General features: G+C 39.4%; 21 protein-coding genes across 32 annotated transcripts in view; 10 read left to right on the top strand and 11 right to left on the bottom strand.

The window, feature by feature from the left end:
• The window catches only part of tbc1d16 (TBC1 domain family, member 16), a 21,792-nt gene extending 739 nt beyond the window's left edge, over positions 1-21,053 (bottom strand). Inside the window, exons 1-12 of the mRNA XM_079455543.1 lie at positions 20,958-21,053; positions 18,596-18,802; positions 18,082-18,493; positions 10,144-10,332; positions 9,421-9,568; positions 7,412-7,576; positions 6,592-6,740; positions 4,613-4,747; positions 3,391-3,577; positions 2,811-2,990; positions 1,863-2,009; positions 1-586 (exon numbers count right to left, since the gene is read on the bottom strand). The exon at positions 1-586 is cut by the window's left edge and continues 739 nt beyond it. Of these exons, the coding sequence (XP_079311669.1) occupies positions 329-586; positions 1,863-2,009; positions 2,811-2,990; positions 3,391-3,577; positions 4,613-4,747; positions 6,592-6,740; positions 7,412-7,576; positions 9,421-9,568; positions 10,144-10,332; positions 18,082-18,493; positions 18,596-18,770 (2,145 nt within the window). The 5' untranslated portion in view covers positions 18,771-18,802; positions 20,958-21,053 and the 3' untranslated portion in view covers positions 1-328. The remainder of the gene's footprint in view (positions 587-1,862; positions 2,010-2,810; positions 2,991-3,390; positions 3,578-4,612; positions 4,748-6,591; positions 6,741-7,411; positions 7,577-9,420; positions 9,569-10,143; positions 10,333-18,081; positions 18,494-18,595; positions 18,803-20,957) is intronic.
• A 686-nt stretch (positions 21,054-21,739) lies between these two features.
• On the bottom strand, positions 21,740-26,885 carry gaa (alpha glucosidase). Its single transcript, XM_079455541.1, has 19 exons — positions 26,144-26,885; positions 25,921-26,072; positions 25,532-25,697; positions 25,354-25,450; positions 25,119-25,238; positions 24,928-25,046; positions 24,674-24,805; positions 24,407-24,517; positions 24,161-24,274; positions 23,925-24,009; positions 23,735-23,852; positions 23,523-23,656; positions 23,252-23,403; positions 22,991-23,139; positions 22,767-22,908; positions 22,572-22,670; positions 22,326-22,490; positions 22,061-22,213; positions 21,740-21,915 (listed from the first exon to the last, which is right to left on the bottom strand). Exons 1-19 carry the CDS (start codon positions 26,657-26,659, stop codon positions 21,853-21,855), a joined length of 2,787 nt encoding a protein of 928 aa, XP_079311667.1. The 5' UTR covers positions 26,660-26,885; the 3' UTR covers positions 21,740-21,852.
• Positions 26,886-27,140: 255 nt separating this feature from the next.
• On the top strand, positions 27,141-36,878 carry tnpo2a (transportin 2a). The gene is made up of 25 exons (XM_079455542.1): positions 27,141-27,517; positions 28,470-28,569; positions 28,664-28,739; positions 28,889-29,038; positions 29,184-29,290; positions 29,455-29,588; positions 29,748-29,829; positions 29,929-30,051; positions 30,130-30,248; positions 30,411-30,471; positions 30,681-30,861; positions 31,055-31,207; positions 31,343-31,568; positions 31,643-31,814; positions 32,426-32,512; positions 32,757-32,864; positions 32,952-33,110; positions 33,196-33,283; positions 33,411-33,509; positions 33,668-33,763; positions 33,949-34,024; positions 34,111-34,210; positions 34,379-34,453; positions 34,556-34,697; positions 34,798-36,878. The coding sequence occupies exons 2-24, from the start codon at positions 28,471-28,473 to the stop codon at positions 34,661-34,663; spliced, it is 2,679 nt and encodes an 892-aa protein (XP_079311668.1). The 5' UTR covers positions 27,141-27,517; position 28,470; the 3' UTR covers positions 34,664-34,697; positions 34,798-36,878.
• Positions 36,879-37,190: 312 nt separating this feature from the next.
• On the top strand, positions 37,191-65,969 carry tmem104 (transmembrane protein 104). 2 transcript variants are annotated; one of them, XM_079455544.1, is made up of 11 exons: positions 37,191-37,474; positions 37,691-37,777; positions 38,692-38,813; positions 40,553-40,634; positions 41,149-41,242; positions 41,370-41,450; positions 44,021-44,120; positions 44,357-44,453; positions 54,566-54,659; positions 63,901-64,583; positions 64,923-65,969. In XM_079455544.1, exons 2-11 carry the CDS (start codon positions 37,733-37,735, stop codon positions 65,085-65,087), a joined length of 1,563 nt encoding a protein of 520 aa, XP_079311670.1. In that variant the 5' UTR covers positions 37,191-37,474; positions 37,691-37,732; the 3' UTR covers positions 65,088-65,969. The 2 variants fall into 2 exon arrangements, with proteins under 2 accessions (XP_079311670.1, XP_079311671.1); XM_079455545.1 differs by lacking the exon at positions 64,923-65,969 and having other exon boundaries at positions 37,227-37,474; positions 63,901-64,792.
• Positions 65,970-91,227: 25,258 nt separating this feature from the next.
• Positions 91,228-129,368, bottom strand: grin2ca (glutamate receptor, ionotropic, N-methyl D-aspartate 2Ca). The gene is given in 14 exon segments (XM_079455547.1): positions 91,228-93,396; positions 95,142-95,374; positions 95,444-95,631; positions 95,892-96,052; positions 98,000-98,229; positions 98,232-98,380; positions 98,382-98,517; positions 99,382-99,535; positions 100,255-100,423; positions 105,344-105,555; positions 109,734-109,848; positions 111,887-112,485; positions 117,295-117,736; positions 129,241-129,368. Coding segments are annotated over 13 exon segments (4,353 nt in total). The 5' UTR covers positions 117,721-117,736; positions 129,241-129,368; the 3' UTR covers positions 91,228-91,815.
• Positions 129,369-135,033: 5,665 nt separating this feature from the next.
• rfx1a (regulatory factor X, 1a (influences HLA class II expression)) lies at positions 135,034-149,882 on the bottom strand. 4 transcript variants are annotated; one of them, XM_079455977.1, is made up of 18 exons: positions 149,703-149,882; positions 147,044-147,378; positions 146,821-146,930; positions 146,192-146,287; positions 143,783-143,880; positions 143,319-143,703; positions 141,616-141,797; positions 140,682-140,801; positions 140,457-140,587; positions 140,174-140,292; positions 139,931-140,037; positions 139,658-139,809; positions 139,392-139,489; positions 138,999-139,148; positions 138,341-138,549; positions 137,809-137,962; positions 137,347-137,392; positions 135,034-136,983 (listed from the first exon to the last, which is right to left on the bottom strand). In XM_079455977.1, the coding sequence occupies exons 2-18, from the start codon at positions 147,372-147,374 to the stop codon at positions 136,823-136,825; spliced, it is 2,649 nt and encodes an 882-aa protein (XP_079312103.1). In that variant the 5' UTR covers positions 147,375-147,378; positions 149,703-149,882; the 3' UTR covers positions 135,034-136,822. The 4 variants fall into 4 exon arrangements, with proteins under 4 accessions (XP_079312103.1, XP_079312102.1, XP_079312100.1 ...); XM_079455976.1 differs by having other exon boundaries at positions 141,616-141,815; positions 149,703-149,844; XM_079455974.1 differs by having other exon boundaries at positions 139,392-139,809; positions 141,616-141,815; positions 149,703-149,834.
• Positions 149,883-151,189: 1,307 nt separating this feature from the next.
• On the top strand, positions 151,190-152,630 carry rln3a (relaxin 3a). Its single transcript, XM_079455973.1, has 2 exons — positions 151,190-151,570; positions 152,003-152,630. Exons 1-2 carry the CDS (start codon positions 151,411-151,413, stop codon positions 152,290-152,292), a joined length of 450 nt encoding a protein of 149 aa, XP_079312099.1. The 5' UTR covers positions 151,190-151,410; the 3' UTR covers positions 152,293-152,630.
• Positions 152,631-152,943: 313 nt separating this feature from the next.
• On the top strand, positions 152,944-161,054 carry il12rb2l (interleukin 12 receptor, beta 2a, like). Its single transcript, XM_079457392.1, has 15 exons — positions 152,944-153,326; positions 153,429-153,713; positions 155,512-155,647; positions 155,803-155,957; positions 156,749-156,891; positions 157,095-157,239; positions 157,409-157,485; positions 157,606-157,852; positions 158,399-158,593; positions 158,681-158,782; positions 159,005-159,139; positions 159,559-159,702; positions 159,808-159,889; positions 160,137-160,221; positions 160,305-161,054. The coding sequence occupies exons 1-15, from the start codon at positions 153,266-153,268 to the stop codon at positions 160,683-160,685; spliced, it is 2,373 nt and encodes a 790-aa protein (XP_079313518.1). The 5' UTR covers positions 152,944-153,265; the 3' UTR covers positions 160,686-161,054.
• Positions 161,055-162,630: 1,576 nt separating this feature from the next.
• smarca4a (SWI/SNF related BAF chromatin remodeling complex subunit ATPase 4a) lies at positions 162,631-176,552 on the top strand. Of its 2 annotated transcripts, none has more exons than XM_079456986.1 (34): positions 162,631-162,885; positions 164,572-164,842; positions 164,922-165,054; positions 165,218-165,670; positions 165,780-165,878; positions 166,004-166,259; positions 166,371-166,497; positions 166,749-166,922; positions 167,057-167,230; positions 167,358-167,525; positions 167,628-167,675; positions 167,931-168,061; positions 168,207-168,261; positions 169,096-169,205; positions 169,326-169,473; positions 169,565-169,728; positions 170,142-170,208; positions 170,742-170,852; positions 170,936-171,178; positions 171,290-171,403; positions 171,485-171,592; positions 171,680-171,766; positions 171,854-171,900; positions 172,015-172,181; positions 172,268-172,431; positions 172,540-172,767; positions 172,906-172,983; positions 173,101-173,319; positions 173,400-173,662; positions 173,774-173,879; positions 174,065-174,166; positions 174,247-174,379; positions 174,459-174,595; positions 174,736-176,552. In XM_079456986.1, exons 2-34 carry the CDS (start codon positions 164,633-164,635, stop codon positions 174,766-174,768), a joined length of 4,857 nt encoding a protein of 1,618 aa, XP_079313112.1. In that variant the 5' UTR covers positions 162,631-162,885; positions 164,572-164,632; the 3' UTR covers positions 174,769-176,552. The 2 variants fall into 2 exon arrangements, with proteins under 2 accessions (XP_079313112.1, XP_079313111.1); XM_079456985.1 differs by having other exon boundaries at positions 167,625-167,675.
• Positions 176,553-182,156: 5,604 nt separating this feature from the next.
• On the top strand, positions 182,157-193,357 carry ldlra (low density lipoprotein receptor a). The gene is made up of 18 exons (XM_079457164.1): positions 182,157-182,379; positions 184,906-185,028; positions 185,349-185,471; positions 185,555-185,932; positions 186,349-186,471; positions 186,552-186,674; positions 186,754-186,873; positions 187,075-187,200; positions 187,286-187,457; positions 187,877-188,104; positions 188,183-188,301; positions 188,437-188,576; positions 188,668-188,809; positions 189,670-189,813; positions 189,942-190,097; positions 190,721-190,798; positions 190,880-191,043; positions 191,203-193,357. Exons 1-18 carry the CDS (start codon positions 182,322-182,324, stop codon positions 191,233-191,235), a joined length of 2,550 nt encoding a protein of 849 aa, XP_079313290.1. The 5' UTR covers positions 182,157-182,321; the 3' UTR covers positions 191,236-193,357.
• Positions 193,358-196,436: 3,079 nt separating this feature from the next.
• On the top strand, positions 196,437-202,662 carry kri1 (KRI1 homolog). The gene is made up of 19 exons (XM_079456178.1): positions 196,437-196,650; positions 197,011-197,084; positions 197,369-197,474; positions 197,549-197,651; positions 197,755-197,812; positions 197,916-197,965; positions 198,062-198,152; positions 198,295-198,372; positions 198,852-198,955; positions 199,060-199,192; positions 199,273-199,368; positions 199,711-199,881; positions 200,034-200,112; positions 200,189-200,301; positions 200,429-200,600; positions 200,806-200,936; positions 201,275-201,339; positions 201,433-201,528; positions 201,694-202,662. The coding sequence occupies exons 1-19, from the start codon at positions 196,575-196,577 to the stop codon at positions 202,172-202,174; spliced, it is 2,277 nt and encodes a 758-aa protein (XP_079312304.1). The 5' UTR covers positions 196,437-196,574; the 3' UTR covers positions 202,175-202,662.
• A 20-nt stretch (positions 202,663-202,682) lies between these two features.
• spc24 (SPC24 component of NDC80 kinetochore complex) lies at positions 202,683-206,269 on the top strand. Of its 4 annotated transcripts, none has more exons than XM_079456169.1 (6): positions 202,683-202,921; positions 203,453-203,648; positions 203,744-203,888; positions 204,124-204,228; positions 204,493-204,569; positions 204,658-206,269. In XM_079456169.1, the coding sequence occupies exons 2-6, from the start codon at positions 203,474-203,476 to the stop codon at positions 204,762-204,764; spliced, it is 609 nt and encodes a 202-aa protein (XP_079312295.1). In that variant the 5' UTR covers positions 202,683-202,921; positions 203,453-203,473; the 3' UTR covers positions 204,765-206,269. The 4 variants fall into 4 exon arrangements, with proteins under 4 accessions (XP_079312295.1, XP_079312296.1, XP_079312297.1 ...); XM_079456170.1 differs by having other exon boundaries at positions 202,915-203,339; XM_079456171.1 differs by having other exon boundaries at positions 202,921-203,066.
• Positions 206,270-206,549: 280 nt separating this feature from the next.
• Positions 206,550-209,851, bottom strand: s1pr5a (sphingosine-1-phosphate receptor 5a). The gene is made up of 2 exons (XM_079456168.1): positions 209,568-209,851; positions 206,550-208,916 (listed from the first exon to the last, which is right to left on the bottom strand). Exon 2 carries the CDS (start codon positions 208,695-208,697, stop codon positions 207,486-207,488), a length of 1,212 nt encoding a protein of 403 aa, XP_079312294.1. The 5' UTR covers positions 208,698-208,916; positions 209,568-209,851; the 3' UTR covers positions 206,550-207,485.
• A 24,334-nt stretch (positions 209,852-234,185) lies between these two features.
• On the top strand, positions 234,186-235,112 carry foxd7 (forkhead box D7; the record flags this gene model as incomplete). The annotated part of the gene is made up of 1 exon (XM_079455879.1): positions 234,186-235,112. One exon carries the CDS (start codon positions 234,186-234,188, stop codon positions 235,110-235,112), a length of 927 nt encoding a protein of 308 aa, XP_079312005.1.
• A 17,596-nt stretch (positions 235,113-252,708) lies between these two features.
• LOC306893663 (GTPase IMAP family member 7) lies at positions 252,709-256,597 on the bottom strand. Its single transcript, XM_079455612.1, has 4 exons — positions 256,568-256,597; positions 256,200-256,290; positions 254,672-254,823; positions 252,709-254,437 (listed from the first exon to the last, which is right to left on the bottom strand). Exons 2-4 carry the CDS (start codon positions 256,273-256,275, stop codon positions 253,643-253,645), a joined length of 1,023 nt encoding a protein of 340 aa, XP_079311738.1. The 5' UTR covers positions 256,276-256,290; positions 256,568-256,597; the 3' UTR covers positions 252,709-253,642.
• A 762-nt stretch (positions 256,598-257,359) lies between these two features.
• hmgxb4a (HMG box domain containing 4a) lies at positions 257,360-264,227 on the bottom strand. 4 transcript variants are annotated; one of them, XM_079455463.1, is made up of 14 exons: positions 264,129-264,227; positions 262,849-262,930; positions 262,638-262,777; positions 261,653-261,731; positions 261,163-261,540; positions 260,914-261,060; positions 260,608-260,835; positions 259,908-260,089; positions 259,738-259,819; positions 259,593-259,657; positions 259,390-259,492; positions 259,130-259,305; positions 258,869-258,991; positions 257,360-258,245 (listed from the first exon to the last, which is right to left on the bottom strand). In XM_079455463.1, exons 2-14 carry the CDS (start codon positions 262,889-262,891, stop codon positions 258,201-258,203), a joined length of 1,791 nt encoding a protein of 596 aa, XP_079311589.1. In that variant the 5' UTR covers positions 262,892-262,930; positions 264,129-264,227; the 3' UTR covers positions 257,360-258,200. The 4 variants fall into 4 exon arrangements, with proteins under 4 accessions (XP_079311589.1, XP_079311588.1, XP_079311586.1 ...); XM_079455462.1 differs by having other exon boundaries at positions 260,914-261,540; positions 264,129-264,206; XM_079455460.1 differs by having other exon boundaries at positions 257,364-258,245; positions 259,130-259,492; positions 260,914-261,540; positions 264,129-264,206.
• ankrd54 (ankyrin repeat domain 54) lies at positions 264,136-267,300 on the bottom strand. The gene is made up of 8 exons (XM_079455464.1): positions 266,623-267,300; positions 266,359-266,406; positions 266,166-266,264; positions 265,847-265,918; positions 265,585-265,632; positions 265,331-265,455; positions 264,824-264,931; positions 264,136-264,696 (listed from the first exon to the last, which is right to left on the bottom strand). Exons 1-8 carry the CDS (start codon positions 266,945-266,947, stop codon positions 264,622-264,624), a joined length of 900 nt encoding a protein of 299 aa, XP_079311590.1. The 5' UTR covers positions 266,948-267,300; the 3' UTR covers positions 264,136-264,621.
• hmox1a (heme oxygenase 1a) lies at positions 266,649-274,717 on the top strand. Its single transcript, XM_079455465.1, has 8 exons — positions 266,649-266,986; positions 272,419-272,520; positions 272,597-272,639; positions 272,940-273,051; positions 273,443-273,658; positions 273,857-274,129; positions 274,233-274,281; positions 274,385-274,717. Exons 3-8 carry the CDS (start codon positions 272,599-272,601, stop codon positions 274,489-274,491), a joined length of 798 nt encoding a protein of 265 aa, XP_079311591.1. The 5' UTR covers positions 266,649-266,986; positions 272,419-272,520; positions 272,597-272,598; the 3' UTR covers positions 274,492-274,717.
• Positions 267,402-271,511, bottom strand: foxred2 (FAD-dependent oxidoreductase domain containing 2). The gene is made up of 10 exons (XM_079457670.1): positions 271,342-271,511; positions 270,764-270,989; positions 270,246-270,551; positions 269,908-270,159; positions 269,491-269,823; positions 269,218-269,384; positions 268,979-269,144; positions 268,682-268,908; positions 268,341-268,511; positions 267,402-268,188 (listed from the first exon to the last, which is right to left on the bottom strand). The coding sequence occupies exons 2-10, from the start codon at positions 270,982-270,984 to the stop codon at positions 267,962-267,964; spliced, it is 2,070 nt and encodes a 689-aa protein (XP_079313796.1). The 5' UTR covers positions 270,985-270,989; positions 271,342-271,511; the 3' UTR covers positions 267,402-267,961.
• A 2-nt stretch (positions 274,718-274,719) lies between the features above and the next one.
• mcm5 (minichromosome maintenance complex component 5) lies at positions 274,720-279,694 on the bottom strand. Its single transcript, XM_079455459.1, has 16 exons — positions 279,328-279,694; positions 278,796-278,922; positions 278,548-278,676; positions 278,283-278,455; positions 278,043-278,198; positions 277,796-277,965; positions 277,528-277,699; positions 277,228-277,339; positions 276,975-277,118; positions 276,822-276,887; positions 276,527-276,703; positions 276,217-276,329; positions 276,003-276,131; positions 275,694-275,836; positions 275,245-275,372; positions 274,720-275,150 (listed from the first exon to the last, which is right to left on the bottom strand). The coding sequence occupies exons 1-16, from the start codon at positions 279,495-279,497 to the stop codon at positions 275,049-275,051; spliced, it is 2,211 nt and encodes a 736-aa protein (XP_079311585.1). The 5' UTR covers positions 279,498-279,694; the 3' UTR covers positions 274,720-275,048.
• A 147-nt stretch (positions 279,695-279,841) lies between these two features.
• Positions 279,842-284,013, bottom strand: gcat (glycine C-acetyltransferase). The gene is made up of 9 exons (XM_079456814.1): positions 283,689-284,013; positions 282,951-283,081; positions 282,779-282,880; positions 282,553-282,699; positions 282,249-282,403; positions 281,729-281,811; positions 281,422-281,593; positions 281,062-281,183; positions 279,842-280,617 (listed from the first exon to the last, which is right to left on the bottom strand). The coding sequence occupies exons 1-9, from the start codon at positions 283,906-283,908 to the stop codon at positions 280,466-280,468; spliced, it is 1,284 nt and encodes a 427-aa protein (XP_079312940.1). The 5' UTR covers positions 283,909-284,013; the 3' UTR covers positions 279,842-280,465.
• Between the last annotated feature and the right edge of the window lie 1,515 nt (positions 284,014-285,528).

The following is a 285,528-nucleotide window of genomic DNA, read 5'->3' as shown; positions in this document are numbered from 1 at the left end:
GACTTCCTTTCAACTGTGGTAACATACCACACAAAGGCATTACACACATGCATACATAGTAGATATTAACAAACCAAAAAATAACAAACACCGCGCGATGTGGTCTCATGAAAGATGGATGAAGATTGTCTGTTATTATTGTACCTGTACATTATTGATGAAATGACATAATCCAATCTGTTCCACCTCACAAGCTTACAAAGACGTTCCAGAGGAGGACGTCAACCTCGCTTCCCAAAGGATTTTACGGCGAAGGCAGTGTTTGACACCCTGACGTCTGTATCTCTGATGAAGCGAATAAAGACCTGAAATTCCAGCGACTCCCGAGTCAAGAGTGCTTTCGGAATGTGAAAATGTCTCGAGTTTTGGAGCTTCTTTTGCCCTTGTTGGGACTGGGTAAGGGTGGGCTGTCAGGGGTGGCCGTGCCTCCATAGGGGCAGCTCTGAGAGTCGGGGTGCTCTCCAGAACATTCAACGGCAGGGATGTAGCGGCTGTCCCACATTCCGGGCCCGCACAGTTTACACAGATCGTGTAAGCTGCAGGGAATTCTGGGAAGGAGTCGGAATTGATAGAGCAAACTACGTGCCTGGAATTAGAGACAATGAGAGAAACAGCAAAAAAACGGGATTAAATCAAGCAAACTGATCGCAAAATAACAACATTCGTATATGTATTGCAGAGGTATGCCAATATTTTTTACAATATGATGTCAGTTTAATCCTTTTGGTTGAGCTCCCAACACGTGATCTGTATCAACGTGTATAAAGTTAAGTCATTTTGTGCTTAAAGAGGGTTTTATTTCTTTCTTTCTTTGAATGTTGTCGGTTCTATAACAAGTTAGCTAAAAAAATGAATAAATAATTGCTAATGTTAAGAAATATGTTATTGAAATCTTTGTTTAATTTATTGAATAAAAAGGTGTTCTAGTAAAGAGAGGAAGACTTCAAATGTTGTCAGTTCCTTTCATAAAACTATTGAATGGCTTTTGAAAACATGTAATGTATCACATGGTCGCTGTCCCTCCAAAGCCTTGGATGTGCAAATTTACAGTTTTACAGGGAATGGAAAAAACACTGTACTGTATACTTTTTATTGGATAGATATTTGGAAGCGCCGCAATGCCTTCTGGGACTTCAAGTAGGTTCCTTACGCTCGCAAGGATGCATCCGATTTCAACACATCCGGGTACTTTCATGCCTTCTCTTGTGTTCTTGAGTTTGGAACCGGACTTTTACGGTTATTACCGAGAACACCGAGTATCTACCTATGACCCGTTTAAATTGTACGTTCTATATGGTATGAATGTAGACTGCGTCTGCCATGTTTTATGGTCATGAGACCCGTATGCTCTTTGACCTATGACGTATAAACAACAAACTACACATGAGGGTTGATAAAAACAATTTAGTTTCTCATTTATTGGCATTTACGGCCAACTGTTTTTTGCATACACAAACTACTCGTGACTATTTTTGCCTACTGCGTAGTATGTAAGTAGGCCATTTCAGACGCAGCCACGGGCTATGAGTTGGGTTACTACGTTGCATATAGATCTGTTTATTATTGTAAGTGTATGCACTGACAAATAAGGTCCCGACCCAATTTACGCGACCCCGGCTTACAACGATCCATTTAATGTACATGATGTCACCTACGGCTGTAGACATTTGAAAAAAACTTCATTGAAACTTGACAGTTGCTTGAATACAATATAATTGAGTTTATTTGGAACACAAACGGTTACTGTGAGTAAAAACGCGTTTTGTATGCAGCAGTGAGGAATTCATCACCTCTGTGTGACACAAAGACCATAGCATACATAACCATGAGCGCGTCTTGAGTGTGTGCGTGTGTGTTTATACCTTTCTCAGCACCAGTTCTCCATTCATGTGCATGGAGAGGTTACTAAAGTGCAGCAACATCTGATCCGTGGCGAGCTGCTGTTCCGTCACATCATCGCCGTACAGCACAATGATGGCAACACACAGGAACAGATGGAAATAGTCCGTCTGTCAAAGAACATACATACAAACATAGAAAAGCATCAGCGGACGCAGCCAATAGAACGACGGCTTGCGTAACTCCGGCCAATCTCGAAGAGGCCGGATGCGAACGAAGCCAATTACAGAGCATTAAATGCCAACATGCAAATGAGGGGCAAACCACTTTGCTCCCCGAAATCACCTTGTTATTTGCATGCCAAAATATGCAAATGAATTCTGTGGAAGCCTGTTAATTAGCATCTCATCTTCATTAGACACTCGGCGGAGATCTTTAAAGCAACACGGGCACCCATACGTTTATCGAATGGATAAGAATGAGCACATTCCACTGTTTTGTCCGAAAATCTTGCATCGATGCATTTGGCAGATACGTTTCTCAAAAATGACGAATTGATCCTTCGTATGGAACCCCCCCATCTTCGCACGTGATTGACATGTTTACTTATAACTGTGAGGAAAACAATCGTGATTATAATTTGATCCATTATCACACTTAACAATTCTGGTTCAGGATTTGCTACTACACTTGCGAGGTTCTACAAGAACACATTGAACTTCTCTTTGATGGTAACATCTCTCTATTTGTGTATGATTTTACATAAATATTTATCATTAATATTTCTTTTAAATAATATGTGACATTCTGTACATTCGAGCATTTTATAACAGCATTTAACCTTCTTCTCCGGATTTAACCTTTAATCTTTTACCAGCTCACGCTTATGAACATAAACCACAAACTTCTTCGGGTTCTGCCGAAGATCCGACCACAGCTCAGCTGCTCTGAGATCAGCAGTGCAGATGTACCTGGTAGTGAGCCCAGCAGGCCTCCCACATGCGCAGCGCTTCTGCATCAGGAAACTCGCGCTTGAAACAGAGAAGAATCCAGCGGTGACAGAACAGCAACTGAAGGCCGTCCTCGCCCAGCCGGGTCAGATGCTGGTGAAACCGTGGCAGCATCAGCCGTAACAGCTCTCTCAGATACATCTAGACATACAGAACAACACACACAAAATAACCTGTAATGCTGCTATACGTGAGTTACATTTACATTCATGCAAGTTACATTTACATTCATGCATTTGGCAGACGCTCCAGACGTGACTTACATTGCATAATACTATACATTTGTATCTGAGTATGTGCAAGCCCTGAAATCGAACTCATGACCTTGGTGTTGCTAGCGCCATTCTAAGACACAGCAAAGTTGTTGGGTCGAGCAACATATATTTACATCGAAGTTGCGTTAACATCTCAGTTTAACTCTCCTCACAGTGTCAATTCAACTCAATTTTATTTATAAAACTGAAACACACAAAAAAGGTCAAACAGAACGTTAGCGAAGTTATTCGAGTAAATAATAAAAACCGTGTCGAGGTATTCTCACCAGCTGTCTCTCCATATCTTCGTCTCTGGGAGAACTGATGAAGATTGTGTTCTCCATGAGACCCACAAAGCACCAGAACGTGTCGCTCTCGTCCTGGATCTCCGTCAACAGAGGGGCCACCAGATCTGACATGCCCTGACAGTAGCCCATGACCGGATTCAACACGGCATAGTTCAACAGGATTCGTCTAAAAGACAAGCAGGGGAAAAAAGAAGCTTTAACCTTCGTTTGGTCACGCATGAAAACTTTAAGCAAACGTTTGGAGAATAACTAAAGTAGAAGATGTTATTCATTATTATTCAGTAAAACGAGTATGATTTAATAGATGTTAACTGAAATAGCCATGACTGATTTAAAAGATAAATAAGGGATTTTAGAAATTGCTAAGGTATCTAAACACAAAGGAAATTTTGTATTTTCAATGCATGAGTAGGATTAGCAATAGAACTCAAATTTCTTTCCAAATTTTGGAGATGCTTTAGATATTTTGCTTTGGAACTGGGGGGCATAAGATGGCACCAGGGGGCCACGGTTTCATGGCAATTTATCAAATTTAGAATTGATCATACATTCTGTGTTCCAGCACTGTGTAATTTAGCATTTAAAGAAATGTTATTACAATGATGTCATTTTAAGATTATAAATCGCCGTATGTGGGGGGATGGATGGGATGGGGGGCCACAAAGGGATGCATCATACACAAGACGGGCCTCACAATGAAAACCGACCTTGTTTGAAAGTTTGAAAACCGCTGTTTAAGAATAATAAAACATAATCATTTTAAGATAACATGATTCTGTCATAATTTTGGTAATGACGAGTTGTGATATTAAGTAATTGTTTTTAATCTTAATTATCCACAATAATACTGTAGATATTTATGATTTGGGGGATTTTTATACCAACAGCAAAGTCTAACAATAACATCGAACATTCAATATATTGCCAAGCCCTATCCCTGAATATCAAATATTAGTTTTAACTTTAAAGATATCCCAATTACACTTTTCAAGCAACACATTACAAAAAGATTTGTTAGGTATTAAATTTAGACACATTACTATAGCGTTTAAAAGCTTAAAATGATTTGAAAAGTACTACTTTGGATTTCATGAAGAATTCATGCTGCTGGACTGTGGTTGCACCTGAAGATTGTAAAAATAATCACATCTCTTTCTGTTTCAATATGGATGTCAAGAATGGGCAGATAAAAGACTCGAACCTCATGATTTCGACATTGGGATTGTTCTCGCCCCTAAAGAACATGTTGCTTCTATCAGTTCTGACAACATCCTTATCAACAGTGAACTGAACCTTCCTCCAGAACTCACTGTGTTCCTCTGGACTCATGGACAACCTGCGGAGAGAATAAAAGAACAGAGAAAAGAGATCAAACACAACAAAAATGAAGCGAGTAAAAGAGAAAATTCAATTCAAGACCGGATAAGATATTTAAAATAACATTCGAATGAAACAAAAACTCGCGACAAATAGATCAAGGAAAAACCTCGATACAAAACAGAACTACTGAGAAACAGAACCAAAATGATAAAACACAACGAATCAAAAGCAGAACATAAGGGTAAGAAAAGACAGCAGAACAGAATGGAACATGAAACGCCATATTCAACAGCTTAACATTCCCCTCCTAAAAGCTGGTGGTCCCTGCGGCTACAGACATTCTCATAATAAACAGGTGGGATTTCATTAACACTGTTTGTTTTCTGGAATCAATGCCAGACCTGATGCAACTTCATGTAAGTGTTTCGAGACCTGTGTTTGTGTGAACTTATTCCCACATCTCGCTGTTTCCCCACGAGGGTTACACTCGATGCTCAGCAACACTCTTTACATAAACACTATCAACCTAACAATTATTCAAATAAATAACCGTACGAAGTGAAAAGTGTTGGCATCGATTCAATGCCTCGGTTAGGCCGGTGAAATACCGTACTTGTTGCCCCACACCTTTTCATTATCATATAAAAAACAGTTGTATTAAATTGTGCTTGATAAATAAATAAAGAAGAAGAAGAGTGAAAACCATATTCCTAAGTAAATTAATAAAAAAAATTGGTATAAGGGTACTTATACCCTGGTACTTGATATTTATGTACCTTACTACTCCAAAATACATCATAAAAAAATTTAAAAACTTTGTCTACTTCGTCTCATAGAATTGTACAGAAGTACAATCTGATGTTTTATACTGAAAAATTAATACAGAACATACTGAACATGAAACTTTTTAGGTTTCCTACAAACCTTAAGATATTAACACGTTTGCTTACATATTATTTAAGAATACAAATTATTTTTCGATTATAATAGTGATTTCATTTAAGATTTTTTTTATTAAATATGATCATATATAATTTGAATGTTTATTCATTTTAAATAAATGGTTAATTATTTATGATATTTTATTAAACAAATGATTCTTAAATATTTATGTTTTTATCAAATATTAGATCGCATGCACTGAAGATGCTTAAATACAATCTTGATTTTTTTAGATAGTAGGCCTATAACAAGAATGCACATATTTGAAGCCATTTTTAAAAGCACTTTTACGTTGTGGCGATGACTATATTAGAGGGAGTAAGGTGCTGGATTGATCTATGACAGCGTTGCGAAACATTGTCATCAGTCTTTTAAGTGCTTTATTAATGGCCTGACAATGAACGTAATGGTGGAGTTAATTGTTTCAGGTGAACCACAGAGTGTTTACATCTGCACACATTTATCGATCGGTTACGGTCGCTGCTAGAAAATCCCACCGAGGCTTTTACTCATCGTATAAACAGACCACGTTTGTCATTAGCATTGCAAAACAGCCATGTAACAAACAGAAAAATTCCTTCCAACCAATTTACGAAGAGATTTGTTATTCAGTGACAAAGGCGTGCAAAATTTTAACATACAAAAAAACCCCCCGCTGTTATAGACTCTCAGCCAAAAAGGATTAATTTAAAAGGCATTTATAAGATTTCAACACAATAATCTATGTCAAAAGAAGTAAATGGGTACAGATTTCCAGCTAATCCGGCTAACTGACATCAGTTTATATACAGTAGACCGTTCCTCAGTTAAATTATCTCATTTTATTAACAACATGCTATTATAATAAGTCAGTTAGCCTTGGATGCACTTTATTCTGAACGTGAAGGTTTTAGACTGGTTTGGCCATGAGTCTCTAACCTTCTCTTCTGGATCTCCTGGTACTCCACACGCTTCTGAAGTCTCCAGGCTTCACGCTCCTCAGAGGTGGATTCATAGCTGTAGTAATGCAGTAGGAAGGGCCACACCTCGCCACGGATGGACGGGTCAATGCCTCCGAAGAAAATTGCCTGAAAGAGCAAAGAGATTTTGCGACTTTGATTCAAACCCTAAACTAAATTGTACATTTGCACTGCGGATCTTCAATCTTTTCAAAGCTGTACTGGGATTAAAAAGACATAGACAGTGTTGTATAGAGCGATGCATAATGAATGCAGTACAATGCAAAATCTGATCAAAGATTTAAAGGCATATTTCATTTATGCATGGCGTTGCTAGCACCACGTTCTAACCACTGAGCCACAGGAAAGCTACCAATTTCATATATGGTTTTCTTCTGGAAGAGTCATACTACCAAATATCGTTTCGCTTTGTAAGTGGTAGAATGGGCTTGTTTCCGGCACAGGATGTGTCGGAGGTTTTCTTCCACTAGGATAGCGTTAACTCTGGCGGGAGATTTCATCACAGTCATTTGCCCGAAGAACAAGCCTCTGGTTCAAGCGCATTCGAGAGATTACGGAAGCTAGATATCAACGTTAAAAGCGCTGTCAAATTGTATATTTCTCTTAAACAAACACATCGATTCGCTTCAGAAGAACTTTGTTAAGACCACCGAGCCGTGTCAAAGTTTTTTTAATCGATGGTGGCACTTTTGGAGCTTCAATAAATCACACCCGTTGTTTTTCAGGCCCGGTTAAGACAACAGAAAACAAGCAGCACATGGTGATGCCCGGTATCTGACCTTGCGGAGCTTGTACTCCTCCAGCACCTGGCCGCTGTTGTTGAGATGCCGGAGCCAGGAGCTGACGTCCAGCCGGCGATACAGACGCTCCTCAGGATGCATCTCAGCGGAGGGTAAGGTGGGTCTGCGGATAGAAAACTGCATGCAGGATTTCTCATCTGACACCTGAGAGGAAAGTGATCAAGAAACAAAATGGCAAACATGTGAAAGAGTCTACGAGCCTAATATATAACACTCTGCACAGATTTTATCAATCGGTATGTACATATTAATCTGAATCTCAACACAAGCATGGAGAATTACAAACAAACATTTAAATGCTTATACGTCCGGTGCGCACTGTTGTTTTAACGTTTTAAGTCATGATGAGCTTCCAAATGATGTCATTTTAATCCAATTCAAGCATTAAAAGTGGTTTGTTCATGGTTTGATTATGGGTCATCTCGTTCATTGAGAATGGTGTATGAAGTTTGGACAGAAAAGTGAACATTTTTAAAATAAAAATCTCTCCTCCCATAGCTTCTTTTCTTACTTGTTCATATAACCAAAACGAATTCATTTAAATAGCAAATTCCATGTAGCGTCTGACACATGAACGATGTGCACGGCATAATGTATAAGAGTATGATCTTGCCTTCTACGTTTGCCTGCTTAAAAGAGATGAAGGGATCATTTTTATGGTAGGTTAGAGACAAATTATCAAAAAGTATTATATAAAGGTTTTAAATTGATTTACATTGCAGTCAGTGAAATAAGGATTTGATCCCCCACCAACCAGCGAGAATTCTGGCTCCTCAGATTGGTTACGTGCCTATATGGACCACGGATTAGTCCGGTCACTTTAAGAAAGTACTCCTAAATAAGCTTGTTATGTACATAAAAGAGGCCTGCCAACAAAATCTGCATCTTCCATTTAAACCTCTCCACCACAATTGTTAAGACCAATTAGGTTTCAAAGGATGTCAGGGACAAGATTGTAGAGCTGCACAAACCTTGAATAGGCTACAGACAGAAGCTTTGTGAGAAGGAGACAACTGTTGGTGCGATTATTTGGAAATAGAAGAAAAACTAAATACCGATCAATTGCTCTTGGTCTGGAGCTCCCTGCAAGAGTTCCCCAATGGGGTAAAGATGATCATAAGAAAGGGTGAAGATCAGCCCAGATCTACACGGAAGAAGCGTGTACTGTTCAAGATAGTTGGGACCACGGTTAGAAAGCAACCATTGTTTGATAACACGCTATGCCACAATAAATCCTGAAGCACCCGCAAGGTCCTCCTGCCCAAGAAGGCCCGCCGGCTCGTCTGAACTTTGACATTGAACATCAAAATGATTCAGAAAAGGCTTTGGAGAAAGTGCTGTGAGACCAAAATTGACTCCTGTTTTTGGAGGGAGAGAAATGCTGACTATGACCCCAAGAACACCATCCCTATACTTTAGCGCTTTTCTCTGCCACGGGTAAAGGATGACTTCACCGCATTGAGGGGCTTTGGGACGCGTCCATGTTCCATAAAATATTAGACGAGAGCCTCCTTCCCTTAACTAGATCACTGAAGATGGGTCGTGGATGTGCCTTTAACATGACAAAGACCCAAAACATATGGCCAAGACAACCAAAGAGCGGCTTAAGGAGAAGCACATTCAAAGTCCTAGCCAGTCTCTAGACCCCAGTCCTATAGAAAATCTGTGAAGGAGGCTAAAACCCAAATTGCTGAGCGACAGCCAAGGAACCTTATAGATTTATTAGACACATGTGCAAACCTGCAGACCAACTATACTTCTTTGCTTCCAACAAGGATTTCTCCAACAAGTACAAAATTATGTTTTGCTCGGGGATCAAATACTTATAACATTTCCCCAGATTTTTTTAACAACAAGGTAAAATAAACCATAAATATTACAGACCCTTCATTTCTTTGTAAGCCGGGAAACTTAGCAGGGGATCAAATAATTATTTCCCTCACTGTCAGACAAAATAATATGAATATCGTATGGTAGATTTTTCACACCTGGTCTTTGAGCTGTATCTCTCGACAGCATTTCCACTGCTGAAACACTTCGGCCAGTTTGTCCAGCCCGCCGTGATGGAAGTGAAGAATCTTGTACTGGCTTTCTCTGCTGGCGATAACTAGCTGTCCGCAGGTGCAGGCCTCATCGCTGAACAAACAAACACACTTTCATAAGAGCCGTGTGAACAAACAGAGCAAACACAAGCCACATCCTGGAGATTACAGGATAAAACCGTTTACTTGAGCAGGATGTGCCTCACGGTTTATATGGACTGTAATGATAACGGTTTAATGACTTTTGGTTGGTAATAACATTTGTTACTTTGTTTTTCCACTTCATGAAAAGATTTTTAACATATTTTCAATATCATCACATTACAGGAACACTACTGTAGATCTTTTATTCATGCCACAGAAAAGCAGCCTCAGGTTAAGGATGAGTGATTTTCTTCAGAGAAATACGTAACACAATTCTCTAAAATGAACAACATCAATGAAAGAATACGAGGAGGTAAATGAATATATTAGATGCTTCATAACACAAAGTCATATGAGGTGCTTCACCACGACGTAAAAACAAATAAAGAGAGCCAGAGACTATTCGATTTCACATAAAAAAACAGACAGAAATCATTTAAAAACGGTTTTGCTTGTCATTTCAAAATAAGGATTCACATAAGGGTTTTAAAATCAACCACAGAGGCTTGTTAGATCCAGACTGACCTGAAGAACAGACGCAATGACCTCATGTGACCCAAGTCTACTCTGAAAACCCCACACAGGTGCTCCAAAGCCATGACTTTCTGCTGATCCTCCCACCGGACAGCCTGTGACTGGCTGCTGTCGGAGGGGGCGTGGCTATCCAAACTTGAGGCGGAGCTAGCGGAGCGAGCCATGGGTTCATCACATTCTCTGAAAAAGGCATCTTTGTTAATACTTATGATGTAAAAAAAAAGGCAAGGGAAAATGCTTTAAATGTGTTTACATTCAACGATAAAATGCATCTAAATAAAATGTAGGCATATAGACGCCTTAACTGTTAGTAAACATTCTGATGCGTTTTCGTGGGCGGAGCTTAGGTGGAGGCTGACCGCATTACTAATGCTATGAAGCACGTTTTGTTAGCTTGCTTTTTGACAGTTTAACGTCAGGCCGACCTGTACCAGGGACGAACTGACAGAATTACCTCCGGTTAAATGGCCTGACATCTACACCTACTAGACAGAGAAACCAAGCATGTATAGTAAAGATAAACAGAGCGTATAAATCTATAAAGGCGTGCGTTTACAAACATTGGCAAATGCGTTTACTTGAACACAAAGCTGACACATAACATGAGACTTCTCACTGTTCCCTCTCCCTTTATACTAATGCACTTGTGACAACTAAAGAAGAGATGACAGACAGTGTCCTTCATGTTTAAATCGTTTCTGGATGATGGTTAACTGCTAGTTGTATTTCTAACAAGGTTAGCACACCGTATGCGTTCAAACGTTACCGCTGCGTGAAAAATAACCTTGTTGCCCAGTTTCTGATTTGGGCATGCGTGAGATATACCCAAATCATAATCCACACCAACAAAAGACAGTAGTTATTTCATTTTTACTGTTATGAAGCAGGTATGTGTTAAAATATCAAATTGGAGACTGCATTCTGTCGATTGTGGCTCTAAACAACACAACAAGATGATATTTTAAACTCCTTATGTAGCCGAATCTGTGCTTGTTTGTATTGGCCGCCTCCAGTTTTTCCTTTGTTTATCCTCCAGCTAATGCCGTCGGCGCAAAAGGGTCTATGCGGCCACGATATTTATTAGGGGTGGGCGGAATGACCAAAAATCTATTTCACCGAATGAGTCATTTTATTTTACTGTAACGATATATTTCACGGTAACAATCTCCCATTATAATTCTGTATCTTATACCAAGTTTTTCTTAGATTGATTTACTTTCATTTATTATAGCATAGTTCAATTGTTAGAAAGTTATGTCAATGTACTAAAGCTATCGGATTAAGATTTATCTATATTGATCTTCTAGCTATATCATATGTATACAGTCGGAAGAAAGACAACAGGTATAACAATGAAGTATGGATATCCTACAGTATATGCACAAAGAATAAGAGTACAGTATTATAAACTGTGTGTGTTCATGGTGTCTTAATTCCTCTATTACATTTTTAGTGTGTTGTGACTCTCTCTCTGTTTTTGGGTTAGTTTATTCTCATGAAGTCACAATGTTACAATACCTCTAAATGCCCACCAAAAACGATACATAAAGCGATATCTATATTCAGATACAAACCAGCATGTAAGGCGATTGTTTCTTATTTTAAGTGCACAGGCCCTTTAAATATTCGAGGATCAGATACACTCGCCCAATTTAAAACTAGATTACATCTTTTCAGCCAAGCTTTCACTTAATGCAAAATGTGCAAACTAAACCACCGGGAGACTGCTGACATTAGATATTATTTACTAGGTGTTTATATAACATATTTATTATATATTTAAAACATTTATATCCATGTACTGTATTTGACCTTTTTTGTGTTTTTCTTATTTACTCCCGGTAAAGCTGCTTTGGATCAATGCAAATTGTGAAAAGCAATATATAAATAAAATTGAATTGAATTAAATTCAAATGGATATTCAATGTTTCCTTGTTCCTCAGCTGGAAAATATATCATTGTTATAACTGTGGCATGGACTCTGCTGTTCTCTTAAATTGAAAATGATTTTAAAAACGTTATCTTTATAGTTTTCGTCCTTGGTGTAAACGGGCCTTAACTTTTGTATGATCAAAGCTTTTTATAAGCATTTTCCAACCAGCTGAAACATTTTTTATAAACCCACAAAATAACTCAATTCAGTTTGTCAGTGTACTGTAAATGACTGTTTTCCATGTGAAACTCGACGACAGCTGTAAGTGTGGATACGTGTGTGTGTGTGTGTAGACGCTGAGCAGGAATGAAAGGAATGCTGGGAGGTTATTGTGCTGGCAGGAGCCGAGAAGAGACACAAATCAAGCAGCCTGGCAGCCAATTTCCCTCCTGCCCTCCGTCCTATTCCTCAGCACGTCTCTCTGTTGTTCTGGCTCTCGCTGTAACACAGCCAGAGCTGAAACCGGAGCCGTGGGACCGCCGTCTCTCTCACACTCGTCGCTCTAAAAGAGCACGTCTAACAGGCCAGAAAGCCCCGCAGACGCGGCCTCCGTCACAGATGCACTCTGAGTGAGCTGAATGTTTATGGGTCAATGTGGTACTCGAGAGGTCTTTCTCACCGCACATTACAGTGGGATCAAACACATGAAGCCATATGGTGAATCAGGTCAGAGAAATGGAGAATATGGTGTGAAGTTACATATGTGGACGTCGCCTCGCAGTCTTGCGAGTTTCACAGCGGTGTTCGATACCATGAGGAAGTAAAAGTATACAATTTGTTATTTGAAACAAGGTTTTCCTTCATTTCTATAGGTTAAGACATAGAAAAAGGACAGTAAATAAAAACAAAAATGAGTGCTGTCAAATCGATTAATTAATCGATACCCAAACGAATGTTTGTGTTTATATAATATATGTGCGTGTGTGGCGTGAATATTTGTATGTATATATTAATACACAAACATGCATGTATATATTTTAGAAAGATTAGTAATATATATTTATACACAGGGCTGTTCAACCATTACTTGTGCTTACATAATATATGTCTGTGCACAAAATTTATTTTGTGTTTAAACACATTCACATACACATAAATGCTCTCTATACATTTAAGAAATATTTGCATGTATACATTAACGTTAATTTTGTTTATCATTTAAATTATACATTATGATTTTTATTACATACATACACACATGTACGTGCATGACATATTATGTGAACACAAAGGTGTTATTCTGGATGCGATTAATCGTTGAACAGCCCTATTTATACATAACGTAAAAAATATTTTAATATAAATACATTGACGTTCATATTATATACACATGCATGTGTGTGCAATTACGTATATACATCAATGGACAGTTGACAAATAAACCGTACCATGTGTCTCGTGACAAAAAAATGAAGAAAACAAACTGTTAACAATATATTATTTTACATTATCAATATTTAGATTGTTAATATAAAATAGCATATGAGAGATTTATGTTTATTGTAATTGTGTATGTGTATGTTTTAGCTGTCACACCATAGGACACATTTATTTGTCAACTCAAATATATTATATAAACACAAAAATTTATTTTATAATCGATTATTCACGATTATCGATTTGACAGTACTAGTAAGAAATCACTAAAACTAGAAACTTTCTGTGCAGCAATCCAAAGGTCAAGGGTTCGATTTCCAGGGAACGTACATGACGACGAGAAAATTCACTTTTGCTTTGGGTAAAAGTGTCTGCCAAATAAATAAACGTAATGTATACAATTCAACCTCGATTCAACCTGGGGTTTTGCGCAAACGTGTGGACTCTATTTCAGCTCAAAAACCAACTCTCAGTCCCCTTTCCCCCTTATTGTTCGCCATCGCTATTGAACCATTGGCAGTGGCCCTTTGATCTAGTCAAATGATGGGCATCCTAAGAGGGGGCGCTGTGCACAAACTGTCTTTATATGCTGACGACCTTTTACTTTTCGTCTCTGAGCCAGACAGATCTATACCCCACGTTTTAGATCTACTGAAGGAATTTGGGCAGGTTTCGGGGTATAAACTGAATCTTCAGTTTATTAGGGTGAACTCTTGCCTATAAATTCCGCAGCCATAGCTTACCCTCTTTCAAAATTGCCATTTAAGACATCATTAAATCAATTTAACTACTTGGGCATATGCGTTACTAAAAACTACTCTGACCTGTTTAACTGTAATTTCTCTCCTCTGTTGGATCGAAACATCCAAAGTGTTTCTTTCATTCTTTAGATAGCACTATTTCTCGATTTATTTGGAATGGAAAAACTCCAAGAATACAGAAAGGCATTTTACAAAAAACTAAGGGGCTGGGGGGTTTAGCACTACCTAACTTCTTGTTTTATTACTGGGCTGCAAATGTTCGTAATATGTTAATCTGGTGCTGTTCCAACGATCAGCCTCCTCCCTGGTTAAGGATCGAGGAGGATGCTTGTGGCAGCACTTCGCTTATGTCTCTTTTGTGTCTTCCATTTTTTAATGTTATAGTAAAAAATTGTCTTAAGATCTGGCGTCAACTCGGGCGGCATTTTACTTTACAGTCAACACCTCTTCTGTGCCCTGTTCATTCTCACCCCCTCTTTCCTCCCTCTCTCATTGATAAGGCTTTTGCAGCCTGGGTGGACCACGGGATCATTTCCATTAAACATCTTTACATTGACGGAACATTCGCTTCTTTTGAACAATTGACTCAAGTTTTTAACTTACCAAGGTTCCACTTTTTCAGATACTTGCAAGTCCGTGACTTTGTCCGTAAGTGTTTTCTGGGATTCCCCTCGATCCCACCCTCCACCATTGTCGATACCATATCAAATATCAATCCCTATCATAGAGGGGCCATCTCTACGATTTATAATACCTTTTTCACATGTTGCCCTTTGGATTCTGATAGTCTGCGTAAATTAGCCCGTATGTTCCCTGACATTGATCCAAGCTGCGACAAGTGTCATCTAGAACCGGCTAATCTAACTCATATGTTCTGGACTTGTCCTGCTTTATCTCTTTTTTGGGAGTCGGTTTTTGACTCACTCTCCGCTTTACTTCTTTCAATATCCATCCCTCTCCGCTAGTTGGCTTGTTTGGAGTTTTACCTCCTAATTACTCATTGCCGTCTCATTTCGCTGAGTTGGTAGCTTTTCTTACACTATTAGCGAGACGTTGCATTTTGATGAACTGGAAGGGTCCTCGAGTCCCTTCTCATACTCGGTGGATAAAAGATGCCTTATTTTTTGTTAAATTGGAAAAAATTAAACACTGCCTTCGTGGTTCTAGGATTAAATTTTCAAGAATTTGGTTACCCTTTTTTGAGCAGGTTAAATCTCTGCAGCTGGATGCAGTCTCAATTGACTGACTGACCGCCCAACCCTGCACTTTCAGTGGTTTCTCAGTTTTCAACTGGTATTATCGTTAGCAACACTAAGTTTTGAGATTACTCAACTTTACTTGCTGGACCTAGTTAAGGCTGACCTTGTCCTATTTCTGTATTATGACATAAAGCTCTGTTATATATTGTACTATACTAAACCTGTTAATACTGTGAGGGATTTTGTGTTGGTGTTTTTGTAGTAATGTTTATTTTTTATTTATTTTTTTTGTGTCTGTTTTTTTTTGTTTTGTGTGCTTTTTATTATATTAGTATTATACATTTTTTTATATTGATTGTTTGTCATTGGTGTTGTGAAAAACTCTCAAAACAACTCTCATTAAAGCAAAAAGAGGTCATACCAAATTGCGACATTCACGAATGTATTTTTCAAATAAACTTTCTAGTCAAAGGATCATTATAGGAATGCAAAGCCTCAGCACTGACTGGTGGTCTCTGACACTTGATCTCTGTTATATTTGGCGTCTCTCCGAGCTTGTACCAGTGTGCCTTTAGGGTGGTTTTATTTAAGAGGCTGAACACCCACTTGGATAGGAACTGCCCTTAGGGCCCTTACAGAAACAAAATGCCTCAAGAGCTTCATGCCACAGAGAGCCAGAGCTGTCAAATACTGTTAACACATCACAATTACATCACCCTTAGCAAAACATGACCTCAACCAGAGCCGTTTTTGTAGGTTTTAACAGCAGCATTTACAGTTTGGTCCACCCTTTAATCCTGAAGTCTGATTTCACCTTTTCATCACATTTCTAAATAGGGGCCCAATATACGGCGAGGGACCTTGGGGCACCTCGCAATAGTCCACAACAAGCAAACCAGAAGAAAAGAGTAAAACCTTATAAAGACATACAAAATTTGCAAATCAGAACTGACGCCAAATATAAACACACAGAGGAAGTGAAAACAGAATACGATCGCAGATTGCCGATATTTATTTTTTCTGATGGGCTGTCTCATGTCCTGGCCTCACCCCTGCAACTCAGGCCAAATAACAAAGGGAGGAAACTGCTAAAGAGACAGAATGTTAAATGAAGCAGCTGGGGGAGGTAATCTGCTATTGGCTCATCTGTGGAAGATTAGACCAAGAATTCACACTGCCAAAACACCAACATGCTCAACGCCACTGGGACGTCTGTACAACAGCCTGCTATGTCTCCACCATGTGCTCACAAAGCAGCATTACAGCATCATTTAATGGTCCTGTGAGTGTATTTTATGTTCTCTGTGTTTTTACTATCCACACCTGTTTAAAATGAAATATTTAACTAGTTTGTGTTCCCTGAGGTCAAAATTTACTTAAAGGAACAGTTCACCTAAAAATGTCAAATCTGTCATCCTTTACTCACCCTCAAGTTGAACCGAACCTGTATGAATTTCTTTCTTCTGTTGAACGCAAAAGAAGATGTTTTGAAGAATGTGAAATATCACACAGTTCTGGGAGACAATTGACTACCACAGTAGTAGTTAGTGCTCAAGAACCGTTTACAAACATTCTTCCGAATATCTTTCTTTGCGTTCAACAAACTTTATACATGTTTGGAACAGCTTGAAGGTGAGTAAATGAAGACAGAATTTATATTTTCAGGTGAGCTATCCCTTTAAGTTCATTTTCATACTAATATTACTGTGGACATTGGCTGTAGGCCAAAGGGTTTGTTCACCCAAAGTCATTATTTACACACCTCTGTATCGTTCAAATTCTCTTTATAGCTTTCTTTCTTTGGAAACCAAAAAAGGTTTTCTTTTTACAATGGGAGTGGATTTATTTTTGCGAAACAAAATCATATTAGAATGTAATGGAAAATATAAAGCAATATATTAAATATATGATTTTAATTTCTTATAATTTCTCAATATATGAAAACTAAATTCCTTATACATTATTTTATATCATTTTTACATGATGTAATATTTTTATAAACATATATTTTTTTAAGTTTTGTACATATTTTATTATGTCTGATAAATATATAAGAAAAAAAAATGTCTTTGCCAAGGAGGACGTTGACCTTAATCTTACTGACAGTCGGTTAAAGGACACTGAAAGGCTTCAGAACAGTAACACATGATGCCGTGCCGTACTAAAGCCACGCTCAGCTGATCTATGAATTAGAAATAAGCTCCCGGCATCTCCTCTTACTGCACACAGTCAAATATGCAGTAACAACATCATGGCACGTACGTGACAGGGTCATGGTAACATCAAACATTTTCTACGTAGTTTAGTGCTCAACACTCCCCATTTCAACTCACAAGGTTATATGATGATAACAAGGCATAACTTATTCGCATAACGTTGGCAAGTACAGCGATATACTGTCACTAACATTATAGCAACAGTTTGTCCAAAAATTATTCACCCTCGTGTTGTTCAAAACCTGTATGTGACTCTTTCTTCTGTGAAAGATATTTTGAGTAATGTGCTTTTGTGTCCAATGAAAGTCAATGGGTCCCCCGTGTTTTTGGGACACCAACATTCTTCAAAATATCTTCTTTTGTGTTCTGCAGAAGAAAGTCATACAGGTTTGGTAACTATTCCTTTTAGGCGTGTATATCCTGCACAGATACATTTTTCTCACCTGCTGTCATTATCCAAGAATACGGAGCTGCTGCTCTCGCCCAGAGCCTCGCTGACGGGTGACAGGCAGAAGGGCGAGGAGAAGGTGTCCGAGTCCGAGCCCAGGGTGCTGTCTCGACTCACCTCGTCTGCAGACAGTTCGCAAGATCCTTCGTCGCCCTCCTCTGAAATCTGCTGGTTGGGTAAGGGTGGCTCCGCTCCATCTTCATCCTCGTCTTCTTCGGGAGCGGGCGGTGGGCGTGAGTGAACCCGGTGGGCACGGCGGCGGGGGTAGCGGCGGACGGGCGAGCTTTCGGGGGTGATGAAACGAAGCGCCTCTTCGTCCTGCCGTTGGATGCGGGAGTTGGGCACCAAGGTGAGGATGAGGGTGGAGCCGAGGGTCTCGTCTTTCTCCAGGTGCACACACAGGTAACCTAAAAGTCAAACATTTACATGAATCAGATCAACGTAAAAAGCTATAATGTGGGATATGCTGAGATATTCTCAGATTTAGTTTAGATGTGTTTAAGTGGTACCTGGGTGATGCTCAGGCATTCCAGGCACAGGTTCTGATGGGTGCACACACACATTGTTCTTGGAGAAGATGATCTCTCCATCCAGCACGGTCCTTGATCCCCCTGAGCCCACGTTAAACGTCAAAAGGTCAGAGGCTTTGGAGGATGCGCGTCGCAAGAGTCGACCGAATGACATCTCCTCCAGTGACCTCTCACTGCTCCCATCCTCTGTGTGTGTGTGTGTGTGTGTGTGTGTGTGTGAGTGTGAGAGAGAGAGGGAGAGAGAGAGAGGTGTAGTTTAGTGGTTTAAGAGTTACAAACTAAAATATTATATATGAAGAATGCATTTTGCCACCACAATACTAAGTTACTAAGCTATTCTATGTTGTTGCTAGGGTATTCGGACTGGTTGCTATGCGTACGGTCATTAAATGATCTAACGAAGTACTTCTCTGACAAACTGCACAGACATTTGTGACTAAAACATACACAGTCACACCTTAAACACACACGTACAAGTGTGTCGGTTGAAGAAACTCTTACTGGTTCTGTAATGTTCAAGATCCATATCAATAACAAACCAATAAAAAGTTGTGAGGCTATTACTTTTCTAGTCCGTCAGCTAGTTTTGAACAAAGAACTTACCCACTGGATTGTGGGACAGAGTTAGGGCTCTGACTGCTGATAATGGTTCAGTATTTACATTTTTAAATTCTAGTTGATTAAAGAAGTCTATGCCAGTCCGAAGGACTTATAAGAACTAATCATAAAAAAATTATGCAACATTCTGAAACCATCCCTCGCTTCCTCGGGTCTAGACTTTCATTTCAATTTCCTTCTGCTTTGTGATTTTAGTTTTTTCCTGCGTTAATTCACTGTACCCAGAACTTCCTCTACTGGTTTACAGGGTGGCAGTTTCAGCTGATAAGAGGTCAGTTTCCTGATAATGACAAGCAATGGCAACCTTGGCAAGACCAACTCACAAGTAACATTATACCAAACATGTGACTGAAAAGAGAAAAATCTTTGGAAAAAAACACCGTCCCAAAGAAATTTTCTAATTCTAACCTATACAAAACCCATTTCAGGCATTCGGCCAATCTGTGAATGGCTGTTTTTAAGCAAACCTGTCCGGTAAGGTTGCTCAAAGACTAGAGTTACATTTGGTTCTTTTTTATGGACAACCCAAGTAGTCCACACATACCATAAAACTATAATAACAGCGCGAACATGACAGCAGTGAATAAACACGCCACATCCTGGCACTGGACTATCTGACATGCGGGCCAAATCAGGCAAACGTGATATTGTACTGTCAGGAGGTGTGTACTGAGAAGAGTGTTGTGAGAAGAAGCATGCGTTTCTTTTGCCATCAGCACCCCTCAAGCCTCCTTCACAGGCTGATATCCCAATCCACACGACAGCACAACTTCTCCATGCACTTTAATGTACAGTATGAATAGTATGCGTTTGAATTTTTCATCAATCCGTACTAGCAGACCCCAAAAATCGAATTATTTAAGAATGAGTATATGGGCTCTTCGCAATCTACAGAGACAACAAAAACAGCAAAGTATATTTAGCCATCCAATTCTAGCTGTAAGATCAAATCTAATATTTTACATACAGAACACAAAATAAATATTTTAGAATACATAAATTCCAATTAATATGAAGACCATATGATAAAATTTTTTTTTGCACTTGAAAGTTGCTATAGTGGCAATAATATACCCTAAAAATGATTTTAAATATATAAAAGTAGAGTCCGGATAAAGAATATAATAAGAATAAAAAAGAATATCTGTAATAGTTCTTTTACAAAGATATTATCGTTATATTATAATGATCTCTGGATCCTATAGGACCCTCTAGATAATTCATTTCGTATTTTTAACATTGCAATACAACATAAAGCTATTTTTATTTACACTACGTCAATTCTTTAAAAAAACGTATTAATCCCAGTGAAAAGTTCAAAGTCTTCTAAGAAACGAGCTGTGTGTACACCCCATCATCACACAGTCGGATTATAACGTTACATTAAACGAAGTTCACAACAAATGCAACCCATCTGGACAACATGCATGTGTTCATATCGATCCTGCTCGGGCCTGTATCCGATGTTGTGTCCTTTGATCGGACCGATTGACCCGTATCACTATTGGATTTAAATAGACAAGCATCTTCCCCTCTCTGTCTCACGCATCACATAAAGCTTTTAGGACAGATGACACGCGCAAACCCGTCCCGTTATGTCAGTTGTAACAGAGGCGTATCAACTGCTGTATCCATATGGGACGGTCCATTTAAACAACTTCAAATATTGTCAGCCACAGTAACGCACAAATCATGGATAAAGCACACAAGCAGCAAAGCTTACCTTCAGCACCAGACACGATTACAACATTTGCTGCTCGTCCACATCAGAAGCGCGCTCCGTTCGAGCCTTATATTACATATATGGGATGTATTGAATGACGCGTATGTTTGTGGGTGACACTCAGCTTGCCGCTGCTGAGCGAAGCCCCGCCCACTAGCGCTGAGCGAAATCCCGCCTACTGACGGAAGTCATCTACTTCCGGAAGTAGATGCAAAAGTCTATTGGTCCAGTGTTTATTATAACGATTACATGTGTTGTTTCTCCGACACCCAATGTTTATATTGTGACTGTGTAGTAAACGTTATAAAATGTGTATTATAATGATTGAAGCTTGAACGATGTGTGTTTTAAATAAAGCTTATTTAAAACACCCAAAGCAAGGGGCAACGTTACATTTTTTAATGTTACATCCCTTGTGAAAACGAACCTAGTTTTTTGTGGTTAAATGTACAACCATGTTTTTTTGGTGCATTGATTGTTGGCAAAATCATGGTTTTGTTACTGGGATTTAAGATTTAACTGTATTCAAATAACTCTCTTTCTCTCAAAGTGTATTGTTCTGGCTTTTGTTCACTAATACTAGTAACTTGGTATTAGCACCTATTGTATCACGCCTGTACGACATTCGCCCTATTTGCATCACTTTGGATTAAAGCGTAGACGCAAAATATATCACTATTTAATATTAAAATCTTAATTTCAGATTCTTTATCCGATACTCCTTGTGTGATTGTTTTTTATAATTTAATAGATAAATAATAAAATACAAATATAAAAACAAGAAACTGTTTCATGTATTTTATTGATTCACAAAAACAGGAACAACAACCAATGCAATCAAATATTTAATATTAATGCTCATTGAAAAATAAAAATAAGTATATGTATCCTCTCATCAGCTCCACTGTATTGTGAACATTGCGGTCATTGGTAAGTCCAACCCTGGCACTGTAAGAACCTGTACACATATACAGAAACACAACGCATATTCATATTTGTATACATTTTAATATTTACCAAAGACTCATGTTCTTTATCCAAATGTTAACCCAACCAGATTTTAAGAAAGCTAATTTTGATGTGATAGATCATGGATTTTTTACCTTTGTGTCTGTACTGTAAGAGAAGTCATGAACCTGTTTCCCATTGGCCAACACAGCCGTAGGTGGAGTCTGAACCCCGAAAACACGCACTTCCCCGAGGACCAAACGGTCTAGGGATCCATTTAATCTAACTGGTTTACCCACCACATAAGACTAGAATTGGAAACGTAAAAATAAGTTAAAATGATGATGTATATTCTCATAAAACTCATTTGCTGATTTACAGTTTCACAGATTGAACAGACAATCTTACAAATCCATCTACCTTTTCCGCAAAGAAGAGAAGGTACGAGTAATCTCCCCGTTCAAAAGTCTCCAGACTTTCTCCGTCATCCCAGAAGAGGTCTCCTTTGCTCCATGTTTCTGCTGATAATGCCACAAGCAGAACGAAAGGGTTCTTGCGTGACACAGTTGTAGTCAATGCGGGAACCTAAGAGAAAAACACAGCAAAATGTTTTCAGTGTAGCACGGCTTAAAACCTGCCAGTAAATATTATCAGACATTACATTACCTGCTGGGGAATGATGCTTCCCTCTCTTACATGAACATTAATGGTGTCCAATGAAGCAGGAAAAATAATATATCCCCCTTTACTGTAATATGCTTGCCCCTACATCAAAATAGAAATGCTTTAGATTACGTGTGTTTATTATAATTATAAATATTCTGATTGACTTTAAAAAAGAAGTATAATGATAACATTTACATCTTGCAGACTGTACCAAGTCCCTGAGGGAAGATAGGCTACCACCTCCACCGCTCCTTGTTCCAAAACCGGACTGATAAGCAATGAACTCCCCCACATGAATTGCCGGTCTATGGGTTGACAATTCGAATCAGTAGGAAATCTAAAATAAAGAACAAAGTCTTATGAAATGGACCAACTATAAAACTAAGATTATGGCGATGAATTAGTTCAAGCGTGTGTACTCAAAGAAGAGGGGACGAGCCACAGTGCTGGCGGAGGTGTGTGCGTGGTGGAACAGCGTGTAGAGGAAGGGTAAAAGAGAATATCGCAGCATCAACGCGGCCCTCATGGCATCTTGAGCTTGTTGACTAAAAACATACGGCTCCTGGGGCTGGGAATATAAAATATGCTTTAGTTACATGTAACAACACTTTTTTTGAAACTTTGGTTATTATCCCTGGCGTGGATGGGCACGGACTGTAAAGGGTTCATCTGTAACTCACAGTATTGGGCTTGTCATTGTGGTTTCTCATAAAGGGGTAAAACGCTCCTAGTTGTGTCCATCGCATACACAGCTCTTCAGTGGTGTCGCCACCAAATCCACACACATCGGCGCCCACTAACGGAACCCCGTAGAGTCCGAACAACAGCACACCTGATGCACACATACACACAGAGATAAATAAACAACTTATTCATGATAAATCAAAGAAGTTTACAACATTTTCCATGATGTGTTTTATTTAAAGTTGGAAAGCTGGTTTTAAACCATACCAGGTATGGAAAGGCGCAGTTGCTCCCAGTCACTCCGCACGTCTCCTGTCCAGTGTCCAGAGAAACGTCCCAATCCAGGAAAAGACGACCTGGACAGGACGAACGGTCGAGTGGCCTTCACTTTCAATAGAGCCCTGAAGTTCACAGTGTGAAAAAGATGGTTATATCCCGGATCTGATGTTTAACCAAAAAACTGCAGATATTTCCCTGACCTGTAGGTGGCGATAGACTCAGTGAGTCCATACAGATTGTGAAGATTGTAATGACTGGACAGATTTTGCTGTGCGGACATACACAGTGTTTCTGAGTTTAACTGGCCACCTATCACACCTGTAGAACAAGACAGACCTTTTCACACAGTCTGTATGTATGGTCAATGGTCGACTATAGAGTTAAGCTGACCTGGAGTATAGGGTGGTTTTTCCAAGTCAGTGTCAGGACATCCGTTCACAGAGCCCTGGACAAAATTGGACGGCTCGTTCATATCCTGTGAGCAGAATGTAAAACATGAGAACTACAGAAAGATCAAATAGTATGTATTGTCAGACAGTCATATTCTGTATCACCAATAGAACACCATTAAATCTTATTGGAATAACTACAAAAATGAATTTTGTAATGGTTTTAATTGTACTTACTATCCAGAGTCCATCCACAGGTACCTTCTCGTGAAAGAGTCTGATACAGTCCATCCACCAGTCAGTAGTCGCAGGATTGGTAAAATCAGGGAATGCAGTTAGACCGGGCCATACCTGGTTGGAAATGAGATTTCAAAATGTTGCTTTGTGCAGAACACAGAGCTATGAAGGCATATGTGCCACCTTCCACAACATTACTAATAATATGGTGCTAGGGACCGATAATATTAAATATCGTCCACAAACCTTCCCAATAAGGATTTGCCCAGTTGAGTTTTTAATAAACACTCCTCTCTTCAACCCATCATCAAATGGTTTGTATGAACCAGGAGGGCTCGTACTGCTGATGCCTGGATCCTAAGACATGACCACATCATATTCAACTGTCGAGATTACTTTACACAATCGCTTGCATTGAGCAGTGATGAATTCAGATGCAATCGTGTCTCAGTCACTTCCTATTGGAAATGCATTTGGTTGACAGGGTGTTGCTATAAGTGCTCGTCCACTTACAAGTATAAGCACATACTTCATGCCCAGCTGATGGAACTCCTTAACCATCTGCGGCAGATCTCCAAACCGTTGTGGGTCAAAAGTAAAGCATCTTCTTTGGTCTGCATAATCAAGGTCATTCCACTGTACATCCTAAAGATGTGAAATGAATTGAACTGCAAAACATGAGTAGGCATCATAAAGTATATACTACAGTATTCACTACGGCGGTATTCTATACACAGGCACAGACATTATTTATTAAGTTTACAAACTAGAGGGAACTGGGCTCGGCGCATGTGTTGCACCACGGTCCTTGTGATGTTGGTGGAAGTATACCCCCATCGACAAAGGTGGAACCCCAGTGACCAGTACGGCGGCATCATAGGAAAACCTTCAATTTTAAGTCAAAGAATAAGTTGCACTGTGGGTACAACTTTATATTTGTAAACTGTGATCTCCACACCTATAACTTCCTGGTACTGTTGAACCACAGTCTGTGGACTCGGGCCCAGGAACACATACAAGTCCAAAATCCCTCCAACGGTAAGCCACGTCAATGCCGGAGACGGCTGTAACAACACCTCTACATTTGCCAAACATTAAAGACAATTAGAGACCTTCATCCGTGTCAAAAAGCAGTAAGTAGCAAATAGGAAGGTCTGGCAGACCTACTGTAACATTAAAGCACAGGTGCGTACCCATCGCATTGCTGTTGAGAAGAAATACTCCATGTGCCTGTCCATCACCTTCTTGAAGCATGAAGAAAGGGTGGGAGCCATACAGGTTGGCATTTCTCTACAAGGGGTCAAATGAAATCTTAATGATGGCACCCTGAACGATGAGAAAGTTAAAGGAGAATGTGATACGAGATCTTACATGTGGCGCCATGTCTCTGTTCCAGAATGAAACAGAGGTCCAGTTAAGGTCAAGGGTGAGGGGGGTGTAATGCTCACCCAGTCCAGATATCACAGAGGATGCCAGACTGGTGGAGAGCTGCAGATATTGATCTGCATACAGGAGAGGTCCTATCGTAGTATTTAGACTAGAAGCAATAAAATAGAAAGCATTTGCCAACTATACAAAACAACTTGTTTCAAACTTTTTTAAGCATTTGTTAATGCACGACTTCCTATTACATCTAACACTGAAAAAAATCACTTAACTTGAGTGAAAAATAAAAGCGATGCTTGCAAAAAACTCATTTTAAGTTTTCACGTAAGGTGGTGCAGTTTGGACATTTTGTCCAAGAGAGAATGTGCACTCACAGAACCCGTCCATTGGACTTGCGGCGAACAACGAATGCAAAGGGGTCTGGTTGAAATTCAACATCGTAAAGAGGAATCTGTGTGTCTCCGCGGCCTCTGGGGTGCGACCTGACAAATGGGACCTCATATCTAGGAGATGAAGGATCCTTCAGCTGTGCGGAAGAGATATTAAGATTAGTATGTCATATGAAAACGTGTTCACGATAAAAAGAGTTTCACTCACAGTAAGGTGCAGACAACCTGAAGATTCAGTAATCGTGTCTAGTTGCAGTGTTGAGATGTCCCGGGGCAGGTATGAGGGCGTGGACCGGATCAGGGTGGCCCTTTGGCCCCTCTTGGTAGGAGTCAGGACCCCCATTTTATAACCCGGGTAACGGACAGGGTAAAAACACCAAGGCGGCCCTCTGAATCCAGATTCTGGTAGGGGCTCATAACAGCACCCTCTGTTTTCACAGTCAGCCTGACTTAAAGATTTATCACGTGCACAGTCAATGCGGTTCTGCACAGCTAAACCGCACTGATCCGAGTATTCAGCCTTGGGATCCGTAGATACACTGATAGTTCTTACATTGATGTGGGATTTTAAACTTCTGTATGAGGGTTTTGAGCTTCTCTTTATTTCCACTGAGGTCGAAAACGTAAACGAGACGTTCTGGGCTTCGTGTACCAGATCAAAGAGCACGTATGTTAAAAAGATAATGATCAGCTGCACAGTAGAGACGTGCAGGAGTTTGGCCATTGAGTTGCTCTTCGTGCATTAAACGCGGAAGTCCAAAACAACCGCGCATGCGTCAATAAACAACGTAATATCCGAAAAAGAGTACGTTGTACGAAAACAAGACATGAAACGGTGGACTGTTGCGAATATGTCTTAAAGGGCCCGTTCTGGTTTTTTAACTGCACCTGTCCATCTCTCGAGCCCTCGAAACGAACGTTAAATCTGGGGCAGGAAATGACGCATGCGCAATGCTTAACCATCGCTGGGTCTAATAAATGTGCTGTACTGCGTTACTTTTAAAGTCAAAGCTGGAGACAGCATCTAATTTATTAGATATTTTTAATATCATCTCTATTGTTTACTACTAATATATATCGTATTTAGTCAGGGCTAAATACGATATATATGATCGTATTAGTGTTGCACAAATCTAAACTGTTTTGCAATCACTTTTAATTCACAATTAAGCCCAATAAAATTATGCAGCGTGTTCGGTGTATCCAGGAACTGTTTGCGTGTCTGCTATTTTCGTTAACAGACGTACAACAAGTAATTGAATCAAAACAAACAAGTAATTGAATCAAATCAAACAACGGACAACGATTACCGCTGAGAAACGTGTAAAATAGACAACAAAAGGCGATTTCGGATCACAGTCATTTTTCCACTTTAAAAAGACAGAACACGTGCACATCATTATGTCTTAAAGTAAATAAATTAATCGAAACGTGACTTTTTCCTGAACTGGCAGCGCACGCGCATACATCACTTCCTCTCCCTGCGGAAGCGTTTGAAAGTGCCATTGCGCTAGATTAGCAGCGCGAGGCCTAGAGCTCCACGCTGCATGACGTGATCTACAGGCCTCCGCACGCGGCATGTGTAAGTGAGAATGTCTAAGCGTTTATTGTTATTTCATACTGTATATTATATACTGTACGATCTTATAATCGCGTGCGGTATGACTTACGATCGAGTGCGCGTGCTAAGCGCGTCCCAAAACGAACAAAGTCATCTGCATGGGCATAGTTCGGTTTGTCGGCGACTACAATCACTTGTTTGCTTTAAGCGTATTTCTTTTGTAAGCGAATCGTTTTACGATTATATTGAATACAACTAACGTCATCGTATTAAGGATGTATCGCACACGAGCGTTTGTGGGTCGCGTGACGTTTATACATCAGTCTGACCAAAAACGACGACACACCAAAGCGCCGATAACCTCAAAATGGCCACGAGTTAAACTAGCTTGGATACTTGTTTATAAAACATGTCCGATATTCATATATAAGTCTGTAAGGCTTCGATGTGTCGACTGTGCTCTAACGCGAATGGTGGGGGATCTGCCGCGCGTGGGTGCACATTCTCAATTTGAAATCTGTTCATAAAGCGAAACCGTCTTTAAAGGACAAATAAAACCCCCGTTCTTGAGTTTTCCCTCTGCTGGTTTTGAACTAGACCGATTTTTCGAGTGCCAGATGCACCGTATGCAAAACCACGTGCTTTCCGTGAAACGAGTGGTCAGCCGGAATCTTCTCCAGAAGAAACCTGTTGTGTAGCATAGCCCTAGATAGGATTGCACACATTAAATATCTCCCATAAAGGCATTCTAGCATCACGCGGTATGGATTTGAAGTCCAAGTTTATTTTATAATAAGAGGAACGCGACACACAAATAACACCTTTTGTTGTTTTAGCTAATAAAAGTCCTAAAGCAAGATGTAAAAGCTCTGATGCTCAGGCCAGCAGCTGGCTTGCTCTGAGATGTTTTGAAGTTGGATGTTGCAATAGTTTGATAAGAGGAAGCAGTTGGTGAAGAGGTCTTTTTGTGCAGGATGGAGTGGCAGGCGGATGAGCAAGGCCTGCAGCAGGTCCTTCAGCTTCTGAGGGATTCCCAATCCCCAGACACAGCCACACAGAGATCTGTGCAGCAGGTAACCCGAACACTTTAATTTATGCACCCAATTCATAAACAAAATCATACTTAGGAACCTACTTAATTCTTTTTTTTCAAATATTGTTCGGCAGAAACTTGAGCAATTGAACCAGTACCCCGATTTCAACAACTATCTCATCTTTGTGTTGACCAGACTGAAATCTGAAGGTGGGTTTTTCTTTTTTGTGGGCGAGGTTGCGTTTTAGAAATCGGGCAGGAATTAGTGCATCATAGAATAGTTTATTTGTGCCTGGTTCTCATGAGGATAGGAAGTTGTGCCTTGCGTACTAGAATAACCTTTTTTGCATAACCTGCAGATGAGCCCACGCGATCTCTCAGCGGTTTGATACTGAAGAACAACGTAAAAGTTCACTATCAGAACTTTCCTCCTGCAGTGGCACACTTCATCAAGCAGGAATGTCTGAACAATATCGGAGACCCTTCACCTCTCATCCGGGCCACTATTGGTGGGTTTGCCCTACGCGTTTGCATTTTATGACTTGCAGAACAATATTTCTATTGCAATGAAATGTGATTTTTATTTTAAGAATAAATTGATTTAATAATATGCAGTCGATATCGGGTCGTGATCATTTCGGTCTCTATATTTAGGCATCCTTATAACAACAATTGCCACCAAAGGTGAGTTGCAGACATGGCCGGAGCTGCTTCCCCAGCTCTGTAACTTGCTCAATTCAGATGACTACAGTACATGTGAGGTGCGTACATTTGTTTTATAGATAAGTGTCTCTTTCCTGTTTTTCCTATTGTGTCCTGCACGTTTCTTTATTCAAATGTGTATGGAAATGAATGCAAGAAGGATGTGATTATTTGTGATGATTCAACTTGTCTCGGTTGTGACGTTTTTCTTTTTCACACACAGGGCTCATTTGGAGCCCTGCAGAAGATCTGTGAAGACTCGTCCGAGCTGCTGGACAGTGACGCTCTCAATCGGCCTCTCAACATCATGATTCCCAAATTCCTGCAGTTCTTCAAGCACCGCAGCCCCAAGATCAGGTTGGTTGGATAAACGTTTCAGAGACAAAGTGACCTAATTTTACTCCCTAAATGTCACTATGACGTTCTGTTGATGCAATCGAGGCCCTGTGACGGGGGGAACGTTGACCAATAAAATCACAGTATAACACGTTTCATGTTTGATTTGGGGATCTGTAGGTCTCATGCTATTGCCTGCGTGAACCAGTTTATCATCGGCAGAGCACAAGCCCTCATGGACAACATCGACACGTTTATCGAGGTATTTTCAGCCCTGCCATTTCAGGATGTTAAATATCAGAGCCGCCGTCGATCTTTGTGACTAGTGTTGGATCCCACTTTTTTCTTTCCGTTAAACCAGAGTCTGTTTGCACTGGCCGCGGATGAGGATTCAGAAGTCAGGAAGAACGTGTGTAGAGCTCTGGTCATGCTGCTGGAGGTTCGGATTGACCGTCTCATCCCACACATGCACAGCATCGTTGAGGTGAGTTGACCCGTCTCTATCTTCAACCTTGCGTGTCTTGACCAATCGGAGAATCTAATGCGGTGTGTTATTCTCCAGTACATGCTCCAGCGCACACGTGACCCGGATGAGAACGTGTCTCTTGAGGCCTGTGAGTTCTGGCTTACACTGGCTGAGCAGCCCATCTGTAAGGAAGCCATATCCGGACACCTTGCACAGTAAGCAAACTAGCTTTTGCTTTTTGATGTGACTTTTTTGGTATCTCTGCTGACTGTTGCACACGTGCATGTAAATGTCTAAAGAAGGCCTTTTCTTATTCCAAGTAGAGAGATTAAAGTATCTATCACTCATATTTAACCATGTATCGCTTTCTCCTTCAGGTTAGTCCCTGTTCTGGTGAACGGAATGAAATACTCAGAGATTGACATCATTTTATTAAAGGTTCATAAGTTTGTTTTCTTTTTGCTACTATTGAATATCCACAACCGTTCTTGTCTTGGGTGTGACGATATCATTAATCTTGAGATTCTTCTATGAAATTTTTACTCATACTGTCTGACCCAAGGCCTAAAGCTTTATCGCTGTTCATGTGGTTTAAAAATGACCGTTCGCATTCAAACTTTTGTTTTGTCCTTGTGTTTCCCAATCAGGGTGACGTGGAGGAGGATGAGGCCGTGCCAGACAACGAGCAGGACATCAAGCCGCGCTTCCACAAGTCTCGTACCGTCACCCTTCGTCACGAGGGAGGAGATGGAGGGGGAGTGGAAGGGGAGGACAGTGATGAGGACGACGATGATGATGACGACGACAGTCTGTCCGACTGGAACTTGCGTAAGTTTTAACGGAAATCTGTAAAATGTGATAGGAAAGTCTGTGGAGGTGATTACACGCACAACTTGATTGTCAGTGATGTTCAAGTATTCATACTGTCTGATCCACGACACGTCTAGACATAGTTTCTCAGCTTAAAGTGAGATGTGAGCGGTTGTGTTCTAAATACCGTTGCACGTGTTTTAATTTCTAGGCAAATGTTCAGCTGCGGCTCTTGATGTGTTGGCAAACGTCTTTCGGGGTGAGTTGCTGCCCCCTTTGCTTCCAGTTCTGAAGGGTCTGTTGTTCCACCCGGACTGGATTGTCAAGGAGTCTGGTATCCTGGTGTTGGGGGCTATTGCTGAAGGTATGCCAATTGCATAGATTTTTATGTACATGGCGTGTCTAGTCAAGTCCACAGGATTGTTTAAATTTTCCATGCAAGCTAAATTTATTAGCATGGGTCTTATCTGTTCTGAACATAGTCTCTTTTTCTCCCCAGGCTGCATGCAAGACATGGTGCCGTACCTTCCCGAGCTGATTCCACACTTGATTCAGTGTCTATCTGACAAAAAAGCTTTGGTTCGCTCCATCTCCTGCTGGACTCTGAGCCGCTATGCATTCTGGGTGGTCAGTCAGCCGGCCGACTCTTACCTCAAACCACTCATGACGGAGCTGCTCAGACGCATCCTCGACAGCAACAAAAGGGTTCAGGAAGCGGCTTGCAGGTGCGTTTCAAAAATGTATATGATGAAACTTGGTTTAAGAATGAGATTGTCACCATTTTGTTTTTTATACACAGCGCATTTGCCACACTGGAAGAGGAAGCATGTACAGAACTGGTTCCCTATTTGAGTTTCATTCTGGACACACTGGTGTTTGCCTTTAGCAAGTACCAACACAAGAACCTGTTAATCCTCTACGATGCCATTGGAACACTTGCCGACTCTGTTGGTCATCACCTAAACCAGCCTGTGAGTCCTTCATGAAACAAAACATTGGGACTCATTCGTGAAATACGAGCAGAACTAATTTGTTTAAATTGTTCGTAAACTCATAAGGACGTAAATTTTATAATTCATGATTTCTTGGTAGGCATATAGCTGTTAGTCTTTTATGCATTTATGCAATATAACGTGCCAAACCAGACAATGAAGTCCAGAGGCCAATGTTCCTAGACATGTAGTTTGTGTAAAATGGGGTATATGCACACGGGACAATGATGTACTTTGGCAAAATAATCAGCCAGCTAGGTTACTTCCGCTCTCAAAGCAATAAGAGGATTTTTCACCAATTTTAGCAAAAGTATGTCAATAACCTGTATGCATATACCCCATTCATAGGTGGGGATTATGATAATTGTGACTGAGCGTGCGTGGGCGCCCCGTTTACAATGGATTGGAATTCATTAACATACACATTTTTCTATCAAATCTGACATTTACGAAGTATTTGTGAATCCGAAGGAGAGTTTTCGGGAAGTTCAGTTTTACACGCAAATTAATTTACTCATATTTACGGATGTCTGCTTCTTTAAACAAGCTACAAGTTTATGAATCTTGAATAATTGTGCCTTTTTTAATAGGAATACATCCAGAAGCTTATGCCGCCTCTAATTCAGAAGTGGAATGAACTGAAGGATGAGGATAAAGATCTGTTTCCATTATTAGAGGTAACTCCTTACTACTTATATTGGATTTGGAAAAAAAAAAACACTAACAGGTATACATTAATGCATGTGTTATTGAGACTTGCTTATTTTAAAACGGTGGTCTGTTGTAATGAGAAGTTTAAAATAAGCTGGCAACAAATATCAGTATCAGCCAATAGCTGTTTGTTAATCTTTGTATGTATTGGGCCAAAAATATTTGTTTGTGCCTCACTATTGCTTAGTTTTTACCATATTCTTGTTTCAGTGCCTGTCTTCAGTGGCGACAGCTCTCCAGAGCGGCTTCCTGCCCTACTGTGAACCAGTCTATCAGCGCTGTGTCACACTGGTCCAGAAGAACCTTGCTCAAGCCATGGTCAGACAGCTCATTTCAAAATACGTTGGCCTAATAATTGAGACATAATTTATCATCTAACATTTCATTTTGAACTTCTTGTTTTAGATGTACAATCAGCAACCAGATCAGTACGAAGCCCCTGATAAAGACTTCATGATAGTGGCCCTCGATCTTCTCAGCGGTCTGGCTGAAGGACTCGGCAGTCACGTGGATCAGCTGGTTGCCCGCAGCAACATCATGACCCTGCTGTTTCAGTGCATGCAGGTATGGAGAGTCCTTTAGAGTTGATCAAATCTGAACTGGACACTTGGAAACCAAGCATAAGTGTTTTTTTTATTTTTAATTCAAGGACACCATGCCGGAAGTGAGACAGAGTTCCTTTGCGCTGCTGGGCGACTTGACCAAAGCATGCTTCGTTCACGTGAAGCCCTGTATCGGTGAGTTGTTGCGTGACTTTCATACTGATGAAATCCTGACACATGGAGGTGGTTTCTCACGCCAGCTGTCGCTTCTGTGTGTGTCGTGCTGGTTAGTTTGTCATTGGTGTCCGTTTACCCTCTCCAGCTGAGTTCATGCCTGTTCTGGGTCTCAACCTCAACCCTGAGTTTATCTCCGTGTGTAATAATGCCACATGGGCCATTGGAGAGATCGCTATACAGATGGGTGAGTATTTGAATGCGCTTCTGACAGTCTTATTTATCTGTGTACTGGTTTGTTAATCCGATTTGGCCGGTTTGGATACTATCTTGCATCTCTGCAAAAATATGCATTGCATACTAAGGATGATTATCTTGTCTCATGATCTGCATTATTACTTTTAGGGACAGAGATGCAACCGTTTGTGGCCCTTGTTCTTAGTAACCTCGTAGACATCATCAACAGGCCCAATACACCCAAAACACTGCTGGAGAACACGGGTGGGTTTTATTTCAGTGTTTTTCTATTTTTTCTGCACTGCACTTTTGATAAGCTCCTAAACAGACATTCGAAATCTGAATGGGCTGTGGAATATTCTAGCTTCTGATTTGTGTGCTTTTGACTGCAGCTCTTTCATTGCCTCTAACTTGAATGATGTGAATTCCCTTTTGTGCTTGTCAAACAGCCATCACGATTGGTCGGCTGGGCTACGTGTGTCCACAGGAAGTTGCGCCCATATTGCCACAATTCATCCAACCTTTGTGAGATACCAATAATGTTATACTTGACTAAATTCATGTAGCTTGTATAAGAACCAGAAATCTTAGATTTGGGATGTTTGTCATAGGTGCACATCACTTCGAAACATTCGGGACAATGAAGAGAAGGACTCTGCCTTCAGGGGCATTTGTGTGATGATCGGGGCGAATCCTGGAGGAGTGGTGCAGGTGAGATTTAAAATGAAATTGCTTTTCTTAATATTATTTGTTGCTTTTGATTCTTTTTAGTTGTACATTCTTACAATTGGTAGGCAACCATATTTAGTGTTCGATGTTGGGTTGTAAAAAGTTAGTTTAAATTATTATATATATAAAATATTTTTTTTTATGACTCAGGACTTTATATTTTTCTGCGATGCTGTGGCCTCCTGGGTAAATCCAAAAGATGATTTGAGGGACATGTTCTACAAGGCAAGAACAAATTTCAGTTTGAAGTGCATTGAATGTGTTGAGTTGAAAAATTGCCCTTTGAAAAGTTGTCTTGCATTTAAACCGTGATTATTTTCCATGTAGATTTTACACGGTTTCAAGGATCAGGTAGGAGATGATAACTGGCAGCAGTTCTCCGAACAGTTTCCACCTGTGCTGAAGGAGAGACTTTCAGCCTGTTATAACGTGTAGTTGCAGCTGTCCTCACATGGGGCGTACTTTTTAGGTAAGCCGAACTTCACTTTACAGTGCGACATCAAACCAAAATCAAGTCAAAGAACATGAAAAGCATAAATATTGATTGTTCTTTCCATTGTACGTTCCAGGTTAAATCTGTGGGATGATTTCTAGAGAAACTCATTCATGTCTGTGGGATTGACCTGCTGTTGGAGCCAAAGAGATGACTGTTGGTGATCTGGCTTGGCTCCACCACCTCTGTCTTTGTGAAAAGAGGATTTGAGAGTGTAAATGTGAAATCAACTTGTCACAGTTTAGCTTCTGACTTGATCAAGGTGGGCTTGAAACCAGAAGCTCAGGGATGTTGATTGGAAGGAAGGGAACATTCAGGCAAGATTCACCAGCTGCTTATTTGGGGAGGGAATAAAGTGCTCTACTCATAACAGACGGCCTCAACTAGATGCCTAAAGCACACAACAATGCATTGAGTGGCATACTTGTTGACTCGCATAAGGCGGTCTGTGCCTGAACAAAATTTATCTTAAAAGGATAGTTCACCAAATACTCAGTCACCACACCATATTTTGTATGTACGTTTTTTTTATTTATCACTTTGAAATTTAACAGTGAGAATTATGTAATTTAAGTTTTAACCAAATATTGGGTTAGCTGTTGGCAATGCATGTGATTTAATGTTATAAAAGATTAATTTTGCAACCATGTAATGACTTAAGAACATATTAGATCCTCTCTATTTTCTGCCTGCTTTATTTTTCCACATAACATTTGAGTTACATTCTGAAGTTCATTTATTTTCTCCACCAAGGTGATTCCTCCCTCCTTTTGTTGGTTATGCTAATATAGCGAGTAATGAAACACGTAGGCCTCTAGAACAAGAATGGTAATACGTTTTCGTCTAGTTTCAGATCACCGTGATCTGTAGTCTTTATTTCAACATTGTTATCTGCGCCAAGATCTTACTATACCTTTTGCTTTTAAAGTGTATTGAAGGAAATTAAATGATTTCTTAAACCGAAGCTTTGTTGATATGCACTTTCTCTGTTATAGATTTTCTAGTGTCTCTAAAAGATCAGGAGCAGTAAGAATTACAAAGAAATTTCTGTAACGGTGTGTGTGGCTCATGTAAAAACATCTAATCCAGTATCACATCCAAGCACAGTCAACTTCTAAAGTTATCCTGATTTCTAATCCCCAAGCTTCATTTTAGAAAGAGATGTTTTTTTTAAATATGCAATCGTGTTCTTTAGTTAGATCATGGCTTGAAAGATGTAATGTAGGTTGCGAGAAGTGTTGTTGGGATAAACCTTCAGATAACCACGTGATTTGTTTTCATTGTTCAATTGTCTGTAAAACATTTTAGCATTTGCTGTAGGAATTGCCCTTCCTCCCTTTCCCTTTGGATTTAGACCCTTGTACTAGTTATAAAGCAATATCCATATTTTTTAGTGGAATTACAGTTGAAAGGTATCTTCCTGTTTCTTCTCATACAACACTAGCTCTGACAATCTCATTTTAAATGCCTACGTTTTCTAAGCTGCTTTTTTGAAAACAGTTCATTTGGTCATGTTTTTTATTTTAATTCGGTAAAGCGATTTAGTGCCACATTTTAATCTAAGAGGACGCGTGTTGCAGACCGGGCTTTAAATGCGATGCCCTTGAACAATAAAAATGTTTTATCTTCAACATCATGTTTAGATATTAAGGATTTGCTAAGTGAAATTGTTGACAAAATGAAAATCTGAATTATTAGTGCATCCATGCATTTACTCCTGTTACTTTCATGGCAATATGCTGCCAAGCAGAACGTTTAGACATAATGTCATATTAATTTTTTTAAATGCGTTTTTGTAAGTTAAATGATTTGTTTTAAAGTTCTTTTTAATATATTTTGTTTTGTGCTTGCATGCACAAAGATTTTTTAGACTTTAAAAGTTTTTTTCTTTTTGTTTAAAGAATTTGTTTTACTTTCTTTTTGTTTAAAGAGTTTTTTTGTTTTCTACAGGCAGTTTGGTATGGAGAAATGCATTTAGCTTATGATTTTTAGAAAGTCTGCTGAAGCATTGATTGATTTACACTCGACTTTAACTCTCTGGATGGTTCTTGTCTTTCTTTCTGGTCACCTGTAATTAAATCTTTAAATGGGTAAATAAACACTTTCTGTCTAAATAAGGTGTTTTCTGGTCAACTGATCTTCTGTCTGTGCGCTTGCTGCTGTGTTTTGTACACGTGGTCGCTTTCGAAGCGTTTTTTATGCGAAAGGAAGCCATGCGGATATTTTCAAAACCATAGTGCTTGCAGATACTAAATGTTTACATCTAAAACAAAATCTTGGAAATAATACTATAAATGGAATTTACTATTAATAATTATAATTATGCAAAACACTATAAAATTGGACAAAAACAATGATATAAAAGTAACAAAAAACACGCAGATCTGCGTAAGAACAACAGTCTTACGTTTTCAACGGGAGCTAACTTTAATCTATTTCCGTATAGACCGACATCAACAACGCGTCATCGAACGTAACCAATCAGCGACAGCATCCGACCCACACGCCCCTCCCCGTACAAGGATCCATGTTTTCTGCTCATCTTATCTACTTTACTTCGTGATTCTATCGCGTCCGTGTTCGCACACTAAACAACTTTTGCACCTCGATTAGCGAAACGATGACGCGTTTTGGAAATTGCGCGATATTCAGTTAATAAGCCCCGTCGATGACGTCACAGGAAAACTCTCGCGCATCCCTGACGGTTTAAACCGTCGCCACCTCACATTTCCTCATCCTGCCAGCGGGTGCAGGTGAGCAGTTCTCGCAATAACGACAGTTTCTTTATTCTGTGTGTTGTATTTTGTGTCGAAACGTTCATTAAAACTGTCACTGGTGTGTGTGTTGAGCTCGTAAAACGCAAACAAAAGTGTCGCACGTCATGTTAATCTGGCACGGTTGCTTGTCGTGGCCCTTTAAATGACTGGAAGACTGCGGGCTATTAAACATGCTTTTCTTTTCTCTTAAAGTGATACGCTTTCGGTTTGGGGTGTTGCGTTTGCCTTTCCAACATGGCTGGGGGCATCACAGAGACGGGGGATCCTTACTCACCCTTTGTAAGTATTCATTGACCTGTCTGAACAACTTTCAGTACACACACTGCACAGCTCTGATGCTGAACGCTCACACAGTAGTATTTAGTAAATAATATGTATGACAACATGGCTTTTTGGCTTTCTCTGATGTTAAGGATTTGTGGATGTCAGGCTTTGAATTGTCTTTTGCTTTGTTATGAAAGGTTTCCTTAACGCATTCCTGAAATAGTTTGAGAAAGTGACAGATGCATCTAAACCGTCGTCGGACTATACAATTCTGCGAACATTAAGGCTTTAGGGCGCTTTTATCTAAAAGTCATGCGTGGAACCGCTAGTAAAGAGGAAATTGGATCATGTGAGTGACTGTCGTACTGTCAATACAACAATGGAGAGAGCAGGTGACGTGCCAAGCAGAAACAGAGCTGAAATGGCTCGAATCAGCAGAAATGCACGCATGCATGATCCTGGTTTTGTCTTACTCAGCTGTCGACATGTTTTAGGACCTAAATATAAACTGAACAAATCTGTTTACTTAAATTTACATTTATGCATTCGGCAGACGCTTTTATCCAAAGCGGCTTACATTGCGTTACACTATACATATAGCCCTGGGATCTCACCCACCGCCTTGGCATCGCTGGTGCTTTGCTCTTACCACTCAGCTACGGAAAGCTGTACAGGAAACCCTGAATTACAAATGATTCACCCTTTTGTCATCTCAAGTAGGACTTTCTTCTGCATAACACAAAAGAAGATATTCTGAAGAACGTTGTTTACTGACCCCCATTCACTTACGTTGGTTTTGTGTCCATACAATAGTGAATGGGGGCCAGTGCTGTTACCAACTTATCTTCTTTTGTGTTCTGGGGAAGACGGAAAGTCTTAAAGGTTTGAAGGATGTAAAAAAAGCTTTTTTACTGTTTGTTTTTGTGTAGGTCGGCCTGATATACATGTTTAATCTGATTGTTGGCACTGGAGCACTGACAATGCCCAAAGCGTTCGCGACAGCTGGTTGGGTGGTCAGCGTGTCACTTGTCACCTTTTTGGCTTTTATGAGGTACGTTTTTCTCTCTCTCATGCTCAAAAGAATTAGGGATGCACCAATATCTACATTTTTGGCAGATAAACAGTAATTCTTTATCATTGGAAGCCGATAACCGATATATGGCCGGTATGCAGTATCTCAATATTAATATAAGATTCCCTAAAACTGAAACAAAAAGCAAAAAGTGGACAACTGGTTTTATTTGAAAACATTGACTGCAGAAAACAAGGTGACCATTAGTTCTCTTTTTACTCCACTGAAAATCATGAAACAAGCACACTTTGCACCAGTAAACGGTTCTTTAACCTTTAACCTTTCTTGTATATTATTGATGTTCTTCCAGAGCAACCCAGAAACATTTTCTTTATAGTCACATGTCTAACTGGTCACAGCATTCAGAGAACAGTTTGATTCAAACTATATTCTTTTGTCCCTATAATTCCTATATCTACATACTGTACCTACATCAAAAATGTTATGCAAAGTAAGTGAATGATCATGACAGAAAGATACTGTACTGTATTTTACCTTCGAGCAGCGTGCAGCTGAAGAAGTTTAACCAGAGGAAATTCGTTTTGATGTATCGGCTAAAATATATCGGCCTAAATCTGATTATCGGCCGATAGCATTAAAAATGACCCTTTATTGGCCGATACCTGTATGGCGATAATTTATCGTGCATCCCTAAAAAGAATAATTCCTGGTAAGATAAACAAGAAGCGACACTTCCAAAGGGGTGCTTAAAATTACGCAGACATAGTTTATGATCATCTAGCTACTTTGAGCTGTGGATCACTGTTGCCTGCTGTGTAGAAATATCTGGTTAATCGTTCGACAGCCCTACTTTAGAATGCTAACTTGTGTGATGGTAAGTTATGAATTTGAGATGAGTTTTGTGACCAGATTGCAAAAACTTGCTCCCGCTCTCACATTATTTCTCTCTGCCAGTTGCTCATCTTTGGCTCACCTCTCCACCCTTTTACTGCCGCTGGTTCTGCGGCCATCAAAAAACATTTATCACCTCTGCTAACCTATCAGCTGTCTGAATCAGTGGCAGAGCCCTGGGCCGAGTTATGAGTTTTTGGATGAAACTGGATGGAGCTGTTTATCAGTAATACAGCAGAGGGAAGAAAGCAGACAGCCACAGCCCTTAAATGCAGGTTATGAGAGATGAGATGTCCAAAATGAGCTTGATGAAATGTGTATCACGTACAGAAAAGTCCTTGTAGACTGTACAAAGTTTTAAATGAAAAATGATCAAAACAGACTTTTTTACAAAAGGATGCACTGAGGAATCATGCTCAACAAAACCAGATCATTAAAAATAAATTCAAAGACCTTGTTGAAACCTTTCTATTTGTTGATATTTACTAATAAACAGGAAATATGGATAGGACATATTGAAAAAACTCGTCATATCTGTGTAGTCATGTCAAACTGTGAGTAGATTGGTTGGACAGATTTTATTCTGCAAATAGAATCATCAATTGTTTTTGTCCGAATGCTTTTATGCTTGGGGATAATGGTGTCCACTTTAAGAAGTATTGGCTGTATGAATGACTTCACATGGCTGATAGACATGGCCTAAAAACAACAACTCCAAATTTCATTTTATGGGGTTTAAAGGATTCTTGTTTTTCGATGCCAGCCAGTGTTTTGTTCATTTGTCTTTTTGTCTCTTTTTGTCTCTGAAACTTCCTTAACAGATGAAATAGGGTAGTGTCTCATTCTTTCTGTCTGTCTGTCCTCAGTTTTATGACCACCACATTTGTAATAGAAGCCATGGCTGCTGCCAATGCCCAGCTGCGCTGGAAGAGGAGAGAACAGGAAGAGGTTAGTGATGTCATCAGTTGAACACGGACTCACCCTGAACTTTGTGTTCTTAGTTTCAGACCATTACTTTTAGGGCAGAAGTACCAAAATAGAACTATAATTGTTTAGCTGTTAGTGGAAGCACATCCAGAATAAGGCTACTGTGTTTCTATTCCTGTGCAATCCATATAAACGAAATGTTGACTACTGCTGCAACGCTGCTATGGCCTATAAATCTTAACATTTGCATAGATTTGTTTTGATAGATTTCTCTGATTAAATGCAACAGTATGCCTTAACTTAAGGCTGGGATACATTACAAGATTTTTGCTCAGATTGTCTGCACAGTCTGCAGATTTGATCACGTACTGTGTGATGTTCGGTATTTCTCTGCAAACTGTCAAAACGTCTGCAAGTGTGTGATGTCTAGTTTATTTAAATCTTTTATTAAAGACATGAAGTGTTATTCCAGCCTTTAAAAGCAACTAGTGTAGACTACTGTTTTTTTAATGTTCTCAAAATCCTATTTTTTCAGCTCCACGACAGCGACTCCAGCTCGGATTATTCAGATGATGACACTATCCGAGGACGCTCAGAACCCATTGAGACGCGGCCCATTCTCTCTGTCCGTGAGTAATGCCTTTGCATATTTATGTGTTTCCGTTAGTATAATTGTGTAAACACACATTGAAACATTTTTTGTAGTTTGTTGACTTTAAACCAAGGTCGCTGTTGTTTTGTCATTCGATCTAACAGAACGTGCCACCAGCGTAGACCACTTTGACATTGTTGAGAGAGTTGAGATGGGACAAATGGCCTCCATGTTTTTTAATAAAGGTAAGGTTTGTGTCATTAGGTGCTAAAAAGCGAACTTGAGTTAAGAGATTTGGTTTTATAAGGCTATTAAATAAGCACTTTAATATTGCTCTCTGAAGGTCGGTGCCTCTGTCAGTTTATGCTGGCAAGGTTATTGGCTGCTAATGGGGTGTAATTAGAAATGCTTAAATTGCTTTTCGTTGTAATTACTTTACTGCAGAATGAAATCAGTTATCTGCAATTAAATAAGAGAAAGAGAAGGCCTCTTGAAGACGAAGAATACGAGTAATGAGAATCTCAGTTATGTTCAATATGACGACGTTTTCACCTTGAACTCAAAACAGGTGCCTATTTTTACTTTTCCATTTTACAAGGAGCACTCCACAAAGGCTGACTCAAAAGCACCCTGGCAGCCATTGTAATATCTCAGCAGCATTTCTTTTGGCATCTTTTCCATCAACAAAAAGGGCACCATTAGAAACCGCCCTGTTAAAAACGTCCAATGTAATGGCAAACACAACCCAATAGGTGGCACACTTGTTACACTCTCCCACAAACCTGTGCAATGTACTAATAAACTGTGCTCGCTAATGTTTCATCAGCGTCGACTGTGCACTTGTAGCTTGAGAGCTCAGAGCTTTCTCTGAGCGGACATCACTCATCCGAATAACGTTTTTCGTTATTCTATTAGGCGTGATGTGTTAAAATAGCCTGCTGGGCTCTGAGCTTTCCTAGCTTGCGATGAAGCAAAGTGGCCACTTTGTCCCGACGCAGGTGAGCTCGGTGAAGACGAATGACTGCCGCGTAACAGACTCTGATCGTACATAAATTAAATGGGAACGTTTTTCACTGTGAAGGAAATTAGTTTTGTTAGTGGGACTTTGGTATCGAGCTTTAAATATAATGTTAGAAATCTTTCGGCATCTTGTCTTTTGCAGTCTTTGCAATTACTTCATGAGCTGCCATTCAGAGGAAATAAACAACTGCCTTTTATACTCTAGAATGAACTGAAGTTAAAGACTGTAGGGTTGTCAAAGTAGTTGACAGTTCACAGAATGCATGTTTTATAATGAAATCTGGTCTGAAAGGAACAATATGGAGCAAAAAATGATTGCCTTTCCATCATTCTTTAATTGAACAGCATCAGGAATTTCTTTTCATGGTCATAGTTTTGTCTGGACTGTTCACACATACTGGAACCTGATTGGTTGATTATAAGGTGACTTTAGTAGGATTGATTTGTCTTCGCTAGACTTTGCGGTCAGGGTTCATCACTACTGTTGTTCCTTACCTTTAGGATTGGGGTCTTTGTAAACCACTAGCCCTTATACTTTGATATAACTTGTCTTTTTTTTATGACACGTGAATGATTTTGATAAATTTTGTGAAGAATCACACTTTTCTACACTTTAACAGTATGAAGAAAATACTTTGCCGTTAAATGTTGTCTTGATATGTTCTTTACCTTCTGATGTTTTTGAGAAATACTTCTGTGAAATCCAGGCTGAAGTCTCATAATATAAATATGAGATTAGGAGCGTCAAAGGTTGATTTCAAGCAGTAATATATGGCACATATATGCAGTAGGAGTGACCGCGAATCATCAAAGATTCGATGCGTCGATATGAGGAGTCTTATTCGACTGCCAATCTCGCAGTCCATTCTTCGCAGAGGTGTTATGCAATGGGGATCATGCCATTTTGGTTATATGGGGAGTGGCATGGCAGACCGCCAAAATTTTGATTTATGATTTAAATAAATGGGACATTTTGCGCTGTACCCTTTACCACCTGGTGTCGTCCCCACAGCGCACACACACACATGTCTGATTATAGGCAAGAAGTGACAATTCTGATTCGTCTACGTAAATCCTTAGTCGTATTAAACAAATGTAAAATTGCAGTCTGATAAAGCAAGCAGGTTGTGTTCAGATTTAAATAAACATCCACATTTCAAGCAACAAACTCACACAAGCGCCTTCGTAAATTTATCTTAATGAATTGTAAAATGAGCCCCGCAACTGTCTCACCGTTCATATTTTCTGCCAGCTTTGTCACTCATTTCTATAAAACGCAATATTTTCAACTATTCTATTGTGAGGAAAGATGATTCATTTATGCGTGGAAAAACGTATAGCGCTATCTTTTTAACGGTTAAATATCATTTTAACAGCCTGATAGCTCTAGTCGACTGTCGATCACTTATTAATGATCTGATTGGTCGACTGTCGGATTCCTCAGGAACAATGGGGAATGATAAATGTTTGATACAGGGAGTTTTCCTCCTGGATGCTCTTCATCACATCTCATACTGGCAGGGGCGAGTGATGGATGGATGTAGGAACGTGTGAAGAGGAGTGTGGGGTTAATGAAGAGAGGGAGATGTTCGTAATGAAGTGCTTGCTTCTTTAATTAGAATGATTAATTGTTGTGATGCATTTTGTGGCTGTTGAATGTTAGGGAGGAATCATCCCGCCCATCTTCATGTTCAACGAACCACCTGTTGATATGCTATAAAGTGATGTTTCAAAGCCATGAATCTTTAGAATGGTGATTTAATTGAAGACATTAAAGATGTTGATGTCTCCACAGTTGGTGTCAACATGTTCTACGTCTGCCTGATCGTCTACTTGTATGGAGATTTGGCCATTTATGCAGCAGCTGTACCTGTGTCTCTGATGGAAGTATCATGGTGAGTTTCAGCTTCATCTTCTTAATAATAAAAACTGCCAATGCTTTCAATATCAAAAATCAAACAAATTATCGACAGTTTGTTAATGTATCGTCCGACTTCCACACTGACACCGTGTACAATTGTATTTGTAAGGTTTTATATTAAAGGTCTTTAATGTGCCTTGTATGAAGTCGGATCTTCTGCTTTGTAAAAAATCAATTTGCAGAGGTCAAGAGTGTGTTTGTTTCTCACAGCGGGAATCACTCATGCAGCACTGGAAGTGTGAAATACAATGACACGGAGTCGTGCTGGGGACCCGTACGGCGAAAAGACGCCTACAGAGTGTTTCTGGTGAGTCCAGCAGCGCACGGTACTCTGTCAACACCTTATTGGCAGCACTTATATCTCAGCGGGGTGCTGGACGCACACAGCAGCATTCTTCTAAAGGTCAAGAGAGAGGGAGAAAGACAGATGAGATGCGTAATCTCCCAGAATCCTCAGCGATTCAGGAGATGTTTTAAGTGCCCTTGAAGTTCAGGTAGATGTACAGCCCAAGACGCCAGTGTGATTTTTCTACCCCTCTTTTGCATTTCAACATTGATGGATGTGCTGATTTATTTCATTCTGCTCCTCCCTCTTTATTTCTAGAAATAGGCGGTCGTCTCGAAAAAAGCATTGTTTCAGCTTTTTTTTAATCCCCCTGCTCTGTAAGCCTCTTATGGCGTGTTAACCAGGGTAAACTATGCTGATTCACGAATTCACGCCAATATGTGCTTACCTCACTGATGAGGAGCTTTTATTCCCCTCGCAATTGCTTTGACATCCGTGTCGAGTTTTAAGACCATGAGGTTACGTACATGGTTAACTTATGTTTATTGTGTTTTGAGTGTAATCGAGTTTAAGTTATTAAATAATTTCTCTTGTTGCTGTTATGCAGCTGGGAGAAGCAACCCAGCACATTCTTTTCCAAACCTTTCTCTTTTTGACCAGAAGGCCATCATGAATCATCTCCGTTCGGATAGGCTCTTAAATAAATCATTGTTCTTTTTTGATAAAACATTAATCCAGACAGTTTATGAACCAAGGGTCCTGCTTCTCTCACCTTTTGTGATCGTGGAAAATGACCAGTTTTGAAGTCTGAAGTTTGCGGCGTGTCCGAAGGGGAAGACCGTCTGTGCCATTGATTTGGTGAGCTTTATCAGACTGTTCGTCCCCAGTGAGTCTGCTCAAAAGGATGTTGTCTTCCTCGGCTGTTCGGCTGAGAGCTTGCCATCTCACTTGAGCATTCCTTGTGCGTTAAAGATTCATCGGACAGAAGTGAAATGTCATTGATTTGTTCAAAATAATATATTGATGCAATATGTTGCGTACTTGATTCATTAGCTGGTATAATAGTATGAGGTTTTAGCAGTGCATGTTAAACTTCACTGTTTTTATTGAATATATTAATTGTTTTTTAATGTTGTATTAAGTCTTGGCAAGAACATGTCTGGGTCATATTTTAGCCTTAATATATCCTTATTAAATTAGCCTATTTGGGAGCATCAATTCGGATATTTTAGCAAAGAATATCTTGTAATGCGAAAAATAAACTGTTTGATGTTTTGCCCATTATGGTTAACAGAATGAGATTTTTGTGAATTGTTGCTTCTATAATGAGAATGTATTGTGAGGGACCTTGAAAATATAGAAATGTAAATGCAAAATATTGACGGTCTATAAAGTCAGCTTGCTTTCCTTAATGTAAGGTAATATAGATGTATTTTCCTCCTCTTAATTATTGGGTAAAAAAGAGCCAGGCATTTCTGCGTGCGATTTTTCTCTTGATGTCCGAGTTACAACGTCAGCAGTTTTACACAGACACTGCTCACGTTAAAACATGATCAGAAATAATGTCAGGTCACATTTGCATGCGAATGAATGAGATTTTCATAAATCCTTACACTAACTCAAACTTTTTCTGCTTAATTTCTCTGTCCGATCTTTTATTCAGAATGCAAAACTGATGCAAGGGCATTGATTTGTTTGCTTTTTTAAAGGTTCGTCAACCAGTAATTCCTCTCTGTGCTTTCATTACTCAAAATTGCTTTATAGCGAGTCTACCCAGAATCAGCTTGTCGCTCATCTGGTGCTGATAAAGCAGAATTACCTACAATCCTATTAAGGAGAATTCTGCTGAGACACGGCACACGCCTATTACAGGAGCATCGACTATTACAGACGCCATGATTTGAGAAAAATGAAAAGATTTGATAATGTCTACGATCTTTGAAAATGACTTTTTGGTTTGATATTCGGTGGGTTTGCTGGGGCATCGCATTGTTAGGAAGCATTCAAGATTACCGAATCGTATCCAAGTGCCTATTTGTCCTTGTGTTTTTGAACTTTCTTTCACTGTTAGGATGTCGCATATCTTCATGCAGACTTTGTCCTGAAGTCTATAGGAGACAAAATGAATTATAATCGTGCTGCTCTTGCCTTTTGTAGCATCCTGACTTTGACCTGTACGTGATCTGTCTGAGAGCATTTGTAAGCAATGGTCAATTGTATCCCCTCATGGGAAGCCGAATTGATGTCGTATACATTAGTGCGGCCTCATGGCAGAAGCTTTAGAAAAGAAAGTGGAAGATTAAGAGGGATATTATGCCTGAACACAACACTCCCATAATCCCAGAGTGGGTGGCGGACGTGAGTTTTTTTTTCTTTACCTGTTTCACAAGTGGAATGTTGTAGATGTTTTTCTTTTGGGTATAAGGACAAAGGGTGTGCGGGAATGATGTGTACGGGACTTCACAAACTGAACAAGTCAGCAGGACGGCCTGCTTTTTTATATAAATGACTGCCGTTCTGCTGTCAACACATATTGCGACATAATCTTACATTGTTTAACATTATTCGATCTACTATTCTAGATGTTTTACCCCAAGTGTAAAGATGTAAATGTAACTAAGCTAATGTAAGGAGCCAGTTCTGAACACTGTTATTTTTCTCTTTTAGGTGTTAAGTAGATCAGTGCCATCACATTATTATCCCATCGCTTCAGCGTCACTGCAAACAGAGAGCTATTTTTGAACTCGGGCTCAACAGCTGTCCCTGAGCAATATTGTATTTTTAAAGCCCGAGACAAGATTAGGAGAGCAGGATAAGGACAAGAATGGAAGCCTAAAGACATTCAGGGTAATATTCACTCCCAATTAGACGGGTTTATTACTTATTAAACATTCAAGTAGGTGGATTTAATTGGATTGCCTAAAAAAGACATCCAAGGATACATACTACTACCCTCCTACATAGTAATAGTAGTAAGATGTCTTCTGGCTCTGCTCATGAAACTCAAAATTTGGATGCATTAAGAATCATAGACGGCTGTCTGGCAGACGACTGTCTGCTTTGGTCAGCAGTAACACACCACACTGTAAAACTGGCATTTTTTACATTGTGTTCACTAAAAAGATTATATGAAGATCAGTGGACCGAGACCTTCTCTGTTGTCTGGCTTATAGTGCTTTGTAAAGATCAGGATATCTGTTCAGGATTTAATGACTTTGTCCATTATAAGCGTAGACTGTATAAAACATGGACGTAGTGTCCGACTGTCCGTGACGTCACCTGTAGGTTTGTGAAGAGCAATTTTGATGCCCAAAGTGGGCGGAGCCGACCGTCACCATCTTGGCAGTGCATCACAACAGGGCTGTGCCCGAAATCGCCCACTATACCCTCATTCACTATTCTCTACATTAGTTAACTAATATAGTCCACTTTATGGAGCGGTTGAAAATGAGTAAGTAAATTCGGGCACTGGAAGCGCTGTGGGCGCCATCCTCTACAGAGACACGGGAATTCAATAAGTGAGCCTCACGAGAGATGGCTAGCAGCTAGCCGATAGCGGTTGTACACTCGTTATTATTGAGTGCACTCAATAAAGTCCACTATAGATATAAAAAGTTGGTGAAACCACATGTCACTGAAAGTGGCCTTGAGTGCCCTTAATAATGCATCATTTTAAGGCTTAATATAATTTAAACGGATGAGTTATAACAAAATTAACCCCCCTCGTAGTTGTCACGAAGGGCGAAATTAGCAATGCAGAATAAAATAATGTTTTGTACCAGACTGTAAACATGTTTGTTTCTGCTATAAAGTTGGGCACGTTAACATGGGGCTCAATGAGATTCTGCTCTCTTTTGGAGCCAGTCTCTAGCGGCAAGTCATTTCCGTGTTGGTTTCACGAGAGAGACTGGAAGGTTGCCACTCCGTTATTAATTCTTAAGTTTGGCCAGGATGCAGGAAACGGTAACTATAGTATTCTGTGGACCTGGGGTGATATTTGGCAGGGCTTATGTTGGGTGAAGCTGTTAATTGTTTCAAGGACTGCAAAGTATCCTCTTGTTAACATTAGGATGATAATTTTTCTGAAGGATTTAGTTGGATATACATGATCATTGTTATTCTGTAGGTTCTTGGCAAGTTAACTAACTATGTGTAATATGTTGATGGCAGGAACCTTTGTACCAGACATTGTGCCATAAGCAGTACCAGCTTTGTTGTGCCATAAGCAGCATGTGCACTTTGGTTGAACCCCGGTCCATGCCGATGTGTTGTGCTTCAAGAAATTCAACTACATCACGATCTGGAGAAATCTCTTATACTGTGGATTGCTCTGCTGGAACAAGGCGACGCAGATGGTTTAGTGGATATTAGCACAGCAGGGGGAAGAGTTAAAGTAGTGGACCACCAGGGGTAAAATCTACTCTCTTTTCCACAGTGGTACCGTCGTGTAAACAGTGGCTGGCACACTATAGAGATTCTCGCCAGACAGAGGAAGTGTTGTCTGACGGGCAGTGTATTCAGATAACACAAACTCAGCCTTGGGTTTAGTTCCTGACAAACCATGGCTCTAGCAGACCTGACGGTTTTTAAAAAAGCGTCTTTACCGGTCAGTAACTTGTGTACCTCAGAGTTCAGACTGGAGTGGGCGGTCTCACAGTAGCCTCGCCACTCGCGACATCCTTTGACATCATACATTGGTCGCGTGCACAGAGTTCCCTGTACTAAACAACTTGTCAAAGTGTGTCCTGCGAATACAGGCCACGATTGCACCTTCTGAGAGAAGAGAAGGAGGAGAGAAGTGAACTGAGATGGTTATCAGTCAGAATTGCTTGCACGCATGTTTTATTTTCTTTAAATCATTCAATATAGTATCATTCGTTTATTCATATTTTTAGCTTATATTGTTGATTTACACTTTTTGAGTGTTTTGTTGTTAGAGTACAGTACATTCTTTCAGCAGTCAGTAATAGGCCTAGTATAGGCTATTTAAGGGCTCAATTTTATTTGATGTTATATTGTATTATATATAAAATTATTCTGTTTATGCAATAGTGAAAAATTGGCTTAATAAATAGAAGAAATACGAAAAGCCATGTTTGGGGTTCGGTCTTCGGCCAAGTGTTTCATCTTTATTGGGCCTCAGCCAAGAATTTTCGTTTCGGTGCATCCCTAGATCAGAGGATGATATAAAGGATGTCTGAAATCACACAGCTTGTTGAAGTGAGGTGTGCTATTTTTTTCTCTAAACGATTAGACTTATGATTTCATTTTTCTGCTCCAAGGGCATTGCAGAATGATGTAATGGTCTTCCACCGAGGGTGTCAGGATGAGTCCAAACAATCAGATGTAGGAACCAGTAGCCACTTACTAGGATGATAACTAAAGGTTTTTCTTAAAGGGACAATTCACCCCAAAATGAAAATTCTGGTATTGCGTAATATCCCTATATTACTTTTTTCCTATGAAGAACACAAAAGAAGATATTTTGAAGAATGTTGGTAACCAAACAATATTGGAACCCAATTGACTTCAATTGTATGGACATTTCACAACATGTCATCTTTGTGTTCCACAGAAGAAGAGTCAGTTTAATAATGTGTGTTTTTGAGCTGTACTGTCAATGATAGCTGTTCTGGTTAGTCGCTCCTGTAGTGGGTTATTATAAAGACTTATTTTAATTAAATCTCAGGTTAACACTTCAGTATAGGGGGTAATTCTCACTATTAACTAGTTTTTATTAGCATGCCTATTATTGGCATATTGGCTTTTTATTAGTATTTATAAAGCACATATTCTGGATGACCATATTCTACATCCCTAATCCCACCCAATACCTTCACCTAACAACTGCCTTACTAACTATTAATAAGCAACAAATTAAGAGTTTTTGGTGAAAAGGTTGTAGATAATGGTTTGTTAATGGTGAGAATTGCCCCCTATACTGAAGTGTGACCAATTTCGGCATAGTTATTGCATGCTTAACTTCAGTCCAGTGAATGCTGAACAGCTTGCATGTCAGCGATGGCTACCTGCTGTGTGCAATATTGTTCTTGGTTCGGTAAAGCTGGTTATCTGGTCCAAGGACATTGCAGAATGATGTAATGGTCTTTCTCGTGGGTGTCAGGAGGAAGTCGTACGTGATTTCCATGAAATGAAATCCAATGTCTCATTATCAGAACATCCTTCTGTATCTTGCTGTACAGACAGAAGCTGTTTGTTTGACCTTCATTCTGATGTTGGTGGCTTTTGCACGCCCGGGGGGTTCAGATAACCATGTTAGGACCTTTTTTGTATTACAAATGTTTCATACAAAAACGGTCCTGTTATCTTTGTTATGCAAGGTTGAGGTGGAGGCAGATGTTCATAGGCTTTGCACAAAATTGTAGACAGTTGCGTTCACTGTATTAGATGTACAGTACTCATTTCTGAAAATGCTTATTGGATCTGTTTGTAATTTGATGGGGGACACATGAAATTTGTCAATCTGTGATTTTATAAAGATTTTGGATGAATGACGACCAGATGACACTTGACAAAGGCACATATTTTCAAAAGGGTACGTTTCGATATGTACTATTGTCTTTTCTTAAACTACACATAACAGAACGTTATGGTGTACGTTTGCTTCCAATTATGCTATGATTGATTGCCTTAAATTTACAGGCTGTCCTGGAGCCCTTTGCATTGTGCCCTTGAGCACATTACCCAGGATTCCTCAGGGGACCGTTCTTGTAACTTAACATGTCGATATGGCATGAAAGTCACGTCATTCTTAATTGTGGCGATAAATTGATTGTATTTTCTTTAGCCTTCATTAAACAGACCATTGGCTGACTGGCTACAACGAGACTAAGTGCTTTGGAATCTCAACACAGTGTTGCATGGACCCGATACCTAGACCTGCTTCTTCATCTGAAAGGTTTCAACTTTGATTCACACCATAGTTACAGGTGTAATCATGCTGTAAATGATTCTTAACAGACAAATGGCTCCTTTTTAAGTATATATAGACATGTTCTTTACAAAAGGACTCTAGGAGAGAGCCGTTGACCCGTGAATGCTGGAGTAATGCAAGCGTCCAGGCTTAATGCACACAGCCCGCCTCATGACAAACTCCTCCACTGTGATTTATTGGTCCTGCGACCATTAGAAAGAGATTTTGCGAACGGCTAGATGAGTTCAAGCTACAAGTTTAAAGCACAATTCTTTACACGTCGAGTTCTGACAAGACCGTGAAATATGAATATTGAGAGTGGGATGAAAGTGTTGTTCCTGCCAACGTCCCCAGAAGCAGCCGGCAGGTATTTTCACGTAGATGAAAGAAAACAAGCTAGAAGTGACAGCAGAACACGCACATCTCTGTGTATCAGAGGCTTGATGCATCGGTCTCGTGTGTTGGGGGAAATGATTAAAGTCTGATATTTAACACATTCAACTTTGTTAGCTTATGGTGGTGCGTCTGCTTTGCCCATGTTGGTCCCGTCTAGAATTTCTGCCTGACAGAGAATAAAGCTGGGCACAAATGGCATTGGATCTTGACACCGTAGGGATTGCAAATATAATCCCTGTTTTGCTTGTTACTGTCGGTTAAATTATAATCCTTCGTTCTGTGCCACCACATGGGCTTCTGCGGAGGGCACAGACAGAAATGACCCTGGAGTCCTTCTGATAACATCTGATCGGCCGATGAGTCTGTTGTCTACACTTTCCAATCTCATTTAAAGTCTGAATCGAAATGTCATTGTCACCTATGGCCATGTCTTTCACATGGAGTTTTCCAGGACGTCAAATTGAATTTGATGTATTGTGTTATAACAATGTTGGCGTCTCCCGGTGGCAGTCATTGATGGTTTCATTTCGCATATTTTGATGTGACCATGAGTCCTGGTCTGGCGTCAAGCTGGTCAATTTTTGCATTTTCTAATTTCATGTTTTGGCTTATCTCATTTCAGTGAAGTGCTGGATTTGAATGAGCTCCGGATTGCTGAATTTGTTATCTGATATTGCTGTAGAACATTACAGTCATCCAGAAAATGCAGAAATTGGTCAAATCCTTCTATGACGACCATTTGTTTAAGAAAAAATGAAATAAAACCAGAAATTTGGATTAGGAATACTTTTTTCTGCAGTACAGTCTGTATATCTTGCTACTTTTACCAAAATATCGTTGGAATGCTTTATCCCGTTTGACTTGACCTTCCAGTATAACAAATGATTTGATTTCTTCTTGCCTCATTATTTGTAAAAGAAAGCATAAATTACACCAAATAAACACTTAATTACTCTATTTCCGGAAAGACAAGACCCCACCTGCCCATATATTTGATCAAAGTAGGTAAATGAGTGCTGACCTAGAAATTGTTCATTCTTCACTCTGAATGTGTTAATCTCTCCCTCTGTCATGTCTGAGTCACTCAGCATCCCGCAGTCCTCGTCCACTGTTCCCTTGCCGCCCTCTCGGCCTGGCCCCGTCTCTCCGTTTCACCCTTCACTCCCGTCCACGCCAAACTTCCTTCCTGTTATGTTTCCTGGCGTACGTGCAACGCCATTATGCCAACGTTGCACCATTTTCACTACCAGCTTTAGAACAGCCATGGAAAAGCGTTAGCCTACGTAGAGGCTCTTCTGTCAAGCGTCCAGCCTGCTAGCATCCATTTTTACATTGGAAACTGTGGCATATGTTATAAGTCAAGCTCGAGATATAGAGCTCCAGCATCAGAGCTGAGATTGGGTGATGTGTTTTCGGCCATAAAGTGAGCTGTTTTACAAGAGGTTTTTTTTTATGAGATTGCGTTTGAGATTTTATGGGCGTATAAGAATGTAGGACTTCTATCAGGGGAGTAAAGGAAGCTCACGGTTGGGGTCGTGGATTTTTGTTGTATATTTTTGTGTGGCTGGACCGATGTGTTAATGTGAATTTGTGAGTGAGAACACATTGTTTGTTTTAAATATTAATTAATGACTGACATCAACTTGTATTTTACAGTTTTTAATCATTCTGCTGGAAAGAATAGGAATATTTTTTGTTTTATTGAATGACGCTCACATCTCTGTGACGTTTCAATTATCACACCAGAGCAAACCTGCATATTATCTCAATTCCCACTGTGGCTTTCCCGGCCATATTGTTTGATTTCCTATTACAGCTCACGTGTTGTAACGGCAAACGAATCAGATCTTTCATTCTTTCTCTCCGTCGCTTTAGGGCTTTGGCCGTCGCCAGACTGTCAGCTCTTTTATCAGGACGGATGTTCAGGCATCATGATGAACTGTTATCTCACTCTCAGCCTATCTGACTATACAAAAATCCTGACACTCCTCACCTCTCAACATAAAATATGGCCGGTGTCACTCAAGGCCATGGGATGTGTAATTCACTCTTTAATGGAAGATGACTGCAGTTATGCAGTTTATTATGAAGAGCAAATGCACTGTTAATCTCTGTCTTGGGACCATTATTCGGACTCCATAAGACATTCAATTATAATTGATTCTGTGAAAGTGCGTTAATGGGAGTTATTTCCTGTTGTTTTCAAGTAAATGTTCCTGTAGTGGAAATATTTTGTCGCATTGGAAATCAGATTCTGACTGTACGCTGAGTGACATTAGCATAATAAAGCATATGCACAAATGTGAGTCAGAGTGTCTGAAACAGCAGAAAGAAAACATTACTGCTGGGGTAAACAGACACATGAGAGAGGAATATTTAAAATAAATAAACCGTGAGTCATGAATGAAAAACATAAATAGAATAATAAATCGATCTAAACATAAGGCTTAAACAGTCCTGCAGAAATGGTTTACTGTAATCTTTCTGAAAGATGAATATATTTCAATATTATTAGTCATTATATGAATGAATATCGTTAAGAAATACGAATTTAATCTTCAGAATTGGTGGAGAAATTTTATCGGTGCATCTCTAATAACTACAGATTTTAGTTTTCTCGTTTAATTGTATTAAAGCTGTGTTCATAAGAGAAAGGGCTTTCAGAATTTTGACAATGTTATAACTTTGGATTTATTGAACATGTAAAGCACAGTATTTACAAAAGTTACCCATATATGACGTAGATCAACTTGTTGAGACCCTGAAGGTTTTATGCTTTCTTCTTGTCTTCACATTATTTCAGGCTATCTTCACACTGCTTATGGGGCCCTTCGCCTTTTTCAATGCACAAAAGACCAAGTACCTCCAGATCATCACGTCTGTCATGAGGTGGATTGGTAAGTTGCTTATATGTTTTTGTTCCTATTTTTTTGTGTGGTTTTATTTCTAATGCGCAGATTAAAAACCGCAGGCCCCATAACGCAATCTACCAAGAGCAGAGCAAAATTAGCGCAGGGTTCAAGTCATGCATTTTCTGGCTAAATAAATCTGCAATTATCAGTACAATGAAGAGCGCAAACCTTAAGCGCAAGTTATGGTTGTCCTTAAAATATACGCTGTAGCCTTTGTGCCGTAAGCAACGCAAGGTTTTTGACCTTATGGATGGGTTCAAACAGACCAATCACAGCGCATCCAGTCCGCGTTGAGTTGACACATTGTTCATTATTTGGCGAGGCGCACAGCATACGGAGTAGGTTCTACGCAGGACGATAACTAGAGCTTTAGTAAATCGCGTTGCGTTATTCATTTAAATACACATTTATAAAAGACAGATACAGCTGTACGATAATTTCAGAAAATTTCACTTTTCACTTTGCCACGTGAAGTTCAAGTCCGGCATCGTTTAGGGCTGGAAAACGCTGCTCCATCCAGTTTCAAACGACCAAATTTGCATTTAATGTATTTATCATTTTTGTTCCAAATCTGCCATTTAAAAGAGCCGTTATAGTTGGTACGTTGTTCCTCTGTAGGGTATGTAGCATCCGTCTATCATAAAACTGTCTCGCTGTACGCCCCTGCTTTCCCTCTCCCTCATACCTCAGACTGACAGCCCAGACAGGCCGTCTCAGGCGTGATTGGGCAGTCACTTACCAGACGACACGACCAAAATAAAACCGCCCATCCTCACCCGCTGCTCAAAACACAAGCGACTCAATCATGGCTTCTGGAGCCATCCACACACAAACAACTTGGCTCAATGAGAATATTTGGGAGAGAGTTTTGTTTTCTGTCACAAAATTGTCCACCTGCTTATCTGACTTTACTACTCGTCTTTTTGATTCATAATAAAGCATAAACAAAGGTCTTTGGTGGCACCGTGGTGTACTAAGCTCTGCACTGGCTAAACATTCAGATCAGCGTTGGCCAAATGGCTTTGTTTCCTTAAGCTCCACTGACAAATGGTCCTGTTTCAAAGGGGAGCTTCACCAGGGAGAGAAACGGTTGTTTATGTTTGTGGATTTATGTTACATGTAAGAAAACATGTTTGCAAAACAGTTACAGTCTTACAGTTTACAGGGATGTGATTTTTCTTTATAAATACGGATTTCCGTATTTTTTGGACCTCGCTGGGACCACCTGCGTAAATTTGATTTATTTTAATTCGTGACAGGATTCGGGGGTGGGAGTTTGGTGATGTGCAACCGCAACATGCAGCGTTTGCAAATACCTTTATTACATGCTGATAAATGCGGACAAAAGCTGTATGAATGACTTAGATGCGCAATCTAGTGGCTGTGTATGAAAGTCTCTTGAGGCAACAATATTCTTTCCTTTTGGGTTCAATTGTAGTTTTTGTGTTGCTAAGTGAAAAATAGATATTTTTGGCAAACAGTTGCCTGTTTTTAATCTCGTAACATTTCAATAATAACATTAAAGACTTTTTTGGGGGGGATTAGGGTTGGGCGAGGGTGCCTGCAGTAGAGGTCTTTTCGGGCCCAAAGACCCGAACCCCTTTTTACCTGAACCCGACGTGCATAAATATATATTTTTTAAAAGACAGCCCCAGACACAATTACGTTAGACCCAAGCCGATCCAGCATAAATTTTGTGTCTGCAGCCCAGACCATCGGTGGTAAGCTATACAAAAATAAATCCCAGTGGCCTGGTAACCAGTTCAACTCGCAGCTCATCTTTTTATTTTATTTACGCATTAGCCTATATATTTAGTATTATTGTGATTACAGAATTTGTCTTTCTTTTGTAACCAGTGGAAATGAAAAACTAAATGGGTCAATAAAAATGAAATTGAAAGCTCCTCTTGTTTTGCTCTGGCAATTGGTGTCAACAGAAAACTCAGTATAAAGACGCAAAACAGTATAAAGATGCAGTTAATCCAGTTTCCTGATACAGCTATAAACCTCTATACATTTTATTTTCTGCAAGGTTATAAATGTTCGTCACACACCTTTTGATATTCCTAAATACTTTAACATGAAGGTGGGAGTGTATGCCCTACAGCTATTCATGAAGTGCTGAAAAGTCAATCACTTACGACACAATGGACCAAAGTAATCGCTACGGTGTACATTCAGAATTGATTGACAGGTCTGGCTCATCGTAAATGAGCCTACCATCCAGCCACACAATGTCACAAGAGGGGGGTTGGCAACTACACGCACACACGTGAGCGTCGCAAACAAAAATACCTGTTTGTGTAATGTTTTAATCTGGTTATAACTGTTGATTTTATTTTGATCAAGTGTTTGTGTAGTGTTCAAAAAGGAAAACAGGAAGTTCTTCTAGACCAAGTTACAGAGTGGTCTATAATATATAATAAATTCAATAATTTGATTCATAAATTATAAATCAGGGTTAATGTTAAAGAAATAACTGACCCATAAAATAAATGATGTCATCCATTCAGGGTTGAAAAAACATAAGCAAATTAAAATAATTTATAATATGGGTAAACTATTATACATTATATCAATATTAATGAAATATATATAACTGAACATTGAATGGGTAGTTGACAAATAAACCATATTATGTGTCCTATGGTGTTACAGCAAAAAGTTAGAAAACAAACTGTTAATAATATATATTATATAAATATAATTTTATTATTAACATTTATTTATCTTCATTGTTAGTTTTTTCTCATTTTTCACACACGTGCTGTTTGTTCGTCAACTACCCATATACAAACATGTACATATATGAATTAAGTTTATATTGAAATTTACATATCTATTGAAATCATTTTTAAATGTTTTATAAAGAAGGTTAAAATGACAAGTTAGTACGATATACTTTTTGCGTATACAGTCATCCTCGATTGGCAGACCACGGACCGGATCCGAACCTTTGCTCCGTTTCAGCCAGACCGCGAGACCGCTTAACAACTGAAATACTCTGATGATTTAAATGGTTTATTAAGTTGTTGCATTCTATGAATACGATTCACAATATAGAAAATCATAATCTCCACCTCAGAATAATAGTGATGTTGTCACTCACCGTTTATGTACGAAGGAACGTGTCAGAAGATAGCCTGAGGTTTTTGTGCTGGTTAGAACGTACGCCCATATTTCTGTCATGGCTGTCGTAATGCATTTTCCATTAAAGGGCACTATAACCCGAAGGCTAAAGAAGCTCATCCTGCTTGCTTCAGCAACTCCTAAACGAAACTTCTGATGAACTTCACTTATTTCTCAGGCTGTTTATCCAGAGTGTTCCCGCTCCAATCAATATGAGATCATTTGTACAATGTATATATTATGTATGAGTGGTTCATCACGTTGGAGACATCACTGGTCTATATCGCCTCTGGCTTCTTTACATTGCAGTGTCTCTGTTACGGGAATAGATCATCGTGGTTGCCCCGCAGTCTTTCTTTCTTTATGTGCGCCTGCTCTTATCTTTGTTCCCTGTTGACGTTTTCCTCCCAGTGTTCTGAACCTCTGGAGAGCAGAAGTAATTATTTGATAATGCTTTCTTCTGAATGTTAGGATTTCAACAAGGTTATATATTCTCCTAAGGTTATAACCATACAAATGACTGTATTTAATCTCAGGGGCGCATTGAAATGGATTGACAGGCAAAGCAAACAAACGTATGTCTTTATCGTAATGAACGTTATTAAAACCAACCAATAGATGGCATTATGTCTAGTTAGCTGGTTGATTTAGTTGTTTTGTGTGTTCTCATTAACAGGGAAGTTTGTAAATGGCATCTTAAGCGCAGAGTGATTCACGGTCAGTGAAGCTTTAATCTGCCGTTTCGCAGTTTGTAATTAATATAAAAAACAATCCTGTCTATGTTAATGAGACACGTAAGCAAAGTTAAAGTCACCGTGGTCGTTGGAACGCTGGCTTATATTTCTGGAGAGAACTTCATGTCGGGTTGAAAATCTATACATTATTTGCAAACAATCCTATATATTGCTATTCCTTTATTTTATATCATGCCGGTTTTGTAAGCACGGGCGCGAGCACACCAGACACCTATCAACAGTTTCCTCTCTTCATCCACCTTTCCAGTCCCGTGCGTGATCCTCTCTGTTCCTAGTCATTACTCACCGCAGACAGCAGGACAAGCAGGCATGTCCCTTGTGTGTCTCCATTCACCCATAATGCACTCGGGGGGAGACCGTGGCCGCTCTTTTGTCAAATGAGATGTGGTAAGTAGGGTTCGGTTCAGTGTGCGTCAGGGGAGCCACTTGGTTGCCACCCACCGCCTGTGCCATTATTTTGCCGAAACCTTACGTACCGAATAGCGGAGCTCCATAATGACCTTAACCTAACAACCACACAGCCTCGCGCAGTTTTTTTTGCCAATCGTTACTTGCAGTCTGCTCTTTACATCTGCTTCCATGAAACGCATGAAGAAACTTGTTTATCAGTAACACATTCATGGCAACTCGCATGCAGGGATGTGGGCCGCATGCATTATTTAAAGGGCGTTTTATTGCTCGGGTAATTTAAATGGGAAGGATCACCTCCTCTCCTCAGCGTTGAAGTAGAGAACATTTATCAGCTTTTGACATCAGGAGCCAAATGAATCAGTAAGGATGCCGCCTTAATTCATATTTAGTGTGAACGTTGAGGAACGAACAAAGAGCTTGTGATTATTCTAGGGAGATTAATGAGTTCATCTTGCATTGCTCTGCTGAGCTGCAGAATATACTAGAAAGTGTGCGCGACTGTTAATGGTGCTACCGGTTGATGGAGGTGCAAACTATTATACATTTTTCGAGTTGGTACATTACAATTTTTCATGATAATTTAGATAATCTTTTGCAATTTTGATGTGATTTTTAGAACCGCTCAGAGAGTCCGTAACTGTTGAGTAGTTTTAATTACATTTTATACATTAAAATATGAATATAAATTAAATATAAAATAAATTGTTATAATATAACCAAATGGAGAGGCTCAGAGATGACATATTTTTGTAGGATAACCCGGAAGTGCCACGTCGGATCCCTCGACCAAAAGCCTGTGCATTTTTCCCATAGACTTTAGAAAGTTGCAAAAAATAAGCTCTGTGGTTAACAAAGGTTTATGATGTTTAAATGTTTTGCCAATCAAGATAATCTTTATAAATGAACACAACATCGGTTACTTTTGAAGCCGAAATACAGTCGGCAGATGTAAAAAAATTTGCCAAAAACCCTTAGTTAGGAAGTCCTAAAATGCTAACTCGCTTCCGGGTTTGCATACAATAACACGTCATCTCTTTGCTTCCCCATACAGGCCGGAAGTTAACTTTAGGCTAGGCGCGTGAGTCTGACGAAACCGTCTATAGAAGTTTAGCTTTTTTAGTTTAGTTATTTATTTTCAGTTAACAATTTTAGTGCCTCCACATATCTTGATGTCTTATTTCAATTTATTTCTGAGACGACATTTCTAATTATTGAATTTACTTTTTATATTAATAATACATTTCTAGGCTCTTGATCTCAATTAACAGTTTTGGTTTAAGTGCATTGCTTGGTCAGGTGTGTAGAAGGCAGGTATGACAAGTTTTGTAGTACTCGACACCGTTTTGGTCTCAAGACCATTTTTTGATGGTCTTTGCTTGGTCGGGTCAAAGAAACTTAAAATAGCCATCAACAGACCTCAGGTCTTTTGTCCGTACTAACTGTAGTACTACCATTTAAAATGTTAAGGGTCATATGCCGTTAACGTCCATTGAGAACCCAATAGTGTTTTATAGGTCAGATTTAAAAGAGGTTAGGTCTCACAGCATCGAGCATTGGATCTGGGTATTTTGCAGAGGTGTTATTTCAAGGTGTTCTGAAATATAGCTGCGCCTTAATGAATACCGCAGGCGATGGTTCAGCTCAGAGAGCCTGAAAATTGCTCTTGAGGAAAATGCATTGGTGCCTCTCATTTAGCAGGGCTTGCAATATGGACAAGCCACTAAGTATCATACACGACTTTCCTTAACGGACCATAAAACCTCACGCTCATTTGCTTTGGCTTGCAGAACATCATCAATTGGATTGCATTGGACGAAATAGCTTTGGCTGTTGCCGGTGTGGATTTTCTCTTATCTGAATGGGAATTGCGTGACGAGATCAAGTTGTTTTGCACTCTACTAGGCTGCATATAGATGCACTCTCCTAGGCTGCACATTTGTCTCCTTAATGAGTTTAGGTTAAAAACTTTAATTACTTTAAAATTTAGGTAGCAATTGGGTTTAATCTGATTGGGGTGACCAGTATAACCTTATTTTATTTTCAATCACAGGAATGAAATGACATTATGAAATGCAAATTTTCGTAATCATTCTTATTAACTAAAGCTGTTATGCTGCGTTCACACAAAACACGAATCATGCCGCGCGCGACCAGATTGACCAGAAACGCAAGCTCGTCCAACGATATTTCACATCTGCTGGGTAGCAAAGTTCAAGTTTGGTGAACTCTGACCTGCGAATTCACGTCACATGAGTGCATGAGACCTATAGAAGATCAAAACTTCATAGTGTTACCTCTCGGTACAGAAATGTTACCTCTCGGTACCACCGTCCGAACAATCTTTGCATGTTCAAAGTCAAGTTTTACTTTTGTGTGAATAAATTACAATCCAATGCAAAGATGCGGATATACGTGAAATCACCACGCAAATGATACGAACTTGCGTCATTTGCGTCGTCTGTGCAAAAAGAACATTTTCAATTCGGGCGAGAAATTCACAGGAAGAGCATATTGACACCTTCTGTTTGACACGTCCAGACATTCCCCTTTGCGTGAATGTTTTCTCACGTCACGCGTACAAAAGTAATGAACCATTCCAGCGAGTAATTAAGAGCGAGGAACGTGAAGCTTTGCGTTTGGTGTGAACACAGCATTAGACAAACCCCAACCCCATACAGTTTCTGATTGTTTGTTAGGATCGCTATTCCAGGACCAATGAGTTTGTTTGAGATTGTTCATTTAAGAGCTCCGCACGTTCAGCTTGTCAAAACGCATTTCAATGTCATGTTTCCTCAAAGGTCTGCGTTGCATTGATTTGCTGTTTGAAATTGTTTGGGGCCATTTTTATTCCTGTCTTCCCATGTAGCATCTTCAGACCTGGCATCAACATATCAAGATGAATAAGACTGGATGACAGAGGTACCAGTGGCATTTTCTTTGGCCATCAGCGAGACACTGAGGGAATTGATGCTGTCTGATGAATAGCTTTGCCATGTGTGCCTGGACAGAATCACATCTCATCCCTAAACAGCAAAAGCCTCTGAGCTGAAGGTTAAGCATCTGTACAGTGACTTGAGTTGTGTAGGGAGATGTCAGGAGTATTTGGATTAAGTGTGCCCTTGAGTTTTTTTCCTCGGTTCAGTGCTTCTGTAGAGCGCTACGGACTGCGACTGGAGTAATGTATCTCGATTTGAGCCGCGGTCCGTTCGTGACTGTGCCCTCTACCTTTGCTTCGTGCTTGGTTATGTTAGCTGTCTCTAAAGATTCTCCAGTGATTTGCAGTTCCATTTAATAAATATGACCACGTTTGTCCATTGGTTTCATCTGCTGTGTTTTGCTATATAAAGCCTGTAACCCAATGAAGGTTACCTGTTAAATTTGCTATTAAAGTTTCACCTTTGCCTTGTATCGTTTTTATCCTTTTTGGAAGGTCTCTCATGGCATTTACAGGCTTAATGTGAATTTCTAGATATTTTAAGATTTTTGGTGAAAGCCAAAGTTCATGATGTAAAATGGACAGTTTTTTATGATACTCTGTATAAGTACATCATCATAGACTTGCTAGCTGTTGGCCAGTTTGGGTTGAAGTATTGAGATTGGGTTAAAGTCTTAATGCAGATGGTCTAATGTAATGCAAAAGAATGTGTGTGGCAATACAGAAAAGTAGATCTCCAGAAACAGTTGATTGACATGACGAATGATGACGATGAAGCCGGCGGTTACAGTATTGTTGCTGTCGGTCTGTTGTGTTCTGTATCACTTAGCCTGGTTGTCCATGCAGGTGACACGAGCTGGAGAAGTTATCGGTCCATTCTAACCAGCTCAGCATTATCCATCAGCCAATTACATCCTTAACAAACTTGTCTTGTTTTGCATCGATCGCAATATTGATCATATTAGACATACAGAAACACATGCATTATATATTTTTTCATTCAGTTCAGAGTTGGAGAAGTAATGGACGTGTGAGGGGAATTTAAGCTTTAATAAAAAGACTTAGAAACGGCCACAGGTCAAAATCAGTTCAGTGTCTGAAATGTTATTAGTCAAGCCTAACCCACAGTGTTTATTGTTAATAATGTATATTGCATTATGCATATTTGTTCCTTGATAAAGTACTGGCCTGGAGCAGAGCAGAGCTTTACTACTGATCTGTAGCCAAATTACACTGCACACTTCCAGTGGATTCACAAATTGAATCGGAAAACAGGGCTGACGGTCTGATGCGTTACTGTGTAGTTAATGTCTCTGTTAACTGCATATGCAAAACAACAATTCTTGCTCGGCTCTTTGACAAAATGTTAAATGCTTTGCTTAGAATGGTCTCAAATAGAAAAGTAAATATATACAGCTGTAGAAAAAAATATTTTCAGCTTTTCTGAATTTACTGTCAAACCGGGATTCATCGCATCCTGAATAAAAGTTTGTGTTTACATTAAATATGGCTGTGCACTGTGCATATTCATTTAATATTGTTTTATATATTTGAGATAAATATAATTTATATTTGAGATAAATATAAACATTTATATATCATTTAAATGATTTGTAAATATAAATAAATGTATATATTTCCTAAACGTTTCTAGGTTAGTGGTGTGACGAGACACTTATCTGAGTTCACGAGAACGAGATCTTTAGACTTTTTAAATAATTCCTCAATGATGAAATATATAGGGAAATCTTATTCACCTTTAAAACACAAAATGCAAAAATGTAGCCGTTATAATATCAACCTTTAAACTAAACTTCTATTTTAATTGATTATTATGCAGTAATATGTAAACACTGAAAATAGTTTTGACACAAACTCAACTGCTTTGTTTCTCATTTGGAACTGCTAGACACACTATTAATATGGATTTAGTAGCCATATTGTATGAATACAAGTTTGTAATGTCATTCTCTCTCTCTCTCTCTCTCTCTTTCAGCATTTACCATGATGATTATCCTGGCTTTGATTCGTATCGGCAAGGGCCGCGGCGAAGGTCACCCACCGGTGGCACAGATCTCGGGGGTGCCCAACCTCTTTGGGGTTTGCGTCTACTCGTTCATGTGCCAGCACTCCCTGCCCTCGCTCGTGACGCCCATCTCCAACAAACAGCGAATGAGCCTCTTGGTGGTCACCGACTACATCCTAATTCTGTGCTTCTACGCCCTGCTGTCCTTCACAGCTATATTCTGTTTCGACAGCTCGTTGTTGCGTGACATGTACACGTTAAACTTCACAGATAACTGTGACGTTCTGGGCATTCCTTTTTTGCGCTATTTCCTGGGCTTGTTCCCGGTCTTCACCATCAGCACCAACTTTCCCATAATAGCTGTCACGTTGCGAAATAACTGGAAAACCCTGTTCCACCGGGATGGTGGTACATATCCGTGGGTGGTGGACCGTATCGTGTTCCCTCTTATTACTCTGATACCACCCATTATCGTGGCTTTCTGTACCCACGACCTGGAGTCGCTGGTGGGCATCACTGGGGCATACGCCGGCACGGGCATTCAGTACATCATCCCAGCCTTTCTGGTGTTCTTCAGCCGGCGCCATCTAGAACCCGTGTTCGGACGGGATGTTGTTAATAAGCACAGGTCTCCCTTCCGGCACACATTTTGGGTATGGTTTGTAATATTATGGGCAACGTTCTGTTTGATGTTTGTCACGGCTAATATTGTCCTAACTGAAACCAACAACTGAATATGAGCAATCTTGTCTTGGTGTTTTTTTGTTTTAAGTGTTTGCTTATGTTGAAACAATGAAATTAGCTGTAATTGAATTGAATTGTTCAAAAGGGACCAAATATAGTTTTGGCATTACTTCAGAAGACCCGCTTTTGTTAGGGGTATTTACATACTTGTTATATTCAGGCAAACATACATGTACACCAAAAATTGTATTCTTTACAGTCATAATATTTATTAAGCAATGACAGACAATACTGTAAATGTTCTTTAGTCTCAGATGATCTCCGATGGTCAGCACGTCAGCCCTGGCACCTGGCTGTCTCCCGCAGTGACTGAAGCTGATGCGAGCGTTTGTGTGAATGATGTGCTCAGACCTGGAGTTCAGGCTCAGTTCATCCGCAGATTCATTGACACCTTCCAAATGTTCTTGCTGTAGTGATGTCACATCAGGTTCTCAAAAGGACCCTTTGGGCATCAGGAGATCACGGATACATCTGCCGCATGATCTACACAGGCGGATATTCACACTTGCCTAGCTGTACATGTTCTCAACGTTGTTGTCAATGTGGAGATCAACTTAATTGAAGAAACAAGTCTGAGTTTGGCTTGAATTGATATCTAAAGATCGGGCAGCTTATCTTCACCCTGCCTTGCATGATGTTCGTTTCATTTTGGTCCCTTCGCTTTGGTTTTCATCGTTTTATTTGATGTTTCCGTCTACCTTACAGAGGCCTTCAGGACATCATAAGTGTGTCACTAATGTCATGGGTTTGTTGTCAGTTTAAGCTATTCCCCTTTGTGTTTTGTCAGTGTTTGATCTTCAGTGACGTCTTTGATGTTATAAACCGATCGCTGCTCTCTGTGAGAGCACCGCCTCTTGATTTACATGAGCACTGGCTTTTGCCGCCCCACTTTAGGTGTCACTGTTGTTGATTTTGAGGGAAATACATCCGCACAACTTGTTTTTGTTGTGCGGAAAAAGCAGATGGCTGCTTCTTAGCAAAGTTTTAGCTTGAACTGTAAGAAATTGTTATAGAGGACATGCATTGACGTTCATGTCTGCCTCGAGCACAAAAACAAGTCATTTCACAAGAGTGAAATTTGTTACCAAATGATGTTCACTTTAATGCGTTCATGTGTGTTTTTAACTAAACAAATGTGCCTTCCTGGCAGGTAAACTGTACGTTCCTGCCTTCATCTGAATCTCTCATTTCAAATCTAAAGTCTCTGACATGCATGTAAGTCACTTCAGATACTTGACAATCACTCGTCTATTTATGTCTTGGTAAAATAAACATGAAATCCTTTTTGATCTTTCAAGTCGACTCGTATTTTCTTACATATTTGTATAATAATTTATTGGTAAATCGTGACAGAATTCTCATTTTTGGCTGAACTATCCCCTTTATATAAGAACCGTAAAGATGTATTTAAAGTCTCACACAACTATTGTTGAGACACGATCAAACATTGTTCAGAGTCTTTTCCATAACTCTTGATTTAACAGGTCTGGCTTTTTATTATGATCATAAACCTCTCAGTTTCAATCCCAGCATGTCTGTGCGTGTTGTTGTAAATTCAAACGTCATCCCTCTTTATTCATTCCTCTTTGATTTAATTTGCTTTGATTTATGCCACTTTCACAGTGGCTTGTGAAAAAGTCTAGCAGGTTGCCGATCTCACCCCGCTGGTTTGACGGGATGAAATGAGCCACTTTTATAAGTTTCGTCACTTTGTGCACGCACCCCGAGCAATGATGGAGAGCAAGCTGTCAATTATCTCCTCATCATTAACTTTACACCTGTGACGTAAATGTAATTCACAGGAACTTATTTTGTGGTCTTTTTTTAACTGTACACTGTAAAAATTTGCAGCAGATTTGCCAGTAACTTACTGTAGATGAAAAATTATAATTGTGTTTAAAACCTGTTCTTATATTTTCTTTTTTATATCTCTAAAGTGTTTTAACTTTGAACAAAGAAATGTTGAACTCAATATATTCCTATTAGTACCGTTTTCAATTTAAGTAGTAATCAAATCTACAGTAAGTTACTGGCAAATCTGCTGCAAAATTACAGCAAAGTTTGACTTTGTGTATATATATATATATATATATCTTGGGTCTTTTAAAGTGATACGTGAACGCGTGAAGGTCTTTCCGTGTTGGTCCGAACAGCAGGTGCTTTGTTTCTTTTACCGGTCAGGCTTATCAATCTCATAGACAGACAGCCGTGTACATGCAGCCTCACCTGCATTCAATTAAGCTTCTCTTTATCGATTGGATATCGATTCATACCTGCTGCACAAACAGGACTTAATAGAGAACAGCATGTGCCAAGAACACCATCTATAGGCAATATGTATTTAAGAACAACAGTATGGAGAAGAGTTTATACACAGTTACCGTATTCCCGGTGTTAAAATATACTCCACTCGCAAACCGATACAAGACACATTATTGTTTCATTGTAAGATAGTATCATTATATTTTTAACAAAGTTAAACAAAATAGATTTATTACCGTTAAAGAGTTTCAGTTGCAACAGTTTATATGTGATGAGTGACAGTGGGTTCAATATAACATATATTATAGCATGTGTACGGGTAAAATGATCATTTTTGTTTAATTCTGAGAGCTACTAACAATATTTTATTAAATGCATTAATTTGCAGAAAATGAAAACGGGAGAAACAGGTCAAAATAACAGAAAAGATGCTCTGTATTTTTCAGATTTTTCAGATCAGTTCAGATTGAATGTGCATTCAACACACGTTTATTGAACCGACGCTGGCCGAGAATTGAGGGTTATCTCTAGCAACTAAGGATACACCTCACATTAGAAGTGTGCCTACAGAGTGCCTTTTTTTATAAGACGAGACAGGCTCGATGACATAACAGGCTTCAAATAAGACCTCCGGAGGACGTAGCCAATTTTGCGTTATGAACGAAAACTACCGTAAAGCTTGTTGTTTTTCCTAACATGCATATATTTTTTACTTGGCAAAAAAAACAATTAAGTTGAGGGAGGGACATGAGCTGTCCTCTATGGAACCGAATAATCATTGAATCTGGTCACAACCAACCAGTCAGACCACTATTCTGCCCAGGCAAGCATTTTCTTCAAAAAACGTCTACCGTAAAATATGGAATCATGCACACTTCTTAACGTTTAATAAAGGTTCACACTAGCTCCTGTTCTCGCCATATTGAAAACCGAGGTGCTGAAAAATATAAAGTGCTTTTTAATGTCGAGCATCTGACTATCTATTGATCAACCATTGGACAGCTGCCACTTGAGTATTCCAAGGCGAGAGCCTGAATAACATGTCAGTGTTTGATTTATGACTGTGCTTCCCTACATGACACTGCATTAAAGGCGTCTTAATCATATTCTGCATAGTTTTTAAAGCTGATTTTTCGCAGAAAGAGTTGTTATACACCTCCAATGGTCCATAAGGAATCGTTTTTTTGTTTCCGACTGGTGATGTTACATGTTCACCTCCAATGTAATGCTCGATGACTGTAACCGCTATTTACTCTCATTGTGTGTTGCAATGAGCACACTTTTTTCTGTACTGTGCCTTTAAGAGCATCTACCCTCTGAATGGCAGTCTCAGCTCACTTTAAGTCGATCCCCTTAGCGCTGATCATAAATAAGTAGAGATGGGAAATTATTTTGTGTTATCTACAGCGGAAGTCAATAGTTTATATAGTTTTTCCGATAAATTTGTTCTTATAAAAAATAAACATTCAGACGATTGATGCTTAATGTAGCATTTTTTTCAATAAATGTGTTCATTTTAATCAATAAAAACTCAAACGACTGAATTGAGTAGATCGGGAGATTTATTTTGGATGTCATATCTAACAGCTCCGTGGTTTCATTGATTGAAATTGACTTACAAATTTATTGCATCTGGTTCAGTGAACATATGCACCATCTCTTTCTCGGCTGATAGATGTTACGATTCACCTGGAAAAGATTGTTGTATTTATTCCAGACAGTTTACCCAGCCTTGTGCTGTCACCGAGATACAGCAACACATCTGTAACACGCTTATGCTGCCTTCAACTTGTGTCACATTGTAGTTATGACTTCTACAGCAGCAGGCACTACGATATGGCCAACAAAGCCATAGACTAAATGTCCTGATGCTTGCTGTCACAGTTGGTGAGAAAAAAAACAATGTTATGGTCTAGGCACAGTGTCACCACATCCAAAGGTATACTGCATATTTTAAATAAGCATAAGTAGCTTATTTGGAAGAGTTCATACTTAATATGTCATTACGCAACAGTTATTAGCACTGGTGCCTGTCGTGGGTGAGAGAGAGAGAGAGAGAGAGAGAGAGCCTAATGTGATCTTGGTGATAAAACTGTCTGTCAGCAACACTGCGTTGTCTTAGGAAGCCCTGCTGCACGTGCGTGTCCTGCCCTGCATGCAAGATGAGTCCCTTCTGTTTCTCAAACACATTCTGTCGCATCCCTGTCACAGTGCTTGACCATTAAGAGATGCTCATTCACACAGAGACTGTGAGCAGTTACTATAGATTCAAGTCAGAAAAATCACTCGATTGTTAAAAAACAGCAACATTTAGAGGTGTTTATTAAAAACGACTTGAGAAAAACAATGACGCAATTCACCCGGTCCATTTCCACCAATAATCCTGCAATTTCCTGCGAAGGATCAATAAAGTAATACAAATTATTCAAATGATGGCAACTTATTGAGATTTTAAAGCCGTACACTTTACCCTAAACCTAAACTTTATGATTTTTTTATTTTAAGTCTTAAATCGATTTTATTGTAAACAAATGCCTTTATATGATCTGTAATGTGCTAGAAAACGGTAAAAGAGCATTTTCAGTGAGAAGTGGATTATAACCCAGGTTTCCACAGCAAAAGCTATACAGACTTAAACCATACACATTTGTAATGGCGTCGTTCTGACACTTTCTCAATGGGGAGGCTCAGAGATGGCGTATTTTTGAAGCGAGTTAGCATTTTAGGACTTCCGGTTCCTACAAAAGGCTACAAAAATACGTCATCACTGAACCTTTCAATTTCCATCACATATTGGTGGGCGGAGTTAGGGTTAGGGTCACACTAAATAAAAATAAGTCACATTAAATAAAACGTTTATTTAGTCAAAATAAATACAATTTTCCAGTTTTGAAACATGTGGCTAAATACATGACAGAATGTTATTTTTGGGGTGAACTTTCCCTTTAATACACCTTTTTTATATGATATAGTTGACCATTGCCTTATTCTACAGTACACTGCTGTAGTTTAGTTGTATACTTGGTCACCCGACTGCAGAATTGATAACTGATCTTGTCTGTTTGTAATCCTGCACACCTTGACAAGCTGTTTCAGGTGTGTTTGAATAGGGCTGCATTGACTGCAAGATGGTGGCTCTCTGGGAACTGCATTGCATCATTTTAAGACCCTTCAGAACCTTTAAATGACAAAGGAGAGGCCAAAAGACCATCGCGTCGACGTTTGGAATGGAGTAGGTAGGTGAAGTTTGCCAAGTCTACATTCATGTACTACATTGCCAGATGGTGAAGTGTCATTTATCACTTCAGGTACCATGTTTGTACACTCCCAGAGTCATATCATATCTACCTGACACACTTTACAATGAGATGCGTTGAAGTCCAAGAATGATCATATTTGTGTGTAATATCACTTACCTGTATGATAGATAATCAATATTCATGCACATTGTGTCACTCTTTAAAATGCGCTCTAGGTAGGCATGCCAGGTTTTAAAACAGACATAAAGTCTAAGACATCATCTTTAATTGCAACATAAAAATACAAGATGCAAACCCTTGGGCAGGTATGAGAGGGAAACTGTGTGTGAGTGTGTCCGCGCATCTCTGGGTTCCCTAATGCTCTCGAGGGCTTCCATCTGGGCTGGAGCAGGTTCAGAGAGAACATTTGGATTGATGTCGTCCGACAGAAGGGTCAGACCAACAGCTCCGGGCTCATGTTTGATATTAATAGTTTTGACCCAAATAAGCAGACAAGACAAATCTTTAGAAAGGTTTCTTGTGTATTGATGGCTCGTGGCTTACCCTGTCCACGCTTGATGTCTATGCATGTTTCTCTTTTTATACAGTGCATTTTTTGTTCGTTTTAAAGTCACGCTCGCTTTCAGAATGATGGATCATATTGTATTAGAGTTTTTTGGTTTTTAAATGTCACGGGAGCCAGTAATTGACTGCACAAAAGTCACTGCTGCATCCTAATTCGTCTACTTATAGAATGCCCTAAAAGTATTATGTGATGGAAAAGTAGGCACCAAGTTGGCACACACTGGGATATACTAATGCGATAGGGTAATGACCGCTGTTGCCTATATGACATTGTGATCATTAACAGTCACACTCGTCAAAATACAACTGTAACAAAGATCCACAGAAAGGAAGGAAGGAGGCGGGAACCGGCGAACATTTAACGAACTTTAATTAAATAAACAGACATAAACGAACTTAAAAGGCCAGCAGCCACAAGAACATAAACACAAACTTAATAAGTGTCCGGGCCCGGTCCTCTCTCGTCAACAGTCCTGCCGCTCCTCCTCTTAAGCTCCCGATCTCCTCCGTGAGATGTGCGGGACCAGTGCGCGAACAGCTGATTGCAACTATCACTCAAGCCACCGGCCCCGCCTCACGGTTCTCGTCCCGCCTTCCTCACCCCAACAGCTCTTCTATGAATTGAAGTATTTAGGAATTTATGATTTTTTACACATTTTGTACTGTAAACTTAGATTCATAAAATCAGTCCCTTATCTCCACCCTCTCGTGGTGAGTTGTGGATAATATCAGCACTTTGAATTAGCACCAGAAACAGTAAACCATCCGGGTACCCTGAGAATACTCATTTCAACATTTGGGACACTCATTTTAATTTTTAATACTGTTTATGATGGATTGTATACAAATTGGGACACGGGTGTTAAATCCCTTTGCAACATAAACATAAGGATCACATTCACAATCATGGTAAAAAAACGGGCCGACAGAAAAATACTGTAAAAAAACAGTATTTGTTTTTCTTGTAAATTTGCATTCCTTTTCTAAAATGTGAAATTCTTGACAAAATTATAAAAATATGGGAAAAATCGTAAAATAAAACAGTAAAATTATGTCAAAATTACGTTCTTTTATGACATTAAACGTAAAAATTACACAAATTACAGTTTTTTACAGTGTTGGGGCATGTGAATGTGAGTTTTTGCAACGCTAAATACAGTCATTTATTTTGCTTACTATATTAAAACCCATATAAAATACATCCAAAATGGTTGTTTTGCTTTAACATATGTAGCTATCTAAAATGGTTGATTTAGGCTTATGTACGGCATATAGTCTCTGGATTACTTTTTTATATTCTGTCTTGTTTGCCTACCGTTGTCAATAATCTTAATGTCTTTGAGACCAAAACTGTACTTTCTACATCAAATTGACTTCACGATCTTCACAAATCTCATGTACTGCCTTCCATCTTGTGTCTATTGGTGTAGTCAGCGTGCTGACAGGGCGTCTATTGATTTGTAACGTCCCAAACACCTCTAAAAAGAGCATTTAACCTTTTTCTTTAACCTCTCTTTGTTTTTCGCTGATGTTATTAATCTGTTTGATTATGTCTTTTGCCAAAGGCTGATTTACTTGTCCTCCCTCATTATCTGGTGAAAGATAAAGTCTAAAGAGACTTTTATTCGTATTTCTACTACAATTCCAGAATAAAGATCTGAATTTTACAGTTTTGTGGGTGAGTTCTGAGACATTGTGTCTTTGCTTTAGTCAGATTGCATTCTTGGCCTCAATTAAACCTTGAAGTCAATCCCTACCGCTGGTCCCATGTTAAATCTGTTCATGATACAGTTGTTGAGTGTTTTGTAAAGAGCAGATGATTTAAAGCTCAGGATGCTGTATCATAGCCATCGCCTTAAGACAAACGCTCGCAAAGCCCATCTGTTCCTCTAGATTCCTCCATGACCCTTCCACAGCTGGTTTCTCGGTCTGTTTGCGTGCAACTGGGGCTGCTGGGACGAAACAAGCCTGGAGATATTGGCTGTGTCACAGATCCTGCAGAGCTGGAGCTTTTTTTGACAGCATAGGCATGCGCAGAATCTTAAAGTACTGAGAAATGTTGTGCTTAGTGAAGTATCATCTTAGCAACATACAGTATGAATCAAGTGCCTGTTAAAGATACACCCATTTTTACTTTGTTGGCTTTTATAGCTTTTTATTGTAAAGGACAGTTGAGAGATGACAGAGAGTCAGGAAAGGACCAAACTCCTGTGTTACTGTGCAATATGTCCACGTGCATTGCTTGGCTGTTGATGACAAATCTTTACAATTTCAGCAGATTTGTCGGATGCTGTTTATGATGAATGTATGTGCTTCAAAATGTTTAGATGTACACAATAGGTCAAAGTTTTACAACTCGGAGAACATGTGTTTCTTTCACATTTTAGAAAAATAGTAAGCTCTTGGAAACTGTGGAATAGTGCAAAGGAAACTATGAGGATTGTTGCAAAAATTGTGCTTGATATATTTAAGCAGATTTGGTCACTTTTTGTCTAGAATTTCTCACCTTGAGATGCTTTCGAATTAATGACAATAAGGTGTTCACATATATTCTGTGCATGTCACCATTTCAAAAACACCATTTATTATATTCTCACATTTTTATTTTATAATTATTGTTTTTCGCGCATTAATATTTTAGTTGCACTCAAAAAATGAATCATGGCAGAGTTCGTAGTTAAGTATTTGTATCCTTTAGATTTTATTTAAATAGCTTTTTCTTCAAAACGTATAAAGTCAGATTGCTTAGAATCAATATAAATCTGTTAATTGCGAAAACTATTAGAATAAATAGCATGTTTATGGTTTAAATGTTACTAGCTGCACAACATTTTTGCATAGAATTGAATGAAATAAAGTCAATCCATAGACCAGATGGCACGTGGCGGTTCTGCACATGTCAAGTCTGTGATTGTTCGCAAAAAGTGACATTCTTCTCGCCATCTTGCATTGGAGTGGCTCGTGATCTGATTGAAATGTAAGTTAGATTTTATTCAATTTGTCTGTTTGTAGGAATTAATGCAGAACATAATTCATTGCAGCTTTTCAGCTGTATGACACGGAGAAAGTATGATCCAGTTGCCTATACAAAGTAATTATGACATCAGAATCATGAAACACTTGCACCTTTATACTGACCCGACCTCAGATTGGGTGTAGAAAGGGAATTAATAGGGGTGTGACGAGAGAAGACCGGGTTTATGAGAACGAGATTTTTTCACAAAATGGTATTTTATTCACTACGTGCAAAAACATGCAGGTGCATATTGAGATCAGTTTTTAATTCATGTAATTTATGCTGATATTTTAATGAATTATTAATCTTCAATACTGCCAAAAGCCAATTTAAAGGGTTAGTTCACCCAAAATGGAAAGTTCTGTAATGAATTGTTCTCCATCAAGTTGTTCAGAACCTGTAGCCTATACATGTCTTTGTTTGTCTGAACACAAAGATTTCCGGAGCACCATTGACTACCATTGTAGAAAATAATATCGTATAATATTTTTATAATATATTTTGAAGAATTTAGGAAAACAGTTGCTTCCGAGATGCATGTAGTAAGTGTGACTAAAGTGAAGTGAAGAATAGTTCTGGAAAGACTAACTAGTTTCTTAAGAGTTATTACCCTATTGATAGGAGAAAAATACAGGCAATTAGTATTTTCTCGTTGATGTGCACTTGAATGGCGGTCCCTCGGGGTCCCTCGCTTCAGATCCTGCTAGAGAAAACTATTTCGGTTGCCATTCATTAACCTGACAGATGTGTAATAGTATCAGGCAGATATTCTCAATACTGCACTGACCGTAATTGCATGATCCTTAGAACATCACCAGGGTCCTGTTAGATGAAACCATTCTGACCTGCCCTCCACTTCAGTTGTAGTTTCTTTCCCATCTCATTCAACATCTATTCCGAGCTTCATCCCTCACACGCAGATATGAGCTCAAAGCAAAGATAGTCTTTAGTTATCAGCCATTTACACGTTTCTTTATTTCCTACATCTAGGTCAGACTATCCGTTCCTGAGCAGAGGGTATAAACCGACATTTATAATGAAAGAATTCACAGATAGATGTTCTATAGATCCCAGAATTGAAATTAAATGGTGTCAATGGTACAAGATATGATTGTATTTTATAATAGCATCCATGTGGAATGCATCGCTCAATGAAGTTGATTCATCGGCCAAGCATGTCGGCCCGCAACCAAGACTTTGGTTTGGTTTGGTAAACTGTGAGGTAGTCATTTCATCCTTCAACAAGACAGACAAGGCGAGCGATGTGTTTGTTTTCTCCATTAGTGCTGTGGGAAATGAGGACGCATCTGATTTGCTGTGGGAGGAAGTGGCCTGGAAAGGTGTTGATGGACCGAAGTAATTAACAGGAAGTTAGATGCGCTGGAGGACGAGCAGCGGTGGTCGTCACGGCGATCGGTCGGACGGATGCAGGCGAGAGAGTCTCTTCAGCTTCTCTGATGCAGACTAGATAGACTAAACAGGGTCAGAGTGGAGATGAGATGATAGGTCTTAGTGCATCATGTGACCTTCAGCAATATGAGGATATATTGAATAATATATAATAAACGAGAGAGAGATTACGTTGCATTGTAATAGCTCTTTTCTCCACATATCTGTACTTTAATAAAGACCCACACTGGGCTTTATACAGGAATGTATGAATATATATGGTGCATTTATTTACATTGTTTCATTTGGTGCAATTGAAGTTTATATATTTACTTTAAAGTTATTCTAGAATGTTTAATTTAATAATAAATGTTTCAAAGCAGTTCTAATCTGGTTTAGCTTTGTTAGTTCAAAATTCTTTAAATGATTGTTGTTTTTTAATGTATTAACTTACTATACTATGCTTGTGGCCTCTACACAAAGACAGTTTTGTCCAGCAAGTTTACGCCCTCGCAAAAGTTATGTGCAAAGTTGATTTGTTGAGAACCTTCTAAGAATGTGAGCCGAGACCTTGTTTCATAGTAACTATTTATAGGTGTAATGCTAAATATATGCATGTCGGAGAATCCTTAACCTTTTCTCTCTTCTGCTTTTTCATCCACAATGGAGAATACAGATTTATCCCCTGCTATCTCCTCCGCCCTTCAATCGTCATGGCAACAGATACTGTGTATCGATGCTCAGGGCCGACGAAGGCCATGCAAGTTAAACCATTGCTAAAACTGCCTGGCATCCCATAGATTACGGTTTCATAGGTACGTGAGAATGGCTTTGTTTCAGCAAAGATCTTGAAGTTGTGATGCAGGGGTTTGACTTCGACCTTGTAGTCACCTCTGTTTTGTTGCCAAGGCGGAGATAAAGCTGATTGAGAAGGTTTTAGGGCAGAAGTACTGCACCAGTTCAGGAGCCAAGCTGACTCATTTCATTTGTTCATTGCCCTCTGAACGCAGACTGAACTCTGGGTAACTGCTTTCACTGTACGGTATAAAATCTGATCTTGAGAATTTGATTTTCACAAACATTTGTTATGCTGCTGTTGTGGTTGGTCTTTAGGTGTTGGGTCAGGTCAAAAGGATGTTAGGATGCCTCAACTTAAATCTGCAAATGATTACTTGTGGAAACAGTACGTGTCTTAAATTTATAGAAATATACATCTCAAAAGGTATAATTCTCTTAAAGGGACAGTGCACCTTCATGAACAAGCCATACAATATGTTTACTTTGAGGAGAATAGACATGCATTTCAATATGTAGGGTTATGAAAAATTCATACATACTTGGCAACATAATTTCTCAGAAATGATGTTCCAGCAAATGCTTGAATGTGCTCAATGTCATTGAATTCCATCACCTTCATGTTTCATGTTGCCTCAGGCTGATTCTAATGGGTTAGCAATGCCAGGACTATTTAACTTGTTACTCAAATCATAACTACTGAGGTTGTTGAGTCAAATGGTCACTTTAAAGATTGCATAAATCATTTTTATTTATCTTTAATATAAACCACTGTAGTGCAAAATAAATGCTGCCATCTCTGTATGCCTTGCTTTGATGCAGCTGCATACTGTCCGTATACTCAAATCATTTGAACACTTAAGACGCATTTAATATGGTCTGAAAATCAATACATTGTCTCCGTCTAATTTGCATCTGTACATTTCAACAACAACAAAATCTCAATCAATGAACATCAATTTTGATGTCAAAAGGAAAGTTTCCAGCAGTAAAAGCAGTTTATCACATTCACTTTTAAAACCCAACACGCATCTGAATGTCCATGCTTAACATAAAAAGCATCTTTGAGCTATCTTTCTTTAAAATCAATTCCACTTGGTTTCATCTTTTCATCTCCAAAGCAATGACATTCAACTTACATGCGTCTTCGATGTAAAAGTCCGATTTCGTTTCAGTATGTGTCAATAAGTTACTAAGAGTTTTGTGGATGCTTTTCTCAAACAATGAAATGTCCATTTCTACTTGCACCGCTGGCATAAAAATGTGATTTATGGTGTCAGGTAAATGTCTGTAAAAAAGGTCTTTCAGGAAGTTGAGTGAAAGTCATTTTATACGCTGTTATGTAATTTCCCTGATGTCAAAACAGTAATTTTTCCAGTCTCGACTATAATATTCTCTCTCTCTCTCTCTCTCTCTCTCTCTCTCTCTCAGACTCTTTGTCATTCATGGTATTACAGCAGATCGATATATAATATTTCTCTTGTCGGCTGTAAAGAAAAGTGATCTCGCGATTTGTTATCAGTTAATATAAAAAATGATATCCAGTTCACAAAAATGAGAAATGAGTTATAGTTTCTCATTCACTCTGAACTGAGCATGTTTAAGTAATGAAACAGATGCAACCGTAATGGCCTTCATTCATTATGTAATGTTTGTTTTTATTAAGCATTACTGTATGCATCTGGAGAATTCTGGACATAAACATCTTGGAGCATTTACATAATGATGATGATGACTTTTTGTAACTTGTGTTGGCAAAAAAAACCAAAATTAAATTCTTGTTAAATGATACATAAACATTAAGATTAAAGATTTCTTAATGGTGTACCTTGCTACTATATTCTTCAAACTAAGAGCTCTGATGTCAGATATCGGATTGATATCTAGTGACCGTTCTGTACGTAACCATCAGTGTCTTGAACTTGATGAGGACAGCAACTGGCAGCCAGTGACAGAAGATTATGTGCGATCTCTTGGGTGTGCCGGTCAGATGTGCTGAGATTTACTCTCTGACGGTGAAGAGAGACCACTTCTCTCTTTAAATGAAAGATTCTCTTCATCCGCCACCAGGCCTCTTGGATGTCTTTGTCGTCTTCTGTCCATCCATCCTTTCTCTCTTCACCACATGGGTGCGTGCCTTCTCTGTGGTCCAGGACCAGACCGAGAGCTTGTTCTCCTCTTAATCAAAGCAACAGATGCGATTAGTCTGGAGTGGGTGGCACAGACTGGTCTACCCCTGGGTAATCAATTTGCAATGGCAGATGCTCGCGGGGGGAAAACTTGCATGCTGCACAACAGCTGTTCACCAGTAAACATCGAGGACCTCGGTCTCTCTTCTCTCCTCTTGATTTTACACATCACTCCCGCACCGGCGTCGATAGTATGTCCTACTTGGGAGTCAAAGATTCAAGCGATGTTTGAACTTTTAGGATAAAATATGAAACTATTTGCTTGCCGCTGTTTGAATAAAGTTATAATTGATAATTGATAGATACGCTTGAGCAAAGGTCATGGGTTTGATCACAGTGAACACATGCACACGCTTAAAACGAAAAGTATCGCTTTAATGCACTACGTCACTTTGGATAAAACATGAGCTATAAAACAGCTCGAACTATTTAGAAATGTCCCATATCACATTGAATGTTGCTATAAAAAATATATGTTCTCTTCTTTGTAGGCCAGACGCAGACCTGATGTGACATGGATGGATCTAGCTCTGGGTCGAGTGGAGACAGATGGAGCTGTTTTGGCGCCCAGACAGTAAAAGTTTCCCTCTTTTGATAAATGGTATAGCGCCAATTAAAACAACAACAGATTGGTGGATAAATTAAGAGAGAACAATGATTGGGAATAAAATCAAATTAGTGTTGGAATAGTTAAGCATTATTATGATGGATGGAAAGCAGGGGGGTGGGCATGGCTTTGCTCTTATAGCAGCTGCCGAGCGGAAAAAGAAGCTTCAGCCAACCTTCGGTTCCGCGTAATCTGGTAACTTTACACGCCAGCAATGCTCACCTTGGCTAACTGGAGTTTGTAGCATTACACTAAAAGGCAATTATTTCTACTTTCCTTGTCAAAGCACAGCCAGAGTTTGACAAATGATAGTAGGCGTTTGTGTTAATGTTCATCCATTTAAATTAGCTAGGGCTCTTGTGATGGTTGTGTAGTTGGACGCTAGATAGATAGAGGAGTGGCACAAACCGCTGCCCATGTGGAATGTTTTCAAGTGGGAGTATGGGACAGTTTGTCCTCTGCCGTGCTTTGTCTCTTTTGGACATGTTGGGATGTCATGTGTCTGAGTGTTGATGACTTTGCCCTTTATGCATTTTGCAGATGCTTTTACAAATGTGACATTAATATTATATAATATGTGTGTTCTGTGGGAATCAATCCTATAACATTTGCGCTGCTAATGCGATGCTTTGTGAATAGAGCTCCTGGGTTCTATCATTTATTGAATTGAATTTTATATTTATAAGATATCATATAAACATCACATTATATGCGGTACGACGCGGTGCGGTATGTCATGGGCCATTATGATATGATACGCTATTTATGATATTATATGATATAATATATTCAATTCAATTCAATTCAATTTTATTTATATAGCACTTTTCACAATTTGCATTGTTCCAAAGCAGCTTTACAGGGGAAAAACGAAAAACCCAAGAAAGGGTAAAACACACTACATGGTGTTTTATATAATAAATCCAATTATTCTAGTAATTAATATCTAATGTCAGCATCTCCTGGTGGTTTATTTACCATATTTTGCATTAAGTGAATGCTTGGCTGAAAAGATGCGTTTTTAATCTAGATTTAAATTGAGCGAGTGTGTCTGATCCTCGAATAATATCAGGAAGGCTATTTCAGAGTTCAGGTGCTACGTATGAGAAAGCTCGGCCCCCTTTGGTGGATTTAGTTATTCTAGGTGTTATCAAAAGTCATGAGTTTTGAGATCTTAGAGAGCGTGATGGGTTGTAGTGTGATAGAAGCTCTGTTAGGTAGGTAGGGGCTAAACCCTTTAAGGCTTTATAAGTGATTAAAAGAACTTTAAAGTCAATACGATATTTAATAGGTAACCAGTGACGGGTTCATAACATTGTGATTGTGTGATGGTATTTTCTGGACCTGGTTTGAACTCTGGCAGCTACATTCTGAACTAACTGTAGTTTGTTTATTGATGATGCAGGACAACCACATTACAGTAGTCAAGTCTTGAGGTCATAAATGCATGAATAAGCTTCTCCGCGTCAGCAACACATAGAATATTTCGTAACTTGGCAACATTTCTTAGGTGGAAAAAGGCTGTTTTTGTGACATTTGAGATGTGATTTCGAAAAGACAGGTTGCTGTCTAGTATAACGCCTAGATCTTTTACTGTATTTGTTGGAGTAACAATACATCCTTCAACTTGCAGTTTATAATCAGAAATATTTGGTTTGCGTGTCTTTGGTCCGATAAGAAATATTTCTGTTTTATTGGAATTTAAAAGAAGTAAATTACAGGTCATCCAATGTTGTATATCTTTAATGCACTCTGCCAATTTGGATAGCTGGGAGGAATCATCTGGTCTTGATGAGATATATATCAGTATCATCTGCATAGCAATGGAAGCTAATTCCATGTTTTTTAATAATGTTTCCGAGAGAAAGCATGTATATGGAGAACAGCACGGGTCCCAGAACCGATCCCTGAGGTAATCCATAATTTACTTGCGTTAGATTGGATGATTCCCCATTTAAATGGACAAATTGATGTCTGTCTGACAAGTAAGATCTAAACCATTGTAGTGCCTGTCCCTCAGTACTGGTATAATTGTATAAACGATCTAGAAGTATGTTATGGTCTACGGTATCGAACGCAGCACTAAGGTCAAGCAGGACCAGGGGTGAGATGTTACCTTTATCTGATGCTATAAGCAGGTCGTTTGTAATTTTAAGTTTGGTTTCTTGATTAGAGGCTTAATGACGGCCATCTTAAAGGGTCCTGGAACATTGCCTAGATTAATTGATGAGTTCATAATGTTATAAATGGGCTCAATTGCAACAGGTAGTAACTCTTTTAATAATTTAGTTGGTATGGGGTCTAGTAAGCAAGTTGTAGGTTTAGAAGTTGCGATAAGTTGAATTAAATCTTCCTGTTTTATAGGTGAAAAACATATTAATATATGATACAATATTCTATATGATATGGTTTAATGTTTAGATAACATATGGAATGGTATGGTATGACATGACATGATGTTTATATGATGCGATTTGATACAATATGATATGGTGTGGCATAATATTTACATGACACATTTATACGATATTGTATTTAAATGATATTATATTATATACTATATTTATATGACACGCGATGTGACATCTATGTGATATGACATTTAAAAAAAAAATATTAAATATGTTCACTTTTCTGAGATTCATCTGTAAAAAATCTGTTTAATGAAACTAGACAAATCAAAACTAAATGCAATACATTTTCTAAACAAATTTAGTGTCAATAACTTGAATGTCAGGTCCTTCCGGCATTGACAAAGTTAGGTTTTTGAGTATAGTTACTTTCCCAACACTTTCATCATAATAAATCTGTCATTGAAACTGACAGCAGAAAAAAACAACAATATGCCTCGAGGAGACCTTGTCCACCTTATATAGTCCATTTATGTCAAACACATTCTGAGACAGCTCATGATGCCACGTATCCCAGACACATGGTTGTGCCGTCAGTCAAACACTTTATTTGTCAGTTTTTAAGTTAATCGGACGGTGGCAAATCTAGGAATTCTGTGACGCGGAGAGCGAGAGAACACATATGAACTTCAGTAGATGAAGGTCAAACGTGGCCATGGCTGCAGCGAGGTAATCATGGGAGATTTGTGGCAGATAATTTCCCACTGATAGGGAGGAATGAAAGCCTTAATATGCCTTACCCTCAAAATTATTTCTCTGAGGCAGAACAGCAGATTTCACTCATAAAAAGCCTCCGATCTGGTAAATGCCCAGTAATCGCCTTTCTGCCCCTGTAAGCATCATCCCACTTTTCTTTTCTCTCTTCCTCACATTTCCTTCCTTCTTTTTTCCTCTCCGTGAGCTCTGAGCTCTTTTATGAGCCCATTTTCAAATTCCAGAGATGAGAGAGAACCCTGTTGACACTGGGATTGTTTTACTCTCATCTAACTTTTCGGCAGGATGGAAGAAATTGTATGTTTGTTTATTATAGAGCCGGTCGCTTCCTTCAGTCTAGCAGCTCTTTATTCGGCTGTTGTTCTGTCCACAGGAGACTGAAACAGAATTTTAATTGGAGTGAAACGTGCTTCTCTATGTGGCGTCTGCTTGATCCTAAACCATCACCTTGCCAAAAGCAGCTCCTAAGCTCCTGTAAATGAATTATACTGGTCTCAGATCAGTTTTAAGATGAAAGTTTTATACAAAGTCTGTCTGCATATTATTATTATTTTATTTCAGAGCACCTTACTAGAAACTTATATAGCGCTTTTCACAATGTGCATTGTTCCAAAGCAAAGAACTTAAAAGTCAATATGATATTTAATGGGTAACCAGTGACGGGTTCATAACATTGGGGTTATGTGATCGTATTTTCTGGACAGCTGCGTTCTGAACTAACTGTAGTTTGTTTATTCGTGATGCAGGACAGCCACTAAGAAGTGCATTACAGTAGTCAAGTCTTGAGGTCATAAATGCATGAATAAGCAACACATAGAATATTTCGTTATTTAGCCACATTTCTTAGGTGGAATCGGCTGTTTTTGTGACATTTGAGATGTGATTTTGAAATGACAGGTTTCTGTCTAATAAAATATTACTAAGTATGAGTATGAGTACATCCTTCAACTTGCAGGTTATAATCCTTGCAGGAAATATTCGGTTTACGTGTCTTTGGTCCGATAAGAAATATTTCTGTTTTATTAGAATTTTAAAGAAGGAAATTACAAGTCATCCAATGTTTTATATCTTCGTTGCACTCTGCAAATTTAGATAGCTGGAAGGAATCATCTGGTCTTGATGAGATATACGTATAGCTGAGTATCATCTGCATAGCAAAGGAAGCTAACTCCATGTTTTCTAATAATGTTTCCGAGGGGCAGCATGTATATGGAGAACAGCACGGGTCCCAGAACCGATCCCTAAGGTAATCCATAATTTACTTATTTAGATTTTATGATACCCCAATTAAATGGATATATTCATGACTGTCTGATAAGTAAGATCTAAACCATTGTAGTGCCTGTCCCTCAATACCTCAATAATTGTGCAAGCGATCTAGAAGTATGTTATGGTCTACAATATTGAACGCAGCACTAAGGTCAAGCAGGACTAGGAGTGAGATGTTATTGTATTATAATATATTATTGTTCTAGTATAGTAGTAATATGTTCAGTTTCTGAGGTTCTAGATTATAGATAATATGTGCTGCTGAGTTTTGAACTAATTGAAGTTTGTGTAGAAGCTTTGAGGGCAAGCCGTAAAGAAGAGAATTACAAAACCTAATAGAGACGTAACTAATTCATGTACCAGGGTCGCTGTATTGTCCACTGATAGAGCCGGACAAAGGCGATTAATATTGCGCAAATGAAAATATGCAGTTCGAACTATACTGTTTTCATGTGCCTCTAATGATAAGGTAGATTCAAAGATGACACCCAGCGTTTTAACCTGAGACATGGAAACCAACAAATCATCAGAAATTGTAGGAAAACGTTTTGAATTAGCTAAGGTATTTTTTGAGCCAATAAACAAAATTTCTGATTTATTGCTAAGTTTCAGGAGATTTGTTGTAAACCACTCCTTTACTTCGGCCTCACAGTCAGAGAGAGACACTGAATGGAAAGAAGAACCAGGTTTAGAGGACAAATAAAACTGGGTGTCATTGGCATAACAGTGAAACCAGATGTTAAACTTCCTAAAAATATTACCAAGTCGTAATAGGTAAGGACCCAGGACCGAGCCCTGTGGAACCCCAGTTCAATTAAACAAATTGAGTACGCAAGGTACTCAATATATAGAAATATAGAAACAAGAAGATGTTTCCTTGAGGGAGCACATTTTGAAGACCAAATAGATGTTATTGCACTTGAAGAATCCTTCTTGTAGCCTCGCCAAGATCCCTGATGCACATATTTTGTCAGGGCTGATGTCCTGGTGAGGATAAAGGGCTGGAGGCGGATCAAATAGGCAAAACCTCAGCTGTAGAAGTTGAGCTGCTGAATATATGTGGATTAATTCCACAGGATGAAAAAAAGAGGAAAGGACAATCCAAACGTGCGCACTCAATATTAACAAGCTGTTAATCCACATTCTCCGTCCTGCCGCTTAGCAAGCATACAGCTCCCTTATTAGTCCACACCGGGAAATACCACGCTTACCAATACAGGCAGGCGCTCAGAAAATAGCACTTAATAAAATGATAAAAACTCGTAGTAATCCCAGAAATACACTAATAATAAATCGTACAATACAATCTTTCTGATAAAAGCACCTCGTTAAAAAATGTCGTTTGACCTTGTTAAATCATCAAATAACGTCCTCCTGGTGCAGCGGTAGCAAACACGCGCTTGCGTTCACAACCGGGTCATGTCCGGGTGTCTATCTGTGTCTGTCTGTCTGCGTGTCTATGTGTCTATCTGTGTCTGTCTGTCTGCCTGTCTGAGTGTCTGCGTCTATGTGTGTATCTCTCTGTTTGTTTGTTTGTCTGTCTGTCTGTGTGTGTGTCTGTTTGTCTGCCCGTCTATCATTTAAACTGTATCCTCCTAAATTATAGTAAACTTTATGACTCTTTGAGGTCAGCCGGTGCAAGCCTATAAAAAGCAACATCAATTTTCTGTAGTACAGACTGTATGTGGTGTTGGGCCGTTTGAGAGTGATCAATGAGCAGAACGATCAGACTTCGCTTCTGTGTGGCACATTTTATGTAGTTGAGCGTTTGAGAACAGATTCTTTAGTTTCAAAATCAAATATGTTATCTCGTTGTCCAATGCCTGTGTAGGGCATCGTAATCATCTATGAGCCGCATCACAGTCCCCATAGTTCCTATTGGCTGCTCCCGTAACAAGGCATTATGAGTACTCGTTGTATTTATAGCTCACCCTCTGGCAGAAGTGCAGCAACATCAGCGAAATACTCATTTGAGTCACTTGATGCTTGTCCAGGGTGTCGTCACGTTTTCGCATGTTTACAAAATGCACTCTGTAAAGCAGTTTGTCCCTTTTTGGCTTCTGTCGAAACAACATGGTGAATTTGATCTAAGAGGACACGTGATGTATGAAGATAGAAATAGCTAATTGTAAAGTAATACAGTAAAAACATAACACTTCATTACGTAAGGTCTTTATACATCTCTGAAGACATACGGTAGTTATGGATATCACATTGCATTTCTGTCAAAAGAGCTTCCAAAAAATTACACATTGGACCTTTAAGTTCTAAGTCAATGTTTATATATAAATATACTTAAAAATTGGTGGTCATGAGACGTTTGTAGGAATGAAGCAAATCGTTACATCGAAGAAAAAACTGATGGTGAGAGATTCTGAGGTAGAGTACAATGGATCATTTCTACAGTGCAGTACAATTTCATGTTTCCATACGTTTTAATGTATTGGATAAAAAAACTGCTTTATCATAATTACTGTATGCAAATATTTGTGTGAAGTTTAAATAATTGGATGTTTAGAAAAAAAAAACACGTGCACAAAAAAAACTCAAATGTCACTTTGGGTAAAATATCTTTTTATACTTAGCATTTATCTTTTCTAAAAGAAATCAAAAGGGCTCCAAATGGGAAGGCCCCTTATCTAAAAGCAAACGTAAGTTAGTTCAAAATAAATCACAGAACACAAAAATCATACAGGTAGAAACACGAGAGAAAATGTTCTTCTCGCCATGACCTTGAAATGCTCATTCCTAATGAGATGTCACAGATTCTCTGTTTAAGGAAGAGAAAGTTGAAACAGAAAGTTTGTGGGAAATATCATTTATTTGCCTCCAGCCACCCAGTCCATCAGCATACACATGTCCACCCACATGTATGAATGTTTGCTTGCGGCACACTTTGAGGATTAAACCCAGGGAAGCAGCTGGTGTTCTGGTGTTCGGTGCTCTGTCATGTGACCTGGAACAGTTTCTGGCTTCAGAGCCGCACGAGGACATTAGAGCTTTCTGTATCACTCAGCTAATGGTTTCCAGAAACGCTGCCTGAGCATGAACTTCAGACATGATCATAGAGAGCAATAATTCGATTTCATGCTCTCACTATGTAAATGGAAATCAATCAAGTCTTACATCAGCAGACATTTTTAAAAGATGCTTAAGTTGACGCTTTATTTAACTTGTCACAAATGAAAGAGGACTTTAGCAATAGAAATACAGTACATTCTTTATGATGTGTATATGAATTAAAAATCCTGTTTTATGAGATGGGTAATTCATATGAACGTCATTATCAGTATACTGAAAACCGTAATAAGTTGACTCCAGTTAACATAGAGTGCAAGCAGACTGGTCTAAAAATAAGTTCACTTAACGTGGTACTTAACTGTTTTTTAATCTATTGAAACAAAATCATGACGTCGTCAATCATTGAATAAACTTGAGCCGTCTCATTGCAGTGCATGAAAGTCTCGAAATCTATTAATTTGTGTTCATGGAAATTTTTTTTCCATGACAGTCAGCACGATTCTTTGGCGTGTAAGGTCCACCCCTTAACCCAACGTCACACCTTACATAATACTTTTTACGGCGAAAAACTAAAAAGAGTGTGGACCCCTGTGATCTTTTATTAACAAATAGGCAGAAAAATATTTTTCTTTCATAAATAATCAAACTATTGAAGCGCAAAGGCTTATGGGTATTCCTCATCAAAATCAGACTAAAACACTTGAATTTTGAAGTGTAATAATTTTACAGTATTTAACTGTTATATTTTTTACAGATTCCCCTCATATATTGTAAAAAAAATACATTTTACCAAATGGTACTGTTTTTTTACCGATGTTCACTTTTGAAATAACATAAAAAACGTACAGAAAAATACCTCCAATTTTCAGGATATTGGTCCAAAACGCAACGTTTTAACAAATAATTAATCATGATTCCTTTTTTTAAAATACAAACAACATTATGTCTTACATTGTTCATGCCTGATTTTTTCTCCTAATGTTCATTTACGTAGACATAAAAAATAGCCGCCTTATAAAATGAGTGACATTTTCCAAAGATCAGTGTGAATTACTCTGACCTGAATCTCTATGTGTAAAGGAAGTAAAACTGTAAATATAAAAATACTTAAATATCAGAAATATCTGCTAGGTTCAAACCCAGGAAGGCACGACATAAATAAACAACTGTATGTTTCCAAGAAATCTTCATGCTCTGTTTGCACGAGTATGGTTGAGTGTAGGTTGTCTAGACGGACCATTTTATGATGCGTGATCCCAATCGTTGTCACTAATGTGTATTTTATGCGAGTATATAAGTGTATATGCTTTACATTAGCAAACAGCTCTGTTGCCTTCATTTCCTGTTGTTTGCTCGCGCTCATCGAAGCCTCGAGCTATTTCTTTCTCTTTCTTCTCACACTCCTCCTGTACTGATGGGATCCAGAGAGCTATTCTCAAGGTGACTCGTAACATCTGGGAAAATTTATGAAGTGTGAGGTAATTTATTCGGGCGAGGATGTGCGGAGAATGCTACTTCATAACGCCTCTCTGTATGGAGAATATCAATTATTGTATGTGTGTGTGTGTGTGTGTCTGGAAATAAATTACTGTCGTTAAAATGAACATGTGATAAGATGACAGAAGATCACCAGGGATCTCAAATGCAATACATCACAACTAGCGCTTCAATTTTTCACATAGGTTAATTCATGAAACAATTAATTGGCCATCCACCATTTCAACCGATAGCCATGAGATGTCAGTTTACTCTGACAAATAACATCCCCGCAAACTGATTGCATGGCTTCCATTGGTGAAAATCAAACAATATGATAATCTGTTACTGTAGCTTAATATGGACATAAAATATCTTCCAAATGCATAAATGTACCATCATTTCCAGAGAAATTGAGCAGTTCCTGATTTCTGAATTGACTGTCTTTCATATGATTTTTGGTGTTGCAGAACTGCAATGTTTGATGTACTGCATTTTCTATTCAGTTATTGGACAAAGGAGCATTGTTAGTCATTGGTGGACATTACAGCTGTTTTGAACAAACTAACCTGTTTGTCAACAGTACAGTTGTTAATATCTTTTTAAAAAGTAGCTTTTTAATGCAGTTGGACTTATGAATTTCACTTGGCGAAACAGTCCCATACACAGTACATTTGGGCAAATCCAACACTATGGATGTGACATTTTCAATCAAAACTTGAATGTATTTATTAACAATATATTGAATCGTCTGTTTATATTTTACTTAACTCCTGAGGATATAGTCCAGACATCAGAAAAACATGAATGTACGCGTTTTCAATTTTAAAAGAGAAATAAATCAATGTGTTGTGGAAGTGACAAAAAGAATGCACGTTTTTGAGAGACAACATACCTTGTAGAATTTCTGTGAATTAAAATGTACCAGAACCAGAAGTAATGATACCCAGCAAATGGAGAAAAGATGGCTCTTCATGGACCATAAAATAATTATTTTAATTTTGAAATTGTTGGCAATTTATGACAAATATGGACCGTTATGGATGTGACAGCTCACTTTCTTGGCTGTAGAAACTAAGCATTAAAGACTTAACAATTAACATGTTATCTAAACCACCAAATATTGACATCAGACCTGCCAGTATTGGGAAAACCTTAAGTTAAAAACGTGAATGGTAACGCTCTGGCAACCACCCACAACACCTTAGCATCATTGTGACTTTCATGGCCAAGTACGATGAGAAATCAAGTTGTCGTCATTTTGTCCACTTTCCCAGCAGCTTGTCATCGGCTAACCACCCATATGAGAGATGTGAGCGTCCAGATGAGTGACCATGAGCAGCATCTCCCTATGGGAGCTCGACCCATCTGCAATAGCGTAATAATGTATGATGAAGATCAGATGCCATCATGGTCCACAATCTGCCTCGGACGGTAAAGCCAGTTTGAACTGATGACCATGTGCCACCTTGCTTTCGGCACACGCCGTTGAGCCGCCCGAGATGTCGTGGCATCTGCCCACAGAATCGAAGCTCTAGACGCTGCCCTCTCGGTGGGCTACTGGCATGAGTTAACAGGTTCTGTTAGAACTTGGATGGAGGCCAAGCAGATTGTAGATTAGGTTGTAATACATCAGGGTCTGGCTCGCTGCATCCCTTTGTGGTTTATATGCAGCAGTGGGGTTTAGCGAATGACCCGATGCAGACATCCGTGATTGATTTGGCTTGTAAAAGATTGAAGTTTCAGTAGCACACAAGTAAAATGCAATTGTGTTAAAGTGATAGTTCGCCCAAAGAATCTTTCATGATTTATTCATCCTCATGTCAGTTCAACTTTCTTTTGTCTGCGGAACACAAAAGAAGATATTCTGAAGAACGTTGGTTACAACTAGATTGTCACAACATAACATGTTTCTTAGTGTTGTGTTATAGCTGTTATCACCTACAACTCATTTGCAGACTTTCAACTTTATAGCTTTGTAGCATTTGTTCCTTATAACAAACCTTGATCTCAACCTTAATATCACTGTGTGATTTACTTTGTCAAAAGCTTCGGCCTTTCTCATGAAATGCAATCAAACATGGCCTTTCCGAACCATCATTCACTTCTGCAGTGATCATTTGTGTTGTGTTAGACAAACTCGGATCAGACTGTGGAGATATAGGCATAAACCTCAGATCGTGTCTCTGTGCCAACTGCATTCCGTCTTTGAGATGAGACTATAAAGCTTCAGATTGGGAAAATTGGCAGATAAATTCTTATAACAATATTCGGGGCTGGGAAAATGAATGTTACACATTCACAGAACAGAGAGTTGGTAAAGTGTTCCGGTCTGTCTTTCTGACACTGTCCACTGAAAGGGGAGTTGAAGGTTTCATTCCATCCTTCTCTGTGGTCTTCATGGTCATCAGTTAGGTTCTCATTTCATTTGATCTCGAGGGGACTAAATGAAGAGGGGCTTGACACTGTAGGTCGAAAGTGCGTCCCTGCCGATTGGCTCACAGCCCAGATGCGCATCATTTTAAACCAGCGCGATTAAACAGACGATTCCCTCGGGTCAATCATCCCATTGGTCCAGCCTTTATTATACCGACCCTTGATCTTTACAGACGTTGAGCTGGAGCCCTTCCAGTCCTTGTGTGTCCCTCGGGAAGGGTTGAGGCTACAGAAGATATCTGTGGGACGAAAAGATGAATGTTGAGAGATGAATTAAGGTATCCTCGGGATCCGACGACGATGCTGACGCAGCGTTTAACCTGCGTGCAACTTTAGCTGAAGAAAGCAGCGGATTGAAAAACATATAACCGCTGTTTAGTGTCAGGCATGTTTATGTCTTTTAATCCCTTTTAATGCATTATAGGGATAGTTCACCCAAAAATACTAATTATATCATCATTTATTCAGCCTCATGTCATTCAAACCTGGACATGACTCTGTCTTCTGTGGAAAACAAGAGACGATATTTTGAGAAATGTCTCTGTGATTTTGTGTGGATACAATGGGGGTCGATGTTGTTTAGTTACCAACGTTAGTCAACTTTTGTGTTCTGCAGAAGAAAGTTATATATGAGGTTTGAAATTACATGATAGTGAATCAATTATTTAATAATTTCCGTGTCCCTTTGAAGCACGTCATACATAATCCTTAGTTTATACTTTGACTTAATGTGGGAGGAGTGGAAGTAAACAAGAATAAATTAAAGTTGACAATCCTCTGGATTAGCGGTTCGTTACAGTTTAATATGAATTCGATTTTAGACAGATATACAGTTCTTCGTTTGGATTTGCAAAGCACACCATTTTCACACACTTGTATCACGCACTTGATGAAGAATGAAGATGGCTTTGTTCTGCTGGAAATCATTTACAAGTTTCAAATTTGAAATCATCCAACTTCCTCAGAACTGCAGAACCTACTCAATGGCTTCAAGGAGATACTGTAAAAGCACCTTCTACTGATCACAAAAGTCTCCTGGGATATCACTTCAAGAAGTTTGATCTCCTTTTATTACATTTTCACCAGTAGCTAATGAAACAAAATCTGATGATCATTTGCAAAATGAACAAACAGAGGCTCTTTTCAACTGGCCATCAGGCCATCCCATCATTTATTAAACCGTGAAATAGCTGTGGAACTACAGATGTCAAATCACTTTTTGCATCATTCCTCGAAAATCTGAACTGTATTACATTTGAGAAAGTGACAAAATGTATTTAACTTACTTTCTCAAACCCCTGGATTTATAAAATTCTTGGAAGACGTTTTTGTGTAGCTGTTATAAAAATCTACAGTTTAATAGGATCCAGATTTAAAATAGTAGAGCGCCCTGTCAAAAGAACAAAAACATTTTGAATTTAAACCCCTCTGGTTTAAAGCTGCCATAAAACATGCTATATCCGATTGTTAATGTAATAGGTATAATGTCATTAAAAACGCTTTAACAATCAATAGATTATATATAATGAACATTTCAATATTCTTTTAACTTTTTTTTCATTATAATGAAAGTCTCCACAGTAATCACTTCAACACTGCAGCCCATCCCTGCAGTCCTATTGTATTATTGCACTGAGATTACCACCTGTAGTACACCTTTCCGATTTTTTGCTTGATTCCATTGAGCAGTTTTTGTCCTGTTAGGGACACCGTCTAACATCCTAAAACGGCTTCACACCTCTGACTCCAGACTAGACACCCTCCCCCAGGGCCTCGGGGCGTAGGGACTGTGTACATTCTGTGCAACTAGAACCTGCCTGCGGTCCCTACGCACAGAAGACACTGGCACGGTGTGCAGCAACTGCTCATTCGAGCACCCGGCCCTCTCGTAGCCCCCCATGGCTGTACTCTGGTACGCTACATGTCTGCTGCCTGACCGGGGCACCACTGCAGCGTTATCCGGGCAATGGTTGACGCAGGGAAACAAGTGGCACATGTCTTTTGAGTGGTCGTGGAAATGGGTGGGTCCCTGCGGTAAAGGCCCCAGGTACACAGGCAGGTCCGTGTACGAGTTCAGGTACGTCGAATAGTGTCCATGCACCAGTGTGGAGGAAGAACGACGCAGGGCTGCCGTGTTCTGTAGAATTGCCTCCCGGTATGAAGGAAGACGGATAGACGTTGAGTACTTGATCTTCTGTGGCTTATACGGGTAGGAGCCCATATGGGCCGGGTCCAGATAGGCTGGTTCCACTGCCATGTTGTAACGAAGATTGTTGCCTGCGCTCCCGTACATCTTCGAGGGCTTGGGATTCGTCACTAAAACTCTCGGGAAAAGGTCAGGCATGTTGCTAGAGGATGCAGAGGTGGTGGGCTTCTCGTCCAATTGCCGGATGCGGTCGCCACCCCACGTGGCCCTGAGAAAAGAGGCGCGGCGGTTGAGTTTATCCTTCCCCAGAAGTGGAATGTCATCCATGTCTGGTTCTAGATACAGCTTTGTGCAGGAGTTGCAGCTTGACGTGGTTCTCTGGTAGTGGCTTCTTATGCAGGGTGTGGTGTGGGAATGGTTTTCCACGAGATGGTTGCATTTAAGATCGGCCAGACAGGATTGAGGAACATCATAGTCATCCCTTCGTCGAGTCTCTGGAGACGCCGCCACATAGCTGTGGGACCTCTTTTGTCGACTGAGACCTGCCTTGTATTGTTTATGGCTTCCCGAAGGTTCCTGGTGCTCCACGAAGATGTCCGGTACCTGAAAATCACGGTACGGGACATAGCGAGAGGTAGGGTGGTGACAGGACGGATCCACGTACATGTGGGGTTTAGGGGCCGTTGGAGGCGGCGGGTCTCTTATGGCGATGTGGGGAGTGCTGAGACTAGATATGGGTAGCGCTCGTTCGTAAATGTGATGTTGGCTGGTTCGTGCAGGAAGGGTGTAGCGCAGTGAGGTAGGCCGTATCCCCACGTGAGGCTTCTCCAGCAGGTGCTGAGCGGTGCCATCCATGTTTTGAGGGTAAGAAGAATGGTTGTCTGTGACGCTGGAAATGCAGGGGAGGCGACTATGGCTGAATTCCGTTCCAATGAGGCAGGTGGGAAGGCTTGGTCTGGCAGACTCGGGGTCTCTGCGACTCCAGTTCTCGATGGTCTTGGTGGCGTTGTCCAAAGAGTTTTCCACTCTCGTGGATGAGACGATGTCTTTAGCCGTCTGGAGCATCTTCAGCATGTTGGCCTGAGTGTAGCTGGTGGTGACATCTGGGTTCTGCAGATTCCCATTACGGTCCGTGTCCTCCACACCGTTAAAGCAGCTGTAGATTCCCTGCAAAAAAAGCAGAATCAATTTTGAATTACATTGGTAACTAAGTTCAGATGAATACGTTTCTTTTCTAGCTACTTTTTCTAAAGGCTCTTCTTCCATTCCAATATTTGTCTGACAGTTCTGTGACTGTAGGTTTTTCCTTTTGATATTTTTATATATGTTGCTGAAGAGTAAGTTTCACCATTTTCTACACTACATGCACGTTTATGCAGGTTGCTTTGGTATAAAGGCAGGGTTAGGTTTTGTTTTAGACGTAATGGCCCTCGTTTATCAAACGATCGTACGCCAGAAAACTGTGCTTGCACGCAAAACTTGCCATTTATCAATATGCATGTGAGCAGTTTCTACGATCAAATCTCATGACAGGACTCGGCTCGTGTACGCAAGTTTTGAGATAAGGTGAAGGTCCGTCTACACTTTACCCTTTTGATAACTGAAAAGGAATAAGGACAAATATATTTTTTTTGAGATTTGATTTTACGCTACTTCTAAGACAATTTACCACAATTAAAATACACAATTAAAAGTAAAACATTAAAAACTACAATAATCAATATTACAAGGAAAGGGTAAGTTCTATTTGCAAGGTGATAGCTTCTTTGTTTGACAGTTTTGCAATCTAATTAAAACAGACAACACACGCTTGAATGTTTTTTTATTTGTGCAATGTTTATTTGTGTTTGTGTGTATGACGCGCACTGGGTCACAGCTCGAGGTTGCCTGGCTTTGTGTGGCAGGCTCCAGGCTAGTTTGTGGGGGCTGAAGACCGCTGGTTCTTGCCCCCGACAGATCTGAAAGAGAAAAAAATAAATGAAGCAAACATAAAACTGTGCTTGATTTAAGCAGCCTGAAATGCAAGATCACCAGCATTAGATTTTAAACATTTATCCTCTATAGAAGCATGCATTTGTCTCCTCCTAACCTAAATGAAGAAAATACAAATAAAATGTACATATAAACATTATTCTATAATTTAAGTAATTTATATCTAAATTTGTTTTTACATTAAAACAATGTAGGCTAACTCCAACAAAGTTCTGCAAGACTGAAGTCAGATTATAATTTGGATTAAATGCACTACACAAACAAAGTAATAAAAAAAACGCTTAACTCCTTCTCCCCACAGCCGTATTGGTCTGGCTTTTGTTGAAACTAGTAACTTTGTATGAGCACCTATTGTATTATTGCTGCTGTATAACATATCGCTTATTGCTCCCAGAACTCTCTGTAAGTCGCTTTGGGTAAAAGCGTCTGCTAAATGACCAAATGTAAATGTAAAACAACATTGCTTTCAGTATAAAAATAATAGTGAAAAATAACAATTTGCTGTGATGTATACAAAACATACATACCCAATAAAGAATACAAACCTGATGAGCTGCAGTTCTGTTCACTACGCCAATGCTGTTGACAGCAGTGATTTTTTTGTTCCTTTGATTCTGCTTTTCAAGGTTAAAGATTCCATCTCTAAATCGGAAAAGTTCCTCTTTTTGGCCGGATTACGTTTCTCCATGTCGCAAAATCAAGGGGCGAGGCGTCTACACCCTGAATTTATCAAGCTATGATTATTCATATGACGGAATTGCCCGCATACGAAAGTTTAACGAATCACACGAATCCCTACGATTATTTCGCTTGGCTGTACGTTGGTTTCTACCCTCGTTTGATAAATGAGGCCCAATGTACCCTAAAATTCAAGGTCAAAAATAAAATAAAAGCAAATTATTAATAGTATATAAATGTACCCTGCTGATGGCCAACAAGAAGTCCAAGCGTTCAGATCTGCGAACAGAATGTCTCAGTTTCCAGTACAGCATATGTTCCCAAGCAAAGACCAGCAGACTGAGACCCATGGCCACCAGAAGCATGTAAAACACTCCGGCCATGTTGTCGATGTCGAGTTTAGAACTCATCACCTCTTTTTTCTCATTACGACAGATGCCAGTCAACCACACGGTCTGGAGCTTCTGCGTGTCACCTGTGATACATGATATTTTTAGTCGATGACTCCTTGTGATGATGTTAGAAAGTTTCGAAGTGAAGTTACCATCGGCGAGGAACTGGAGAAGAGCCAGATCAATGGGTCGCTTCCACCGAGATTCTTTCTGAAGGGCTATACCGTAACCTGTAGTTGCGAACACCTTCCCACTACCGATAGTCACGAGTTTACATCCTTCATCTTTACCAGCCATGTAGTTCAGCACAGCTGCGTCATATATGAAGGCATCCAACTTCCTGTTAGCAAATAAAAACACTGTCAATATGATTATAATACATTCAGATGTAAATGCAGACATCCAATAAACGTCACTAGAAATGTTTTCGTTGAGGTCTAATTTGATTTTATATTGAAGCAGATGGACAGATATTAGAACGGGCAAAGTCCGACTGAGTTTAAACAAAGACACCTCAGATTAGACACTGTAATAATCTGATTTGTCCAGAGAAATCTAGTAACAAAAAGGAGTGAAGTCAATACTTTATAGTGAACGTACCCTGTTTTGAGGCTATTGAGGGCGTCTTCCACACCCTTCTGGTTGTACTTCACCATGTGAGCATGCATCTCTGGATAATTGCTCCGGATGTTTCGTTCTGTGCTGCCGTTGGGCACCGTACCGAATCGGAACGGAGGATACTGGTCTTGTGGCTTCTGGAACTGAAATAGAGTCGGTATGTTTATATACTGGACCCTATCAACAATCAATATGGTTTGCTGGATGAATTACAGGCTAAGGCTTTAGATATAGCAGTAAAATGGCTTTGGAGGGGCAAGCAATGCTGGAAAACGTGATTGATTTTCTCTAATCTGGATAATTGTATGTGAATTTATTCAAAGTTCAGGCTTCGTGTTCCACTTCTCACGATCCCGTCACAATCGTTGCATTAAACGCAGTCTAAATCCACGCAACAGTGATAATATGTGCAGGATTAATCCTGAGGAAAAATGACCACGTAGATAAAATCCATTGTGTCGTCGGCTAACCTCAAAGTGCTTCTCAGTCAGTTAATTCCCCGCTCGTACTGTTCAGGCTGGGAACTTATCTCCGCTGCCTGGCTGAATCCGTGGAATTTCAATATTACTTTTCCCCTTCGAAGATTTCTACTCATTGGCTTCTACATGACTCCAGCCATCTTCATTAATGCAACATCAAATAAATGTAATACAGCCAGTAAAAGCAGCACTTCAGCACTGGAGGCGTGAAAAATTGTGTTGTAATGTAGGTAACCTTGAGTGAGTGAGGAGCGTCTCTGAGGAGCTGAACGCATGTGACCTACACTAGTGTCATCGGATGCGTCATTCACAATGTTTTTGCTGTCATCAAGGCAAGAGGACAACATCAATGTTGTCTTTCATCCGTCCTATAGTCCTCACAAAAATGCTGCTGTTAACTAAGAAAAAGTAGCTAGACTGTAGTGCGGCTAAACATTTCACTTTTCCCTGACATTGTGGGAGAAATCCTTTTGGCTGATGCTCGTCATTTGCTGTCAGTATTATTCCAAGCTATATTCACCGCGACGTGCCACGGCACTGACTAACCGATCAGAATGAACTCAGTTTAGAAACCATTGACCGAAGTGTTGGTGGATATGAAAACGAATTAAATTAGCTATACTATCTAAAAAATATTAATTTATCTCGATATCTACTGTATTTAAGTCAATTATGCGATGAATCACATTTATAATTTTTCAATAACCTTTGTCAATACTGGTATATTGCAATGCCCCCAATGCTTATGTTGACACCACAATTAAATGGCAAGTTCATTACAAAACGAAAATACTTTCATACTTTATTCGCCCTCACATCATTCCAAACATTCTGCAGAATACAAAAGAAGATGCTTTGAAGATGCCCATTGATTCCATTGTACGGACACAGAGCCACTGAGGCATTTCTCAAAATATCTTCTTTTGCGTTCAACAAAAGAAAGAGAGACACACAGGTTTTGAATGACATGAAGGTAAATAAATGATGACAGTTTTATATTTTGGGGAACTATCCCTTTAAACAGCTACACTAATCTATTATTTTGTCAACATGTTTAAACGTTTTCTTAATGTCTATAAAAGTCTATAAAAGTCTCATTAGAATCAGCTGGGTTTTGGGATCTTGGCAAGGAAGTTTGATTTACTTTCTCTTCCACTTTTAACATTAAGTACCTCTAATCACCTCTCTCTCGCTCTCTCTCTCTCTCTCTCTCGCTCGCTCTCTCTCTCTCTCTCTCTCGCTCTCTCTCTCTCGCTCTCCCTCTCTCTCGCTCTCTCGCTCTCTCGCTCTCTCGCTCTCTCGCTCTCTCGCTCTCTCGCTCTCTCGCTCTCTCGCTCTCTCTCTCTCTCTCTCTCTCTCTCTCGCTGTCTCGCTCTCTCTCGCCCTCTCTCTCGCTCTTTGGCTCACTCACTCTCTCTTTCTCCATCTCTCTCTCCATCTCTCTCTCTCTCTCTCTCTCTCTCTCTCTCTCTCTCTCTGTCCATGCAACAATATGTCATCATTATCAGTGGCCACATTAGTAGTTCCACTGAGCGGCAGCTTTAATTAAAAATCATGCCAGTAAAATGCCCATTTGGATGAGACGGATGCTGGCAGTTTTACTATTCTTACTTTTTTGTCACTCAGCCCGGACACAGTGTCGATGTATTGCTCCTGGATCATAAAGGCTGCTAGGTTAGCAGTGTAGCTGGCCAGGAAGATCACGGCGAAGAAGGCCCACACCAGCACCATGATTTTACTGGTGGTGCCCTTGGGGTTTTCAATGGGCACTGAGTTGTTAAAGACGATTCCCCACAGCAGCCAGACTGACTTTCCAATGGTGAATGTTGGTCCACCTGGATCTTAACAGATGAAAATGATGCATCTTCAGATGTCTTGCCATCACACATGGTTAGGATGAGCAATATTCTCCCAATGAATTTAGGAAGAACCATCTGAAACCAAGGTTCCTTAAATCGCATATATCTGTGAATAATGTGTTGTAGGAGAGGGTGAACACTGACCTTTGGCACTGACCAAACTGTGGTGGTAGCCCACAGGGCTGAAGTATTCGAACACAAACACAGTGATTGCAACCACAGTAAGACACATGACAAACATCATCACCCACACGGCCGGGCTGTAGGGCTCTGAAAGAGACAAAAACAAGACAAATGATTCATATTCCATTAAATTCATAATTTAATCAAATTGAAATAAAACATTAATACATTTTAATTAATATTTTTTTTTTGGTTCTAGGTACCTACAGTGGTCCCAAATTTATTGAGAGGTCTAAACCACACTTGTGGTGTATGAATGTCAGTGCATTTAATATTTATTTATAAACAAAGTGGCATTGAAAATGTTCACCAAAACAGATGCAAATACATTTTGCGAATGTCCAGCGTCATCTATTTGCAGAAAATGTCTGTGTATTAATTTACTTAACACCTCATTTGTTTTATGTGTGGATTTGATTCAGGGTTGCCAGATCTGCATAGTAAAACCACCCCAATGACACTTGACCATGATAGCATGACACAAATATCAAAATATAACATACTTTACATTCACTATTATGCATCACACACAATTTATTCTTGAGAATACCTGCATGCCAGTAATCCATATATCTATTTCCATATATAAAAATGTAGCTTATCTTAAGTTTGACAGCTGATGAACAAAATCTGTGTTATTGCAGACTATCTACCAAAAATCTGTTTACTCTGTCTCATCATCGTCTAGCAGTTTTATCATTAGTAGAATAAAAATATATATTGGTATATATTGGTACAATATAAAATACTTCAATACAAACATTTCAGTGTAATAGTTGATGCAATACGTGAAAACTTAAACCCCAGTGCAACCAAAGTTGGCAACCCAGTCCCAAGAAAACACATATAGTGATCAAATGTAAAAGACGCATTTTGCAAGTCTCTTCATCTGCCAAATGTGATTAGTTTTATAGTAGTTTTGTACACAGTCAGGCGGAAAGTTCGTCTCACCCAGGAAAGCAGATGGAGAAACTGTTCCATTGCTTCTGGCCACCATCACACTAATTCCAGTCTCCACAAACGGCACAGAGAAGTCGATGATCTCAGAGCGCTCCTCATTTATGGTGAGAGAGCCGATGGCCATATCTGCTCTTCTATAAAACACCTGAGAAAGAGGAGCGACACGAGAGAAAAGTGACTAAACGCATTCTTTGCAGTCGGTGTGAGTAAGAGAAGCTAGATAACAGATATTTAGATTATGCAAACTCAGTAACTGTCAATTGTTCTTAAACATGAATTTGCCGACAATTTGCTTCGGATGAAAGCATCTACATGTTTCTCTCTCCCACACAGACATTCATAATGCCCCAGTGAACAAAAGCATTTTTCTGAATCGCGAATACAATGACAAAGCAGCGGTCAGGCGTCACAGGCTGAGACTCTTTAGAACCCGCTGTGCATCAGACGTCAACATGCTTGATGGAGAAGTTTATTTACAAGGTTAAGTCATTACAATGGCGGTCACGTACTCTGGAACGTGCAACCTTTTAGGACGCATTTTGGAGTCTTAAATCTGTGCTGTATTTCATGTTGACTTGACATCACGGTTGCTAAATACAAAGTTGCTTTATACAAATAATGAGTTTCAAGTCAACATGAGAATTAGTTTGCAAGTAATTCCATTTCCACAATGTGATGTTTTAAAGAGTGAAACAGGATATGCGACAACAAAGGGATGGTTAGACTTGATTTGATCGAATTGGATTGGAATGGATCGGGCTTAAAAATGAAAGGAATCAGCTCTTGGAGGTTATTTCAGGAGCAGGAGCAAAAGCAAATCACATAAAAACAAGAAACGTGTACGTCATTTTAAAGGATTCTCACCTCTCCGATCATGCCGTTCCAAATCCCGCGTACAAGTTTCCCATGTTTACCGTTGGTGACCAGGTAGAGGTCGTAGGAGAACTTGATGTTGCGTGAGAGTTTCTTCAGAATGTCAATGCAGAAGCCTTTGCAGCAGAGTTTGGTGTAGGGCTCGGTGTGTCCAACAATCCTGAGAGAACAACAAGATAAGAATGACAGAATTGTTGCCAAGTACACGAACACACACACAAGTTTAGTTTTCTAGATTTCTTCTATACTTATTATACACAGTTAGAGACAACTTTACAGTTACTCTATTTACAGTTCCTCTATTTACTATCATTTGTCTGTGACTTTACAAAAAAGGTTGTCCCTAATGTCCGATTTTCTCACTTTTGGGTTCACATTCGTCCTTAAAACATAGTTTAGTAGTGGGTACACACACACAGACGTTATATATGACATGATATATGATATGACATGAAATGATATATGACAGGACGTTATATGATCTATGATCGATATATGATCTATGATCGATATATATATATATATATATATATATATATATATATATTGATATATGATTGATATATGATCTATGATCTATGAGATATCAGATATGATTTATATATGATTGATAAATTATATGATATATGATATAGTATATATGATATATGTTATGTGATATATGATATGGGATATGATATATAATATGAGATATGATATAGTATATGTGATATATGAGATATGATATATGATATATGAGATATGATATGGAATATCATATAGTATATGTGATATATGAGATATGATATATGATATATGAGATATGATATGGAATATGATATAGTATATGTGATATGAGATATGATATATGATATATGAGATAATACAAATTACAAACAAAATGTATTTTATCATCAGTCACTTGGTGAACTTATATCCAAATGTGTACTTCACAAGACGATAGAACCACCAATTTTGTCTTCATTTTGACTTGAGCAAGGTTCTTCAGACAATAAAAAAAAATACATAATATTCTTTTAAGAACCTTTGAAGTACCATTTGCAGCACCTTCATTTTTTGGAGTAGCAATTTTGTAGAATGTTCAGATAGTAGGAATTTGTGTAGCTTTTAAAATTCAAGAAATTTCAAATAGGTCAACCACTAGACAATCATCTCATTTCCCTCTACCATTACTTACTTAAACTATTCTTAATTATGCTCTGTGCCAACCCATTTGCAACCCTCAGAAAATAAATATAAACGAGGCCATTTTTGAGCAAGTCTGGAAAATGGAAAGCATCTCTGCGACGGTTGTGCCTCATTACCGTTGTATTGTATTCCCACTTTGGCCGGTTTCCTGTTTTGTTGATTAAGAGCGCGGAGCTGAACGTACATGCAATGGTGAGTGATTAACAAGAGCTCCAATAAATCCATCCACAGCGTCTGACGGCACTAATAATGTGTCTTCCTTACGGCGAGACAGAAAACAATGCTGCATTCTGAATTTATAACAAGTAGTCTTCACCATTATTGGCTAAAACTCCATATAACAAGCTCCATGAAGACATGCAAAGGGGGTAAAGGATCTAAAAATATCAAGTAACTAAAACAGGAACGATTACGAAGAGGAAGAGGGGTTGGACGGGTGTAACGTCAGCGGTGAGTGGGTGGATGGGTAGTGGCCGTCACGGCGGGTCCTTGTGTTTTGTCGCAGCTCTGACAGATGGAAGGACGTTCAGGCCAAACCAAATTCAACCGAAATGAATAGCACACAAATAAGAGAAGAGAGAAACACAGTGCTGGATCATTGGCTTTGGCCAGAGTTGATGACCCTGATGCTAAAATGTAAGACACGATATTCAGAAAAGAACACAAATATTTGGTCATATGGGTTTCGTGTCCATATAATGTAAGTCAATGGGGGTCGATGTTGTAAGGTCACCAACAAAATACATTGTGTTCTCCATTCTCTTTATAAATAAAAGTGGCTAAAAGTATAAAAGAAAGTCATTCAAGTGCAAATACGACGAGACAAGACTCGTTTTCAGACATTCACTAAACGTATTACTATAATGGTAGAACTGTCAATCCGCTTCACATTAACAAGATTATGTGGGCTGCAGCGGGGTGGCAGAACATCCATCCAAACCGCTTTTACTGCGTATCAACACTTTCACATACTCGAAGCGACACAGTCGATACTCCTGAGTTCTTCCAATTCACATTAGATTTGGAGTTAAATGTGTGCCTGTTAGCATTGGGTTTCTTCACTTAAAACAGATTTGTTTGTATTACTATGGTTTATTTCGCATTGCCAGAGGAAACATAAACAGATAAGCCTTATTTGAGATTTTTGTGGTGGATCTGAAACTGGAATAACAATTCATTCACTTAAAGAGACAGCTTACCCAAAAATGCTTTTTTTCATCATTTATTCACTCAGATGTCTTTCCAAACCTGTATGACTTTCTCTCTTCTGCAGAACACAAAAGAAGATATTTTAAAGAATCAAACAACATTGGACTCTATTGACTTCCATTGTATGGACACAAAATATCAAAATATCTTATTTTGTGTTCCACAAGTTGCATTGTACAGGTTTTGAACTGTGAGGGTGAAGAAATGATGACAAAATATACATTTTTGAGTGAACTATCCCCTTAGTGATGAAGAGAAGCAGGTAAAATGTGAGATGGTGTGGTGGAGCAGAACAATGCAGAGCGCTGTAATGGCTTTCGCTCTTTGACCTCCCCTGTAACCTCTAATGGTGTGTACCATAACGGTTATTACAGGTGTTATGACTCACTCCAAACACCCAACACACACACACACATGTGTGCGCCATCATTACCATAAACAACAACACAAAGCAAATGATCTGTTTGCCGTCAGTCACAACATCAACAAGACCCAACACAAACAGCCCCCCGTTCTGCCCATCTCTGCCGACAGCTGGCTGGGTTCATACACTTCTTTCTTTCGTTTTTATCGAGCTCTTTCTGGGTGCCTTTGGCGTAATGAGCAGAAATTCCTGGGAAACAATTCTTAAGTAATTTGTCAATAGGCCAAACTGAATGCATTGTGTGTGTTTGGAGACGGACGCTGAGAGCAGACTCAGTTCTCGTGAGGGGCAAAGACAACCCTGTGAGGATACAATGTCATCTGTGCTTGGATCTAAACAGGCTGTGCATTCTGAACACCAGAGATCAGAAGGGATGAAAAAACGTCTGTGCCATTAAAGCGCAGTTACATTGGAGAAGCTGCTTCAACTTAGAAACTGTAGTTTTCCAAGCTGCTCATAATTTAAGTCAATTCGCACTTCAAAGCTGCAAAAGTTAAAAATAAACAAAAATCAGTTATTAAAGTTCCCGTGAAGGTCGTGTTTACTTCCGTATTCTGACGGAATGAGAAAAAACTGGGCGTGGCTTGTTTATTTACTGTGATTTGATTGGATGTATAAAAACAGCCGTTGCATTTCGAAATGAAACTGGCAGCAGAAGGGGAGGAGTTAACGGATGCTCCGCCCAAGCAGTATAATGAACGTCATTTGATATAGATAGTCATTGGAGAAAACTTGAATGAGGGCACTTGAATTTTAAAAAGAGAATAGCTTTCCTTTGGCTCAGTGGTTAGAGCATCGCCAAGGTCATGGGTTAGATCCCAGGGGATTGCACATACTTAGAAACAAGTGTAGAGTACAATACAATGCAAGTCGTATTGGATAAAAGCGTCTGCTAAATGCGTAAATTTAAATGAGCCACACTGATAAGCTAGTTACAATAAAACACTGCGATATTTCATATCGCTTATTGCTCCCTGAACTCTCTGTAAATCGCTTTGGATAAAAGCTTCTGCTAAACGACTAAATGTATGATAAAATAGGAATTGTAATTTTTCATTTCGCTTTTAAAATAAATAAAAGTGCTCAAAACTGATTCACAATGGTAAGCTTATAATAATAATACATAAATGGAATTTACTGGAAAATCAGTTTGACATCGTTTGACTTTGACACATGTAAAGATGTGCATAAAGTTACTTGCGTTGATTCAAATAGAGATTGCAGTGCAAAAGCAAGTTATGGATTGCGGCTTTAAAAAGGTTAAATACAGTATGATTTCATACATTATGAGAGAAATATTATCGTTGAAAAAAGTAGTACACTAATGCAATCTCACGGCTAAAACTACTATTTTACGATGTGGCTAATTCAAATGAATTTGTTCGATCTCATTCGTGTATATTAGTATGATTTGCTTTTGCGCCAGTGACGTTATGGGGTGGCTTGCTTTTTTCTAGCGATCATAGTTTTTGTACGATACACAGTGTACAATTTGATACGGAAAAAGGCACCTCGTAAAATAGTTAGAATTCCTGTGAGATCAGATAAAAAACAGCAGCATTTAAAAACAATAAAGGACAAAACGAAATAAAACGTACACAGGGCTCTGGTAAAATTCTGCATTTGCCAGCCACTGTGGCTGAGGGGCGAAGAAGTTAATTTCCCAGCCCGAACATAATACTACCTGAATACACAGGGGTAAACTCTCTTCTTGTGATCCAACATTACAGCCTGATATTTAGTTCTCTCTCGTCATCCATATTTCTTGGCAGAAGTTCCTCTCTCGGTTCATTAGCTTGCACTCACGTCTGTCTAATATTGTTTCGAGTTTATTATTACAGAAATTTGGCATATAATAATGGCACGAACATCTGGTCACCCAGGAGAGCTGCATCAAAGAGAACTGTAACTTAATAATTGCGTCACATTGCTTCATTCTCTTTAGTAAAATGATAAAGATTTAAACAGTTTCATGACATGACCCAAGTCTCCTTTATTAGGTGCTGATAAAATGCACAGGAGTTAAATTCGGCTCTCTGAAGAATGAAAGTCTTTGTTGATATTTGAGTTTTGGGAAATTGGCTTGACATTGACATGGATTCAAAGCTTAGTTGGACAGCCATTGGCCACATTTTAAGACAACATAGGTACGATGAAAAGCCGTACCAAAAGCAAGATGACTCAATTGCACAGGATCCTAGTGATACATTTGGACAATTTATAAATCAGCACACAATCCCAGAATGCACCGTGACTTACGTTTCAGTCTTGTTTGATTGGCGTCTGCAGGGAACAGTGTTGCTGAGGCAGGTGCCAGTAAGCGGATCCACAGCTTCTACAATGACGAAAGGCCTTTCCTCTAACGTGGCGACTGTTAAGTGTCGGTTATCCGACACAGGCTCCAGGTAAGTCCCGTAGCGCGGCCAGACGGGGTATCTCATTTGCATTATACCATACTCATAAATTCCCACCTGTTGGAAAGAGAGAGAGAGCTCTTACGAGATTTTTAAACATTAATGGTGCTAAAACATCTCTGAGAACAACTGGGTCAACAGGCATTGTGATTCACAGATTTAGATCGTATAGCTAACGTTCTACCAACTGCTTTCACATTTCCATTGACAATATACTGGAAACCCAAACTTATTACACAATGTGAAACGTCAAGGTTTAGCTTTATAAAAGTTTTAAAAGCATTGCATTTGCATCACAAAGATTATGGGTTAGATTCCTGGGGAACACACAGGCAAGTTACAGAGAAAATGTTAACAAGTGTCCTTACACTCTTAAAAGTAAAGCTGTTCCACAAAGAACCATTCATTGACTGTCTCCAACGGGTGGGACAAAACAACTTTTTGTTCTTTAACTGCTAATATCCTACACCAAGCGTAAAAGAACGCTGACAAACGATATATTGTAGTCTCTAACTTTCAAATCATTTTTCCAATTTGCGATTGGACAAACATGGTTACATGTTAATTGAAAGGTCACCTGTACCACCGGTGGCGGTGGTCCCATTTGTGACTAGTATAAATATAACATATTCGCAACGCTAATATTCTATTCCAGATTTAAAATGTTGTTAAAACATATATATCCTCTGAAAGCTCTGAATCTGTAGTTCTCATATTTCACAACCATTTTGCAAAAGGAATGATCTAATTCCTATAAATGTCACAGGCTCACCGTGGCCATTGGTCGTTACATATTTATACCACTAATTTCCTAAACATGAAAAAATATGACAACCTGCATATCGTTGGAAAGCTTTAAGGCCGAATTACATTTCCTGTCTTTTCCGCGTGCATATTCGTTATTTTAAATGTAGACAAGCGGCAGGCGCGCAGAAATAGGGGGCCTATCTTTTTTTCCAAAATGTAAAACAAACATATTTACTTAACATAACGTACATAATAATAAATGCACAATAAAAAAAGGAAAAAATAAGAATTGCTTCTAGACCAGTGTTGTTTAAGTCTTGCAAAACCGTCTGAAGCTTGAATGCACCCTTCAAATAAAAGTGCCTGCCAAATGCATGAATCCATAAAGTATTAACTTGTAAATCAAACCATTTTCTGTTCTGTTCATTTTCCTCTTTTAACAATGTTTACACTTGGGTCATTTTGTATCCGTTGTGCAGAATTAGTGTGTTAATTTCCCCCTATTCTTAATGACATCAAATGAATAAACAAAGCTAACACATACAGTAACCGTTACTCCCATCAGAACAAAGACAAGACCTGTGAGAGAAATGCCATACACAAGATTGAAAACTTCCTCAATCTGATCAGGGAAATGAAAGTAAGATTGCATTTAAATTACAAGCGGATGTGCTTCTCTGACTAAGCACTTTCTGCTGGCTACCCTTTATTAAATAATCTTTGTGTAATAATTGTATTCATTAGATTTTTGCAGGGCGTACCAATATAGACAAATTGTAATATATGGCCGAGCTATTTCATCAGTGTGTAAACCACAGGTCAGGAAATGTATCCCCGCGTTCTGAAACGAATTAGTTTGTCTGGCAAGACAATTTTTCGTGTTGTGCAATATCTGACCTTTACTTCATTCACCTGTGCTGTACGTTTATATTTAAGAAACCGGTTTCTTTTCTGGCTTCTTCGCCATGTGCTTCAAAATGACTGATATACTCGATATAAACTACATGTCCCGCTGTAAGAATTGAAGCTTCAATTACTATCTCTCGAAACACGGTGACTGTAGGCCAACCTTTGGCGTCTTCTCCCTTATATTCTCCTCTCAAGCCTGAGGGTAAAAAGGTGTCATGGGAAGATGACACTAGACAAACCATAAAGAAAGAGTTGTCACCAGCTTTCAGCCTCACTGTGTATGAAAAGCACAATCTGCTGATTTACCTGCCTAATAAATCACCCACCTAGTAAATTACGTCTGCGGCAAGAGGTTTGGAACGACACAGAACTCTCTCAACCCGGCGCCGAAATAGATGTGCAAACTAGATACAGATGAAAGTTGTATACTGTATATGCACTTGAAGAAGAGGACAATGGACTTTGCCCTGAGAGACAGACGGCCAATTGCGTGTACAACACACAAAACTGCTGTATCCGTTGCATCTAAAGATGTTCATCATGCTAGCGGTTCTTTATGGTGTCTGACGGATGGAAGAAGCCTCATTCATTGAAAGAAGAGGGAGAGCGTTGCTCTATTGTTCACCGGGCTCAAAGAGAGAAGATAAGAAACCCAGAGTTAATACAACACAAAGAGGAATATATATGTTAAAGTCTATGTGTGAATCAATCTTGAGGATTGGCAGGGAAAGTAAGGAAACAAAACTAGGGGTCAGATAGACATAATTGGACTGTAAAAGATGTGGTTGGGCTGAACAGTTACAGGGCTCGATCACTGTTCCATTAAGGGTCTTTGGATACATTTGGAGAACGTTCATATAACCTGTAACCTATGCTGGGTTGTTTTAAACCAAGATGTGGTCAAATGTGAAAATATCTAGGTTTTTATCCAACGCTTGAATTTGTTCATATTGTACTTAACCAGGGGTTGAAAATAAGTTTAACGGTGTAAATATATATCCACTTAATTCTTTTCTACACCTTCATTTCTTTATTACTTCAACTTGTCAAAATACATTAATACAAAGTCAATGGGGGACATTAAAGCAATAGTTCACCTTCAAAATTAAAATTCTGTCATCATTTACTGTCCCTCTTGTCATTTTAAACCTGTAAGACTTTCTTCTGTAGAACACAAAAGAAGATATTTTGCAAAATGTTGGTAAAAGCAGAGCCCCCCATTCACTTCTATTGTAGCAATTGCAAGTGAATGGGGGGCTGTTAACAACGTTCTTTAAAATATCTTCTTTTGCGTTCTGCGGAAGTCATACAGGTTTGTACCGACATGAAGATGAGTAAATAACAAGAAAAATTGCATTTTTTGGATGGTTTTTCCCTTATTTTTAATAAGGGTTAGAACAAATAATTCACAATTTGTGAAAATGTAAAATGGTGAGTTGATTTTGTAAAGGCAACAAATTTGTTTACGATGCGTGATAATATTCGACAATTCAACCTTTAATACACAAATATTTCCAGAATGTGTTTTCATATGATTTACTGTTGTGTTCTGCAATGAATGGAGCAATGAAAAGGCAATCTCTGAGAACAAGTGTTTCTCTGTAGGAGGAAAGATCCTCCAGGAGAACAGACAGATTCACGCTATTGTTAGCTTTCAAAACCTCTCTCTGAATCCCTTTCATCACAGTTGAAAGTCACAAGATTCTTCCAGAACGCCTGACATAAAAAGCTCTCATATGGTGGACCAGACTGTCTGATCTATCGCATCAGATATAACTTGACTCCGCCTGGAGGTGAAAGCATGGCTTCTGCCAGAGCCCTTTGGCCACGTTTCCTCACCCAATATGAAATGGGTCCAACCTCAAGAAAATATCAATAGTGAGTAATTACTTAAAGACTGCTGGAGGCCCTCGACCAAAACAAACAGTTTGTATGGGCATCCGTCCCACTGGCAATGTAAACAGTGTTGGGGCTGTGTGAAAGCATTCACCGTGAGTCTCATCCTCTAGCCGTACAAAGGCAAGCAGTTGTATAAAAATAAAGTACATTACAGCTGTTCTTGGATCTGTTGTGCATGTAGCCAGTCTCGAGTAGTCTTATCTAAAACGGGTTTATTACTTTATTAAGTCAGGGACGGACTTATATGCACATGGGCTGGGCATGTGCTGTATTATGATAACTAAAAACAGCATGCACTCCCTCATTTCAAATATCAGAATTAACCAATCACTCAAGTTGACCACTATAAAAAACAGGGCTTGGTTTGGTCATAAAGACATCAGGCAGACAGATGATGTCATCAAGCTCTGATAAAAAAACATCAATGTTAAATAGAAACTCTCGCTCCACATGCAATTTGCAGTGGCTGGTCATAAATGGGAATATTGCAAGTTGAAAGCACAAGGCAGTCCAGCCACTTCTCAAGATAAAATAGCGTTTATGTGCAGGTCATCTATGGCATTTTGACTTACAATTAGCCTGAAGGCATTGAAACCTCAAGAGATGCTTTGAAATACTGACTAATGTGTTGCCCTGGGATGTAACCTATATAGAGGGAAAATAAATGCTGAAATTCTCACCTTATCCCACTGCCTGCTGCGGTCCAGAGTGATTATGATCATGGAGGGATTGATCAGATATCCATCACTGTTGAAGGAAAAGTCTGTGTTCTCCCACGACACATTCAGCATGTGCCTGCGGAAGGAAATTGAATATTCTTAACAAATCTGTTTGACAAATCTAACATTTCAAACGATTATATGATAAAGTATTCAAATCATTTCAACATTTTCTTTTGCAATTTTTTGTGGTATCCATAAATTTAAAACTTCAGCTCAGGACCTTGATCTAGATCCATTTAAATCAACTGATGTCTTAAATCAACAGGATACATATTTTAGTGTAAACTATCACTTCAATGTTGAGTTTTTATAGTTTAGGGAGAGTAGGGGCCTAATCTTTGAACGCTGAATCAACTCCCAAGTCACCTGCAGATATCCCGAAAAGTGACATTTTCCTTATCACCAAGCCAGAACCAGACTCGAACTGGTTTAAACGTCAATGCGTCATCACAACAAACTCAATAAACACCGTAAAGTCTGATATACCTTTGATACTGAACGTTGCATCATTGGTTGTTATTGAAAACGTTCGCTTGCACGCTTAAAGCTGGTGTAAATCTGATAATTGGAGCAACATGATTCATCGCACATCATCATTTGGTCTCAGTGTGGGTGGGATATTAGACAGACTTGTTTCTCTGCTACGCACACACAACACAGCACTCGAGGTGATGAAGACCCCTGAGTATTATGGGCATGGTTGAGTGTCATAATCTGATAATCTGCTGAAATCTCATTAACAGGTAAAATGACTTCATCACAAACACAGTCAACTTCATTAAAATTGAATCAGAAATACTGACGGTTACTCTTCTGGATGAAAATCATTTTTCATCCGTTTTTTGACCCCTCCAAAAATATCCACCTGACAATTTAAATAATGAAAAATGAAATACTTGTCATTAAATAATTAGTAAACACTTATTTATTTTATACTCTGTCAAATGAATCACAGACAAATGTCAAAATTGTGCATATGGTTTATAATATAAATCACCCCAACCAGAATATGTGATCTCCCCCAGTCGAGCCAGCCCAGTACTAGACCCGTTTCAGAGGCATTTTATCTTTAAACTTAAAAACTGAATGACAAATGTGAACATTAAAGTAAATGGACTGGAATTGTCCAAGACTTACTTGGTGAATTTCAATGCTGTCTTAAAGAAGTTTGTATGAACTGAGAGTCTTGTAACATTTATGAAATTAGATGAATACTAATTTTAAAATAAAAAAATTGAAATGATCAATTTGATCTCACAAGAATTTTTATGAGTATTGTATGTGGTTGCTAATCCGCATGAATTTGTGTGATGTAATTCATACAAAAACGTCCAATTATTAGAATTAAGCAATACTAAGCCCCCTAACCCCACCCCTAAACCTAACGTCACAGGGTCAAAAGCAAATCACACTATAACGTACAGATTCATAGTTATGTAAAATAGTTAAGAAATAGTTACGAATTCCTGTGTGATTGTGTTAAAATGATTAGAGAATCGTTTACTGTTGTAGCTTTTTCCAAACAACAATGGTCCATACTGACCATATTATGTCATGCTTTTCTAATTTGAGGTTGAGTAAATCATTACAAAATATGAATTTTTTGAGTGAATTATCGCTTAAATAACCACATGCTTGTTTGATTTCATGGCACTCACGCACTTTCATATCTCAGGTACGATTTACAACCCTCTCTTTCTCTCTCTCGCTGTGTTTGCCACTTCAACGCTCCCTTTGGAGGATTAATACATCTTTTGACCAAATAAGATTTGTTGTGTTCCCTGGCACAGATGGAACCATATTGTTCTTTAGGGTAGCCCTGGCAAGAAAAGGGCACATCACACGGTATATCTTCGCCTGATCCCTGCATCTAAATCTAGACGGTACAGACCGGACAGCAAAGCGAGCAGCTCGATTTCTGGCATTGTTACAATAAACTACTGGCTTATGTTCAAACTTTCCTGTCACCTTTTATCAATCCACCTTAATTTGGCTTTGGCAATTCTGTTGGGTCGGATAAGTCCAAATGTTCTTGGGAGTTTTTGTTACCCAGCTGTAGATTTCACAGCATAGTACATTCATGTGTCCCTCAAGTTTAAATTTCCCCTCACCTGTAAAGGGAGTCATTTTTAGCCGGCCGAACGGCACTCTGACAGTCCATGTGTCCGTCTGGAAGAAACCCCCTTTGCTTGCGGAAGCTCTCCACTCCTTTGACGACAATGGCCACACCATCCCTGACCCTGTTCCGCATGCTCATTTTCCAGCGATCTGTGACAATACTAATCAATCCGATGGGAAAACTGTCTGGTGGATGCATGTTGTGGTTTCCCACAGCCAGGCTTGGAATAAACCAAATATACCCTGGACCGACCAATCCCACTTCCCTGGCCATGGTGAACAGGTATTCGGCTTCATCGTGCGAGCAGTACACCAGAAGCACCTGAGCGTCGATCTGTTGAAGTAACCTTCGGGCTCGGAGATCGTTCATGCCGTCCGCGGACATGTCGAACGTTAGGATGTCTTGCAACTCCCACAGGAAATAGGAAGTATCGATAAAGAAATGGATGTAGTCCACGTAAGTGTCGTAGCCCGGATACAAGCTGGTCACCACCACAAAACTGTCCCAGTTGTACTCCTCCATCACCTTAAACATGCCATTGATCTGCTGTTCAATGGAAGAACCCAGCTGAAGGAACGTAGAGCCTTCACCCTGGGAAGAACATGGAAAAGTTAAAGCGTATGATACACACATTTTTTAAGACAATGGAAACTAATTTTGTCATTTTACTTATTGATAATATAATAAAATTGGCTTAAGTGTAACCCCAAATAATGTCTTAGATGATAGCACAATACAGTTTATAGTTGTTGAATTAAAAGAGGAATGGGACATAAATCTGACCGAGTTGTGAATAGAGGATAACTGGATATTGTTCTAAACTATTTCCAAAGGGAGAGTTTAGAGTTCAATGTTACACGGTAATGTCCTTCAGACACTAGGTTTGAGAAAGTAGGGTAAGCCAGATCATTAGCCTGGGAATGAGAAACGTTCCGGTTTATTCCACCTGTTCTTTGACCCCTTTAAATGCTCTAAAAATCAAGTTTGAATGCTTGCCCATTCTAGGCGATATAATGGGTTAGATATTTATAAGTTGGTCCCATTGCAGAATTAAAAGCCTATTTTTCATGCTTTGCTGCCCCGACAAAATTCTGACCCTTCAACAGGTTGTTCAGGATCATTATAAATATTCATCATCATAAGAATATATTTATACCAGTTTGTCCTTCCGTTTATTGTAGTGTTAACCTTGAATTTTAAGACTTGGAGCTTCTTGAAAGGGCCAATTCACCCAAAAGTGAAAATTCTGTCGTCATTTACTCACTCTCATGCCATTTCAAACCTGTATGACTTTTTTTCTTCTGTAGAACACAAACAAAGATATACCAAGGTAACCAAACTACATGGGCATATTGTATGGATATCGTTTATTTTGTGATGACAAGGTGAATAAATGACTACATTTTTATTTTTGGGTCAACTCTCCCTACATTAGTTACATTTTTCCAAATTTAGTTAAAGCTGAAATTCATTCACTATGGACACTAACCGTCCGTCAACTGCATATCAACGCTCTGGCAACCCCCAACAACAACCTAGCATCATAAGTGTGACTTTTGTGTGTGCAAATATTTACATTAATTCAAAAATAAAGATTTGCTGCTTTTCTAATTCTTTAGTTCCCAACTTGATCATTGCTATGTTACAAAAACAGTTATGTGAGATGTGCTGGGTTTGGTGGTACATATTCATGGGTAGCTCAGATTTACCGCTCAATCTTTATTCATGCGTTACCTACAGGGTTCCTGATCTAGTCAAAAGATAAATATATAGCTCAGCTGCTTACGCGTGATTTATCTCTTAAAGGAAAGTCTGTGCGTGTGTCTGAGAGATAGAAGAGTGACTGTGTGTTACTCAAACAGACCTGTGTCTCCGCGTACCGCACAGATAAAGCAAATATCTCTCTGTGTGTCTCAGGGGAACTTCTATGCTAAGCAAATATTTAAAGAGCCAGCGATACACTTCAAAGTTATATTGGCAAAGGACGTGTTCATTTTCTATTTTCTCATGGTTGAAAACCATGCACGCCGCAGCTGCCGTCAAGTCCGAGCCACCTGCCGTAACAACATGAGTGTTGCATTGATCGGTGATTGACTGCTGAGAGGAAACACTCAATGATTTCATTCTCATGGCATGGTTGACGTATGAACGCTCACTTCAGTGCGAGATTAGATTCTGTACATGGCCTGCAAGAATAACTGGTTGCGAATAAATGAATTTCCAAAGACTAAATTGGATTCTAGGCGTTGTATGGGATCAGAGGTGTGGTTATGAATGTGTAAAGGAGTTTTTTGCCTTTGTTTTTTAAAGGTGGTGGATGACCGAACTTGCCACTGGAGTGTGTTTGGCTCAGTTTGATGGGAAATGTTAAGGAGAAAGTACTCAATACTGTTATCAAATTGTCATGTAGCGTATTATTCCCAGAGCAACTTTTATAGATTTATTTCCCATGTCGTCTTATTGCTGACGGAAATGGAGGGAGAGAACTCGGATGGACTCTGTACATCAATATAGGAGATCTTTTTTGTATGACCTTGACAATAACTGTGATATTAAAACCCTTGATTATACATATTGCCACAATGGTTACAATCTCTCTCTCTCCCTACATTTGCATTTTAATTATTCCATTTATTTTATGATTTATTTTTGTCCATTGACCATCTCTCTAAACTTACATTTATGGGTTCTGAAAGTTTACATCGAATTCAATCAACCCCACCAGCCTTTATTTGTGTTTGTGTTCGGCTTTCGAAACACTCTCGCTGTCCTTTAATGTTATACGTGGATTAGACTCATGAAGTCGAACACATCTATTGATTAGAGTTGGAGCTCAAAGACCCTGTTAAATGACATACTACAGTGAATGGGAAACAAGGAAAATGAGATTTCTCACTATACCGCGCCTTTAACTCCGAGGGTCAGCGAGAGGGCGGTGGAGGGCGATCGAAAATCTAAATTACCAAGGTGTAAGAAACCGTGACTAACATTACAAACAGACTAAAGAGAAAAATAACAAAAATCTGTATCGATTTGGTCTTTTAATAGGTATCAACCTTAAATGGATTTTGACACTTAAAGTGAAAATTTTGGTAGTTCACTCAGTATCTTGACTGGGCAGGGTAGGTGGGCAGCAGGGTGACCATCTGGTGTGTCAGTGGCATTCATCAGTTAGAACCTGAGATGGCTGTCGAACGTCCGCTGGGCACAGCCGTGCCAGCCGGCCAACGGCAGAATAGATGACAGTCATTCAGCTCCTTAAATTCTCATCCTGGGGCCTCATGTAACACAAACTAGGGGTGTGACTATATTTTAAGCTTAGCATGTTTATTGTATTACATTGGTATTGCAAAAGTGCTTTCCGAACCCTCGTTGTTCCAATTCTGATAACCACAAAATAATATATTTGGAAGAATGCTTGTAACCAAACAGTTCTGGTTGTCATGGAAGTCAACAGGGTCCAAGAACTGTTCGATTACAAGCATTCTTCCAAATATCTTTCTCTGTGTTCATCAGAACAAAGACATTTATTCAGATATGGATAAACTCCAATTGAACTGTCCCTTTAATCTCAAACTTCATTAGTTTAACAGCTCGATCTGCAGTATCTTAAAGTGGGCGTATCTCAGACAGTTTCTGCATGTCTCATGTTTATCTTGAGTACTTACAGAATAGTATCGCACCCTTCAAATATCCGAAGAGTCTTTAGTTTGATCACATTTATAAAAGACAGATACGTTTGTTTCCGAAACTATGCGACGCATTTGGGGGGGGGGGAACTAAAGCACGTGCGCATACATTGCCAAGAAAACACAGATTCACAGATCTCCGATGCCCTTAGATTTCACACAAGTGAAAGTGATTTGTGCGCATGCTCCTTCTCCCACTTTCCTTGGTTGATGCGTGGGCGTGCCGCATGCTTTTCCGGGAGAATTGTCCAATAAGGGACTCAGAAAAGTTGTTACGTAACGATTTTTCATATTTGAAAAACACGTTCTGAAACCTGTACGAACACTGGGGGAGTGTATCGAGCACAGAAATACTACGTAATACGTCCGACTTGGACCATGTCAAGCATGAGAAGACAACACGTTTAACACCGTAAAGAAGTCAGAATGCATGACACACTGTTGCCTAAAAATATGTTGCTAGTTATCCATCGATCTATTGTTAATAGCAGAAATGTCAAACAAATGTTTAACTATTTTACAAGTACAATGTGAACCGTACAAAATGTATGGTTATTAGAAAAATGCAAAAGCAGATTATGCAAAAATCCATGAGCCTTGTATAAATTCATACAAATTAGCCACCTTGTAAAATAGTTATGAGAGATTTTATCGAACTGTAAATTAGTCTGAAGGAAGAGAATAATCCATTCATTGAGTGTTCATTGCAAAATATATGTATTCGCCTGCATCTATCTCGCCCTAAAACACTGTTTTATTTCTATATTTATATTATGGAAATGCTTGAACTTTTCTCTCTGTTATTGTCCACAGCAATTTGCATAGAAGCAATAAAACGGGGACAGGCGATCATCTATTCTCTTGCTGAGCTCTATTTGGATCGCAGGGCGGATGATCACAGTTTCGCTGCATGGGTCTAACAACACAGCGATACACATTTCAAGCCCTTCAGACCTCTCATATAAGACCACAGTATTCTCTTTTACAAATGACTCCAGTAATACCAATGGTTTCTGTGATGGACCACATAACACTTTACAAACCACTACAATAAGCAATGCCACAAATTGAGCAACTGGGATTTAGAATTATTACGACACTTTAGACTTGGGTATGTCAAAATTAAGCAAAAGTAAAAAAAACAATGTAAACTATTATTATGTTAAAAATGAGACCTAGTTTTAAACCTAACGTTTCTTAAAAATCCATTGTGTTGTCTATTTTAACTGTTTGGGAACAAATCAATACAATTTAAAAACAACAGTTCCTATCATTTCTATTGTGTACGATTCCAAATTAACGCTTAATGATGTTTAAAACTCAATGGCAAACAATATTTTCAGACAGGGGGAAGCAATAGAGCGAGCGAGCGATAATAACATGATGAATGATGCTCCTTTAATTAGTTCATTTTGCCCAAAAAAAGGTTTTCTAGAAATGAACCTTTAAAGCGCCATTATTTTCATGAGCGTGTGCTTGATGCTCGATTCTTAATATGTGTTCTGGTCATCCGGTCACTATTCCAAAATAAAGCTAATATAAAATATTTAGAGTCCTTGCTGCCCTACTGAGATACACTATATATTTTATGATAATGACCATCTGACAAACATTTATTTATTTTTGATGCCAACTTTAAAATAACTATTTCGGATTATTTATATATCAGAAACCAAAGTTTAGCTTGACGCCAGCAACCCTCGACTCTAACCTTGTGCGGTAAGACAACAGCGGACCCCCCGCTGATGCCCACTATTGGCACCGCCGTCTGCGTTGAGATGAAATCCAGGATCTGCGCCACTGCCTCCGACCCAATGTTATCCTCAAAGACCACTCCGTGCACCCTGTTAGCAGCCAGCGTGTCGCAGATGCGAGTCAGTAGGGTGCGCGGGTTGGTGTTGTTCACCAGCACGGTGATGGGGTTCACCTCCAGCGGCAGGTCCAGGAAGTTCTCCCGACTCAGTCGCCCTTTGATCTCCATCTGGTAGGAGGAGCCGCTGAAGACCACCGCCACGTTCACGGTGGGCTCAACCGCCCTGTACGGTCGGCCCTGGCAACAGGGGACAGAGCTGACGGACAACAGCAGCAGCAACGGCAGCCACAGTGTGTCGCTGAGACACCCTAGATGAACGCCCATCTCAGTCGCCTACTGCCTGGATGGGACAAAAAATATGGGAGCAAAATTAGATTTGGAAGAAAAGCAGGTCTGCAATATGAGGCGTGCAGTTTGAGGCCTTCTCCAACGCTTCAACTACAACTTTGAAGGAATCTTAATGGGACAGTCCTCCTAAAAATTACACAAACTGAGTATATGTATACATAACAGTACCATACATTTAACCATTTAAACAGAGGCTTCCTTAAAGAAAAAAAGACATTTCTGGGCGAAATATCAAACATTTGATTGTTCTTATAAAAAATGTCCGTCAGAGCAGTGTCCTGAGATCGCATGTTTAAAATCGAGCTCTCGTAGAGCCAGAAGTCACCAAGTTGCCCAGCTGTTGAGTTGACACACTGAATCCACACAGCCTGATCTAACAGATGGTGGGCACTGTTGAAAAAATCCCTTTTTCGCTCAACAAATGGAGAACATGGGGATTTATGACCCCTAACTTGTGTGTCTTTTGGCATTTAATATTACAGAGCTGCCCAGCTTAATCCCTGCACTGAAAAGTCAATAGGCAATAGACACTCGAACCACTGGCCATAAAGTTATGGCTTGTTTTAAGCCGGCAGAAAAACAGACATAAAAGTGAGGTTAATTTCCTTTTTCGATCTTTCATTTATATCTCTCTCAATCGTCATCACAGTCGTACATGCAGCCACATCGAAACGGCAAAGCTTAAACACATCAGTATCAAACGTGTCAGGGTTATCCCTTAAACTCACTACTGTTTTCAGAAGGATTCGGGTCTTTGAATGGCTTTGGAGACGAGCGCTGCCGAAATGCCACTTTTAACATGCTGACCAAATTTACTATGTCTCGTAAACCAGACGCCATGTAATCCTCGTAATCCCCCCTAGTATGTCATGCTTTGCCGCCTGCCTCATCCAGCGTCCCGTGTGGCAGAGCCCATCTTAATGCTTTTATTCCTACACTGGCCCGTAAAGTAGGTTTACATGGCTTTTCTGTACATTTAGGGAAGACGGTTTGGGGTAAACGTGTTAGATTATTAAAGAATTCACACTGGCTTCGAGGTCTTGTTAACCTTAAACTAATAATCCATCAAGTGGAACAAGAAGTAAACACACAGTGTCTCTTTTGACTAATGCAATATGGCTTTGACATACTTTTTAATTCAAGACTGGCTTGCCTGTGTTGGTGATAGATCACATTTACATATTTCCTATATCAGCTGTGATAAATGTTTGGATAACTGCTGTGAAAGCCGACAGTAGAGATTGGTCTCTGAAGCCAAGAGTTTATACAGAAAGAAAATGAAGTATGACATTATTTTTTTTATAAATAACCAGACACACAAGATTATGCGCTCTTAATGATGTAGAATTGTTTTCATGTTAAAGTTGCAATGAGTAATTTTTTGGAGGATCTATTAGACAGAAATGCAAAATAATATATATAACTATGTCTTCAAAGGTCTATAAAGACCTTATAAACAGTCCTGTAGCTCAGTGGTTAGAGAATGGCGGTAGCAATGCCAAGGTCAGTGGTTCGATCCCAGGGATTGCACATATTTCGATACAAATGTATAATATTATGCAATGTTTTGGATAAAACATCTGTCTAATGCATAAATGTAAATGTGCCATTGGTTGCAATTCACATCCTTACCCCTAGATGCCGCTAAATGTCATACACTGGACCTTTAAACAATCACTTATATTATGCTAAACAATGTGTGACTCCTCCTCCGTTTGAAATGGCCAATAGTGGGGGTGGGAGGCTTAAGATTTTTAAGAGGATTTTTGTTGGTCATAAGAAGCTGATCTGCACAATGAAGTCATAAAAATCATTGACCTGTATGGGTGTAACTGGGACCGTAAATTTGTATTGCTTATATCTTCTTCTAAATGCAAATGTGTTGTTAATGTTGCAGACTTTTTGAAAGTGGCCATCACACAATAGCAAAATAGCAAGATTATGTCAACCATGGGTTTGGGAAACTTGTTAAAAAAGCGATTACTTCAACAATCTACAGTATCTATAGTGATGCTAGGTCAGAAATAACACGCTTGGCGTTTTAAGAGATGTAATCCAGTCAACCAATCAACAGCAATCTCTCTCTCTCTCTGGTTTAAATGTGTCACTGTCCTTGCTTGTACTCAGCTTCTACCAGTAGAAAGTTTGTCTGTTCAGATTAGTGATCTCTCTCATTTGGCTCTCTGAGAACATAGCCTACACCAGATTACAACAAAGTCAAAACCACAGAGCAATCCAGCTCTCTCCAATATGCTAACCCTCAAAGCGGCACTACGAAGGATTGGCCTCTTTGTCGCCATCTTAGTTCGTAGTTGTGTGGAGATATATTCTTTACGCGAGTTGTGATTTGGCACTGCTCAACTGCGCGGATGAGTCTGATGTTTTGAGTCGTGGCCTGTGACAGTGCACTGGTGAGAATCTTCACTGTACATTAGTAGCGCATAATAAACACAAATAACACGAAACCGATAAGAATATAAATAGACACAAACAGCACAAATGGAGGCTGTGTTGAAGTGTTCCGATTTTAACTCCCGTAATGCGAACCGGACAGAAGATCCCAGCACAAGTCCAATTACATTCACTTTTTCTTTTGTAAACCGTCATCAGTTCTTACTTTCTTGTTTTTCACAACTGATGAATTCCCAGATGTCAACGCTGGTGCCGTTTAAAAGTAAAAGTACTTAACGCCGCCATAATACTAAAAGTTGTATAAAATCCTACCCAACAGTTGTGAGAACACGCTACAAATCGCTTGTTACTCGTAGAAGAGGGAGATCCTCTTCGTTCTGTGTACGAATGTGACGAAATGGCCCATAAACAAAACACACAAAATAAGGATCTCCGTGAAAGACGACCCGACAGGGCAAATTACAAACCACTATTACAAGCTTTCCTTGGTGAATCCCGCAAGGGTAGTGACACAGTTTTAAACACTGATCTTTCATGTACTTGCTCAATGATTGGTTTTAGGTCATTTTTACTCAAAATAACTTATGGACTGCCGCTTTAAAGTTCAAAATTTGCCAATTTTTTACCAACCCTCAAGGCATCCAAACTGAATATGTTTTTCTTCTGGAAGAACAATCCGATCAGAGTTATAGTGGATGCGTTTGTTTAAGAGAAATATCCATATTGAAAGCACTATTAACGTTGCTGTCTAGCTTCCGTCATCTCTCGATTGCGTTTTTTGGAGCTTCAAAAAACCACCACACGTTCACTCCCATTCTACCGGTTGGAAGCAAAATTATACGTGGTATTATAACTCCTACTGCACTATTCTTCAAGAAGAAAAGCATATTCAGTTAGGATGACTTGAGGGTGAGAAATTTTGATTTGCTAGTGAAGTGTCCCTTTAACCAGCTGCAATACATATCTGGACAAAATTACTGTTTAAATTATGTGTGATGTGGCCCTGATCTGATCTCTTGCAGAATAAAGTAAAGAAAGCAACCTAAAAAGTATTCAACACCCTCTAGTGGAGGAAAAGGAGAGTAAATCTTTGCCTTCACTAACGCATGAAAAAGGTCTTTGATTTTCAATCTATACATCATGTCTATAAATGTAATAAAATCTTTATTAAGAGTTTAAATCTGGTTTTGGACTGGTCTTACAAAAATTATTCTTAAAACCTCAAAACGTCATTGTCACTGCAGTTTTTAAATAATCTCACTGCCTTTAAGGTCCTCACACTTCAAAGGGAACTATACATTTCTAAAATGAAGTGTCTGTGAAAATATTTCCATCCACCCCGGGTCTTATTTTAACTTCCAGTTCCCATTCATTTGAAACCTTCTGCGCCATCGATAAATCAAGGTGAATTACATTCCTGCATATTCTGTCAGGACCTTATATTTAAAGAGTTTTCTGTTTTGTGTCAACCCCGTCTGTACTCTCATAAGGCCGAGCCCCAGCCGCAGTGTAATATCAAGAGAGCGAGATGACAAAAAAGGAAAATAGCAATATGAGACCAAAGTCATAATCCCAAAAAGTAGCGCTTCTCGTCTCGCGCTTGGACGGACATTATCAGATTAAATCCAATTGAATACCATACAGGAATAACAGCATACAAGCCTGCAACGGATCAAATCTCTGACTGAACTGTTCTTGGGGACTGTTGGTGCATTTCAGCAAGTTCCTATTTTCATAATTCTCAATGCAAGATTTTATTCTGGGATACTGTGCAGTATAAAACATCATAAAATTATCCTATTAAGTTCATTTGAACCACAGTTAGGAAAACACTACTGTACACAAGGACTTCAAACCAAACAAATATTTACTAACAGCACGAACCTCCATTTTTCATTTCAAAAGATCTTCAAAGTTGATGGTTCAGTGAATGAAATTTAGCGGCATCTAGTGGTAAGGTAGCGAATTGCAACCAACGGCTCACCCTTCCCCTCCCTTTCAAAGTTCTATGGTGGCTGACACAGAAATCTCATCACATTTTGCCGAAGTAGATAACATATTTTGCGAAACAGCAGTTTGTCCGTTTAGGGCTACTGTAGAAACAACATGACGAATTTCACGCAAGGTGACCCGCAGGGTATGTAGATAGAAATAGCTCGTTCTATGGTAATTCAAACAAAACGCTTCATTAAGTAAGGTCATTATGCACCACTGAAAACATAGCGATGTATATTATATTGCATGATGGTCAATAGATCCTCAAAAATATTTCACACTGGACCTTTAAGCATTATGACAAAACATACTGTTCCCAAATAAATCCTCCTGAACATGGGGGGCGATTTCAAAATTAGACCCTACGTCACTGATCTCAATTTTGGCCAAACATCAGAGTCAATAAACAGGCGCCCGTTATTGTCACATCAAGGTCAACGCTCCATTTTAATGTCCATCTTCACGATTGAGGTGCTGACAAATGTTTAAACGGCAACATTGGTTCAGCCTGACGCCGCATTTCACCCCTCGCCTATCATAACTCACCCAGTACGTCCGCAGCCTAGAAAACCTCCGAGTATTTACACCTGTTGTTCCTGATTAAATGATGGCTGTCGTTATAGGCTCATGATAAACATCGATAACAAGCAGTCACAATATTGAAGGCCACACATCCTTTTTACCTGCATGCGGCCTGTATTCAGACATTGTAGTGTACTTAAACCTACGAGGGGGCATGCATGAGCTGTTACAAAAAGTGCATTGTATTTTAGTACTTTCCTTAAAGTATATGGTTGCATTTGCTATTGTATTATACCGTGTGCGTGTGTTCATATGGCTCTCATCAGCTCTGCAGCATCGCTGTGTCGTAATGAGCCATTAAAGAGTCATTAAAGCTCATTAAAGCACAGTCATGCGGCAGTCCTGCTGCTTTAACATGACACTGACTGATTCTCACCCAGCCTGCAGGTCATCTAATCCCATACAAGGTGACTGGACCAACATCATCCAGCCTGACTAGACATTTAAGGGCATCGTTGTGGGGAGTCAAATCCAGCTAAAATAAATGAATGAAAATAAGTTATTCATTTCAAGCATATGACCGGAGTGACATGTTAAAGAGTAAAACCTGTAGAGTGACAGCAATTCATTCCCTATAGACGGTTTCATTGGACGCACGTGCTAGCCCTAAGTTAACTTCTGATCTGTATTTGGTTATAATATAATAAGGTGTTTTATATTTAATTCATATTCATTTATATTAAGATTGAATTGTATTAAATTAAATTAAAACAACCAGTTATCGATTCTTTGAGGAGAGAATCGATAACTGAAAAAACTCAAAAATTTGTTTGAGCCACATAGCATTGTTTTATGTTGTCTGTACAGATTATCCCTGTATGTGGGATCACAGTGTGACATGCTATAAATATAAACTATACTACACTGTAAAACTCGGTTTGCCAGTAACTTACTGTATTATTTAGCTAATTTCCTATAAGTACTGTTTTCCATTTGAGTTCAACTTTGACTTTTGAGATTCAAAATGAGTGAGAAGAGCAAAAAATGACATTCTTCCTAAGCATTTTTGTCTTGTTCTTGGGTAAACTTCTTAAATTGATACATTTGCATAGCAAGAAAAGTGACCTAAGATATTTAGTCTTGTTTCATAAAAGAAAAATATAAGAAATAGGTATTAGGGATGCACCGATATGTTAACTTTAGCCGATAACCGATAATTCTTGAACATTTAGCCGATAACCGATATATTGGCCGATCTAAATATGAATATAAAATTCCCTAAGACTAAAACGAAAGACAAAAATGGACAACTGCTTTTATTTGAAAACCGAATGCAGAAAACAAGGTAACCTCTGAAAATAATGTACCAAGCCTACTTTATACTAGTTAATGATTTTTTAACCTTCAAACCTTTGTTATATTTTTTAATTTAATAAGCAAATAGTGATGTTTTTCCAGAGAAACCCAGAAAAATATTCTTAATAGCCACAAGTCTAACAGGTCTCATGACAGAAAGCATTCAGACAGCAGGCAGATTCAAGCGATGTGCTTTTATTCCTATAATTTTCACATTCATAAATACTGTATCTACATCAACAATGTTTTGCTAATAGCAGTAAGTGAATGATCACGACAAAAAGATACTGTACTGTATTTTAACAGTGAGAAGAAGAGGAAATTATTTTTGATTCATCGGCTATGATATATTGGCCATATCGTTATCGGATAATACAATTTAGGCCGATATATTATAGCCGATGAATCATTTCCTCTGGTTAAACTTCTTCTCACAGTTGAAATACAGTGAACTATTCCATCAAAAATCCATGTTATCAAAAATGTAATTTAACAAAGATCCATATTCAATTTGTTTTAATGGTCCAATTTGCATTTCAACACCACATTTTGTTCTTGACCATCACAGAGCAAACAGAACTGGTTCAGGATCAGTGCCTGGGACATTGTTTAAAGATCTCAATTAACCCAAAGTTCATCTTTCCTCCCTGACACATTTCTCACTCACTGTCAAGCCTCCTAACACAACACGCAGCTTTGATTATTTTTCTTTATGTTTTTGCGTGAAGGTGGATTTTTTCCGGGCCGTTTAACTGTAATAACATCTAAAGGCGGCAGATTACAATGGAATTGAAAGTGTAATGCAGGGTCAGCGATCCATTTTACCTGACACATTCAGCTATAGGCTTCACGCAGTAGCCTGATATAGCATCACTATTAAAGGTTGTAACACTCAGGTTGTGTGTTTTGGATGTGTATCGAAATATCTTCTTTTGCCCTTGGGAAATCTATGAATTGTTCCATATTTTACCCAACCACGGGTTGAAATCCAGCATTTTTTGCATTTACTTAATGCGCAATAACAATTGTGCCGTTTTCCTTATTAAGCACCACTAAATAGACAGCAATTGAGCTGTGACTCTATTAACAAGTGTAAAAGACGCCACGCTCCATTAATATGGCAGCTGTTTTCAATCCATGTGTCTGGTTTCACTTTAACCAGTGATTTCTGGATTCCCGTGCCAATTGTTAAACGTACGTGTGCGATAACTTGCCTTTAGAAGCATGACATAATACATATACGCAATAAACTGCAGCAGTGCAAGGTGTGTGTTTTCTATTTTCTGATAGCATTTAGTTGTCATCATTATTGTGGACTCAGAATACAAATTTGCCGACGCAAACACATGAACGGTTCCCACATGTAAGAGCAAAGTATGTGTGATTACGTTTTTACCTGCAGTCGAAGGACAATTGTTCATTTCCCACCAGATTCTCAAAGGAATTAGCCAGATTGACAGAACATGTGTCCATGAGAATACGTTGATGGACGAATGTCCAGTTTTACCAGCATGACCTTGAATCAAACTTGCCAGCTCCACGTTTTTGTTTGTTCTACACTAGATGTTTAATGCTTTTTCATGTAATCGTAACACTTTGTGCGTATTAACATCGCGCTTATAACCTCTATCTAAATTACTTAATGTATTTCAAATAAGCATTTTAAACTATTTTTTCTTGTCATATTGTAATACCAAACATTAGTTTTTGAATGTTCTGAATTTAAAATGTGAATAAAATGTTTTTTGTATCACAATGTACACTGAGAATGAGACGTGTGTGTTTGTGCGAATGCGTGTGTGCGTGCGTGTCCACTCCAGTGAAGTCCATTTAAAGTCATTTAAACATTTCATTAAGCTGATCAGCTCCTGAATGTGATGTCATCAGGTACCAAACAACTCAACCGTCTCAAAGTGGCAGTTCACCCAAAAAATGAAAAGTCTATCATCATGTAGGCCTACTCATCCTTGCAAAGAAAATACACCCAAAATAAAACTTTAAAGAGACATCAAAAATCAATGTATGAGAATCAACAATAGTGACGATCAACAAAAGAAAGCGTCATGCTGCAAGGCATACTGGGTATCATAGTACAAAACTCATTCATGACTCCCAGCATGCATTGCAGTTCATTTGTTAATCTGAATTAGTTTGATGATTTGTTGAGGTTTGTGTGATGAGTGTTGATGTCAGGAAAACGTTCGGTTTAATTTGGCACAGTATCTTCTTTTTTTACTGCTTGACGCCCATCACGAAAAAAGAACCTACTCCAAGAGAATGAACTTCATGAACGTCAAGAGTGCGACTACAGCAAACATATATGCTTAATCAACGGTGTTGTTTGATCAATGGTTTTATTTGGAAGGAGAAAAAATAAATTAGGCTCGGTCGAGACCAACTTGTACATTTGGCGAGTCCAGTGACCAAGTCCGAGTGCAGATACCAACAGAAAAACATCTTGAGTCCGGACTCAAGTACTGCAGCACTGGTTAAAAGTATTAGGAGAATTCTTCATTGTGTGTCCATGTAAGCTAATCCATGGTCTAATTGTTAACAAATTTAACCTTATTGTAGTTTTACCAAATCAAACTTTTTCCAAAACATCCACCTTTTGTGTTTCCAGCTGCCAGCTCCTGTTCAGCTCACTACTGTTCCTTCCAAACAAGACCATTGATGCCACTACTGCCCCGGTACCAAATTGTGCCATCGCCGTCTTTACATCTACAAGTTTCCCATCCATGCGCCTGCTTTGTGTGCGTCTATTCGTAGTACAGTATGTACGATTTGTGTGTTTGTATTGGATGTGTTTCGTGATGAGCGTTGTTGAGATTAAGATAGCGTCTCTGTTGATTTCACCTGCTTGCTTTAGTTGTCCCACTACGGAAAATCAGGTTCAACAACTACACAGTTTTTCAGATTTGACATTTGAACATATTTTAATGGTGTTCTCACATTCAAGAGTGAACACCTCAAACAGGTCAGGATTAATACAAGAAATGAAACACGTATATGTTAGAAAGTCCCCTAAAACAAAGTATACACAATTTTTAGTACAAGCATCACTACAAATATATAAATGAGCCAAGAAACAGATAGCGAGTGTGTTATTCTGTGACTGCGCGTGCGTGCGTGTGCCCATACGTCCACCCTGTTGTGAGATGGAAGTCATTGCCGTGTGGAGCCAGCAAACCCTGCGATCAATGCATCTGTTCTCTGCTTACAAAGAATATGGCCACGACAGAGCTGCCCATCCTCCTGCCTTATTTACTGTACAAGAAAACACAACACTCTATACTAGCCTACAATCTCAACACACTTGGGACGTAACAATATCACAATCTCAATGCACATTGATGTCCGCGGTACAATATTTATTTCTGTATTTAAAAAGACAAATGAGGACTTGGAAAAAAGTGCCAGAAGTGTTTGATAAACAATTATTGAACATTGCAATGATGTACAAATTAACCATGACATATCCTGTACTCATTTCTTTATCCTCTACTCATAACTGTTGCTTTGAGGTATGTGTGAGATAGGTCAAATGACTATAAAACTCCCTCTTATAAAACCTCTTATATTGCTCAATGTTTAAGAACTGGAAGGCCTGTCATTTCCTACAGTCACGTGACCACAATAATATTAAGACAATTTTTGCTATCGCGATACCATGAAATTGATTATATTGTCACATCCCTACAACACACACTATTGATCAAACCTAGGCAGCACTTTTGGCCGGGATCCCTTGTTTCAAGCCTGTAATAATAACCACCACGAAGTAGCCTGCGCAAAAATGATGGTAAGTTTTGCAGAAGTAAACCGTACTCGCATTGTAAAGAAATGACAGGAAATGTTCGGCAGAATACGTCTCAATAACACAAAAGAAAATGTAACACGAAGACCGCAATAAAATCATCATTAACTCGTATAACCGAGAAAGTAGAGAGATACAGTACTCCTGACTTCATAATAAGACACTTGACGTAGCTGACCTACACTTCGGAAGCCTGCACTGCGTCCTTCACACTACACAAGCAATACTGCTCTGATTCTACTGCCAAGCTGTCGTGCTTCGTGTTAACTTGCATACATATTTATCAAAAAATCCTGTACGTTTTCAGTCACAGACCTTAATTCAGCCAACCTGCTACCATCGACAACAAAAAAATGTTAAACACATCACCACATGAAACGTAACAAGCACTGAGAATACATTAAGCGCGAAGAGATTTCTTATCGTATAGTAGAATCATGTAGAAGGTTGAAACTCGGACAGTTATAATTCTTTTAACAGGTCAAAGTAAGAGAAGGAGAGCGAGGACGCAAGGGCAATCAGGTCATTTAACAAAATACTTCAATTTTACAGATAAACTACAACAATTTATATCCGTGCACATGCCACATATTCCAAAAAGGAAAATATACATAAATAATTGTTTTTTTTATTTATTTTGATGTAATGATTCCATCCAGCAAAATATCTGGACGTGATTGAAAACTGAAGATTTTTATTTTGCACGTGTCACTAACCCCATAAGGTCACACAACCCCTTTCCAATATATTTTCCCCTTCTCCTGTCCCATGTATCTGCTCCTAATATTCTCTCTCTCTGTCCGTGATGTACCTGGTTCTTCTCTCTATGTAAGTGGCACATTATCCCAGCGTCAGTGGGACATATCCCAAATGCGTCAGTATGTGCTCGGTAATAACACCTCCCAGCAGTAATTGCTGAAAGCTGTCATCGCTTTCCTTCCAAGATATCTCAGGGGAATTCAATTCCTGTCGCTTTGACATTCCAGCACAATGACTTTAACGGAGTCTGCAGTTTGCCGTGATTGATCTTTCCACGTAGTGGCTACGAGACACAAAACTAAAAACATCAAATACGTTTTCTATCCTAAAGGTTTGAGTTTGGGTACTTTGCGAACAAACGCCCCGCTAAGACGATTTCAACAAGCATCCAACCTGTAGGTCCGCAGACTCGAGCAGATGAAACAGCTGCATAGCAGCCAAACACAGCGAGGTACTTTTCAGAATGATTCACGCACACACAAACACACTTGACATTCATTTCACACTGCACCTGACTCACATACCAACACAATTCTCGAATGAATCCTCTCTTAAAACCACGCAGGAACAGGTGCTAAACTTTAAACATCCCATTTACACTCGTGCACACGCGTGCCGTTACGGTGATCATTTACCTGCTTCGGCAAACCACATGCAGCCCGGACTTCCCACAGCACATTTCTCCTCCGTGACTCGTCCTGATTTTTTTCCCGGTCCCCTGTTCCCCCCCACTCTCTATCTCTCTTTCCTTTGCTCTGAGCTCCTGTTTGAGTCTATTTCAGTGTAGACAGAAGATCCCACTGTGACGGTGGCATGGTCTCTAGCAGTTTGGCAGAAGGTCACATCATCGTCCGTGCGGGGAGGGTGGGATGGCTGGAGGGTGGGAGGGAGAGGCTCGCGCGGAAAGACAGGGGGAAGTAGCAGGTTGGTGCCAGAGGAGAACGGTTATCCACAACTGTCCTGTCAAGAAGCATGAAGTGTCCTTGTCCGGGAAGGTCACAGGATACGTGCGTCTTGGCTCTCATTGGATGTGGGTTCCAAAATCTGTCAAAATATAATTGGTGTTTATATGTAATTCTGCGAGAGCAAATTAAAAAAGATCACCGCACTGAAAACAATTTAGATTAAGATAAAGATATTTTCTTACTTGTCATGTCAAAAAGAACCCTTTATAATAACATCCGCATGTCTTTCTTTCGGAGTTTCCTTTTTGAGTTACCTTCTTTACATCTTCCCATCTCACGTACTCTTCGTCCGATAAAAAATGCCACCGATTTTCCACACACTGGCACCGGTGAACGCTGCCCGTACGAACAGGTGGCTGGGGCCGGCAGGCGGAGCTTCTAGTTGCAGTCCCAGCCAGAAGATATTTTTGCTTCCTTTTCCCCTGAGCTTCAGGTTGTAGTTTTCTGTACTAAAGTGCTTTTTTATAATTGATTATTTACATCAAATAAAGCTGTAAAGTGGCAGTCATTCCCCGACCTCTGATGGTTTGCTGGGGTTACATGTTCATGCAGTTGTGCTTCTCAGATTAGTGTAGTTGTAATCCTGGTTTCTTCTGCACTCCTATCCGAGGCAGGACGTGTGCGCCGTAATCATTATGTGGTAAGGATTTATTCAAACTCTCTCTCTCTTACTCTCTCGCTCAACCACCCACCCTCCCGATTCTTTATTCGTCCACTGTTCGGTTTTCTCAACTCTTCTTAACAGATGGCATGTACGATTGTCAGGGATTCCTATGCATTGAAGTCCAATGTGCAAGACTGGAGAATGAAATGCTTCGGCATTACAAATGGCACTTTATAATCTTATTTACAATAATGTGTTTGTTAAATACAACCAACAGCTGAGAAATCTGTAGTCTAATGCGAGCAGGCGATGAGAACAGGCCGTGAGGAGATTTAAATGCTGTCGTGGGATTTGTAATCTCTCTCTGTGCTGCAATAAAGCTCAGATGTGGTGATGCTACATCTCACGTTGGGACCAGTTTTGGAATAATGCAGTAATATTATGAGTATAGGCTCTCAAATAGAGAAAAGTATACGGTTAAATTATGCAAATACTCACAAACACACACACATGACTAAAATGGTCTGAAACACAAGCATTGGTTTATCAAAGATGGGCTTTTAAAGGGATAATTCACCCAAAGTGTGTTTATTTAAAAGATAATCTAAATTAGTTTACTTTTCATTATTTATAATAACAAACCTGTGTCATTATTTAATCACCGTCATGATGCACTGAACCAACGTGGAACACAAAAGATGTTTTTTTATTTCTTCATTGCACTTTTTATTATTTTATATTATTAATTCCTCCCGTAAAGTTTAACTTACAGGACCATTCAAATATGGGTTTTCCAAAGGGATAAATCACCAAAAATACGTTTATTTGTAATTTTTTATAATTTTTACAAATATTTACAAACATGTTTTATTATTTACTCAACGTCATGATGTTCTGAACCAACTTTTCTTTCGTCCGTGGAACACAAAAGATGTTAAACGTCACCATTCACTTTCATTGTAATAATAAAATAAATCTTCTTTTTTTTATTACTTAATTAAATAATAAAAGGTACAATAAATTCATCGAGTAAAGTGGCACTTAAAGGAACAGTTCGCACAAAAAGGAAAACTCTGTCTTCACTTACTCACTCTTATAGTGATATAGTGATAGTTCAGCATTTACTTGTCATTTCAAACCTGTATGAACTTCTTTGTCCAGTTAAACACACAAAAAGATATTTGCAATAATGTCCGTCACTAAAACAGATCTCATTGTTCTATTCTAGTACCACAGGTCAACGTGAGGTGTAGCACTGGGCTTGTATGCCATTCTTATCAAACTATTATTTTCCACTGATCCAAATGAAAAGTTACGGTTAGGGTTTAGGTTCGGATGTTTCTTGAACGGGAATGCTGTGCCATGACCAACAAAAGATGTCAATCCATGAACACATTTTAATTAGCAAACTCGCAGTCGCCGTGGTCAGACGTCAGTGTGATTGTGGCGGTTAGCACGTCAGCGGTACACCTGATGAGCTTGAACGATAGAGGAGCAACAGCAGAAGGAGCACAGGAAGTCTCACAGGTGGCCACGGGCGGAGGAGGACACACGCGTCAGGATGAGAGAGAGATAGATGGACATATGCTCTCTCTCCACGAGTTGGCCGTACCATTTCACACGCTAGAAGGGCCGATCTGAAAAACAGGAGAGAGATTTAAGAGAGGAGAGGTAGAGATCGACCAACGGTTCTGGCACTTGCGTTTGAAATCCTGACACACCGGTATGCGTTCTCCCCTCTGCGTGCGAAGAGGTTGGTATTATTAGATATGAGGAAATGGGGGGAAAGGGACGAATTTGGCATCTCAAGGGAGTCTCCGAATATAGCCAGACGTCTCGGAGTATTGAACAACAACAGTAGCTCAGCTTACGTCCCAAAAACTGCCTGACTGTTCCTTCTTTCCCCCTTGTTGTTGCTCGTGTGTCACTGGTGCGTTTGCATTTACAGATGAAGTCAGATAATAGCTTGTCCGTTGAACACAAAAGAAGATATTTTGAAGAATTTGGGAAACTGAACAGTTCTGGGGCACCGTCGACTCCCATAGTAGTTTTTGTCTGAAATATAGAAGTCGATAGTGCCCAAAAACTGTTTGATTACAAACATTCTTCCAATTGTCCGTCCTAGTGTTTCGCATAACAACGAAATGTACACAGCGTTAAAACCACTTTGTGGTGGGTAAATGATCATTTTGGGGTGAACTATCCCTTTAAACTTGTCAACCGGAGTAAAACTGTTTGTTGTTTTTTAACCTAAATGCCCTTTATATTTCAGTGCCAACTGAAATGAAACCGGTTTTAATAAACTACACAGGTCCTTTATCAATATCCTAAATGTGCCTTTAGATAGCTTTACTGTAGGAATCCGCATGCGTTGCTTTGTTACAAAAAGCAGTATTATGCTGCCCTCTAATGATGCTATATGGGAATAAGCCAAAGCAGACATCTGGTCAACTTGCTGGTAGAGCAAAATCTAGTTATACAAATAAGACCTACAATATATGTTATTCCTTCATTTCTTAATGTCATCATAAAAGTGTTTTGGTACAAACCTGCAGCTGCAGAAAACTTAAAGGGACAGTTCACGCAAAAATGACAATTCTGTCAACGTTTATTCATTCTCAAGTTGTTCCAAATCTGCATAAATCCCTTTTAGAGATCTTTCCAAATGTATTTACAGGTTTTCTGTGTGTACTCTTTCTAGGTGTGTTTACGTAAAATTATATTTTTCAATCTGTTAACTAGTGACTACATTTCTCTTAAATTACACATTTTTTATGCGTTTGCAAAATTGTAGTGTAGTTGTTAAAGTCCCCGTGAACCGGAAACTGCGATCGTGTATTGTGAAGCATTTCCAGATGAAAACGGAATTTCGAATGGGAAATTATGGGTGTGGCTTGTTTTTTCATTACAATTTGATTGATCAATGTATTAAAACATGAAATTGAACTGGGAGGAGACTGACAGTTGAAGGGAGGAGGTAACAGATGGATTATCACTACATGATGGATGTGGATTTGGACGAGAATGATCCACATTGGTAAGCTATTTCCAATAAACGTTGTTTTTTCACTGGGACATTTACATTTAGTTATTTAGCAGACGCTTTAATCCCAGGATACTTACAAATGAGGTAAACAATAGAAACAATTGGAACAACATAAGGACAACAAGTACAGTAAAATCTGATCTCATAGCCAAGTTGTTGTTTTTCTGTTGTTGTTGTTTTTTATAGAAAGGTTAGAAAATAAATAGAAGCCTTCATTACTCAGTCAGGTGCTGACGGAAGAGATGTGTTTCAGCCGATTCTTAAAGATGGCTACAGAACCTGCTGATCTTTTAGCAGCGGGCAGATCGTTCCACATATATGGAACAGATCCAGAGGGTACATGAGTGTTTTTTCCCTTTTTGGGATGGCACCACAAGACGTTTGTAGAGCGCAGAGATCTGGAGGGTACATAAGTCTGTATTAGCAAGTGAAGATATGGGGTGCCGAACCAGCGGTGGTCTTGTAGGCCAAGAGCAGAGCTTTGAATCTGATGCTAGCAAATAGGAGCCGATGTAACCTAATGAAGAGAGGAGTGACGTGTGGCTTCATTGAAGAACATTTGAGTTCATTGTTAAGAAGTGAAGTAGTTGTTTTGGGATTACTTGAAATTGTTTATTTTATGGTATAAGCCACATTTTTTTACATCACTTTCATGCGTCTTTGCACGCCTACAGTCTTTTTTCAGCTGTCATGTGACTAAATGACAATCCTAAGGTTTGTTTAATTGACTGGAATTAACACAAAACATGCACAAATGCCAAACTGGAGCGATCTCTTGATGTTTCTACAGTATAGCTTTAGCTGTATTTTGGCATGTGTATTTCTATTTATCTTGTCTGAATATTATCACGAGCAACAATTGAATAACATCATGCTTTTTTAAATCCATCACTACGTTGTTTGCATCTTCAAACATCAGTCTGGTAAATATTCACTAAGATCGAGACGTGTGCACATACCTCCATGTTGGTAAAAGAAATGGAACCGATGGTTAGCACACTAAACCTTTTTAAAACATTCACACAGTTTTGAGCCCATACCAGAATCGTTTGATAGCTTTCGGGCCATCCTCGTGTTGTCCTGTCATCTTCACCATCTGTCCAGATGTTCTTTAAGCAGATGCAAAAGGCTTCTGTCCGTAGCGTGAAGCATCTCAAAAGCTGATCTAGGAAACCTACTGATGGACAAACAAAAGAAAGCCAGCAAACTCAAACAACAAGTCTCTGGGAGATTGCGAACAAAACATGTTCTTTGTGTATCTTGTATGTACATACAAGACAAGCTTTATATATGTAAATGATCAATTCAAACATATGGGGTTATCACATTACTGTACGCGTCACGCACCCATTTGCGAGACTGCAAACTTTTCAAAACATGCCCTTTGTGGTCTGAACATGAATCACGATAAGTAACAAGTAACTGATCTCACGAAAATATTATATTGAAACCGATAACAATTCTACAAAAAATGAGTTATTTCAATAATATGTCATTCCTTATACATCCATCCATCCATTTTTCTACTATAAATGTTTAAATAGTATATAGCTTAAGTCCCATCTTTGATTTATGACGTTGTTCTGTTTGTGATATGCGTTTCAGTTCTCTGCAGATATGTTTTCTCAGAAATCACAATATGTTACGTGACTCTCTGACAGGAAAGCACCTTTGCACGCAACAGCTCAAATGCATCCGTATGAAAACACAAAATGCGTCTTTGTCACGTTGGCATTTCTGAACAGGATGTTGCATGGCCAAGTTCAGTTGTTGTCTGTTCCCTTGAAAAAGCAACTCAATATTCGAAACCATTCACAATTATAGAAATCATTAATTTATTCATATTTTAAATTAAAAACATCTGGATTTCATATGATAACTTCAAAGGCACAACCACTCTCATGGTTACTCAAACACTGCCACACATTGTTTTCTTCTTGAGCGAGAAACCGAAACGACTGTGAAAACTGAGAAATTCATTTTGTTATGAAAATGGTCATAAAGAGAGAGGATCTACGGATTCTGTGATATGTCTTCTCTGGTTCTATCAAGAGAATCGAAGGGAAAAGAACATGCTGGTCTGAGATCAGTCAACACCTTGTGCGCTACATCACAGATTACTATTCCGTCAAATATACAGTAGCATTATTCCTAGTTTACATCTATATAGAACGAGATGGAATGCAAGTACTTTAAACAGGGTCAAACAAGGCCAGTGGTCATAAACAACACACAAAAGGTTGATAAAAGTATGTTTCACGTAACTATATAAGGAATATAAATTTGGTTAGTTGCTCATCCTAATGTCATTTTAAACTCGTAAGGTGTTTATTTTGTCTGGAGCACAAAAATGGTTCAAGAATTGTTCTATTAAAGCATAAATGCATAAAAGATTGCAACAACATTAGGGCTGAGCATTTATGACAGAAATCCTCCATTCATTTTTCTACTTATGGGACATCATGGGGCAGTGCTCGTGTCAGTGTGTTTGAAGGGTTCTAGTAAATATCTTATCCTTAAAATCCCACATACACAGCAAACCATCACATATTCACTAAACAGTGTGAGACGACACTGTACACACAGATTGTCACTTTGTGACCATAAAACATAAGGCTGGAAACATTTAATGTCTTGTATGCTTAGAACGACATATGGCAAAAGGAAAAAGTGCAAGAAATAAAATAGGACAGTAAACCGTCACAAGACCATGTAACATAAATTATTCTCAAAATGAAATGAGAAGATATGAATCTCTTCTTTCTGGCTTATTCATGAATGCCAAAGACCACGATAGTGCTTAATGACAAACTGTTTTCAGAGGTATGCATAGACTAGCCCTAAATAAAGCACGTGCCCAGAGGCTTGTGTTTTTCAAAAAAGCCGGGCTATAATATGCTATAAACAGCAAATGACATGGCAGTCGCCAAAGGCATCCAGAACTGAAAAAAGGGTTGTGAAAACACCACTGACAAAACAACTATCAACACTTCTTGAGAATCAGAACTGTCCTTCACGGGTGCAATTTCACACACAGTCACGAAACCACACACTTTCCCAAGCCAATTGAAACGATAATGTTCACTCGCCACCACACAAACAACACGAAAAGGCAGAAAGGATACATCAACACACAAACAGACACTACTAGGTGATTATTTTTCTCACTACTCAGATGCAGTCCCATACTTATAGGCTGTAAAAGACAGCCAATCAGAGCTTACGTTTCACGAAGAAAACTAAAGAGTCTGCAGCCGTTTTGTATTCGCAAGTTTAAATTGGAAAACTCTTTTTTTTGTGTGTGACTGATAATCAAGCACACGCGTGCGTCATGGGAGAGCCGGGGAACGATACACAACCCTGTTTCTCGATATGAAACTTTGTAAGTTGACTGTGTTTGTGTTATGAGTCACGTGTGCGTTACAGTGCGTAATGTTTATATTTGAGACATTGATGGGCAGGAAAATGTTCAGGGATGTGTAAATGTGTAGGCTGCAGCACTTTACAGATGTGAGTGTTGGTTTATGTGCACAAATGATGTGTGTGTGTGCACGTTGTACATCTGTATCTGCGTCTAATGTGCATGTGTGTATTGTAAGTTCTCAGTTGTCCATGCTGCCTGTGCTGAACAGGACCCTCTGGTCGGTTCGAGCCAGTTTGGCCGGCGGTTCCAGAGATTCGTCGCCGATGGTGCCGCAATCCGACTGCAAAGACAACTCCTGGCACTCGTCCTCGCTGTCTTCCTCCTCCTCCTCTTCATCATCTGAAACACCCACAACAAGATACATGAGTACCAAAGTTAAATACTTTGGAATTGGCTCAAATCCTTATAGTGGTAGTTCACCCCAAAAGATTAATTCTGTCAACGTTTACTCGCCATCTTGCCATTTCAAACCTGTATGGCTTTCTTTCTTCTGCAGAAAATAAAAGAATGTTGGTAACCGCACAACGATTGACTTGCATTGGCTTTGTGTCCATACATTAGAAGTCAATGGGTTGTTCGCTTTCCAACATTCATCAAAATATCATCCTTTGTGTTCAGAATTTTGTATGTTTGGGTGAACTATCCCTTTAACCAACAGCGCTAAATAAAAGATAAAAGAGGAGGAATCGTTTATGGGCTAACCTTTATCAGGATCCAGTGGGTTTAAACTTCGGCCAAGGCTTGCGAACTTGAACGAGAGCAAAACAGAGAAATAACACATTTAGAACACACTTGATTTCTTGCAACAGTTCCTCTGTTATGTCCTGTTTTGAAAACAGTGACGCACTTTTGTTTTGACTCAGCAGTTTGACTTCTCTGAGATTATCCAAGTACAGTACTGTGTAAAAACAGTAGCATGTAGTGTTCGTACGAAGCACAGTAAATCAAAGAGAAACATGGTTATCACCCTCAGCTTTTAAAACGGCACCAATTCTCATCTCTTGCACAGTTATAGGTAGGACGTTTAGCCAAGCATCTTGAAGATCTTCTATAGAGCCTGAATGGCTTCTGTCCTTATACCTTACTATTTCCCAACCGCCTCAAAGAGGTTAGGATCAGGGTTCTGTGAGGCTTATAAAATGTTTTTTTTGACTGTTTTTGTACCTCTCCCATGACAGCGATAGGCGTTTCTCCTTTGGCTTCAGCGACTCTGTGCTCTATCAGATAATACATGTATTCATCATAGAGCAGACGGATGAGATGAAATGAGCCGAAACTGGCTGCGCTGCGGAGGGTCAGATCTCTTATCACCATAGAGCTGAAGATACAAGAGTGAGAAAGACAGGAGTTATTAAACTAGTGTTAGTGGCTCTGTTCGAAAACCTAATGTGTTGCCTACCTAAACCACCCTTGAAGGACCACTTCACCCCAAAATAACAATGATGTCATTATCTATTCACTCTCATGTAATTCAAATCTGCTATAAGACTTTTTTCTGTGGAAAACAAAAGAAGATATTTTGAGAAATGCCTTTGTGGTTTTGTGTTTATACAATGGAAGTAAATGAGGTCTGTGTTGGTTTGTAACCAACATTTTTCAAAATATCATTCTTTGTGTTCTGTACAAGAAAGTAAGCCGTACAGGTTTTGAATGACATAAAGGTAAGTAAATATAAATGATGTGATGTGACACTCACCTGTAAAAGCTCCATTTGAGCAGAAAGAGTTTAGCTGCTTTAGGAAAGGCTGCGCTCGACTGGTATGGCTTTAAGACCTGTGAGACCACACCATCCAGCCAGGCCGCCCACTGTTCAAGAGAGTTCTGCTGCTGGAGGGTCAGTTTAAAGTCCTGCTCCAATCGCTGGACGACCCGGTCCTCACATCGGCAAACCCAAGAGGCCTGTTCCTGCAGAGAAAGAAAATCAAAACCTTAGCACAATGCTATTCTTGGTCATTGCTATGTGCTTGAAATAGTCAACTTTTCAACCGTACATCAGTAGTGCCCTTCTGAACAATAGAGAGTTGTGCGTCATGCTGTTTTAAGCTCTACACTAATATCTAAAGATACCAAGCCAACAGTCATGACAAGGGGACTGTCCCTGTAATACATACAATGTAAACTAAATCTACTTTAAAACCCTCTGTTAAATGACTAGCTGCTTTGAAATCACTTTCAGTTCAAATAAAACACGCCAAACTGACTTGAGTTTATTTTCTCAAACAGTTACACGAACCACAAACACCCACCCACGGCATACTTCCTCTCAGACAGGCGACAGATAAAAAAACTCGAGTTGAGCTCACGTGTGAAAGCATTCATCTTCACATCTCATTGATTTGTCCGGTCGCACACACCTGCACGTTGGCGAAATCCACTCGGTTGAGGTCGCTGAGCATCTGGTTGATTTGTGCCGTGTTTTGCAGTACGGCACGTGCTGCCTGGGCCAGGTGATTCAGAGAGGTGTACCTCCGCAGGGTCTGCGCGAACGCGCTCGCGGACGTCACCTGAACAAGACGATGGGCCAGTTAAATGAGAAAAGAGAGAACTGTGTGTATTTACAATGTACATAGACAAAACTTCTCTATGAAAAACAATCATAGCGGTACTGTAGGAGTAGGGATAGTGAAAGGGACAGTTCACTCAAAAATGTCATGTTCAGTCACCATTTACTTTCATTGCTTTTCTCCACACAGTGACAGTGAATGGTGAACACACAAGCAGATATAAATGACTTAAATGTAACTGACCTTGACACGAACCATCTCCTCCGGAATGTTCATCATGGCATTAGTCAGCCAACTCTCAAGGCTCTTGGCGAAGTTTCGGATGGCTTGCGTTAAGGCACCTGTGGAAAGCGTTAAGTTAATACAAAACGCATGAAGCTGAATGTGCTGTCTGTGGAGGGGTTCATCATGACCCCCCAGCCACCTGACTCTTGGCCCACGAGATGGTAAGGATGAGGTGAAAACGGGCGAATCGATGAAACGACATGCAAGAACGCTGAGGAACTCACTGGGAATGGGTCTCAGAACGTCGGGGATAAGCATCTCCACCAGGCCCTGGTACAGCGTGTTGTCGCAGTCGCGGCTCCAGCGCAACACTGGATCATATTTACAGAGCAGAACGAGACATGACTTGGGCAGTCGCTTCTCCGATTCATCGTGCCTGTGAAAAACGGCAGATCTTTCTAATATTCACCTTCTCAATCTTAATCTCTTCCCTTTTCTATCATGTCCGCCACAATAAGACAGATCTTAAGGAATCAGTAGTTAAGAAACATACATACACAGCTAACGCTGCGTCTCCTGCCTGATTTTCGCTGAACCTCCAAAATGTTTTCCACAGCGTCTCCACCAGAGGAAACTGCAGGTTGACCATCACATCCAGAATGGCCTGAAGGTTTGGAACATGACACACATATATTAACAAAAGTCTTTATTTAAAGCATTGACAAACACATTCCTTAAGAGACAATATTAAGATAATAAAGATAATATTAAAGAGCACCACTCAGAGAAAGAGTTTTGACCTCGCAGTGTTCTCTGTAGAGCAGCTGAAAGCTCTTGAGATGTTCTAGCTCAATGCTCTCTGGTAATGCTTTACCCTGGAGGTCGATATCAGGGAACTCTGGGAGAGCTCGAGAAGCATCTGAGGATACAGAAACCATTTGGTAAAATAAACACTTTACTTTCTTTCAGACATTGTTTTGTAGTTTTGAGCTTCTGGCAAAACCAGACCTGTGGATTTCAATTTTCGAAAGAAGAAATGTATTTCTAAATGCTGCTTTATCGGGTGTTGATATTGTTACTCACCTAGAAACTGTTGGTACTGCTGCACCTGAGTGCTGATGTCCGACAGACCGGAACTCTGCTGTTGTTGCTGCTGCCCGGATCCGGAAGACATCCCGTTTGTGATTCCCTCCACCTTCTGGACCGGCTTCAACCTGCGGTTATGCAGAACGAGATTGAAAAATCAGTCGGACTGTGAAAAGCACCGGCACACTAAAGCGGGATACGCGAGAAAACAGCTTCGTCCACCTCTGTTTCTGAGAGAAGGGCTGCTGTCTCATGGCCAGGTGTTGCTGGTCTTCCATCAGTCGGATCAGGGACGAGCTCGCTTTGATCCGCAGACCATAGTAGTGATATTTAGAATTCCCTCTGCAAACAAACAGACACACCAAAGCTTCAGTGCACCTGGGTGACCTGGACCACACGGTCATGAAGTCATGATGTGTGCGTGCATGTGACTCAGAAACTCATGCTTGGAATTGATACGTTCATTTAGTGTAAATGTTATGGTCGGCAGTGTTGTCTGGATTATTAAAAAGAAAAATCTGGTTCTTAATGATAAGATTAAATCATTTTCAGAATCATTTGTAAATACAGTTCCTATCAATGACTTTATCAACTTTATAAGAGAGTACTGTCATGTGAAATAATGAACAATAAAAGAAATCGCAAGCATTTAGATGTGAAAATTGTCATATTTATGATGTTAGAACATTTTCTTCTATTCCCCGTTAAAAGCTGCAATCCGTTTATATTGTCTCTATATCGCCATCTCTGTTTGAAACATAAATTTGCAGGTTTTGCAGACTTATAACGCTACTATAAGAGACTAATAAATCTAAGACCTCCCTAAGACTAAATAAATAATTTCCGTTGAAATCAAATAAAAATAAATAAAAATAAATCAAACTATAGCAGTTTAAAAAATAAATAATAAAATCACAAAATCACAACAAAATTGCTCAAATCTAAACCAAAAATGACCATAATATCCAAAGTATAAACGATTTTGTAAGCAAACTGTTGAAAAATTTGGTAATGAGACAATAACTGTAATTTTTAAACAAATGAACAGTTACGAATTGCAGCTTTAATATGAAGTGACACAAATACCTATTTGATTTGCTAAAATCACACACTACTTTCAGCCGATACTGTCGATTGACCTCACGGTTTCTCTCACCGTGTGCCCAGGCGCCTGGTCCTCAGCCCCATGAACACCGAGCGTATGAGTTTCCCGAAGGAAGCCGCATTGACGGGTTCCAGCTTTTGCTCCTGACAGTGTAACAGGTAGTGGCAGTAGAGTGTGGATCGGGGCAAACTCACCCCTTCTGCTGTCTCATAGTTATCCAGTAACCACTGCACCTGAGGGCCAGAGGACAGCTGCCGGGATGAGAAACACACACAGCCACATACACACTCAGACAGAGAGCCCAGGCTATAGATGCCCTAAGTTACACAAACGTATAGATGCAATTACGTGTGTGTACTTTCCCATGCGAACACTGGGCATGCATGTGTGTTTTAGTTATGCAGTCATGAAAACTGTTGTGGGTGAAGTCATCATGAAACAGAATTTACAATCCATTTTACATTTACGCCAGGGCAGGATTTGATATATACAATATATATATATATATATATACATTTCATTTTCATGTTAACTGTATCTCACAATGTTCTCAAATTTGCACCAAATGTCAGTATCTCACCATTTCTATACATTAGAATAAGGATATTGTGACAGCTTAATGAAACGTGTCTCTTGACAGATGTTTCAGCGTGCCGTGGCATTGAGTATGCGATGGAACGGTAATTCAGAGTTTCATTATGGAATGGGCCGTAAAAACTGAAGCCCGTTTCTGTGTATGAAAAGAGTTGGCAAGGCCACCTATCTCTTATGAATACCATGAAAATGGTTATGATTGAATTTGTATGTTTTCCGCAATGAACACGACAGCACAGTTAAAGACAACCACAGTTTTTGTATCCACACTACTTTTTTAAAATGCTAGGGTGTTGCCATTATGGGTATAACATTATATTGAGGTATGATATATTAAATAACTTACAATATGTGTTGTAGAGCTTGGGAGATTTATTCACAAATGAGCATTGACAATATTGAAATAATTGTATTTTTGCCAAAGAAATGATGTATGTGTTTAATTATTTAAAAAAACTATTTAGCTTTTTATTTTGAGAAATTAAGTGCTTTAAGAATTTCTTTCTTTATTCGTTTCTTTGAGTCTTTACGTTTTTTTGACATACGTTATAATATATTCAATTTTGACAACAAAACTTTTAATTTTATTTATGCTTCTTTTTCAATTAATCTTTATATTACGACACTGTAACTTCTCATGTGATATCTTATGCCCAAGTCACAAGAGAGCTGTTATGTCTCCAACCTTCCAAAGATATTTCTTATGGCCTATCCTTTAAAATACATTTCTAAGTATCTACCAAGTAAAACATTTTGTTGGCTTTGATGTTTTATAAACCGATCTACATTAAGCTGCCTGTAAATCAAATGCTGCGAGATGATTTATTCAGCCAGATAATAGTGACGCTTGTCAACTGCACGAGTGTTGTTATAAATACCATGCTACAAAAGTCAATCTGATAACTCCACAGTTCACAGAATAAAACTGAAATTTATAACAATTTACGTCAGACCCTGTGACCGCGTCAGGCTGCTCTTTCACTGTGCTCTCTGACATGTGAAACGGAGCAATGATGTCATGCGTCGAAATACTCCGGGTAGCGTGGGGAGGGGGGTTGGTGAGCATGACGATGGGTGACGATTAAGTCCCGCCACTGCTGTCGTCATACCTTTTTGTCTGCCGACGGCACGCTATTCTCCTCGCCTTCGTTTATACTCACAGTGGCCGGAGAGGCGCGGGTGGGGTGCGTGTACCCGTTTCCGCTGCTGCCGCTCCCTCCGCCGGCCAGCATGTAGCCTCCCTGGATCACGTAACTTGCACCGCTGCTGTTAGCCTCGCTCCCGGAGTCTCCTGAGCCGTTAGACGCCGGCCCAGCAGTGGCTACTACGGCCGTCACCCCGCCACCGGCGGCAGCTGTGGGATTGGCCACGATCTGGCCTGCCTCCGTCACGAACATGGACACTCCCGGGGATCCTGTGGTCACGGAGACGGTGAGAGGGGTGCCGGGCGACGTGGCCTCAGAGGCGGGGGTGGTCTCGTAGTACTGTCCGGTGGTGGTCTGCGTGTACAGAGGGCTCTCTGTGTAAGGAAAACTGCTGGAACGACTGTGAGAATAAGAAAAAGATTTTGACCTTCAATTTCTATATCCCAGTATGAATTTATTCAACTTCTTTCTATTCTCACATTGTGCTGGTTGTGTAGTTGTTGTCTCCTCCTTCCACATACTGCACCTGGTTAGAATACACATGCTGCACTGGCACCTGTTGGAGTTGCTGCTGTACCTGTAATGCAAATAGAATTTACAATTACACACATTTCAAGTCACATTCAGGGTGGTAAATGATCTAACATCACATCAATACAAATACAAATTGTAAGCTGGGTGCAGTTCTCAGTCAAAACCTACACCGTGGGAAGTTGACATCTCATAGAGGAAGGACTGTGCTTCTGTCACAGGTATAGCAGTGTAGGTAAATCCATCTGTTTCCCAGCCCAGTGACATGACAGGCAGGGGAAATCTGACGGGTGAACAGACGAACGGTAGGGACGGGGGGAAACATGATGGTGAGGGTGCGTAATCCAGCAATCCTCTGTTAACTGAGCTGTAAACTAAACTGCGTTTCTCAAGCAGTGCTTCTGCTGCCCTATGCTCCAACCACACCTCTATCTGTCTCTGTTGCTTTAATTCTCTCTCTCTCCCTGCATCACCTCCTGTCTGTCTGAGAAAAGGGTTCTGCAAGTAACCATCAGAGGGTTAGAGGTCTGTCTGCTTTTAGAATCAAGTTCAAATTTCAGAGTTGAGAAAGGAACAGTTCACCCAAAAAAAGTTTGCCAAAGATTACAATTTGGGTGGTTGTTTGCTGACACTTTCCTCCTCTACTGTAACTTTCAAATATCATAATACAAAAGAAAAATGTATATCAAACACGTATAAAATGTGAATGCTGCTGCTGAGATGTTTTGTTACCTACAGTATCTCACAGAAGTAAGTACACCCCTCACATTTTAGTAAATATTTTATTATATCTCATATCATAACTCAACGTACAGCCATTAATGCCTAAACCACTGGAAACATAAGTGAGTACACCCCAATAGGGCCGGATTATCCATTTTACCTCCCCGGTGTCATGTGATTCGCTAGTTTTACAAGGTCCCAGGTGTGAATTGGGAGTAGGTGTGTTAAATTTGGTGTTATCGCTCTCACTCTCTCATACTGGTCACTGGAAGTTTAACATGGCACCTTATGACAAAGAACTCTCTGAGGATCTGAAAAAGGGAATTGTTGCTCTCCAAAAAGATGGCCTAGCCTATAAGAAGATTGCCAAGACCCTGAAACTGAGCTACAGCACGGTGGCCAAGACCATACATCGGTTTAACTGGACAGGTTCCACTCAGAACAGGCATGGTCGACCAAAGAAGTTGAGTGCACATGCCAGAATGATACCAAAAATGTACTGTGACATATTGAAGAAGAGGGCAGTATTCCAAGATGATAACCACCTCCAAGACGACCACTGCCTTGCTAAAGAAGCTGAAGGTAAAGGCGATGGACTGGCCAAGAATGTCTCCAGACCTAAAACCTATTGAGCATCTGTGGGGCATCCTCAAAGAGAAGGTGGAGGAGCGCAAGGTCTCTAACATCCACCAGCTCTGTGATGTCATCATAGATGGCAAGCTGTGAAGCTCTGGTGAACTCCATGCCCAGGAGGGTCAAGGCAGTGCTGGAAAAGAACGGTGGCCACACAAAATATTGACACTTTGGGCCCGATTTGGACATTTTCACATAGGGGTGTACTCACTTTTGTTGCCAGCGCTTAAGACATCAATGGCTGTGTGTGGAGTTATTTTGAGGGGACAGCAAATTTACACTGTTATACAAGCAGTACACTCACTACTATACATTGTAGCAAATTGTCATTTCTTCAATGTTGTCACATGAAAATATATAATAAAATATTGACTAAAATGTGAGGGGTGTACTCACTTCTGTGAGATACTGTTTATTTCATTGTGTTCCTTGGTCAAAGCCATGGTATTGTTTCAGAACAAGGTTATTATAGTTAACATAAACTTTGAAAACATTTGTGTTTTTTTTTATCGAATAAAATATTGGCCTTAAAATTATTTGAAAAAAACGTAAACTAATCGCAAAATGTGCTTCAGAAATAAACTGAAATAAGTTTAAGGCTCGGAAATGATAATAAACATAAACTAAATTAAACCAAAAATAAAAATAAATTAATCTTATATAGCAACATGAAAAATTGCCAAAAATTTACATAATTAATTAAAAATATTAATAAAACTAAAAACAAAACTATAGAAAATGACTGTTTCAAAAGACTAGAAATCGATTATTAGCCAACATGTTATATGGACAACTTTTTGTCGAATTTGACAGTCCCATCGGTTAGAGTATGTTTTCAATGGATCAAGTTTCGTTTTGGGTCAATTATTTCTTCCATGCATTACTATCACATAGTTATAAACATAACACAATTAAAACCTTAAAAGCATAAGCATCAGTCTGAGTGTGTGCGGGTATTTAGTCTCATAATGACATATATTGAAATGTGACAGACAGCTCACCTCCTGTGTCAGGTGCACGGATTGTAGGCTGGTGACATTCAGCTGCGTGCTCGGTTCTGTTTTCGCTGGCTGGGCTGCGGCCTGAACCACTGACCTCTGGAAGTAGATTACGAGGGAAAAAAGATTAGCTTAATAAAGTGGCCACTGGTGCAGTTCAAACAAACCCACATTTACTGTATGCTAAACACCAACACAGCTCGAGTGCGTGGAAATACCTTCAAAGAAATCTGGTCTTTTGTATTTTACATTATATTCAAACTCACTATATTACTCAACCATAAATATATTATATTATATAAAAACGATATTATTTGCAAATATTTAACAAATGAAAACTATAAAAAAGAGCAACATTGTTTAACTGTTGGTTAAACTTCTTAATTCCAAACCAAATGGCCTTTGGCACACCTATATAAGGCTGCGGTTTCCTCTGTGGTAACAGAAAATGCTGTTCTTGCTCACTGTTTTTCCGGATGGCTTGATAACAAAAAGTAAAAGATCCTCTTTATAACCATGGCCTAAAAATGTATGAGATTTTAAAAGTCAGACCCAAGCTGTTTATTAAGTTTAAGCTTGAGACCACTACACTGTGTGTGGGTGGGATTGTTCAGGTGAATTGAGTCTATTACCTGTTGGGCCGTCTGTACCTGCTGTACAACCTGGGTGGGAACGCCAGTCTGTACTACAGCCGATGGAGGACTGGAGTCAGATACAGAGTCACTGGAATGTAGAGATCCCTCTGCAGGTAAAGAGAATATGAGAGACAATTGTTGAACATCAGAGAATAAAAGGTACATACTAAATACTCCAAAAATTGAAAATTTCCGTTCTGTCATTGGCGTTTTCCCTCACCTGTGACCGTGACAACAATGTACTGTGGTGTATTCTGGGCATTGCTGGACTGCGTAGGTGAGCTCTGAATCTCAGCCGTGACATACTGAGTCTGAGTGAGCGGAGCTTGGGTGGGTGGGGTCTGGACTATGGCCTGGCTCTTCTGGGCTTGTGCGGGAGGAGGTGTGGTCCGGCCGGCCGGCGGGGCCGCTGAAGGGCCAGTCGTCTGAAGTTCAGCCAGGAATTGTTGCGGGGGCGCAGTCACTGTGGCAGACTGCCCCGATGTTGTCACAGCACCGGTTTGGGGCTGGGAGGTTTGCTGCAGCTCCCTCACATACCCTGGAGTTGCCATTGGACTGAATGAAAAGAGGAAAGATAAATCACAGGTTCACTATACAATAAAACTCAAACTGGAGCCTCTGTGATATTCTGGTCTCTAGGTATGACTCAGTTCCCTTTAACACAAGCCTATGGGGTTTATTATGACCTATTGTATCATCCACCAGGTAGAAAAGAGAAATAAGATAACACACAGTCTACTATTTGAGGTCTCATTCATGTTAATAGCATGTGAACTGTGTGTGATGAGGTATTTGACTTTTTGCTTGGTTAGCAGTCAGGCCAGAAAACAATGGCCCGGTATCACAGACAAGGTTTAAGGCTAGTCCTAGACTAAAATGAATGTGTGACCTGTCTTAACTCAATATAACTTGCCCAGAAACATCTTTAAACATATCAGTGCCATTGTTTTGTCTCGAGATGCACACCAGTAATGTTTTCTTCTAAGGCATTTTTATCAAAGCGACATAAATATCTTAATTCAACTAAGGCATAGACCTGGCTTAAGCTAAAGCGTGTCTGTGAAACCGGGCCAGTAGCTGCCAAACGTCTAAGCCACTTTGGGCAGTTGGCACTGACAGATTGTATAGTATATGATGGTGAATTGTGAAGTATATGATGGAGACAGACTTCAAAGTTTTTGTTTTAAACTGTACTTCCATCTAGTCGGAGGATCACGTTTGATATTCTGAGCTGATTTTAGAACATATATTGTAGTTTATGAAGTGTTCGCTAACTCCCATTGTAATCCATTATGACTGTGTCCAAATTTGAATGTGTCCCCAAGTGTCAACACAACTAAGAAAGCTATTATATACTATAAATTATTATAATATAGACAGTTTCATCGGACGCAAGTGCCTTGCCTGAAATTACATTCCATTGTTTATTGGTCTGGCAAGTGGCTAATAATATAATATAACTATTTCTATTTTAATCAATTTGTATTCATATTCATCTACATTCATATTTTACAGTATAATAATTGTATTAAATACAATTCGTTGAATTTGATTGTACATTCATTCTATTAAATAAACAATTCGTTGAATGGGTCTTGTAACTTTGTCGCGTTCAAGTTAAGCCAACTACCGTTTTTCAACTGGCAACCCAAAATAATACTGGCTAACATGCTAGCTAATGTAATTGACTTGTTATTCCTTTTGCTTCAATTCAGAAATAAACTACAGGGACTCTTTGCTTTGCGGACATGTACCGGAAGTTACGTTTGGGCCACAAAAGTGCAGTAACGTTTGTTTGTGTTGTTGCTTTGAAACCCATCTAGATATCACTTTATATTTGGAACAAAGAACGTTAAAGAAAAGCCTTAAAGTCTACAACCCTTGTTGCCCAAGCAAGCAGCGAAGGGAAGTTCAGGGCAGAGCGTTTGGTGTCTTATTTCCAGAAACCTGATCACTGCATGCAAATGAATGAGGACACACACCATTATCAAGAACGCAAAGCGAAATCTAGAAACAAAAAGGTCAAAATAAAAAGAAAGATAACAAATTTGCATTTCTCTATATCAGTCATCTATTTTGTTGGTGCCTTTAGAATAATAGAAAAAACACTTAACTTATCAGCTAAATAAAAACACAGCAATAATAAAAACCTTTCAAAAAGTAGCAATACACAACAGGACTGTATTTGTACTGTACTATAGTTTCACTAAAGTAAATTAACACTGGTATATCTAGTTAAATTCGGTCTGCAAAGACACACAGTCACCTCACTTTTACTATAATAAAACCGCGGTTCGTTTTCCTATGGATTGCGATATTTCCTTGTGCTTCGATTTGCATTGTTACAACGTAGGCTGTCGTCTCTTCTACAAAGCGCCGAATCCAACGGGAGTCATTTCGAGACATTATAACATGACCATCCATTGGCAACAAACGCTCAATAAGGTTGTCAAGACTAAAACGCGTCCGTTTCAACCGGGTTTATCCAGCAATAATCGCCGGTTTGTCAACGTGGTCGTCGGTGTAACTATGCCAACGGCGTTTATTTTCAACACCTGGCTCCATAGCAACGCTAGCCGAACGAAAGGGGAGGCTTTCCAGCCAGCAATGTGTACGGAGACTCGCGTATTATTGCAAACAACGCCCGCCATTTTGTACAACCTATCTACAATATCGTCATAACAACGAGCAGCTTTCGGTGAGCCCGGTAACGAGTATCGCTCGCGAGACGTCCGCGACTCGATCGCTTAGCGATACCGCGCACCATTAACGGTTATCGGACGTAGATACCGTACACGCTAAAAATATCATCATCCCTCGCACCTGCTTCTGTTTTCGACACACTGTGACTTGGTATGAAATATAAAATGCGAAATCACCTCTTATCCCGAGTGACTTTTCCAGCGGTACTTTTGATTTAATACGTTTTATTCAATGAATCGGGTTGTTGTTGTTGATTCTCGTTGCTGGGTTCTTGTCACCACGACTACCGTGGCTATGGCGCTTCGTCCTCACCCGGGCAACTGTTGCTACCCACTCGCGGTGGTTCCGCCCCCCTCGCGCGGTCTGATTGGTCCAAATACAATAGCTTCGCGTTTGCGTCTGCTCATTGGTGGAACTGTGGAGCGAACGCGAAATATGGAACATAATTTGTCGGGAATGTGTCAATCAAAGACGTGTCTAAGTCGTGACTTCTGCCGTGATGTTTGTTTAACTTTACTGTCATTTTATAAGCTTCCACATTTTTATATTTTATGAAGAGTTTGGTTCCATATGTTTTTTATTGTGCATTCCAATTAATATCAATCAAACTGCATTTTTTTATTTAATAAAAAACAATAAAAATATGACATAATAAAACATGATATCTAATGAATAAAAACTCACTTTGGAAGCAAACTCTTCAAGCCACAAAGTTTTAGAGCTTTAGTGTTCTTTTAAAATAGTATTTTGTATATTATAAGGTAATACAATTTACTCTTGAAAAGTATTTCATAATACATAAATCAAGTAAATAAAAACATTAAATAAACATGCATTTGAGCAGTTCTTTATAATTCTGAATTAATATATAAGATTATATACTGTATATGTTTAAACATGATGTTTGCATAATTGAAAAACATCTCTCAATGTTCTGATCATTTTATGGGAGTTATTGCAGTTCGGATCAACTCAAAACATTTGAGTTAATGTCTCTCGAAATGTCATGCTTTTGTCACTGTTATCATCACTTTAATTACAAATGCATTATTCGCTTGTCATTTGGATATCGGGGACCTTCACCTTTGTGGCTTCAAAGGTGATTGCTGTGTGCAACCGACTGTGTTATCACACTTTGAAAATGCCATGCTCGCCACATCTTTGTGCGTCTCTTAACTCCTACCCCTCACAGTGATTACTTCGTCTGAAAAAGGGAAAAGATAAAGCATAAATTATGCATACAATAACGGGTAAAAAAGGTACAAGCATTCGTGTGAATTGATGACACCCACCTTAGATCCCTCTGTAATTTGTATTTACTAAAGTATTACAATTATTAGAAGTGCTACTATATAGCCTAACTAATATTGAAACACAAAATGTAAGAATAACCCCAAAACTGAATACCCGAATATTTTTCAAACCTATGTATTTTTGTCTCAGTCCCCATTCACTTTCATTGTCTGGAAGAAAGGACAAGAGCCGACATTCTTCGGGCCTAATAGATGTACATATGTAACGTTTATTAATAATCCACACACATTAAGGCTATCCACATATTATAGATCAATGGTGAAGTTGAAGTGGGGAAAATATCATTGTGGCACACTGCGTGCCCTTTCACGCGTCATAATAATACCCTCACCCTTTCTTTTGTTTTCAGAACTCAAATTCTGTCTGGATTATCTCTGACTCCTGAACCTGTGGGGCGGGGGTTCCAACATGTGCCCCTGTTATCTCTTTATAAGCTGGACCTGGGACCCAGGACGAATCACAGAGCTTCTCCATCAAACAGACGTCTGGTGGCATACCAAAGGTAGATCAGCAAGAAGCAAGTTTCTGAGCATCAGCCTCTGCTGTTAGAAAATATCTATTTTCCTCACGATGTGGAAAATCACAGTTCTTACATTGTGTCTGCTGTTCGCTGGAGTTAAAGCACTGGACAGCCCTTCATATGGAGTGAAATTATGCGGCCGGGAGTTCATCCGTGCTGTCATCTTTACCTGCGGAGGCTCTCGATGGAAACGCTCTTTGACCAACACAGGTAAGACTCGACATATCACAAAAGTCGCAATTTGTTGCATTTTTAAAATGCTTTCAACATGTAGTCGAGCCACACATAAAAAACATTTGCCCAAAACAAGAGTAGGTTTTGATTGATATAAAGTACAGACATTTTAAAGTGCATTCATCACACAAAATCTAGAATTTAGTATTTGTTTTCTAAGTACTTTCTAACGCTTGAAATTCTACATCTAATGAATGGGATGTTTTTCAACAATTCTATGCATGCTTGACAATTTGGTACATGTCCGTTAAAAAAACTACAAAATGATATCAAAATGTTTTAGGTATTTGAGAAACATGCATAAAACAATTATGTTTAATTGTATGATTTTTACAATAAAATACATCATTATGATCCATTATTTGTTTTGAAATATTAACATTGTTTAACATCGGTTCTGTTGCACAGATGATATCCTGGACCTATTAAACTCAGACGACAATAACGCCCCAGACAGCTCGCTGCTTCTTCCCGGTTCTCCGTTTTCCCAGCATTCCACTGACTTTAATACTCTGGCAGTGGCACAAGGTGAACAGGAAGGTGCTGTGTTCAGGAGGCCTGCGCGTTCTGCCATTTCAGAAGAGGTGCTCGAGGCGTTGCGGACCGTTGACAGAAAAGGACGTGATGTAGTGGTGGGACTCTCCAATGCCTGCTGCAAGTGGGGATGCAGTAAAGGAGAAATCAGCTCCCTTTGTTAAGACAAATCTACCTTTGTGGCGTATGTGTGCGTGTGTTCGTGTGTGTGTGTGTGTCTGAGTGTGTATACCTGTGTGTAAAGCATGCCAATGGTTTTTATTACACTAAAAGCACATATCTCTCAGTTAAAGTGTAACACTAGTTTTGTAATGCTATAGTAGGCGTAGTGTCACATGTTTTGTATTCACTGTGTTTTATTTTAAATAGCATTTTTAATTAACATGATTATTTGAATTTAACTTTAATAAATCTGTTTGTGCTGAAATGGACACGGGGGTCCAAATGTCTGAGACCCCACTGAAAATCTGAGATGTTCTCTGAGATAAAAGTTTTGACTGGCAACCAGTCCACAGTGTTTTTCTCTCTACGGCCTATGCTGGAAATCAATGTGATCAATGTTTTTCTTTTCAACTTTTCGACTTTAATGCTCAAGTTGGATGCTTTTTAAATATTACAAACACGTATAATTGATCTAGTTTATTCAGCGCTCGAATTGAATCAAGTCTTATGGGGGTCCCTAATGCCTAATGGGGGGTCCCGGACCCCCCCAGCCCCCCTTCAACCGAGTTTATTTAAACATTACCACATGAAAGCACCTTTTTTATTTCACTGAAACGAACGGAAGTTATCTATCGTTGATCTGATTGGTCACCGGGTCTTGCGTACTAAAGGCATCACGGGGCGGAGGTTTCTAGTAAAGCGCTCTTGCGAGGGCATGATAAGGCTTGATCTTTCAACCACTTTCCCGAAGAATTTCGGCCACGGTGATCTCGTCTTAAGCGATTCAAACTTCTTAGAAAACTACAAACAGCAAACGCGTGTCTCGGGATGCAGAAAGTTGTTCGGTCGGAGATGTTAGTTTGTAACATAATACACAACTTCGTCACTCGCGTGATTGACGTCATCCTACGTTATTAAATATAACTGTACGTTGCGCAATACGGGAATTTTTGTCCGTGCTGTATGTCGTGAGCGATGGCACGGCGCAACGTGATCTTATTTTTCATACTAATCTACGTGTGGATGTGCTGTCGAGGTAAGTTCTTGAAAAACTTCTAAGAAAGTTGTTATCTATAGTGGCTTAAAAGCGTTGTAGTGTGTTCTTGCGTCAACTTGTGTCGTTGTGTTTTTCCTCCAGCATTTGATGTTGAAGTCCACTGCTGGTATAACCAAGCTCTTCCCGTAGGGGCCAATGTGTCTGTTGTGTGCCACACAAGTTTACAGGGAAGACCAGCCATCTGTGGTCTCTGCCAGCTTGATGTCATGATATCTGAGCAGAGACATCATCTACCCAGTGCTTGTACCAACATCTCTGAGGCACGTGCCATTTCCATTGCATTTGAACATAAAGGACATGTTCGCTGCACGCTGAACTGCTGGGAAAATACACTGGACACATGTAACGTGACAGTGTTAGGTGGCAGTAAGTATTTTTAGACACGGTGTCACCCCTACTGGTTTTACTGCTAATGCACCTGATGATTCTGAAGCCATGTCTAACATCATCATTTATCGCATTCATTTCGGCTTGTCTTGCATTTGCTAAAAACAAGAGAGAAATGTGTCTACTGTATATCAAACATTTTGAGGCGCACACGTTCAGGGCTAGATTGGGACAAATAACGGCCCTGGACTTCTTGGGTCATCCTACCCATCAGATTATCCAACCAGGCATGTGCACATCAATGTAACGTCATATTTTGCTCTATAAAAGATTAGATTCAACTTTATTGCCATTACACATATACAAGTACAGTGTAACGAAATGTAGTTTAGGTCTAACCAGAAGTGCAATTAGCAAGTGCAGGATATACAGTTAGAATAAATACAGAATACAATATTGATAAAACATTATACAGTTATGAAAATATTTTACAGTAGGTATGTTCTATGAAAATATGACAGTAGGTATGTACTATGAACAATATATACAGATGACTATATACTATGAACATTAATGTACAGGTGGATATGAGCAGATAATAATTTTGACTAAACAATAGTGCATGTGATTTAAGTGTGCATAGATTATTGACATTAGCTGTTCAAGTTGCAATGCAATAGGTGAGTTAATGCAGTTGTTGAAGTAACAGTGCAGTGGATGAGTTAATGCGGTTATTAAAGTTACGGTGCAGTATAACAGTTAATAATAGGTCGCAGTCCAGAAGATGAGTTAATGCAGTTATTGAGGTTACAGTGCAGTAGATTAGTTAATGCAGTTATGGAAGTTACAGTGCAATTGATGAGTAGATGCAGTTAATAAGGTTACAGTGCAGTAGATAAGTTAATGCAGTTATTGAGGTTACAGTGCAATAGATGAGTAGATGCAGTTAATAGAGTTACAGTGCAGTAGATAAGTTAATGCAGTTATTGAGGTTACAGTGCAATAGATGAGTAGATGCAGTTAATAGAGTTACAGTGCAGTAGATAAGTTAGTGCAGTTATGAAAGTGGTCCATTAGTGCAAATGAGCATATTTCAGATGTGCAAGTGAGCAGTATAGAGTGCAAATGATGCTGTGCGTGTGTAAACAGTCCAGTAGAGCAGATAACATGAAGTACTGGCGTGTACAGTTCAGTCATGCATGCAGCCCTGTAGTGCAATGTAAACAATGTTATAGCAGCGTCCTATCTGTTGATATTATACTGCTACGGGAATTTTTAAAGAAAAAGCATTGCAGCGAAACGTTTCCTCCATCAAAACTTTATGAGGCCTCACCGTATGTTCATTGTAAGACCATTTCTGCAAACACAATTTGTGTTTGATTTTCCAAACAGGGAGACAATGGGTTATTAATACTTGCATGCTTTAAAGTGAGTTTTAAAGCATGTGAAGCATTGTCCAAAACAAGAGAGGAAAGGAAGCATGAACCCTCATGTTTTGCGTTTGCAGCTAACTTCCTGTTTCTGGTCGCCTTCTAAATTTGTTTTGATCTTACAGCACATTGTCTTTATGCCTCTACTTCTCTCATTTTGTCCAGTGAAGGGCTGTCACACAGAATATATAGAATATTCACGGTTATTATCATGGCCAAAAGAGTTCACGATAATCAGAGTTTTTATTGAAATGATGCTATCAGACAATATAAGTTCTCTTTTTTTGTAACCACTGTGTTTGTTTTTAGTGTACAAGTACAATAATCGGGTTTTTAAACCACTATTATTGCCGACACTGGTATATTGTTACAACCCTACCCAATGTTTCCCATTTTGACTTTTACAGTCCCTCCAAATCCTCCCTCACGTCCCAACTGCTCTATAGAAGACATGGAAGAAAGAGCTATACACTGCAATTGGAGTAGTTCCAATAAGCCAAGGATACCAACAATTTACACCCTACACTGGCAAGATTTCACTAGGTAGGAAAGTGATGCCAACATGGTATTGCATATAGTGCACACTGCACTTCATCAATATCTGGCAGCTCTAAACTGTTTAAATAAAGAACTAGATTATGTATAATTGTCTATTCTGATATTAATAATACATTTCATACATTTGTTTATTTATACAGCATTAGTACAAACTTCAGAGAGAGTGAAAAGGAGCATGCCATCATAAAGCGAAAAGAGTATACAGAAGACGCTCCTATTAAAGTGTGGGTCACTGCCAGGAACGTGCTGGGTACTGCAAAGTCGCAGGAATATGAGTTTAACACAGGATATATCGGTAAGTCACTTTTACACCAGGACAAGCCATACCGATATTTTGTAACAACTGAATTGTTACATTCATTGTTGTTGGCAGGGATGCAGCAAGGGTTCTGCTCAAAACTAATAACACCCTGTAACCCGGATGCTGCAAATCACTTTGAGAGGGGCAGTTTGATATTACACAAAAAAAATGTTTAATAACATATGACATTACATTAAAAACGATTAAACCAAATTGTCTGTTTGTGACATTTGAGTGTCGATTCTTACTTTAAAATGAAACTAAACAGCTTTTCCTCGCGGAAGGTCTGCATTCGGTAAAAATTAGCTTATAAAATATTTCAAATTCACATTTTATGTCCAGTTTTTTTCTCATGTGGGAAGTAGCCGTGTAATAAGCGGGATAATGTACAAGCAGTCGGCTCTTATCGCGAAATAAGCCCCTTCAGTGGGATCAGGGCCCGGAGGGGCTCATTTCTGCGATAACAACCGGCTGCCTGTACATTATCCCTTACATATATGCATGTAAATTTTAAGGTTGGGTTAACTAATACAATTGAACACACATGTATTACAACAATGGATGTATGAGAATGGATAATGGATGCTTCGTATATGAGTTTAATGCAAAAACACAGATTGTGTATTTGCTGCCCCCTTTTGGACAATGGGGGTCATAGTCTCATATTCCCATGTATTTGTACGCCTTGTTCTTAGTTTTTACCTTTCTTTAAATCTCTGTTCTAAAGCATGCTTTTCAGTACTGCTAATACTATTAATTCAATCTGCTTTTTTATTTTTTCTAAGTTCGGCCAGACACCCCCAACATTACTAACCACATATCTGAGCCACTGGAGATCTTCTGGGAAATTAAATGTGAAACGGAAGGGGAGTCTGACATAAGGTGTCAAGTCCAGTATCGTGCGGATGATGGTACGGATTGGACTGAGGTAAGAGAAAATAATACATTTGTGTAGCAGCGCTGATTTATGTTTTGATTCTGAGGTTTTTGAATGAATGGTTCGGGGACATCATCTGTTAGTTTAGTTTCAATTGTCACTTTTGATCCACGTGACTCCAGTCGGTTTAAAACTCTCAACTGAAGGGATTTATACAGTAGATGTGTGTGTGAAAACCACTTAATCTTGTGCAGGTGGATGATTATCAGCTCTCATTTCTGTTGGAGGATCCTCAGCCGTTCACGGATTACCAGTTTCGCGTGCGTTGCTGCTGCAAGAATGAGCAGGAAGTCATGAGTCATTGGAGTTCAGTGTATACAGCCAGAACACCCCCTGCAGGTCAGACTCAAATCCCTCCAAACAAATCGTCGAAGTTTAGTGCTGCGTTCTGTTTCAGAAGTCAGAGCTGGGAATGACTCCAAGTTAACCAACATCTTTTTAGTCTTAACATGACTCATGTGTCTTATAATATGGAAGAAGATGAAAACTTCCTTAAAATTCGTTTCAGCACCAGTTGGAACGCTGGACGTTTGGAGTGACTGTGCCCCAAATTCTGAGACAACTTTCTGTAACGTCTTCTGGAAGGTAACATGTATTCCTTTATTCCTTCGTTATGATTGGTTCTTGTTGAGCCGGCCAATCGCAAAGCAGCACATCATGCACACAAACGTGTCTTGGTTTTTTATGTTTATCCTCTCGCCACAGGAGATGCCAGTATCTCAGGCTAGAGGAGAGGTTAATAATTACATAGTGACGCTCAAGCTGGAGAATGGGTCTGAGAGCCGGCAAGTCACCAGGCAACCGAGAGACCCGGAAAGCAAGCGTTCAGCTGAACAGGGCTGCGGGCGGCTCGTGCGCTTTCCACTGCTTGCGGGTGTTATGGGAGTGTTTGTGTCGGCTAATACTTCAATGGGAATATCTGATCCTACGTTCATTGCTTTTCCTGTGCTGGGTATGTTGAAAAGTCTTGTTGAAGATATTATTTATTTAAAATAAGTATACTACATTGGTTAATTATTTGTGATTGACAAATGTCTTAGTGATACAGTTGCTCGCCCAAAATTCTGTCATGTCATTTCATACCTGTTTAAATTATTTTGTTTTGGTCAACACAAAGATATTTGGAGGAATGTTAGCAATTTACAATTATCTGAAAATGAAACTACGGTAGTGGTCGATGTTACAGAACTGAAAATTGCTAACAGTCATACAAATACAAATGTACAAGATACGAATATCTAAATGTTTTACAGAACAATGACATTTTAACAGGTTTGAAACTACATGACAGAATTTTCATTTTTGGGTAAACTATCCCTCTGAAATAATGAGACACATTTATAAACTATTAACAATAACCGCTTCAGTATTTTCATGAAATTTGTATTTTATTTTACTGGGACTTTAAAGCTTATTTAAGTTCCAGGTGTTTTTGCTATTTAGTTTTATTGTAGTTGTTTTATTTCTGTAATACATGTATGACATTTATGTCCTGCAGGTCAATCGACACCCGGTGTGAATTTGAGCGTTGCAGAGATTAACCAGACACTGATGGTCTCATGGTCGGCACCCTCTGGATTCTCTGAGAACATAGAGGAGTATGTGGTGCAGCATGTGTCTGTAGAGCCTTCAAACCCTCCCTGCCCGAACTGGGTCAGAGTTAGTAAAACCCAGGGTTTTGTCACCCTCACAGGTAGGTTTGTGTGTCTGCAAGGGAGAAATATGTAGAACTCCGAGCCATCAGATTTGTGTGTGATATTAAGTTTGTCTCCATCTACAGGTAAATTCAGGAACTACACAGCATATAATGTGTCATTGTTCGCTGTCATCGGTAACAGCAGCACTTTCCTGAAATCTTCAGTTGCTTACACACTTCAGGGAGGTATGTTAGGCTTTATATCATTGATTGTACTGCTACTGACTTTGTAGCATTTTATAAGCAGTTAGCAGAGGACACACACAATGATAAGAAATGTATAGTTGAAGTGCACTGTAAGTCATTTTGGATAAAAGTGTCTGCCAAATCCATAAATGTAAGTGTCCTTTATTTAGGTTGGCTAGTGGCCTAGTCTTATATTGTGTTGTATTTATCTTTCCTCTTCAGTTCCTCCTGAAGTCCCACAGTTCAATGTGAAGAACATCTCTCACTCCTCCGTCACTTTGATTTGGAGTCACATTCCTGTTCATGAGAGTAAAGGTGTTATTCTGCAGTACTCCGTGGGGCTCAATGAAGATACAGGTAACTACAGAAAGCCATGCAAATTTACGAATTTTAAACATTCAATATTGATTTGTCTCTGTGGGTTTCTAATCCGGATCTAGTCCGGTCCAGTACTTAAATCTCTAATTTATTGGTGGTTTAAATTGCATCACACATAGATCTTGATCAGATCGGTAAGAAGTTCTGTAGGTTATAAAAACAATTCTAATACACCCATTAAAGTGAAATGTACCCCAGAAATGATTCACCATTTTGCCGTCCTTTGTGTATTTGACTTGTTTTCTTCAGCCGATCATAATCCGTGTTACCTTAAATTATATCCTGTCTGTCCAGTACAATGCAGTTGTATATACATTTCTCTGTAATATTGGTTTCTCCATGACTTGGTTCCCTCTTTCAATGAAACTCTTTATCGTCAATATCCGTGTGTTTAACAGGGGTTAATGTGAGCAGTGACAGAACAAGTTACCAGATTTCAGAACTACACCCGGCTCAGCAGTATCAGGCCTGGGTCAGCGCTGTGACCGCGGCTGGTGAGGGAACAAGAAGTATTACCACCTTCTCAACCGCGGATAAATCAGGTAACTTCCTCATTGTGTAACTTTAAATCCTTGTTTTTAATTTAGAAGTCTTAAGATTTTGTTGAATCAGAATGAGAGTTTAACATCACAGAACTTATTACCCAGGTTATGTTGCCACATCGCTGCTGGCTGTATTCATAGTCGTGCCGTTGTTTGCCCTGATACTGCTTGTTGCTTTACTTTTTGTGTAAGTATGCCATTTTTTATTTATACTTAGAAATTAAACAAACAGTGATTAAATGGTGTGACTGAAAGATGTAAGCTTTGAATTCCAACACGACACTCTTATTCATCGCTGTATTTATCAGTCTCGTCTTCAGTTTACAAAAATGTGAATGCAGAATGCTCTTTGTTGCCAAAGCAACTTGGATGGTTTAAGCAGGACAGGCGCATTTTGTTGTAATTTGCGTTTTGCTGTCTCGCATCCTATACAGGTTTCGTTCACATGTAGCCACATTGATTTGCGGTGTGGTTCCAGACCCCACAAACAGTAAATCATTTAAACACGCAAACTTTCAGGTGAGAATTTAAGATTTGTTTGTGCTAAATGCCAAATTATTTTCATTCGTTACATCTTTAACTGTTCACATCTTTGCTTCCAGCTTGTTTGGCCCGGACTCTTTTCTCCCTCCGAATCAGAACTGAAGATCTCTGAGCTGGAGGTTGTGGAGAAGCTGTTTCCCATCACAGTGACCCCTACCACAGAGACCACACTGGAGAAGCATTCGCTTGAAACTGAGCCTCAACAGGACCAGGTACCAGATGGAGTCCACAGAAAAGTTGAAGACAGAGAGAAGATAGAGGAGTCTGTAGAGCCAAAGAGAGAAATAATTGCAGAGCGTGATGGTTGGAGAAAAGACTACAGCGAGATGGTCGACACGGATGAAGACGAGGGTGGTGGTGGTGATGATGAAGAGGATGAGGAGTGGGGGGAACAACAATGTGTCTCAGACTATGAGAGGCATTTTATGCCATCTGTTTAGGAAATTTGTCTATATTGGTGCCTTGAATCGGCAGTTGTTGTTGTGGAACTGAAGAACGGTATTTATTACTGTCCCTTCTGATAACAAGACATTTCTGAAATCCCAAACGTGCAGAGGTTTTGAACAAATATGCACAACATTTTTGCAGATGTTTACAAGAAAACATTGTTTGATCAAAGGACCAAACAAGCAGCACAAAAGCATCAAAGACTTCAGGGAAATAAACATTCATTTTAACATTGGAAATAGGAAATAAATGAATTTTATTACAAATAGAAGTATAGCTTTCATACACTGTAATATATTTTATTTTGTACATAACAAATACTTTTTGTATAATGTATATTAAAGATCTTCATTTTTACACCACTATAGCCTATTCATAAATGTTGCCTTGTGGATTTCTCCCTGCAAATAATGTATTTGATAGATGATGTGGAAATGTTGGACTGATGAAACCATCACTTTAACCGGATAGAATATATCAAGATAAGATATTGTGTGAACTAGCCTATACTCGAAGTATACATAAAGTCACTAGGTGAGAAGTTTAGGTGTTTAGGATGTAACTTCGGTCCATGGTCATTTTACATTTGTCAATGTTTCTTGAAGTGCCAAGCCCTTTATGGTTCAAATTTGCTTAGTATATGTGTTCCCTGGGTTTGAACAGTCAACCTCGATATTGATGAACCACGCGCTTCCGTATGAGTTTTTGAGGCTAGCAACAGAGATCATCATATGCCTATGTACAGAATAGGACTAAATACGTTTGCTTAATGACTGTACATCAAGATCGGGCGTATAAGTTCTGGCTCTTATGGTAAACAGCATTGTTTGGTTTGCGACACAAATGTGGCCAAAATCCATTTATAAATTGGATATTTGTGATCTTAAATTATAATGACCCATTATGGTATGACAGGCTGGCAAGGCCTATAGGCTGAAACCAAATTTTCTCAATTTCACTGTAAAAAATGACAAATTTTATTATAATAGATTTGTGAGCTGACTGTGTAGCTTCTGTTTGTCCGTTTTGTAGCTTCACAATGATGAGAAAACGTATAAACCAGTTATATAATGTGAAATAATTTGAATGACAAATGAAAAAAAAAACACTAACCCTCTCTCTTCTCTCAACAGGTAGTGGTCTAGCTTTTCGTTGAAACTAGTAACTTTGTATTAGCACCTAATGTACTATATGCTCTTTGTATGACATATCGCTTATTGCTCCCTGAACTCTTTGTAAGTCACTTTGGATAAAAGCGTCTGCTAAATGACTAAATATAAATAATGTACTATACTGTAATAACACATGTTTTAGCTAGTGCTCGAATTGAATCAAGACTTATGGGGGTCCCCACCATAATACTTTTTTGTGGGGGTGGGAGTTTGTGTCGAAAATATACAATTTACACAAAATACACAATATATTTCATCATGCATAACTATATTTATTCAAAATAGGCTTACATAAAACAACAGGCTTTTACTGTATTTTGGATCAAATCAATACAGGTGAACAGAAATGACATTTAAAGTGACATGACAACTAGCCCATAAACAAACTTAATATAAATTATTGTAAATAATTAATTCACAAAATTTACCAAATCCATTGCATGAATTGAATCACATTTGTTAATATTATTATAAATTTTACTCAAATAAAATATCCGAGGGACCCCCTAAGTCAATTTTTACTTTTTATGGGGGGTCCCGGATCAAACTTAATATAAACTATTGTAAATAAATAATGAATTCACAAAATTGACCAAATCCATTGCATGAATTGAATCACATTTGTCAATATTATTATAATTTCTACTCAAATAAAATATCTAAGGGACTTTTTATGAGGCGTCCCGGATCCCTCCAGCCCCCCTTCAATTCGAGCACTGGTTTTAGCACCGTTATTATTAAAAATAGGGGGGATCCGCATCCCTCTGAAATGAGGTTGTCGGGTACCATCCCCCATAGAGCCGCACCGTCCGCATTCCTCCCAGCGGCCGTACTTCCGGTCGCTGCTGTAAGGGGGCGCTAGCGAGCCGGTAGCTGATGCGTTCAGGCCGATCTACAGCTACAATCAGACCCGACGGGAGGGGGAACCGAGAGGGAGAGAAAAAAGGAACTGGCCGAGCAACCCTTTGTTTCTAGATCTGCCGACGAGCGCGGAGAAGAGACCGGCGCAAATTTACATTCTGTAAGTCGTGCTCCAAACACCTCGATGGCCGAGTGGGGTTTTCAATCCAGCGCTTGCTTCGTCAAACACGAAGAACGCGGGAGACACATAAACCTTTCGCCGGTTCGCTGTTTGGTCTGACCGACATTACGCAGCAGCGACAGAATGAATGAAGAAGTTTGGCAAATGTAACTAGAGCGAGGGACCGGGCAGAGGGTACGGGAGGCGGGTTGGATCAATCAACTTAAAAAAATATGCTCGCGGTATTTACCTCCGTAGTAACAACGTGCAACTCGAATTATTCCACATTTAACACAGACGCAGAGCCGTAGAGAAGCCCAGCATGGCCGACTGTGTAATCACACATACAACCGGGTGCTTTTGGGCTTCTTTGTCTGTGCGGGATATTACTTAAAAGACTTTATTTGAAAGCGCCAGTGTGTTTCTACGCCTCTTAAACACGCCGTATGGAGACTTGAGGAGATTGAAGCTCGGCTCGAACCATTAAAGCTCGTTTTGTTTCTCGTCTGGGTTTTAATAGACCTTCGGTCTTTCTCGTCTTCTGTGGTGAGGTTGCACATAAAACGACAATTTGTGTCGTTCGGAGGATACTTGACTTGCGTTTCACGCAATGCCATCGACACTTAAGACGTGGTTTGGGGTAAACTGTAACGTTTACGAGATGTTGTCGGAAAATGTTTAGCAGCGGTTAGCACGCATGCTACATGTAACGTTAGCTAAACATCACCACTAGCCGGTTGCTAATGCCACTTAGCTTCTGAGAAAAATACTATGGTTTTTTTTCTTCCACGCTTTTTGGTGAACTAACACGTTTTGGGGGAGACGACGGTCTGAATTATATCACACATATTAAAGGGTTTACAAATATAAGACTATTTTGGAAATAAACGGAGGAATTTGTTCGCAGATTTTCAGTTGTTAAATGAAATCGTGTACGTTTTGTATTATCGTGTTATCTTTTGTGTTTCGTACGTATATCTGTTATGATTGTAAATAGTTTCATAATAAAAATGATTTCTAAACGCTTGCACTGTGTAATAAACACAAGGTTAGTTTTTGTAAGGGAAGACAAGGACATTCTCGTTTGGTTACTGGTGCTTGTTTTGATCTGAGATAAATGTTGCTTTGCCTATTTTAAAGAGGAAATACCACAATAAATAATTTTTTTTTGTTATTCTCAGCTGAATGTTTTGATATAGCACTCATACATGAGACTTGCGTCTATTTGACGTCTGCTTTTACATCTGCAATGCATAGTTTGCTCATCTGCAATACGTCTCGGAGACGTCTGCTGTCAGACATCTGTGAGATGTTTATGATTTAGAATGGATGTGAAATGGCTCATTCTTTGATGTTTAGCAAACGTTTTTACACAGCAGATTTTATCCAGATCTTTGGCAGGGGTATTGCAGATGTAAGCCAGAAGGAGTGTGCTTGTGGTGACATACATGAAGGCGCCGTTTGATTAACCCATTTTCATGCCTCATTTCAAGGGCTTTTTGCTCTTTGTTCACCGTGGTTATACATATAGAAGATTATTATTTAACTGTGTATTGAGTCATTTTACATTATTGGCTACAAAAAGTTGTGACAACTAGCCCGAGTCTTTGATGTATCTACTTTTCTATGTTTCTCATCATTTGTTGTCCATCATAAATAAATGTAATCTTGTGTTTTTTTTCCCAGTCTTTCTTAAAACACAACAAGACAACACTTCTCTGCCTCTCACGTCCTCCGGCTTTGAAAGATGTCCACCCCTGACCCACCTATGGGCGGGACCCCTCGGCCTGGTCCTTCCCCAGGCCCTGGGCCGTCTCCAGGAGCTATGTTGGCACCGTCACCTGGCTCTGCCCACGGGATGATGGGCCCCAGCCCCGGTCCCCCCTCCTCAGGTCATCCTCTACCTCCACAGGGCCCCTCAGGATACCCTCAGGACGGCATGCACCCACTGCACAAGGTACTGTGTTTGTATACGTCCGATTTATTTGTGGTTTTGTTGTGAGATCAGGCTCATTGAGTCATGTTTGTTTTTTAAGCCGATGGAAGGCATGCATGAGAAAGGCATTCCTGAAGATCAGCGTTACGCTCAAATGAAGAGTATGGGCATGAGACAAGGTGGGCACAGTGGCATGGGACCACCACCCAGCCCTATGGACCAACATTCCCAAGGTACGCATTTAAAACCATATGTATGTTTAATGTCCCCTCAAGAAATCTTTCGACACATAAAGCCCACTTACGTATGCATTTACATGATATCTTGCCAATTTTTTATTTTGCTGTCAGATCTCACTAATTTCAAGTGTTAAGACCGTTTTTTAAATTCTTCCAGGTTACCCCTCTCCTCTGGGAGGATCTGACCACGCCCCAAGTCCGGTGCCTTCCAACGGTCCTCCCTCTGGTCCCATGATGCCATCCGGCCCTGGCGCTTTACCCATGGAAGGTGGTGACCCACAGGCCATGAGTCAGAACCGAAGCGGAGGTGCGGTTGTCGCGGGACCCAGCGTGGGACCTCCCAATGCAGGAGGACCTGGTGTTGCCGGGGGAGCCACACCTTTTAACCAGAACCAGCTCCACCAACTTCGGGCTCAGATCATGGCATATAAGATGCTTGCGCGTGGGCAACCTCTACCCGATCATTTGCAGATGGCTGTACAGGGGAAAAGACCGATGCCGGGTATGCAACCAGGAATGCCCAACATGCCTCCTGGCTCAGGACAAGGAGCAGGCCCTCCTGGACCGGGAGGCCCAGGACCCGGCGGTCCAAATTATAATCGACCACATGGTGAGATTACAACTTCATACGTTTTACAGAGAAAAACTGAAATCTGTTTTCCATTAGGACGATTTGTAGAATGGTTTTTACAATTGTGATTTAACTATGTATGTTATAGGAATGGTCGGACCAAATATGGCTCCTCCGGGACCCTCTGGAGTTCCCCCTGGCCTGCAGGGACAACCTACTAATGGACCACCTAAATCTTGGCCTGAAGGTGAGGGTTTGAGAGGATTCATATTTACCAACAATTTTCACTTGAACCTTCATCTTATTACAAAACCTGAACAGCAGTCACGATTTATGGCTTTATTTTGTGGCTAATCACATTTTCATCCCCAGGGCCCATGGTGAATGCTGCTGCCCCTGCCAGTGGCCCACAAAAGCTTATACCTCCACAGCCCACTGGCCGCCCCTCTCCGGTGCCGCCTTCCGTTCCACCCGCCGCCTCGCCCGTCATGCCCCCTCAAACCCAGTCTCCAGGGCAACCGCCCCAGCCGCCTCCCATGGTGCTGCATCAGAAACAGAACCGCATCACGCCCATCCAGAAACCCCGTGGCCTTGATCCGGTGGAGATCCTTCAAGAAAGAGAGTACAGGTGAGATGTTAAAAAAGCTAGAGACGCTTGGTCCTCTTTTGTTATGTATTTGGATATGAAGCGCAGTTTTGACTTCAACGGTTAAATTTAAGCCTCTGTTGCATCCATCAGGCTACAGGCTCGTATTGCACATCGCATTCAAGACCTAGAGAACCTTCCGGGTTCTCTAGCTGGAGACTTGAGGACCAAAGCTAACATTGAGCTGAAGGCACTGAGGCTCCTGAACTTTCAAAGACAGGTAGCTAGCAATTCTTTATTGTTATATTGTTTTTAAACCAAACCGGATAATAGCAACATTTTCCCTAATAAAAACAGTGTATGTTGGAGATGAATGTTTGCTCAAAGGTATTTTTCTTGTTCTTGCTGTTATTTTTAAGTATGAACGCAAAAGGAGATCATTTCCTGAATATACAATACAAAATGCTTCATAAGCACCAAAGATTGTGCATGAACTTTCTGACATTGCTGATCCATTTCCCTCTCTCACAGCTTCGTCAAGAAGTGGTGGTGTGCATGAGACGTGACACAGCCCTCGAGACTGCGCTGAACGGCAAGGCCTACAAACGCAGCAAGAGACAGTCCCTCCGCGAGGCTCGTATCACAGAGAAACTAGAGAAACAGCAGAAGATCGAGCAGGAACGCAAGCGCAGACAGAAACACCAGGTACTCAACCGATCAGTGAAACATCACCTTCCAACAAGCTCTAAATTCAGATGTGGCAGTACATTACAAAAAATAAACAATATATTTTAATTCAGACTTGCGCACTAAACCTTTTTGTCTTGCTGCACTTGTAGGAGTATCTCAACAGCATCCTGCAGCACGCAAAGGACTTCAAGGAATACCATCGCTCCATCACCGGAAAGATGCAGAAGGTGACCAAAGCTGTGGCCACGTACCACGCCAACACTGAGAGGGAGCAGAAGAAGGAGAACGAGAGGATCGAGAAGGAGAGAATGAGGCGCCTGATGGTGAGACGACACTCCTCCATCCTTCAAAATGCATTAGTATCATTTGAACTCACCAAACATGTTGGTACCAACAGTATGAGCGAGAAACATCTGCATGTGCTGAGATGTTTGTGTATGCTTCATTCAGGCTGAGGATGAGGAGGGTTACAGGAAGCTCATCGACCAGAAGAAGGACAAACGTCTGGCCTACTTGCTGCAGCAGACAGATGAGTACGTGGCCAACCTCACCGAGCTCGTGCGAGCCCACAAAGCCGTGCAGGCCCTCAAGGACAAGAAGAAGAAGAAGAAGAAAAAGGTGAAATAAAATAGGGAACCCCAGAGCAGCTAGTCCTTATTTATCACAAATCTCCGCTTCAGGATCTCAAAGTTGCCTTTGTGTTTTTTCTCCATGCAGAAGTCTGAGAATGTGGAGGGCGGAGCTCCTGCTTTGGGTCCAGATGGAGAGGTGAGATCTCTTACGTCCAGTTACACAAGATGGTTATATCAAATCACAATCAAGTTGCTATGTGCTTTCTAGCTTAAAAGGTCAGTTTACCCCCCAAAAAACGGTAGATTGGTAATACGGTATACATTTTTCTTCTAATGAACTCCGAGAAAGATATTTGAATGCTTGTAACTAAAGTTACAAGGTTTTTTTTTTTCTTGTGACTGATCATCTGAAGTCTTACATCTGTTTTGCTCTTTGTGTCATGATACGCAGCCTCTGGATGAGACCAGTCAAATGAGCGATCTGCCCGTGAAGTTGATTCACGTGAATAGCGGAAAGATCCTGACCGGCATAGACGCTCCTAGAGCCGGACAACTGGATGCTTGGCTGGAGATGAATCCAGGGTGGGTGGGGCTTCTTTTAAAGTTGGAGAAACTAGATGATTTGCTTTTATCATCTTTATGAGATATTGTCTAAATTGGCATGTTTAAAAGTGTTTGTGCTGCTCAAAGTGTGCATGATTATGATCTCGATGTTTAATGTCTGTAGGTACGAGGTGGCCCCACGGTCAGACAGTGAAGATAGTGGCTCAGAGGAGGAAGAGGTATCAGTGTCCTTCATCTCTCATATCTTGTGCAGCTTTTGTGAAGGGGTGTTTGTTTGTGCTTTGAAGACGAACAGGCGTATTTTGCTTGTCTTTGAGAAAAGTAGGCTGTTGAGGAAAATTTATCCAGCAGATGTAATTTAACGGCAAAATACCGCAGCCGTTAATTTCAGAATTCATACATTTTCCTTTTTCCGAAATTAGTTTTGGATCCAAAATGAGTCATTATTGTGATTCGTCTAGATCCATTGAGTTTTTGAAAATGAAGGGTGACGGGCGGTCTGCGAGTCTTTGGATGGGTTCGCGGGGAATGAAATTATCATGTCAAGACATTGTGGTAATAATGTCAAATCAAATTTGGCTAATGTGTCTCTTCTTAACCAGAAAGTAGGGCTAACAAAATGCAACCTGTGCTATGATTAGCGTTAGAATTATTCTTATGCGATTAAAATAGCACTTATTAAAAATATATATTACTTTATTAAAAATTGTAGCTCAATTAAGCAGACCTGAAACTGACAGAAAAATGTACCAGTAAGATTGTTTATTAAGTAAAAGTACATTACAGATTTTTTCCTTGTATGGTTCAAAGTGTCCACAATTGTTTTTTTCACATAGTGAATAAGTGAATGCTATAGTTTACTGAAGTATTTTTTCATGTGGCTAAATGTATTATCTTCATTTTACAGTAAAAAAAACGTCCAAAATGTTTGCATATCACTGGAATAGATCAGATAGCGGATACATATTCACAAGGCCGTATGTAAATGTGGTATGCGTGGCCAAATGGCTAGTAATCGTATGATCTGCATTTTTATCGTGTTCTCTGTAAAGGATGAAGAGGATGAACAGCATCAGCCTTCTCAGGCCTCAGATGAGAAAAAGAAGATCCCAGATCCAGACAGCGAAGACGTGTGCGAGGTGGATGTCCGTCACATCATCGAGTGAGTAGAACATCCATCATGCGTCCAGATGGTCAATGTTGATCATCTGTGTACAACATTCTGTTAGTCTGATATTACGTGTAGACAACAAGGAAATAAACTCCACCATATCATTCGCAGTCACGCTAAGCAGGACGTCGACGATGAATACGGTAGCGCGGCCTTCGCTCGCGGCCTGCAGTCATACTACGCCGTGGCTCACGCAGTCACTGAGAAGGTGGACAAACAGTCGTCCCTGCTGGTGAACGGGATGCTCAAACTGTACCAGGTACAAACATAAAACAGCCGTTATGTTCAAGCTCCCTGAATTCTCTGCATTATTAGAGAGATTTTTTGAATTGCATCTGTTCTGTCTGCAGATCAAAGGGTTGGAGTGGCTGGTGTCTCTGTATAACAATAACTTGAATGGAATTCTGGCTGATGAAATGGGTTTGGGGAAAACCATCCAGACCATCGCGCTCATCACTTACCTCATGGAGTACAAGCGACTCAACGGGCCCTTCCTCATTATCGTTCCTCTCTCGTGAGTCTGTCCTATCTGATGGTCGTCAGCCATAATGTTTTTGTTATTGATGATGCACGGAAATTATAGTCTGGTCCGAAAAGATACACTTGGCTGCAAATCGAAACTTTAAATTAATAAAAAAAAGTTAAAAACTATTGGAACGTTTTTTTTAAAGTCAGCCCAAATTTGGAAAGAAAATATTTGAACATAATAATTAATATATCATGCAGACTGCAACAATCGAATGTTACACATTTTCTAACTAGTATCTAAAGAAGTTCTAGAAAACTATAGGCAAAACGGTAGACACATTGTTTTATTTATTTATTTAATGCTTAAAAAAACGACTTTATGATCACCAAATTGAGCTAATATTTCAGCCCAGAGAAACAATTACTTGTTTGTTCTTATTTGTTTTCTCTCTCCTACAGCACTCTGTCCAACTGGGTGTACGAGTTTGATAAATGGGCTCCATCTGTGGTGAAAATTTCTTACAAGGTGATACATTTAATAGATGTTAATAGATGTTCACCCCCAAAAAAGAAATTCTGTAATCGTTTAATGAACCTCGAACTGTTCCTAATCTGTTTAAATTTCTTTGATCTAATGAACACAGAAAGATATTTGGAAGAATGCTTGTAACCAAACAGTTCTCGGCCACCGTTGACTACCATAGTAGGAAAATCGGCTTTATAAATGCCTTTGTTCTGTTGAACACAAAAGAAGAATGTACCATTACCATTGTCATTTTTCCTTCTATGGTAGTCAATGGTCTTAAGGCATTACAAGCATTCTTTCAAATATCTTTCTCTGGGTTTATCAGAACAAAGACATTTATACAGATTTGGAACTCGAGAGTAATTTATGAAGTAAGTAAATGTTTTGGGTGAAATGTTCCTTTAAGATCAGTGTCGCTTATCACTGAAGTTTTATTTTTTTCCCTGTTAATAAAGATGGAAGATGTGTAGCATTTATTGGGCCTTACAGAGAGAGCTCAAGTCCTCGTTGTGTTTGCTAATTCTATTTCTCAGGGCTCTCCAGCTGCTCGCCGAGCGTTCTTGCCCATTTTGCGTAGCGGCAAGTTTAATGTGCTGATCACTACTTACGAATATATCATCAAAGACAAGCAAGTGCTAGCCAAGGTACCTTCCTATATGCTCCTTATTACTTTTTTAAATAGTGAACGATTCGTTCAGTTTAATGATGTGTCATCTGCTTCGTTTAGCTGCGTTGGAAGTACATGATCGTGGACGAGGGGCATCGTATGAAGAACCATCATTGCAAACTGACTCAGGTGTTAAACACGCACTATTTGGCACCGCGGCGTGTGCTGCTCACCGGCACGCCGCTGCAGAACAAGCTGCCCGAGCTCTGGGCTCTGCTTAACTTCCTGCTGCCCACCATCTTCAAGAGCTGCAGCACCTTTGAGCAGTGGTTCAACGCTCCGTTCGCCATGACCGGGGAGAAGGTAACGTCATTCTGTGTGAAGACGCATGAGAATGGCTACAGTCTGGTAGAATATCCAGTTTCTCTACAATTGTCACTGCGAATATTGGTCTGAACTTTTCTGGTTTTCTAGGTGGACCTGAACGAGGAAGAGACCATTCTGATTATCCGTCGTCTGCACAAAGTGCTCCGCCCCTTCCTGCTCAGGAGGCTGAAGAAGGAAGTGGAGGCCCAGCTACCGGAGAAGGTTTGTAACATGTACAAGTGCAACTACCCCTTGGCTTTATGAAATGCACATCTGTTCATTTCTTTCTCTCTCTGTGTTCAGGTGGAGTATGTGATCAAATGTGACATGTCGGCACTGCAGAGAGTTCTGTATAGACACATGCAGGCTAAAGGAGTGCTGCTCACCGACGGATCAGAGAAGGACAAAAAGGCGAGTGTTGTAGAAACGTCTCCAACATGTGAAGATCTTCAGAGTTTGCTTTCAGAAGAGTCTGACTTTTCCTTCCGTCTCTAACAGGGTAAAGGAGGCACTAAGACTCTGATGAACACTATTATGCAGCTGAGGAAGATCTGTAACCACCCTTACATGTTCCAGCACATCGAGGTAACTGTTTGTTTCAGTCTTCATGTGAGGTCTTTCCTATTTTGTACACGGGTTTCTTGTATCTTATGTTTTTGGTGCTTTTTGCAGGAATCCTTCTCTGAACACCTTGGCTTCTCCGGGGGTATTGTTCAGGGGTAAGCAGAAATGTTGCCATAAGTTGATTAACGCTTATTATTTGCACCGTCTTATTTTTGCTTGTTCGTGAAAAGTTATTTATCCTCATGTGTATCCTCTCTGCTCCATCACAGGGCTGATCTGTACCGTGCCTCTGGTAAATTTGAGCTACTGGACCGTATCCTGCCCAAACTCAGAGCCACCAACCACAAAGTGCTGCTCTTCTGTCAGATGACCACCCTCATGACCATCATGGAAGACTACTTCTCCTTCCGCAACTTTAAGTACCTGCGCTTGGACGGTGAGCCTACTTTTAGCAGGATTCACTGACTGGTTTGCTTCAGAAATGGGCGTGGTTCTTATTTTCCTCTTGGGTTGTGTCTGTAGGAACCACTAAAGCTGAAGATCGTGGCACGTTGCTGAAGAACTTTAATGATCCATCCTATCAGTACTTCATTTTCTTGCTGAGTACCAGAGCCGGAGGTTTGGGTTTGAACCTGCAGACTGCCGACACTGTTATCATCTTTGACAGTGACTGGAACCCTCACCAGGTCTGTCTCAGTCTTAAGCACTTATTTCCCTTCTTTGTCATAGTTTGATCTTGGTCTGGTATTGGATGTATTCTTTCTGGTGTGTAATCTCTGGATGTCGTCTCGCAGGATTTGCAGGCTCAGGATCGAGCCCATCGTATCGGGCAGCAGAACGAGGTGCGTGTGCTGCGTCTCTGTACCGTGAACAGCGTGGAGGAGAAGATCTTGGCCGCTGCCAAATACAAACTCAACGTGGACCAAAAGGTCATCCAGGCCGGGATGTTCGACCAGAAGTCCTCCAGCCACGAGCGCAGAGCGTTCCTGCAGGCCATCCTGGAGCACGAGGAGCAGGATGAGGTACAGACCCTCATTTAAAATAATACTTTGCACTGATATTTTGTGACGGTTTAAAATCATGCATCAAAACATTGGAATGCAAGTTTGTTTTTATCTCGTGCAATTGAAATGAAATGTTTTGCTTTTCTCCCTCCTCAGGAGGAAGATGAGGTGCCTGACGATGAGACCGTGAACCAGATGATCGCCAGAAGCGAGGAAGAGTTCGATCACTTCATGGTACGGAGCGCTACTTAATTTAAAGATTCTCAATTAAACGTCTTGCAGATGGACGATTTGTCTTCATACTTTAAATTTACCATTGGAGTGAATTGTAATCATCTTCTGTGCCTCCAGCGCATGGATCTTGACCGTCGCCGCGAAGAAGCTCGTAACCCGAAGCGCAGACCCAGACTGATGGAGGAGGATGAGCTGCCCACATGGATCATGAAGGACGATGCAGAAGTGGAAAGGCTGACCTGCGAGGAAGAGGAGGAAAAGATGTTCGGCCGTGGCTCCCGTCAGAGGAAGGAAGTGGACTACAGCGACTCGCTCACAGAGAAGCAATGGCTAAAGGTGAATGATGATTTTTCTTTAATTGCGTTTGCCGTTTTCTTACAAAACAGCAAGGGTATTAACATACCGGACTCTCGCAGGCTATCGAGGAAGGAACCCTTGATGAAATTGAGGAGGAAGTGCGCCACAAAAAGACAACCCGGAAGAGGAAGCGCGACCGTGACCTTGACCTTCCAGGACCAGCCACGCCCAGCTCCAGTGGGCGGAGCCGAGATAAAGACGATGATGGTAAGAAGCAAAAGAAACGTGGCCGTCCTCCTGCTGAAAAACTTTCGCCCAACCCTATGGCACTCACCAAGAAGATGAAGAAGACCGTGGATGCTGTAATAAAATACAAAGACGGGTTAGTGGGTTCTTGTTTCTTTGCCAGCACTACAGACATTTTGTCTATTTTTATATCCATTTTATAAACACATTAGTGTTTAAAGTTGTTTGTTGTTTCTCTTTTTTACAGTAACGGAAGGCAACTGAGTGAAGTGTTTATTCAGCTGCCCTCTCGCAAAGAGCTGCCCGAATATTACGAGCTCATCCGCAAACCTGTGGACTTCAGGAAGATCAAGGTATGACAAGACTTGACTTTCTATCCAGTCCTTGCTTATAAAAACACTTCATTTAACATGTGGATTTATAAATTCATGTATCATCATTTTTTGAACTGTATAGGAAATGAATTCATTACTACTATTTATGACAAACTATCAGTATGTGTTTTGTTAAAAAACAAATCTTTCCGTTATCTTTCCAGGAGCGTATAAGGAGCCACAAGTACCGCAGTCTAAATGACCTGGAGAAAGACGTCATGCTTCTGTGCCAGAACGCTCAGACCTTCAACCTAGAGGGATCACTGGTAAGCCCTTATTTTTCGACTGCTAACAGATTTACACGGGTTCCTTTCAGATTAATTTAAGCAATCATCACGTATTTCAGATCTACGAGGACTCCATCGTGCTGCAGTCCGTGTTTACCAGCGTGCGGCAGAAGATCGAGAAAGAGGAAGAGAGCGAGGGAGAGGACAGTGAGGAGGACGAGGACGAGCTTGATGAGGGATCCGAGTCTGAATGTGAGTTATGATCATTCGTGAAATCTGGGCGTTGACTGGTTTACATTGAAAATATGTTCATGGTGTATGTGTGTATTAGCTCGTTCGGTGAAGGTGAAGATTAAGCTGAGTCGAAAGGAAAAGGTGGAGAGAGGGAAAGGAAGGCGACGAACCGGCCGGAGCTCACGCCCTAAACCTGTCGTCAGTGATGATGACAGTGAGGAGGATCAAGAAGAGGTGCTTATTTTAAATGGTTTACATATTAACATATGTACTTGGAGTTGTTTTCCAATGTTTAAATCGTAACACGTGTTATGGTGAGGTGGCCAGCGAAGCCCTTTTTGGTTGTGCTAATTGTTCTCTCGCCTTTCTCACAGGAGCATTCAGCTAGCGGCAGCGACGAAGATTAAAGCTCCCAATGGACCAATCGTATCTCATGCGCATTTCTGCTGCCAGTAGAACGTTGACGTAAAACTACAGACCAATTCCTGACGGCCATTCCTGAAGGGCCTAGTTTTCTCTAGACGAGCGACTTTTTAGAGAGGAATTACACGAATCCGTTTAATCAAAATTTAAATATAAAAACAAACAAAAATCTTTCACTTGCATATTTAAAAGGACGATCTTCATTTATGTATAGTAAGACAGTTGAAGTATTGAGCGGTTTTCTTTTTCTATATTTGTTGTTTTTATTATTTGTCTCACTAAAGTGACATGAGATTGACAGATATCCGAGTGGACGCGAAACGTAAGAGTGGATCATGTGTCCTCCTTATTGTTTTTAGCAGTGTGTAAGTCCCCACCTCACCCCAGAGCCCAGGATGCATGTTGGCCGGTTTCTTCTCGTTCAGTTTTTCTCTTGTTTAAATTAAAAGGGGATTAAGGTACTTTTACTAGATTACTGTCAGGAGAGATGGGGGACAATAGGCTGTAGGATTCTGTATTGTGTCAGTGTCACTGGAATTCCAAAATGCACAATAAAGACATCTCAGAAATAGACTGTGATTGAGTGTTTTTGGACGGGTGTGCAGGATTGTGTTCAAGTAATGGTTCACCCAAACATGAAAAATCTGTCATTTGCTCACCTCTTTGTCATTTCAAACCTTTGTTTTACGCAGGACACAAAAGAAGATATTTTCAAGAATGTTGTTGAATGGCCCCCATTCACTTGCATTGGTTTTGCGTCCTTACAGTAGTTAGGACCGGTTACCAACGTTTCAAATTGTCAGCATTTGAAAAAGTTGCACAGGTTTAAAATGACAAGAGGGTGAGAAAATGTTGACGGATTTTTCAATTTTGTGTGTCTAGTCTACACAAGTCTAGTGTACATCTATCCAAAATAACACCATAAACCTACAGTATCACTGGTGTCTTTCACACATAAAAGTTACACCCTCAAATTTTATAGGTGATGGTATGCAAGTCTTATCTTTGAACACCGAGTGGTGCTGTTGTCCAAAAGTTGAATGACTACAGGCATTTAAAGCAGTTCCATGGAATATAAGACCATTGTTGCATTTAATGAAAATAAAGTCAGTTGTAGCTTTGGACATTAATACCCAGAAATTTATTTTTGCTTGACTCAAATCAGAAGTCGGGGCTAGTTCAACCAATTTTTCCTCTGTCCTTGAATTAAAAATACATTTTCAAGAGAAAATCTTGTTTTATAGTCCTTAAACTAAGGTTGCGTTGTTAAATCAGTTTAACCTGTCAAAAAATAAGTTATCCAACCTGTAGATGCATGCGTTTCCCCTATATAAATGATATACTTTTCCCTATTTTTGTAATAACTCAAAAAATGGGAACCTAGTGGTTTATAGTGATCTAACAGGATCTTGGTTTCTTAATAAAAACACATTTCATACATTCATGTTACGTGGACTGTTTATGTGCATTTCTCTATTGAAACCTCAGTTTTTGCATTGTGCTGTTGTTGCTTTCACGGTTTAAATTAGTGTTTTTGTTCAATTTCCTACATCTTGGTAATACTGTTTTACTGACTGATTCCCCTCAAGTGTTTTATCTGGTAAACGTTTTATTTGATCAAATAATAATGTGATTGCTGTAGTACAAGCTCTAAACATCCAGTGTCCTTTAAATTATTCACACCCTTCAAATACTGTGACGTATTTCGCTTTGACACACCTTCATCTCTCCTGATATATTAAAGACGTTCGTTTAGTTATTAGACTCCACCTGCTTGTTCTTTTGTGTCGCAAGATTGATGAGACACAGAACTCATTCCATACAAATCTATTATAAAGTTCTTAAAGAATACAGCCTGGGCGAGAACATCAGCCGATGCTCGAGGAGCTGAATTACACTGAACAGATTAAAACAAGACAAACAGGATGAGAAAACACTAATCTGCCTAAAATTGTCTGTCCTCCAAAAAAAGATACTAAGATGATAGTAACAGAATAAGGCCTTCGCAGACATAAAGAGAAACAACAGTGGAGTGTAAATTGTTTATTGTGGAGACTAAATATTTTATGGTACAGTGTCAGTCATGTACAGAACAGCATGCATGCTTAATGAAAGAGTTATGAAGAGGGATTCAAGCAATGGAGATAATACAGAACATTGGAAAGTGGGTGAATCGTTTTTGACCACTGTTCCTCCGATGGGGTCTAAGTTGATGTTTACTCATGTAAACTAAATAGCCTGACATGCTCAAAGGCCATCTGTTACTCACAATGCAAGCCCCGTGGATAAATGAAGGTGTGTCTCTTCCTCCTGTAAACCTGTTTTAACTGTAACAGTCAGCTTAAAGAGAGAAGAAAAACAAATGCAACCGTGGTGGTGTATACAACATTAAACAACATTGTTGAGTTCGCAGTGACAATTCCTGAGAGACAAAATAAATGGTGACCTTCAACAACTGTTTCAATGCTCTTAAAAGGTTTTTTTAATCAAAATGGTATTTGATTTCAAATAGTTCATTTAATCTCTAAGATATGTACTTTCTTGGGCTTTTTAACTTCATGGGCTACTTAAATGACAAATCATTCATATTCACGTCATTCCAAATCTGTGCGACTTATTTTCTTCTGATAAACACAAAAATAGGCGTTTCGAGAAACGTTTTGTGTCCAGATATCTTCTCTTGTGTCCTCTACATGCGTATTCCGATTAAAAAGGGGATTTTGGGGTGTACTTTAAAATGTTTATTTTACATTGCTAGACATTGATAACATTTTGGGTTGCTTCCCTTACTCTTGTCACATCTCATAATACAATGTGGTTTTCAGTGCAGATGTACTGTATCCAGTCAGGGTGTGGGGGGCACCCTTTTACTAGGCCGATGGGACGTTGAGAACACAGAGACTTTATTGTTAACCTCCCACCTCCCTTTGGTGGGATGTCATAAGCAGCCGTCAGGGTGAGAGATTTTTCCACGGTACCACAGTGGGAGCTTGCAAGATGCAAAGATTTGTTATAAGAATCATTGCTATTAATAAGACAAGATAGATATATGTATATATAATACGATATTATGATGTGACAGGGATTTTGTGTCCACGTAAGTCAACGAGGACCAATGTTGTTTGGTTACCGACATGTTCTGCAGAATGACATCGGAGTGAGTAAATTATAAATGAACTTTCATAACTCTTTATCATTTTTTTGAAAAGCTGTTGCTACAGAAACACAGAATATGATCATGGAAGCCATACAAAATATAAAAGCATGTAGGATACATTAACCTCAAATCATTCAGCAGCTACTCCTACTTTCTATTACAACGATTCAATCAGCAAAATAAGATACAGCTTCAAACGCTGGACCGAAGCTAATAAGCATCGCTTTCATGCTTCATATTCTTTTATGGGCAACTACACCTGAGAGCCTCGCATATACCTGACAAAATAGAAAAGCATTTGTTTTGTTTGACTGGAATGTCTTCTTTGTTTTAACAAGTTGGGAAGCTTCATGCTGTTGAGTGGTGGGTTGGCAGGGTGGTGGATCCAGTTTCTGATGAGGTGAGATTACGTCTTTCGGGTTAAAAAAAGGGGGAAGAGACGGGCTCGCCTTATATCCCCCCACCTTTTCATTTCAGTCTTGTCTTAACACTCCACAAACAAATCTCAGAGAATTGTTTTTGTACAGTATCTTACAGTGTATAACACAACAGCACCGAAATACATTGTTTTGGTAATTGTCCCAGCTTTAAAAAAAAGAATTGTTTCAAATTTCAGGCTGATATCACAAAAAATGTGCTTTCTGTGAACTGCCACTGTCATATTGGCTCCAATGGCATACAAATGAATACATTGCATCGCTATATATAAGAAGGACATTCTTGGACCTTTCCAATTATACAGTTTTTGAGATTTGTATTTACAATAGATGTTATATTTATAATGGTACCAAATGGGCCACATGTAGGTCAGTGAGGTTTGAGAAAATTAATTTTTCTAACGGCTGGAATACACTTGCAGACTTTCAAAATCTGAACAGACTTTTTTTAAACTAGACATCATACACTTGCAGACTTTTTGAAAGTCTCAGATAGAAACACACTAACTGATCAAATCTGCAGACTTTCCAGACTGAGAATCTGGGCAAAATCTAAGCAAAAGTCTCGTATTTTAGTCTTGAGTGTTTTCTATTGCAAAACAGTTCAGAAATAAAAAAGACATTCTTAGAGCTTTCCAGTGACGTTTGTCAGGATTAAAATGCAGTTATTTCATTGTTCCACTGGAACGGTGAGCAGCATTGAATCATTTATATGCTCACTTTTGTCATAAATGAATACATTACTGCTCCTACATCATTTATTTTTGTAAAAAATGCATTCTAGAGTAGGCTTGGCCTTTCCAATGATATAGAGTTTGTTGAGATTGGATTAGATTTTAGTTGTGAAATAGTAAAGTAAACCTGGGTGAACCAATATTGGGACAGCGAGTTAAAGGGTTAATAAGCTTCGCTTTTATGCTGCGACTGAGACTTTCTTGTCAAGGGTTACACAGATCAAGTTACTTTTATACGTTTTAAATCACAGTTGTTTTTAAGTAGAAATATTCCACAGCTTTCAAAGTAGTTTATTATGGCAAATTTATTAAAAAAATAATACTGTGGTGCTTAATCTCGAGGTGTCTTTATCTCTCTAGAATAGATAACCGGTGATAAACTACAGCCCATAATGTGTCTATAACTGTACAGTTTATAGCGTTTCAGACAAGATAAAAAATACAAATGAGTTTAAGATGAATGTGTCATCTTGGTCTTACTTTGATATGGCAGGTTAATGACACCATTTCTTCCAAATATCTTCACTTTGACTCATTACATCACTTATTAGGGTTTCGAGCACGAAGTGCTGAAAACCTATTGTTTTTGTAAGGATTTTTATTCTTCTTCTTCTTATTATTATTATTCCGCCATAAAACGCGTCGCCCAGCCCAAACCGTAAGTCGTAGAAACTCGACACTTTGTCAATTGGTTGTATCTGTGCAGGTTACTCAGATACAGTGAACCAGCCAAATCGCCCCATAGGTGGCGCTATAGCGATGGCCAATGCGTTTGGGCTCAATACTCGTAAACCGGATGTCGCACAACAAAGTGTTTGGTGTCATTGGAATCCTTGGCTCCAAACTTAAAAAATGGCTATCTCCGATTTCATTTCCGGTATGCAAATTTTTCCGCTAATTTGCATTTTATGAAAAAAAAAAAAAATGAACTAGTCCCTGGATTTTTGCCCGATCGGAACCAAACCAACGCTGATGAATTCTGTGGAGTGTGAATATGAATAATCATAAAAGGAAGTTGAAATTTCGATTCAGGGTCGCTAGGGGGCATCAAAACGTCTGAACCGGAAGTAGCCTATTTCACTCAAATGACCCTAACTCGTGAACCGTTTGAGCTATCTTCACGGGGCTTAGACCGTATATGTAGACCCTTAGCCCGGGGTCACAATAAAAAAGACTCGGTGTTTGGCCACTAGGTGGCGCTATAATAGCAAAGAACTCGAAAAGGGCTATAACTATGCAACCGTTTGCCCGATCGACTTATTATTTGGTATGATGTGTCTTTGTGTCATGCTCCGTGACTGTATAAAAGGACTTTGACGTTTCTCAAAAAACATGGCCGCCATCGGCCAATGAATTTTGAGCACTCATTAGACAGGGTTAACGGGGGCCGATCGAAACGACACTCGCTGAGCTTGTTCGACTCGTGGTCCTGAAGGTCTGTAAGAAATATGAACTCATTCGGCCACCGGGGGGCGAAGTAACGGTTTTAGAGCGCATAAACAATTGTGTATCACGTGACATTTGACATATACTCAAACTATTTACGTCATATGATAGCTCTTCTCATTCTGAACAACTTTGCCTCTGGACACGCTTCTGTCGATCAAACGGTTCGTGAGTTATCGTTGACGATGTCAAAAATCTACTTTCGCGAACTAGTCCTTGGTTTTTCAACCGATCGGAACCAAACCAATGCAGATGATTTCTGTGGAGTGTGAATGTAAATAATCATTGAAAAAATGTTGAACTTTGTTTTCATACACGGTAGGGAAGGCCAAAAACTGAACTGGTTGGAGCCTATCACATTAAAATGGCCATAAATCCAGAACGGATTAACACATCATCATGGGGCTTGGAACATATGTGTAGACCATCAATCCGAGGTCACCTACAAAAGAAGGTGGCGTTTGGACACTAGGTGGCGCTAGACCAGTAAAAATGGCTAAATTGACGCGTATTTCATTACTTAAACAATTGTGTATCACGTGACAGTTGACAAACAGACAAACTATTGATATCATATGATAGCTCTTCTCATTCTGAACAAATTTGCCTCTTGATCTATTGATGTCAATCAAACGGTTCAGGAGTTATTGCTGATGATGTTAAAATCGTACTTTTGCAAACTAGTTCTTTGATTTTCAAGCAATTTCAAAATTTCCACCATAGTACAATTCTCTGGACTCTCTAGGCCAACAATGATTAAAAACATGTTGAGTTTTTTTTGTTGTGACCATTACAGGGTCCTTTTTTATATTAACGTGAATAATGTACGTTAAAGGTTGCTACTCCTTAATAAATAATCCAACTGACTTGCAATTAAGTAGTATTATACATATTATGACTCAAAACAAGCATGCTCATCAGAAGAGGCATGCCTTCATAAAAGTCCAAAAGGCGAAATATTCATTCAAATGGGCTTTTCATACATGTCTTTGTAAGCATGCATAGTCTGCATAGACCGTTACTGATCACCTAAGTCAAAATTCTGGGTCTAAAGGCCTATCATTCATTGAGGATGTGTGTTAGGGCCATTTCTGAAATGGATTTGACTAATTTATCCTGATAACGTGAGTCTCGCTACTGAATTGTCCGAATGACTTGATATGAAAAAATGTAATCTATGTCCTATATGTGCATGTGTGTGTGCTCATGCCTCGGTCTGTATGAGCCAATGCTGACCCTTTGACTCATTTTGCTGGGTGTGGGGTTGTATTGTCGATTGTGGACATGTTAGTTTGCCATCCCTGAGACTGGTCGACGTTTACTTACCTAAACCTCTCGAAACCCGATAATTGCTGCTTGCAGCTATATTTTATATATGTTTTCCTCGCTATAAGCAGTCATGTGTTTTCAAGATATGTTTTCCCTCTACATTCCTAGAAAAGAAGCGCAATTGTTTGAGGCGGGTGGCGCGGTGTCTGGCCACACCCCCGATTGTGAAAACCTAAAATCACACCACCGGGCCCCGCCCCTTACCGCTAAACCCCGCCCACTCTACAAAGCCATTCAAATTTGAACGATTGAACCGCAACAACACATGTACCTGCGTTCCCCGTTTTTACAAGTTCAGATTGTCCCGCAGCGTCGAAGAAGCGGTGTTCGCTCGTTTGAGTAAAACTATTTATTTGAAGCAATTCGTCAGTGGCACACACTACACAACAAAGAAAGAAACGAGTGGAGGATTTCTGACAGGTTACTGTAACACTATGGACATCTCGTTGATGTTGCTGCTTACTGTTACTTTGTATTGTCCGGTTCGATCGGGTGAGTGAGCAAAAGATTCTTTTCGCTTTTCTAGAGTTTGAAATGATTATGAGTGATCTTTTATCCATTATTAATATTGCATTTACTGTGCATTTTGCGTAAACATTCATTTATGTTTTTATTACGAATAAAAGCCTTTATTCAGAACATTTGTTGAAGTGACTTCAAATGCACTTTCAGTGATCAGTGGCTGTTTTTTGTGAATATACAGAATTGTAATATTTAATAATAAAACAGTGAATATCTATCTATCTATCTATGTGTGTGTGTGTGTGTGTGTGTGTATATGTATATATATTTACATTTAGTCATTTAGCAGACGCTTTTATCCAAAGCATCTTACAAAGAGTTCAGGAAGAAATAAGTCATATATGTCATACAAGAGCAATAGTACAATAGGTGTTAATACAAAGTTACTTCAACAAAAGCTAGACCACTTCCTGTTGAGAGAAGAGGGTTAGTGTACGTATTTGTCTTCATTTGTCTGTCAGGTATTCGAAGAAGAGGTGTGTTTTGTGAAGGTTGTGAGAGATGTGGTTGACCGGACCGCATTGGGAAGAATCAGGAAGGATATATATATATATATGTATATAGCATAATTAAAATGCATTTTAAAGATTCATAATTCTTTTCTTTATTTTTCATTTCAATTGAACGTAGCAATGTTTTCCGCGTTAATGTACTTTTATTCTTTTCTTTTGTCGTCTACAACGCGGGTTTTGGTCACTTTGCAACCGAATAAGAGGAGAAAAAAATTGTGCACGCTAAAGACCTTTACATATTTTTTAAGGGTAACTTTAAATACTCCAAAACGTCTTCAAAAATGTTTTCAATGCTGACATTGTCTCCCACTGAATGCAAACAATATTGCATCATCCAGTTCTGTTTGATAGGACAACCCAACCCAAGCAATGCCACGGTTTACATACCATCGCTTGTAACCCACATTTACTGTTCATGTCTCCGCCCTCCGGCAACATTCCAATGGTATGTTCACACACATGCTGTTCCTGGAAGTGGTAAATCATTTGAAGTTTAAGATGTCACATGGACAGGAGTGTAGATTCGTGGCATGACCACAATCCCATACGTCTTTGCAGAATATAAATTGGAGACAGAAGGGTTTAAAGGACATGCGTTTGCTATGGCCTTGTTGTTTGGACTTGAACTTGGTTAGACTGTTATAAGTCTTTACCGATGTAAAAGGATTGGGTTATGATGTTGAGCTGAGAATTGTGCTATGTTTGGGTAGGATGTAGATATTATGGTATATTGTTTATTATGTGGTAGATGATCAGCTATGTTGGTTTTATTGGATGTTATTAAACTCACTCACATGAGCTGCAAAAAGACATTCTCTTTATTCTCTATCAGCCATAAAGTCTGCCAACTGTGCACTTCCTAAGTTTATCTTACTTTCAGTGTGTGGTGTGTTGTTCATGCTTCCTTTTTGCCATGACAGTGGTGAAAGGCAAACAAATGAATGAGAACCTGATGCTCCAGACCTTTGGCAGTTTGTATAATAAATCGATTTTTTTTGGTAATAAAATCATGTGCTTTGACAAGCCTGAATATGTTTATAGCATTGACTCTAAACATCATTAGATGTAGACAGCCATGAAAAGGCAAACGGGCCGGATCGAGGTGTCAACAATACGTTTTGCTTTGAAGAGATGATGTTTGATGTCAACCCAAGGTCATTATGACCAAGACCAGTAAGACCTGCAACAGGTTTGTCTTGCCATTCCCACAAGACCGGTCTGTATAACTCTGAAACCTTATGCCGTGCAAAACACCTGATATACGACAATTGAATTCCATGCATCAATTTGCTTTCAAGCCATAAACAGTGTAATGAAATAAATGATGTGTTACACTCATTTTACCACTTTTAAGGTGAATTACGTGCTTGTGGTTTAATGCTTTTTTAACAAGTTATTGGTCACGCAGATAGAAGTAGGTGACCCATATCTAGCTTTTGTTGGAACTAGTAACTTTGTTACTAGTTCACCTATTGCACTATTGCTCTTGTATGACATATCGCTTATTGCTCCCTGAACTCTTTGTCGCTTTGCATAAAAGCGTCTGCTGAATCCATGCAAATAGAGGTCACGTGACTATGAATAGCTGTTGAATAGTCAGACATGTTAGCCAGATTCATGCATTTCTTTGCATTGTTAAGAAGCATGTGTCTACATGGTAGTGATATTGATATTTGTTGGTGGTGAGGTCTCTCAGTGGTACAGAAGACTAGAACAGCCGCTGCTACTCAAACCCTGAGCATTGGGCTGAGATTGAAACTGCAAAACACGACTAACATGATACCATCTATGTCTATACTTATAATTATATATAGTCACACCGAGGAATACGTCTAAAATTTGTAGAAGATGACAAAGTTAGGTCGACTGACTGTATGTCTTCGTATTGCACGCCTCTCCTTCCTTTATTAAAATATTAACTTTATCTAGATGTTAACTTTACTTTAATGTATTAATATTGTCATTTCATGTCTTTGATTGACAGATTTGGTGACCTGTGATGCGAGGCAGTATCAGTGTGGCAATGGAAAATGCATCACGATGCGATGGATCTGTGATGAAACAGATGACTGCGGCGACGGCACGGATGAGCTTCCAGCTGCCTGCTGTAAGTGTTATCACCATAAAAAAGTCTGTCATCATTTATCATTCATCATAACCTCATGTCATTCCGAACCTGTACGACTTTCTTTCTTTTGCGGAACAGAATAGAATATATTTTGAGAAAAGTCAAAGTGGTGTTGTGTCCATACAATGTAAGTCAATAGAGGCCAATGTTGTTTGCTAACTCACGTTGGAGTTATGCAAGTTTGGAATGATGTGAGGGTGAATAAATGATGAAAGAATTTTATGTAGAGTAAGCGGGGAATTGGTTTTATTTACCCATTTATTAGTTCATTCACATGCAATTTGGTTTTGCTCTCTCAGGGGCCAAGACGTGCAGACCGTCTGAATTCAGCTGTGGTGGGCGACTCAACCAGTGCATCCCTACGAGCTGGAGGTGTGATGGCAAAAAAGACTGTGAGAACGGTGCAGATGAGGATGGCTGTGGTAAGTAAATATCTTTGGTTAATCCATAAATCGAACGCTAACGCATCTCCTCTGTAATGTTTTAATTCATGTTTTTTTGGCAGCACCTCGGCAGTGTTTGAATGGTGAATTCCGCTGCGGCAGCGGTCAGTGTGTGTCGAGGGCGTTCGTGTGTGATGAGGATGCAGACTGTGATGACGGTAGCGATGAATTCTCCTGTCCGCCCATCACCTGTGGCTCCAGCTCCTTCAGATGTGGCCACTCTCAATGCGTGCCTCGACTGTGGGTCTGCGACGGAGACGCAGACTGTCTCGACGGCTCGGACGAATTGCAAGAGAAATGTGGTTCAGGGCTGTCTACGGCTCTCAAACCTCCCTGTTCCTCTATGGAATTCCAATGTGGCAGTGGGGAATGCATACACAAGAGCTGGAAATGTGATGGGGGAGAAGATTGTTTGGATCGATCGGACGAGAAAAACTGCTGTGAGGAATAAAATATGCTTTTTCAATAACAAAAATACTATAATCACATGCAATACTCTCAAAAATGCTACATTTTTCAATTAAAATGTCAAAACATCACTTACCTAACCATGAAAAGTTATGAGGAAAGAAGAGGAAGGTGCTATGTGGACTGCAGGACGCACTTGTGTTTATCCAAGTACAATCCAAATGTCAGCCACAAGTTGATGTTTCCCACTGTGTGCCATGTATTAAACATATGTGGTTCTCATGTGTTCGTTGTATATATCGCGGCCATTTACCACAAAACAAGATGTGAACCAATTAAACGTTACCGCCATTAAACGAAAACCTTTGGTTTGATTTTACAAATGCAGTCATGTTGAAGCACTTTTCCTCATCCATCATTCTGTAATTTGCTTTCCCAATATGAACAGCCTTGGCCAAATGCCGACTCGATGAGTTCCAATGCGGTGAAGGCTCTTGTATCCACGGCAGCCTACAATGCAACCAAGTGTACGACTGCAAAGATTTAAGTGATGAGCTGGGCTGCGTTAACGGTAAACTTCATCCTATGACCTTCACACATTTCACACGGCACACATTTCGTGTTTTTCTTATGTTTTTTTTCGATCTTCAGCAACCCATTGCGAAGCCCCTCACAAGTTCAAGTGCCGCAGTGGTGAATGTATTAACATGGATAAGGTTTGCAACAAGCAGCGTGACTGTAGGGATTGGTCCGATGAGCCGCTACGAGAGTGTGGTAAGTAAGAACGACATTTAGTGTTGTGCGCTGCTTCTTTTGCAGATCTGAATCTAGTATTTCATTTTCAAATCCACAGATTCGAATGAGTGTTTGTACAACAACGGAGGCTGCTCTCACATCTGTAATGACCTGAAGATTGGTTATGAGTGCCTGTGTCCCGCCGGCTTCCATCTGGTGAAAAAGACAGTGTGTGAAGGTAAGACAATCCAACCAGTTTCCAACGACACCAGAAATCCTTTACCGAAAGTGGTTGATGGGGTAAGAACCCTGATAACAGGCATTGGTGCAAATCCAAATCAAAGAATGATTCCAGCTGGACTTCAAACTTGTTTGCGTTTCAGAATGACTCGTTTGTCCAGTAAGTTAACTGAGTTCTATGTTTAATTTCTTCATGCAGATATTGATGAGTGTGAAAACCCGGACACCTGCAGTCAAATCTGTGTCAATCAAGTGGGCAGTTATAAATGCGAGTGTGAGGACGGCTACCAGATCGATCCTGCCAGCAAGGCCTGCAAAGCCATCGGTGGGGTTTTCAAAATGCATATGGTGTTTCACAATAAGACTCGTTCCTGCCAACACGTGCAATACCTTGATACCTCCTTCTACAGGAACCATCGCATACCTGTTTTTCACCAATCGTCACGAGGTGAGGAAGATGACTCTGGATCGCAGCGAGTACACACGCGTTATTCCTCGACTTAAGAACGCTGTGGCGCTGGATATGAATGTTGCTTCCAGGGAGATCTACTGGTCAGATTTATCCCTCAAGAAGATCTACAGGTAAAGGATAGAATCATTTCAATGGCTGGCAAAACATCTTAAACCTGGTTTGTTGGGAAATTCTTTGAAGCTAAACCTGCTAAAAGACCAATGTTGTTTCTAGCCACCATTGGGTAAAATATGGAATAACCCAACTGCAAGGTTTAAATTAACCTAGGCAAGGTGGTTTCAAACCAGGGTTGGGTCAACTATTGACATGTTTTAGGTTTATGTAAACCAGCTGTTGAGTTTGTCCATATTTTACCCAACACTGAATTGAAGCATCCACAGACTTTCAATCTTTGAAGATGGACTGAACATTTGAAAGGATGTTCAATCCAGTTTTGAAACTTGGGCTCTGGGGATTATATAAAATTCTTCAGACCACATGTTCATCAACAGATTGGTGCCCGGCATCACTTAATGTCTTTCTTTCCTAGAGCACCAATGGATTCTGCAAATGACAGCTCTCTACACAGTATTGTGATCAACAGTGGCTTGGATGCACCTGAAGGTCTCGCCATCGACTGGATCCACGGGACAATCTATTGGACAGATAGCATCCAAGGCGCCATCTCAGTGGCGACCGTGGATGGAAACAGACGCAAGACACTCTTCAAAGAAAACCTGGCCAAGCCACGTGCTATTGTGGTGGACCCTGTTAAAAAGTATGTTTCAACTTAGTCCCGTCTAAAATGTAGAAGCATAGTTGTATAATGTGTTAAATGCCCTCTAATGTGTTGTAGCTTCATGTACTGGACTGATTGGGGTACGCCGGCCAAGATTGAAAGAGGTGGTCTTAATGGAGGCGACCGTACCGCCCTGGTTACAGATAACATTGTCTGGCCAAATGGTATCACCCTTGGTACGAACTTGTTTATTTGCTTAAAACTTCTGCACTGATCGTTCAAGTAAAATTGCTTTTTGATCAAAGTGTTCAGTACATTTGATAAGTACCTTTGGCCTGGAACAGCAATTTGATATCCTCTTCCATATCCAGACATGCTGAACCAGCGTCTGTACTGGGTGGACTCCAAACTACACACGCTCTCCAGTATCAGCGTGCAAGGAGGTGGTCGACGTACTCTAATCATCGACCAAGACAAACTGGCTCACCCTTTGGGTCTCACCGTTTTTGAGGTAAACGTTGTGGATATATGGGGATATATATTTAGGATGTGGTGTGGTGTTTTAAAACGCTTACTGAAGAATACTTGACCTTTGTCTTTAGGAGAAAGTCTTCTGGACCGATGTGAGCAACAATGCTATTCTGAGTGCAAATCGCGTGACGGGAAGAGACATTAGAAAAGTAGCAGAACATCTGTCGTCTCCAGAAGATATTGTGTTGTACCATAACCTCAAACAACCTAGTGGTACGTTCACATTTTATTATTTTGTGCTTTTGACATTTTGATCCCAAACTACTGTTATTTATTATTTAAACCACCGGTCCCATTGCATGGAATTCGCCATGTTGTTTCTACAGTAGCCCAAATAGGAGAAGCTTTTTTTTCATAAATATGTTATCTCCTTCGACAAAGAAGCGAAAACGTGACATCTTAGTCCTGTGTCAGCTGGCGTAGTGCTTCGAAGGGGAGGAGTGGAGTGAGTCGTTTGCTGCGATTGACAGCCTAACCGCTAGATCCCACAAAATTTCATACACTGTACCTTTAATTCCATCAAAATATATTCATAATACCATAACAACATTTCTGATGCTGTGTAAGAAGATCAGTACTCTGGTTAGTCAGGTCACGCCGTCTCATAGTGCAGTTACGTGACTTTGTGGAGGAATTTATTCAGCAAATGCATTTCCATCTCCCATTACTCGCATTAACCCTTAAAAATGAAAAAACACCTCAAGCGAGCGTAATATCATTTTAGCGAATCAAGGGTTTTTAATTCCAAATTTTGCGTTTCCATCACTCATTTCTGATGTGAAACTTCAAAATGCGAATAAAGAGAAACCCACATTATGATACACACGCTGATATCTGTATCAACTTGAAATTTGATTAAATATAACTTTTAGATTTTCTTTTGATTGATTAGTTATTGCAAACTATTGAGATATGCATATTTCAACATATAAATTATGAAGCACTTTAACTATCTTTATAGTTATCGTCTCACATCACATTATAAGTTATGGTTAGTTACCACACAAAATGCCACACAGCAATGTAGCCTGATGCGAAGTCCTCGAATCGTGTCATTCTTACTGTCTATGCAGGAATAAACTGGTGCGGGATCGACAACGGAGGCTGTGAGTTCCTCTGCTTGGCTGCCCCTCAGATCAACAGATTTTCACCCAGATACACTTGTGCCTGTCCGGACCACATGATGCTGGCCAGAGACATGAGAAAATGTGTTCCAGGCAAGTGTCAATAGCCAAATATTCTGAATTTGGTCAAACTAAGATCATCTTAGACTGACATTTATCATTTTGCAAACAAAACATTTTAATTATTGTCGATTTCTATGTCTTTTTTTACTTTACGCCAGCAACCCCCCTCAGCCCTAAAATGAGTACAACAAGTCGTCCACAAGAACCATCTCAGACGTCACCAAAACCTGCAGGTCCTTTTATTACAAGTTTGCAACCTGTCCCCACCAAACCCTCCCATAGCAGCACTCAACATCCATCACCTACCCAGACAGGTATGTGTCCATTCGGGTTAACATCAGCAACATGTGTTGACAGTAAAACTGACAACTGAAATTGTGGATTTGTATTCCATTCATACGTACATTCATCAAAATAAATAAATAACCCCACTGGGAAAGCCAGTCCCTCCTGTTAATATCTTCTTGGAAAAAAAAACACCGACATTTTTCTGTTTTGCCTACTTTTGAACAAACAAACAAAGAAAGATTAGGTTTTATTTAGGGACGCACCAATACAAAATTTATCCACCGATACCGATTATTCAGTGATACCGATATTCTGAAGGTTAAATTAGTATTTCTTAACTTTGTGAATGTTATTGATTCATATGACTATTAATATTGAATATCAAACTGGTCATGTTTCTTAACATTATCTACATTCAGAGCACAAATTAATTGGATTTTCCTGCTTTTTGGCTGCTTTAAACTATATGGCCGATTTTTCCATATGGAAAAAATGTATCGTCCGAAACCGATTATTGACAGAAAAATCGGTGTTCTTCTAGTTTTAATATTTTGATAAAAAACATCTAGCTCTAATCCCAATGCACCAAGTTTACGTCTTCACCTTTTGTTTTATTATACACTTTCAAGAGATGTTTATTTCTCTCCAGATGAACAGTTTGGCGATGTAAAAGCTGTCACAAAAACTACTCCCACTCCGACGGTTCTGTATATTGTGTTAACTCTCGGTGAGTGCTTCAAACCTAACAATCACAAACCTGTCTTTCATTTTCAGCCCTATTCTAATCCGAACATTTATATGTCCTTAGTTCTCCTCTGTTTGGCTGCGTTTGGTGCTGTGTTGTTCTGGAGAAAGTGGCGACAGAAAAATACCAACAGCATCCATTTCGACAACCCCGTTTATCAAAAGACCACTGAGGACCAGGTGCATTTATGCAGGAACCGTAGTTCTGATGGCTACTTTCACACTCAGGTAAGATGTTAGGAATTCTTTCAAATATTCACTGACTACACAACATATATTTGTGGTTTGGACACAGACTGGGAGGAAAACATCAGTTTAGCGTCTGGCACACATGATAATTGCTCATTGGGTAAAACATGTAATTGTATGGGTTTTCCTCTCCTACAGCGGCAGTCTGTGAGCCTTGATGATGAAATCTGACGAACGTGATGTCCATGCTGACTCTGTTTCAAGACTTTACCCTTGCTTGGTGGTCAAAACAAACATTTGAGGAACAACGGAGATGATGATCCACGCAAAAAATGATCCAGGACTGCCAGGTTAAGTCGAAGATAAAACATAGAAACCTCAAACAACGACAACCTCAGTTTAGCACTTCCCTTATATGAATTGTAAAAAATGTGATTATACATGTTTATATACAATATATTTTAACAGCACTTAAGAATCAATTTCTTTTCACGAGGTATACGTAAGTTATTGTGGAAATTGTTTTGTATTGGCATATTTTAGGGATACGTTTGAATTTACGGCAAGTTATGAAAATTTAATTTAAACGAAATGAATTTTAAATGTATTATACTTTATTGCATTTATCGATCAATGAGGGGAGTGTTTTTTAAACAAGGATTCAGATTTTTCAAATACTGTATTTAGATTTTCGCATGATGCATACATACATAATATAACATAGCACTTATTTGGAAAAACACTAGCAAATTCTGACCTTCGTGTTAGTGAAGGTTAGTTAATTCACTCACAGGCAAACATCTTATGCGACCGATTTCCTCGCACACATCTCATTTAAGCCCTTGTTTTATGATTTAAAAATATGATTTCGGGAAATCGTGAAGCCATTGTGACTATGTTAAACACAGCAGACATCAGATGCATGTTTTAATGGTAAAATTGTTACTATTTTTGTATTCAACTAGTCAGATGGATTTACATTTTCGGGTGGGTGCACATTCTCTGGAAGTTAGTCCTATAGATATGGTGCCGCCAAGTAAAAAGTTAATTTCGAGCTTTTTTCTCTATTTGTTTTCTTAAATAATGTATGCAAGTTACCTTTGCATGCTATTCGGTTATAAAAGTAGTCTTAACGTTGCTGTTATAAAAGGGGAAGGGGACTGTTTACATTGTGTAGTTACAAGTTGTTTGCAAAATTTGCACAACTAAAAGGTTCGTATTTTGACTGCAACTGTCATCCTTCACTTCATCACGAGTGCCCCCTCTTTATAAACAGCATCATTTTGTGGGACTTGCTAACCTATGTAACACTAGTGTGCCATTTGCCTACAATATGCACTCACCACATGACAGTAAAATACCGGAACCGGTATTTATCGGGAAAATACCGTTATATCAATTTATGGTCATACTGCCCAGCACTACTTCATGTCAATATTTGTATTTTTAAAAAGATCTGTTTCATAGAATAATCTGATTCAAACTGATGATATCATTTCAATATCATGAATTACACTTTTTGTAAATACCCCCCCCCAATTTGTTTTGTTCATCATTAAGGGAAAATGATTTCCTATGAAATCAGTGCTGTTTATTTTATTTTATATGTTTTATTTTCAGCATGTTTTTGAAGAACCGTCCACCAGATCAGTTTTCACTATTAAAAAGTTCTTCTCAGTCACAAAGGAACACTTATAATACCTAACCAGGATTTTATTTTAGTAACACAATGTCCAGTTACTGTGGTCTTGATACAAATGTGAAATATTCCTTGTTAATAATCCAATTTGGGGACTTTTATATTACATTGAATCCGTTTTGTATTCAAAGCAAAAAAATCATCGTTGGTTTTGATAAGGTAACACAGCTGAATTTTGATGGTGACAGTAAACTCTCTATACTTATGGTTATGTCCTGTAGTTATTTATGTTGAAGTAGTTCAATAGATCAGATCATCAATATCGGTATACCGTTTGCTGGCCAATTGATTTACAACCTCCATATGAATGTGTAAATATTGTATTCATGTTTGTAAATATGTTTAGTGTATTTTTTAAGTATTCGGTATTGTATATAGAGAAATGTTTTTTATTTATTTTGAGAATCCAAATCTGTGGTCGATAATTGGCTTTCGTTTCTGTGTACAATGTCTTATTTTGTTTGTTCGCTAACAGTTCAGTATAAAAATGCATATGTTTTCTGTACATTTTTAGTAATTGATGTAGTTCAACAAATGATTCATGTTTGGATTTGTATAGTACTGATGTATTTCCTGTTAAACCAATTGAAATTGTTTTTGAAATGTGAATGATTTTTAACTTGAAATAATAATGAGAAGAATACTTTTACTTTGATATGATGTTGTCATTTTGCCTCAAATATCAGTGACTTTCTTGAGCAGCAAAATCTATCGTGAATGATTTGATCCAACAAAAAGTAAAACGTAAAAAATAAAAAACCCTAACCCTAAATTAACAAAGATTTTCTGAATTTTCGTCCCTTCATGTGAAGTGCTGCTAAAAAAATAAACGTTCAGGCCTTAACCAGCTTTCCTTTGGGCCCATGAGAAGATCAAAAGATTCCCAAAGATCTGTCGAATATAAGCTTCCATATGGAGCGCAAAGGACGCACGTTAAAAAGCATTTCAGCAAAATACCTCACAGAGGCGGCTGTAAATGTAAACCATAAGACCATAAGAGTCCAACATGTTACCAAGCTCTTAAATAATCCCCCCTTCCCGTTGGAGACTGGAGGGATTTGGGTCGGTGTAGAGTAACCAGTAAAATGATAACAAAGAAAAGGGATTTCCTGGAAAGTAGCTTCTAGGAAAAGTTCCACATCGCACAGTTACCACATCTCTCTTTTCAAAACACTCTCGCCCCAAGAGATGACATCGACATCCTGGAGAAAATAGGCCACGGATTAAAGGGGGCCAATGAGAAGGGGTTCTGGGGGGCCTCCCTGACCCATACATGTTTTTGACTAAGATGCTCCGCCTCCAACACATTTCACGGTCACTCACGTTTCTGGCAGTTCCGACAGAAGAGATTTCTAAGTAAGGTGGTCTGTTTTACAGGCGAAGTACAATATGGAAGTGTAGATTTTAAATTACCCATAATCCTTACAAGTGATTACGTTTCCTCCTTAAATACAAGTACCTTTGCTTTGTTATGTTATGTTTCTGAGAGTTCTAACTAAAACCCCGATCCATAATCAAACCTTAAGCGTGAACTAGCACTAAATCAAAAGAAAAGCCATACAGATACAGCCATAAAGTCATAAGACTAACCCGCCCATCTGATAGGTTTATAGGAATGTTGTTTCAAGACTGACAGGGATCCTGTTAACACAATGATATACAGCCACAGAAAAAAATAAAGAGACTTAAATGTCCATTGAATCAGCATTTCTAGATGTGTTGCGCTCATTCCACTCCAGTGATTTTTGAATTTCAGTAAAATCAAACCTCAGGCGTGACAAAAAAATCACTCAACAGCAATGTGAAAGATTGACAGCATGACAAGACACATAATGAAGGTTATCACATAACAAATCGAGGTTATCACAGAAAAAAATATTTCTTATCTTTTCAAAGATACATGTAGTGTATTAGTGTTGTATTTCTTAAAAGTGAATATGTTTTATTTGCAGTATTTGAGGTCTGAAAAAATCTGTTTGTTATTTTGACCTGTTTTCATTTTGTGCAAATAGAAACAATATTTTAATTAAGAAATTAAGAAATATTGTTAGCAGTTCACAGAATGAAACAAAAAAGATTGTTCCTAAACAAATATAACATAAAAAAATTATAAGAATTTTGAGTTTTTATTTCTTTGTTTGTGTCAGTGTATCCTTCAGTTCATAAAGCACAGTTTGTCCAGAACGCCTTCATTTCTAGAAAACTCCCCCCAAAACATCTCATGCTCTGACATCACTAATGTTGAACCTTTGATCACAGACGCTGGACGATCTGCTTATTTGCTCTTTGATTTGTTTTTGACAACTGTCCTCTTTTGTCGGTTTTGTCTTTTCCTTTTTTTTAAACAATTCTATCTGTTGCAATATGTTCTGTGGGTTTTCTAATGTTTGGGCACATGAACTAACACGATCCGTTACAGACATCCAGTATTCCCTGAAGTTCCCAAACTCATCGTTCGTTAATGCATTTGTCATGATAAGAGCAGACTGAGGAGAGAAGAGGGACTGAAAAGTGAAATGCCCGGTGATCAAGAATCTGTGAAAATTCAATAAACTATTCAGACCTGCAGTACATGCAAACATGACATTATGATTCTGAATTCTGGATCAGAAATCAGTGCCTATTCAATGCCTAAAGAGAAAAACATCAAAGCCTATACCTGAACATTGAACTTTTCCTTATGTCTGTTGTGTACTTTGGGACTTCGCCATGCCTATATCGAAAAGAAATGATTTACCTTTCTCTGTAACAGTCAGGGCAACATGTGGGAGAAAACAGTAAGGCACCTGGACAGTATGTTAGTTATGTTTTGTTTGTTATGTCACTTGCACATAACCATTCACATTCATGACACCTTTGAAGCAAAGTGACCTGCGGGAAGGTTCATTTAGTGTATATTGAACCCACAGTTAGGTGGCGTGTTTGAGCGCCTCAGCTTTGTTGTTTCAGATCAGCATGTGTCCGATAACATAAAATACAAATAGGCAGACAGCTGTTACAATAATAACTGAACAACTGCAATTATTACAATCACCAAAATTCCCACGGCAGTGTTGTCTCACCATTATGAGATTATGAAATGTTAAACAATTTGTAAAGAATGACTTACATTTCTGTTTATTCTTCACAAACAACTATTGTTTAGTGTTCAGAAGACTTATTATAATGAATATAATGTAAGAGTTAAATACACTACTTTATCATACCTTATGTTTCCTAGAACAGCCTTTGTGCTTTTACAGGTATATACTTTAATGTACGCAAACACAAGATTTTATTTATTGATCTTATTATTGTTATTGTTCACTGTTTATGGCATGTGATGTGTATATATAATGTTTGAAATAAAGTAAAAAATAAAACAATAACATTTTGTTGACTATCAACTGCCCTCTAGTGGTCGGAAAGATGTTTGTGACTTGATCAAATCACGTAACACGTCAAAAGCGCCGATATTTGTGTAAATAGTTAATTTTTTTTGTCTTGTAGCTAACATTTATAATATGATTTTGTAATACCTTTTAATTGATAAATAAAATATCAAATAAAAAGCACAGCCTGCCACGTGAGCGATCCAACCAAAAGCACTTAAATCCAGATATAAATAAGATATTTGTTTATAATAAAAATAAAACGAGATATAAAATAAAGCACGGATTCCAAATCAACCCGTGAAAAACAACCGCTTTAATACACAACTGTATTACTTTGTACTAACGCACGTTTGAAACCCGGAACTCTGATGACGTTGGGGGTCATAGGTCACGTGTCCATGCTGCACGGCGGAACAACACGAGCAGCATGAGGTTTTGAATCGCGAGATGATATTCTGACGATATTCAATAGTTTATAAGTGTAACGTTACACGACAATGGCGGCACTGAGGATCAACAAGAAGTTCGCAGAGAAATATGAGAAATATCGGAAAAAGGAGGAACTGCAGAAACGTGAGTTATGACCGATTCAAACACGATCTTCTCACATCACCCTGTAATATGAATGTTCTGGTGTATTTAATAGCACTAACTGTAGTAGTAAAAGTTCCTTAAACATTTTAATGAGGATTATGTTGGTTTTAATGATCTCTGTGAATCTCCTGTTAAGTTTTATTGGTGGGGTGTTATCCAGCACCATTAAACACTACTGGAATAACACCTAAAACACAACACACAAAGACACTCTGTAGTGTTTTTAATGATAAACTGCTTAAGTTTAATGTTTAAGGTTGTATTATATAAACAAACTAAGCAAAACGGCGTAGTAGTCAGATTACTTCCTGAGATCTTTATGTTTGCTTGATCTTCTAGTGAAGGACCGATTTGGACACCAGGATGAGGAGAATTCATCAGACTCGGATTCTGACACAGATGAGAGTGTAGTGGTAAGATAACATTCACCTGCCTGTCACACATCTCCCGTTATCATCATGTTCTCAAAGGACTAGATTATTTATGATAATCTTAAATCTAACTTTTTTAAATTTTGCCTTGTTGTGCAAGCACTGTCGAGCTTGTGCAGAGGCTGCAGCATTTGCCGGAGGGGAACCGGAATCCCCTGGTTAGGCTCTGAGGTTTTTTTCTCCTCCGATGGAGTTTTGGGTTCCTCGCCGCGCTATATAAATAAAGCTGACTTGACTATATAACTCTCTCATTAACCATTGTGTAGGAGCTGGACCCAAAGCTTGACCGGGATTTCTACAGAACCCTCTCGCTATTGAAGAAAAAGGATCCAAAGATCTATCAGAAAGATGCCACGTTCTATTTGGAGGAATGTATGTAACTTTTGTATCTGATGGTTATCTATGGTACTGTAATAAGATTCTAATGCAAAACCCTCTTTACAAAGCATCAGAATCAGGCAGTGAAGAAAAGCCGTCCACTTCGAAAAAGTCAGAGAAGCCCATGTTCTTGAAGGATTATGAGCGGAAGGTCATACTGGAGAAAGGAGGGTAAGAAATTAGAACGGCGGGTCTTGTAATAATAAGCAGTTAGATTACATTTAGTTTTTGCTTGTTTTGTGTGTGTAACTCAATTTAATGTCATTTATTTAAGAAAATATGATGACGATGAGGATGGCAGCGGTGGAGAGGGTTCCAAACAGATGCAGGAGGTATTTGCTTTAAATCTGTGATGTGATTGGTCAACAAAACAGGACAACAAAATACTTTGTGCTTCACGGCAAACACACGCTACATAATGTGTTTGTGTTGCAGAGAGCTGCATCTCCCACCTACATCCACGAACAGAAGGAGCTAAAGAAGAGGTGACAATTTGAACGATGAATATGGTTCATATATGTCAAGGCTTATGCTTGAACTTTTTAAAGAGTATGTTTTACTTGACTTTTACCATCTGGCAGCTTCCGAAAGTTTCTTCGTGACAGCGACGATGAGGGCAGCGATAAAGACGAAGAGCTGCTGACACGAAGAACCAAAACACAAGTGGAGAAGGTTCTGAGATTAAAATGCTCTCACACGATGCACTTTATTTAAAGATCGTTTGTGTTAAATAAATGTATGAAATAAGACAATGATAATGGCAGACTTCTACTCACAAACCTTCGTATTTGTGCCTCTTTTTCCCCCGTTCAAGGACAAAGATGAGGCAGACTTTGTGGAATGGCTGAAGGGTCAAGCAGAGGTGGAGGAAAAGGAGGAAGTTGTGGACATGGTCAGTGGTTCAACACATCAAAAATAGAAATTATGACATTATTTACTGACCCCAAAGTTGTTTAAAATGTTTATAAATTGATTTATGATGAACACAGAGAAAAGTATTTGCAAAAATGCTTCTAACCAAACAGTTCTTGGACACCATTGACTACCAGTGTGGCAAAATGGCAAACGTGCCCCAGAACTGTTTGCTTTCCTACAAAGAAAGATTTTAAGCAATTTTTCTTATATTTACTATAGTGGCCACGAACTGTTTGGTAATTTTTTGGTAAATAAATGCAAACACATTTGGAACAACTCGAGGGTGAGTAAATGAACTGTCCATTTAAACTATTTGGGACTCTTTTTTTTTTGGTATACAGTCAAGGTAATATTGCCTGAATATTTGACAAAAACAATACTGACCTTGACCAATCAAAATGTATTTAATATTCTGTGCTTCTTTCTGATTGGCTGCTCGTGGGTATATCAATCCAGAAATACTTGCGAGATTACTGGAACAACCCTCAGCTGGATGAGAAAGAGACTTTCCTTCGAGACTACATGCTTAACAAAGGCTACCTGGAGGAAGATGAGGACAGGTTGTTTTTAATATTTCAAATGTAGTTTTTATATACCGAATTCAAGAATCGTATGAGCATGTGATCTCGATCATCCATTTATATGTAATGTGAATGATTTTCAGGATCCCCACCTATAATGAGGTGGTGCAGGAGGATGTGGATGACTCCGAGGGAGAGGGAGAGTTTTTTCTGAAGAAACAGGCGGACTTTGAGAGGCACTACAACTTTCGATTTGAGGAGCCTGACGCTGAAAAGGTGAGAGAGGGAAAACGTGTCAACAAATGCGAGGAAAATCACAGTAATGTTTTATTCGTCAGCGCTCTGCTCCTCTATAGATCAAGACATATCCTCGCAATATTGCCACCTCCGTCCGAAGCAAAGATGACAGTAGGAAGAGGAAAAGAGAAGAGGTGACCGAAAGGAAGAAAAAGGTAAATTAACTCTTTCTCGGTGCTGTTTAACATCAGTTGTGTCATGCCGTCTAAAATCTTGATTTAAAAAAAAGCAATTCATTTTACGGGGAAAACTTGGCTTAGAAAGCTAAGCAGTCCAAAAATAATGTTAGCTTTGGTATACAGTCAAGGTAATATTGCCTGAATATTTGACAAAAACAATACTGACCTTGACCAATCAAAATGTATTTAATATTCTGTGCTTCTTTCTGATTGGCTGCTCGTGGGTATATCAATCCAGAAATACTCTTGACAGTAGGAAGAGGAAAAGAGTAGTTCCTACTGTTTTAAGCTCTTGTTGTTCATGTATGCATCCTGTAGGAGAAGGAACAGAAACAGCAGCAGCTGAAGGAACTAAAGAACCTGAAGCGTGCAGAGATTGTGGAGAAGCTGAAGACACTCCAGGAGCTTACAGGGAATGAGCAGCTGGCATTTGATGAGGTCGATCTGGAGGGAGATTTTAACCCACAGGAGCACGACCAGCTCATGCAGGTGTGTCTGAAGTTAAAAGTATCAAATTAAGAATGGATTTGATTGGCTGTCGATGTTTTAGCGTTCATCGCCTTAAAAACGCTCAAAGATATCATACATCTGTGTTGTTATCGTCAATTGAAATTCTCATCGCTCTCCATTTTCGAATGCAGAAGTTCTTCGACAATGAATACTACAAAGAGGCTGAGGACGAGAAACCACAGTTTGATTATGATGATGACGACGATCAAGGTAAGTCAGATAACATGTTATCGATGAGAAAGTCTCCAAACGTGTTTCTCAAGGTTTGTGGTTTTTTATAATGTAGCTAAATGGAACTGGGACACATGGATGGGAGAAAACAAGGAAGAGTTTGTTGAAGAGGAAACTTATGATGTAGAAGAAAACCATGGGCCCAACTGTGAGGATCCAGATTTTATTGTAAGACCATTTTTATGACCCATTGGACAAATTGTCATAATTCATTAAAACATTGGACTGGTAGTTTATATCACCGAATTGAACTGTTTATAGATGAGTCCAGTCTAACCTGAAGTCTCTCTGACAGATGGATGCTGACTATGACCCCAGTCAACAGCCATCGTCTAAGAAGAAGAGAAAGAAGGAGAGAGAGGAGAGAAAGAAAACGAGCAAAGCTGACGCTCCTCTCATGGGAAAGAAGAGGAAGAAGTCTCATTTCGCGGAGACCCTTTCCAAAAACAAGCCGGTCTTTGATCCAAGTAAGTGTATCGGTTTCTCTATGGTGGTATTGGTACTGAAATTTTATGAAACTCATGACCTCTGTGGAATACAAAAGGAGCCACCATATACAGTACATCCAAAACAACACAGTGTTCATGTTTTGTGGGTCATTTAGCAGAATGAACCTTTTTAGGCTATACCTTTATTTCGTTATTTTAATCACTTACATCATTGTGTTTCCAGTGGAGAAGACCTTTGAGCAGTATTTGGATGAGTACTATAAACTGGATTATGAGGACATCATTGATGATCTGCCATGCAGGTTTCGCTACAGAGAGGTCGTGCCCAATGATTTCGGCCTCACCACCAATGAGGTCAGAAACTATGAGCAACTTTTTAAATAAATAGTTTTTATGATGTGGGAAGTTTTGTGTATGCATATGGATGGAGACGTCAACACTGTGCTGATGAGCAGCGATTGTGTCTGACCTGGTATTGCCGTTTCTTCGGGAACAGCTCTGACCAGGGCCTGAGGACAGTAATCTTCTCTCTGAGCAGATCTGTATGCTATTTAAAAATATTCGACTAATGTCAAACTATGTTATGCACTTGTTCCTGAGCTTTGTGATTTTGGAAAAATGATGACTATACATTGCCTGTTTGTAGCCACATAGCAACCCACATAGTTTCTCATCCAAATCTCTTTCCGTAGATCCTGAGTGCAGAAGAAAGAGAGCTAAACAGCTGGTGCTCACTGAGAAAGACTTGCATGTATAGGTAATAAATGACTTATTTCCATGTTTGTGCTGGACATTAAATGAAAAAAAAATTATCTATAAGCTTAAGTTTAATTTTGTCCATGTTGTTCAGGGCAGAGACGGAGGAACTCCGTGAGGTGAAGAACTTTCAGATCAAAGCAAGGAATGCCAAAAAGAAAGAGCAAGTGTTTAAGTCACTATACAACAAGTGAGTGGTGCCTTACACATCGCATTGACATCGCCTGGTGTGATCAACAAAATTCTATTTTTCAGTGATAAAATATGTTTTTATTGGTCCGAACCAGCTGGGACATTTAGATCATTATTTCTGTGGCCCACTATTTCAGATGCTTTTTTTGTTTTTACAAAACAGGGACACCGGTGAGGAGAAGACGGGGGGCAAAGTGAAGGTTGGTAAGAAGAGGTCTGAGGAGAAGAAGAATCTCGGAGAGGACAAACTTGAAAGTTCTACGCAAGATGATGTTGACCAAGCACAAGCCCAAAACATTAAAGACGTTGCTGCCATGAATGAAGAAGAAGAGGAGGAGGAGGATGAATTCCTAGTACCTAAGAAGAAGAAGAAGAAGAATGTGAAAGTGGAAAAATCTCCTACAGCGCAGCACGAGGACGTGCCAACTCAAAAGACTGAAAAACCTCAATTGCCCATAAAGAAAAACAGACGCCCCGGTGGACGCCTAATTTCTAGGTCCTTCATGATGAAGATGGGTGGCAAAGAGTTCAGCAGACAGAGACTCCAAGCTTATGGGCTGAATCCAAAGAGGCTTCACTTTAGAGAGCTGTACAGACAGAAGAGAATAGATCGAGAAAAAAAGGAGATAAAGAGCAAACGGTGATGCTGAAATGACCAGCATTTTCTCTCATCAGTACAATATCAGTTGTTTTTTTCATATTGAACATTTGGTCATGAGGGACCAGTTATCATGGGGGGATTGTTTACGTACCCCTTGACAAAGTTTTAACAAGTTTTAGTTCAGCAAACTTTTGTTTTAAGTGTTTGTGGTTCAGAATTAACTGTTTATCCTATTACAAGAAAAGGAGTTGTTAAAATAAAAACGACACGTCTGTTCTCTCGATGTAGTGTCACATTTATCCAATAAAAATGTGTTCCTGTTGGGAAATCATTACAATTGAACATTTTTACAGATTGATTTATTGTTAAAAACATCTGTTTAATAAAGTATTTAAAAGCCTTTGCGTTTGAAGGTGACCATTGGTCACCATACGAAGAACACGCATATCAAAGAGCATCCTCAGCATAAATAAAATCAACTCTTGTACTACACGTAGAACATAAACCGTTCGTTCCCTGCCTTCACAATGCATCCGTGCCCTTTCCAATATGGCGGCGGAGTATCTACGCAAGGTGTCACGCATGTTGCCTGATCGTAAGTTCGAGTCGATTTAAAACAACGTTAAACAAACAAAAGCGTACAATTTATTTCATATAGCACGTGTAATAAAAACACATTTGCTCAAAATGCGGCAGTACTAGAGCTCATTAATGATTTTTGTTCAGGCGCAGTTCGGAAAGCGCGCCAACAACAGCCAGTTTGAAATCGTGCAGACAGCGGCTGTGTCCGGTGAGCGTGTTTACATTCATATATATCACTATAAACCACAACATTGTACAGATTATTGTATATTTGTTATAAAGCATGTTTTAAAGCATAATGCGAGCTGACTAAGAGAGAATGTGCGTTTTTGTGCACTGTTTTCCATTATCGGGTGATTCTTTAGGCATCTTTGGTTTACTGTTCTATATGTTGTTTGCGCAACCTGATTATGTTTATTTAGGAAAGTTATTAAAATAGTTACAAAGCCATCGAGAATTGTTTGTGTTCGTATTGGACACGCTGTCCATTACATATTTTAAGAAGTGTCATTGCTTTTATGAAAAAGGAAGCGATCAACCTACAATCTTACAGTCATCTTGACTTTTAGATGTTATAAATGTTTTTTTTACTTGTGAAATACTGCAGATAGTTTTAGTTAGTTATGGTAAGTCCGAATCAGATATCAATTGTCGCTTAAAATGTAAAGATATAGTTGAAAATGGTCAATGCATCACTTCCTAGTGTTCACCTTCTTCTTCTGTATTTATTTATGTTCAGACATCATTGGAAACTGCAGTCATGTCACAGAACGATGCCTTGCATGACGATGACCTTGAGAAATCAGGTGAGGCCGTGATCGAGTTTATCAAGAGCAGTAAAGCAGAGAGCGTCCTGCGAGGAGCACGAGGGAAGCTGCAGGAGTTCTTCGACCATCACATCAAGACCAAGAAGACCACAACCGACATCTTAAATGGTATTGTTTCAATTTGGTTCAGTTAAACGCTGTCGTACGGCATTTATAGTGTTACCTTGCGAACGTCATGGTTCTATGTTAACCTCTCTTTGAAGATCTTGTGCATGCGGAGGAGGTGGTCGGCCAAAAGCTGCTAGATTTAGAAGGACAGAAGACCCAGATGATGCTGCAGATTGAGAAAATCGAACAGGAAGTGCAGCGAAACCTATCCAAAAGTCAGATACTGGACTCGGAGCAGGAGTATCCTTCTATACTGTCTGGCAATACTATCGGCACTATATACACTATATGGTAACAATACTGTAGGTGTCAGGTGATTGCTCATTTCTTTTGCAACAGACCATGTTTTTCCACGCTGTTCTTTAACCAAAGCCTGTCCGGGATTGACATTGCATTAGCAGTTTTGTTATTTATAAGTCATTTTCTTGTAGCGTTCGGTTGTTCTCTGTGGTTTTTCCCTTGACTCAGACGGCAGGTTTCTACAAAGAGAGCTTGAAAGACTTCGAGATGCTGAGCAGGAGATTCAGACCCTGCAACAGGAAGTGGACGAGGACACAACAGAAGTCATTCCTTCAGCCATGTAAGGATTCGTTTTGGTGTTTGCTTTGTGAAAGTACATGCTCTAATGACCTTACATTAACTTATCACGTGACCCTATGTAATCACGCATTGGGTGGTGTTTTGATGTGGTTTTGTGAAGGTCAGGGTTTGTTACCCAGTGGCTTAGATGCAATGTATTGTACAATTATTCCAACTAAGTTGCTTTGGTGCTTTAATATTTCCAGCATTTGATTAGCTAATTAATGTTATTTAATTGTTTTTTTCTGCTGCTCTTGTGATTCAGATATGTTGCTCAGCTCTACTTTAAAGTGACCAAAATAAAGCTGGAGGTGGACACAGAGCCACATATACTGCGAGGAGGTAATCTTATCACATATAGATGCCGAAGATGAACTGAGTGGCTTTAGGTTCCGTCACTGATAAGAAATCTTTTTTTATCTGTTAACAGTTCACTATGGTGGGGATGTGGCGGCCCCTATCAACATAGATACATCCACCCGTTCCCCCTGCGAGGTCAGCGATGAGATGTGGAGCCTGGTTAATACTGAGTGGTAGTCCCGGTACACACTAAACGATCACTATTCCTCTTAAAGTTTTTCTTTTCCAGTTTGTTCGTTTTATGTATATATACATGTCTGTAGATAATTTTAAGTCTATTAATAAATTTGACCCAGTTTTGGTTGTCATACCACAAGGTGTCACTATACATTCATATAAGTTCTTTCCACAGACTCCTCCGGGCAGCTTTTTGTAAACGTTTTAAATTGATCTATTTGATTTAAGGCTCTAGTTTCCACAGCTGAATAATATTCGGATGAATTTTAAATGTGAAATTACAGATATTACTGTACAGGCTTGGTGGACACATTATTCTTAAATTTTAATAATTTATTCAAAATAATCCCGTGTACAAAATACAATAGGAAACAATTCTTTCCATATCCCATATTGGTTTTGGTTGAATTTTGCAATAAAGCATGTGACCAGAGAGCTCTTTTTGTTTCGCTCTTGTTATGAAAAGATATTTTTCAATTTGAACTTTTTCTTTCATTTGTTTTGTTCTTTGTGCTAAAGTACTTTTGTTTTACATTTTTGCTGGCTGGCATGAACAGCAATTTTAATCACTTATAGATCATATTGAATCAGTACGCAGTCTGTGATTCACTGCTGTAAACTGTAAAAATGAATCTTTAATATGAATCAAATAAAAATCAGTATGTGATGCGTTTTTAAAGTGAAATGGGAGATTATTCATGAAGATATCAATTCGAATAATGTTCATTAAAATATTTTTTTTTGCCAAAAGTAAAAATGCCTTTAGAAATGTATAACCAATTATATGTCAGAAGGCATGATTTAACAGATTATCTGAGATGGTAATGTTTTATAATTGAGTATTCATTTAATATTGCAGGTTTTTCCCCTTTACTAAATTTGACATTTAAATATATAATTTGCGTTGATGAGGGCATTTTTACTAGCCGTGTGATCCCACTGTGTTTGCGTGAGCACATCAACCTTTACTTGTAACTCTATAAATGAGTCAGATGGTGCCCTCGATTCTGAGGTGCAGACAGATGTTTCAGTTTTGATAAACATCCGGACTGGCACGAGCTTCGGACCTTTTTTTTTCGACAGGTTTTTTTTGCAAACACCGAGCAGTGAGACAATTTGCCGTGTGGCCCATGCCCTGTGAAAAGAATGAAACCACATTGCTCGTGTAGTTTATGGCTGGTTAACATGTGGTGTGGGTGTGACTGAAGCAACTGGAAATCAGCTCATTTAGCGAGCTTCTTATTTTTATAGCTTTGCATTCAAAGCAGTTTGATTTCTGCATTTGTGGTCTTATCGCTAACCACAAATTGTCAGATGCCTTCTGTTGAGCATGTTGATTGAAATGGTTTCTGTTTACATACATAAGTACCTTTGTTTAGGGACACTTATTCATCCCCTACTAGTTTTTCCACGTTTTAGAGAGATAGTCAGCTCAACACCAATGTAACTTTGGGAGTAATGATGTGCCTAAAAAATTGAAAATAAATAAAAACTTGATTATATGTACTGGAGTTAGCATCTTTTATATAGTCACCCTTTTTTCAAAATTGTGTCTTCAGCATTTTATCAAACGGTTAGTTTCCTTCTTTTTCAATCTCATATTGGCTGAGTTTTGTTCAAGCCTTGCATTTCAATCACACTTTTTAAATAAAATATGTTGTCATAATTATATTTTGGCCTTCAAAAATCAAACGATTTTAGGACTATGAGGAACATTTCAGTCAAGTGATCATAAACATATTCAGTATCAAAACAATTTTGGTGGCACAAATAAATAGTCATTTTGCAACACAAACAGGCTTTGATAATATAAACAATAATTTTTTTACAAACTGAAAACATTCAAGAACATCTTTTAATTATCATTAATGCACATATAAACATGTTAAAGGACTCATAATTTAGGATCAACAAAATATATTTAAACAATAATGCATTTTTTTTAAGCTACAAAAACAAAACTTTTATCAGTGCTATTCTTATCACTGAAGACAGCTTAATGATATCAATCCATACAAAACTTTGTAACCATATTTATATAATATACAATGTTTATATAGCCTGTGCTACTTTTTTAAATGACATGTTTGGATACAGGGAGATGTAAACTCCAGCCTGTGTTATTAAACCATGAAAAGGATCACTTTCCTTGGTTTTATTTGTTGTGTGTATGTATTCCATCCATGCTAAATTGATTGTCTGGAGAGATTGGCCCTACATTTTCTTTGCAGCTTTTTATACTTACAAGTCTCTGAATGTTTACAAATGACCTGTTTTGCAAACCGACAGGAATAGCTTACAAATCATACGAGCATCTTTTTAAAGAATCTTTACAACGTGTCTGTGCACATGTCTGGACTTCACTCAGTTCAGCTGTAAAACAGTTTTCACTGCATGCTGTTTGAAATGCTATTTTAAAAAGTGAATATAGCCTTTGTTCTGCTACTTTGACCCTCAGACAATACGTTTTAAACACTGGTACTTATCACAGTTAGAAAAATCCATTTGTCTGGTCTACCGCATACTCAGGCAGTCTCGTGATTAGCTTAATGCGTGTGTAGGAAGCCAATATATGTGACCGACTCAAAGGTTCCACTTCTTGCTCGAGAAATGTTTTTGTTTAGTCTCTGACTTCAGACTTAATTCCTTTTCAGTTTCATAAATAATCAGAAGACAAACTGGATCCGGAGAAGTTGAACTGCGCCCAAGCGTCTTTCTCCTTTAACTCTTATACACCCTAGGATAGATAGCTTTGATAGTGGTGGGTGAAAAGTTCCCAGACGAGACCGTCGTCTCCAGCCCTTCCAGCCTATGAGACGGCAGCTCAGCCCTACTCGTGCTACAATCCAAGAAAGGCATGCCGAACTTCTTCACCTGTCCATCTTTGGTCAGGAGACAGTAGCTGCACACGAGTCTCAATATGGCCCTTCTCATGTCTTTGCTAGTTAGGGTATAAATGATAGGGTTCAGAAGAGAGTTGATCATGGCGATACCCAAGAAGTAATCCGCCTTGAAAAGCACCTCGCAGCTCTGAGCAGGACAGCTGAAGTCCAGCATAAGGAGCACGAAGAGAGGAAGCCAGCACGCGATGAAGACGCCAAGAACGATGGTGACCGTCTTCAACAGAGCCAAGTACTTCTTGGATTTCTTCGCCAGACCTTTGCGTTGCGGGCCGCAGCCCAGCCGCTGGGTGTTGGACTTCACTATGCGGAAGATGCGTACATAGAGCACCACGATGGCCAGCAGCACCAGGGTGAACACGGTAATGCAGAAGAGGATGAAGCTCTTGGCGTAAAGAGGCAACACGGTGGAGCACGTCTCTAGGTTTCCTATGCAGTTCCAGCCCATGACGGGAAGGACGCCCAAGAGCACGGACAGGACCCAGCTCGCGCCGATCAGACCGAACATTCGGCCACGCTTGGCACCTTGGTAAGGCTTCATTCGTACCATCGTCACGTGGCGCTCGATGGCGATGGCGAGAAGGCTGATGACAGAAGCTGCGAGGGTTATGAAAACGCCACCTTCCCTGAGAAACCACAGGACTGGAGTCATTGTGAGAGTGTTTGCCCCCGATGTCACTATGTTTACCATGTAGGTGAAACCTGCTAACAAGTCCGACAGCGTCAAGTTACCCAGCAAGTAGTACATGGGCATGTGGAATTTTTTGTTTTTCCAAATCGCCACCAGAACCACAGCGTTTTCCACCACTATGAGCAGACAGATGATGAGAAACGTGATGGCTTCGGGTTTTAGCCCGTCACGATACTTGTTTTCTTTCAGCTTTCCGGTGAAGTTGTAATGGGCCACGATGACGGCGTTGCTTTGATACTCCCGGAACATCCTGAGCAGGTAGCCTGGAGAAGGGGTCATCGGGACATTGGGGGTTAACGTTGGTTCCACCGCAGCACTTGCAGAATACGAAGCTTCCATCATAGGACTTATCCTTCTTTAAAAACTAGTTTTCTTGAGGATCTCCGTTAAATGTGTAGTCCTTGTCATGTTCTACTAGCGCCGTTGAAATTGAACATAGTACTTGTATTTCCTTGAAAATGCTGTCGGTTGGATTTGTGATGAAAAATGCACTTCTTTCCTTCTTGATGCTCAAATCACAGCTGTGCTATATGTGCAAAGGCCACCAGAGGGAACTGGGAGCTGTAGAAAGGAACAGTTTAGTTACCATCGTTTTCACCATAAGCAATATCAATATATTGTAAAATGCAATGTAGCATCTTAAAGAAAAAAACGCCCAGAAAATAACAGGTTTGACTATTGTTCATCTGAAAAATGATAAACCATTTTTGAGAACAACCCACATAAAAAATGCAGTACTATACTTTATCAGCTTGTTTATTGTTAGTATAAATTGTTTTATACTATTCTGTAGTATTCTCTAGTAAATGGATTAAATGTAGGAACCTACTGTAGTAATACTAAACTAAAGTAAACATGCTTTTCGATGTGGTAGAATACTTGCAGTAGAAATATGTATATTTTTTCATACTACATATGTTAAAGTTATAGACTTTTCTTAAAGGAAGCCGTTTTAAAGATCGTTTTGCACAATATTCATTCATTTCACTGAAAAGCAATAAGCTTGTGTTAATATGGAACGAATATTCGCTCATTTTAATATGATGAGAGGACTCAAACGAAGAAATAATACGTTTTGAGAGAAAGTGGGAGTCCGGCTATTAGAATTAGTCAAAGGAAAATCCCGGTCAGATCTTACTACTTTATCAACCTCATTTCGTTAAACGTTTAAATACCACTGCTTGCATGACGAACAAAACATCCACAACTTACTTAATATGAATGTAGAGAACTGCCTCGGTCGTTTTATTTCAGATTTGATCAAAGAAAACGTAAAGTAAATCCAGCTGGACGCTTCGGATCCCGTCGGCGAATAAAGGAACGAATTCACCGAGGAAAAGATCTCAAAGGTTTAACTTCGATTCACTTCCTTATCTGTAGCGAAATTAAACATTGCGTAGATAAACCACCTTGCCTTTATGGTTGAAAGCATTGCATGAGGAATGAGAAATCCTTGCGTGCTCCAGTCCGTCTCCTCCAGATCCCTCAAACCGACTGATGAGAGACTGAACCTCGGATCTTGTCTTGAAGTGGGCTGGTCTTGGCATTCGACTTCTGCCTGTGTTTGTGGCTGCTGAGGCAGCACTTATGGATAAATTGCTTCTGCTTGAAGGTATAACGTGCAACACACACACATGCATGCATGCATTCTATATCATTATACTAGAATAGAAAGTACATTATTTGTCACACAAAGCGTGACATTTCGTATTGCTTTATGGAATACCAAAGTATTTCCAAGAGTTTACAATGTAGTATGGATATATATACGGATATGATGGCATGCGGGGTATTTGTACAGGTATGTCTTTCAATATATGGAAATGGTGCATGAAAGTGCATGTGTTGACATGTTAGGCATGTGTGCATGTTAAGTTGTGATTCATTCATATTTTAGATATGAAAGTGTTTAAAACAGCCTTTTAATTTGATTCAGATGATCGTTCTCAAACCCACGAATCTCGATAGTGATACAGGATGTTTATCAAAATGTTTCTGTCAAAAAAGCGAATAGGGCATGAGCGACTGGTCTTGGTGTGACATCGGACTTGCATAAGGCGATGGAGAATTTGACTAAGCCGGATTCTGCTTTATTAAACAGGAAGCTCTGTCATTGTACCTCGAGGCGAGCGGGATTTCCTTGAGAAACGCATATGAGGTCATACATGGGACGTGCCGGACAAAGCACTCTCTCCATAGGAACATGCTGTCCCCTTCGTCTGAACATGGAATAATACAGGCACTACTTGACAGGGTCGTCCAAGCGACATAACCGCTTGGAGAATGACAATACACAATGTCACACATTGGAGAAAGGCTAGACACATGGAATGTGGGTTTTACCAACAGCATTTAAGCAGCATTTTAGGTTTTGCTGGACCAGACCCGAGCATTTGAGAGAAGTCAGCTGGGCTCACCTGTTCAGAGGGCAAAGGGGTCTGAAACTTTCATTAGTCTGCACATTCTGTTGGGTGGCTGAAGTGCGGGACGTTTAGAGTAACTTTATCAACGCTGTCAGTGTCTCACCCTCAGGCTTCCCTAAAGGCTATCATTGGGGCTCCATCTCCTCCCGAGAAGCTCAAGCCAGCAGACAGGCCCATCACTCATGCTGTGTCTGGGTATCTTGAGCCCAGCATGCTACCTCCATTTACACACAAAGGCCTGATAATCAGACATTCGACTTTGCAGCTCCCCGTTGAGGCTGTTGGCTCGCCCTGATTCTTGGCTCCTGTTTCAGACGCTAAATGTCTGCTGCTCGCTCATCCGTCTTTCTTTCTGATTTGCTGTCCTGATATCAAATAGATTTATTCAAGATCTATTTTTTAAACCTTGAGAAAGTTTATATTACGAGTGCGACCCTATTTCAGAAACATGTTCAGGTTCGATCGTCCAAAATGTTTTATTATTTCACCGTAGCTGTCCGGTTACCAAAATTAAAAAAAGTAATCCATTCAGATTTCCAGAAATGATCCAGAAATTAATTTCTTCTGCAGAATACGTTTGCTTTTTTGGTAACCGAACAGCTACGGTGCCCATTGACTTCCGCTGGTTTTGTGTCCAACAAATGGGTACCTCCGCTGTTCACTAAGCCCCTGTTCAACATTCTTCTAAATATATTATTTTGTGTTCTGTTGAAGAAAGAAAGCCATACAGGTTTAAAATGACAAGAGGGTGTGCAAATTACAGAATTGTCAATTTGGGGTGAACTGTCACTTTAAAAACTGACAATTAAAAAACATGGATCAAAGGTATTCCAGATATATCGCTTTGCTGTTAGTGTAAATCTATGTTGCATCATAGTGAAACTACACAAATGTTAAGTCGTTGAAGCTAGAAATAGCTAAATGCACATGTACTCTTGTTTGTTTGTGTTTTCCATTGTCTTTATTCATCAGCCCCTCATTGTCATGGACATCAATGGCCCATTCAATTCCTTTCACTCTTGATGACTCTTAACTCTTAAATTCAATTACCTGAATTAAATAAGTCCTCAGTTGAGTGTTAAATACACAGCTTGAGACTTGTTTTAACCCATATGTGCAGTTACTGCAGCGCTCATCAATCCATTTAATTCTCTGTATTCAGCAAAATCACATTATCTGAATACACAAACTTTAAACAGCAAAACATTGGCTTGGGATTCAGTCTTGTTTGTGGTTGGGTGTGATGGAAAGAAACTATCATAATTGAATTCTGGTTCGAGTGTGGTGTGGGAAAACGCTATTAAATTTGAGTAATTAAACTAACTGCTGTTTTGCATGACGGTCTCATCGGCCACTGGAATTATTGTGCTTGTGTCAAACCGGACCAAATATAAGATGCATTATAAAGTCATCCAGGGGATATTTCCCCCCAAATAAAAATTCTATCATCGTTTGCTCACCTTCTTGGGGTTTCAAACGTATATGACTTTCTTTCTTTTGCAGAACACAAAAGAAGATATTTCGAAGAATGTTGGTAACCGAACAGCGCCAGTACCCATTCTCTTCTATTGTATGGACACAAAACCAATGCCAAAGTCAATGGGTACCGCCATTGTTCGGTTACCAACATTCTTCAAAATATCTTCTTTAGTGCACTGCAGAAGAAAGGAAGTCATATAGTTTTGAAATTACACGAGGGTTGGTAAAAGATGACAGAATTAGCATCATTACTAATTCAAAATCTATTTGGGAAAAAATACCAATGTTGTCTTAGCTGTCAATACTTTCGATGTTCAAGAAAAAAATTCCTGAAAGAGGCGATGGTGTGTTTCCTGAAGTTTCTCGGTTGAGTTGACGTCTTTTTTATTATAGTCATGGCTTGTTGTCCTTGGCTCGGTGGAAAGGCTGGACCCATGAGGTCATGGGACTTCCTGTGTCCCATGAGGAGGCGGGTTCTGACCCTGCCTTAACTCTTCAGGAACAAGAAGAAACCTGCTTTATTTCTGCTTGCATGTTATTTAACACATAATTGGCGCTTTAAGATTAACGAAAACCTGGCTGAACTCACATGACAGCATGGACTGAGCTGACAGAGGTCAAAATAAGATAATATGGTCTTTCTTAGTTTCAAATTTATTTTTTGGAATGTTGCAAAGGAAAAGGTCTGTTAATGCTGGGACTGAACGGCAAATTTTTACTCAGTTTTTCTTCAGTTCCTTGTTTGTCCGCTCTCTTCAGGGACTCATTTTCAGACCGTTTTGTGAGTCTGTCTGGAAAGTGACTCAACCGTGTTGTGTTCAGTAAACAGCCTTCGGGCAAATCAGAGCAGGCCTACCTCAGCCACAATAGACTTTGAATGATGCGTCCTCTTCCGATTCTCCCTCGTCTTGACACCCTCGTTTGGGTTCATAATAGCATTGCACAAAACCAACCATGTGCCATTAGAATGTATTGTTTTTTATTTAAAGGGACAGTTCACCCCAACATGAAAATGTCATTCCAAATCTGTATGAATTCTTTCTTCTGCAGAACTCAAAAGAAGATATTTTGAAGAACGTTGGTGCTCCAACAACATCGGCCCCCATTGACTTCCATTGTATGGACACAAAACCACAGAGACATTTCTCAAAATATCTTCTGTTATGTTTCACAGGAGAAAGAGTCATATACACGTTTTAACATGATGGTAAAATAAACAATCACAGAATTTTCCTTTTTGTGTGCACTATCCCTTTAAGAAGTACACTTTCTTCTGTCTTTCTTTTGTCTTTGTGCAAGTACAGAGCAGCTTGTATTGGCTGATCTCAAGTTGCAAAAATATCATAGTTGAACGCACTGGATACAAATACTGCCAAATCTGTATTTCCGTTTTATGCAAAGAGAGAAAAAAGTGTTTTTCGTGGCTGTGTATATTTTTGTGGCCAGCAGGGATTTCGGGTACAAATAAACACAGGATGAAACCGTCGCATGGGATCATTTTGATTATATCAAATCTGCTCTAGATGTTATAGAGCGCAACTGCTTACAGAAAGACAAACCTCTACGTTTAAAACAAATAAACCTCAAGACCAATTATTTTTGCTCCTTGTAGGCCAAATTTCTGTAATACAAGACACAATTTGTCATGTACTTTGTATCTTTGTTTCATACAGTCACTGACATTGAATAGCTTCCCCCGTACTCTCTTTCTTCCACCTTCTTGCTTTGTTCTCTATCTAACACATTCTCTGATAAGCTCTGGAAGTCTGTGGAGATAAACAGGTCTTGTCTTTCCCATACTGTAGGTCCATATACATACACAGCTGTGCCCTTTCCAGTTAAGAGGTTTGTTTAAGATTTCTTCACTGCACTTCATTTCAGATTGACCTCAGCTAATGCAGTGGTGTAGGATATGACATTGTGCAGTCCATGAACAGTATGTTCCACCAGCTTCACTGTGGTCTTGCGGATCCAGAAAGGGGTCGATGTAAAGCGCTGTTTATTGCATGTAGTCATAGTGAAGATGGAGGGAAATTTCGCTTTCGATAAATGAGATGGTTGTGACTCACGACAAAGCTATCTAAAGAAGGCTGTAAATGCCTCTGAATAATCTTGCTTACATTGAGGTTACAGTTTGTTATATGTGTAGTGTGTTTCTCTGTGAGAAAACGTTGCTTTGAACTATGGGAAACATCTATAGTGTGAGAATTTTAAAGAAAGCCTCCACCCCCAGAAAAATGCATGGAAGTTCTCGTGTGGTCACTTGGCCCTCAATTTTTCTGTTGTTGTGAGTAATTTCCTCATAATCAGATCCAGACACTTGAGACTTGGCTGTTGAGGTCGTCTTAAGACCGAAAATATCTCTGAAAGATTCTTGCGCTCAATCGCCGAGACAGCTGTGGGTCTGGCGTAGTGGAGATCAGATATAAACACATTCTTGAGAGGAATGCTGTAAGCGTATACACATTGTGATCAAGCGTTTATTTGAACAGAGTAACAAGAACTAAAAATATTTCACGTGACGTAAAAGCGTTTCACGACATCAAACCTTGTGGACGTAAATTCAGGGCTGCATTACAGTTTGTTGACGTTAAGATCATTCGCATTTGGATATCCTGTTTGTTTTTAAAAGGTGGAAGCTCAAATATTAGGACTTTAAAGATTCTTGAGCGATCCAGACATTGTGTGGTTTGGAGGCTGTGGTTAGTACAGAACGCTCATTGCTGGGTTTTGTTTTAGGAGAAATGCACTAGGATTGTTAGTTTGAACTGTTATAGTTATTGCGTCCTTCATTAAGTGCGATTTCGAGAGAATCTAAAAGCACATTTAAGCTCGGTTGTCTCTGGATGTGGTTATTTTGAGATGTCTCATGGTTAATAAAGAGGCATTCCAGTCTGATCAAGGGTAAAATTGCACGACTTATGATTTAATTATTGACTTCAAAGGTTTTCAGGGTGGTTTTAATAGCTCACAAAAATATGTGTTACATTAAATGGGTTTCATGAAAGAAACGTTGCAGGACTGAGATCTCTATAAAGCATATAGCTAAGCATTGTTTTGTAGTTGATTCTTTTATCTTTTGTTTTTAAGTTCCAATGTGTACTTTTTGGGAGGATCTATTGACAGAAATGCAATATAATATACCAGCTATGTCTTCAGAGCTATATAAAGACCTCACATGATGAAGCGTCGTGTTGTTATCACCTAAGAATGAGCTATTTTTATCTACATACACCGCGGGTCCCCTTTCATGGAATTCGCCATTTTGTTTCTACAGTAGCCCTAAACGGACAAACTGCTCTAAGAGCGTGTTTCATAAATACGTTATCTCTCTTCGGCAAAGAAGCGAAAACGTGACGACATCGTAGCCCTGTGTCAGCCTCCCTAGTTCTTCGAAAGGGAGGGGTGAGGCGAGCCGTTGTTTGAAATTCCCAACCTCAACGCTAGATGCCGCTGATGTTCATACACTGGACCTTTAGAGCAGAAAATACAGATTTTTATTTCATAAGAAATGTAGAATGTACAACTGACTGGAGCGATTCAGTTAAAAACAGCCAACAATCGTACACAGTCTTTGCCTGAACGTGTTGATGTTTTTGTAAATGTTCCAAATGCAAGTTTGGGAGGCGCATGATCGCATAATCCCACTTTAACCAGCTGCTTACCTCAGTCTTGTGACAATTTTTCCAGCATCTTCCACCACCCGACTCCACCTTTAATATGAGGTGGAATTTAAACTTGAGTTTGTAATTGTTTACATTAAAACCCCTTATCCTTATTGTGATTATATGGATTATATACAAACTCTGTATGAAAAAACCCTCCCGATTACCCATTTGAACTTTAGACCAAGGCTGTGTCCAGTGCAGCAACGGGATGTTAAATTACTCTTCCTTTGCCAGTTGTGTTGTTATTGGCTGACACAAGTGTGCCTCTGGAAATCATTAAAGCTGATGTAGTCTGAGGTGAACTGTTCATTAACCAAGAAAAAAACACTTCAACAGTACACATGTTTGAGATCAGAATGCAACCATAAGGATCTGGTTTTATCCTCATTGGTGCGTATCAACTGTATGTGATTTGTTGCTTGGTTGAGACGAAGGCATTCCTTGGTCGATAGCCAATCAAATTTGAGGATTAGGATTCTTTATATGGTTAAGATTGGGTTTTAAACCCAAATGCGTGCATTCGTTTTTTGATGCACAATTCCACCATGCAAGTCGATGCAAAATTTGTATCTTTCACTCAGAAATGGACCTTGCTGTAAAAAACTGAGTTTTTCTGGAGCTCAGTTGTAAGAGCATTGCGTTGTGGGTTTGATCCCAGGGGATTGCAGATGCCTATGTTAAATGTATAGGATAATTCTATGTAAATCGCTTTGGTTAAAAGGGTCTGCCAAATGCCTAAATGTGAATATACAAAATTGTTGGTTCAACATAAAAAAAAACGAGTCAACTGTTTGCCTTAAAATGTTGAGTTAATTCGATGTAAAAATATCGTTAATTTGATGCAAAATCGTTGTGTTGACTAATATTTTGAAGTTGAATTAACTACAGGTGACAACATTTTTAAAAGTTGAACCAACAACTTCTGGTTCATACGGATGTCATGACGCATGCTTGCAGTTTATCATAAACAGTGTTTGCAAATGCACACAACCCATAATCTACTAAATGACACACTAAATTAACTAATCTCACAAACTAAATAAATGATAACATAAACAACCTTCTATAGATTCATTTCCGTTCATCAAGACTAAATGTATGTACAGCGTTATGAAGGTATAATTTCAGCATTTATTAAGGCCAGATGCGCTTCTCCATGACTGCTGTTGAAATGTTTATGTTTGCACAGAGGCAATACTGTCCACTGGCAGAGAGTACTGGAATGCTGATGTCATCCGCAATGTGACGTTTTGTCAAACACGCTTTAAGATGGAATATAAACAAATTCCACTAGCTGAGCGTCTATTTTCCTTAATCATTTGCTGTAAAAATTATTTAACGGAGCAAGAAACACTGAGTCACAAGACTATACATTTCGAAATCCCACACAATGGACATTTATAACTGAGTATGAATTAGTTCGTATGAATTAGTCAATTCTCATTCGTACGTTTTCATATGACCTTCTTAACGCCACGGAAAGTTGCTTTAATGGATGGAACTTAACGCTTTTTGTAATATTTGTGCATTTTTTGTGTGACACGTCATACAAGTAAGTCATACTATTGGATGGTTTATTTTTTTCCCTCTGAAATTCTGTGGAAATGTTGACATCATTTTTGTTAAATGTAAAGTACAGTAGAATAAAGGATACCTTAGAATTCACAACGAATGTTTTCTTAACATTTAGCCTTTGGCCACATTTATAATGTATTTCTAACATGCGCGTGCGTGTCTGCTTGCAGTTTTGGAGCCTTTACGTCTCAAGCTGATCTGGACTATATCAAGTTCATTGGTCAACGAGCAGATTCATTTATGGACAGTCCCAGGATTTCTTGGACAGAAATGTAAGACCAAGACTGCTTTTCTCATAACCAAATCACTCACTGTGAAAGAAAGAAGTCGGCAATAAAAAAGTCATTTGTAATGTTTAATCAAATACGTTAAACCCCCCCCCCCCCCCCCCCCCGAAATGACCTTGATGCAACAAAGTTCTGGAAATGTACAACAGTGCATCCACAAGTCTTCACCCTATTTTTGGCAAAGGCAGCTTCATATTTGACCATTCTTTGCTGTTGACCTGTGGATTTAAATGGCGGTTTGACATATTTAACACTAGAAGACAGAGTGGTCCTGTAGGATTTCCTGAGGAAACAGAGAAATCGGGTCACCGAGTTTGTTGTTTTTCATTTGAGTGCTCTGGCGTTTCTCGACGGAACGTGTCATTTGGAATGAAGAATAAACCTACCTGAAAATGAGCTTGCACTCTATCATGGTGTCTTTTCTGACTACATGCTAACCGCAGAAGCTCCGTTTTCTCAATTGAAAGTTTGGCTGTGTTGACAAACCATCTCAATACTGAAGGTTTGTTTGCCAAAACATCCCGCTCGGAAAACTCATTTTTCAGATTTTCTACAAAGTTGCATAGGCCAAACCTAACACGCCTAAATAGTGAATCCGCAAGTTTTACCGTGTTTCTTGCACGGTTGCTTTATAAAGCAGTGCTTTTCTGTTTATCGGGTTACGTGTGTGTTACGAAGAGATGCGGGTGATGACAGCTCAGTTAAAGGCTCTGCCAAACAACGAAGAGTTGGGAATGTTCTCGACGACTGGCGAGGGGGGCTCTCATGTTCCTGCCAATGACCATTGAGCTCCAGGTGAAGAAACAATGAACAGGTGTAGTAGGTGAGATGATGTGAAAACTATCACAACCGTGGCAGGAGCTAGCTTCTGTGAGCATGTAACGCCATCTCAACTCCAGTTCGCGCTGAAGAGCTTGTTGTTTGTGAGCAAACAAAAGTGGGTTGATACCCTGTGGTGTACCTGGTTTATCTAAAGCCAACGCAAAGGTATATTTTGCGAATGCTAAACTAGACTTGTTTCGGCCAGCTGCATGCTGCTAAAATGAAGTGTTGCAACGGTGTCACGAAACCATTGAGCGTTGTATATTGTATGCGTTGTGTATGTATGCTGTTAACACTGTAAATAACATTGATTGCATTTGTATTTAAATTACTTTTATTACTCAGAAGTGTTCACATGTGGGTGTCAGCATCATTATAACAACGATGAAAAGAACTCGAATCTGTGGTTTTCAGGGTGGAGTAACTGTGACTTTCAGCACCCATTTTTCTTTTAGACGCAGCATGTTAGAAAAGTGGCAAAGTCCTCTTTCCGTGTCTATGGTAGCAATGCTTGAGATGAAAAACATGAGCAATGGTTATGTTTGCAATGCACATAAAATACTATTCATTTGCAGTTTGTTTGTAAGATGCTTGCACTCTTTATATTAAAATGTGCTATCAGCAGTTGGGAAACAGAGGGGCAGACGCTATTATCTTCTGACCTGATATCAGTGAAGATCTCCATACAGCAGTGTTATCGAGTCTGCTATCAAGAACATCCTGTTATTTCTCTCATTTGGTGCATTTCCTTCTTTATCGGATGCTGATTGTCTTTTGACTCTTGTTTGGGCTCTTGAACTTGCTTGGCTGTTTCCTTAAGAATCATCCCATGGTTTCAGTGGATTTTTTTTATTTAAAAAAATGAATATTGTGCATTTTGTTTGCTAAACCGTCAAAACACATTTTTGGCAGCTGGCGTGGCAGAAATATTCAGTGAAAGAATCGCTTTTCACGTACAAAAGCGTGTTTTTCTTTTGTTTGTTTGCAGTTTTGACGTAAATATGACATTTTTTACTTTCATTCAGCAACGCAAAGAGAGTTTTTATTGGATTCAAAACTGTAAAAACACAAACTGTTGATATTTATTTGATTCCATGAAAAGACGGATAAATATGCCATGCATTATTGAACTCAAAACTCATGGAAAACGAGAGACGAAGCTCACATGGCATTACAAAAGATCTTTTCTCCTTTCAAAACGTGGTAATCCCCAAAAGATAAAAGAATAGACTTCTTCATATTTTTGAATAAGCAGTGGAAATACAGTCATGCTTCGCCAGACTAAAATAAGTCAATGAAAATAAAGTGTTTCAAAATATAGAATAGATTTGCACATGTAATGTTTTACAACCACACTTTTTTTCCTGTATGGTCACTGAGATCTTGTGCATATATTTCACACTTCTTGCTTTGGCTCGGTTTAGCACTTTTGCAGGCAAGTTCTTGCAAATGTGCACGCTAGTATGTGTGTCCGTGATAAAGAGTTATTTATAAACATAGACGGCATTGTAAACATGAGATGTGTTGGCCTCGATCCTTTTTATCACTTCTACCTGTGAAGCTCGCCAAAAATGTCCAGGTTCATTTTTCATCAATCACAAAAATGTGTTGTTGCGTTATTTAAACAAAATATGACATTAAAAAACAAAACATTGAAATGATGAAACAATAGTAATGAATATAGCGTGAAATTAATAAAAACATCAAATACGTATGTTTTTAAGTTTTAAAGGTTAAATTTGACAATGACAGTTCAAAGCGTGATCCTTAAAATAGACTTCAAGCGAAATCCCCTTTTCCTAGCTGTTTTCTTTTGGTTGGGACTAAAATATTCATAAGATTCACCCATACATTAAATGTTATATGTTAAAAGTACCGTTAGGGCCACCCATCAGCTCAATTCCTCTCAGCTGTAGTCTGGCATCAACCTCATAGAAGTCAGTAATTTAGCGGGACCCCGGGATCCTCCAGAGACTCATCTCTGTCTTTAACAGGCCAATTTCCCAAACCTCTCCACCCTTCCCATCCATCTCACCCCTCTTTTGTTCTCCTCCCTTTTCTCGGCTTCTTGCGTTCATCTTGGCCTTGCCTCTGTTCTGCTGGTTTTGGGGGTTGGACGGGTCTGTTATTACATCTGTAAGGGCTCTCCAAATCAATCCCTGCTGTGTCTTATATGCAAAGGTACTGCGAAACACATGGAGACACAGGGAATGGTCACTTTTTTGAAATAAGTTCTTGTTTCAACTTAGCCTTGATTTAATACTACGCTAATGTTTGATTGTCAATATAACGTACTCTGTAAAGAAAAACCGACATGACATAAATACATTCCTGAATTTGCTTTGTTTATTTCCAGAACTACAATCTCACGCACATCTTCACGGGCTCACCCACAGAGATTGTCTTAATGCAACACTGCGTTTTTTTTCACTTTCTCATTCTTATTTTTAAATAGTTCCCAGCAATAGATTTACATCGATGTTACTTACAAAGCATTTAAGGAAACCATGTTATTCCTTTGCATGTTCCTTCAAACCCAAACCGACGATCTTGGCATTGCTTGCACCACTGAGCTACAGAAACGTAACCAAGTTGAGCAAAAATGAATTCTGTTCTCATTTTGTCCTCCTCACATTCATATCGATTCAAACCTGTATGACTTCTTTTGTTTTGTGGAACACAAAAGTTCATTTCAAACAGGATGTTGCTTTTCATAAAATGAAGTTGCTGCCGAGCTCCAAAAGTATTAAATGTTTTATGATCTATTGTACAACAGTTAGTGCCTGTCTTAAGTTCTTTTTGGATGATTGGCATTTAATAAGTACTGATATAGGACCAGAGCAGCCCTGCGGCGCTAAACCAGTTATCGATCTCCTCAAAAAACAAAAACTGGTTATCGCACATGCTCGTGGTTTTTATTTACATCCAGTGTAGAATATTATTTTCACAGAATGATGATTTCAACCATTTCCCCATTATAACAATCCAACTGTATGACTTCAAAAGTCACAAGTCATATGCACTACATGGCTTTTATGTTATTTATGGCGCTCAAGAGAACTTTCTTAGTTTACTTTCATTGTATGGAAAAGAACGCGTTAATGACTTCCTTCAATCATTACAACCCACATGAATTTCACTGTGAACTTTCACATCCTTTTTGTTACGCAGAAACAATACTATGAAAGTCGAATTCCCCTAAAGTGCTCAAACAAGTAGTTTAAAATGCTTTTGCCTGTTACCACAGGTCCTGCTTATCTAAATTGCTCGCTTATCCTCAAATGACCAAGCAGGCATCCAGAATGCATTGTGTCGTGGAAGAGATAGAGAGGGTCTGAGGAGGATTTGGCAAGCTGATAAAATTCTTTGTTTATTTCAGGGAAATGATATATGCGCTGTCGCTGGCTTGGATCCGATCGTGCTCTTACATGTAGAACTGCAGCGGATAAAAGATTTCATGCAATAACCAGAAGCCACATTATCATGAGTGGAAAATTCTCTGCCTTGATTCGCTCATATTGATTCAAAACCTTTATTTGACTCTTTTTTTCTGTGAACGACATGTGAATGTTTAAGGTTTGAGACCATACAATGAAAGTCAAATGGGGTCAATGTCGTTTGGTCACCAGTGTTCTTAAAAATATCTTCTGTCAAACAGGTTTGAAATGACGTGAGGGTCAGGATTTTTAAGTCAGCCATCCCTTCAACTACAAAACCCTGGAAAATGTCATTCTGAATGACTAACGTGAAGGTGTAGTAGTATATGTGAGGTTGCATTTAGTGTAGTGTAAGTGTTAAGAACATGATGTTCACTTGTGATTAAGTAGGATGTTCCCGGTCAACATCCTTGTTGGCCTTGAACATATTCCAATTAGGCTTAACCGCTATTTGACAGTAAAGTTGTAAGAACGTCAACAATTAAATGTTGATCCAAGAACACCTCCCCTTCTTTAACGGTCAGAAGTACAGTCACTGTCCTGCCACGATACATTCAACATAACAAATAAAAAACCTTCAAGACATCTGATCAAAAGCCGAAAGACTATTGCGACAGGAAAGAGCTCTACTGCTGTGTTTATTTTGCAAAAGTGAAAGACCCAGCTATTATTAATAATCAGAGGCGTGTTAAAACAGAGCGATACCTGAACACCCGCCGCCAAACCCTTGTCATTACATGTCATCAAATTCTCATATCCTCTCATTGTCCCATAAAGGAAAGTAAGACAAACCAAAAATAAACGTCTTTCTTTCTCACACTACAGACGTATGAAGTGTTCAGCCAATCAGAGATAGTCTCTGCTTGGATTTCTGGTTGTTTCTGTGCTCTAGTGGTTCAAATCGAGATGGAGTCGATCTAAAAATGAACCGGGCTATTCTGCGTCTTACACACATATCTCTTCCAGTCGGAGGGAAGCAGCTGTGATTGTACGCAGGCGGTGGTGAGGTTGTGAGGCCATGAGGTTGCGAGGTCGAGGGGTGGCATGGTGCCAGCTAGAACAGGCAGTGGACACTCAAGTGTGTGGAGAACAAGGATCTAAGACAGCTGTTTTACTGGAAATGAGCAGAACGCTGAAAGTGTGTCCAGTCACGTACTGTACCTTAACTGTGACATCAACAACTTATATGTATCTCCTTAATATCGTATTGCTTTTGCTAGATGACAATGAGATTAAATGAAGAACAAATGGAGACTGATACCTCAGTAGATTTGAGTTTTTTCTGCGTGACTTTAGATGTGCAGCTTTGTTTGATGCGTTGACGTAATATCCACTGAGACAGGAAGTTAGGGCGGGACATATTGAGCAGTTTAAAATAGCCATTGGCGCTACGTTAACCTCAATGACAAGAACATGATAAGAAGCTGTAGTGCAGAATGACGTCATAAAACTCTTTGATGTGTAATGATGATAGAGATACATTTTTAATAGTTATATATACAGTATATATATGTGTGTATTTTGTCGATGTTTTGAAGCACATTTCTTTAGATATACTAATACTCAGATTTTGATTCGGGGACTTTAAGGTTTTTATGATCTGAAGGTGTTGGGCCGGTCTTTCACACATGAAACGCAGTTCTGAGATAGTGAGCTTCAAAGTTCAGTCTTTGAAATGGCCTAAAGCTTGGCTTAAAGCATGGCCTAAAGCCGCGGTCAGACTTGACTTTGAGCATGCGAAGATCGTTCGGACGGTGGTACAAAAATGGGCGTGTGCGATTCCTCAATTTTTTTCCTTTTTGTAAGTCAATTGTGACTGCCGCTTTAGTCAGTATTAAAGATCTGTCTATGTAGATCTTATGCAGGGAAAAAAGTTCATCTAAAATAAATGACATTAGCTGTGTTTTCACAGGCAGGTCACGTATCGTAGTTTATGTGAGGTAAGGACAAACTGTACACACATGTGACAAGGATCATAAGTAAACACAACTGAAATGCAGGCACGAGTCCAGGAAAACGCCATTGTTCCACTTCTGGTCTAATAGCACAGCCATGAAATTACATAAAAGTACCGCTGAAAGAAGTTGCTTCCACCAGCGCACCTGTAGTGTTACCAAAGAAGATTTATTCATATTCATTTACACCAATATTTTATCGTATAATCATTGCGTTAAATAAACAATTTGTTGAATGGGCACATGCGCAGCAACGTTTGTTTACGTTGTTGCTTTGAAATTTTTTCAAGGACTATCATTTCTATTATTATTTGAACCATTCTTTTCATGGCATCAAAAGGGTTCACCCTTTGAACCCCCTGTTACCAGTCTGGTTATTTGCTGGTCACATCATAAAGCCTCAGATGCCTGGCAAAGGTTGCGGTCAGCTGTTGTTGGCTTCAAGAAACGCTCTAAATGGGCTAAAGGGAAACAGTAGGATTTAACCATGTGTGGTCAGAAGGAATGCATGAGCAGGGCCTGAGGCCCAGTTAGGGAATGCTGACCGGTACAAAAACCCTTTTTGGGAACTGTGGGAAAAGAGCCGTGACACGTTCTCAATTGTAGTGTGTAACACCTCTTTCTATTGTAGTCAGAGCTTTTAAATGAAGTGTATTTAAGCTTTGTTTCTTCGCTTCGCCTAAATGCATAAACAGCACAAACATTCTGACTAATACTAATACTTTCACCTGCTGTCAATCTTCTCTGTTACTATCTGTTTACTTGAAAATTCTTGGCGTATAATTTTCACGGATTTTGGTCACACGCTGCTACGTTTCTGAAACCAAATAGCTTGAAGAGAAATACCTCAGTGTTCATCTACTAAAACTGCGGTATCGAGACCACTTTCATTGTGGACACCCTAGAGCAGATTTTACAGTGCCACCGGTCATCCTTGCGGCAAAGTCTCTCCTGCAGTTCAAATATTTTTGCAGAAAAACGGGTCTTAACCACAAACGTTTGATACAATGGAACCGAGTGTTTGTATATCCGAGGCAGTTTTTCATCTGTCATTTTTTGGAAACACGATTCTTACCCTACTGGCAGGCAAACAGGGTTGGGCCGAATTGTGCAGCCGCAGCGGTTTCGCGAAGCCCGTGGAAGGATGTGTGGGTGGGTGGGTGGTTTTTGGATGGATGGAGAATAAAGAAAGCAAGATTAATAAAATAATACAATTTGAAAAAGTGGAAAAGAAGGATCGAATGTAGAAAAGCCAGAGTGCGTCTGCCAATGTAAGCTTCCAAACGTACTGGACAACATCTGTCATTATTTTACAGACTTTGATGTAAATCCTCGATGTTCTCAGACTTGAGGACCGACGCCATATATCCACATGAATCAGGCTTTGCCCGTGTAAAATAATCCTCAAATCATTTGTCATGACAATCCAAATGATTGTTTTCAAAGACGTAAAGAACCACCACTAGAAAAATTTTAAGCCAAAGTCAGAATGACAAAGAGTTGTTACTGGCTTCCCTAGCATAGGTAATACAAGGATCTGTTAGCTTTCTAATATTGTTTTAAAGGAGCAATGTGGATGTTTAAGCTGAATCTAGTGGTAAGGTTGTGAATTGCAAACACCGGCTCACTCGACCCATCCCTTTCAAAGCACACGACAAACATGTCGTCATATTCTTGCTTCTTTGCCGAAGGAGATAAGGGATTTACATAACACACTCCGTAGAGCAGTTTGTATGTTTAGGGCTACTGTAAAAACAACATGGTGAATTCCATGCAAGGGAACCCGCTGTGTATTTAGATAGAAATAACTATTTCTAAGGTAATAAAAACGCCTCATCATGTAAGGTCTTTATACACCCCTGAAGACATAGTTTTGTATATTATATTGCATTTCTTTCAATAGATCCTCCAAAACAAATTTACACACTAGATCTTTAAAAATATAGATAGCCTGTGTTCAAAATTGCTAACATTGTTCTTTTTGGGCGTGGCGGGTGTTTCTGGGATTTCCTCCAATTAAAACAGCTCAGTCCAATCTGTTTAAATGTTTTGCTCTCCACATACAATCCTTCCTTAAGTGTACGTCTGTGAGATGGTCCTGATATAAGTCCAGGTGGTATGGCATAAGTAAGGCTAAGAAAAATAAGAGCACAATTTGAGGTCATGTTCAGGCCCATTTGTGTTTTGGAACTTTACTAAGGTAAGGATCACTCTTTACCAATGCTGGATGTTTTTGTGTGTGTGTGTGATGGAGCCACCAAGCGTTCCACTTACATTTTGACATGTTCACTTCAACAAGTGTGTTGGGCATCGTTTGTTTTTCTAGGGCGAACGCGATGAAATGCCCTCGCCTACCCAGAATCCCTCAGCACATGTTTAAAGCACAGTGAAAGCAGTGTGGTATATTCTGCCCTCACATAAATCTAACATCTGGCACAGACGTTGTGGGCAGTCTGAGACCATCTTTCTGATCTCAAACCACCAAACTCTCTCTCTCTCTCTCTCTCTCTCTCTCTCTCTCTCATCATTTATCACTGCGAATTCAGTTCATGCAGATCCAGATCAGGGTTACTACAGGGTGGTGTTTTTAAATAAACAGGTGTGCCTCACAACAGCAATGGTTCACACACTCATCCCCATACAGCGTATACTTCCAAAGAAAATTCCTAAGCCATGCGCGCTCTCAGGCTCTTCGGTACTGCAGCTCTTCCAAATGTTTCAACCGTTTTTGACCCAAACATGTCACTTGTGAATAAACACAGGTGTGTTGTGTTATATGATGCTTAAACTAATGCAAATATTTACAAAAATTGATAGAGGGACTACACAATGCCACAGAAGAACGTTTTGTGAAGCAGTAAGTTTCTTTAGACGGTTAAAGGTTCTTTATGGAACCATTCAGCCAAAACTGCTTCTTTCATGGCATCTAAAAACTGTAGATTTAAAGGTCCAATGTGTAGTTTTTTGGAGGATCTATTGATAGGAATGCAATATAATACACATAATTATGTCTCCAGACCTTACATAATGAAGCGTTGTGTTTTTACTGTCCCCTTGCATGGAATTGCTGTGTTGTTTCTACAGTAGCCCTTAACAGACAACTGCTCAACAGAGCTCTTTTCATAAATATGTTTTTCTTATCTCCTTCGGCAAAGAAGCGAAAATCTGACGTAATTTTTGTCCAGTGTCAGCCACCGTTTTGCTTCAAAGGGCAGTGGTGGAGTGAGTCGTTGGTTGTGATTTGCAACCTCACCACTAGATGCCATACACCGGACCTTTAATGAAAATCATAGATAAGCATTTCATCTTTAAATATGTATTCTGATTACCCACATAAAAGATAAACCCGTGTTAGATATTGCATTTGATCATAGAAAAGTGCACGCTCACAAGGGGACTGTGTTTCTGTTTGTTTGGTGTTTCGGCTGCAAAAAAAATCTAAACCATCTGCATGCTTCCACCGCACCACATCAGAGATCATCTGCTAGATTTTCGCTTCTTTTGACAGTGAAATCGCACCGAGAGGCCTGGAATGAATAGCAGCGGTAAACGTTTGATTCTCAAGCCACGTACGTGGGCGAAGAGCTTCGCCACTTTCCCACGTGCGTGTATCAGCTGTGTCATTTCAAACCTGTTTTTAATCTGCAGAACCATGGACCTCTGCCCGGGGAGGCGGGACTCATCTTTAACAAGTTTGATTTGTGTCAATTCCCATGAATAGATGGAGACTCACTTGGCGAGTCGATTAACAAAAGCTTGTGGGTTGACAGATCTCTGCTTGCTCTGACTTGTCCCAGGCTGTCTTGCTGAAGACGAAATAAATTCAATTTGTCAGGTATTTTGTGTGGGGTTTAAAAGACACGCTTGCAAACTGTACATTTCTGCATTTTGAGGCAGCTTGGATGCTTTGAGACGTGCAGCAAATGTTGAGGCGGTACATTTTCAAGACGACATAAAAAACGATTGCTTTGTTTACTTAAAGTCTCGTATCGTATTGTTTCATGGTGCATGTTATTGCAAAGGCAATTGTTCCGTCTTTGCCACAACGTTTTTGTTTTCTTGTTGAAAAGCTTCCACAAAAAGAGCAAAATTGCTTCGTAAGCAAAGTCGCTGGTGACAATAGCGAACAATTGAGAATGAAAGCATAAAGTCTGCCGACGTGGGACTGTGTGATCCAGCTTTACAAAAAACAACAAAGCCTTTGCTTTAAAGTTATTTTCTTAATTATGGGAAACTAAGGTGTGGTTTATGATAATGCCATCATGGGTAAAAGGAACCTTGTTAACTTTGAATTAAACCTTCAGTGACATGCATTGCATTATTGCATTTAGACTTGATTTCAATTTAATATGTTTGTAACTAAAGTCATATGAAATTGATTTAACTACGTTATTTTCTCTTTCTATGGTTTGTGGTTTACGAATGCCTCCCCTTCAATGTAACAGGTTTTATTTTATTTTATAATCCACCGAGCACAAATGGTCAAAGTACAATGTTTAGAGCTGGGGGTGTGAGGGGTTTGTTCTCCAACTGTACTCATGAGCAATAGTGATGCCTACCCTACCATCCACCTAAAATGTAAATACAAAGGTCAATTCTGGTTTTCAAAGCCTTTCTGCTTTGTTCCCACGGTGAGTCACAAAGCAAAGTAAACTTTAATTCATCTCACACTAACCAGACAAATGCATTTTCTCACACTGCCAAAGTGCCACCGGGCTTCTGGAAATTTACATCGCATGAATGAATATCCTGACGTTGACCTTTAGATTTCAGTCAATATCACACCAATTAGCTTAATAAGTCATATGAGTTCATCAGACTTCACAGAATCGGTGATGCAATCCAAACAATAAACCGGTGACCTGAAACAAACTGCTGAGTAGCTTCGTTGTACCTCGTCGTACCGAAGCACTTTAGGGTAGCAGGTGAACGGGAGCAGTTGTTTTGCCGTGTGCAAACTGAGCTAAGGAGGGAAACAAGCACATTCTAATGTTGGATTCTGACCTCTGTGCATCCACCCTGCCCTGGGAGTCATGACCTTTGGGCACACATGACAGCAGCTGACACTTGTGTGGATGTTCGCTAGGTAGAGTCAGATACACGTTCCACTTATTTTTGCATACAGTATTAAAACTAAGGAGACAATTTTGTGATCATTTATTTCACACACTGTGTTTATGACATTTTGAGAAATGTCTCAGTGGTTTTGTGTCCGCGTTGAGTCAGCGTTGATCGGGGACGTTCTTCAAAATATTTCCATTTGTGTTCTGCAGAAGAAAGCAAGTCAAACAGGTTTGAAATGACAAGAGTGACAGTACATAATGACAGAATTTTTATTTTGGGGTAAACGTTCCCTTTAATGTTTTGAAAAATGGCTGTTACAGGCTCCCTTTGCTCTGACAATAAAATAAAATGCAAAAATAAAACCATTATCATTATCAGTAGTGGTAAAAGAGCGTTTTATCAAAAAGATGTAATCTGCCTAAATATGACATGTTTTTATGGTTTCTTTAAAAAAATACATGAAGAACTGTAAAACTTTAAATTCCATAAAAAAAGTTTTACATTAAATGTGAAAAGTCTGTACAATCTTCGTTTAAACAAGTGGTTCTCAAACTTGGAGGCCCCAAGATGGATCCAGGGAATCACAGATTTTCCGGCACTTTAGGAAATACAGAAATACAGCACATTTTATGCAATCAAACAAAAGAAAAATAAGCCCACAACCAAAACAATTGACGTTTCAGCATTATATCTGAATATGTTTAATAATATGTTATAATAAAAATTTTTAGGTAAAGATTATAATCTTTATTTGGCGAGCGTCAAAGCGATGCGTCCTACACAAAGAAAAAGTTTGAGAACCGCTGCTTTAAAACACAGTATATTTGAAAGTTGGACATTTTTAACAACGACTGGACAAAATCTCCGGTTCCTGCAAACAGTTTAGTCATCAACATTAAAAAACAATCGAGTGGTGAGCAGACGACTGCTGTTATGACATTAAAATCAAATTTTCCCCACAACCTTTAATTCTGTCCCACCGACAATGTTCAGAAGGTCTGACAGGATTGTATTTCCATGATCTCAGATACCACATGAAAGAAACACCAAACTGTGGCTGCTGTTTGTTTACTGCAACGATGGATATGAGTTGGATCTGGATTAAAGAAGTCAACAAAAGCAGTTTTTCTGCGGATACAGCTAAGAAGAGAATACTTGTGTTTAAATGAAGCATGCTAGAGCTGGTTCGAGATGCAATGCACTATCTATCCCGATGAAACTCAACCCTGTAATTATTGATGCTACGGACCTTCTTCTCTGGCACTTTCTCGCACGTGTCCAGGATCACATTACACCTTGTTATCCCTGTCATTACTCCCCCCAAAACTCTGACATTACCTTCAGAAACCCCCCCAAGACAACAGTTCTACAAACACAAATGTGACCAACATGCTGACTAATTCCTATTTGCTTTGAAACCAAGCAGGTTTGTGAAAGGATGGCTAGGATTATATCGCATAGGTGTGAGTGAATAATGCGAGAAGATACGTCATGATTGCCTGTCACCATTAAAGACTCTTTCACATCCACCCATGAGCACATTGTGAGAGACACAGGGAGGGCTGATGCATAGCTTCAACAGCTGACAGGTGAATGTGGAAGCCTGAAGCTATAAATCAAAATGTGTGCGTTGTGTTTAGGATGGGTGTGGATTTGTCTTTCATAAACTCTCACCTGTGGCTCTGTGGGTGTAAGAGTTTGAGGAATGACAGAGAACAGATCTGGAAGGACACAAATCTAGAACAGGTTTCTTCATTTTCCCTTCTCAGTATTGCACAATTTGTAGTTCTTCGTGTTTTTTACGCATCGCTTTATTAGGAGAAGCATTGCGACATGAATAGAGGACGGGCCATATTACCAAAGGATGGTGCACGCTTTTAGATTTTGGCCATCATTTGAGACAAATTCGGCCAGTAGACTTCTTTCGTTGTCATGTGACAGCATCAGTTTTTGATGGCTATGACATTTGTATTAGTTGTACCGCAGATTAAACGAGACCACAATGAGACCAGAGTTAAATTGTGTTTACTTTTGTGTTCACGTGTTGTTGACGTTTCCTCTAGTTCACTTTTGAACACTGCACTGTCCACAAATTCCTTTTAGACAACTTAAAGGATTTAGGATTTAGAAACCTATTCAGTGGAAAGATTTAAAAGGCTAAATAAGGCAGATAACAGGTTAGAAAGAGCTTAAGACAACATGTAAGACTGTGTCAAAAATGACTATCTTGACCTTTAACCTCACAGACGGTTACCCCACGAAAAGTCACCAAAACGCCTGTATCTATCTCAGTCGACAACCAAAGCACTGATAAGATGAAACTTATCTTTTGTGTTTGCTCTTATTGTACAACTTTTTATACAACTCATTTTAATTCGCGTTAATTTAACAAGTGATTTAAAGCACTTTTAAGACAAGTATGTTTTCACTGTAGCTTCCTTAGATGTTATATATGTGTGTATATATATGTATGCATTTGTATTTAATTCCATATTGTGCAAGTATTTAATACCGTGTTGTTTAAAAGACACTTGATCACACTTTGGCACGGTCTCTTAGAGGAAGCCATATCTGTTGCTCTTAGAAATGATCTTAGTGTTGTGGGGACATCTACTGGTTGTGTTGTTGATCTTCATGATAGGAAATAATAGATCAGCATGGTTTGAGTTTCCTGAAGGAAATACCAAGGCCTGCATAGCAGATAAACAATAGTGTTTGGGTTTTTTTGTAAAACAATGCGGAAAGGGAAAACACAAGATGATTAAGAGACGGAGACCACATCAGGTCATCATAAGGTGTCCATTATGACATTTGTCTTTTCTACATTACATATACAACTGTTACCTATATATCAAAATTACTATTAAATGTCAAATGTAAAGTTTTTAAATGTTATGAAATTGTGTTAAGAAATAGGCTGCTTATCTACTTCTACGTATTGAAATATAATAATGAACAATAATACAATTGATTTAAATAAAGTCTTTAAAAATTGTATTATTGACGCATGTCAGCCCTTCTTTCTGTCCTCAGTCTCTGAGATAAAAACCTCAAACGTGACACGTCTTTTCTAAACGACACCAGATGGCGCCACTTGTTTAATTTTCAGATTTGTCATCCTTAGAAAGTCCTTGCTTTACAGAGGACCAGTGTGCTCAAACGCATATTTTTGTACACAAATCTTGTTTTGGTTCTGAGGTGGTGAGAGGAGCCTGCAGTTGATGTTTGCCTGTTCCAAGAGTGTAACAGAAGTCCACAAGAGAGAACATTATTAATGATAGCCTATTGAATATTGGTCTGTTTTTGACTCAGTCCTTGCTGGCCAAGGGTTATTCCTGTTATTGATCATGGAAAAAGCTATTTGAAGTGCATGCGACAACATGAGGGTGGGCTGCTCTCACAATGAGAACCTGGCTTATTTAACACACATCCCTTCGACACATGAAACATGGGAAATGTTTAAAAATGAAAATGCATTTTTAAAAGATCCCATTACACGTGTGAAACATATTACATGTGTGCATTTTGATCGGAAGCAACTTATTGTGCATTCATTTTATCATGCCACATGTGGTTTCTTTCTAACTTATTTTCCTGCATATTATAGCTACTTTAGGATTAATATAAGACCTAAATATTGAGTAGCCTATGTTGTTTCGATATGTTAATAGCGCATCTGATGCAATCCTAACATTTTGTCTAACGTCGTCTCCAATTTTGGAGACGGTTGTCTAGGAATACCACATCACCCATGAATACCACATAACAGCGCTTTATCTGTGGATACCCGCCACGTCGGGTTTGTATCATTATCCCCGTTTTCGCTTCCAAAACCATCCCTCATTCATTTCTCTCCCCGGGCCTGTTTCCAATCTCAGACATGCGTGATAGATTTGGGAAATCATGCCCACCCACGTCATCTCATCGCTCCGTGGCCTGCGCTATCAATACGATTATACGGGCACCCACGGCCTTCTCGTGCCTTTTAACTACGAAATGTGAACGAAAGAGTTTCTCTTTCATCTGACCCGACAATTTTATTTGATAGGCCTCGTTTTCACCATATCGTTAAAGGAAACTTCAGGCGAAATAGGAAATGCTATATTTCGGGTATGGAGAAAACATATGTCCACGATCAGATACAATTTAGGGGACCTTAGGATATATTATAAAGTGCTTCTCGCATAACTGGCAGATCTAAAATATCCAGGGGAAACATTTTATTAACCTAGTCATGCCCCACAAAACGTATGATTATTGTTGAATAAAATACAGAACATCAAAGAGAAAATCATTCCTGCGATATTTCAATCGAGTAAAATTAGATATCCATTTTAGAAATAATCTTTATTGAAACAGACGTTGGAAGATCCAGTCAATAATACAGAAATCACACGATGTTCCACATTTGATTAGCAATTTTCATTAAGCCTGTTTGATTAAGAAACCATAACCATCGAATAAAATAAAAGCCGTTAAAGGATACGATTTGTGAATTCTTTTACATTATTCCTGTACACTATGCGTTTTATTTTCGGTCTTATAGTCCCCATAACAGTTTGCGGAGATGGTGACAAATTGCACGGTTAAGAATGAATTCTCACAGGCTTAGTTTTTAATGCAATTAAAATATTATTTCAAAATATGCTTAGATTTATGTCGATTTGATAATATCTGTTGTGCACCCGAAAGTACTCATGACCTCTTTTTTCATTGAGAAATAACATCGTGAATACAGTGACATGCGTTTCTTCTGAAGATGTCCTCGCGCAGATCTGGAAGACTTGCTCTGTTTTCATTGGAGTGGAGCTTCTTCCTGAGAACTTCGTCATGAGATCATCGTCATCTGATTCCCCAACAGCTGCAGGAATCCAGTTTCGTTGGAGTGGACGATGGACATTGCTGTGTGCGCAGGTCGCTGAACCTCTTGCGCTTAAATCATGAGGATTTGCGTCCGGCTATATTAAACTTAAGTCTTTTTTTCTTAACTTAAGTAGTGTTTCTTTTAATAAAACACATTTCATGGCGTTCATGTGAACTGGGGAACCGGGACCATCGACTTTTTTCCAAGTATTCCAATTTTCTTGTTTGAACCTAGTTTTCTTCTCCACCTGTGGATTATGACCCTGGACACAGATTTAATGGATGACCTCGTTGTCGACGTGGTAGGTGAAGGTGGCAAGGAATCTGGAGACGATCGTCTGTCTTCTGCATCCGACCACGGGATACACAACTCAACATCCATGTCCGAAAACCAGTCAAGCAACGGAGATAAGGACCACGTACCCCCTTCTATATGTCCGTCGACCTCGAGCAAAAGCACGTCGGTGAAACCGCCCTATTCTTACATTGCCTTGATCACCATGGCCATCCTCCAGAGCCCCAAAAAGCGTCTGACCCTCAGCGAGATCTGTGACTTCATCAGCCATCGGTTCCCGTACTACCGAGAGAAATTCCCAGCTTGGCAGAACTCCATCAGACACAATCTTTCTCTCAACGATTGTTTCGTAAAAATGCCACGGGAACCGGGTAACCCAGGCAAAGGGAATTACTGGACTCTGGATCCAAATTCATCGGACATGTTTGAGAACGGAAGTTTCCTGAGGAGGAGGAAGCGATTTAAACGACACCACTTCAAATTCGGGGTGTTTAAAGACCAGGCGCTTCAGCCGAATGGCTTTCCAAATCTTGGTTACGGCGCGTACAGTCTCAGCGCGTCTTGCGCGCACTTACCGGGTTTGGATATCTACCCGTTCGGCTTCCATCAGCCCGTCGGTGTTCCACCTGTCGGCAGCATTTTACCTGCTCTGTCAACGCTTTTCTCTCGGAACTCTCTCGCCAAGTCTTTTCCACAGTCCCAAACAGTGGCTATAGAGCCTGTTGGGTTAGCCTGTCCGGTGGCTCCGTCCTCTCATTACGCATCTTCGGGACTGTTCAATCCGGTGGGCTTCCCTCGGGTCCTCAGTCTTCAATACGAGTACCAGAAACTGCAGAATCTGCAAGACTTGACCACTAAACACAGACTTTTGGCTAGCGTCGATGACTAGGCGCATGGGAAACATTTAGATTTAAAATATTGTTTCTCAGGAATTTACTTTCTTGTATTCGAAGTCAAGTTAAGCAACTCTGAATGAACGTTGAGTTTTGTTTCTATCTGTAAGGCTTTCTGTTAAATGACAACAATGTTACTGGTGCATGGTATTTTATTGGAATGGTGAAATTCTTATAATTGTAATAATCAAGCTTCGATTTATTGAACTATTTAAATGACGACTTTCCTTTTACGTTTTGATGGAAATAAAAATACATTTAAGAAATGTACAATAAATGTGAATACTGATTTCTAATGTGTGGGCAACGTGGCATTTCATTCTTAATTTAAATAATTTAATCAAACGTCACATGTCGGTACTTTCCTACTTGATTTTAGTATAAATGTTTGTTGTTGTTTTTTCCATTTTCACAAAACCTCTAGTGTCATTTAGACATTTTAATTCAGAATTTTAATAACACGATCATGCCAATATTTTTATGAACGCTCCGAAGGAAACCATATGATTGGAATGTTTTTTTCACTGAAGCCTATTTATTATTATTTACTTATATATGATCAGGATATAGGAATTGATATAAACCACATCAACATTATAAAGACCATCAGCTACAGCAAATTAGAAGCTCGGTTTATTGTTTTAACTTTGCTGGCCGGAAATGATCAAACTTGTCTGTCTTAAATGGGCAATGCAAATATACAGCAGGGCAGAGGATCTTATGTTAACTTTATACATGTTATTCTCCAAACACTTTAGTGCATTATATTAAGTTAGAATAAAACGTAGGCCAGAGGTTTTATACGTTTTATGTTTTGTAATGTGATTAAAACCATGCTGGCCTGGACCATGCGAGTTGTGGCACATCTTTTGTCATGGTCCATTCAAATGTTATATGAATGCATATTCAACCAAATATTCATTTATTAAGGTGACCTCAGGAATTTGTCATTCTCTAAAAATAACATATTGATCTAACAATATTCTGCATTTTGCGGGTGGATGTCCGCGTGTTTTGCCATTTCTGAGGAAAATACACCACACCGATTTACTATTGATGTACGTTCTTACTAAAATATACAGATTTAATTTGTACAGAGTACACTTGTGTATTTTACAATTGATCCACATTCTTCTGATTTATGAGTTGAGACACTGAGATGGGAAACACTGATGATCGGAAAAGAAAAATCCCACCTGAAGGTCTTGAGTCATGAGTCATTAAGATGAGTTAAACGCAGATTTTTTTATATATTCTGTGAGAATATCATAAATATCCAGAGCACCAACTGTGTGCACCAATAATACTGGGTGTATTGATGACACAGCTCAGGTAGATATATCTAAAACGTCACAGTTGCCTTAAACATATTAGACTCTGTTCTGGGTTATATGGACTGCATAATATAAAGCATTTCATATTTAATAGAAAAACTTGTTTATTTATAAAGACTTCAACTTTTGGCACTTTGCAAGTTTACGAGAACATTTTTACAATTTTAGTACAACATTTAGACCTTTACTTAAATTTTCTTTAAGTGTATTTATAGTAGGGGACACTTCGTTGTTGCAAAATAAATAAAGCCTAAATGAAACAAACACATTTTGATCATAAATCCGTATAGCAAACACCAAAAATGACATCAGCATCAAGATTTATTTGAATAAAAAATGTTAAACACATACATTGATAATTAATTGAATAAAAGGTCAATGCAAAGCAATTCTCTGAGATGAAACGGATGGTTGTATCTGCCCCCACATTATGTTGGATCATCTTCCCAATGGCATTGGAAAATTTGGCTCGATATACATAACGGCTGTGTTTGTTATGAGTTTAAGTCTTTTTTTATGAATAAAACAACTACAAGATCAGTCCCGGGTGGTTGGTGGTCGCATCACTGTGGGATCAATCTGTGTTTTCTTTTTCGTGTCAATAAAATGCCAGAAATCTGTTGTCGCCAGGGACACGAATTCAAGGAAAGGATTCATTTGTGTCTGTAAATATTTTGAAACACACCAAATTCGCCTGTAGGTTTAGCATGTGTTCAGAGACTTCCAATAGCAATATTGAGCTTGGATTGCAGGCAACATACAAAAATAAAATGGACTTGAAATGACCAAAAGGTGAGTTAGACCGGTGGACAAAAATAACTTCTACTGAACCTTTCCATTCATTTCCTGTTAGGGAAGAAAAACGTTTGAATGTTCCAGTCAAACTTTGTTACTTACGTGCATATGCCTGGAAAAAATATGAAAATGCACGAAGCCAATTGATTTATGAGTATAAAGGCACTGAACTAAGGTTTAGGCTTTTTCTTATAAAAAAGTTAATTTAATAAAAATATGTTAAGTCGGGAAAGAAATCGCCGCACCTGACAAAACACAATGAGACAGCAAAAGTGTAAATGTGCACAGCTGTTTTAGGATCACCCACATACTCATGATGGAAAGATTTTGCTGGTGGCTTTGAATAATAGCCTCTATTTATCTGCGTCCCAACAGAGTTAAAAGTATTTATCTATACAAAACCCATCATAACCAAACCCACTTTGTTCTTCGAGACAATCGTCTATTCCTGCATCTGAACGACCTTCCGCGCCGCATAAAATCGGTTTTAATTCATGGAAAGACAGAAATAATAATAAAGCATTTGCGGTCTGAAATTGAATACGTCATCTGTGAAAACTTCCCCTCGCGCTTCATCAGCGTCACGTCAGGCATGTTAATGATATTGAGATTGTGATGAACTGCGTAATATACGTGACGCCCCTCCAGCATCCATACGCGTGAGGTTTATTATCGATCATTCATATTTCAGCACTTTGGAGATGTGATACTTTTACAAGGGAGAAATCGTGCAGATTTGGTTTAAACGTCTCCTGACCGGAGTCGTACCCGCGATGCGCTTTCCTCGTGCCAAACTAAACAGGATGGTTAAAATCGTTCCCGAAAGCCTGTGGCACCTCGTTCGGGGTTCCTGCTCCCTTGTCCCATGTAAAACAAAGACACGGGGCTGCTGAGGTGCTCTGTGGGATATCCTATTCCTTCCAAGCTGCTTCCTGAGAAGGAACATTTGATTCCCTCACAATTTCCCTGCGTTTGAGCTGCAAATGTAATAAATAGTATATTCAGGTGTTATCAATACGTAAGTAATTATTATAGACCATGTTCAAGTCTCATCTGGGACTATGATTCAGTTTCTAAACAGCACGTGAAACATAAGACCTCACAAAATACTCAAGTAGGCTACAGTGCATGCTTTCCATGGGTACCCATTTGTCTGGTCTGGTTCCAGAGAAAGAAGAAGACAGATACCGACAGAAAAAAAGTGAAAGCTCCTTCTCAGAACCTCCCTTATCCTACAGGATGGCGATAGAGCTCATTTTATAAAGCTGCTAGATTTGTTAAATTAGGCTTATCGAGTCGTTGTTTGTGTTGCTTGATCTTTATCTAAAATGCACGTGGCATTGTTTGTGTAAATGCAAATCATCACGAAAGCCTTAAAAAACATCCCAGCCAAATGCAGACTAATAGGTGGGTCCTTACAAGACCCACTTAAACTCAAGCAGATATTTCTTCATTATGCTTCTTCAAATATAGAAAATAAAATATACTCCTCACATTTTTATGACCACACACACACACACACACACCTTGACGTTTGCTTATTCTGGCTAAACATGTGCCACTCAGCTACTCCATTTGCACTAGATTTGGGTATAAATCTGCACACACCTCCACCCTCCTATTTTCCGGCTTGAGCCCCTCTCTGCCAGCCGCAGTAAAACCAGGCCCTCTGCACACTATTGAGCCCAACTATTTACATAAAGAGAGATCAAAAAGTGTGCATATGCTTGGGTGCGCATGCACACATATGCCAGCGTACCTCGACGTGTGTGTGGAAGTGTGCGTATTGCCCCAACCCGGCTGGTTTCTTTGCCAAAATCAATTTGCCAGTAGATGACAGTGAAATACTGCAGGAAAGCCACCCAGAAGGGGAATGAGGTAACACGTCAGCCATGCTCAACGGGCAGAGCAGATGGACGGAGGGCAATAGGAAAGATGAAGAGAACAAAAGTATGAATGGGCTGTAAGGGAGGAGGAGAAATGTAATTAGAATGGCTTAGTATAGCGATGTTGAAAGTGGTACATGGCTGTGTGCTAACCTCCCTGCTGTTTCGATGCAGATGGAGCCCCGATGCCCATGTCTAGTGCATGTACAAGCATAATACTGTATGCTCTCCATAGACCACTTCAGAAGACAGAGTTGATATTTATATGCAATAGTCAAAACCATTAAAATCCCATTTTTTTATATACATATTTTTTCTCTCAAACTTAAAGGTCCAGTGTGTTCTTTTTTTGCAGGATCTATTGACAGAAATGCAATAAAATATACATAACATTGTCGCATAAATGCCTTTTAGCATTAAGTGTTTCTTACCTTAGCATTAGCCATTTCCATCTACATCCACCGAGGGTCCCCTTGCATGAAATTCGCCATGTTGTTTCTACTGTAGCCCAAAAGAACCAACTGCTCTACAGAAGACGTTTTGCAAGTATATTTCTCCTTCAGCAAAGAAATGAAAATGTGGCGACACCTTAGTCCTGTGAGAGCCGTCCTGGTGCTTCGAAATGGAGGGGTGGAGTGAGCCGTTGGTTGCAATTTGCAAACCCGACCACTAGATGCCACTAAATTTCAAACACTGGACCTTTAACCAGTAAGGTGAAGAAAGATAAGCTCATCAAACCGCGTGGGATGGGATATTTGTTTATGGAAAAAGTATTATTTTTGTAAACTGAAAAAATCTGAATAATGAATCAAGAAAATGTGAACATGCAATAGTTGAATAGTACATGCAATATGCTAGTAAGCTATTCTGACCATAAATGTAGGCATTCTCTTAGCATGCATGGCATTGAAGAAGAAAGCTTTGCAACGAAAATGTAATCTCTTCCCAAATAGTCTTGCTGTGTAAAACAACACAACATTTATCTAAATAAAAAAGATTGACTACCCACATTTAAACCTCCCTTCACCACACAATTAACTGATTTCTTTGCGAATAAGCTTAAAATCTGCCGTTGTGTAATCAGGAAGGGAAAAGGAAGTACAATTAACATATGGGTCAGAGGGTGCAGAAGCGGGTCAATGTGTGTCCCATTCTCTGGTTACCACCGCAGTGTTTTTTCAACACTGATTATGCTTATGTAGTGATGGCCAGGCTGCCTATGGTCAGTCAGGTGGTTCTCCAAGACCTGCAAACAGAAAGGAACAGAAAAGTGTCGCTACGGCAACTACAGGAGGTTTGGAGTGTGGACCACCAGCAGCGATCTAGGATGAATCTGCATCCTAAACCCACCTATCTCTCAATGGTATGGTATGATTTTTCACTTTTTACCATTTACATCCAAAATGGTGTAGATAAATGTGGACCTAGACTTTGAAAAAGCATTGGAACCAGTCGTGGAAGGAATAAATCATGATTTGGCACGAGCCGTCGTACACGGTGGACGCAGGGCCAAACCTCACGCTTTGTATCGGGAGGAGTAAAACTCCTTAATCCAATCGAGGAACCTCAATGAAAGCCGGAGAATATTTGGTGTAAAACATCTCGTCTCTGGTACAATTAGTCTGAAGTCCCCAAACCTGAAAATGTCTGTTTCCCATCAAAGTGCGATATTAATACGACGCTCTCTCTCTCCGTGACCTCACTGAGATGAAACATTACACCGCGTTTTAACAAATTGATTGCTGCGAATATCAGCAAATGCACGAAATGCCAAACGCCACCCTGCCACCCAAACCGTCAACTGGGCACTTCATCTCACTGCCGCCTGCCTTGGTGGTCTCTAGTGTAAGCTATATTTTACCCTCGCCTTTCTTTTTCTCGTTTTTTATAGCAAACAGAAAATTGTTCCTAATTCGCTGTTGCTAGAGGGGGGTAATTTGCGGCTTTTGGCAGAGTGTCACAAGCCCCAAATTCGAAAAAGCTGCTGTGGGGAAGCTGTTTTTTACAGGCGAGCAGGACAAGTTTTGGCACTGTGGGAGACAATCGCTTTTATGCGTCGAGGAAAAAACTGAATTAAGGAAAAGGAAGCGGTGGAACTAAACAAGGCTGTATTGATCTCTGGGGGAAGAAGTTTCCCTTGTCTAACATAGTTATCTCTTATTTTATTTGTCTCTTTAGTACTTTGAACAGGCTTTCAGCGCCGACACGATCTCGACGTTTCCATTAAGATCAAGATCAAGAACACATGGGTAACAATATTAAAGCTCTTAAAAACATATTTAAATATAAATGTACCTGCATTTAAAAACCGTTTGCATTTGGTCCTCTCCATCGCATCCGTATCAGTTTCTCTCATTCTCTCACTCTTCGGGGACGGCTGAAGCATTTCAGCGATGGTTTTTCCCTCTCACAACACCGCGTCATTACCCTGGGTGTTTAAATACTTAAAGAAGTTTAAAGAGCAGAGGGGAAAAAAAAGAGGGTTGTACATTAACTCCGCATTACCCGAAGGCACAGTAAAATGTGCACCCGGAGCAAAAACGGGAATAAATAAACCAGGCCTTGTCAAGAGATCTGGAACAGTTTTGAGGGGGATGCGAAAGCCACCCTGTTGAAATTTGCAGCACTTGGAGGGGGTCTGCTGTGGACTACGAAACCCTTAACACCAGTTGCTATGTGCCAATCACTAATGATGTTGGGTGCTTTGCCCACGGAGCCAAAGTAGCAAAGTGTTTAAGTCCTAATAACTCATTTTGTTGAATGACACAACGCAGTTGCCATTCGGAATGGGAACACCGACATCTTTGGAGGTCTCACAGCTGCAAAGAACGCATAGGCACAGTCAAAAGTTGAGGATGCTTGAACGTAGACTAAGTCTAAATTAAACACGACTTGACTGATACTTTTAACACTTCACGTTTAAACATTACGCATTTTGTTTAAGAGTTCGCAGTTAATCCTCAGACACATTAAATAAAGCCTCTAAAATGTCAAAACAATAGCAACTGCTTGTTGCCCCCCACACCCGTCAAACATCTGTTTTCCTTTTCTTTTGAAGGGGGGGGGAGAAAGTAAATCAACACTATAGTAAATAATAGCTTTAGTCTTGTTTTACCCTACTTAAGTTTTGTTCTACATTTGGGGCGGCCCACAATAAAGCCCTTCTGATTGATGGAAACTCAGGAGGACAGCGCAGGTGTTGCGTGGGATAGATCGCTCAAATGCCAAATCGAGCCGAGCTTGTTTCTCTCGGATTGAGATGGATGGAAAACAGCATTCCGTGAGTTTGCATGAAAGACCGAGGGAGCTGCACTTGACAGGCAAGAAGACGACACTGCCCTGCTGAACCAAAGGTGAAAGTTTGACCTTCTTATCTGACTATTAGGTTTGCCTGAGAGGATGTGCGGAGGAGTGAAGACCCGGGCGCTGTAAAATATGTGTTAAGTGTTCCACGTATCACGTGTATATCATTTAACACTTTTTTTTGCAATATCCAAACTGGACAGAAGTCTAGTGAAGCTATTTTAAATCCCCAGAAGTGGGTGGATGTACCGGGCGTGTTTTTCCATAGCAAGCCCTATTATTGCAGGATTATTTAGAAACCGAAAACAGATTTGAACTGCATGCATAACTCATCCTGTAGTGTTTGTGCCGCGGACATTAAGGATACTGACAGCCGAGCGGCTTGTTGATAAAAGCGAGCTAATGCTTCTCCGAGCAATCCGACTTTCGCCAGGTGAACGGTAAAAAATCCCATAAATTTACAAAGGAGGAAGCCGGGTTAAGATAAGGACTTGCACATAACAGAGACCTCTGGAAAGCTCTTTTGACAAGGACCAGAAAGCAAACACCTATCAATCACTCAAAACACCCTAACAACTACCACGGCATCATAGCAACTGCATTGCAATGCACAATATAATCTAACATGCAAACTTTTCATATTCCATATTGAGTCGGAACAAGTTCAGCTTGATTTCGCATTTCATAGATGGATGGATGACATTTACATTTAATCATTAAGCAGACGCTTTTATCCAAAGCAACTTATAAAGAGTAAGGAGTACAGGAGCAATAATACAATAGGTGCTCATATAAAGTTTCAACAAAAGTCAGACCGCTACCTATTGAGAGAAAGGGTATGTTAAGTGTACATAAAAACACTTGTGTGTCAAGCATTCACAGAAGAGATGAGTTTGTGAGAGATGTGGTTGACCGGAGAGAGTTAGGAAGAATGTTCCACCAGGAAGAAGTGAGCGTGAAAGCGATTTACTGCCCTTATGAGAAGGCAAATTAACTTATTTTGTATTAGTGTTCAAGTAGCAAAAGAAGTCGAAATTTACTTTCGGTCTTTCGGTGTTTACCTGTCCTGGACCCTAAAGTGATTTAAAATAATTTGTTCCATCTCCATATACACTTCAAATACACGAAACTAAGACCATCTATATTTCGACACATACAAGATATTTCTTTTGCACATGCACGTTTAATGTACATTAAACGTTTTTCTTTATAGTAAAGTTTTTCTGAAGTGTAGCATAAATCTGTCTCTTGTCTGATGTTCGCAAATCAAAGAAGAACCGAATTCCATCATGGCTCACCTCCTCTCCTCCTTTTCAGCCTTCCCTCCTTTTCCACCCCCCTCGGGGAGGTAAAACCCAGACCTGAACCAAACTCTCGCTCTTATTTAAGGGGGTCAGGTCGTGCTTATCGTCCTCTGGAGAGCTGTAAAGCGGCCGTGCTCGTGTTTTCACGGCGCGCCTCTGGATGAGTTGCGGCGCGTGAAAGGCTCGCGCTGCGGGCCCTCGGGGGTCTCGCGTGCAGTTAAAATGAAACAGTGGCGGTGAAAAGAAAATAAAGACTTCTGCGCTGCAACACCTTCTGACCACTGCACTCCAGTGAACCTGTTCAGGTCTGGGGGGACAAAAGACCCCATTTTAACAGTTTTTTCCTTGTTTGAGTCGCAGTGCACGCTGGGAAAAACCATTTACTTAACTAATGATTTGGTAACACTTTTAATGTAAATTATTCACTTATTTCCTAAATATCCTAAATCTAATTTGTGTGGAAAAGTCTGATAGACTTTTATTGTGTCGATCTATTACATCATATTATTATTTAATAGATATTGTAATATAATTATTTATGTAATTAATTAACCTACAATCAAAACGGTCTTAATATAAATTTAATAGCCTAAGTAGGCTACTTTTATTTCATGTGATGTGAATTTTATGACCGCTGAATACTTGACAGACAAATGAAAATAATAGTAATTATATAAACCTCTCTTCTCTCAACAGATATTGTTCTGGCTTTTGTTGAAACTAGTAACTTTGTATTAGCACCTATTGCTCTTTTACGACATCGCTTATTGCTCCCCGAACTCTTTGTAAGTCGCTTTGGATAAAAGCGTCTGCAAAATGACTAAATGTAAATGATGTGTCATTTGAACATCTCTAAACCTTTTAGTTTAGCCGCATGTAAAAAAGTATTTATTTAAAACATTATGCACATGCAAGAGAAAAGACACGAGTCGGTTTCTGGAAAATCTTCCAATTCAAATAAAAGTCTAGTCCATGGTATCTCTGGTGGTCTTTTGAGATACGATGGTGGGTCTGCAAAAAGCAACCCACGCCATTTTATGGGGGAAAAGTGACTTAAAATTATAGCCGGGGATAGGAACATTACGTTTGCAGGCAGCATTTAAAACTCAATTCACTCTTTGGAATTAGCTTAAAAACTCCTCACAACTATTCAGTCTTATTATGCAATAATGAACAATGTAAAACATCTGGAAAATACCTAAATTGCACATTAGTATCGAGGGACAAAAAACTGCATATTAGAGAATTTGAGCGTTGAGTTTACGCCTATGAATAAAATAAATAAATAACAATAATATATAAAGATTTGGGGCATATTATTTTTCTTTTCCCCATTTAAAGGAAACGAATGTTGCACGAATCAGTAGATCCATGCACAGAGAAATATGGATATGGAGAAAGGCTTGACGAAGAGCGTGGGTTGGTTAGGAGTGTGGACATAAGCTGTGAAGAAAATAAATTTATGTGGTGAGGAATGGGAAGGTGGTCAGGGAATGAGTACACGAGAAGAGAGGGAGGTGTGGAAAAGGGGGTTGAGATAGCGCGGATTGGGAGAAAGTGAATGTTTGAATAGAAGAGGGAAAAGTCACGCTAATTTATACTCCACTAATTGGAACCAGGACAGACTTTGCACCTGAGATGCATTCCACAAAACCTCACCACGGGAGAGTGACCGGGGGTCTCGGGGTCAGTCTATGCGAAAAAGAATACGTGTCTGTTTGAGCGGTGTACGGTGTGTAAGCAAAGTCAGAGGTCAGAGGTTTTTGGCGTGGATCACAGCGAGCAAAGGTCGGCATCAATGGTGTCTTTGTTATCTGGGAGTCTCACCTCCATAACTACAGGTCTGACGTGACGGTTCGCTTGTGTCAGGAACGGTTCCTTTGTGACAGTCGCACGGTTACTCAGAGCCAGACCACCCTGACTTTCACACTCTTAAAGTTCCTCCAATCAGAAAAATCTGGAGCGTGCAGTATAGTGGCAGATGGACGCCATCATACTAAAATTCTCACTCAAACATGGATGTCGACGTCATGAAGCAGATTACCAGATGTTACGCGTTTATCATAGTACCAGCCCGGCCGATTGAAATGAAGTGGCAGGTCTTTGCATCTCTCCGGCACAGTTTTGCCAACTTTGCTTTCTTCTGGCATTTCAATGTCGACTGTCGCTTTGATCGAGCGTCTGATAGCAATTTAAGCCGATGTGTCAATGATAGTCCGCTATGGTGATGATACGCCTCTTATCGTGGCTAAAGTTACAATCTGTCATGTAGGCTTAAAGCTTTTTATATTCCTCATTCGGTCTAATGTCTCACACGCACTTATCTATTACTAGAACCACTGAGGATGTCTGTGAACGGACGCACTGGATATGAGGAAATCTGACTTCCCTACAAAAATAAAAACATAAGCCGGGATTGAAAAATGGCGACTGAAGTCCGACATATGGAGAGCATATTTGTTGCAAGCTTTCTTCGCCTTTTTTTTGGAAATTGTAACAAGTATTCAGATGTGGCGGCGGCGGGGGGTGTTTTGTTTCCCTCCGTCAAGAGCCGCATCCCTCAGGAAGTTCAGGACAGGCTTTTGTTCGCGCTCTTTGAAGCTGTCAGGCCACGGCAGACAGCTTGATAGTCTGCATTCGTGAGTTTGAGCATTGCGTTCGCTTCATTAGCGGTTTCCACACAGACTTCGAATCCCTGTGATTTTTTCCTCTCATGTGTCTATTTTGAGCGAGCAACTCACGGAGCATCAAAGAAGCCGCAGCGCTTCTGCTTATCCCGCCTTTATGGAGCACGCACGCAAACATGCTTGTTTTTTCCGTGTTCTTCCACTTGAGCATGACTGGGCATTATGATTATAGATGAAATGAAAACAATGTGTGATATCCTCGAGACCAGTGGACAGACAGAAATCTGAATACATCAGAAATCCGGATATATGGAGCCATGTGCTTGTTGTCTCATAGGTGGCACATACAGACTTCTCTGACTAAGAACTTATCATGAACATAGCATGCAGAGTTAAGTCTAGGTTTTTTTTGGACACATGAGGTAAGAAATAAACCATGTGACCACCCAAAATGTAATAAAAATTCCACATATAAATGTAGTAAAAAAAAAATTCTATTCTGTTTTATCATTATTAGCACTTTCTGTCATAAAAGTGAAACAGCATTTATGAAACGTCCTATGAATAGATACCCCTTAGCAAATGACCGCTATCTCTGTTTTCTATTTCTCTCTCTCTCTCTCTCTCTGTTGCTGGATTCATCCTTTAAAAACCACATCAGTCCAAATCAGAGGTCTGGCCCGTGGGCCCAACAACATACTGCCTTTCATTTGAGATTTGAGATGAAGGACATAACTTTCTCTTTTTCTCTTTTACTTAACTTTCTCTTTTTTTCATGGGTAATGTGGGTAATGCGTTTTCTTGGGCTTTTTCATTCAATTGAAGATTAATTTACGCAAAAAATGAAATGTTGTTCCGAAAGCCACATACTGTTTTTTTGTGTGAAGCACAAAAGAAGATTCTTAGATTATTTTCCAGTTAATAATTTAAAGACCACACAAGTATTTGGTTTGAATGTAGAGGAAATGTTATTTGCACAAAGTTTGCTCTTCCGTAACTTGAGATTTTAAAGAGTCTCGGTGTTGTTTCAAGTAGCCTATCGGTTCAAGTCTCACATGTTTTACTTTGGAGGAAAAAAAATGACGCAGTCGTCAAAAAAAGGATGGGGGTGTAAAAATGAAGATTGGAGAGGTAAAATAATGTGGATTTGGGCCCATTTGATTAAAAATGTGAGAGTTCATATTGAGATCTTCAATATTGTTGACTTTTGCAGACTTGGAAAATCTGAGTTTAGTTTGTGACATTGTGAGATCTCCTCTGAAACTCTTCTTTGGAAATGTTTGGCTCTTTTTCTTTGGAGAGCAGAACATCGGAGACTCGGGAGACTTGAGTAAAGGTTTCCATTTGCTCTCCATTTAATCACATGAATGTTGAGGAGATGTAACAGAAAAATCACGGATGAGATCTCTTAAATTTCTCACTCATCTCCTTAAGACATCTCCTTCAAGAATGATAGAATCTTCATATGTTATAGCTGAACCGTGTGAGGCAAAAGCATTCAAACACTGCAGCATTGCTCTCTGCCTTGAAACCAGATGAGTCTCAAGGTCTCGCGTGTGTGTATGTTTTACATTTGAAGAAACACAACAGCACTGAACTTCTGAACACAAGTTCCGAAGTATCTAATAGCCAGAACATCAAAGAAAAATGTGTTTCGCAGACTTTATGTTTTTGTCACTTGAAACTCACGTTTTTTTTGCTTTACTTCTTTTGAATGTGTCGACATGTGCTAGATGTTGTAACGCCAACGAGAATCCCTGTCATTGAATCCATCAGAAAACAAAGACGGCTTTATGTGTTGTAATTTCTGAATTAACAATTCAGTCTCTCGTGGGTCTGACTCAACTAACAATGGGGTACGAGCTACGTGTCCCGACAGAACCGACTCTTCCATTACACACTCGTGTGGTTGGCCAGGATTAAGCCCCTGATCCGCTGTATTGGACAGGAGCAATCCTGGTCAAGTCTGTGTTGTATTTATTCATCCTTGAAGCGGAATCCAGAACTCACGCTGTGTCTGGTAATGGGAGGAACAGTATGCTTGCTTTGGCTTGACCCTGAGCCGCGTTCAGACCGCAGAGCGGTGTCCATTACAAAGAGCTGCGATCTCTCCACGGTATTTTCAAACACTTCCCGCAGGCCTTCACTTCAAACGCAGGCCACGCCCACCCAGCGGCAGCGGCATGTCAGTTAGTTAGGCCCACACAATTAATCAATTAGGGCCCTGCGTGGAGATCACCGAGGCCCCCGTCCCGCTGTGTTTTGAGGGAAAGGATTATTAGTACTCACTTTAAGATCTCTCAAGGCTAAATTTGGGGGAGGGGACTGTGGTAATCCGGGCTTTAAAAACATTCCCCTTTTCTAAATTCAGAGGTTCTAATATAATATAGAAACATCTAATACAGCCGTGGAAAAATGAAGAGACCGTTCCAAATGTTCATTTAATCAGCATTTCTAGATGTATCGGTCATTCCAGTCCGGTGTCTGTTGAATTTCGACAAAATCAAACCTCAGGAGTGTCATAAAGTCATCCACTGAGACTGACAGAATGACACATGAAAATGTCAAATAATATTTGTTTCACTTTTCCTAAATACACGTACAAGTATTACAGTTGTATTGCTTAAAAGTGAATATGAGTTTATTTGAGGACTGAAAGAATAAACGTTTTTTATGACCTGTTTCTTCAGTTTTTAGTTTGAAATCTTTGAGAAATATTGTTAGTAGTTCACAGAATGAAAAAGATGAGAAATTATCATTTTACCTTATAAATGCCTATGAATAGTAGAATCCCATGAGGTTCCAGGAGATGCTTTGTAAACTCCGATCAATTCTGACCTCGTGCTGGCTGCTTTTATTCATCCTAATATTTTTAGTACGTTTATTTTGTATTATTACAATTATATATTTCTGCATTAACATCATCTCAAACAATATATTTAAGCATAAAGCTAGAGATATTTATATATGATTTCTATTTTGATTTCTAAAAAGCATTTTTTCAATTGAAAGACTGGATTGTAAAATCTATGCATAAAAGTCGATTATCATAATGTCATACTGCCAAAAGTAAAACTTTAAAAGTCCAAGTTATGTTGAGAACACATGCCGAATAGCTTGGCCTCAGTTGTGTTCACAAACGCAATAAATAAACACCACGATTTAATGCACTGAAACATTGCCAGTGCCTCATAAACGTTAACAGTTTGATTGTGCGTGTGTATGAAAAAACAAGCTCTCAGCGTGCTATTACGAAAGCAAACTTGTGTGTGTCCTTTTTATTTTATAAGTTGGCCAGGCCGGTTATGAGCACTTTACAGGTTGCCTGTAAACCACACATGCAAACACAACTTTGAAGCTGTTACACACACATTCTAAACAATCACACACGCGCGCGCTATAGGGAGGAACACGAAAATATAACTAATAGGAAAAAGATGAGGAGACTGCAGGCGGGCGGAGCACTGTCTCTACAGCGCTGGCCACTAGTTTGTTTGAGAAGAATCAAACGTTTCTTTAGTGATTCACTGCTGGTGTGCTTTGGCTAGGATTGTGTAGTTGGACATTCGAAGATCACGGGATCATATAAATCATATCATCCTGAAATATAAAATATTGCGATGCTAGATTCATTCAGCCAGTTCATCACCCATGTATTTAAAACCTACGATTCCTGGAACACAGAAAAATATATTTTGAGAAATGTCTCAGTGGTTTTGTGTCCATACACTGGAAGTCAATGAGGTTCAGTGTTTTTGGTTACCAACAGTCTTCTTTTGTGTTGTGCAGAAGAAAGAAAGTCATGCAGGTTTAAAATGACGTAAGGGAGTTAACATTGTTGGGTAAATTTCAATTCAATAACTACACAATGATCATGTTACAACTGCAAATACTGTACAAAATAGGTGAATCTATAATAGAAAACAAACAGCCAAAAGAGGATATGTAACCCTTGGGAACCAAATGTCATCTTGTTTATTCCCCAACTGTTTTCTTTCTCTCTCAAACAAGCCGCAACTAAGAGAGAAATGTTGAGGCGTCTGCAATTTGCTTCTGCTCTTCATTGGGTCGACCACAAGGCCCTTACAACAACATCTCCACTGAGGAGCGAGGAAGCATAATTCATCGTTTCTGTTTTAATGATGGGCCACTTGCGACTCATGCGAGACTTTGCCCGGTGTTACGAATACAAGCACAGATCATTTTGGTGTCAGTTCCCAGGAGCATTGGATCTGTAAAAAAAGAACCAACCACATCACCACAACATTCATGATGGATGCTCACCAGCTTTTGTGTTTTAATATTTTTTTAAAGAAACTATAAGAAAAAAACTTCCACATAGCTAACAGTAGGCCCTAGTTCATTATTTGACTACTTGCAATGTCCTATTGTATTCGTTTTTGGAAAATAAATATTTAATAATCCATATTTGATCACTCAAAAATTGTCATATTAAAATATATTTTGTTATGTTGTATCTATATATTAAAATGCATTTTTTAAAGATTAAGAAATATCAAAGTAAAAAGCTTAAAGAGCTCTGTTAGTGTTCATAAAAAACAACACCTGTGATGTCAAAACATTGTGTTTATATTATTTAGCTTCTAGTGGTTTTCTTTGTGTCCTATTAATCCATAGTCTCCTCCTTCCCATTCTTTCCATTGCTCCTGATGCACCTCTCCAACGTTTCCCCTTATTTTCTCATCGCTTTGTCGTCTTCCAGACGCATGTCCAATAGGACAGAATAATATTTGGACAGGTGTTCCTTTTTAAACACGTTACGTGCAAGTCCAAGTACGCAGGGGAGCGCACTTCATCATTCCTGCGCACTAGAGATATATGTGAGGTTAAAGTATACACCGCCCTGAGTCATGGCCGGGTTTTCTATACTGTAATCTATATACCACTACATCCGTAATCCCTGACAATAAAAATCTGTTTAGCACCAATTTTCCTTTATTTTTAAATGTTTCTTTTTTCCTGTTTCAAACAACTGCAAAGGGCACATCTGGAAAACAGATGCGCATCCCCCAGCAAGCGCATTACCCCTCACTCCACGTTTATTCACTTCTTTTGCTGTCTCTCTCTCTCTCTCTCTCTCTCTCTCTCTCTCTCGAGGCAGACCACCCACATACGGAAACGCCTTGCTGTACCGAAGGCAGAAATACAGAGACGGGTTTTTTTGATGGATAGCTTTAGCAGACTATCACTTATGTCATTGTCAAAACCAGAAACCTGCTCTTGCAAAATGGAGTGAGAGTGAGATATCTCTGTATTTGTCAGTCTGGTGTCTTTTTCCCGTGACATAAAACCTTTTCACATTATGTATTAACAGATTCTGTTCTCCTGTGGTTTCTAAAATACGAACAGATTAGTTTTCTAGGGAATCTTCGTTTTTAGCTTTTTTCTGTTAAAACTGATAAAATATACTCATACAGTCATATGATGCATGGACATACAGTAACACAATATCCATAAAAAAAGGGATTAGTTCAGCCATGTCCTTTCAGCCTACAAGCACACTTTTATGCAATGCATTGAACATTTTAAAAGGCCAATAATAATAATAAATATACTCTGCATAAATAAATAAAAAAGACATATTTAAGCATAGGCCTACTTTACGTATGCAACATGTATTGTTAATAAAATTAAAATACTATTTTACAAAGAAATTATAGAATTGAATTCATGCACAAAAGACCCTAACGTGCATGAGTGTATGTGGGATATATAAATTTTGAAATTATATTATATTTAATTAAAGAAAGTGTGTGTATAAAGAAAACACAGAGCACATTGTTAGTAAATATTTCCATCAGACTGCTTTATTTTCATACTCCAGAAACAGCTGCGGAAACATTTGATCTTCGAAACAATAAACGGACAAAGTTGCACATCGAAGAAAACAGAGTATATGAAAGCTATTATACTCATCATCACTTTGAAGGATGTCTGGAAATCTGGAGCGTGTATTTGCTCCTGCAGCTGTGTTTTAATACAAACATTGTTATGTACATAGACATTGAATTATTCAGACAGTCTGCAAACAAACAGACTTTGCAGTGTGTCTCAAGCTGAAATATCAAGTCAAAGAAAACAAGGTGCTTTTCATTTAGTAGTAATGTTGATCGTGAGCTTCACAATAAAGTTTTGTAACAGTGTTCAAGATAAAGTTTTGCAGCAGTGTTTAAAATAACTTTACAATGTTAAAACCCCAAACTTCAATCTGGCTTTTGCTTGCGAATACTGTATATAATATAATATATATATATATATATATATATATATATATATATATATATATATATATATATATATATATATATATATATATATATATATACAGAAGACAAAATGCTTTAGTTCCAAATCGCCTGTCTTATGAAAGACACATCTAACCTCTTATCTGTGGTCAGCTGACTTGTTTATATATAAGCCTTAACCCTGACACGTTTGGAACTACTTCATAAATACTCTCACAGATCAATAGTTAATACGTTCAAATAGATTCTCTTATATCGCTCATTGCTCCCTGAATTCTTTGTAAGTCGCTTTGGATAAAAGCATCTGCTAAATGTAAATGAAAATGTAGATGTCATGTCATGCAACTTGCACCAGTATTTCAGACAACTAAATTTGGGTTTCTCATAAAATTCTAAACTTTTCTAATCTGATCTTGACCTAACCGGCTCAAAATGAATGTGGTAAAAATATAAACTGTGCATGTCATCTAGCTGGACCAAATAATGAAGAAAATGGTTGTTCCACCAAGCTGAAATCGCATCAATACAGAGTAGTTCTCAATATAATTTATATACTTCTCTTTGAATTACATTTTAGTTTTGATGTCGTTCCTATTATACTAAAATGTGGAAAACAATTTAATAATAAAGAATGAGCAATTGACTTGACAACAAATATGTATTCAGCATTATTTAATGGTGGTCAATGACTTGGACGTAAAGGGATAGTTCACCCACAAACAAAATACTTTCATCGTGTACTCAATCTGATGTCATTTCACACCTGTATGACTTTCATTCTTCTGCAGAACACAAAAGAAGATATTTAGAAAAATGTTGGCGACTAAACAACATGTGTGAATACAAATACACTTAAACATTTCTCAAAATATCTTTTTTTGTGTTTCTTGTGTTTCACAAAAGGAAACGTCACATACAACATGTGAATAAAGGATGACAGAATCTTGTTTTAGGGTGAACCATCCCTTAACTAACAAAAGTTAAAATAGGCTTTTACCGAGTTTTAAGCACTTAGGTTTTTTTTTGTTTCCGTCTACCCATCTCTGTAGCCACGGAGCCAACAGTTGCCCCCATGGCCCCTCCTAGGGGTCCCCCGACAAACAAACCCACAAACGACCCCAGTAAAGTGCTGCCCCTCACCATGTTCGGGAGCCAAAGGAGCCACCCTGCCACACTGTCCCACAACCAGCGAATTAACGAAGTGTTCGGGGCAGAGACACACAGATCTGAGATGCCCTCAACCGTCAGATCGTCCACTTTTCTCTCCGCTTCAGCCCTGATTTTCTCCGCATCCGTATCGTCCTCTCCCCTTTCTCTTCTGCTTCTCAAGATCTCCTGCTCTTTTTCTCGCACTCTCCTATCTGCCTCCTGCAACAGGGGGCAGGTGTAAAACTCTGTCCCGGATTCTTTCACCATCTGCTCCACCTTTTCAAAAAGCTCCTTCACGCTCTCCTCTGCGTTCGTTCCGACTGTCATCGGGTGATGCCGGCCCCCACACTTCTGTACCAGCTCTAGCAGATCCGCTCGTTGGGTATTGAGATACTCATCCAGAGACACGTCTTCAGATAGTCGGTCCATGTGAGTGTAGAGAACCATTGCGTGTTTACCAACGGCTTCAGGACCAAACACTTTTTCTATGGTCTCCAAAATCTGGAGCTCCAGGTTACTGGGGCGGTGTACAGGGACGCAGAGGAGGAATGCGTGGGGACCCGGGGTTGAAAAAGCAGCGCAGAGTGAGAACTGGCGACGGACATCTTCAGCCGAGCGCTCTATGCACAGACACTCGGGTGTATCCACCACAGTCACCTGTGTACAAAAAAAACCTGTTCAATTAAAAGAGTACCTATGAATTATAAAACAATCCACTTCTGAATAAGACTTAAATTTAAATGATCAAAGTAATTCAATATGTGCAGTAAACATATTATTCAAACGGTAACAATAATGGTATTCTGTGATTGGAAATCAAATGTAGAATTCTTTAAAAGGACTGAATATTAAAAGTAAGGAGAAAGAATTTGAAGTGAGACGTTAACCTACCTGTCTTCCTGACACAATCACACGTCTCTTCTGAGAGCCGGCGGTGGCTGTTGTCTCAGGGTCTGTGCCGCAGTCAGACGGGCCGCCCAGGATGGCATCAACCGCTGTGCTTTTCCCAGCACCCGCTGAGCCGAGCAGCACCAACGTCAATGCTGAGACCACAGACAGCAAGGCAGACAGTTATGAAAGACAGACATGAGACACCACTTTTATTTGGACTTTTCTCCAGACAGCATACGATAATATTATAATGTGTTTCAGCTGACTTGAAACAGAGAAAAAGATGAAGGACAAATGCAAGAGAACCTAATCGAGTTTGGATCAATGTGGTTTAATTGTAGAATTATTAAAGATTTGTCACAGTTTCACAATTTTAAAACATGCAGATTTGCACATTTAAAATTGCAAATTAATTCTATGTTATATTTGAGCCATCATTAATGACATAAAAAAACTGTGATTTATTACTTTATAGCATAGTATTTTAATGTTATAATTAAGTAGCCTACCATATCTACTTACAGTAAATAAAGTCTTATATCCTTATTAATTTGTTTACATTAGAGATTGTCTTATTATTTTATTGCTTAAACATAATACAATAAGATCTACAAATGTACTGTTATAACTATTAAAGCGTGAATTTAATGAACATTACTAAAAAGAATGCGTGCATGCTTACATTATTTATTTAATAACTTATAATGTGACTAAACTTGCTCTTTATCAAAACATAAAGCGACTCATTTTTATATGAAAGATTAAAGATTTGGAGATATTTGTAAACAAATAATGCAATTCCACACATGGACGCAGTCTAGTCCACATGATACTTTCTAAGCAGTTCAAAGACTAAAATGCACAAAAGTAACAGCAAAACCATCACAAAAAAAAACACACGTTTGCAAGGAACAAAAATGTTGTTATCTATGTAACTGACTAAACTTTTATTATAATAAAAGTGTGTATTACCGTGCTTTTCAGCGAATTGGTCACTATTTGTACTTCCATAGTTTTACTACAACAGTTACAGTGGTAACCTACAGTTCGAATATGGTACATCCACAAGAAAAAAGTAAATGCATGTCGGTATTTACATTTACATTTAGGCGTTTGGCAGACGCTTTTATCCAAAGCGACTTACCCACAACCTGCGTTGATAACGCAATGCTCTCACCACTGAGCTACAGGAAAGCTTTTAAGATCATAATTTATTTGTATTAAATTATTAATTTATTACATTATTTAAGATAATAATTCGAATCGTTTGATTTGCTGGACGCGAACGGAACAGAAATGTACGCAATTAATTGTATCGTGGCGTCCCACAAATTTGAAGCAATGTCGCCACCTGCAGACGAAACGGGTGCGTGACCCCTTTCGCGATATGTGACGTCCTGAGTCGCGCTGTTAACAATGTAAATCTTATTATAACATCATAATAACGTTTTTAACAAAACATTAACAATTAATACAATTGCAATAATCGTTTGCACGTGGATTTGATGCTTTTGAAGTGAATTCAAACCTTTTTCCTGCGGCTCTGTCTGTTCACCGGTGTCTACTAGTCTTTCCGTCTCTTCCTGATAGATGTCACTTGTCATTCTTCCCTCCGTGGTCTGCACTTAAAAGTCAACAACAGAACGTAATTGAGAGATTTTTGTTGGGCTTTACAACTACAATTCATGCAATGAATGTGTGAGCTGCTTTAGTAAACATCAAGAAGAGAAGAAATGGAGGACGTCATTCCTTTCAGATGACTCGGCAGAGCAGTTTCACAAGTCAACCCTCACCGTTCTCCTTCCTATAGCCTAATTCATTACTCGCCTACCATCAGTTTGCCGATCATAACTGATAGCTGCTTTTATAATGTAACGTGTAGACTTAAAATCTTACCTTATAGAGACTATTGTGGTTGTGGGATGATCTGGATTGTTTCTCTGCACTTCCTGTTTGGCACCAGCTCCTGCCATACAGTCAAAGCTCTGTCTGAACATGTGATGCTGTTAGATCACTTCCCCCGTCCTCCTCTTTCAGGGAGGTGTGTCTGCAAATACTTTGCTTTATGAGAGGGTGAAGAAAGGGGTGAAACCATTTTTTATGGTCGTCACAATGCCCCAAGGCATTCTCACTTGGTTTAACTCAATCCTTGAAACACTTGCATCTCTAAAAGCCACAATTTGCAAGCTATTCGTAGAGGGACGGTTCACCCAAAAATGAGAAACGTTCCATCATTTACTCAACCTCAAGTCATTGAAAACACGCATGACTTTCTTTCTTCTGCAAACCACCAAAATATATCATGAAGATGATACGCTGGTTCCCAGACAATTCACCCCGTTGACTTACATTTTATTTGGACACAAAACCATTGGGACATTTTTCGTAATATCTTCTTTTGTGTTCCACATAAAAAAAGTCATATAAAGGTTTCTCATTCTGTTTTTTGGGTGAACTATCCCTTTAACTGGGGAATTAAAGCTGGGTGTGGCACATGTTCAGGTATCATTGCTTTACATAACACATTTAACCATGTACAAAAGCTTAAGTCAGCACATGCACACATTTCAAGCGAAACTTTTGCCCAAAATAAGTGTGTGGGTCTTATTATCTAATACAATGATTTTCAATGTAAATGTAATATTTCAGTATAAGGGTTATTTATAGGAATGAAAGCCATTTATCCTTCCCTGTAGAAAACAAACCTATTCAACAAGATCTGTGCATTTAATGAAAATACTTTTGCTCCAAATAAGCAGATGTAAACGAATGTACTGCATGTGTCAATGCAAATATATTATACATCATCTAAAACACCTAACAATCACTTGTTTAAAATGGTCATACCTTTAAAGGTGCAGTAAGTATTCGTTGAGTAACGGAGTCTAAATATCCGCATCATCTGATTTAAATATCGCAGTTACCAAATGACCGGATATTTCTGCCAAAAGTGCTTTTTGTACTTTTATAAGAGAGTAAAAAAAACTTATTGCACCTTTAAAGTGGTTTTACACATGCTTGTCCTGTAAACACGCTAAAAGCAATAAAACTATAAAATTACAACATATACATTAAAAATGAAATATGTGACATGACATGACAGTGCACTTGAATTGCTGTTGGTATAAATAAACTCAAAATTAAATGATAAAATAAAAACGTTTGGTCCTAAAATGAAACGCCACACATCTGTACAAAACAAACATAAGACATCGTAACCGAGTAAGTTTACAAATATTTCACCGCACATACAGACACATTTACAGACTGCTTACAACAGACTGTAACTCTGAAACATGGAGACGTAAAACACAAACGTGAAATGTAACCCTTACAATTCTTCAGTAAAAAAGCATCTTTTTTTAAAAACATTAAAAAACGACTAACGTTTAAAATACTGTTCTTTAAAAAACATGTCAGAGACTATGCATTTCCATTGCTTTGTTCAACAGTGATGAGAAAAAGTTACTCCTCTGCAAGTCCTCGGTTGGAGGTCAACTCAGTCTTTTGTAAGTGCAGGGAGAGCGATTCATAGTCCAGGCATGATGTAAGCGATGTTGTCCAGGGTATTCGACTGTTAAAACAAGAGAGGACATGGATTGAAATCACTGGTTTTGTATAGGAGTAAAGTCCTATATGAATTTTCTATAAATAGCATTGGATGCCAATTTGAAATATGACAAAGTGAACACTATTAATGGGCAAAATTCTCATTTCAACCATTTCAATTTTTATGTAATCATCATTTCAGGATGTGTAGTGATCATTCACGGCCAGTGTCTGTTTAACTTTAACAAAATCAAACCTCAGGAGTGACAAAGTCATTCAACAGCAATGCGAAATGAAAACCTGGATTTTTTCACAGTTATCACATACAAAATTATTCTGGGAATATTCCTAAATACATGAGAAAATATTACTGTTGTTATTGCTTAAAAGTGAATCTGAACTATTTCCACCTCTTTCCCCACATCTTTCTCATTTTTAAATAAATGCAAATAGAAACAATATTTCTATTTAACATTTGGTAGAAATATTGTTCAGAGTTCACAGAATGAAATACAAATACGAATAAATAGTAAATTCAGAAAATTGCATTAAATTGTTCTCTTACTTTTCTCTCTAGAGGCTGTATATGATTAATTCTTAGTGTGATCTAGAGGACGAGAAAGTGCAGTGTGTGAATGTTTGTCTCACCAGGACGTTCCTCGGGCAGCCGTTGAGCTGTGGGACCTGAGCTGTCAGACAAGTTAATGGACCAAGAGCACATAAGATTGAGTCCAAAAGAACAGAAAGACTGCCAGAAACTGCAACCATTCCCTAAAATAGAGTAAAGACGTTTATTGAAAAACAATCTGAATGTCAAAGCCAAGTTCACATAAATAGCAAATCAGACTGTTATAGAATAGGTTGTGGGAAAATAACCATAAATTGTAATTTATTGTATTTTAATATCACCTCTGTTTCCTGAAGTCGATGTCCAATGAGAGACAAAGACTCGCCCAATAGCTGCAGATGAGCAGCCGCGTCTATGGGATCGACATCTGGTACCCGAGCAGGAGACAAGGACATGCCCATAGCCGAGCGACTCGGTGGGGTCAATCCTGCCCCTAAACCGACTGCTTTACTGACACCTGAATCGAACAAAGCACATGAGAATACTGAACTATAGAAACAGCTTAAAGTGTTGAGATTCATGGAAAAAGCTTTGGTGTCACCTTTGCTTTTGCTGTCAGATGTTGTCGAGGTTCTTCGTTTGACTGTCATGGCTTCAGCTTTATTCTGCTTGTGCTGGAGATATTGAGCTTTCTGTCTCCAAACCTTTAGTGAGGGGTAGAAAGAGGACGGAGGATCAAAAGTCTATCCGAAACTTTTCTCAGTAACTTTTCATTTATAATCTATAAGGTAAACAAGTGCTGACCAGTTTGTCTTTTTCAGGTAGTTGCTTCCACACCTCTGCGAGTTTCTTACTCAACTCGCCGAAGACTGGAGAAAAAATGAATTAAATGAACCAACAAGGACAAGGCAGCCAATCACGAGACAGCAATATGAACGACAGCTTTTACCTAATCCCGGCTGCTCGGCGTTGATATTGACTCTGTACTCTTTACAGAACACCTGATATGCTGTTGTGTTCTTCTTCTTCGACTGACACAAGAACAAAACATTTGACGTTATAATGTTGTGAATAAGAAGTCAAAGTGATTTTTAACAGCCAACTAACCATTTAGCTCACCTTGTCCTTCTCCTGTTTCTCTCTTTCTTTTTCTTCTTTCCTTTTTTTCTTGTCGACCATCACTTCCATGTTTTGATGATGATGATGATGAGCCGGAGTGGGAGGAGCCACAGCGCAAACAACACCAGATACGCTGTGATTGGACGTGCTGTGAGAATGGGAGTGGCTTCTAGATGGATCCCCTGTTAAGCAAAGACAAATTGAACCAATCAGGGCTTCATACTGATTTGAGCGCCGTGTTCACACCATGTCATAGTTACTGTTATTACAGGATGACAACCTGTGATATTTTATTGTACATATCTTTAGACTCTTATCTTAATTATCTGTTTCTATGACAACACTTTTATTTTATTTTTTCATGCTATATAAGCAGAATTAATTTTTATATAGGTTATAGTTTATATTATTAATTTTCAGTTACATTGTTAAATACGGTGAATTTATTGTATTTCAGTTTTTATTTACTTTCCGATAATAATTGTAAAGCTCACACAACATATCAATTTTTTTTAGTACACAGATATATTATGTAAATTCAATTAACGGAAATGTTTTAATAGCTTTAGTAAACTATAATAACCTTTATATACGTTGTGAACACACCCAATGTTAAAATACTACGAAAAATAATCGAGAATAATTCTTGTTTTAGGTTCCTAACTAAATATATTAGCAACAACTACCAATCAGATCTCACCTGGACTTTTCTTTCCTCCAGATCCTCCTTTACTGTGTTTCTTCTCTCTTGACCCCTTCTCTCGCTCTCTGTCTCTCTCTTTATCCTTCTTCTTTTTGCTCTTCTTGCTCTTCTTCTTCTTTTTTGACAGGTGTGTGTAGGAGTCATCGATCACCAACTCGCCGGCCTCCAGTTCTCCTGACGACGAGCTGTCGGCTCCCATGGGCCCGAAAGAGCCACCGTAATGACCTTGCACGATAAAAAACCTTAAATAAAGTACTTTCTTTATGATTTTCTCATTTACATCATATTCCTCATTTTACTCACCGACAACCTCCACCTCTTTCCCGACCACAGGCAACGGCTCTCGGCTGTGCTGCTTCTTCTTCGGTGGCTTAGACGTTTTGTCTTTGTCTTTCTCCTTCTTCACCACTCCTTTCTTCAAGGTGGACGGCGGATGATGGCCCACAGCACCTGAGGATGAGGAAGACGTGTGGTGTGGTAAGGAGAATCCCTCATTTGTCCCTAAACCTTCATTTTTTTCCTTTGAGGAAAGGATGAGTTTCATCTTCAGACCTTCAGCTTCACACAGGGTCAGCGGCTCTCCTTTCCCGGCTCCTCCATGAAACAGCAGCGATTTCGAGGATGAAGAGTGTTTCTTAGAAGAAGACGAGCCGGGCGGGCGCGATTGGGGGAAGAGGTGGCCGCTCTTGGAGCTGCCCTCGCGCTTGCGGTCTTTGGAGTTGGAGTGAGAGCTGGAGTGAGTGGGGTAGGATGGTTTTTTGTGGAGGTGAGGGGCGGGGTCAGAGCCCGTGGCCAGCGGTGAGGTGATGGCCTCCAGTAGGCCCATGGCTGTGTCTGTGGAATGGGACGGGTGGGAGGAGGAAAGCGAGGGTGAACGATCTGAAGACTTGCGCTTTTTCTTATGTGCGGGCTGACCAGAGCTGTGATGATCTGTGGAGATTGGAAATAGTCTGGTGTCAACAATTTGGTTGTCTTAGAAGAAGCCTAGCAAGACAACATGTTCTGGAACCGGCCAAACGTTACAAATAAAACAGTTTTTCACCTCTGTGGTGGTATTCTTCACTCGAGTGCTTCTTTTTTTTCTTGTGCGAATCTGTTCCTAATAGAAAAAGATCAGAGTCCTGAAGAGAGACAACATGGCGCATTAAAACAGGTAGATTTCATTCCAAACAGTGTCGGCGAGCAAATAATGGGCACACATAAACCTGCAACTACGTGTACAAGAGTACAATGACAAGTGTACTGAGAAGGACAGATACAGGTCTGAATCCATCTCACACCAGATGTCACATCTACCTGGGTAACATAACATCAAGTTGCGTGTGTATAACAGGAATAGGTCAACCAAAAAGTGTACTCACCCTCATTCCATCCCAGATATACAATAACACAAGCAAACCATTTTATACTAAAATGAACCAAAAATCACATGCATCCATCATAAAAGCAGGCCGATCCAAACTATTCTAGCTAAAAAGAAGAGTTAATAAATGAGTTATTTAAAGTATTCTGTAGCAAAAACAATGTGTGTAATAAAAAGTGTTTCATGTTTTTAGCTTGATTAAACATTTTGATTAATATATTTCCAAAATATATAAGCTCTAATGTCAAATATGGAAGTAATATTATGTGTCTTGAGACACACAATAATCACTGAGATTTCAATGTATCTACATCGTTGTCATATTTTAATTTAGTTTCAATATCGCTCTCACTTAATAAACTTTAAATATATTTTTTTTAATCAATGACGGATGGATGTTGTTTTTGGGAGCTTCAACATTTTGGGTTCTGTTATAAAAAGTTCAACTGAAGAAAGCAAGCCAAACAAATCTGAAATGCCAATGGAGGAAGAGTGAATTATAAGAGAATTTTTAAACACCTAAGCAGATTAACAGACCAATGACCTTAATAAAGGCACAGTTCATCCAAAATATGGAAATCCTGTCTGCTCCACTGTTACAGAACACACAAAAAACAATGCAACTTGATGTGTGATGTTACCATATCTATCGCCCTGCCGTTACCTTGTGTTGTTTCTTGGAGGTTTTGCGCACCTGCGCTGCAATTTCTTCTTCCTCTCTTAACAGATCTTTATACGACCGCCTCTTCTCCCTCTGACTGCGACCCGCAACAAGACCAACATCTCCTTCCATCCCTGACACCTCTGTGCAAACGACCATTTTCATCATCATCAGCTTCTTTTTCAATGTGCCTTGAGTCTTGTTTATATCTTACCCATCATTCCTTTCTTCTTTATCTCCTCAAAGGCCATGGTCATTCTGGGATCGTCGGGGTGGGATAAATCTCTCTGGATATTCTAGTGTATGGGAAAAGATTTAAGATCTGTGCGGTCAGACAGACAACAGAATCACTTTGATGAAAGTATTCAAAACAAGATAATAATAAGTTATAAGCTAAAACGTTTGTGTTTGTTTACTTTTTTGGTTGCACTGCTTATCCCTGCTATCGAAGCCAAAACAAATGGACTGAAACCTATTTATTTTATGGCTTCTTTTACGCTGTCAGTTCTCCGTAAAAGCTTTGGAAGACCATTTAAAAAGATCGATGGACCGTTTAAACGCATTTTTTATGAAATCTTAACATCGTATTTGCTTCGTGCCATTTTTGGATCTACGCACAGCCAGAAATAAAACTTTTGTTTGGCGCAATGTCCCTCTTCTCAATTCATCCTTATGATTTCTTGTCATTGCTCTAACTTTTTCTTTAAATAGTCATTTCTTTAATCACCGTACTGTTCGTTTTTATTGTGGCTCTGCATGTTTAATGATGTTTGGTTTATTTGTTTTTTCACCCAGGTTTCCTTTATTTTATATTCTTGTCTTTACAATTTGTTCTTTTTGTCTAATGCCCCATGACCCATCTTTTAGGAGAGGAAATGACAAATGAGAATTTCTCTGACTGTAGCAAAGTACAAGTGACATTAAAAACCTTGAATGTTATGCAAAGGTACAAAGTAACCAAAATACTGAAAAACATCAAGGACTCCTTTGTTTCTAATTCACGGTTTCATCCAGTTGCAACAATGTTGCATGCACAAATGTTAAATGACAGATCGGTAACAGACTCGCAACACATGTTTCAGCTTTCTTACAGCCAGAACTTTATTCAACACTGTAATGGCTGCCACATTAACAGCAATCCCAACACAATGAATATGAAGATCTGCCTCAAAACTCATTATTGGCCATTTCCCGCCTACTTTCAAAGAGATGCACACGCTCACACACCCCCTTATCCTCACTTCATCGGGATCCAGCTCCCTTCCCCGTCTCAACTATACGCGACGCGGGCAGCTGCGTCCCTGCCGGATAGTCCCGTGCGCGCAGACCCGCTGCTTCCACACAAGTAGGCCGGTATCGGGTTCCAAATGAATAAACGGCGGATTCGCATCATGCAATTTTCAAGATGTCTACAGCACTGCAAGAATACGGTAGTTTGCATGCATTTTGGGTGGAGATAAAGGTGACGTTTAGCAAGAATCGGTGAAACGTTACCTCGGCTTGTGGTTGGGTTTAGATGCCGCGCGACGCCATCTTTGATAGGAGTCAACAACAAAACCAGAAAAGAGGGAGGGGCTTGAGAGCAGAGAGTGTATCACAACAATGAAAGTCCCCATTTTTATCCCAAAATCACTATTAAAATAAGCATACTTGATATTTATTCTGATATCATTGCAAAAAGGATGCTATACGTTGTGTTGGATCACTACCAATGCAAACAGAGACCTTGTACAATAATGGCATCTTTTATTAGGCAGTATTTTGGTCACTTGCAAAATGTGTGAGCAAACGGTGACAGAATTGGCTACAATAAAGGCGTAGGTAACGAAAACAAAAATAAAATGCGATGCAGTATTTCTCAGTTAAACATGGATTTAAATAACCAGAATTATGCAGATGTGCTTTATATAGGCATGTCATTTCTATATAGCTCTTCTTAGCCGACTCTCATCATCGTTTGGGTTCTCTGCCGCTCTCACGTTCGTCTCTACCGGTCTCCCATATTCTGCATCTGAATGCTGAGAGACGTAAAACTGGCCAGTAAATCGGTCACCTCGTCCACCTGTGAAACACGTTAGAATGAAACCGCTTTAGAGACAGACACAAAACCTGATTTACAAGAAAAGCGAAACTTTATTCGATTGAGAAGAGATCGGAGTACATCATCTCGTAAGATGCGCATGATTTACCTGTTCTCTGGTGCGGGTGTTTTGTAGCTGATTCGAGATGTCCTCTAGTTTCTCCTTCTCTGCATTCTGCCCCATTATATTCAGATATTCCCGCAGCATTTGAATAATCTACAAACACATTCAGAGGTGATCAGATGCGTGTCTTTTTGAGAACACACAGTAGTGGCCAAAAGTGATGTCCAACCTAGGAAAACTGATGTCTTCATCCTTTCTATGATCACATTATTATATTTGTATGAATGTTGAGTAGTTGGGAGTGCTTGGAGTAAAAACTGAAGCCCAGTTTTTTTTTATTTCCTTAAATAAAAACCATATAACGTAATATAACGCACCAAATAATACTGCTAATTTCAGTTCTTTCTCCCTTTAATACTTCATTCTTATATTTTAATGGCCACTACTGTACGTTGTACATTTGTAGTTAAACATATTAAGACTTTTACAGTGATACCGAGATTTTCAATGTGTATAAAGTGATGTATGGAGAAATCAGGTGTTTTTTATCACCTGCGTGACCTCTCCTCTGAGCGTGTCTATGCTACGCGACTCTCCTTCCTGTAAAATGTTGAGCTTTGAACGGGCGAGATGTAGAGGTGTCCTGCCGGCACGGTCCAAGGCATCAACACGTGCACCTACCAAGAAAACGCTGAATTCAGTTTGCAGATAGGGTTGCGGACAAGCCTGAGGTTTAATTTTATTGCAAAAACTCAAAAGAAAAAGATTTATGCAGCCTAACAATGGACCAGTTTAGCTTATCTTACCTCCTCTGAGCAAGGTTGTTATAACAGGCACATGGTTGGTGCAGGCAGCTGTAGAAGATAAATAAAGCTTTTGCAAACAATTTCCAAAGGACTTACTGTACAGGACACGGACACATTCAAAACATAAAACAGAAAAGGCAGTAATAGGCAGGGATTACAGACATCTCCAATGTCTCATAGATATGAAAGAGGCTTACACAATGACTAAATCCAAAATAATGAGCCAATTTCATCTTAACTTTCAATGTAACTTCCATCTTACCAAGATGCAGAGGTGTGTTTCCAAGACTGTCTCTCTGGTTTGGGTTCGCTCCATAACTCAGCAGTAGCTTAACTATATTATAGAAAAAATATCTTAACCCAATAAAATAACATTTGCATTCGCATAGCATTGACACATTGAAAGCCACTACGAAAAGTCAACAATGTTTGCCTTCATCTCGCTTTCAATGTCATCGCAATTCTTTGCAAAACTAAATATTCAATGACAAAAATCTAGAGTTAAACTTCAAGGTTCATTCTTCAGAATAGCATGCACCAAAAGACAGTCATGTTAAAGGAGAGCATTTCTCTCAACATACCGATAGTCTCATTTCCGTTGCAGGAAGAAAAGTGCAAGGCAGTCCTCCCCTTGTCATCCGCGGCGCAAGCATCAACACCATCTTCCAGCAGTCTTTGAACTGAAAAATAATAAATGTGAGCATTTTATAACCGCACTGTAGTTCAGATCCTATCATGCAAGTTTAACTAACTTATACTCTTGATGATTCTCACCTGTGTCAATGTCACTGCTATTGGCGGCTTCTCTGAGTCTCTTCACAGCTTTGGAGAGGCAAAAATACAACAGGTTAGGCCAAGTCCTGGATACAATCATCTGACATTCAAACCCACAGCCTCTGTTTTTTAGTACTAAGCTTTACAAGCTGAGCTCCAGGAAATGCAAATATAACAACTCATAAACAGTATGACAGTTTGCATACAAAGAGCAAGGTCTCTGTATCAAACGCTAAACAACTAAATGTAAATGCATGCACTCACCATACAGGTCTTTCCCAACGGGCCCCATATTCCTCCGGACTCTTCCTAGCCGCTTCACCCTGCTCGGGGTGATCTTACCAGGCGAGCTCCGTCCCGTCTGCAGCAGCTCACCGGGTTTCCATAACAAGTGCAGATACCGGTGGTCCTTATCGGCGGACGGTCGGGTTCGGTTCAGTCTCAGCGCGCTCAGTGTGTCTAGACGCGAGATACTGAACCCGACCGCACCCGTGCCCGCTTCCATCGGCGTCTCTTCCTCTCGTTTCTCGCCGTCTCCGCACCGGTCACCATCCGAGGCGCCTGCAACCACCGGGCTCGACCCGTCCATGTTTTAAAGGCGATATCGGGCAAATGTCACTGTCAGTAGGTAAGATGTCAAGGACTAATTCTGCATGTTCACACAAGTCACGTTCTTCACGGCCGCGTTTTTGTCAACACGTTAAAGTAAACAAACAATTCTGCCGTCCTGTCCATACCGATGCATTATTGTAACGCAGAAAGCAATTGTAAGAAGCTGCAGCGACCTACACTCCTGAATTGAGCCAAAATGGCGTCGTTTCCATGTTTTCAGCTTGGTTTTAGTAAAATGCGTTTGCATTGCTCACTCTGAATAACTGATTTTCAATGCAGCCAATCGGAATCGAGGTTGTTCGGGCTTGCTCGTCCAATCAGGGAACGTATGGTGGCGACGTAGTCAACGCGTTTAAATCCGTCAGGAACAATCATTTTAAGATGAAGTACACAATTTTGTATGAAAAATATATATAAATAAAATATTTAAACAACAGTATGTTTAAATCCCGTTAAGTCTTGTATGCTGCAATGTTATATTTTGTATTAGCAGCAACTGAACATTTCTGAAATATTCAAAGAATAAAAAGTGATATTCAATAAGTGTTTGTATGTTATTATTATACATACTTATATACCAGCAAAATATTTAAACGTCTACCAGTGATTACATTTTCAACAGGATTTCGTAACACATAGCCTACAAAGATATTGGATGTCTTTAAATACATTTACCCATTCAATATTGTAAGTACTCTCGTGAAAATACGTCTCGTAAAATACCTTTGACAACAGTAAAAAAATAAGTTATGCATGGTAGCCTACTGCACACCAAACTCAACAAACGTAAAACAATACACAAAGCAAAACTTTGGCTTATAAAAACTGTGGTGTGATAATAGTCTTATTGACTCTTTTAAACAGGTATGGTATATATGTTCATAATCTCAGCATGCAAAATGTGGGAAATGCGTTTACAAAAGGTTCTGTGAGAACTTGGAGGTAGATGAAACAGAACTGATTGTCTTTGGTTTCAATAGTCTTGATGCCTTCAGAGGTCAAAGTTGATCCTTGAGACAACAGCAGCACCAGCATGTGTTAGGTATTCGGGAACTGATGTGTCAGGGGAAACGTCTCCCTGATGATCTGGCATAAGTCCTGCCTCACGGGCATGTCGCCATAAGTGACTGTTGCCTAATATGCCCTGCTTTTTTAAGTAACCCTGACGACAGAAGACGGGTGGGTTACGACTGGTGAGGGACATAAGGAAACAGGATTCTAAAGAGAAAGAAATAAGACATTTTTAAATGCACATCAAGTATCCCCAATGAAAAAAAATATTTCAGTTGAACGTTTCATCTAAAGGGTGTCCGTATTGACCCAGTTTTCTTTTCTAATATATGCTCAGAATTTACTCTGAATATACTGACCAGCATAAAAGGGTCTGAGGTCAGTTTGAAGGCAGTGCTCAAGGAAGTGTCTGAGAGGCTGACTGTGTGATATGGGCTGATCCCATTCTGTTAAGAAGTCCTCGACCATGTGATGCACGGCCTCAGGTCGTGGGAGGGGCCAACCTGCTGGACGCAGTCTCATATCTTTCTCTATAGGAACATACAGGTTACAATGATTCATCTTTAATAGTTAGAAATATGAGCATTTATTTATCATCCATTTTGTGCATTATCATTTTTGAAGTGCAGTTTGTGCATTATGTGCCTTATCATGCACTACAATATCACAAACTGAGAGCCCCTGAATGAACATCTTTTACCTGTTGGTAGTGTCTTGTAGTAGTACAATACTGGATGGAGGAAGTTGGACCTCCATGCTTTGGTCCATTCTGACTCAGCCCGACCCGGTCCTAGTGTATCGGTGTGGTTCAGTCCATACTGCATGACCAAGACCAGAAGCCCCTGTTCTGAAACATGTCGCCCAGACAGTGCAGGCATCTGGGACAGGGCCTGTATAGGAAACTCCTCCAGATATTCACAGTGAGACCTAGAAAGTAAAAATTTTATTTTATTTTAAACACACACAAATTTACAAATCACAAAAATATATTTCTTACCCTCGCAGTAGAATAATGTCTCCCAGTAGCGCAAACATCTGGTACGGGCCTGAAGCTTCATTCACCCTTTTAAGAATCCACGACTGCAGCTGACTGATGGGTAACTTTGTAGCGGGCCAAGCAATGTTATGATAACGTTGCTCCAGGACTTTGTGAACAGCTTGTACTACAGTGGCATGAGGTATTTTAATAGTATCTTAATGTGTTACGGACAACGAAGTTTGTAGTGTAGCACTCACCTGTGTAGCGAAAGCCATGAATAAACCCTCCAGCTGACAGACGATAGTCTCTGGAGTGGGCCGCCGTGCCGAGCACAAACAAGTTGGGCGTCCCTCTGCCTTCGTACCAGGCTGTTACCCCTGGCAGCCGGCCTCGGGCAGCACTGCTTTGAGGGGGCTGTGCAGATCTGAAAAAAATTTAATGTAATGAGAGGCTGAGCATCTTTTGCATGGCTGTTTTTGTGAACGCTATTCATTAAAAATATTGTAGATGTCATTATATTGTGATTCTACCCATCGAAAATGGAGAAGTTGAAACGGAAGCCCAGGCATCGGATCACTCTGTCATACGGCTGTCTGAGCGAAAAGTTATCCGTATGGTAACCAGGTAGATTTCGCGCCGTGACGTTGGAACTCTTCTTGCTGCTCTGGTTGTCCAAAAGTTCCGACAGAGTAAAATAAAGCTGCTCTTTTGCTTTGAGAGATTTTCCACTTCTTTTCCTTCCCGTCCTTCTTTTTCCCTCATTGTTTACCCTACGGACAATTGCAATATCATCCAGTCTTCCCTCTACTAGACCATCCAGAGATTTCAGCTGGTATGTGTCTAATAACTCATTATTCACTGCTCTGAAAACAAAAGTGTAAATATTTTAAATTACAGAATAGAACAGAATAGATCAGTACGGTATGACAAGGTCTCAAATTTGATACCTGAGGTCCCCAACGTAGTGTGTTTGCCATGCCAGTCGTACAGGACTGGGGCTGTACAGGTGAATCCGGCTTGCTCTACCCAAGATGCTCTGTGCCGTCTCAAAGGCAGAGTTTCCCTTGCCGAGGATCAACACAGCTTGGTCTTTAAACTCTTCAGGATCGGTGGGAATAGACTCATAACCTTCCACCAGGTCAGAACCGAGAAAATCCACCTGCTGTGGAACCCAAAGACCAGTGGCCACCAGCAGGACACTACAGGGAAAAAAAGTGTAAAAAAAAGATACCAAAGAGGATACACACTATTGAAAATGTGTTCAAATAACGAAAGCAATTATCACCGGCACTGATAACGGACACCATTCTGATCGGTCAGGATATAGCCTCGGTCTCCGCGGAAACCTAATGCTTTAATTCTCCCGATATCAACTCCATATTTAACCTTCAGTCCCAGCTCTTGTTCAAACAGAGAGAGGTAGCGTGGGTAGTCATCCGCATTGGGATAAAGCTCTCTGCTTATTCGCTGAAACAAAAGGTCGGGCCTGTCGCTCAATAGAGAGTTCCAATCATGGCGCAGATTGAATTCTCTGTTCCGCCTCCCGGTGTATATTTTGTTTATGCTGATGAGCTTTCTGTGGCGAGGATATCTGAAGAAACACAAGAAAACAAGAGTGACTTTAGTAATCTCTTAATATTTTCCCTTTAATGAGATATATCTATATAAGACAGAATGAAGTGTGCAGCTGATCCGACTCCACATTTATCATCTTCGTTAGGTTGTAATGCATAAGGTTCCTTGTATAAATCCTTCTAGCCCAAAAACAGAAAACACATCCAGCATCTTTCAGAGATCACGCACTTGTTGAAGAAGCTGCCCGCTCCAGAGTTTCGCTCCAGTATGATATAATCTCTCTGACTCCTGGAGAGAAAGTATCCCATCTGGAGCCCTGCGGGTCCGGCTCCCAGCACACAGTACTCGTGGCGCAGTGTGTCATTACTGCCATGAGGATCAGAACCAGAACTGGCCAAGACCAGGTTCAGGACACATAGAAGCCAGAAGAGATGTCGAATTGGACTCATGAGGCCTGCGGGTGTAGACATAAAAACCAGACTTAAACTAAAACCATTAGCTGTGTTGGTATTATTAACAATTATTAAAGATAAATAAGTGTATTCATTCAAATAGTTAAGAAAAATATAGATAGAATAGAAAAACAAATGCTTTAATTTCTACCTAATGTACAACTAACCTCAAGTATCCTACCATATAACAAAAACATCATATTATCAAAACAACGTTTTATTCATGTATAAGTATTTTAACGTAAGACATTGCAGCTAATGAAGTCACATAAGGCTTCTGTGTTGAGCAACATCCAGCACATAAGCGCGAAAAACACTATCAAGTGTAAATATATTGCCATCAAACAAACATACCGCCCACTGCTGCTGCTCCTACGATCCTTTAATGTCCGAGATATGAAAAATAAATATCAGGGATTGTATAAACTACATCTTCAGGGTTGCACGGCTTTCATAACATCGTCCTACTAGAAGAGAAGAGCGCACGAATGACGTCATGAACGGATTGACTTCAGAACGGAGCCAATGACATACACCGTGGGCGTGGTTAAACTGCGCTCTTGTTCACGCCCACTCGAATGGTCTTCCCGACCTGTATCACTTGTCGTGTTTTAGACTCTCAAATCTGTTCTGTTTGACCTTTTTTAACCTTTATATGATAGTTATTGTGTCGTTTTTCACAGTTTATTTGCTCATTTATTCTTATATTTTATTCTTAAATAAAAATAATTAAGTAGGCCTACCAAATCAATAAAGGCATGCTTTTACAATTTTGCATGGTTTCAAAGCAGCTTTAAATACATTTAGGCAATATTTAGTGCAGGAAAGAGTTAGGATTATGAAAAACAAAGACGACCCACAATAGCCTATACAAGTATTAAGTATAACAGCGTAACTTTTTTTAGGTAGGTTCTGATTTGATCTGATTTGAGAAGGACGTTCACAATAAAAAAGATTTTTTATTTCATGAATATCTTACAAATTATTTCTATTTTTATTAACAAATTGTAAAATGTGTTGCCTGATATGCCGGAAAATGTTCATGCTGTGATCGTAACCCAGTCACAAGTTTCTGAGTTGAGCTCTGAATATTTCCTACAATTCATTAAACGGCACAGTCACGGTTTGAAAGTTGTAAGTCAGCATCTACTGCCTCGCTGTAATGCTGTGTCATGTTTAGCAGCACACCAATAGGAAAACAGTACAGTCATGAAATCATTGTGTACACTACAGAGTCGTCCCCTTAACAGCAACAGTGTCTAAATAGCACTTAGTAACAACCCTTCAAGTACACTCAAGAGACTAAACACATTAAATCAAGTTATGTGATTCTCATTGCTGTCTCTTGGGAGACCGTGGCTTTCTGTCCAGTCATGTTTAGCACAAGCATTGGGAAACTGCATCAACATTTTCACTTCCTATTTGATCTAGCGGGTCATGTGGGATGGACTAACATATAAAAGGAACTGGAGCAGTTAGAGAGTTTACAGCGACACCGAGAACAGAGCAGAAGGCACTTCAACTACAACACAGGTAAAGATCTTGTAGATTTGTTTAGAACTGTTATTATGGAAAGTAACTATATTTAATGATAAACATGTTATTATAGGAATGGAATCTTTGAAGAACAAACCAGTAGACAGCCCTATCAGGTAAAAAGGCTCTATCATTTCTATTAGTATAAAGTCGTCATATAAAACAACAGATGTAACTCATATAAATGTTTGTTAATAGTTCTGTCCTGAAAAGACACCAAGTAGACAGAGCTGTAGTGAAAACACGCTTGTTTGCAGATAGTTTAGAAATATATTATTACACTCACCAAGTCAGTTAGAGAATAATAAAACTAACCAGTGCTGATAACAAGCACAAAGCAAATATCATTAATATGTCTGATAATATAAACACATAAACGCTGTTAATGAATGAACTGTGTTTTGTTTTCTCCACAGTGACTTGTCGGAGCAGATTAAAGCAGTGACTAAAGACAGTCATATAAGAGCGGAGAACACACAACTGATGCTCAGCTATCAGAAAGGACAGATCACACAAACACAGTATAAGGTAAGAAACTACAAAACTTACTGTGATATGGTTGTTTTCTTTTTTTACATTCCCATTTTATAAAGGTGCTAAAAAAAGTGCTATAAAAATCTAAAAATGTTTGTGTTGTAATATGGACAATATCTATTAAGATATGCATGTATTACAGTATGTATGTATGTATTGAGATAAATGTAAAAACAAAGAGATATTTTAAATATTATTAATAACAGCTTTGGTATAAGTTATTTTTTTAATTGAACGAAAAAACATTGTGTCCGGACAAAAGGGAGAGAGTAACAATATAACTAATACACAATATACCGCCTGTAAAAAGCAAGAAATAATCAAATAAAACAATACAGAACCTCACATTTTTAAATCCATCATCCACTATTTTTGTATTTTGCAGCTCCTGTTGTGTTCTCTGTATGAGATCTACCAAGCGCTTGAAGAGGAGCTGGACAGGAACTGTGATCACCCTGCAGTACAGCCCATCTATTTCCCCCAGGAGCTGGCACGGCTGGAGTCTCTGAACAAGGACCTGGAGCATTTCTTTGGACCTCAATGGAGGAAGAAAATATCAGTGCCTGCGGCCACACACAGATACACCCAGAGACTGAGAGAGGTATGCCTGTTTGATATTCCTCTATAACAGCATCCGTCAAACGCAGAGTAAATGATCATGCAAGGACCGTCATGACAGATTGATCGGTCAAGATGTTAAAGGGCCAGTCATACTGACTCTTTCTTATTAAATATGAGGAAATTAAATTCTAGCAAAATTTTCTCATAGCTCCGCACTCTCTGTTCCTCTATACTGTAGATCGGCAAAGACAGCCCCAATCTTCTGGTGGCACACACCTACACACGCTACCTAGGGGACCTGTCGGGAGGTCAAGTGTTAGGCAAAATTACCCAGAAATCCTTGGGGCTGAAAGGCGACAAAGGGATGGCGTTTTTCTCGTTTCCCGGAGTGACGAGCCCCAACAAATTCAAGCAGCTGTACAGGGGCAGAATGAACAGCATTGACTTAACAGAGCAGGAGAGACGGGACGTTCTGGATGAGGCCACGAGAGCGTTCGAGTTCAACATTGAGGTGAGTAAATGTTAAAAGAGGGCAAAATCTCTGCATTAAGTTTTTACAATTCAGTAAATCACTAATGTAGATTCAACTGAATTAAAAATATTCTTGTAAACAGGTTTTTGATGATCTTCAGAAAATGCTCAGCATCACAGAGGAAAATTCCAGTGAGTATCCAGTGACTGTATAAAAGATCAAATAAAAACCAGAGATTTGATATGGTAAGAAATATTATCGTTTAATCATCAAATCATTTTCGTTTTTGTTTAGGAAATGACATCACATCGAACACATTTGCCAGCTCTCCGGTTCTTCAGTTTGCTTTGGGTGTGGGGGTTGCTTTAGCAACTGTCGGAATGGGAGTTTATGCTTTTTGATTTATATTAAATACTGTATAAATATTGCAAGATGTTATCTACAAGTTTTTTAAACACTAATCAAAGACAATACTTTTAGTTTGCAAAGCCAATTAAATAATATTACTGTTACCGTCCAATTTATTAAAATATGTACATATGCTTGACATGAAAAATTAAAATGTTGTAAAATTAATGTTTGATCTGTGTCCTTGTATCTAGATATGAATAAAGACCAATATTGAAATTGATTTCTTAAATGCTTTATTATGCATTGTTTCTCAAAACAACATTGAAGTTGGACTAAATATTTTTAAGGACACCATCAAATGAAAGTTTTTCACTTTCGAGGACTTAATAAACCACATTACACAGCAAAATCTTGTGACAAGCTTTAACCAATCCTGCATGCACTACAGGATGTTGATATGTTTAACCCATCACTTCAAAAAAAATGTATAGCAAGGAAATTATATACAAGAAACAACATCTTTGCAATGCGGTCCATCTCCCTATCAGCCTGACATCTGCTTTTAAACAACAAACGTTCAGGTTATTTTCTGGCAAAAAGCATCTCTCTACTTGACCCTGTACAGGACTTTCCTCTGCATGCGATGCTGCAGTTCTCCCCTCCTCATCATCAGATGAAGGACTTTGTGAATGGCATGTTCTGGATACTTCTGCTCGGAGACGAGAAGAGATGCGTTCATTGACAATGTGATAAAATGCACAATTTGAAATGCTTAACTGTAACCCAGTGGAAACACAACACACCTGTTTGGTGAAGTCCTGTACAATGCTGTGTTCAGACACCTGGGAGCCGATGGCGAATCGTCTCTTCAGCTGTTTCTCTAGGCGAGAGACCATCTCCTGATCTTCCTGGGTTGTAAATCCCTCCACACCTACATATATGACAAAATATTACATCAAACTGTAAAAAAGCATTCAATGTCGTCTCATTCAGTGACCTATTATATTGAGTAAAACAGTGTGGAACTTACAAACTTACATTTTCTAGTAAATAAAAATCCTTAACACTAAACCAAGACATAATGCCGTTAACTACCATATTCTTGGTTGACTTAATAGATCAAATGTACAGTATGTACCCATGAAAACCCAAGCCATTTATATTTGGCATAAAATGTTTAATAATGTAAATTACAGGCCATAAAACCAATGTCAGTCAACCTCTAGTTTCACGTCATAGCATACTCGCTTACCAGAGAGACTGCCGGAGAGGGCCGCGTCTAGTGTGGACACCTGGAATAGCCTCAGAGCCTCATCCACCTCTTCTTCTCCAGCGATGGGCTGTAACTTCATCTTAGCAAGAGACTCCGCAATACGCACAACAGCCTCAAGCTGCCTGTAAGGTCAAAGAATAAACCAATTAATGCACAAACAGCTACCTACAACTTACAATATCAAAATGTGCTAACAGTATCCAAATGCAACAACTAGTTCTTTGTTTTTAGACCAATTCATTCGATTGTGGGAGAAAAAGCACAGGAGCTAGTAAAGTCAGTAGTTACCTGACAGTGATGGGGATGGAAGCCCGTCTATCGATCTCTCTCTCGTGCTCCTTCGCACCGCTCCTCATCAGAATGTATCTGTTCTTCAGCTTCTCTGCAGCCGCCGCCGACAGTCGGGGACCACATTTTCTGTACGTGTACAATAATGAGTCTTTATTCTGAATTGAAACATTTAGGAGTTACCCCGTTTTGAATCCATGGGGTCCACACTTACGTTCTGCAGTAGGCGATGTACTTCTTTAGCGTGGCCAGAGGAATCTCTCCTTCCACACCCTCCATCTGGGTCCGAGCGCTCAGGTGAACATTCATCACGTGCCGAGCCAAAGTCTGAAACAACAGAAGTTAGCGTGAATTTTCGCTTTCAAAAAGCAACACACAAAGATCAATATAACTTCTATAAATCTAAAAACATGCAAGTAAAAATGTGAAAAACCAGGCCCAAATTTTCTGTAACATTCCCACTAAGGAAACATCACAAGTCAGGATTGCAGTTGCTCACACATCGTTCACAACATAAGACCCACCATGTCTCGCTGTTGGTCGTGATGGTCTTTGATTATAAAGATCATGTCGAATCGAGACAGGATGGTAGGCATGAAGTCGATGTTGTCTTCTCCTTTTGTGTCGTCCCAGCGACCGAACACAGAGTTGGCGGCAGCCAGCACAGAGCAGCGAGAGTTCAGAGTGGTTGTGATTCCAGCCTTCAGGTTACAAAATTCAAGGTCAAGTTGACGACATGATGGTAACACAGATAAGTAGTGACGCACAGCTTTAAGAACAAGGCTGGAGGGGTATCAGGAGATTGTCATGACGATATACCTTTGCGATAGAGATGGTCTGCTGTTCCATGGCTTCGTGGATTGCAACTCTGTCGTCTTCTCTCATCTGTTTGAAAAGAAAATGCCTTGATTATATAAAGTTCTAGAAAAGAAAAAGTGCACTTGATGTTAATACATAAAATCTGACACCAACCTTGTCAAACTCATCGATGCAGACCACACCGCCGTCAGCCAGCACCATGGCACCTCCCTCCATGATGAAACCACGAGTGTGAGGGTCTCGCAGCACAGAGGCGGTCAGACCGGCTGCACTGCTGCCTTTACCAGAGGTGTAGACCTAACAAAAGACAACAACAGACATTAAACTCCAAGTTGGATCCTACAATAGGTTAAAAAAGAAACTAAACATTCGCATTAAAAGAAGCAAAAACTTGTAAGAGTCTTACCCCAATCGGAGAACATCTTTCCACAAATTTCAGCAATTGAGACTTGGCTGTTCCTGGATCTCCGAGCATCAGCAAATTAATATCGCCTCTGCGCGTCAGACCATCAGGCAACCTGAAATTACAGTGAACGTTACTTTATTTATTCGTATCACCAAAAAAAGAATTCATGGCAAACTTGGTCTATTATAACTTGTATAATGGAACCAATATAAACGTGTATGAGTAAAAAACATTGTATGAAATAACTGACAATATAAAAGTAAAGAATCAAGTTTAAACTTCACTCTCTTTGTTACTCACCTCTTTCTAGAGCCTCCAAAAAGAAGACACGCTATGGCTTTCTTCAGGTCATCGCTTCCATAGATGGATGGAGCGAGAGAGCGAGAGATGGAATCGTATACTGAGGGAGTGGAAGCCAGAGACCTCAGCTCCTCTTCCTCCTGGGGTGAAACTAATCCGGAGGCTCCACGACCTGCAACAGCGCGAAACTAAATGTAAATCAAGTTTGAGTAGCTAAACATGAACCAATAGCAAAATAATGATCCCACAATGCTTTGCAGGCACTCACCGGCTCCTTCAGTATCCACTTCGATGCCAACGACTCGCAGGTATGCCAGTCTGATGCCAACGCCTGCGCCCATATCACGACCCTTGTTTTTGGTCTGGGCCACCTTCTTGATGGAGTAGATGCCCATGACGGTTACCCTGTTTCCTGGTACCACGCGGTCACACAGGTACCTGAAAATCACGAAGGTCAGAGTGAGACTTATGTACACTGAAAGCATCGTGTCGATAAACTCAACCCGAGCGTGTACCGGTCGCAGTAGAGCTGCATGTGTCGCGGCATCTCTCCATGAGGAACAGCATCGGGGGCTTCCTGCAAACGCTGAGTCTGGAAATCAACGCAGACGCATCGGTCCGGAATGATGAAATACGGATCCACGGGGCACTTTACGCTACCCGCCTGTTCGCTGAAGGGAAGCAAGAGGGGCGTATTCAGCAATGACTCATTTTAAAATAATATCAATCTTTGGGCGTCCCAAGATGAGACTCACGTGTTACACTTGCGGGGAAGAGCGTAACCCTGCAGTCCCGGAGGCAGAGGAATGTTACTGATAACAGACCTGCAGCCACGGCACTGAAGACACACTCTTGTGGCTTTGGCTCTCACTGCCGTGGAGGATATGATAATACCGGGAATCTTCACGAGATGCGACACCTGCTCCGACTGCAGACAGATGAAAGAAACAAACACGGAATGTTCGCCAGGAACATAAAAAGTGTATAGAGCAAATGAGAACAATGTAATGCGATGCTCACCTTCAGATTGCGGATGTTGGACGGGTGGGCGTCGCTCTTCAGCATGACCTGTACGTCCTGCACCGTCTCTTCTCCTACAGGACGGGGGCGTGTGACCTCATCAGCAACTTCCTGCGCCGCCTCTTCCAACTGTCAACCATAGAGTGACACCAATGGAGGCTCAGAATACAACAAATGTTTGTTTTGCCCGTCCCGTAAATGATTGTTTATTAATCTAGAAAATATATTGTTTTGTTGCTCGATCTTACCAAAGGCAAGTTCTCGGTGGGCAGTTTGTAAAGACAGTCTGAAAGATCTTCATCAAAACTGGCCAAGTCCTCCATCTCCACCTCAATCCAGTATTCTCCCAGGGTGTAATGCCTCTTGAGCTCATCTCTGAAGAAAAACATGCATTTATCGGTGCACAAAAGAAAACATCCACAAACCCGTAATAGTATGCAATTGTACATTAGTCTACTTATAGTCTAGTTCACTAATAATGTAGTTCAGGGAGTCGGTTCCTTCGAATGTATTGCAAATAGGGTTAGATTCATTCAAATAGCATTAAAAGTCGTGTCACGTGACCTTTCACAATGCGTTACAGACGTATTTTGCAGATCGGTTTGTCTGAACAGTTATAGTAACAGACAACAAACTTGATACATTATAAATATGTTTACATGAATTGAACTATAACATTTACAGACAGCAGGTAAAATAACCACAGAAATCATTGTGCTAACCCGTTGTATTGCGTCTCGACACCGATATGCAAGACCATATTATTGTTACGAACAATACCTGTATTTGTAAGTGAATCCCGTGCGATCGGTACCGACTCTAAACTGCCTCAAAAACTCCCGAAACCTCTTTTTGATCTGACTGCGTTTGACGACCCCCTCATCGCCAATGCTTTCTCCTCCACCAAAACTGTCACTGTAATACACTCCTGGATCATCAAATCCCGACATTTTGCGCGTATTCTAATATATTACAATAAATTACGAGTAATATTTATTCTAAAAAGTGCTATATTTTGTCAATATGGCTATTCTTTCTCGTCACAATCAACAACGTGCTCCAGTGAGACGCTACAGGCACGGACTGACTTTCGCGGCAAAACCCTAAGCCCTGCCCTACGCTGCAGTCAGACTCCGCCCCCACGCTCTTTTTCGACTTGCGCATTGGACAGAAATACATCGTGGCGTCATACGTCACTATAAAAGGAGGTTCTGAACTACAGTACTGGCGGGAAATACACAAAGCGGAGTGCAAATGGGAGGAAGTAGTGGGTCTGATGGCGCGGAATATTAGTATGTTGAAAGCAGATTGGTCAGTTTTTATTACAATCATTAAAGTGCCCAATAATAAATGATTGTTGTTTATATATATATATCCACATACACAATTGTTTGTAAACAATTGTACAAAAAGTAAACAGAATGATGACATTCCTGGTATATATCTTTTTGTAATAATAGAGTACTATGCACACAAGCTCATCAAAAAGGTACGATTTTTATTTATTAGTGTGTCAAAAATTCCACATGTTCCTAAACATTCTTTGACAATAGTTGTAACAATCAAGTATGTTTTTTGTATAATTTAGGAATACAAAGAGATATCTCATAGAATCACTTGAGGATTACAGACAAAAAGAAAATCCCTTAACCTTTGCAGAAAAATTTTGCATTAATGTATAGCTGTAGTACCATTTATTGTCTTTTAAAATAAACAGGAAAACCCCAACTATGAATCATCAACAAAAGCATTTATTCAGTTAATTCTGAATAAGAATAAAATGTGACCTTTATAAATCACAGTAGCAACAAAAGCATGTTTTGCTTTGATATATTGTGTAACTTAAGCCTCGCTCTAACAGGTCACTCCAAAAACTACGGTAAAAGCTCCTCCAATCTCAGCCTGTGTGCTCCTGACATTAAGAAATGACACCATGCTTTCTGCCGGTTTGTATGAAGGCATCAACAGTACGATCGATGTCCTCATCAGTGTGAGCTGCAGAGATCTGGACTCGAATACGGGCTTTCCCTTTAGGAACAACTGGGAAGGAGAATCCGATCACATACACACCTAGAGAGACACACACACACACAAAACGATTTACTTAGGCTGATATGCTTGTTGCACATTTTATTCTTGATGAAAAAGTTCTCTGGGAGCACATTTTAAGGGACAATTCACTCCAAAATTACAATTCTGTTATTATTTATTCACCATCATGTTTTTTCAAACCTTATGAGATCTCCAATCTCTCTATTTGACCTCAATATATTCCACATTTATATTGCGCTTTAATTAATTTAGTTTGACCGCCCCATCCACATTTACCTTTATTATATAAACAAGTGGCCAGAATATTAGAAATATACTGTTTCATGGAAGTTTGAAAAAGACATGAGTATATGACAGACCTTCTATTTTAGGACAAACCTATTTGTATTGCAAAGAAATTGAACATGTGGTAGGTCCTCAAAATAATTTTAAAATGTTTTGAATAGAGAGCAGAATTATCACCTAGTTTCAGCATGTCATCAGCCATAAGAGAAGCCAGGCGAGCATCCCCCAGCATCACAGGGCAAATGGGATGAGCTGTGCCAGAGATGGTAAAGCCTGCCTGGGTCATGTTGTTTCTGAACCTTTGACAACAAACAAAACACTATTGGTAGTTCTTACTGAATGTAGGTACATACTGTCAAGCAAAAGTCAACTATTTTTGTGTTGACAGAAATTGTTATACCAGATCATTTTAAAAATGAGCTTGGTACTTTAACCCTGCTTATCTAGTGTTCACAAAGATAAACACAGCAACGTGATCTAAAGGGTGTAACTGTAAACCGAATCTACAAATACCCCACCTCACCCCTTCAGTACTACCTCATGGTTTTGGCCGTCATACTCTGCGCGATTTCATTGGATGCCAGCAGCAGTTCCACGGCACGGATGGAACATCCCACCACGGGAGGGGGGAGAGAGTTAGAGAAGAGGTACGGACGAGACCGCTGTCTCAGCAGATCTATCAAAGCTTTAGGACCAACCGTGTAACCACCTGATACAAATAAACAATGCAACTGTTGTTATGCAAAATATATTGATTCAACTTTATCAGCCATAGTGATGTTGTATAATATTAACAATGTGTTTTAGTCAATACTGAATAACTGAGATTTAAAGAAATACAAACCTGCAGCTCCTCCTAATGCTTTTCCCAGCGTGGAATTGACAATGTGCACCCTGTTCATAACCCCAAAAAGCTCATCTGTTCCTCTGTGAACATAAAATAGAAAAAGCATACATTAACTTTCTCACATTCTCAAGAAGCACATGTTTGTGACCTTCCATCCAAATCAAATGTGACAATATGACCAGACCTCTTATAACCTTTGTTATGTCAACATAAAAAAAATATTCTTATAACCCATACTCTGCAAGTAATCTTGAAATTTTAGGAATAAATATTTAAGAGATTGGCCAAATGTCTCATCATAAAGGGAAAATTGTATTGCCCCAAATTAAATATGTTGCCTGATCAAAATATGTATATTTTTTCTAATTATTCTTTTTCTAATATTTGTATTTACTGCAGAGTAAAACCAGGTAATCGTCAAACACCACAACACCATCTATATATATTATTTTCTATTATGTACCATTTGTAAAGAGACATATACATTTGAGGTCTGTAATTTGTCATGTACACTCACCGGCCACGGGGACCAAGGAAGCCGGTGGCGTGACATTCATCGATGAAGACCAGCGCTCCGTACTGTTCAGCCAGATCACAGATACCCTGCAGAGGAGCCACATCTCCATCCATAGAGAAAACACCATCTGTGACCACCAACCTAAGACGCGAGGACTGTGGAAAAACATGGACAAAGTCCAAAATTGAAAACACAATTTACGCAAAGCTACACTCCATAACCTGTGGAACCCCACAGTAAGTTTCCTTCAAAATATTATTTACATTTCATCAAATCATGCAACATAAAGAGACTCGCAACTCACCTGTGATTCTTTCAGTTTTTCCTCCAGATCATTCAGGTCCATGTGTTTGTACCGGAACCTCTTGGCACGACACAGTCGAATGCCGTCGATAATGGAGGCGTGGTTTAGTTCATCAGAGAGCACCGCATCATCGGGACCCAGCAGAACCTAAAACAAAGAGTACAGATGTGATGTTACAATGCATAAAGTGCCGCACTTTTTTTCTACATTTCATTAGTAATGTCACCTCAAACAGTCCAGCGTTGGCATCGAAGCAGCTTGCGTACAGAATGCAGTCTTCTCTTTCGTGGAACTGAGCTAGCTTCTGTTCCAAGTTCTTGTGAAGGCTCTAGGAAAACAGACATAATAATTATTCAAGCCTCAATACTTTAAACGTGAACATACTGGTTTTTCCTAACCTGGGTGCCACAGATGAACCGTACAGAGCTAAGTCCAGCTCCATATTTCTGCAGGGCATCAATTCCTGCCTGCACCACCTCTGGGTGGCTGGATAAACCCAAGTAGTTATTAGCACAAAAATTCAATATGTCTGTAGAAATAAAACAGAAGAATACAAGTTTCAATGTTTAGTTTTTCGAAAATGCACATGCACTTTGAAAAACATACGCCAAATGCAAAATGCAGATTCCCTGGCTGTAAACAGACTTGACAGCCCATAGATTAAGGAGGGTCACCTAAATATGTCACCTATGCATGTATTTGCTTCATACATTTTTATTTTATGTACATCGATGTACGTCGATGTATAAAATAAAGGAAAAGTATCACACGTTTCCTTTAAACGTGACTATTTGTACATCTACGCGTTACATCATTTCCTTTGTTTTTTTTAAAGAATGCATTAGATACAAATGTATGAAGCAAATACATGCATGGGTGACATATTTAGGTGACCCTCCTTAATCTATGGGCTGTCAATAGATTATCCCACAGAATGTCCAACGGAAACACTAGATTAAATAGGAAATGTCCATACAGACCCATGGCTTATCCTTATCACTTACCGGAAAAGTAAACTTTACCTTGTAACGTACGCTGAGGTCAAGTGCAATGTTACACCCGAACGTAACACGGTGATATATAAAGCTCACTGGGTTCTGTTTTGGGCTATTGATCTTTATTTATGTTCAGCTCACCCCCTTTACTTCCGTCCACGCAGATATGAGGACCCTGCTTGGACGTGATCACTCTCTCTCCCTTCCACGTGCCCGCTGCACGGATACCGTCCAGTTCCGTTTCCAGTACAGACAGCGCGTGCTCGACCGCAGCGTAATGTCTCTTTATATTAATATTGCATGACTGCAAAACACTTCTGACGGGAGCGCCGAAGAGACGGACTGCTGTGCGGTATGACATCTCACCAGCAACTATATCGACTACCAACGACACCGCAGCTGAAGTATTTACGACAAGAACGTCACTTACATGGGCGTCGACCAAACCGACTAATCAGACGCGTTTGCGTAGAGCCCAGACCCCGCCCCCATTTAAAGAAAAATTTGACATGACAAATTACAAGTAATAAACGAATAACGCAAAAGTACCATTATCGTTGTAAACTGTAAATTGTAAACTATAGCGGTTAATTTAACTTCAAATGCAAAAATTACATTTCCTGAAAAGATTGAATGCATTTTAAATATTTAAATATTTTTACCGTAACACAAATTAAACTACTGTTGTGTTGATATCCGCGAAAACACACTATAATATATATTATTGTTCAATCAATAAGGACATTTTATGGCCTTCTTCTGCTTATATTTATAGTCACATCCATAAAGCTGGAATTGCACGGCTGTTGGTTTACAACTGAGTCTTTTTAGAAGTAGAATCTGCTTCCATTTTTGATAGTGTTTATGAAGTAAAAATTAAAAGGTGATATATTCATTATTCTTGTGAACATGCTATAAAAGTCCTAGAATAACGTTAACAGTTTTAAGGTAAGGAACAAGTGCCATCTGGTGGTTTGTGAGTAAAGAAAGAATGGTGTTGTTTTTTTATCAGAATAGTTTAAATGAGACTTTATGTGTTACTGTGATGTGAATAAAAATTGAATTAATAAAAGACGTTGTATACTTGTTTCTAAAGTGAATACAAAAAAATATTCAAGTAAATAATGAAAATCTGAATACTGTGCACGATACGTGGCCTGCCAGAAACAGTTGAGCATATGAGCTGACATGAAATTAAATAAGTATAAAATAAGTACATTTTGATGTCCGCAGACAAATACAAAGGTTTATATAATTTGATGCGTTGCCTGTGGAAACAGGTTTGTTCAACAGAATCGCCTCGTTTTTTAACTGTAATGCTGCTCTCCCGTCCAGTTGGTGGCAGTAAATGCACCTCAAAGCCGGTTTGCCTACCGCCATAAATCTACAAAGGAAGACGATACAAAAAGCGCGGGACCGATAGCGGCAAAGTGAAGCATTTGACAGCGCTCAACAGGACTTATATTGACTTTAAATGATCCATATGTGAATGACACAAGGAACGTAATGGAACAACCGTTAAAACAACGCCAACAAAGATGCCGATCAACGAGGATTATTAGTTTCTGCTTCCTTTTTCCCCCTAAAATAAGTTGATCTCATGCTGTTCCTTTTTGCAATAGTGGACCCAGGAGGGAATATTTATAAAAGGTAAGCGCTTAACATGCACAGCTGACGGTTATTGCTTTAAGGTGAAAACACGTTGTTTAGCGCAAGGAGCTTTTCAACGGAGGGAATATCATTATATTGTAATATTTTGCATTGTGAGGTCATTCAAACAACGCGCACCCGTCTTGTTCTGGCGGGTTTATGGTGTAACGTTAGGTATTAGATTTCTTTGTTTTGATTTTGTATGGGAAAATGCTTTCATTGAAACTTATTTTGTTGCATTAATATTAAAGGCTCATCCGATCACAGTACATTATTTATTTATTTGGCGTGTAGTGAACTTTGTGTTTAATATCGCTGAATTCATCCATGT

This window comes from Barbatula barbatula, assembly GCF_947034865.1.
Source record: "Barbatula barbatula genome assembly, chromosome: 5".
NCBI classification, from domain to species: domain Eukaryota; kingdom Metazoa; phylum Chordata; class Actinopteri; order Cypriniformes; family Nemacheilidae; genus Barbatula; species Barbatula barbatula.
The sequence above is the reverse complement of the archived record's forward strand: the minus strand, read 5'-3'. Positions and strand labels throughout refer to the sequence as shown.

Bases quoted from the DNA above. Each gene is read 5' to 3' on its own strand.
- il12rb2l (XM_079457392.1), top strand. From the start codon at position 153,266: ATGGCACGGCGCAACGTGATCTTATTTTTCATACTAATCTACGTGTGG. The intron at 153,714-155,511 runs GTAAGTATTTTT...TGACTTTTACAG, and splicing joins CGTGACAGTGTTAGGTGGCA to TCCCTCCAAATCCTCCCTCA. The intron at 156,892-157,094 runs GTAAGAGAAAAT...AATCTTGTGCAG, and splicing joins ATGGTACGGATTGGACTGAG to GTGGATGATTATCAGCTCTC.
- foxred2 (XM_079457670.1), bottom strand. From the start codon at position 270,984: ATGAGTCCAATTCGACATCTCTTCTGGCTTCTATGTGTCCTGAACCTG. The intron at 269,824-269,907 runs GTATCAAATTTG...TTTTGTTTTCAG, and splicing joins CACTACGTTGGGGACCTCAG to AGCAGTGAATAATGAGTTAT. The intron at 269,385-269,490 runs GTAGAATCACAA...AATTTTTTTCAG, and splicing joins AACTTCTCCATTTTCGATGG to ATCTGCACAGCCCCCTCAAA.
- mcm5 (XM_079455459.1), bottom strand. From the start codon at position 279,497: ATGTCGGGATTTGATGATCCAGGAGTGTATTACAGTGACAGTTTTGGT. The intron at 276,330-276,526 runs GTGGGTCTTATG...CTGTTGTTTCAG, and splicing joins ACGACCAACAGCGAGACATG to ACTTTGGCTCGGCACGTGAT. The intron at 275,373-275,693 runs GTAAGCGAGTAT...TCATATATGTAG, and splicing joins CCTCTCCGGCAGTCTCTCTG to GTGTGGAGGGATTTACAACC.
- hmox1a (XM_079455465.1), top strand. From the start codon at position 272,599: ATGGAATCTTTGAAGAACAAACCAGTAGACAGCCCTATCAG. The intron at 272,640-272,939 runs GTAAAAAGGCTC...TTTTCTCCACAG, and splicing joins CCAGTAGACAGCCCTATCAG to TGACTTGTCGGAGCAGATTA. The intron at 273,052-273,442 runs GTAAGAAACTAC...TGTATTTTGCAG, and splicing joins TCACACAAACACAGTATAAG to CTCCTGTTGTGTTCTCTGTA.
- rln3a (XM_079455973.1), top strand. From the start codon at position 151,411: ATGTGGAAAATCACAGTTCTTACATTGTGTCTGCTGTTCGCTGGAGTT. The intron at 151,571-152,002 runs GTAAGACTCGAC...TCTGTTGCACAG, and splicing joins ACGCTCTTTGACCAACACAG to ATGATATCCTGGACCTATTA.
- ldlra (XM_079457164.1), top strand. From the start codon at position 182,322: ATGGACATCTCGTTGATGTTGCTGCTTACTGTTACTTTGTATTGTCCG. The intron at 186,472-186,551 runs GTAAACTTCATC...TTCGATCTTCAG, and splicing joins TGAGCTGGGCTGCGTTAACG to CAACCCATTGCGAAGCCCCT. The intron at 187,458-187,876 runs GTAAAGGATAGA...TTTCTTTCCTAG, and splicing joins TCCCTCAAGAAGATCTACAG to AGCACCAATGGATTCTGCAA.
- gcat (XM_079456814.1), bottom strand. From the start codon at position 283,908: ATGTCATACCGCACAGCAGTCCGTCTCTTCGGCGCTCCCGTCAGAAGT. The intron at 281,594-281,728 runs GTTTGTATTTCT...TATTTGTATCAG, and splicing joins AGCATTAGGAGGAGCTGCAG to GTGGTTACACGGTTGGTCCT. The intron at 281,184-281,421 runs GTAGTACTGAAG...TTGTTGTCAAAG, and splicing joins ATGACGGCCAAAACCATGAG to GTTCAGAAACAACATGACCC.
- smarca4a (XM_079456985.1), top strand. From the start codon at position 164,633: ATGTCCACCCCTGACCCACCTATGGGCGGGACCCCTCGGCCTGGTCCT. The intron at 170,853-170,935 runs GTACCTTCCTAT...TGCTTCGTTTAG, and splicing joins ACAAGCAAGTGCTAGCCAAG to CTGCGTTGGAAGTACATGAT. The intron at 174,596-174,735 runs GTGCTTATTTTA...CCTTTCTCACAG, and splicing joins GTGAGGAGGATCAAGAAGAG to GAGCATTCAGCTAGCGGCAG.
- LOC306893663 (XM_079455612.1), bottom strand. From the start codon at position 256,275: ATGACAAGTGACATCTATCAGGAAGAGACGGAAAGACTAGTAGACACC. The intron at 254,824-256,199 runs GTTTGAATTCAC...CTGTGGTCTCAG, and splicing joins GACAGAGCCGCAGGAAAAAG to CATTGACGTTGGTGCTGCTC. The intron at 254,438-254,671 runs GTAGGTTAACGT...TTTTGTACACAG, and splicing joins TGATTGTGTCAGGAAGACAG to GTGACTGTGGTGGATACACC.
- gaa (XM_079455541.1), bottom strand. From the start codon at position 26,659: ATGGCCAAACTCCTGCACGTCTCTACTGTGCAGCTGATCATTATCTTT. The intron at 26,073-26,143 runs GTGAGTGAAACT...TCTTCCGCACAG, and splicing joins CAGGTTGTCTGCACCTTACT to CTGAAGGATCCTTCATCTCC. The intron at 23,853-23,924 runs GTCAGCTTAACT...CTTGTTCTACAG, and splicing joins AAAACCACCCTATACTCCAG to GTGTGATAGGTGGCCAGTTA.
- spc24 (XM_079456170.1), top strand. The intron at 203,649-203,743 runs GTATTGTTTCAA...CTCTCTTTGAAG, and splicing joins CACAACCGACATCTTAAATG to ATCTTGTGCATGCGGAGGAG. The intron at 203,889-204,123 runs GTATCCTTCTAT...CTCAGACGGCAG, and splicing joins ATACTGGACTCGGAGCAGGA to GTTTCTACAAAGAGAGCTTG.
- kri1 (XM_079456178.1), top strand. From the start codon at position 196,575: ATGGCGGCACTGAGGATCAACAAGAAGTTCGCAGAGAAATATGAGAAA. The intron at 199,193-199,272 runs GTGAGAGAGGGA...GCTCCTCTATAG, and splicing joins AGGAGCCTGACGCTGAAAAG to ATCAAGACATATCCTCGCAA. The intron at 201,340-201,432 runs GTAATAAATGAC...CATGTTGTTCAG, and splicing joins AGAAAGACTTGCATGTATAG to GGCAGAGACGGAGGAACTCC.
- s1pr5a (XM_079456168.1), bottom strand. From the start codon at position 208,697: ATGATGGAAGCTTCGTATTCTGCAAGTGCTGCGGTGGAACCAACGTTA.
- tnpo2a (XM_079455542.1), top strand. From the start codon at position 28,471: ATGGAGTGGCAGGCGGATGAGCAAGGCCTGCAGCAGGTCCTTCAGCTT. The intron at 30,249-30,410 runs GTAAGCAAACTA...TTTCTCCTTCAG, and splicing joins ATATCCGGACACCTTGCACA to GTTAGTCCCTGTTCTGGTGA. The intron at 31,208-31,342 runs GTATGCCAATTG...TTTTCTCCCCAG, and splicing joins GTTGGGGGCTATTGCTGAAG to GCTGCATGCAAGACATGGTG.
- rfx1a (XM_079455974.1), bottom strand. From the start codon at position 147,374: ATGGCAACTCCAGGGTATGTGAGGGAGCTGCAGCAAACCTCCCAGCCC. The intron at 143,704-143,782 runs GTGAGAATAGAA...TTATTCTCACAG, and splicing joins AACTACACAACCAGCACAAT to TCGTTCCAGCAGTTTTCCTT. The intron at 140,802-141,615 runs GTGAGAGAAACC...GTTTGTTTGCAG, and splicing joins ACCAGGCGCCTGGGCACACG to AGGGAATTCTAAATATCACT.
- ankrd54 (XM_079455464.1), bottom strand. From the start codon at position 266,947: ATGGACGGGTCGAGCCCGGTGGTTGCAGGCGCCTCGGATGGTGACCGG. The intron at 265,919-266,165 runs GTATGTTGAGAG...TCTATAATATAG, and splicing joins CAACGGAAATGAGACTATCG to TTAAGCTACTGCTGAGTTAT. The intron at 264,932-265,330 runs GTGATAAAAAAC...ATGTGTTTGTAG, and splicing joins TCAGAGGAGAGGTCACGCAG to ATTATTCAAATGCTGCGGGA.
- tmem104 (XM_079455544.1), top strand. From the start codon at position 37,733: ATGGCTGGGGGCATCACAGAGACGGGGGATCCTTACTCACCCTTT. The intron at 44,121-44,356 runs GTGAGTTTCAGC...TGTTTCTCACAG, and splicing joins TCTCTGATGGAAGTATCATG to CGGGAATCACTCATGCAGCA. The intron at 54,660-63,900 runs GTAAGTTGCTTA...TCTCTCTTTCAG, and splicing joins GTCTGTCATGAGGTGGATTG to CATTTACCATGATGATTATC.
- hmgxb4a (XM_079455460.1), bottom strand. From the start codon at position 262,891: ATGACCATGGCCTTTGAGGAGATAAAGAAGAAAGGAATGATGG. The intron at 259,658-259,737 runs GTAAAAGCTGTC...TTTTTTCTCCAG, and splicing joins CGCCGAGCAGCCGGGATTAG to TCTTCGGCGAGTTGAGTAAG. The intron at 258,246-258,868 runs GTGAGACAAACA...TTGTTTTAACAG, and splicing joins GCTGCCCGAGGAACGTCCTG to TCGAATACCCTGGACAACAT.